This window comes from Pipistrellus kuhlii, unplaced genomic scaffold (genome assembly GCF_014108245.1).
Source record: "Pipistrellus kuhlii isolate mPipKuh1 unplaced genomic scaffold, mPipKuh1.p scaffold_m20_p_4, whole genome shotgun sequence".
In the NCBI taxonomy this organism is placed as follows: Eukaryota; Metazoa; Chordata; class Mammalia; order Chiroptera; family Vespertilionidae; genus Pipistrellus; species Pipistrellus kuhlii.
The window spans coordinates 33,366,112-33,644,277 of NW_023425540.1; the positions used below are offsets into that span (position 1 = coordinate 33,366,112).

The following is a 278,166-nucleotide window of genomic DNA, read 5'->3' on the forward strand; positions in this document are numbered from 1 at the left end:
CTTTGGGCAAGGCAAGGTCAAGGGTGCATGGGTGCAAATCTGAGAGCTGCTACCCAGCAAACGGCCTACTGGGCACAACGTAAATGCTCCATTTCTGTTCAGCTCCTGCCTTTTCCAGTCAAATCAGCACTAATGTTACTTTTTAAGGAAAGTCTTCTTTCTTAGTAAAAGATTGGATTTGGCTGCATGTAAAGAGACCTAACTGAGAAGTTTAGATAAATAGGAATCATTTTTCACCTAATAAGAAGTTCAGAAGTAGGCAGTTCAGGGGGCTCCAGCTCCAGCCATCAGTCCAGGCAAAACAAAGAAGCAGCAGAAATTAAGGACAAAGGGGTGGTGCCCACATTAGGAGGCAAGACCTTTCCAGGCAGATTTCTAGTTCTGTCTCACTGGTCAGAATTAGTCATGTGATTCCAACCCCAGGGGAGGCTGGGATATGGGGTTTAGTTAATCTGAGCAAATTGCCACCCTGAACAAAGCAGTGGCTGTGTTTTAATGGCAAAGCTAAGAATAAATATGAAAAGTGGGAGGAGGGGAGGGAGCAAAGAGGGGATAAGGACCTTTAAGAAGAAAAACAAACAAACAAATAAATAAATAGTAGCTACAAAAAATTTTTAGAAAAAGGAATAAGTATGAACAAATAGCTAGTGCATCTGCTACTCCTTCCCTGATTATCTCTCCACACTACTACCCCCACATTAGCTTACCCCTCCCCATTATATGACCTCCTGCAGTGCAGTGCTGAGAAGTATTTATCAACCAGCAGAACACAGGACTAATGAGTAGCATTTGCTGGTGTCTGCGGTGTAAACACCTCCACTGTGGCCAGTGCCAAGCTGTCACCATGATGTCATTGAATACGGAATTGGGAAGAAATACACAGCAATATATCATTCTGGCTTTGTGAAGCCGAGAGCAAGATGGAACCCATAGCCTCGTTTTCAGGCTGTGAGAGAATTTAATTTCTTGAAATGACATCAGGCAGAGTTCATGACTTGGTTTATTAAAAACATTTACTCTTGGGGTCCTTCACCACTTTCAGAGGACTAGAAGGCTCTGAAAAGAAGTACAGACTTAGTTCCAGGTCTTGATGTAGAGCAGATAAAGTTCACAACTGCTGTGAAGGGGCCATTACCCAACTGCGTTTGGGCTTCAGTTTCAAGTGCTTAAGGAGATGCACAATACTTGGCTTTCATAGGTTAGTACAATAGATAACACTGTCCCTCTAGTGGCAGGAATCTGAATTGCAGGCCCAGTCACCTTGAAGGGACCAATCTAAGGCGTTGTCTCACACAGTCAAATATTACAGAAACTTACGTTTTTATAGGACTTGCAATTTTAAAAGTTCTTTCACATATACTCTTTCTCTTTGAGTCTCACAACCATCCTGTGAAAAACAGCTGGCATTTCATTTTGCAGGTGAGGATATAAGATATAAGCAATTTATTCAAAACAATATAGCTATTAGGAGACTCAGGTCTGGTGGCTTTACATTGAAGTCTCTTTCTAGTGTGGTGAAGGGCTGGGAGGGGCATGTGCAGGATGGAGAGGGTCAATGGGGAGATAAGTGGGGCGGGGACATCTGTAATACTTTTAACAATAAAGATATATTTTTAAAACTTTGTTTCTTTCTATCACATTATGTTTCTTTCCTCTTCTGGACATAAGATGAACTTGTTCTGTGCCCTGCTCAGGTCTGAGAGGCACCGACAAGGTGAAAATAAATATGATTATCCCTTGTCCGGTCACCATAATGTCCCTGTCCTTTGTAAGATCTTGTTCGTGATTAAAATTTCAGACAGTATTGAAGAAAAAATAGAGGAAAGGCTCCCAACTAGAGCTCACCCCTTGGAAGCAGCCTCCTCTTTATCTCCCGAGTGGGACTGGAGTTGGAAGGAAACTCAAGTTCCCAAGTCCAGAAAATGTTCCTACCCTGAAGTTTCTCTCCTCTTTGTGAGCCCCTGGGTGTTAATCCTTTATAAGGTGAAATGGCTTTTATTTTGCAATTGGAGCTAAAGCTTACAATGCAAATGACCCTGGGAGGGAGAATCCATTGTTTTGAATTTGTACTTGAGTTTCTGGCTGCTGGCTGAGCAGGGAGGGGAGGTTCAGAATGCCCTGTAGAAGCCAGGAGTGGACAAAGCTCCGCCTGAGGACTTTCTTCTGAGAAGCTGTCCAGCCATTGCGGTCCCTGTCCTAAGCACCCTCTCACCTTGGCCCTCACTTGTAGACTCAGCCCCTCCTTCCAGGCAGAGTTTCTGCCATTTAGCTTGTCTGACCTGACCCCAGAATGAACTCTGGACCCAGCTCTCAGCCCTCCTGACAGCCTCATCTTTTTCTCTTTCATGGCTCCTTGGAGGCCATGGAGGGGGGGTTTCGGAGAGGAGGAAGCTGCTGCAAGCTCTTGGCATCCTCTCATGCTCCCGGGGGTTTATCTGAAACTTTACTCTTGGATCTTACAAAAAATAAGATATTGAATGAGAGGCACTGGAAGGCCCCACTGGCACAGAGCTGAAAGAACAGTCCCAGGCAGAAGGTGAGACTTGGGAACTGCTTGCTGGCTGAAGTTAAAGATAATTTTCTGCTTCCGGGAGAATCACTGTCTCCTGGGAGCTGCACAAGAAGGTAAGCATGTCTCTGAGGCTCCTTCTGACCCATAGGTGGCTCCTGGGGAGGCCCAGTGAGGAGGGAGGGAAGGGGGAACAACCACACAGCTGGAGGCAAGAGACCTCCAGGCCTGGATGCCAACACCACACTCTCCAGCTCAGCCCATGGCTAAAGCTCCTCCCCAGAAGATCATGATCTTCTGGGTGAGAGGCCAGCTTGTGGGAGGCACAGGAGAGAGTCTCTCCCCCAATCAGCAGCCCCAACACCTACGCTGAGTAGGGCCAAGAGCACAGAGCACAGAGCACAGAGCTCTCAGACAAGGACAAAGCCTTGGCTGGGTCGTGGCAATACCTCTGGACCAGGCCAAACAAACCAGGGGTCTCCACGGAGAAAACGGGATCGCTCTTTGGTGCCTAGTGATACCCTAAGGCCAAGACACGTTCCTTCTTTCAAGAAGAAAACCTGGAAAGATGTGTTTAATAAAGACGTAACATCAGAATGCAGCTGTGGTCCCTCAAGCCCCTCCTCCTCCTCTTACAGCAGAGGAGACGGAGGTCAGGCCCCACAGTCAGTGGCAGAGTGAGGACAGAGCCCAGGCCTTCTGGACCCAGTCTAAGCCTCGTGTGCCTCACCGGCTGCCTCTGCTTTGCGCCCCTGCAGGGAGCCCAGCCAATCCACCAGGCACCATGCACTGAGAATTTATTTTAAAAAGACTTTATTTTGTAGAGAAATTTTAGGTTCACAGAGAAATTGGGCAGAAAGTACAGAGATTTTCCCATATGCCCGCTCTCCCTACCAGAGTGGCACATCTGGGACAGCGGATGAACCTACACTGACACATCACAGTCGCCCAAAGTCCATAGTTTGCGTCGGGGTTCACTCTTGTCTGTGCACGTTCAATGGGTTTGGACAAATGCATGAGGACATGCACCCACCATTATAGCATCACACAGAGCAGTTTCACTGCCCTAAAAATCTTTTACACAGAGATTCTTCCCAACCACTCCTGTAATAAAGAACTCATCGCTGTTGCCATTAGTCTGGGCTTCATCTCTGCTGCACAGCTGGCTGGGCGCTCACTGAACGGAAGACACATTCCTCATTGCTGGCACCTGGGGTGGAAGTGTTTCCGACACGCCGGCCCAGGGTGAGGAGGCGGGCACCTCAGGCTGACAGGCAGGACCGGCTGTGATGGCGAGTTGCCATTATAGACAAAGTTTGCCCTCGGAAGTTCTTTTAAAAAAATATATATTTTATTGATTTTTTTTACAGAGAGGAAGGAAAAAGGATAGAGAGTTAGAAACATCGATGAGAGGGAAATATAGATTAGCTGCCTCCTGCAACATCCCCTACTGGGGATGTGCCCGCAACCAAGATACATGTCCTTGACTGGAATCGAACCTGGGACCCTTCAGTCTGCAGGCCGACGCTCTAGCCACTGAGCCAGACTGGTTAGGGACCCCTCGGAAGTCCTTATTCCCACCCCCACAATATCCCTCCCCCACACACACACCTTCTATTCCCTTTCCAGTGCAGTGAGCTTCTCTGTCTGTCCTGAGCATTCCTGTGTGCTTGTGCACTATCTTCCCTTCTATCCAAAAACGCTTCCAGGAAGGCATTCAGCATCAATTATTTGCTGCTCAGGGTCGATGGAAGCCACCACCTTTCCCCTCCCAAGGGCACTGGCACCACAGTCCGCAGCTCTCCCTGTGTAATGGAAAGTTTTCATCCTTTAGAAAGCTTAGGTTCCTAAGGCAGGTGGGAAGAAGGCCCTGGGCCCTTGGAACCACCCCAACTTGGACCTGCTTCTTCCGCTCTGCAGAGCTTGGGTGCTGGCCTCCCTCAGGCAGAGGCAGTGCTGAGGAGCCAACACAGGATGCACACAGACAAGTGGATTGGAGCAAAAACTGAAGTTTCATTTCTCAGGACAGAAAGCAGGTGGGAGTAGAGGGCTGGCCCTCAGTGCTGGGTGCAGGTGTGCTGGCGTTCAAGGAAAGAGTGCTGGACAGACCTGGGCTGTGGGCCTGGGTCTCTGTAAAAGGAGCTGAGCGACTAGCAGTCACTCTACTTCTCTGGCCTTGATTCTGCTTCTCTAAAGTGCGTGGGTTGGATTAAATGTTTGCTGCAATCCCTTCCTGCCCACTGCTCTATGGTTCTGTAGTTCAGAAGGGGGAACTAAAAGCAAACCAGATGAGTCCAGACTGCCAGGCTTCCCACATCCTTTGCTTTTGACAAAGGTGATTGAAGTGGTTGGAAGAAGCTATTTTCAGCAAACCTTGGCCTGCCCTACCCCAGGAAGACGCGCTAATTAATGCCCAGCAGATTGCAAATGCCGCTCTGACGAAGAACTAGCTTCTTTTTTAAAGGAAAGCATATTGATTTTTGGAATAGTCATCTGCTAGAGTATGTATCTTTGAGCCAAACCAAGGAAATTTGTGGGAGTTCAGCTTATTCTTATAAAAATTTTAAATCAATAAGTGCTTCCTGGAAGAATCTGGCCATTTTGGTGGCTTAAAAAGGCAGATACAAGGAGAGTTATGCTGATATCAGATGCACCAGACAAAGCAGGTCTTACACCAGAGGGGCAGTCTGGGCTGTTATATCTGGTGAGAAGCTCAGTAGACTTGGAACTGGAATGAGACGCTCAGATAAACTTTTATCACTAAAGCAGGGACCATAACTATCTTGCTGACCATTGTAAACAGTGCCTGGCATATAGTAGATGCTCAATAAATATTTTTGGAAACAATGTTTTGTAATGCCATATAATTACCGACCCTCCGCTTTTCTTTCTTACTTACATTTGGTCTTTTCTTCCTTACCTACCAGCACTTTCTAATCTGGGTCATCATCATCTTTGCTTAGATTGTTGCGGAAGGCTCCTAACATCCTCACTGCTGCTGGTCTTGCCCCCATCTAATCCATTCTCCACACTACAGCCAGAGTAATCTTTCTGAAATGAAAGTTTGACCATGTTACTCCGTATTTAAAAATCAGTCTTCTAGCCCTAGCCAGTTTGCCTCAGTGGATAGAGCATTGGCCTGTGGACTCAAGGGTTCTTCTGGGTTCGATTCTGGTCAAGGGCACAGGCCTGGGTTGTGGGCTCAATCCTCAGTAGAGGGCGTGCAGGAGGTAGCCAATCAATGATTCTCTCTCATCATTAATGTTTCTTTCTCTCTCTCTCTTTCTCTCTCTCTCTTTCTCACCCTTCCTCTCTGAAATCAATAAAAATATGTATTTTTTAAAAATCAGTCTTCTAAATTGTCAAACTTATTGGCATAAAGTTGTTAATAATATACTCTTGTTTTCTTTAATGTCAGTTCTGTGAACTAGTTAGAGCCTTCAGCAGTTGGGGCCAGATGGGTGCTAAGAAGAGGCAGAAGAGAGTGCCACACCCAACCACACCCACTACAAGTACATTCGCATTAATCCTCTCAATGCTCGCAAGAAGTAAATGCTATTTTATAACCTACGTTCATAGATGGGGAAATCAGGCGATGGGCGGTTACATGGCTTACCAAGGTTCCCTGGCTGGTAAGGGCCCTGCCCTCCACAGCTTTATTGCACTGCCTTTCAATACCTTATGGTGCATGCTTAATCATAGCTCACTAGTAACATGGTCCTCCTGCCCCTGAAACCCTGAGGCGATGGTCAGTAGATGGCCACCTCCAGGCCCCTGCGATCCCTTCCTTCAGGTCCTGACTCCCCTTTTCACCTCACTGATGCCATCTTTTCTGCAAGCTTCACTGTGAGTGATAGATGAATCCATCATCTTCTGGATCCCCTGTCATCTCTGGGACGGTGTCTTGTGCAGTGTTCTTACTGCTATTCATCTTTTTTTAAACATGATAGGAGCAAACAGAGACTAAGGACAATAACAACAAACCTGGGAAATTTACAAAGGCTCCAGAATCTAACAAATCTCTTAGTCACTGAGCTGGATCTCTTCCCAGGAAGTAGGCCTGGGACCTGCACCAGAGGGAGGGCAGAGGCTTCCTGCAGCTTGTGTCTCCTGGTCTTGGGGGTACATCCCAGGGCTTCTCCCCAGGTCGCCTCCCCAGAGCATTTATCGAATGGCTTTGTCATCTTTCAAGGGGTCCTCCTTGGGAACATGGTGGTCATCCATGGATGGGGTCACTGGTCTCCAGAGACTCTGGCACCAACGTTCTGGGGCCACATCAGGCACACAGTTCAGAGCCGGCCGGTGTTCTTCATAAGCCACACAGGAAGTGAGGCTGTTCAGACGAGTGTGCAGACAAAGCAGCTGCTCAGTGGCTCTTGTTAGAACACAGATTCTGATTCAGGAGGTCTGGGTGGGGACTCCAGATTCTTCATTTCAAATAAGCTCCAGGGGATGCTGACGGTCCACACTGGGAAGGGCGGGGGCATAGATGATGCTAACGCTGGCCATAGGCCATCGTAGACAATAGGTTGGGGGCTTAGAGCTAAGGAACCAGCATGTCCTCCCGGGAGCGGCATAGGTAAAAGGGTCATCCATTCTGGCCTGATTGGATGCTTGGTCGTCACAGGCTGCCAGAGATGTATCATCCCTGAGCTCCTTGGAGTGCTGAGAGGAGGTGGGAGCGGCTGGACCCTAGATTTCCTCTCAGTGTGAAGGCTAACTCTAGAGTTTCTGAAGCCCAGGCACGGCCGAGCAGGGCAGGGAGGCGGGTTGCTGCGGGTGGAAGGGCGGGTGGAGATGGGCAGAGAGAAGGCACTGGGAGTTCTTCAGTTTCCCTTTCAGCCTTGAGATTCTGTAAATCACAATTCAGGACAGAAAGCAGTGATGAGTCACAGGTTTCTTGTCTTCTCACCGACCTCCCATTCAGCTAGATTTCTCACAGTGATGATGTGTGTGTGAGACCCAGCCTGTCCTTCTAGCCTGTGTGTTTTGCATCTGAATTACTCTCCCCAAATAAAGCTTTGCCTCCTCCTCTCAAGGGTCACATGGGTTAATGTCATCCATATAGCCTTAGGGGAGAGAGTAGGCAAATATTGACAGGTTTGTATTAGAGCCATAATTCACTCCATGCTCTGGTGATCTGCCAACACATCTTTCTCTCCTTCCAGCCTTTGAGCTTTTAAAGTCTTAAAAACCCTGTGTTAGCCTTTGAAGGCAGAAGATGGTTTGGCTCCAAAAAATATTCTAATCTTATGCAATTTAAATTTGGTATCGCCTTGAAAAGATAACCCAGGACAGATGCTGTGAGTAAGCAAGCACTCTGCTGCCACCAGCCCCAGGCCATCGGTCCTCGCCTCTGACAGTCCAGCTCGCCCCAGTGCTTTCTGCGCCTGCAAAGGTCAGCTGTGCCAGGCAGGGACCTCAACATACACATAAACACCACGGGAGCTGCGGCAGCAGAGGCAGGGAGGGCACCCTGAAGGAATAGCAACCGGAATGCCACACAGTGCAAGGAAAAACATGAGAGAAACTGCATGGTTTGTAGTCAGGAGCAAGCTCTGAGGTCTGTCTGCACCTTCTGGAAGCTTTGCAGTATTTATAATCCACCAGTGACAGAAGAGCATGGTGAGGAGGGACATCTTTCCTCTGCGATCCTCTCCCTGACAACGAAAACAGGGTGAGCACATTTGCATAACAGAAGAGAGGGACAGATTGCCACTCCAGAAGGACCCACAGGACACCTGTCAGAAATATTTCAGAGCAGGGTAATCTCCTAAAAGTGAAATGTTTCCCGTACTGGTCCTGAGAGAGTGGATAGGAAGGCTATAATGGAGACAAATAAATAACAGGTGGGCCATGTCTCATCTACACACGCTCACCTGCGAATGCCTTCAGGATCCCGGAAAAGTCCCTTCCTGACTCTCTCCTCTCTTCCCCCCCCCCCCCCCCCCCGCCCCCGTCCTGTGTTCCCCATTGAGTCTACTTCCAGGCAGGGAGCCCCTCTCATGCAGGTCAGAGGATTATGGAGCTGCTGGGGCTCAGGAACAGTTTTCTTGGCTCCCCTCCCATCAGAGCCAGAGCGCCCCCACACCCCTTTCCCACCCTCTCCTACCCTCCCTGACCCGCCCACCCCCACCACGTGGGCCATCACTCAAGTTCATGTGAAACCATCTGCGTGTTCAGTAAAGAGAGCCGAAGCCGTGCCGTTAGGACAGTACTGCAATCCGGGCTTCCTGGGAGTTCAAAAGACTTTGATGGCTGCCTGTCCTTACATTATTTATTGAAAAATGCAATTCAGGTGAGCAAACCAACTTGGGGAACGAGGCTCCAGGGGTCCCTTTCAGCACAGAAAGGTGAGGTCGCGTCTATGGCCCGGAGGAGACAGAGCAGGGAGGCGCTGGGCCACGGAGAGCTGCTTGGACGTGGCCCAGGGAGCATGCGCCACAGGCTGTGTGTGTTGTACTGGCCTTGGCCCGTGGCCCTGGCTGCTGAGCACAATGGGTTCGGGATTCCATTTCCTGTGCCTACACTCAGAGAGGGCACAGTTTGCTATCCCCCAAAGATGTTTTCGGCTACAGAGACAAAGAACTGGGAAGAAATTGGCAGAACTCGGGGAGGATCAGCGTGTAGAAGGCGACAAGAGCTTTAAAAGGGAGACTTGAAGTGAAGGCCAGTCAGACCCTCCCCTGCTCCCTGGGGTAGCTCTAGGTGGGCAGCCAAGAGGAAGAGAAGCCTGGGGAGCCCGCTTTGCCAGTTGCGAGCCGCCTGGCACTGCCTGCCTGTGACTCAGGGTGGAATTTTCCTCCCAGGCAATAGAAATAGGTTGAGGTTTTTATTGTTATGGTCACAAATATCGATCTTCTATTGATTCTCTCTCTCAACTCACACACACGCGCACACACACACCCACACACACACACACACACACACACACACACACACTTATTCATATTTAAGGTATGTTAGACTAAGCCTAAAGCAAATAAAGCTGCCAAGCACACACTAGACTCTTGATTGGAAAAAGGGAATTGCTAACCACAACCCTGGTGCCGTACCTCTGGCCATCCTCTCACTTTGGGGAGCATAAAAATCACCTGTGAAGCTTGATAAAAATGTAGAACCCCCTGACCCCCTCTTCAGAGATTCTCACTCAATGGATCTAAAACCTTATTACTAATCACATTCAGCATTTTTTTCTCTCTCAAAAATAGAGAAGAGCCCTAGCTGTTTTGGCTCAGTGAATAGAACGTCAGCCTATGGATGGAAGGGTCCTGAGTTCGATTCTGATCAAGGGCACATGCCTGGGTTGTGGGCTTGATCCCCAGTGGTGGTGCGTGCAGGAAGCAGCCAAGCAATGATTCCCTCTCATCATTGATGTTTCGATCTCTCTCTTCCTCCCTGAAATCAATAAAATATATTTTTTAAAATAAATAGAAATAAAGTATTCCCAGATATGCTAGCAAAGTGCTAGTTTGAGAAAGAAAGAAAGAAAGAAAGAAAGAAAGAAAGAAAGAAAGAAAGAAAGAAAGAAAGAAAGAAAGAAGGAAAGGAAGAAAGAAAGAAAGAGTAAATGCTAGGTCTTTTTAAAGAATAAGCCGGTTAGAAAAGAGAACTCACAAATGCACAGCTCCAGCGTGCACCCATGTTCACTGATGGAGGGCCATCCAGCCACCTGGGGATTGGACAGTTGCATTGAGACATTAAGTCAATGTGAAGTGATATTTTAAGGAGGTCACGGTGTTGGACCTGAGGCATCCCCACTGCCGGCCTCCCTGGTGATTGCTGCAGGTGATGGAGGAGATCTGTCTCTGGCTGGCTGGCCCCGCAGCCCTCCATCAGTGAAGGGCTGTTCCACCCTCCCAACCCATGGTCCTCATCTACCGTCTACAGTGCAAAGGCTCTTAAAGGAACAGCCATGCTCTGCATTAAAGATCCTTCCTCACTGAGCAAATGCTTCTTTTCGAGCAACTATTATTTACTGGTTTTCCTTTTGTTTTTGAATCCTGCACTCTCTTGTGAAGTTGATAGGGACTATGAATGTTCTCCGCATCCCGCCCCAAAGACACACAATTTTACATATTGGCAATTTCAGGAAGTTCATAGGCTTCTGGTGCCCATCTGTTAGAGACCAGAGACCTCTCTTTAAGAATCCTGGCCCCAGATGCTCACCCACACCCCATTTTCCTACCTGTATTTGAAATAAAATGTTTCTGCTGCTCCCAAAACAGAAATGATACCCAGAAAGAAATTATAGAGCTCTACAGCCAGAAGCAAATTTGAACGGTGATACAGTTCATCTTCCCACCTCCAGACAACACTGACTGCCTGTTCTCCTAGGAAGTCACTTCACGGGGGAGGCAGTGCAATACCTTGCATCTGAACGTTCTTCCTAACACTTCCACTGCTAGTACATCACTCCTGTTTGAAGATTAGCCTGCCCCCTCTCCTGCAGAAACAAGAACACAAATGCTCATTTGGGAAGTGCATTAGGGTGCCCCTGTTCCCTCCTCCATCCCATCGTGCAAAATAAATAGACTTTTGGCCTATCATCTAAACCAGCATCCACTGAAAATGCCCGTCCAGGGCTTCAGCAGGAAAAAGGGAGGCCTGTAGGGGAGGTCACATTTTCCAGGCACCTCTTCTCCTTTGCCTAAAAAGTGACACATGAGGACTGAGAAATACACAAAGCAGGGCTTTTTCGCACTCTTCCCAGGAACTGCAGACCCATCCACAATGCCCTCCCAATCTCAGTTTGGGGACCATTAGTGTGTTTTTATCTGTCAATCAACGGTAATCTTCAAAAAGGCCTTTGGTCAGTGGAATGAGATAAAAGTTAAGCCTGCATTATTTGGAATTTCAGCTAGCCATTAACGATAGCCTGAAAGCTTTAAAAATTTGTTACAGATGAATCCTCAGAGCTCCTTTCTGAAGCACAATTAAGTCAGAGAACAGTAAAACTCCCTGGGCCAGAGCAGAAACTGCCCCAGAATTCTTGAAGTCAAACCAAAGCATGACAGTGTTTCTTCCCAAAGCAAACTCTAGTCATTGGGCAATAAAAAGCAAGCTCGAATACAACATGGAGTTTCTCTCAGAGCCTGGCCAGAGGGTTTGGACGGAAATTGTTCCATCAATAGCAATAGTTGCAATTGCAGTGTATTTATAAGAAATTGCCAACAAGTTTGAGAAGTTGTGAGACTTCCTAAAGGAACCAGAATTGCACAATCAATGAAACTGCAGAAAAAGACAATAAATTCCCAAAGAACTCAGAGAGTGAATGGAAAGTGGAATCAACATATTGATTGCACATATCTGTCTTCCTTTGGCCACTTGAGACTAACTAGACTCTAGTTACTAGAGTTTATGGACCTTAGAGGGCCCCACAATTCCCAGTACAGTGCCCATGGAGTCTGCTTGAGGTTCATTCATTCCTTCCATTCACAACACACTAATGGGAAATTCACTACCTCCCAAAGTCCCAGTTTCACTTACAGGGCCGCTGATTGGCGTACAATTAGACTTTGTTCCCTCCCTTGGCATTAATCATAAAAAATGTCTACTCCCAGGAATGTTGGAAAGGAGAAACTAACTGTTAAGAACCAACCTCATTGCCTGACCAGTGTGTCTCAGTGGCTGATCACTGACCCATGAACCAAGAGGTCACAGTTCGATTCCCAGTCTGGGTACATGCTGGTTTGCAGGCTCGATTATCAGTAGGGGTCATGCAGGGGGCAGCTGATGATGATTCTCTCTCATTATTTATGTTTCTATCTCTCCCTCTCTCTTCCTCTCTCTGAAATCAATAAAAACATACTTTAAAAAAGTAAAAAGAACCAACCTCAACTCTTGTGTGAGCTAATTAAAGAAATAAGAGCTTTGGGGTTATTCATTGGAGGAACTTTTTTCATGGGAGGGACTGGGCCCTGGAGAGTTGCTGGAAAGCTCACCTTCTGAAACACACCCTCTGACTCCTGGAAACGGAAATCCAAAGTGGACAAATGGGATCTGAGGGCAAACGTCCTGGCTTGGGGCCTACGCATGGGCTTTTCCTCAGCATCTGAAGCTACGTCTATAAGTGTGTCCACCCCCTTCCTTTCTCAGCCAGAGTTGTGCTCATTACTGCTCACGAGAGTGAACAGATGGCCACCTGATTTTTTCAAGACAACTGAGATCAGGAAGAGAGGCCACCGCCCCATCAGCATAAGCGTGGTTCCTCTTCCTCTCTCATTGCGAGCCCATTACCATTTCTCTAAGCCCAGGGGGCATTGGTAGCATGATGGATGTTGGGGATCTTGGGGTTTCAAGGATGAACACCTAGCAGAGACGTAGCAGAAAGACTGCCTTCTCCTAGGAGAGAAAATAGGCAGGAGTGTTAGAAAATAGCATCAATAATCTCGCAGGCCTTGTATTAATGACAAGGAGGGATAATAACTCAGCTGGAGGAAGACTTTCATATCCCCTCTACTGTCATTATTCTATCAAGGTGGTTGGGTTTGAATTGCTATGAACAACTTCATTTTTACATAATGGCTTGCCTAGTGTACTTTCCTATTATTCCCAACAAATTGCTTTAGAATAACATTGTTATTTCCAGCAGACCCCTACCCCTAGGAACCAATCAAGCATATGTACTAATAATATTTGGGGTTTTACTTCTTTAAAGTATAATACTGAGCTGTGTGCTAGTGTTACAAATCTTTCGCTGTCAGGGCCTGAAACAGGGTCCCAGAAGAGACATCTCCTATCTCTTCTATTACAGGTCATGGTGAGAAAGAGGGCTACATACATTGTGAGCAGGGCTCAAATTTGTAGCTTATAAGATTTCCATGAAATTTTCATGGTCTGATTTGGGCTAGAACAAGAGTATGCATGGTCTCCTGAATTTTCAAACCAACAATATCAGTATTGTCTCAAGTTAGCCCAGGATTCCTGAGAACCACCCTACTAAAGCAGGTAGACATAAAAAATAATTGCTGCCATGCTTTAACTTATTCATCCTATGTCAGTTCTCTGGGACCTAGACAGAATCAAAACCCTCTTTAACATGACAGCCCATCATACAGCTGAAGACAACTATCAAACATCTATCAGACGTTTCTTCTAAAACGTTTTTAGTCCAGGCCAAGCATGTCAAACTCACGGCCCACAGCCCACAGGCCTCGCTTATTTGGCTCATGTTAGCCTTTGAGTTTGACATGCATGATCCAGGCTAAAACATCCCCAATTCATCAGGTATTCTTCATGAAACAGGAATTTTGGGGGGGTGAAAAAGACAGGTTTTAGGCTCTGCAACAGCTGTTTTAGGCTCTATAGCAGCGGTTGAAAACCCACGGTTGAGAACCGCTAGCAGGGTTGCCTAAGACCATAGGAAAACACAGATATTTACATTATGATTCCTAACAGTAGAAAAATTACTGTTACAAAGTAGCAATGAAAATAATTTTATGATTGGGGGGGTCACCACAACATGAGAAACTGTATTAAGTGGTCATTAGAAAGATTGAGAACCACTGCCATAGGGAAAAGAAACTCAGTGGGACCCTTCCCCCTCCCTATGTGAAAATTCATCCTGTGGGACTCTTCTCCTCTCCCCACGTGGGAGTCTGTACTTGTTGTTCAGTAAGTCTCCATCTTTGCTATTTTAACCTCTGTCTGTGGATTCATTCTTCTACTCTGGCGGACAAAGAATCTGCGTTCTAGTCCAAAAATTCCTTTTTACTCAGAAGACCTGACTTGTCATCTTGGCTGGGAGAATTTTGTTAGTGTCTCTCTTTAAGGTATGATCTGACTGGAGATGAATGTGGTGTGACTACCACCCTCTTTATTAATGACTGATTGTTATTCGTGGGAAATATAAGCAGTGCTGAGAAAGAAGTCTGTCTGGGCAGAGAGAGCGCCATTATCTGTGGTGTTTGCCATGAGCTGGCACTGTGAGGTGCTTTATAGACATGAGCCTATGAAGCAGGATGTTGGGGGTTGGGGAGTGGGGAGAAGGGTCTGTTTCTGTTCATTATTAGGGCTCAGTCTAGGAACAAAAATTTTGACCAAAATCACATTTGGGCCCACCTATTCCAGATGTCATTCACAAGTCTCTATTGCTTGAAATCTAACAAAACCTAACCGATGATTAATTGAAAACTACAACCCTCATGCCATGGAAAAGGAAGTGAATATAGTTTTGCTCAAAAGTTGACTAAGCATAATTAAGTCTAATAGCAAATAAAAAGTCATTCAGCTCAGAGGTTAACTTCCAGTCCTCCACTGGGGAGTCCCTGCACACCCTCCCCAGGGTGAGCAGGAAGCAGCCTGTGCCCGGCCTTTCATCATCCTGGTCTGCACCACCCACCCAGTGGGCCAGGCAGTTCCAGGTCTGTAGCATCCATCTGAGCCTTCATCGCTGCTTTAATTAAACAAGAGCTAGGCACTCGCAAGCATCATGTCTGTGATTGCTTCACGTTTCGTCCTTAAGTACAACCTTCAGGAACTGTACTTCTGAGCATGTTTGGGTTGTGTTAACGAGCACTCCAGTACAGCAGCAGCCTTGGTGACAGGCAGGCCCGCCCAGCCCTGAGTTGTAGCCATGGGGACGGCTGCAAGTGGGGAGAGCAGAGGAGCTTGCTGGGTCAGCCTTTCTGACTCAGGAGCCTTCGGGTGCCCACAGGAGGAACAAATCAAAGCCCACAACAGGTTTTCATCTAAAATGTATTTCATACTGAATTCATATGAAAAATACCAACCGTATTTATATAGTTGCCTTTATGACAATGTGAAAATCAGCCTTTTGGAAGTGGTTTTTTTATAGCCAAGAATGTGAAGAACTCGCCAATACAAGAGCATGTGATTTGTCCTCTCAACAGCCCTGAGCAAGTAAACATTGCTTTGAGGTGTGTCATTGCGGCACCTTGTCTTATAAATTTCACATACATTTGTGATGTGTAATAGTTAGGAAGACGTTGAATACCAAGAAGAACAAAACTTGGCTAACAGTGGCTCTGGAGCCAGGCACACCTGGATTCCTGTTCTGACGTAGCCCTCGCTAGCCTTGGTCAACACACAGTGTCTTCCTGGCAGAATGCTGATGACAGCACCGGCCTTGTAGACTGCTATGAGTCTTAAAGGAGCCTGTGTTTATTAAACAAAAGATATATAATAAGTCCTCAATATTACCCAGCTCAATATTTTTCTTGTTTTGTTGTTGTTGTTGTTGTTCTGAGTAAAATAAAGGCATTTGGACCTAATTTTAATTGTTAATTATATCAAATAATTTCTTTGTGAGATTTTGATTGTTGTTGTTTACATGATAATGTGTTCTCTCTCCCTCTTGGTATTCTGCCAAGAAAGTACAATTTTAAAACTATGCAGCAGCGTGTTTTGATAACACTACAATTAGACTGTGACTTAAAACGCTTATGGTAGTGGGTCAGACCACACCTAATGAAGTTGCTGGTATATCCTAGTATAGACACTAGGATCCCCTGCACCACAGTGATTTTGGCTGCAGCAAATTAATTTGCTGTTAACCCTTCATGTCCTGTATTGTAGGCTCTGGATGCAGCAGCTTTGGGCTGTTACAGAGAAGTGCTAAGTTATGCTGGTGTTTCTTTCCCAGACCTTCCAAGTTTCTTCCAGTAAATCTTATGTTGGCCCACATATCCTCACCTCTGTTCTTGAACAGTTCATTTTTTGGACCCAAGTATAAAATAAGACTATCCTATGATCTGGCCCACATTATGCCACTTTGACCTCGTGAACATAGTAAGATACTGTGCATAGCATATCTACCTAAACTAGAGGTCTGGAAAAGGCACTGCGGTCAGCTCCGAATGCTTATTAGTGCTATTGTCTCTGCCCTGTGATAGAAACCATGTCTGTTTTGATCACAATACTAGAGACAAAATAAATAATTTTTAGTAACTTGCAGACTGATAAACTGAACCCATCTGACTGAGTGATGACTAATTGTTTTTTCTATGTATTCCCATGCTTGTCCCTCAATAATTATTTTCTAGAAAAATGTCTATGATCAATGTGAAAGTCATCACCATGCTGTGGAGCCCATCTCTGACTTCTGGAACCTGACTCCTCCCTGCTAATGTCGCACTTGGAGGAGATCCAGACATTTGTAGCATCTCTGACCACAACGGGGCTAATGCAGGACAGCTTTCTTTCTGTAAGGCAATCCAAGCAAAGCTAAAACCAGATATTTACTAGCACTTACCAATCACTAAGTAATAGTGTAATAATAGCCGAAACCGGTTTGGCTCAATGGATAGAGCGTCGGCTTGGGGACTGAAAGGTCCTGGGTTCAATTCCAGTCAAGGGCATGTACCTTGGTTGCGGGCACATCCCCAGTAGGGGGTGTGCAAGAGGCAGCTGATGGATGACTCTCTCTCATCGATGTTTCTATCTTTCTCTCTCTCCCTTCCTCTCTGTACAAGATCAATAAAATATATATATTTTTAAAAAGAGTATAATAATAGGATATGGGTGGAGCCTTAAATAGAATAATCTTAATATTAAGATCTTAATATTAAGGTGACATTAAGGTGGGCAAAGACTAGAAAGAGATGAGAAAATGAGCCATGCAGGTATCTGAGGGAAGAGCATTCTTGTTGCAGGAAACAACAATGCAAAACACCTGATGCAGGACTGTGCTTGGTGTTCAAGAGGCAGCAAAAAAGACCAATGTGGCTGAAGCAGAGTGAGTGCAAGACAGAGTGGTAGGGGATGAAGTCAGAGACAAATGATGGGGAGAGGGAGCGGGGGGCTGGGGGGGAAGAAGAGGCAAATCATGAAATAGCTTTTAGGTGATAATAAGGAATTTTACTTTTACTTTGAGAAAAATGGTAAGCCATTAGAGGGTATAAAACAATAAAGTGACATGAGTAGAACTTAGATTTTTAAAGGAATCCTTCTGTTAAAAGGGATCCTTTGTGCAAGGGGCCAAGGCAGCTGCAGAAAAACCAATTAAGAGGCTATTATAGCCGAAACTGGTTTGGCTCAGTGGCAGAGCGTCTGTCTGTGGATTGAAAGGTCCCAGGTTCGATTCCGGTCAGGGGCATGTACATTGGTTGTGGGCACATCCCCGATAGGGAGTGTGCAAGAGGCAGCTGGCCGATGTTTCTCTCTCATCAAAGTTTCTGGCTCTCTATCTCTCTCCCTTCCTCTCTGTAAAAAAATCAATAAAATACATATTTTTAAAAAAGGCTATTATAACAATCAAGGGGGAACATGATGGTGACTAGGACCAGAGGGCTAGTAGTGTAGGGGTCAGAAGTGGTCATATTCTGGGTATAAATGAAGTAGGTTTTTATTAGGAAGCAACTTTCAGTTCAATAACAGAAAGACCTTTTTAATAGAGTATTTATAATCCTCAATAAAGTATCAAGCTTTCTGTGCCTAAAAATAATCAGGAAGAATCCTGGTAGGCATCCATCAGAGATGCTATAGAAAAGTTTTCCATGTTTGTTATGTGGTAACTGAGTTAAAGCTAAAGAGAACAAATAGAATTGGATATAGTTGTAAAAATGGCTTAATTTCTGTTCTTTGTTTTTCTTGAATATATAATATAATATAATATAATATAATATAATATAATATATTTCCAAGAAAAATTATTAACTACTAGAGGTCCAATGCACGAAATTAGCTCTTTATTATATAGGATATAATATTTAAAATTAGGCATAAAATATATAATATAATAATCAGTAGTATATATAACAAATAATTACATCTAGTAAATTATATAATATACTAATACTTGAGGGGGCCTAATATAATTGTGTGTATATATAACATATGAATGTGATTTTTGACATAGACGTATCTCCTCAAAGGGTTTGATAGTAAAGTGTGGTGGGGGTAGTTTAGCATCGTGTCGCTCTCCGTGGTACTGAAATGACGATGGTGAAGGTATAATGTTCTCTCAACTGGGTGACTGACTCATCCTTCATGGAGGAGAGGCTAATGGGCTTGAAAGCACACGAGGTAGAGATGGGGCGGTTTGTGGAGATTAGAGGGAAAAAAAATTAAAGACAGGATGTCTTAGAATTCAGGATATTATAGCTGGAAAGAATTTCAGGGAGTATCTACTCCAATTTCTTAATTTTTTAACCGAGGAAACGGAAATAGGAAGCAAGCCCATTTGTCCTAAGTAGCAAAGATCCAGGACTCCCTGTAATCTGAGGTGGAATAACATGAGAGAGGGGTAGTAATGTGGGATTGTTTTTAACATTTTGGACAAGGCTTTCCACCAGTTGCATTCTATCTCATCGTGTGACCCCATTTGCCATCACAGTGAAAAAGCTTCCTGAGGAGTATGCTTGGATTTCTGCATGAATTTTCCTGTGCAATGAGTTTACAGCTGGTTACCCCCCACCCACCAATCTGGGCTTTATCTGTATCATGGAGCTCTTGGTGTTACCCCAGCTTCCCAGATCTCTGCAAATGATCACTACCTTTCATTAATTTTGTCAAGCTTCTAATTGATCTGTCATAACTCCTGAAAGATTAGGACTTGAAAGAACTTGGTATGCATTTACATGTATTTTTGTCCATGTGTGGCTGCAGATCTGCCATTTGGTAGAAAGTGATAATGAGACTGCAGGATAGGGGAAGGAACATGAGGGTAAAGCACCCAGTGATCAGTTGTTGTAGACGGTCAGTGAAGTAAGAGATCACGCTATAATCTGATTAATTTTTATGAAAGAAAGGAAAGAACAAAATAATCACACTGATTAAGCTGGGGGTGTTTACCTTGTCTGGATTATCTAAGTAAATACAGACATGCCTAAGAGATAAGAATTATATATGTGAGAAAGCTACATTAAATATTCATTTTAAAACTCTGTTAAATTCTAATTGTGTGTGTTTTTAACTGGGCTGACAGACATTAATAACTACTGAACTAGTGAATTGCAAAATGCCACTGACTCCTGATCTGTAAATAGAACAAAGCCATCTGTGCGGTGGAGAACATGGAAGTTCCTGCCTGGCCCTCCCAGAGGCTCATTGTAACCTTGGGTCTCAGATGGAGGCGGCTCAGCTGCCCTGAGCACCAACTTCATCTGGCCTCCGGGCCCCAGAGCCAAGAGCAGGTGTGGACCACATGGGTAGTCTGGGGGATGGAGGAGAGAGAGAGGCTCGCTGGCTAGGAAGAGCAGCCTTGAGACCCAGGCAGCAAAGGAAAATGGGGAAAGAGGATGGTTTCCTAGCTGTTTCTGCCTGAGGCAGGGGCAGAGCTCTAAGGGGAGGGGAAAACTGTCTTTGTTTCTCCAAGCGCCAGCTACCTGCCTGTGTCTGAGAGCACTTCAGATCCAGAATGTGCTTTTACCAATGTCTGTCTCCAAGCCTGAGTCTTGGGGTTCTCATCAATATGCAAACTAAGGTCTGAACAGGGGAGACCAGGTTGTGTCTGGAGAACTGCCTGGATGACTCACCTCCCCCTCCAGTTCCCACCCCCAAAGCTGCCTCACTCAGCATTTATGGAGAAAGGTCTTTCTCTAAAGAAATACACTTGCCATCATTGCTACTCTGCTTTCGCTCATATGAGATCTCTAATTTTTCTTTTCCCAATTTTCTTTTCCCCTTGAGTGAATGTATTAGTTCGTTCCCGATTGTAAGAAAATTTCCTCTTACTCCCCTTTTACAAACATGTTTTAGCAAATGAAGAAAATGTACTGGGGCCTCCATCTTTCATTGTGCGATCCAAAGAGAATCTGGAGAGCTGTGGTTTGCCCTTGAGAACTGCTGTCTGGATGCGGAGGTTTAGAATGCAGCTAAGGGAGGATCCCTGACCAGACTTTCAGATTTCCCTGGCTCAGGGTGTTTCTGATGGCAGGGTCGTTTGGATGGGGAGGGGGAAGTGCAGGGACTAAATAAATGGTTGGGGTGGAGGAGGCTCCAGAAGGGCTGTGCCTTGTTCCTGTAAGAGCCTCAGGAGGCCACTGTTAGGGACCTGATCCGGTATTGCAGGCTGAAGCCAGCTTAATTGCTGGTAATTAAGGCAGGATCTATAGTTTCTGGGCATGCCTGGTGGGGGAGGGGCTGGGTTTCTAGCCTTGAATGAGCTGCAGGAAAGCCAGTGGCTGCTCCTCTGAGCTTTCACCACTCCCAGCAGGGCCTGTTGCTGGGCAGCTTTCAGCAGTAGGAGTCTTTGCAAACCTGCTCTTCAAGGATGGAGAATTGTCTTTTCAAAGGAAAGCAAGGTAGAATAGAAAATAGTCTTTGTTGAGAGTTTACTATAGGGCAGGCATTGTGCTAAGAACATTTAATTTTTCAAAACATCTCAATGAGTGAATTTTTAATTGATGATGGTGATAAAAGGGGAGATAATTAGTCAAGGTCTCCTGTTTGTTCACAATGCAGATTTAGTTCATTGGGTCCTCAGTGTGTGCTTTCAAGGCCCATGCTCTCTGCAGAGGTTGCAAGCAGGTAGCCTATGAGGCTGGATCTGCCCTTCAGTGTGCCTGGTCCCCACGCTGCTTTAGAATACAGAAATGTCCAGTAAGACTTGGGATTTCTGATTGTCCTTGGGAAAAAAAAAAAAGGTCAGATCTGCCAACACTGGCCCAAATTTTGCATGGCAACAATGAACTGAGGCTGAGAGCTGCTGCCCCTTCTAGAGAGAGAATTGCTAGTTTCTCTGGAGGGTTTTTGTTGTTTTGTTTCCTTTTCTTTTCTTTTCTTTTCAGTTTATACTGCTCCCTCTTGCCTAACTCCTAGCCCATTTTGGTCACTTATGGGACTTGGCTGGCCCTTGTTGATGTTTTGAGATTGTGACATTGCTCCTGGTAATGCAAGATGGAATAAAGCACAAAATAAAAATAAGAGCTGGAATAAAGGAACTAGGTAGTGAGGGCCAGTTACAGGAGCAGCAAGTGTCCTTGCACTCAGCCACACACTCAAAGAGCAAAGGCTCCTTGCTGCGGCCAGTTTATCCCTCGTCTCATTTCCAAGCTCACAGATAAGCAGAGGAAAGCTGGGAGAGGGGCACAGAAACCTCAAGGAGCATTGTATGAGACAAGCAACCTTCCTGTCTGCCCTGAGCAGATTGCTGTACATAAAGCTTTGCTGCAGCTCTGCTTTATCATCTCTGCCCGAGCTTCCAGCTGGACAGAATCCGAAAGCTAAAAGCCTGCAACTTGCAGAGAAGGCAGGTACTTGGCTGCCCTAACGGCTGGCTGTACAGCTGTGCCAGCCTGCTTGCTTCTTGGTAATCAAGTGGGAAATTTCATCTGAGTCTAGAGTTTCCTGCAGTATCTGTCTTCTCCAGGCACCTCCAGAGTTCAGACTCATTGTATCCATGTGGGCAATCCTGCCCCTTAACAATTTATTGTGTTGGTTTTTTGTTTTGTTTTTAACCAGAAGAATCAGTGTTGCAGGTCAGATTTTGAATTCCTTGGAGGAATAGAGAATGATCTCACATAAACACCTCCAGAGAAGCACTGTGACCACCACGCTGAGGCCCTGGGACGCTGAGGGCTTTGTCTACGAATACGTCTATGCATAAGAGTGACAAATAAGTCTGTGTTACTGACAATGAGGGAGAGGCTTTTCCCTAATGACCTGTAGGGCAGCTGTCATGTTCCCACTTCTTAGCAAGAGACTCTGGCTCTATTTGTTTGCACTCTACTAGTCTCTTTCTCCAGGACTAGTTCTTCAGGATTCTTTACTAAAATATCTCAATGAAGGTTGCTCTTCCTAAATCTAAACCTCAGAGGTTCCTGACCCAGTCCTGAGCAGAAGCAATATAGCAGACCCATAAGAGCAGGGCATAAACTTACATTGTCCTGGGTTTGTGTCCCAACTCTGCCACTTGCTAGCTGGATAGGCCTAATTGTTACATAACCTCTGCGAGCTATTGTCTTCTCATTTAAGAAATGCATGATAACCTTATCTCTCCCGGTTGAAATGAAAACTTCTTGAAAAAACGCAGCACATAAAAGAGTTTACAACACTTGGCCAATAGGTAGTGTTTAATAAATAACCTTGCTTATTCTGTCCCTTGCCTACATCTCTAATTTTGTCTCTTCCCATCCCCCTCTCTCACTCTCAGTGCTGTTTCTTTTGATGAGAACATTCTTTCCAACCTTCACCCTACACTTGCCTATCTCCCTTTTGTTCTGCCTCAGATCACTGTCTTCACTCACTTCCAGACTGTATTGGATACCCAGGCTGAAACCTTTTAAAACTACCTTGTACTTTCTCATTGTAGCATTTACTGCTGCTTCTGAGATAATGGTTTTCATTTCAACCAGGGGAGATAAAATCATCATGCATTTCTTGGTTTCTCCCACTGCATTTAGAGTAGAGTAAGAGTAAGGTTCAACCATTTTGCCCACTCTTGTGTCTCTACTACCTGGCACATAGTAGACCCTTGATGAATACTTGTTGAACAATTAATAGATGACAAAATTCAACTTGAATTTTCTTTTGATTTCATAATAAATGGGCAGTTAACAGTCATGTGTTAAGAGACCATTATAACCATATACAAAGATGAACTCAAAATGGATCAAAGATCTAAATGTAAAAGCTAAAACTATAAAACTCTTAAGAGAAAACATAAAGGTAAATTTTATGACCTTGAATTTGGCAGTGGAGTTTTACAATATGACATCAAAAGCACATGCAACAAAAAGAAAAAATAGACAAATTGAATGTCCTAGAAATTAAAAGCTTCAAAGGGTACTATTAAGAAAGTAAAAAAAGACAACTCAGAATAGGAGAAAATATTTGCAAGTCATATATCTGATAAGGAACTTATAAAAATATATAAAGAACTCTTACAACTCAGTAATAAAAATATAAATAGAGCCAAGGATTTGAACAGACATTTCTCCAAGGAAGATACACAAAGAACGATTAAACACATGAAAAGATGCCTAACATCATTAGCCATCAGGGAACTGTACATCAAAACCATCATGAGTTGCTAGTTCATGCTCACTAGAGCAGCCGGAATAAAAAAGTCAGATAATAATAACTGTGGCAAGGAGGTGGAGAAATCAGAACTCTCCCACACAGCTGATGGGAGCACAAAATGGTGCAGCCACTTTGACAACAGGCTGACAGTTTCTCAAAAAGTTAAACAGAGAGCTACCATTTGACCAGCAATTCCACTCCTAGCTATGTTAGCTAGGGCCAAGGTCTCAAGGTCCAGGCCATTCCTACTAAATGCTATTCTTGCTAAAAGTTAAAACGTTGCACAGTATTTTTGCAGACCCACAGTAAACAGGATGTTTTGACAGGAACTCAACCCAATAAGTGTATCCAACTGAAATCAACATGTGATCGACCAAATAGTAAATATGAGCAATGGCTAAGCCTCCCTTTGGGGAAACAGGGCTTTGGATATGGATCCTGTATCCCTAACTTTCCGCAGGTAAATAAAACTAAGTTGGGACAACCATGTCTCCTTTTTTGGATAGAGCACTCAAGTGGTCAATCCCTTGAGTTGGGAAACAGGTATATACCGAAGAGAAATGTGTATCTACACAAAGACTTGAATGCAAATGTTCATAGTAGCATTATCCACAATAGCAAAGAAGTAAAACCAATGCAAATGCCCATTACCTGATGAATGAATAAATAAAATGTTGCATATCCATGCAATGAAATAGTATTCAGTCATGAAAAGGAATGAAGGTTGATACGTGCTACAACATATATATATATATATATATATATATATATATATATATATATATATATATATATATTTGATTTTTTACAGAGAGAAAGGGAGAGGGATAGATAGTTAAAAACATCGATGAGAGAGAAACATCAATCAGCTGCTTCCTGCACACCTCCTTCTGGGGATGTTCACATAACCAAGGTACATGCTCTTGACTGGAATAGAACCTGGGGCCTTTCAGTCCACTAGCCGATGCTCTGTACACTGAACCAAACTAGTTAGGGCCAGAGGAGATATTTTAAACTCCAAGTACAGAAATTACATCCTGTGACACTTGGTGGTGACATTGGTTATTCCCTGGTTCTGTTGTCTGGTTTGTCACGTGCTTTATTCAGGTCTGCCTAGCTAGATGGACTGTTTCAGCTTCGTTTCCCCCACCCCAAGTGCAAGCGCAGAGTCTGAAATACAACTTGGGGTGATTGGGTTCTGTGACTGGGGATGGAGCCAGAGTCAGGATTTAGAGCTTCCTGTCTGAGCTGACCTGTCTCTTTCTGAGCTGATCATGCCTGCATCACCAAGGACTTCCTTTTTGCAAACAGCTTTCTCGTGTTTTCATTTGTTAGTCTACCCGGTGGCAGCAGGGAGGACAGAAGAGCACGCTAATGTTACCATCTCAAAGTAACCAAAGAAGAGCAGGGAGACTGGTCTTACTGGAAGGTCACCCAGGGGGCAAGCACCTGGCTGATCAGGGATTAGCATAGATGTTACTATCTTGCTAAGTCCACAGAGCCAGGTTGTTTATATCTGAGATAGGTCGACTAGTATAGCCATTTAAGGAAAAAACAACATCTGCCTGAACCAATCTTTATTTTAGGACTGAAATAAGTGTGTGTTGGGGAGAAGAGGCAGATCATTTTCTTAGGAGGAAAAACAAAACTATGCAAGTAATAAAGTATTGTTCATGATCCCCAATATCTCTGAGCCCCTTTAACATCTACATCCTGAGAGGTGGAAGGTTACTTAAGCCAGCCTCAATGTTCCTTTGGCGAGTTTGTTCTATTTAATATATTGTTTAATGTATTTGTTCATTTAGGCCATGACTCATTGCTTCTCTGAGTTCTATTTTTAGCTGTTGCTCTCAGTTGGATTTTTCCACATATCAGATGTTCAACTATGTATCTAAGGGGACAATGTCTGCCTTGGGGATGAAAACTGACCATATAGATTTGTAAATTGTAAAAGGTTATAGTAAAAATGTATTTCTCTCCCCTGAAACTTAAGATTGTGGCACCATGCTACAGAGAGTATATGGCAAAATGCAAATTGTTTTAAGTATTTCCTAAGATATAATTCTGAGACACCCAGAGGAAGATGGGGGCTAACCACCTATATGTTTCTGTCTAATACTAGAACATCTGACTCCTGGCCCCTCCTTAGAAAGGAGTCTGGTAATGACAGGAGCAGGGAAAGATCAATCAAATGTGCTAGCATACAGAGAAGCAGTGGCTAGAATGGAGGGTGGCCAGGAGGAGAGATGCAGAATAGGACAATCAGGCCCTAAGAAGACAGAGTAGGAACTTGAACTGAGAGAGAAAGAACCCCAGGATAGATAGTTGATTATGGAGGCTAACCAAGATAGTGAGCCACACAATTGTCAAGAAATAACCATTTGTTACCTTCATTCCCTCCCCCCAACCCCAATGTTATAACTGACATATGCATATATTTATAGGTAAATGCATAGAAAAGTTATAAAATTATATTCAGCACTTGATAAATTCTAAGAGGAAGATTGAGTGGGGGTTAGGGAATTGTGGGGTGATTGTCTTTTACTCTAAATACCTCTAAGTTTTTTTGTTTTTTTTTTAATAACAAAAATGTACTCATATATACCTTACGTAATTAAAGAAAAATAAATAAAGACAAAGGGGAGAAGGCACAAGACCATGTGTGCCCATTGTTAAAAAAACAAAATAAGACTCATGTAACTAGGGGAAAACAAAAAGCATCGGTAACTCTTCCACTCAGAGATAACCAGGGCAGCATTTCTCACCCAAACTCAGAATGGTAAACTTGGAGTCTAGGCAGAGAAAGTCTCCACTGGTAGAGAAAAGGGTGCCACACCAGTAGGATTGGGGACAAGAGGCCAGAAGTGAGAGTCATGCTAAGATCTGAGCAGATGTAACCATCAGCTATGTCAGAAATAAGCGAGCAGCTGGTCAGGTGGTGGGTTGAGGTCAGAGATTACGGTTAGAGGGGATAGCACCAGCAAGAGAGGCTTATGGACTCAGATACTAGAGTCAGATGTCCATCCTCAGTGGTGTTTTCATTCTGTGTCCATAAACGATAATGTCTTCAGCAAGAGGTCCAGAGTTATAGTTGAATCTTGCCCAAACTGGATGCTGAAGTTACAGAGTTAACACTGCCACACAGGAGCTCACCTTAGGCCTCTATGGAGCTGGGAGGAGCTTCTAAAATGAGGGGTCAGTACAGCCTTAGTTAGAGGTCAGTCTTAGATAAAGGAAGAGAGGCCTATGACTGAAAGAAGAGGGACAGGAAAAGTCTACCAGTGTCTAGAAGCAATGGGGTTGCTATTGGCATTGAGCAGCCCTTCATGGTGTGACTGTCCATGCATTGCAGGAGGTTGGCCACCTGTGGCCTCTTTCACTAAAGGTGCCCTAGTCAGAAAATGACCCAGAACACCACCACACACCCATACACGCTATGGCCGCAGTGCACATCCCCATTTGGAAAGCACTGGATCCTGTGCCCAAGTAAAGGCACATCAGATCCTAACCAGTTTGGCTCAGTGGATAGAGCAATGGCCTGCAGACTGAAGGGACCCAGGTTCAGTTCTGGTCAAGGGCATGTACCTTGTTTACGGGCACATTCCCAGTAGGAAGTGTGCAAGAGGCAGCTGATCTATGTTTCTAACTTTCTATCCCTCTCCCTGCCTCTCTGTAAAAAATCAATTAAAAAAATATATATATATTTTAAGGCACATCAGGAGGCTATAACGCCGTCCTTCCCCTTCCCAATTCTCTTCTGCTACAGGGAAGCTGAACTGTGGCTTCCAGATGATGCCTGGGTTGCAGAGATGGGGTAGACTGGAGGGGTTCTACTTGGGAGGAGAAGTAGGAAAAGGCCTGAAATCAGGAAGCACAATTGGTGGGAGAAGCAGCCCCCACTTTAACCTCTGAGGGAGGGAGCTACCAGTTCCTGTCTTCCAAACCTGAGTCAGGAACCACCGGATATGAAACAAGGCATCCATGTCAGGCCTTGGGACTTTCGCTTTGGATTTCACACATTTTTTAAAGGGGAACGAAGACAGCCAGTTGTTGAGTCTGCTGTGAGCACTTAAAGAAAGGTGCTCTTGATCTCTCACAGCAGTAAACACCTCTTGAGATAGAGCCTGTCACATCAATAAGACGTGAGACTCCGCAGGCTCAGCATCTGTCCGGTTCCAGCCACTTGGAGGGAAAGAAGAGGTTCGTGTTTACAAAGGCTGCGGATAGTAATCATTCAGTAAACCGTGCCTCTAGTTTTAGGTGTATACCTCTCGGCTTCCCAATAACGAGACCATAATGCAGTGTTTGCCCTGTTAGATCAATAAGCCGTCATATTTTAAGCGTAAAATGCATTACCTTTCTGGTTTTGTTCATACCCATTTTCACAAGCCAGTTCATTGCTTGGGAATATGTATGTATTCATTTCCCCCTTCATGCTGTCCTATGCAAAACAAAGAACAAATACTCAGCTCAAAACATTAAAAAAAAATTTTAAGGAATGAAACAGTAAAACCTAACATCATAGTTGCGGGCCTTGGATAAAAAAGCACAATAGATACTTCAGCCCTTGGAGGCTTCCCGTCAAATTAGAAAGGAGCCCCCCCGCCATTCTCCCACCCCTTTATAGAGAAACCGAGGCAAACCAGCCAGGGTGTCTGAGAAGCTCCCATTTCTTCCATTCCTTGGGGTCCCATTGGCTCTGGATGTAGCCCTGCATCATCCACTCAGAGACCAAGGATCAAAGCCCAACAGCAGAGAGCATTTGTGAATGCAACCCTGCTCCAGGCATTCTACTAAACAGTTGCAGGCATTAATTCATTTAACATCACAACAACGCTGTGAGCTGCGTACTGTCCCTGCACAGATGGGGACACTGAGGCGCCAATGTGGTAGAACAGCAGCACATGGAGGTCTCCAGAATGCCCACCTTCCAAACATTCCTGACTGAAATAACAAAGGCAAAAAACTTCCCTCGGAAAGTTCTTCAGGGAGAGAGACCCGAGGTAAATGCAGGCCTGGGTCAGGTGCTGGTACTGTGGCCTCCGTGTGATCCCCACGGTGCTATCAGCATTCATTCTTTTTTAATTTTTTTTTTATTCAGCATTCATTCTCCCACTGCTCTCCACAGGCAGGTTGGCTGTTGTTGAGGGTCACCTAAGCTATCCTGAGTGAACAGGAAAAGACCGGTCCCCTTCGCCGGCTCCTTCTTTGCTTAGTCAGCATCTTCTCCCGGATGCTGGGAGCAGCTGGGGTTACTGAGCTGGAACCCAAGCAGATCAATGCCGTGTGCTCTTGAGGACATTGTTAGCAGAGTACTAATGCTTATTGCGGATCCATCCGGTGTGTCAAGCGTGGTGTGGAGGTTAAGTAGACTTTGTCTAATGTGGGGAGATTCATCTTACTAGAACATGGGATGTTTTTCTGCATTGCTCAGGCAATACAGCCTTATAGATGGTAAATTATGTTATTTAAAATTTGGAATAATGTTTTGTATGCAGTGTTCGCATAAATAATAAAAATGTCATCTATCAATATGTATATAAAACATGTAAATAGCATATATATTTTTTATATATATATAAAACTTTAGATAATATGTCCTCCTATCACATTGTGTGTGAAACATTTTATAAGAATTGAATATAGTTTTCCCAGGCTCGTGTTGCTCAGTGGTTGAGCATGGACCAAGAGATCATGAGTTCAATTCCCAGTCAGGGCACATGCCTGGGTTTCAGACTCTATCCCCAGAAGGGGGCATGCAGAAGGCAGCCGATTGATGTTTCTTGCTCATCAATGTTTCTATCTCTTTCTCCCTCTCCCTTCCTTTCTCTCACTAAAATCAATAAAAGCATGTATTTTTTTTTTTTTTTAAAGAATTGAATGCAGTTTTCATTGTGCTAGGACAGTGGTCGGCTCTTCCACAAAATACCACGTGCAGGCATGCACGTACAGTGCTATTGAAACTTGGTGGCCGATGCGCAGAAGAAGTGGCGTTAGAACACTCAAGAGGCCAAAGAGCTGCAAGTGGCTCACGAGCTGTGCTTTGCTGACCACTGTGCTAGGAAAACAAACTATAAGATACCCAGATGCCAGATTCTTTTGCAAAATGAAAAATACAGTGATAATGTAATTTGCACTTATGTTTTGCAACATCAGTTTTTGTAATTAGGTTTCTTACTTTTTGTTATCTTTTTCTTAAATGAAGGCACAGGACTATTGCAATTAATATTAACTTTGGCAAACTTGAATTCCTCTTCCTGATGTTGCTGCCAGCTCCCCATGCAGGAGGGCCCGCCAGTGAGCAGAGGTGGAGGTCTATGCCGCGTATGCCATCTTCCCTCTAGATCACATGTGTCAAACACAAGGCCTGCGGGTCAAATCCGACCCGCCAGGCCTTGCAATGTGGCCTGCACCGCGCTGTCATCACTGCACTCCACTGCGTTTCCATCACAATGACAGTTTATGACTGTTCAGTAAACCATTCGGTCATGATTTAGGCTGGATTTTAGATTTTGGCCCCTTCTCTGATTGAGTTCGACACCCCTACTCTAGATAGTGCCTCCTTTTTCTAAACTGTGTTGGGAGGCATGTTTTTTCATTTGAGGTTAAAAATTGTTGTGGCCCTTTAAGAGCCATGAATAAAACAGGGACACATGGTCACTAAAAATGGAAAACTAATACATTTTTTTCCTGCTAGAATATTTTTCCAGGAATACCTCTCCTCAAAACTACAGATAGGTCACCAAATTTTGCTAGCTGAGGTCACTTATGCAAAAATGATAGCTATATTAAATGCCTTGGATTCTGTCTCCCCTTAAAGATATTACTTTTATGCATATTTTTTATTAAATTACTAAAATTTTATTAAATCTTACCATTGCCCCCCCACCCCATTTCCATATATGCCCTCCTTCCCCAGAGTTTTGTGTCCATTGGTTATACTTATATGCATGCATACAAGTCCTTCGGTCTATCTCTTATCACCCTACAAGGATATTACATTTTTAAGAAAACTCCTGAATGAATGCAAAGGCATACACACAGAGAGACATTTTGTCAGATGTCTAGTCACACAGATAAAACTGTCCTCTTGTCATTTTTCTCACCTACATTCCTAATAGGAAAAAAGGAATCTTAAGTTCCTGTTGCCAAAGGCACACCAGATCCTGAAGCACAAGGCCACAAAGAAATGAAAATCCTTTCAAAGCCAACAAATAATGACGAATCGTAACTATTTGACAAGATAACCCTATCTGGCTACCCCAGGACTAGAGGCCTTATCCACAGTCCCCCATTAGCCAGAGGCTGCAGTCAGGGGATTACAGAAGATACAGGCCCTTAACAGGAGCCCCTGAGCCTTGCTCCGTGCTGAGCTATTCAACAGAAAGTGCTGTGGAAAGCCAAAACCCGAAGCCACCCTGAGCAGTGCCGGGAGAAGCGGGTAGAACTAATGCTAGTGGGAAATATTTATTTATGTAACTGTTATCTTTCCGGGGCATGGCTGATCAGAGGTGGACTACAGTCTGTTTATCTTGTTATAGGGCCCTTCTGCTGCATTAATTTAAAACAGCTTTCCAAACCAACTACAAGACCCCTGAGACACCCTTAAGCTGAGGCTATGCACATAAATATTTAGGGGCAATAGCAACACAGATAATGCTATGCTTCTAAAGTCTTTCACAAGTACTTGTGAAAGTGCTTAGTGTACAATGAAAGTCTAATAAGATATAATTATATAATGTTATACGTAATATAACAAATAGATTTAAATATCTCTAAAGATATATATATACATCTTATACCTTACTAGTAGCCCATTACACGATATCGCCCACAGTAGGCTGCCCACTGCAGCACGCGGCTGGGAGCCACACTGCTTCCACGGGAGCCGGGAGGAACCCACGCCGATTCCATGGGAGGCGGGAGGGAGCTCCTCTGCTTCTGCGGGAGGTGGGCCCCGTCTCCTCTCCGGGCCTGGGCTTGGCAGTGGAGGCTGTAGGCTGGCCCCCCCACCCCCCGTCCCTGTCTGTGTCCACTCTGGCTCCAGAGGCGGCCAGCCTGAGCCGGGGTGTGGCGGCTTGCTGGCCCCCCTGTCTGTGTCTCCATCTCAGCTCCTGGCCTCACCTGCTCACACAACTTCCTCCTGTCTGGTCCTGACCCGTTATGGCATCCCGGCCTAATTTGCATATTCTCTCTCTCTATATATAGATATAGATATAGATATAGATATAGATATAGATATAGATATAGATATAGATATAGTTATAATTATAGTTATAGATATAGTTATAGTTATAATTATAGTTATAGATATAGGATATAATAAGAAAAAATAATAAGATTTTATTACTGCTAATTACAAATGAAAGGGACTGTTACATACAGGAGATCATTAGGCTCAACTTTGTTAGAGAGATTGGGGTTAAAAGGAATTCTGGAAGGGCAAAGTGAGATTGATTACCTAGATGATACCTAATTTGGATTGTTCTAGGTCAGTAGTTGGCAAACTCATTAGTCAACAGAGCCAAATATCAACAGTACAACGACTGAAATTTCTTTGGAGAGCCACATTTTTTAAACTTAAACTTCTTCTAATGCCACTTCTTCAAAATAGACTCACCCAGGTCGTAGTATTTTGTGGAAGAGCCACACTCAATGGGCCAAAGAGCTGCATGTGGCTCTCGAGCTGAAGTTTGCCGACCACGGTTCTAGGTAATTCAGACAATCTAGGTATCTCACAAGTTCTATGTGAGCTGGCTTGCCTATCTTCACAGCCCAGAGGAGCCAGACTCTGCAACATTTGTTTCTGCGACTGTGGACCTGGGCTTGGTGTTGTCTGCAGGATATCAATCCCATCAGCTCAAAGTACACAGTAGTTGTGGAAGAGCTGCTGATCTAAACATTACTGCCAGTTGTCTTAGAGGGCCTTTAAAAGGTCCAAACAGCCAAGACCGGTTTGGCTCAATGGATAGAGCGTCGGCTTGGGGACTGAAAGGTCCCGGGTTCGATTCCGGTCAAGGGCATGTACCTTGGTTGCGGGCATATCCCCAGTAGGGGGTGTGCAAGAGGCAGCTGATCGATGACTCTCTCTCATCGATGTTTCTAACTCTCTCTCTCCCTTTCTCTCTGTACAAAATCAATAAAAATATAAAAGGTCCAAACAGCCTGGCTGGTGTGGCTCAGGGATTAGCAAGGACCCAAGAAGTTGCTGGTTTAGTTCTTGGTCAAAGCACATGGCCCGGTTGCTTGCAGGCTTGATCCCCGGTGGGAGGCCATGCAGGAGGCAGCCAATCGATGACTTCCTCTCTCATCGATGTTTCTATCTTGCTATCCCTCTGCCTTCCCCTCTCTCTAAAAAATCAATAAAAATATATTTAAAAAATAAAAAATAAATAAAAGTCCAAACAGAACCTTTTTCCTTTCTAAGAGCCTGTTAGCACATGAGCAAGGACAAGAGTCCCATCCTCTATCTACCACATGACTGTGCTCCATCTTCCCTTTTCTCAGGGGAAAGAAACTAGCGGCCCATGAACCTAAGAGCAGCAGCCTCCTGCCTTGAAGTGCCTTTTAAGAAATGATTGGGTTGTAATCCATCCTGTCCTCATTATACGTGTGCTCTGGGTCCCTAAATATTTTCCAGGTAGAGCACTCCCCATGATTGTCGTGGGAGACAAAAGAGGATTCCTGCTTCAGGCAAGGGAAGGCCAGTGTGCCTCAAGGAAGGGAAGCAAGTCACCAAAGTCACATGAAAGGACTGAGGCGTGGCTTCAGTTTATGTGTTTTCCTATAACTGTTTTTTTTTTTTTATCAAGATGATTTATTCATATTATTTTCATTGAATGGAATAGATTCTTTAGCTCATCTTCACCTTCACGTGACCTTGGGTTTTATGGTGAGATAACGGTGTCGATTACAGTTGCGTTGGATACAAATCAACCCTGGAATAACCTCGATGACAGCCTGTCAAGGAGCTTTGGATAAATAAGGCAGGCTGGGTTATTAAACGGGGAGGAGGGAGTTACGGCTGCACATGGGGGCCACTTTCCCGAGAACTGATGGGCCCATCAGAGCAGCACAATCACCCTCTCACCAGCTTTCCCATTTGGTTTTCATGGGAGCCCTTGGGTAAATAAAATGTGATCTCATTCCTGATCCAATTGGCTTCTCCCGAGGCAAGGCTACTAGGACCTTTACACTTTGTTTCATCCTCAGTTTCTCCATATTAATCGTAGCCCTCAAGCTTTGAGCATTTTCTCTGTGTCATAAATGACTATGCATTTTATAGGCACTGATTATCCCATTTAATGCTCACAACTGCCCTGCAAAGAGGTTTATTTTTACCTCCTTTTACCAGTGAGGACTCTGAAGTGTGAAAATGGAACGACTGGCTCAAGAAGTGCTTGGGATACAAATAGAAGTGTGTTGCTCGTGTTATGCAGAGTATTGGAGCCTTTTAAAAGATGCTTTCTTCTTCAACTTACATGTTTTCCCCGCAAGGCCTTGCCTTGATCTGCAGCCCTCTCTACTTCAACTTTGTAGGAATGGTGCTTACATTCTCACTGAAAGAAATGACAAGCAACGAATCGCCACGAATATCAGTTACTGCGTTCATATCAACATCTGGTGATCAGATGTCCTACTCGGCAGCTGATACTGGGGTGTTGGGAAGAGAGAGCAGGGATTTTCTTTCCTTTTTTTTTTTTTTTTTTTGTACATTGCCTAACAAAGGCATCACGTTAGCCTCCTGAGCAATCCCAAGAAGCAATGAAAGAAAGGGACATTTAGAAGCGCCTCAGGCCTGAGGTGGCTCAGAGAAGCAGTGCCTCAGAGGAGTTTTCAGCCATCAGCCCAGCATCCATTTCCTCCCACCAGCACAGGCTTTTGAACGCACATTTTCACTGTGGCTTCTAAGTGCCTATTTTTACCACGGTCCAGTTATTAATGAACCGAAGTGTCTTTTATTTCCATTGACACTGTCATCTTCTGTTTTTTATTTTAGGTAGTTAGGATGGCACAGGAACAGGACTTTACCACCACAGCCAAAAAAACAGAACGGGAGCCATTACAAAGACCCTCCCCTTAACTAATGACGATGTTTGCAGTCCTGACTTCATATTTTTGATGGGACTTCTCACTATCAAAGGTCAGATTTTTATTTAAAAAAAGAGTTTGTTATGTGGAGATACATGTTCGAAACCATTTCGCTCAGCATCAGGGGTAGGTGAGCTGCTGCAACTAAGTGCCCCCTGCCCTGTGTCCTCCAGAGGACAGTGGTATCTGCCCAGAAGGGCTGAGCAGCCACCTTCCCAGGTTCAGACCCCACTACTCCTCACCCCTGCTGAGCCACACGGGCCAGGGCCAGGGCTAACATTTGCTCTCAAAGCGCTATAGTTAATGTATAAAAACAAAAAACACACCTGACATCTGCTCTGTTTGCCCCTGCACTGGACTGGGATAATGCTCCTTTTGCCTCGTGGTGGGCATTTCAAATGCAGTAGAAAAGGATTCATTGCCTTCTAAAGATTCAAACTGAAGCTCTAGCGATTCACTTTAAACAATATTTGAACTGTAATTGTAGTCTTCAAGTCCATTTGCCTCTTTTTTGGAGCAACACTATTTATGCAACGGACGTGACAACATCTGTCTTTGATAGATCTCAGGATCCTGCTCCATCATCCAGATCATGACTGCTGGAACCTGTGGGATAGGGGGAAATGTCAGCGCGACTGTGGGAAGTGGCAGCAGGTAGACAACATCTCTTCCCAAAACACCAAAACACCGTGTGGAGTTTCACTGGACATACACGACCAGGACGAGCTATTAGGTTGGGTTCTAAGAGGGAACATGCTGTGTGGTGCTCCTCACACGACTCACTGTTAGGAGTTTGTGAAGTAACTGGATTGTGCACAGGCCATTGAGAGACACCAGCCAAGAGGCCGCAATGCCTGTCTGCCCTGATTACTTATGATAAGAGCAGAGGCCAGGCACCCAGCTCCCCTGTGGGGTGGTCCCAATGCCAGGCATTCATGGGGTGTTCAATGTGTGCTTACTGAATGGAGCTTTGCTCAGTGCCTCATGGGGACATGAGAAAGTAATTAGGGATGTTTACCATATTTTGTCAAGTGTGTATGTGGGTTAATGGGCGGGGGGGCGGAGGTGGGGGGAGAAACTAGGGTGTAGAGAGAGACATTTACTGCAATGATAATGAAGTTTAAACTTTGGGATAGCTTCCAAGGTCCTTTACATACGTTTATATTCATAATTGTGAAACATTTTATTAAAGAAGACCCCCAAATTTTATAAGCTTCACATCCACAGAATCTATACCTACTATGGCATAAAATAGCATATACATGATTCTATTTTCACAATTGAAAATTCTATCTAAAAATAGAATAACAAATATATATGCAACACACTCAAACATACACTCAAGTTAGGGAGAATATATATCAAGAATATTGAAACTGGTTTTCTCTGAAAGTGACTATTTACTATTTTCTATTTTATTAAAGTGAACAAGTGAATCAGTGCCATGTTAAAACTGACATTTTCCCATGTGAGAATATACCTTTGAATTCACTAACCTTTTCCAAACTTCTAATCAATCACTGCTACATTTCTCCCCATCCATCACTGGAAAGAAAATTGTCTTTTCAGATTCATTGTAATCGTAACTCTAACTTGGGTAAGTAAAATAAAAATATATGAGCGATGCTGTCTCCTTCTGAGTTAAAATTTTCAAATTCACGGAAGGATGCGTGCCTGCTGTTTGGTGGGTTTTTGCAGGAAGTTGATAACGGAGTTGAGAACTTCTCTTTCTCACAGGCCTTGACCCCAACTCTAAGCCCCTGATCCCCTCACCTACCCGGTCATGCTCTGTCTTCAACTTCAAGTGTCTGTAGCCATGGTGACTCACAACCCTCACTATCACCTGGTAAAACATTTGAAATCTGAAACTCTTATAAAGGAGACAGTTGGCCTATAGGGCTCTATCCAAAAAACTCATGATTGCAGAGGGTGTGTCCTCTAAGTTCAAATCTCCCTTAGAGTGTCTTAGAATTAGAATCTGAGAATTACCTTCACCAGCCAAAGCTGGCCACAAGTTGTGGGAAGCACTGCTCTTCCTTGTGCTCAGAGCCCATTCTGCAGAGCATTTCACCTGTCCCCCCACATCCTGGGCAAGGGAGGAGGCAGGGACATTGGTATTGTCCTGAGGTCATTACTCTTGTCCATATTCTCTGTGACCCCCAAAGAAGACCTCAGGAGAAAAGACTACATTCGAAGTGGGCAGCTGTAGTCTTGATGGGTTTGACTAGGGAAGGAAAAGAGGCAGAATTAAGGGTTAGGAGCTGACTTCTATATCTCTATGAAAATGTCATTAATTATCAACTCACTCATTCAGCTTTTCAAGCATTCAACAGATATATCAGGCCCTTAGTAAATGCCAGAAACCATTTTATATGCTGTGGATACAGACAAAGGTGAACAAAACAGATGACAACATGGCATTTAGGTACCACAATGTGGTGAAATCATTTCCTGGTCGTTTTTAGTATTGTTGTAATTTTTCTAAAAATAGGCAGACGCGGAAACATACACCCAAAAACACAGACTAGCAGTCTTTTAACTTTCTAATAAAATTCAATTATGATTAGGTGTTCACCTAAAAAATATTAGCATGACTGGAAACCCCATGCTTGCAATCTCGATTTTGGCACCAGTCCCCAATGGAAGGCAAGGGAAAGCATAACACCATCCAAAACGTGAGGGTTTCTCTGGAAAAGAAACCACTTAGTGCAGTGACAGAGCTTAGTGAGCACTATATAATTGCCTGCTATCATTATCATCATCATCTTCACCATTATTTTAGGGAAAGGGGACAGGAAATGCAAACATTTGGAGGTGAGGGAGAGCATAACACTTTCAAGGGTTTAAAGAAACTTCTGAGCGGCACAAGGATGGTGAGATATTGGGCTGAAGAGATCAGTAGCAGACAACCCATGGCCAGCCTGGGCACTAAGGAGCCACTGATGGGTTATTAATGCCCCCTGCACAAGGTTTTATTACCATTCCCTTGATTTCTTTTTAAATAGAATATTACTTAACAACCTTTCTTCCCCTTTATCTCTTCTGACATATCCTCATGATAGCTCTCTTAACTTCCCACTATTCCTACAGCAGGCCTCCCATTAAGTCCCTCTCTTACTCAAAAACCTTCAATGGCTGCTCATTATCCACAGAATTCAACCAACTGCCTCAATCTGGCACGTAAGCATCGCTGTGCTAGGGCTGCCACTTACCTGTCCGTGGTCCTCTTTCACTGTTCCCTGCATGACTTCTACATCTAGCAACACATGCCTACTTGCTTCCAAATGTCCCTGTGCCTTAAACAACCTCTCTAAATGCCTATCTCAGGCTTTTGAAGATGCGCACCTTTCAAAGCTCTTCTCAACACTGCCTCACCTGTGGAACCTTTTCTGAAATGTCAGTAGTTTGGGCCTTCTCCCATTTCTGATCGCCCACTTTGCATTTCCTCCAAGTTTCTTTTATCACCCTGTGCACTTGTCTGATTCTAAGCACAGGCTCACAAGCTCTCTGAAGTCCTCCTTTCCCGGAAAACCTTTTGGGATAAGCATTCTGTAGAATATACTTTATGAAATGCAAGAGGAAGGAATGGAACCAGACTCCAGGGTGGGTTCTCCCATATCCCCACCACTGTCTGTTTTGTTTTTTGGTGGAGGGAGCCTGGGGATCCTCTATGGAGACTGAATCAGAAGATGAATGGCTAGAGCAAGCAGGTGGCCATACCACATTCCAGTCCATCTAATCTATCACAGCCCAAGGAAATGGCCTTCCAGGAAGTCTTTCCATGTAATTCGAATTAAGCCAGTCATTAAGGCTGTAAGTTGGAGGCAAGATGGGATAGAAAGGGATAACTCCATGGCCGGAAGCAAATCAAATTATTTCCCTTCCTCCCATTCTCTTCCTTCCTTCTTTACTTCCTTCCTCTCTTTCTTCCTTCTGTTGAAAAAGATCTCTGCCGGGTGATTAAAATCACTTAGCCCAATGCCTCCCAGCTTACCTAGACACTCTGATTTGTCACATTTCCCTGCTTAATTACTGTTATAAGCTTTCTAGATTTTTGTAAACTTAACATACTGAATAATGAGGTTAATAAAACTGGTGAACTCCTTTACAATGTACACAGGCTATTTCTATGAAAATGTCAAACATATTATTAGCTCAGATTTAATCATCTTTTTTTGTATCTTATAAAATTTTCCTAATCAACCCATTGACTTTCCAGTGGGGGCTTTACTGACTCAGTGTTAGATTTTTAATTCCTCTGGACTTGATTAGACTCTGTATATTTATAGCTTCTAACATTTTTGCACTGAATAATTTCTCCAGTGACTATGCATCTGGAATTCAACAAATCAGACAAGCACGAAGCTGCCGGCAGAAGTATTAACTATCTCTGCATACTCATGGATCCTGGGATAGCCCACTTCATCTAAAAAAGCTTTCTGTTTACTCTTAGTTTACAAGGTTTTCAGAGGACTAAATAATGCAAAATATTCAAGTATAAGATTTTTTTTTTTTAAATAGAAGGATCAGTCTTTAACCTTGTACATATAACCTTGTACGTATTGAGAGCCTCCTCTGAGGCAGACCGGACATAGTACCATGAAGATGCACTGAATTAGCCAGACATGGCTCTCAGACCCTCTTCTCCATCTACCCCAGCCTCTTAAAGCTTTTATACTAACAAGGGCAGATAAGCTTGTAAATAGCTTTTTTATATTGTTTTTAGGAGCCTATAAAAATCAGCAATAGTAAGGTTATTTTAGACAGAATATGTAGGTTCAATAAGAAGCATTTCCTAAAAATGGAGTCTATTTAGAATATAAATAAACCCTAGAGGCAAAAGATACTTTCTGCTTTTCTTTGAGATAAAAACTGTTCCTGAAAAACTGCAAACCCTTTGGGCCTAATCCCTGTACTATTTAACAACATGGCAAGAAAATAAAAACAAACAACACCGAAGGTCAACAACAGGGATGTAGAAAAATGGAATACAGATAGGTCACGGCTATTTCAGGTAGAAAATCAGTGATGAGCACAATGTGCGGAATTTAATGAAAGATCCAAATACAGAACCCATAAGAAATCTAAGGTGGCTTGAAATTTATCAAATAGGTCAGGCTCTACTGAACCGTAATCAACACAGAAGCTTGGAATGTGTCCTTTGCTCACTCTTTCTGTGGCTGGGTGGAATATTCAATCTAGAAATAGCTTCCAAGTATGGGCTGGATAACAGGGAGATTCTAAAGCTACACCCACACTTCCACGATGACCCCATCATCAAGGCATGGTGGGGACTTAGTCACATCAGGGGACTGGATCCAGTCTAGTGCAAGATGAGTTTAAGAGAATTCAGCCCTCCTGCCCAAGGCTTGCCAGAAAATGCTGAGTTAACAGAAGAGATGCTCTCAGGATCCCCTCTAACTATAGGTGATGTCTATAGAGTGCCTACTATGTGCTTGGCACTGTGCTAAGCACTTCAGTTCTTTTTCAATGTCATTCAATCAATGCACATTTGAAATAAGTACTATTATCACCCCACTTTAGAGATAAGAAAAATAAGACACAGAGAGGTTTAGCAACTTGCCCATGGCCATTTCAGCTGTTGAATCCAAGAACCAGAATGAACTCAGAGTCCTTGTTTGTAAGCCAGTCAGCTGCACGGGTTGGTTACTACTCCCTTCCAAAGACTACATTTTCCATGTTGGGATGAGAGGGACACTTCTTGCAACATTTAATTTGCTGTTCACTCTACTAATGTGAACTTTTCTGTGATTAGATTGTGTGTTTGAAAGACATTGTGAAATACAATTAAAGTGGAGGGAGAGCTGGTTAAGGTCAGGGTCAAGGAAAATTTTATCAGAAGTCAAATAAAATAAAGATAAAAACATGGACAGAGGCAAAATCCTTCAGAAAGGGGATGATCAGGAACCAGCAGTGCAGTGTGAATGGCCAATTGGCTTAACTCCCAGTGCACTAGGGCCAAAGGGAAATTCGGAGGGGAGGGGACACAGGCTAACTTCAGAACCACAGGGGAATATTGAGAAAAGAAGTCAGTTCAGAAAATGTGCTTAGGGGTCAGGGTTGGGAAGAGAGTGATTCAAAAGGACATCAGGGCCACAGAAGGAGAAAGGATGGGGCATGACCAGTGCCCAGGAGAAACGCACCAACCAGGACTCAGCCTCTGGATGGGACTGGCACCGCTGCCAGTTCCACCCTGATTCAGGGACAGTGGGGCTGCGTAGCATCCCTGGGAGAAGCAGGGATTTAGGTAAAAGGGCAGAAGATTCTGACCGCAGAAGCCAAATCTCTTCTGAAGCACGTGCTCAGCAGTTGCCAAGTGTCTCACAGTGAGGATAGAGGGAAAAGAGCAAGAAACAGGAAACTGAAACCCGATTTTAGAAAACTTTTATTTATTTGTTTACTCAGTCTCCATAAAAAGCCATTTTCCTTGGGAAGCTCTGAGAGAACATGGAGTGGCATAAAGGAAGGTAGGGATACAGATTAACAACCCAAAGGCAGTTCCTCTTGCTGTCCTTGAGCTCATTCCCCTATCTGCTACATTTTGGTAGCGTGGCATTTTTTTTTTCTACCAAATGTGTTGATTGAATATTTAATAGTTATTATTTAGGATGAGAAGTCAGATACCATCTTCCTCGCTGTCAATCACTTCCTGGGAGCTTCTCCCTGGTGGCAGAGAATGAGGGTGGCAGTGGATGTTGGTCTCAGCTCAGAGACTGTTCAGTGGCCTTCATGTTACCATGACCTGGGTGGCATCCTCTCCCCCATTTCCACACTGTGTCCCCCTTCTTCACGCTGCCGCTGTGAATGAAGTCAGTCACCTTTCCAGATCCAATCCAAACCTTCTTGTACAATTTCCCCTTGCTTTGCTTTGGTTTGTTTGTAATCTTGATGATGAATGTGTTTTGAAGTTTCAAATGTGCACAGGGCAGTTGATTTTTACATTTATCACAGGAGAGCATATGGTTTAGAAGGTGGAGAAACGGCCATCTAGGCATGTTTCCTCAAGGTTGTAATCATACCTGTCAGAGATGGCGGTAATAATCGTCCCCAACTGGGTTTGTATTCTGGGAGATGGAGACATGAAAATTCAGATGCAATGTTCCTGAAGCCTGCTACACACTGTGAGGATGGCACCCATACCCGGAGACACCAGGACTGTTCTGGTCCCCAACCCATGCTCCTTTAGTTCTGACAGGTGCTGCCCACGCTTAATTGCCAGTTCAATCGTTCTTATGTCATGTCCACCAGTGGCTGGCTTCACTCCCTGGTGTGGATGGAGGAACGGTGGTTCAGGGCAGTCAAGGTGCCGCCTCATCCCACTTCACAGCCCCATCAGCTGCATTTTGTCCTGTGAACCTTCCTTGATTCTCCTCCAATGAGTGTTTTCAAATGCCATGCTCCATTTTCCTCGGTTTTCCACACATGCCCTTCTCCCCTCTGGAAAGTGTGCTCGATAAGGGTAGGGACCAAGTCTGCTCTTCTCATCATTGTCGCACCCTTGTAGGAACTACTACAGCATCTGGTACATGGCAGGCGCTTGTTAGGACGCACGGACTGAATGAATGTATGAGTGACCAAACACACGATTATCTCTTTGTGTGCTGACACCAGCTTGGAAACCTTTCTTTTCATCTGGTCATCTGCACGTGATTTCCCTTTTCCCTATTACTTTTTTTTTTAAGGTGCTCAAATGTACACACAAAAAAAATCCATCTCTGAAGTAACAAATCCATACGCGACTATAGAATTCTAAAGAGAACCAAGTGCCTTTCAGAAATGTTCAAACTTGAAATACCATCTAATGAGAAATCAGATACTTACTGGCCATGGGATTCAAGAGAAATTGCCCACAGTTTTCTAAAAGGCAACTTTAATGGTCTAGGTACTTTAACTCCCAGGGGTTTTGGGATGTTCTTGCCCTGCCCCGACCTATTGCAGGGTGAACACTGTGTGCTCTGACTGCGCTCCCTGAGAGGCACAAAGATGAGAGGTGTAGAGTCAGGCAACTCCACAGGCACTCCCAATCCTTCGTCTGCTTCTGCCCACGACCCAGCCCAGGATGTGGGTTGGATTGGGCACAGCCATCCAGAATTCCAGGCTACATGGCAGCTTCCCAGAAAGAATTACCCAAGGAATTATGCTTTCCAAAGTATTGTACCCACCTGTGTTAATAAAGTCCCACAAATTTAGTGGCTGACAACAATATAAAGTTATTATTTTACAGCTCCGGTGGTCAGAAGTCCTAAAATCAAGGTGTTGGCAGAGTTTCCTTCCAGCTTCTAGGGGCACCCACATTCCTTGGCTGATGGCCTCTCCCACCATCTTCAGAGCCAGTGTGAACCTTCATATTTCAGTATCTCCCTGTCTCTCTTCTCCTCGCCTCATCACATCTCTCTTGCATCACCACATCTCTCTAACTCAGACATTTCCTATCTCCCTCTTATAAGGACCCTATGATGATACTGTGCCTACCCAGATAATCTATCTCCCTGTCTCAAAATCCATGACTTCATCACTTCTGCAAAGCCGCTTTTGCCAGGAAAAGTGGTGTGCGCACAGATTCCAGGGAGTAGGGCATGGCTATTTTCAGGGCCGTTGTTGTGTCTACCACACCACTCCACCCTCTTTCTTGCTATGAGCCTCATGAAGCAGCCTTCAGGTCCTCCCTTCTCCCAAAGCTGAGCACTCTCAAGGCCGCTGGAGGCTTCCTTGTCACCTCCTCCTTCCGAGTGCTCCTGGTCCCCAGGCTGGGTGCACCTGCTTCTCTCTCCACACTCCTTTGAGCAGCACGGACTCTCTGGGGCTTTCCTTTCTGCTGTCTTACACCATGTGTGTATGTACGCGTGTTACTTTCCTGACTAACCTGAGCCCGGAGCCAACTCCCTGTGCCCTCCTGGGGCCTAGAACTGTGTGGCAGATTGCCAGGGCTCAGCTGGTGCTGCTAGTGCTCAGCAGAGGACCCGGGAGCCACTTCTTCCGGGCCCGGTGCTCTCCAGATGCTTTCTCCAGAGTCCTGGGATAGGACCCCCTGCCTCCATCCCAGAGCACCTCCACTGTGGAGCAATGGCTTCCCTTCCTGCGAGCTGGCTGGGCTCCACCATGGCTTCCTGTTTAGAAAATGTTGTCTCTGGGGGCTGGGGGCTGGGGGATGTCCTCAGTAGGACATCCCCCAAGGGCTCCTGGACTGCGAGAGGGCAAAGGCCAGACTGAGGGATCCCCCCCCAGTGCACGAATTTTGTGCATCTGGCCTCTAGTAATTTATAAATGAAGAATATTGGTTTAACCTTATAATATGTTGTCTCTGGGGGCTGGGGGCTCTGGGGGCTGTCATTGGGAGTTGTCATTCCTAAGCAGGACAACTCCCAATCCTATATAATAAAGGCTACACTCACGCAGAGACAACAACACTAACATGGTAACATGAAGGCCACTGAACAACAAACAAACAACACTCGCGCCTGCAGCTTCCCACCTTGCACAAGCCGGGCTTGTGATTGATTGCTTTGCTGTGTGCTGGGGTAGTGGCTGCTTGTCTGCAGTGCCAGCTGAGAAGCTCCGTCTCCAGCGGCTATAATCCTCTTCCCCTCAGGAGGCCATCCTCTGCATGTGTCAGTGTGACTCACTTGGCATTTGTCCTTGGTAAGAGCCTGAGCTTAATAAAAACGCTGGCTGAAAACCTCCCAGGGTCATTTTCAGCCACTCCCTAGGTAGGCCTCACCTCAACTCAGGCAGAAAGAATCTGACCTGCCCGGCTGTCAGGAAGTGCAGATGTAAGAACTGTTTCATTGCCGGACTCTAGACGAAGCTTGGGGCTGACGCTGAGGTGGATGTAAGGGCAGAGTGGGTGAGGGGATGAAAACATGAAATCAAAGTTTCTGCTCTGACACATTTCAAAACCTACTGGGTAGAAAGATAAGTTAGAAGTCATTAAAAAATTCTGCAAAATCTTCTAGCAGCAAAGTGTTGTGGAACTGAAAAAACAATAAGTGGATTCATATCTCACAGCCTTCATTTGGATAAATCCAAAATATTAAACATGAAGTCTTAAAAGTACTAGATAAACTCTGGGAGAATTTTTCTTACATAACCTCAGAATGACAAAGATCTTTCTAAATATAACACAGAATCCATAAACCACAAATGAAACAACAGCTAAATTTAACTACATTAAAAAAAACTCACACAGCAAAATCTACAATTTATAAAGTGAAAAATCAAATGCCTAATTGAGAGAAAAAATATATTTGTAAGTCATATTAAAGAAGAAGGCTAAGTTCCCTAACGTATAAAGAATACATTCAAACCAGTGAAAGAAAAATACTAGCTGTCCCATGGGGAAATGGGCAAAAAATATAAAAAGTTCACTGAAAAGAAAATACAGATAGAGTTGGACAGCCTCACTTATACTAAGAGAAATGCAACTAAAATTTAAATTTTCAAAAATCATAAAGTTTGAAAATATTTATTTTGTAAGGAATCAGAAACCTAATCATATACCGTATTTTTCGGACCATAAGACGCACTTTTTTCCCCCCAGAAGTGGGGGGAAAAAGTCCCTGCGTCTTATGGTCCAAATATAGCCTACACATATACTTTAAAAAAAAAGTTTTTTTACTTGCCCGGCTCTGTGTGGTCTCTGTGTGCTTGCCCGGCTCTAAAATGGTTTTAAATGCTGCTGTTTACTTTACAGGGTTGATTACATGTGTTTATGACTGTGATGTTGGGTTTTAATGCACATAAAATATTTTAGGACACTATTTGTTTCAGAATCTTTTTTTCTTCATTTCCCTTCTCTAAAAACTGGTGCGTCTTATGGCCCAGTGCGTCTTATGGTCCAAAAAATACTGTATTAATGGTCAAAGTCCATAGTGGTCCAATACCTACAAGGGGTAAATTTTCAACCTCTACCAAAATTACAAACATGCACATCCTTTCACTCAGTAATTTTGCAAGGAATTTGTCCTATGGTTAGTTTCTAACCTACGGGAAATGACATATATAGAACCCTATTTACCATACATTGTTTATATTATCAAAAGATTGGAAGAAATCACCAATGGAGGAGTGATAAAAATAGAAAACTGACAAATTGTTATATTTGCACACAATGGGATTTGATGCATAGGTCAAAAGGAATGGGAATGCTCTTTGTGACAGTTATGAAAATATTTCAAAGATATCTTTTTTTGTTTTGTTAATCCTTACCTGAGGACATTTTCCCCATTGATCTTTTAGAAAGAGTGGAAGAGAGAGGTAAAGACAGAAACATTGATGTGAGAGAAACACATTGATTGATTGTCTCTTATACACGCCCTGACCAGAGCCTGGGCCCGGAAGGAGAGGGCAACCAAGGTACATGCCTTTACCGGAATCAAACCTGGGACCCCTTAGTTTGCAGCCCCATGCTCTATCCACTGAGCCAAAGCAGCTAGGGCTCAGAGATATCTTAAGTGACAAAAGCAGGGCACAGTGTGTTCGGTGAACTGCATTTGTGCATTAAAGAATGGAGTAAGCTGTTTTCAAGAATAAACTCAGGCTGAAACCAGTTTGGCTCAGTGGATAGAGCCTGCAGACTAAAAGGTCCCAGGTTCAATTCTAGTCAAAGGCATGTACCTTGGTTTCAGGCACATACCCAGTAGGGGGTGTGCAAGAGGCAGCTAATTAATTTTTCTCTCTCATCGATGTTTCTAGCTCTCTATCCCTCTCCCTTCTTTTCTGTAAAAAAAATCAATAATATATATATATATATATATATATATATATATATATATATTTTTTTTTTTAAAGAATAAACTCAGTATAGTTCTTCTGTGTTTTTTTTTATTATGCCATTTTCTTGTAGATTGCTCTTTCTCTATTTCCTGCTTATTGATAAATTCTTCCAGGAAAATTTCAAATATTTCCCTCTCTATGAATGAATCTTTACTGATTGTCTGAATTAAGTACTCTTTCAGTTGAACAAAACTGTAACACTACTAGAATAGTTTTAAGGTTTTGGGTAAAAGATCATTCCTAAGCAGGACAACTCCCAATCCTATATAATAAAAGGCTAATATTCAAATCAACCAAATAACGGAATGACTGGTTGCTATGGTGAGTACTGACCACCAGGGGGCAGACACTCAATGCAGGAGCATTGCTCAGCCAGAAACTGGACTCACAGTTGGCGTATGCAGTGGTGGTGGCGGAAGCCTCTCCTGCCTCTGTGGCAGTGCTAACAATGTCCAACTGCCTAAGCCACATGTGTCAAACACAAGGCCCGCAGGCCAAATCCGTCCCGCCAGGCCTTGCAATGTGGCCCGCACCGCGCTGTCATTACTGCACTCTGCTGCGTTTCCATCACAATGACAGTTTATGACTGTTCAGTAAACCATTCGGCCCGTGATTTAGGCTGGATTTTAGATTTTGGCCCCTTCTCTGATTGAGTTCGACACCCCTAGCCTAAGCCATCAGTAGGACATCCCCCAAGGGCTCCTGGACTACGAGAGGGCAAAGGCCAGACTGAGGGATCCCCCCCAGTGCACGAATTTTGTGCATCTGGCCTCTAGTAATTTATAAATGAAGAATATTGGTTTAACCTTATAATATACTTATTTAATATTTTATATGGTCAAAGACATCATAAATGGATACAAACTTAACTGACAAAGCACCATATACTGGTAACAAAGGCTATATAAATAGATTCTACTGCAGTTTCTCAGAAAAGTTAAACATAAAGTTATTATATGATCCATCAATTCCACTCCTGGGAATATAACCAAAAGAGATGGAAACATATGTTCACCATAAACTTGTACGTAGAGTTTCTAAAAAGAGAGAGAGAGAGACAGAGAAGCTCCTGCAAACCAACAAACATAAAACCAATAGCCCAATTAAAAAAAAGGACATATTTTAAGTAAAAAATGCAGTTAGTAAAATATAAATAAAAGGAAATAAAAATGCTTGCCCTGGCCAGTGTGGTTAAGTGGTTAGGGTGTTGGTCCAAGCACTGAAGGATGTGGGGTTTGATACTCATGTCAAGGCTATGTACCTGGGTTGCAGGTTTGATCCCTGCACCGTAGGGGCAAGTGTGGGAGGCAACCAATTAATGTGTATTCTGGGCACTGGGAATCCTCAGATGAGCTGGTGGGTATATATGAGTGTGGATATGGTTCTGGTCTTCTAGAGCAGAGTATCCAGCAGTGAAGATAAACAAATTTATATATATATATATATATTTATATGTGTGTGTGTGTGTGTGTGTGTGTGTGTGTGTGTATGCCTAAGCAACTGGCCAACCTGCTGGGAGCTATGATGCACACTGAGCACCAGGGGGAAGACAGTCAAAGCAAGAACTGCCAAGTTGCGATGACTTGGCAGCTGTGGTTCTCAGGTGATGTACCCAGAACCAGAGAGGAGGGAGACTGATTCCAGGGTGCATCGCCTGAGAACTGCCCTCTTGCAATCTGGTACCCCTCAGGGGATGTTGGAGAGCCGGTTTTGGCCCGACACCTGCAGGCCAGGCCGAGGGACCCCACTGGTGCATAAATCCATGCAATGGGCCTCTAGTAATCTACACTAATAAAAGAGAAACATTGCAAATTAACTGTACCTCTGCTATGCCCACAAGTCACACCCACTGGCTAATCAGGAGCAAGTATGCAAATTAACCCAACTAAGATGGTTGCAGCCACAGAGCAAGCAGGAGACTTGGGTTTCCCTGGCAATGGAGGAAGCCAAGCTTTCCGCCCACTCTGGCCAGCCCTGGCCTCTGCTCAAGACTACAAAGTTTCAATTATAGAAGATAAATAAATCCCAGATACCAGGGTCTCCACTTGGGTCGCGGGGGGGCATGCTGGACTGCAAACCACCACAGGCCCCTCACCCAGGCCGCCCCGTGCCCTAAGGGAACCCCCACCCTGATCCAGGACACCCTTCAAGGCATACCAGCTGGCCCCCACCCATGCACCAGGCCTCTATCCTATCTAATAAAAGAGTAATACGCAAATTGACTGTCACTCAACACACAAGATGGATGCCTCCATGTGGAAACAAGATGGCTGCCACAAGATGGCCAGCAGTGGAGGGCAGTTGGGAGTGACCAGGCTTGCAAGGATGGGAAGTTGCGGGTGATCAGGCCAGCAGGGGATGGCAATTGGAAGGGACCAGGCTGGGAAGTTGGGGGTGACTGGGCCTGCAGGGAAGGGCAGTTGGGGGGACCCATGCCTGGAGGGGAGGGCAGTGTGGGGTGATCAGGCCTGCAGGGGAGGGCAGTTAGGAGCAATCAGTCTGGCTGGGGAGCAGTTAGGCATCAATCAGGCTGGCAGGGAGTAGTTAGGGGGTGATCAGGCTGGCAGGCAGAAGCAGTGGGGCAATCAGGAAGGCAGGCAGGCGAGCAATTGGGAGGCAGCAGTCCTGAATTGTGAGAGGGATGTCTGACTGCCCATTTAGGCCTCATCCCAGTAGGATCTGGCCTAAACAGATAGTCAGACAAGCCTGTCACAGGTCCCAAGTGCTGTGGGCCAGACTGTTACCTTTATTCCTCACTGACAGGCTGGCCTGTATACAGGATGGGGCCATAGCCTTTGGCTGCCCACATGTCTCCTATGCCAGGGTTTCAGCAAAGAGCTCAGAGCAAAAAGTTTATCTCCAATAAGTCATGGTTGCTAATACCTAAGGCGACAGACTATTTTGTAAATCTTAGCATAGCCAGTTGATTTTTTTAAAAAAACTAACATGCATTCTAGTATTAAATCTGTATTGAATGCTCTAGCTGAACCTGGTTTAGCTCAGTGGTAGAGCGTCGGTCTGCGGACTGAAAGGTCCCAGGTTCGATTCCGGTCAAGGGCATGTACATTGGTTGCGGGCACATCCCCAGTAGGGGGTGTGCAGGAGGTGGCTGGTCGATGTTTCTCTCTCATCGATGTTTCTGGCTATTTCTCTCCCTTCCTCTCTATAAAAAATCAATAAAATATATTTTAAAAAATCTATATTGACTGCTCTAATTTCTACCCACTCCTCTTTCTTAAGCCTCTCATCCCTCAGACTTTTATGATGATATCACGTTTGACATTTTGTTGCTTCCTTACTATCACCACCCCTTTCCTAGGACAGAGGCTATATTCAATGTTTGTGAGAAATGGCTGCAGATGGGCTGCCTTTAAAAAACATTTTTATTAAAATAAACATTTTTATGAGTTCTAAACATAGACAAAAGGCAATCAAAATCCCCAAATGCTTTATATATTTTAAAAGACTTGATTGCCACAGGAAATAATGTTGCCTGTGTGTTTCCCAAGGAACTGAAAAGTACATTATGGTTACTGTAATCCTGCTGGATAGAGACAGTATCTTTTTTTTATTCTTTGTTGTGCCCGATACTATCTGTTCAGCACATTTTTAAGAAGAGAAATCTGTATGTAGGCTAATGCATCTGTGTGCCTCTCACTTCCTATGAATACCACAAAGCCAGGATATTTTCATCACCGGGCCTTGCAGAGTAAGGTCCAAACCCTGAACAATAGGTTTAGTTTTTGAATTTTTTTTTTTTATGTCTTCTTTAATACTGGTCAGTATTGTATGTCCTCCTAACTCCACAAGGCCAAAGAAAAGATTGGTTCTGTCTTGCTGGGCGGGGTACCCTGAACACCATGCCCGCTATGGTATCATCATCGCTCCGGAGAACCTGGCTTCATCACAGGACCCAAGGCAGAGGCCTGGCTTGTGCAGCTTGGACAAGATAAATATCCCCCTTCTGCATGCACGAACGGGGTGGGGTGGGGGTGGGATCAGTGTGTGTGTGGGGTGTAGGTTGGAGGGTTTTCACAACTGCAACCAGGGGCCTTAGATTTCCCCAACCCTTGGACTGTCGGCCTGGCCCTGACCATTGTCCACAGACACCTCGTCCCTGCAGCTTCCGGGCCGCGAGCGAGATGATTTGCTGCAGATGACATCAGCCCCGGGGCCAACTGGCTGCTCGGGTGGAGGCAGCCAACGCTCGCTCGAGGATGTGCCGGGTGGTCCTTTCCTCCTCCTCTTCCTCCTCCGCTCCTAGCCTGGTCTCCATAGAGAAGCGGAGCCGCCCCTCGCGCTCTCCCTCCCAGCTCCTCTCCGCCTCCCGCGCCAGGAGAGGGCGGGCGGGGAGGCGGCGCCCGGTGCCAGGAGGAGGGAGGAGGCAGGGGGCGGAGCGGAGGCAGCACCTTCCGAGATAATCCTTTCTCCTGCGGCAGAGGAGAGAGGAGCAGCCGGAGCGAGCGGGGCACCTCGCCGAGGCTTCGCGGGGCCGGCAGGATGGCGACCGTGGTGGTGGAAGCCGCGGAGCCCGAGCTGTCCGGCGGCATCGCCAACCCGGCGGCGGCGGCGGCGGCGGCGGCGGCGTCCACTTCGCCCAGCCTGTCGCACCGCTTCCTCGACAGCAAGTTCTACCTGCTGGTGGTGGTCGGCGAGATAGTGACCGAGGAGCACCTGCGGCGCGCCATCGGCAACATTGAGCTGGGTAAGCGGCCCCGGGGGATGAGCTGGGGGAGACGCACGCACGCGGCGACCCCACCCAGGGCGCAGCGGCCACCCGCTTCTCCAGGCGCGCCCCGCACCCACCGATCCCCGCCGCTTCCCGCACACGGTCCGGGCTGTTTTTTGTGAGCTAACGTCAGAGAATAATGCCAATTTTATTTGAGACCCAGTGGGAGTCTCCTAACCTTGAGGGACCCCGTCACCAGGCTGGATCTGCAGATCCGAGCTAGTCACCGCCTCTCGCGCTCAATGAAATGCAGGTGTCAGAGGAGCAGAGGCCACAATCCTGCCGCTGTCGCAGGAAGCAATGGGGGGAGTGGGGGGGGGGGGGACTTGTGCAGGCACTCCTTTTATCCCCTCTCTCACCCCACACAATAATCGACACCCTCATCCCCGCCACACCCGGGGTGGAAGCACCATGTGCCAGGGCCCCGGGTGGGGAATCATCCTCAGCACAGCTACCTCGACCCCCGAGAAACGCCCTTTTCTGGCTTGCCACCTTCCGATCTTTTCTTTCCTGGGAATGACGAGGCTAGTCCTATTGCCACGCCCGTGCGCCCCCCCCCCCCCCCCCCCCCCCCCGCCCTCGCCTCTCCCGGGACGCAGATGGAGAGCCTCTCGCACTTCATTCCCTGACGGCGCCCGCCTAGTTACCGCCCCTGGGACCTTGGTTACGGCGTGGAGAAAGGACAATGGGACCCCAAGTTGTGGGGTGGGGCTTCTTATTTGAAAAGTCTCAACCTCCAGAGTGATGGCTTGGGGGGCAAGGAGGAGGGGGGGAAGGGAGGATGGCGGGCAGGGCCAGCGCCTCTCCCGGTGCGCGCACGGGGAGCGCGCTCTGCAGAGGCCGAATAGCGGTCCGCCAGCCCCCCCCCCCCTCCGGCGGGGCCGCGAGGGTCCCCCGGGCGTAGCCTCGGGCACGAGGGCCGATCCACCCCGCAGCCCCTCCAGGGAGGGCTGCCGCAGTGCCTCCACCTGCCTCCGCACTGCGGCGCCCCCTTCGGGCTCAGCCCGCCCGGGCCTCGGGCTCGGGGTGCTGCGTGCCCCCACCTCTCCCCGAGCCCAGCTTTGTTGTGCTCCAAGGCCCCGGTGGGCAGCCCCGATCTCCGCCTTTCTCTTCATCCCCGGGTCCCCCTCTCCCCCTGGCGCCTGACTGAGGTCGCCGGGTCCCCCCGCAGCCCCAGCCCCGCGCTCTTTTCTCTCGGGGTTCTGCTGGAGCTTTTCTGCCAGGAGACACCGGCGGGTGGGCGTGGTGCAGTCCGCAGTGCGGTCTCTACGGCAGCCCGAGGCGGACAAAGGGCGTTCTCGCAGCCCCAGCTCCCCGCCAGCCGCCCCCCCCCCCCAAAAAAAAAGCCGAAAGAAAAACCTTATTTCAGATGAGAAAATAAACGTTTGTCAGTCATTTGCCTCCGCATTTGGCTGTCCCCAGAACAAAAGGCTGCAGGGTGGGGACTGGAGTTGTAGACCTGGTTCTTTTGTTTAACTTTAAGGCACAGATTTTCCCTTTCAGCTAAAAAAGAAAAAAAAGAAAAAGAAGAAAAAGAAAAAGAAAGAAAAAGTAAAAGGAAAATGAGCAGATTTAAGAATATTTTATTTGGGGAAAAAATCAAGAATAAAAGATTTCAATAGTGATATGCCTTATTAGAACATCTCAATAACCCTTATTTTCAAACTATAAGCTTTTAATCTGATCTGTTCTAATTTAGTGTGTTTGCACATTATCTCCTCAGAAAATTTCACAGGCACTGACTTTGGGCGTGGCTCTTTATGAATCAATGACTTCGGCTTTTAAAAAAAAATGTTTTGTTTTGTGCATGGATGTGTCAGCACCATTGCCAGGGGATAATAATACCTTAAGAGGTGCTTTTCTGTCTATAAAATCTTCATAACCATCCGATGTGGTGCCAGGAGAGGGGCCGTCAGCCCCATTTTAGAGATGAGGGCCCAGAGAAGCAGGAAGGATGAGGGGACGGGCTCAAGGTCACACCACTGGTGACAGGAGTGCTGCCCCTGCAGCAGCACTGGCTTTCTGGCCTGGTCATTACGTTAGTGCAGGGCAGGCTAACCTCAGAGGGAGCTCAAACAGCCGTTTTCAGAGCCTGCCTTTAGATAGCCATCCACTTGTGGGCTGCACCGTGCAGGGAGGTGGTTCAGAAATCATCTCCCACCATAATTATCTCCCTGCTTTGTTACTCCGCGGATCCTCCTTCCAGTACCTCATTCCTCTGCCGGTTCATTCAAGCTGCTTCCGTTTGAGGATAAAACAGACACATTGAAGGACACATGTCCTTTTTTTTTACACTACTAGCACTTAGTGATAAAGTTCAGATTTGCCTTCCTGACGTTTTCTTTTAATTTTTAAACGTTTTTAATGAAGTGGTATACAAAAAGAGAAAAAGGCACGTATCATAGATGAGGAACTCGGTGGATTTTCATAAAAATTTCACAGGAAAGAACCTGACATGACCGGAATCCCAGAAGACTCCTCACGTTCCCTTTCCAGTCACCATGCCTTCCTGAGTGTTCATTCCCTCATTTGGTCGGGCTTTGCATGAACCTCCAAAATGGCTGTATTGATCCCATTAAGAATCAACCAAGTGAGTAGCAGAGCCATTTCCTTACACACAGTAACAGATGCTGCTTCCCTCTGGAGACAGCTCTCCTGAGCCCTAGGGTCTCGGATGCAGCTCAAGCTTCGGGGCCTTCCAGCGCTAAGTGGTCCCACAGCTTTTCAGGCAGCGTGAGATGACTTAGCAACAGGGCAGGCCAGCTCTGTTTGCCCGGGCCTCACACGCTGCTGCCTCCGCCTTCGGGCCCCAGCTGGGCCTCCTGCAGAGGTCACTCTGCTACCACTGCCGTGGCTGCCGGTGCCTGTGGGCCACGCTGGGAGAGGCAAGATGGAGATGCTCCAGGGGCTGCAGCTCTGATTGTGTGCTGAGGGCTGGCAAAGCAGTGCAGCATCTGCCACTCTTGCTTCCTGTTGGCCCTCCCACCTTAACTGGTTCGCCGTGGGTTTGGAGACCCTTGTGACTTGGATTGTTGCTATTCGATTATTTATTTTAATTAATTAATAATTTCTTTTGCCATTTGATTATTGAGGAAGTCAATAGAAAATCAATCTGTAGGGAGATGGTGGTAATGCAGCAAATCAACAGGCCTGAAACATCTCAGTGTGGATGCTTAGTAAATGCTTCTTGAAACCAAGGAAGAGAGATGGTCACTCAACTGTATTCAAGAAGGAAAACGTAAGGTTTAGGTCATTTCTTCTCAAGTTTGAAACAATAGTCTTTCCTCGGACTGGTCTAGATTTATTTCATTTGCCATGGGGGACTTTATGCCCAACCATTGTCGTTACCACCGCCTACAGCTTCTTGGGACCTTTTTCGCTCCCTCTCTCATTGGTTCCCAACATGCACTTCACAGCCATCCCATTCTTAGCAGGGCCCCCACTCCTCCCGTGTATTTTAGGACGTGGCCCACCTGCATCCGTGCCTTGCAAACGGAAGCCTTGTGAGAGGAGTTGCCACTGCTTCGTTTTTATTGTTTCAAAGGAATACTGTCAGTTTAATGCTTTTACTATTAAAGGGGGTAACCTTGCACTGGGAATCAGCAAGATTTGTTCATAAAAAGATACATCTACTGTGTAACATCTACTGCCTTGGATTCTTATTTATTAATTTTTAAATTTTTCTTTTGTTAACCCTCACCACATGATATTTTTCCATTGATTTTTTTAGAGAGAGTGGAAGGGGGAGAGACAGAGAGAGAGAGAAAAACATTCATGTGAGAGAGACACATCAATCGGTTGCCTCCCATATGGGCCCGACCAGGGCCACGGATCAAACCTACAACCAAGGTACATGCCCTCAATGGGAATCGAACCCAGGACTCTTCAGTCCGTGGGCCAACACTCCATCCACTGAGCCAAATCGGCAAGGACAGTCCTGAATTTTTAGATGTAACTTTAGCTGAATCCATTGGAACTTTCTGATGTTAACCTTATTGAATATTTTCAGTCTAAGATGGCTAATAGAATTATTATAAGAACCCAGGAAAATTTTGGTTTGGTTTTCATTTTATTTTAACAGGAAAAAAAACCCAATACATGGTGGGAATTAAAAGAAATGTTAGAGAGTGTTAAATTTATTATATTCGTCTTTATATTTTTCAAAGTCAAAAGGCAGATGGATTTCTGCTTGCACTCCTTAGTTGGTATTATCTAAGGGTTCTATATGCATTCTGAAATGTAAGCCATTTCCCAAACATAAGGTCATTAAATTGATGATTCATTGTTAATCTTCTCTGAATGCTTACTTTTTAAATAAGTTACAACTTTTAGGCCAATAAAATAAATTATTATAAATCACTTCTTTTGTTTGTGATATTTACTAATACCACCTATCATCAATATTTTGAAATGATGAGCTCTGCATGTAAGAAATTGTTAGCATAATTCATAAAATATATATTATGAATGTCACATTGTTGGCTTAAATAAAAGGAAGAAAGTAAATCAAAGGTTAGGTCAAGGAAAAAAATAGGACAACTTTTCTCTGAGAAATAAAACCTTGAATTTAGCATTTCCTTTGTTTTAATTTTGTTTCTTTAGTGTATAATACCAACCTGACTTGATCACTTTTTAGCATAGTTTTACAAACAGCATCTTAGGGGTATAGGATAATCACTTAGATACTTGTGGAAAATACTGAAAAGCCAGTTTCTCAGAGGGAGTAACTAAAGCTCATGGAGGAAAATCAACTTGTCAAGGGCCCAAATAACTGTCAGATAGAACGCAACAGGCCATTTCAACATGGAATGCATGGTCGTGAGCTTCTGCTTTCTTCAGTCTACTGCCTGAATATAGCTTTTAGCCTTTAAATGGAAGGTGGGTTTTTTTTTGTTTTTGTTTTTTTGTTTTAAATTGTTGGTTTCATGAAAGACTCCTGCAGAATGCTTGCATGACTGATAAACTTGTCCAGATCTAACCAGTATAAAGTTAGGGCTCTTCGTTGTTCACTTTGACTTCTATGATGACAGTGACCCCCCCTCCCCCCACTGTCCGTACACACACATACACACACATATATACAGCCTTTTCTTCTTTTTCCGCCTAAAACTTCATGTTCACGTGCACTCTTGCCTGCCCTTTGTGCGCTGCTACCACCTGAGGCCGGAGAGGTGAGAAGGAAAGATCCTGAACTCTGTGGCTGGAGAACTGGTGACAGAGTGATGGCACTCCTTCCAGATTAGCTGGGAGAGTTCTCCGGATGCCTGGCCATAGTTTAAAAAGTGGAGGTTTGTCTCCTCCAAGGGGTGGGGTTGTTTTGCCCCCCCCTTCCCCCCTTGGGTAAGCCTCTAGGGAGCACAGTCTCCATGGAGTGTTGGAGAAGCAAAGCCTCAGGGAAAGCTTGACCTGTTGTTTACTGGGGGTGGGGTGGGGGGTGGAGGTTAATGGTAGGTGGGTGAAGAGACTGGGAGGGGGAGAGGGGTCATCAGAAAAGGGCCAGGAATTTATCCCGGCTTCTCTACAACCCATCGGAGACCAGGATGACCTGCTTTTGAAAGCCAGCACTCTACTATTCTCTCTGAATCCAGGGGAGAATGTGGGAAGGGCCAAAGAAGATACATATTTTTTTTGTCCTATAAGCTTTAGAGGGCCCACTAGTGGCTTCCTCTTAGACACAAAGGGGAGACATATAATCTACTAAATGCAGCATGAACCTTCATTGAGAAATACGATTTCTCTTTATTGACATTATTAAAAGGTACAAAATAATTACAAAGTATTTTATTTCTAAAATTGGTTTAGAAAGTGGTATAACTCCAAAAATTTTCTAACTAAAATAACCTATAAATCCATTATAAAATTTATTTTATAAGTGGTAGTAGTGATTATGCATCACTAAGAAATGATTTGGCTAGAAACTGCTCCCTTGACAAGAGAAAGAGAACCTTAATTTTTTAGTTTCATTTGAAGCACTGAAATGAGAAATATTTTTTAGCCGCTGTTTACTAGTGTAATTTAAAAATTGTTAAATGGATTTTCTATTATTCCATACTTTTTCCATTGCTAAATTATAGATCATGTAACCAAGACTTTATAAAATATCACACAAAGATTTCATCGTGTGTGTCATGACAAATTGAGGCCAACGGAAAAATGGCAAACAACAATGTAAGAGCAAGTCTACATCTAACCCTAGATGAAGACATTCAAATGGTGTAGCACTTTGGACATTACTCAGAACAAAGGCAGAAAAATTATATGAGTTCAATTTCATTACATATAACTCATTATAACTTATTGACCCAACTTGACAAGCCAGAAGACAGAGTAGAGCTCCGACCCAAGCATAGAGGATCCACTCAACAATTACCAATTAAGCAGCTCAGACAGGACTCCTCAATTTTCCACACTAGACAAGTAAATAGTGTATGTTTAGGCTGAAGTAAAATATTCTAATGAATTCAGACCCCTCAACCTGTCAAGCTTTCTGTGAAACAAAAAGAACCCATTTATCATTTCTGCACTAAAAAGATCCACGATATCTCAACATGCTTTTCTTGTTAAAATTTAAATACTCCATTAGCACACATGCAAACTGAGACTGATAATGTTTCCAGGGAGACTCATAAAATTCTCCCTTATAACTTAGCCTCTCTTTACGAATGTTAACTCTTTCACACCTGAATTATTGCCATGGATTACTGTGGAGAAATATCTACCTCCCTATAGTGGACATCTATTGGGAATATTTTTCATAGTTGAAAAAAGTGTTTGGTGTATAATCTGAATATATATACATGTTATTTTGGGTGCCCTTGACTGGGAATCGAACCCAAGACCCTTTGGTGAGCAGGCCCATGTTCTAGCCATTTAACAACACCGGCTAAGGCTGAAGATATTTTTGATGTATAGTCAAATGAGTTTCCAGAATATTTTGTAATGTGTGTGTATTCTTATATTTTTATATATTTTTATATTTCCCCCAAAACTAGATAGCTCATGGTAGAGCTAGTATATAATATCCACAATTGTACCTTTTGCCCGGGTGTCCTTCCTTCCTTTCTTCCTCCCTTCCTTTCTTCCTCCCTTCCTTCCTGCCTTCCTGCCTTCCTGCCTTCCTGCCTTCCTGCCTTCCCACCTATCTAATCTACCTTGATTGTTTGCAAGATAGGAAGAATGAACAAGAGGTAAAAGGGAATAAATGGAGATATGCATTTAGGATTTAGAGGTGTCCTTAAATAACACACTCCTCTATGTACTTCCAAGTCTGTGCACCTGACTAATGACCAGCAAAAATGATAATTCACTGGCTGTGTTATACCTACTTTCAAACCCTGCCCTTAGTAGGTATGCAGTAAATGATTGTTGTTCCAGAGATTTGTTGCTGGCAGTATGCCTGTGCAAAGGTACAATTATGGACACTGTATACTGGCTCTGCCGTGAGCCATCTAGTTATTTGACGAAATATAAGAATATATAAAACACATACCCACTCCAGAGTTTTGTGGTTCCTCAGTTGCCCCTGGCTTGCTCCTCAGATTTCCGTTCTCCGATGTCCTCTGGGCTCCTCTCTGTATCTCCTTTGGGAGGGCAGGAGAGAGAAGGGCAGAGGGGCAGGAAGGAGGAGACCAGGGAGGGAGGGCAACAGCAGTTCTTGCCCAGGTGTCCTCTCACCCCAGCTTCCAGCCTAGTGAATGAAAGCCTGAGCTTCTGTGGGAATAGACAATGCATGGCCCCCAACTCTGTAGAAAGTTTATGAAATATAAAAAGTGGCCACATTTCTTTGCCTCTGGGTAAGAAAATGCAACACAACTAACAATTGTGAATGAAAGAGCTGCTTGCCAAGCTGATCAGGTAAAATAAATGCCTGGGAGGACAGACAGGCCAAGTCTTGGAGATTGGGATCTAACCTTTTTACCAAAGATCACACAAACTTTGGATTGATATCCTGGGGTTAACGAACTAAAGTCAAAAGTGGGATGGATAAAAGAAAAAAAAAAGAAACTGTACATGTGCACAAAATGTAGAGGCACACTGCAGGAACATTTAAAAAGCAAAGGCCTGGTCTTGAATGGCAGTCCCTGGGCTGCTGGCTTTCCCAGCACCATCCTACTTTTTCTTGCTACTTACAAGTAGACCATGGGGAAGCCAGATTGTCTGGTGGCCTCTTAATTGCTTCAGAACTCAACATCTTTCTGTCCTTTATATTCCCTCACTGGAGGAAAGCCTGTCATTTTCCTAATAACTGTTTTCTTTTACTCTTGCAGAAAAGCTGCATTTACGCTTTACGAGGTTCAGAAGTTCAGTCCACAGTGCTAGTTATTCCTCCCTGCGGCCTGGCGGAGAGAGCTCCCTGGCCCTCCCATCTTGTGGGCATCCCATCACCAAGCTCTTCAGAAAAGGGGTTTCCACATCTTCCCAGAAAGCCTGAGACTTGTCACAGTGACGCTTTCCTAACCATTCTGAAATGACTAACTGGAAGTCTGTCAACTGTCTTCCTTTTTCTCCTTAGGAATCCGATCATGGGACACAAACCTGATTGAATGCAACTTAGACCAGGAGCTGAAACTTTTTGTATCTCGACACTCTGCAAGATTCTCTCCTGAAGTCCCAGGTGAGACTTGGGTGTAGTATTAGACAAAACTTAGAATCTGAAAGGATGGGGAAATAGGCCAATGACTAGAAAAATCTGCCTGGGTTATCAAAAAAGACTTTCTCTTATTGTTGAAGGATTCTTTGTATTTGTTATTATCTGCTAGAGGCCTGTTGTATGAATTTGTGCACAAGTGGGATTTGGTTAGCCTGCCCCAATGAGGGCCCATTGGGCCAGGCCAGTGGGGGAGAAGGGCCATGGGCAGTTGGCTGGCTGGCCCTGCCCCTGATAGGGGTATTGGGGCCGATTGGGGGCAGGGCCAGCTGGGGTGGGGGGCCTTGGGTGGTTGGCAGCTGGAACCACCCCCAGTTGGGATGTTGGGGGCCAATTGGAGCCTGGATCACTGGTTGGCTGCCTCAGTGCACGTCAGAGCCACTGGTTGTTCTGGTCATTCTGCCGTTCTGGTCACTGGGCTTTTATCTCTCTCTCTCTCTCTCTCTCTCTCTCTCTCTCTCTCTCTCTCTATATATATATATATATATATATATATATATATATATATATATATATAGATAGATAGATTAGGTTAGTCAGAGCCATATTTTAAGAAAGCCAACTTAAGTTGTCACTGTGTGGGTTATATATTTTGTGTATTCTTAGAGATTTTTAAAGTTCTGGGGTATTTTACTATTATCATTATTATTTTTTGCTATCTCACTGTACTCTGACCTTAATTGTCACTCAAATGAAGCTATGAATAAAAATTCAATGCCTCCAGAATCTCACAACTTGACACCCTCCCAAGAAAAAGGAAACGTCTGCATTTCAAAATAAAATATACATCATAATTTCATCCTTGCAATATCATACACTTTTCTTAATAGGGGTAAAAGAGTCTGAGGTTGCAATTGCTGTTAAAATAGCCTTTCTTTCAGAGATGAAAAAGAATACTACAGGACATTAAAGGTAAGGACACAAAAACTTGTCATATGTGAAGATGCTCCCAATAACCAGTCACTGAAAAGGGACCAGGACTGAGGCAGGTCTGCCCTGGCAACAGTCTGGAATGTGTGGATTCTTGACTTCATGCAGGAAATATTTCACGATACCAGTCCAGTGATTTTGAGGAATGTTTATTAAAGCTGAGGACAGTGAAACAAAGGAAAGGCTTAAGAGAGAAGAGGCAAGATCAAGCAACAGGAGTGAGCCTAGGAGGAGCTGCATTGGTCCTTTAAAAAGAGGCAGCAGTGAGTCAGCTGGGCAGTGTGGACTCAGGAAACAAGTTATAGAGGCAAAAGAACGGCCCTTGCAGACAGGTTCCAGGGATTGCTCATGATGAGCTGCCACTGCCTGCTGCTCTCCTGGTTGTAAGTATCCTGGGAACTTGTAGAGCTTAGAAATAAAGCAAAGATACACACCTGAGGAAAGCACGGGGGAAGGCATGCGCATGCTGAAGGGAGGGCACACACTGGGTCCTTTGCCTTAAGGGTTTTTATGTGTTTTCTAAAGATGGGAATTTTAGGGGAGGTTCTCAATAGAATATTGGTCAGCTTTCCAGGTGTGTCCTTCGATATGTCGATGCATCAAAATAAGCATATAGAGGGGCCAGGGTCATTCTCTGGTCAGTTTCACCTTCAAAGAATGTCAGTGGAAAGCCTGTCCCCGCTTGGTCTCAAATGTGTAAATTATTTGATCCTAAGTATCTTTGGTTGGGAAAGATGAGATCTTGGGATTTATTAGCTCGCTGTAAATTGCTCAGCCATCTGTTTAGCTATCTGTCTCAGTTTCCTCACACCACTTGCCAAAGGATTTTCCTAGTTTCTTACTTTCTTGCCTCACTCTGACCTCTAGGCCTGAGAATGTAGTTAGACTCACTCATCTTATCTTCCTCTTGAGAACAGTGACCCATATTTCTGTTAGTTGGTTACATTTAGGATTATGAGCAGAATTGCTGGCCCATAAAGACTCCAAACCTGGGATGTTTTTCTCAAAGCTCTGCCATTGATCACTCATAGGTACTATATTACATTTTATTTCTTGAATATCACTTACATTTTATGTAAAATAGAGTAGAGCATAATCTTTTCTGTCTACATGATTTTGTTGTATGCTTGCTAATTTTATTGGCATTAATATAAAATCAGGAATGTGTACAGCCTCTTTTTGACTGACCACATCCTGTTCAATTAGTCCTGTCCATACTGAGATTTAAAACCACTTACAGAATGTCAGTGCCTTTATGAATCACATTTGACTGCAGCAAAATACCCATGAGACAGATTCAGTTCTTGTCTTTGAGTTTGGTATTAGAATAAAATTCTATATATTCTGGTTAGCAAATGAATTGTGGACCTCAAGCATGGAATCGAGTAAATGTGCTAAGAAATACTTAGCAAGAACTGGCTTATTAAAAGTTAAATCTGCTGCAAAGCCACATGCAAAATCAGCTCTTTGTATTGAGAAAAGAGAGAATGATCCTGGAAATATCAAATGGCACGTGATTTGCTGAAGTAGAGGTACAGTATGTGTTTCTCTCATTGTTACTGTGTTGTATTTTTGAGTCTTGCACATCTTCATAACTTTTTTTTTTAAAATATATCTTATTGATTTTGTATAGAGAGGAAGGGAGAGAGATAGAGAGTTAGAAACATCGATGAGAGAGAATCATCGATCAGCTGCCTCTTGCACACCCCCTACTGGGGTTATGCTCTCTTCTCCAGTGGGAGAGGAAATGCTAGACCATCCTTCACCACGCTTTTCAGGCGTCCACTCCAGTGGATGTTGAACACTTGAATCTTTTCAAAACAGAGCGACAGTCCTCTGTTTGCTTATATTTATGAATTCAAATACTGTCCTAAAAGTTTCATTTACATATGCAGCATGTTTTTTGTGTGTCTTAATTATGTTGGATGAAAATCATTTTTATAAGTCTTACCACAAGAGGAGAGCTAGGTACCATGCTTCATTCTCCATTCCTATTTGATTTTTTCCCTGATGTAACTTTTATTGTCATATACATACAACAATAGAGAAGGATGTCTCCTAGGGATTATAAGAAGTACTCCATGATTATTGGCTTTAGGCAAACATCATTTCAAAACAACAAACAAACACAAACCATTCCCAGGACAAGGGATACCAGAAGGAAAATTAATTTTAATATTCTTTTTTCCGTCACTGTGTCTTCTGCCTACTAAAATAATTTTAAAAATTTTGAGAATCCAAGTCTTCACCAGCAACATAGCCTAATGATTAAGAGTACAGATTCTGGATCCTAGCTCTGACAATTATTTGCTATAGGTTCTCAGACAAGTCACTTAATCGTTTTATACCTCAGGGATTTATAATACCTCAGAATTTTCATGAGGATCAAATGAATTAAGGCATGTAAAGATCTTGAAACAATGCTTGTCACATAGTAAAACAATAAATGTGAGCTAGTGTTAAAATTGTCTCCCTTATTGAATATCTATTTGACTTGCATATTTGGTGATTATTATTATCAATGGGAAATAGTGGATTTAGATATTGGCTTTCTTCCTTTTTGTAATGATATTTAAGTTTGTATTAAAGATGTTTCTCAGAGAGACAATGATCTTCAGCAGGATCAGAAGGAACATCGCTGCTGATTATGTGTAGGGGGCAGCAACATTCCATGACTGAGTTTAGAAAGGTCCTTTGAATGTGAGAGCAAAAAGGAGGCATAATGCTAAGGTGCTGGCACAGAAAACCATAGGGCAGGGTCGAATATCACTTCAAAATGATCCTGTTGGTGCCCATCGGAGGATGCTGAAGTGGGTGAGGGTGCTAGTCTGTTTTCTCACTGTGATAATCTATGCATGTGTAGGGGAGGAAAATACATTCATCTACCTTCATAGGTTCTGTTAGCTGGTCTGTTAGCTAAATTGACATAAGGCAGAGTAACAGGAGAAAAACAAATTTAACCTCACAAAATCCCAAAGAAGGGCAAAGTGGGCAGATGAGGGTTTTATGCTCCCCCCCCCCCCTCCCCGCTTCTCTAAACTAAGTAATGCAATAAAGGCCTGGGGCTTCAAAGAGGAGGAGGGTAATTTATGGGACAATAAGAGCAGATGTTTGGTAATTAGATGTTTGCCCTGCCATACAGGTAGGTCATTCAAGTAAATGTTATCTTTGTTAATAGCTCTCTCTATGAGCCAGGCTCCCTAATTAAATTCTCCTACGAAGTTCAGGGAAAAGTAAAAGTTGTTCTTGAAGCCTTGGGATCTTGCCTTCCGCTCAGGAAAATCCACGTGCCAAAGTGGCTTATTTGGGGGTCACACACTCTGTTCCCCTGCAACTTCTTCCACTCCATTCTACCACACGATTCTTTCTTCTGTTCTCTCCGATCAGCCAGTGACTGCAGACGTGGCCAGTTTTAAGAAACCAAGATTTCTGGCGGTTTATTTTCTTAGGCAACTGGATAAATAGGAAGACCTTGGCATGTTTACATTTTGTCATTGGTTTTATGACTCCTAGATCCCGTTCACACAAACCTTCCTACAATGTGATGGATTTTGTAATGTGTACACGGGTGGTTCTGTTTAAGAACCCTGGCCTTCCCAAAGATAAACAAACCACAGCCGAGCACGGTCAGATTTGTGCTGAGTGACCGCTAAAACTATCTGGCCTGGGGATTGGTTTCTGGTGGAGAATTCAAACCCTCTTGAATTTAAGTCATGCGAAACCTCTACTCCCTTTGGCATTAACGAGGCAAGGTTTTATACTATTTGCCAGTGGAATGATAAGGCAATGCTAAAACGCCTGTAGCCAAGATCTAAGACCATTTTCAGTCGTCTCCTTTCTCTGTCTAGACTTGTCTGTTTACTCTGTCTTGTACAGAGTTATAGCCTCATAGTATGTGCCTAGAATGCATTAGCTGCCCTACGACAGGGAGTAATGAATGTGTTTTCAGCCCGGGTCCCATCCTTTAACAATAAAGCACACACACAAATGCATGTTCAGTTGCATCCAAGAGGCTGACTTAACCCTCAAGGAGCCTGCGAATTCAGAGGGAACTTGATCTTCATGTTTTCTCTCTCAGGTGCGTGCACACAGGTACAGGCACCTGCCCACATGCCAACACCGCTCAGCTCACTACTTCTCACTGCCTCGTCATCTAAGGTTATGGAAGGAATCCCAGTATTAGAGGAAAAACAACAAAAAGAGAGCGTTATCTGTGTTGGAGTAACCAGATCTCTGTTTAGCATCCATTGAGGTCAATGCTGCCTGCCTGGGAAGGAGACTCCCATTTTAATGCAAATCCTTCGCCTTTCTTCCACTTGCCCTCTGCCCTCGGCCTCCCCAGCCTGTGGGCTGCAGTTGGTGGAGTGATCAGCAGCCGCTCCTGCCCCAGTGCTCCCATTCATTCATCAGTCAACTGCCTGGTCGCCCCCGACTGAACTCCTTTGAAAGGATGAAGGGGCCAAACTTTCCAAAGAGAAGGGTGAGAATTTGTAGTGTGGGCTTCACAAGGCATAATTCCTGTGAGGTTTACATTTTGCACAACTTTGAAACGTGGGGATACTTTCTATCCAGAGATCCTCACACACAGATGTATTTTTTTCTGATGCAAGGTTGGCCACAAAAAGGAATTTCACTTTTGAAATTCACGGTTTTTCTTTGCCACTCAGGTGCCTTCAGTCCTTGGGGTTGTTGTAGTAAACATTCTAGGCACATACTATTAGGCTGTAATTCTGTACAAGACAGACCACCCTAGAAATACCTACTCATCTCACTTTTTTTTTTGGAGTGAAAAGGATGTTTTACCCTACCAACCGTAATGGCTCTCACGCTGTTCCTAATGGGCAGTGCGGAGCCACTCAGCAGAGACACTCACAGGCAGGAAGGTGGCAGGAAATTGGCTGCCTGGGCCCAGTAACCATTTGGGGAGGATGTCAGTAATTTGCCATTAAATCCAACTAAGTGCATTTCAGAACAGCTTCTAACACTGCCAACCCAGGGCAGCTTTTGTCTGCATTGCAGAATCCAAAGAGAGTCCATGGTTTTTGCTAGTACAGGGGTGTGTGTGTGTGTGTGTGTGTGTGTGTGTGTGTGTGTGTGTTTATAGTACTCAACTGGAGGCCCAGCGCACAATTAAATCGTGTGGGTAGGGTGCCTAGGCCTAGCCTCCTGCAATCAGAGCCATCTTCAGCCTGTTTGCCAGTCCCCAGGCCGAATGCTGCCTCTGCCACTGCTGAGCTGTCAGGGTGTTGGCAACACCAGCTCATCCCCAGCCGCTGCCACTGCTGCTGGGGCTTGAGGAGCTGACGAAGGCTGCAGGGTGTGCCTGTGACCTACCTGCCCCCGTGTGAGCGGCCCCAAGTGGGCAGTGCGTTCCATCATCCGCCAGCCCAGCACACGCACTTGGAGGTGAAGTTGCTGGCACCCGCGTTCCCACAGGCCTGAGCCCCCGAGCAGCTGGGGATGGGCTGGTGATCCCAACAGCCTGACAGTCAGCCCAGTTGTCCGGCCACCTACCCCGATTCCCCCATTCAGCATGACTGATCCATCGGAGCCTGTGGGCCGGGGCAGGGACCAGGAAGTCAGCCATTCAGCCTGCTCACCAGTGGCCAGTCCCGCCCATGCCCGCTCACAGGCGAATGGTCATTTGGTCATTCTGGTCGTTAGGGACATTGGCTTTTTATGTATATAGATATCGGCAAACCACCTAGCAAGTACGGTCCCTTTACTCTTTTTTTAAAAAATATATATATTTTATTGATTTTTTACAGAGAGGAAGAGAGAGGGATAGAGAGTTGGAAACATCGATGAGAGAGAAACATCGATCAGCTGCCTCTTGCACACCCCATACTGGGGATGTGCCTGCAACCAAGGTACATGCCCTTGACCGGAATCGAACCTGGGACGCTTGAGTCCGCAGGCTGACGCTCTATCCACTGAGCCAAACCGGTTTCTGCCCCTTTACTCTTTACTGTCCAATTTTGCATGTTTCTCTCTGGGGCAGTTTGTTCAGCATTTGGGAAGGTATGCTAGAAATAATGGTGGAAGAGGAATAAACTAACATTTCCCTTTTAAAATGTCAAATGCTGTTTTTGAGTGCTTATTAATAAGCAAGTAATTGTAAAGGGATAGATGGAAGAATAAGGTGCCCCACTGTTAATAATTCAGTTGGAAAATTTTCATTCACAGCTTTAGAAAACACTGAGTGTTTTCTTAATTTACAAACTGGTTGTGTGTGTGTGTGTGTGTGTGTGTGTGTGTAAGAGAGGAGAGAGGAGATTTAGATTTCCTCAAATTCCTAAAGAAAAGGATGAGTGGGAATAGAAATTGAGTGGGAATAGAAATCATAACAAGCACTGCAGTTTGATTGTTCAACTACAGACTTAGTGGTAGTGACAAAGGTTACCCAGGTACCAGCACCCCCACCCTCAGCCACAACCCAGGACTAATTACATGCTACCCAGGCAACCATCAAGTTTCCCCAAACATCATACTCCAGGGCTTCGGCCTTTGTTTTCTTTGTTGTGACCTCAGGGTAATTTCTATTGCTGGGAAGTCAGATTTCTTTGGTCATAGAAAAACGTGAGAAAGAAAGACGTGCCCCTGGGGAAGTACCCTTAGAAATGACCACAGGGACCAGAGAAGCGAACATAAACACAAGACAGAAATAATGTTATTTCAATAAACTATCCCAACTTCTGTTAAAGAGTTGCTCTTACTCAGAACTGATAAGATAATTGATTACAGAAAATGCAACAGGAGTGTCTACACATGATGTAAAAAATAAAGTTACCTAATGAAAAATGAACAAAAAAGACCTAGGGAAGGCGGTGCTTTATTGGTTATGACCCCTGTCCGCAGCTGTAGCTCCCCTCATTTTAGAGACTCCAACTGAGCTTGCCTCTAAAAAGTGCCTCGTGGGTTTTAATTGTCTGCGGGGTTAAGGTAAAAAAGCACATTCTGAGGACTGCCTTGGTATAGAAAGTCCCCTAAACCTGCACATTGCCAGCCCTTTCTTAATCAAACAGGTTTTACTCGAGGCTGTGTGTACAGGAGCCCCAGGTGAGCATTTTGGACCAAGTTCACAGATTTCCTTGTTTGCACCACACAGGAATCGCCTGGGGAAGGAACAGCTGGTGCCCTGAGGGAACACACACATCCCTAGTGCATCTGCCCCAAGGACACTGCTCCATACACAGGTTGCTTTTGTGTTCCTGAAATGTCACATTTGGGCAAGTTCACTTGACAGCAGGAAGACTATAAAGATGGAATAAATTCTGCAATCCAAGGCCGCACGCTTGGTGCTTGCAGAGTTCCTGACGCATTTGAGTAGCTGTTCTCTGCCTTCTGAATTACCACCTAGAGATTTTGATGAGAGAGAGAGAGAGAGAGAGAGAGAGAGAGAGAGAGATGGGAGAGAGGAAGAGGAGGAAGATAAAAGGAAGGCATACCTTCTAATTCATTTGGTAGGAGATAATCTTTTCACAGTATATGGTATATCTTTTTAGAAGGTGCCCTATTATCAGCCCCAATCTGTCTTTAAATATTTATGTAGTAGTTCCTGTAGCAAGACACAGGTCTAGTTCCTAGCTCAGCAGGCCATTAGATGTCTAAGTAGTCCTGGCCTGAGAGTTGTTTACAACTGAGCGTGGAAATAAGATAGCTAACAAAACAAGTTAATATACTGATATAATATGTGCCAAATGAGAATTTTGTAGGAGGAGACTTCTGTAAATTCTGTTTGCTCAGGCTATTTTTAAAATGCACATACATAAAAATAATCACAAGAATCATATCCACACAAATTAAGCACTGGATTCTCTTCGTGACCAAGGAATTTTGGATCCAAACAGAATTAATGATTTCGTGGTTTGGAACTACATTTTGTGTTAAGCGCTTTAATTTAATTATGAAGAGACTGGCTATTTTAAGCATTCACGCTCTCTGAAAGCATGTGAGAACAAATCTGCTGAAATGAACACATAGGCTTGATTTCAAGATCGTCTTCATCTCTGAGTGCTGGAACGTTGTCCATTGGCAGACTCGGAAGAGATTGTGAAAGTGAAAGGTTTTGTGGAAATAAATCTGAAGTGATTGTTTCACTGCCCCGAGGCTAGCATGGACACGTTGGAGAGCTCTGATTCAGCAGATCCTGTAGCCTGGGAAGCTGGGAGGGCACTTGTGCTGTGAGCTGCTTCCCAGGCCCCGCCCCTCTCCGGAGTCCTGGAGGCCTGCTCTGATGCAACAGCTCCGGGCCCACCCGAGACTCTTGTTGCCCAGGTAGCCCCCCCCCCCCCAAAAAAAAAAAAAAAAGCTGCTATGAGGCCTTTTCTCTTCTGCAAAATAAAGGGCTTGGACGAGATCAGGGCACCTGAAACTTTGTTCTGCTAGCCATTAGTTCTAGAAAACGTAAATAGGTAGGCAGTGGGAAAGAATTCCATTGTGAAATAAGCCTGGAACTGCCCATACCAGGTCTTATTCTTTGAGGAGTCACAAAGTAGGTAACTGTATATAAATACACTTGTTTAACTTTATATAACCATACCTTCTCTTAACCTATTCGATTAGTCACCTTCCACCGCCACGCTCTTTAGAACACAGGATGGACTAAGTGATCTCTGAGTCTCTTCCAGTTTATATAGGATGGGGCAGAAGTAGGTTTACGGTTGTCTATCTCGAAAATCATACAACAATTAATAACACGAGAATAAACTGTCTTGCATACTGCCGACTATACACTTACGTTTGCCACACTCTGTGTTCTATGAGCCCGTGAACTTTTACTAAATTGCCTCATCACTGACACGAGAGGGGACTTGTCCTAGTCTCTGTTTAGCTTGAAATGGGTTTTCAACTAGGTTTTACGGTACCAATGAAAGAATTTAGTTTAGAAGATCTGCTTATACAGTCTGATAGGGTTATACACTTTGGGGGAACGTGCACAGCTTTATGACTCTCAGTCTGATGCCCTGGGTTGGGAGTTCTTGGTCCTTGGCCTTTTCCTTGCAGACAAACCAAACCAGACAAAACTTAACGGCGTTTGTACAATGCCAAACACCCGCATGGAAATTATTTCAAAAGTCAATTTCATGAGTGTTTTACCTACCTAATGCCAAACAGGAAATAGCTGCATTTTCCCCATTATAATTATAATTTCCACATGGACGTTTGGTGCTGCATGGAGCCTCAGATTAGCTACTTAGTCACAGATCTTTAGAAGGAGGCTGAAGGTGAAATTTCATGGGTTCTAGGGATCGTCTATGGCTGACTATATTACAAGTGCCAGGTACAGCATTTGTCTGGCTCATTGAGAATGGCCTACATTTTAATAAGCATGATCAGCTGTGCATATCTTGTCATGTGGACACTCAATTACTACAATGTAGTTGAACAAGTGAGAACAGGCAGATCTGAATGCCCTCGGGGAGCACAGCTCACATCACATTATTATTTACAGTGTACAACTTGCACTGATTATTTGGAAGGAAAAGTGATTTTTATGATTGTTGGGATCTAATACCTTTAAGGTAACCATTTTAATTTTTTTTCAATATGATCCCCAATTTGATCATATTTGCAAAATAATGTTTAATTCACTCACTATATGTAACATTATTTTTACAGCAAACTTAACAGAATTTTCTAAAAATCAGAATGAAATAATCTATGCACAATAACATTAATGATAGTATCTCCATGAATGAGAAATATGGTGGTCTTGTTAACCAAATAGTAAGCTGCCAATAATTTCCTTGTGGGATTATTATTTTTTTTTTTTTTTAAGTTTTAGAATTCGGTGATATAGTCCTTTCTTTTATACGAAAACCTTGATTTATCTAGAATTGACTTAGAATTGCTAAACCAAATTTATACATTAGCCCATTATTATCTCTATGGTTCCTTTTGTCTTTAACATTCTGTGGTACAATATCAACAAATAGTGAAAAAGAGTCATTTTAGTATTTTTAAAAAATGGTTTTTATGCAAAGTTGATAAGCATCGCTAATGTGCAAAACCAAGATGTGGTATCTGTATGAAGATTTTTGGAATTCATAGGATAAAATTACTTGCTTGGCTGAACAATGAATTAAAACACGTACACTCAATATATTCATTAAACAAATGTGTATTGTGTGTCTTAGGGGATCTGGTACTGCGTCAAATACTGAGGTTAACAATAATGAGTAAAATAAATAATCTACAGTCCCTACATGGTCTCCCATGGAGCACTCAGTCAAGGTAAGGGGGGCAGACATTAATTAGAATGTCATACAACTATGTTTCACAATCTGTGCTAAGTGCCAGGAAAGCAAATATGGAGCTAAATAAGGATGTAAAAGAGGAAACTGACCTAGTAAGGGGAAAAGTGAGAAAACTGTAGAGCTCAGATTTGAGACAAACACTTAACTATTTGATTTTTAAGACATTGGACACTGTATGTTTTCTTTTTAATGAAATAGTAGCAATTTTGCTTAGTTTCATAGGTTCTAGAGTATAGAGATATTTCTTGAATTTCACAGGGATCAAGGTGGGGTTATAGTAGCACATTTCTTAGGAAATAGGAACGATGAAACAGACATGGTTTCAAAACATTTCTATGGAGATATCATCATTCATATGATTCCACTACTTTGCTCTGAGTTAAGAATGAATATAAAAGAAAACTATCTGAATTTTCATTGGTCTCTTAAAGGCATAGGATTAATTATAAATTTGCTTGTCTACAAAAAATCCCAGAGATAGAGTGAAGCAACCGAAGTTTCTGGATCAGAATTCGAAGGTGTGTGCTGTCACCTTACTGGTTCCCGAGTCCCCCTGGAACATAGCCTATGCATATGGTGCTTAGAGATTCGGTTCTTCTTCCCAGCATCGTTCTTGGGTTTGCTTCACAGATACTCACCTGGTGATCGTTAAGGCTCTGGTAGGCCAGTCATCTCTTACTGATGCTGTCTTTTTTCAAGACAACTTATAAGAAGCTTTCTTGCATCACATCTCTGACCACTTGTCATTTGTCAACTACCTCCAGGTTTAAATGTCCACGCCCCCTCTTCCATGGCATTGATATCTCTTGGCCTGGCTTGGTGATGTATCTAAAAATCTCAACCTTTGCATAGAAAAATACTTTATTTTTGGAGGATGGGACTGAAGCAGATACTCTATTGTATTATTTGAAACCTGTGCTTTTTCCCTGGAAAACCTATAACCTGGACTCACTATTAATGTAACACAGGACTGACTTTCTTGTTCCATTTAGGATTTTATGTGAAGATGTTAAAAATGTAGTTGCATGTAGATGAACTTTCTCAGTCACTTGCTCACTCCCAAATCTTGGCTACTCTCCCGACTCTTATCTGAAAGTATAATATGTCGTAAAGAAATGTGGAGATTTAAATATTTCTTATTATTCTCCCCCCTCCAAAAAAAAAAAATGCTCTGAACCATTTCAGTCTGCATACCTTGATTGTTTAAATATAATTAACCAAAGAACTTATATGCGTATATGCATTGCCCATGGACACGGACAATAGGGTGGTGAAGGCCTGAGGTGGGGTGGGGACCAGGTAGGAGTGGGCATTGGGGGATAAAAAGGGAGACATCTGTAATACTTTCAACAATAAAGAAAAAAAAATGTATAAATCTTAAACTCGTTTTCATGCTCATCCTCTATCTCATCATTTTCCCTTTGATTTCCCCCCATGCACTGGGGGAGCACCTCACAACTGGCCTGGACTGCGCGGTCAGGGTTCTGCAGTGTGTGGGTTCTGCTCTTCACTGCCTCGGGTGCAGATTCAAATACTGCTGTTGCACTTGGTCTTTCCTGCAACTTATTTTTTTTTTAATTTTTATTGCATTTATTGGAGTAACCTTGGTTCGTAAAATTATATAGGTTTCAGGTATACGGTTCTGTAATACATTATCTGTATATTTTATTGTGTGCTCACCACCCAAGTTGAGTCTCTTTCCGGCACCATTTATCCTCCCTTTACCCTCTTTTACCTCCCCCCACCCTCCACCCTTTCCCCTCTGGGAATCACAAGGCTGTTGTCTGTGTCTATGAGTTTTTTGGCACTCTAGCTCTCCCTCTGCCGAACACCTCAACCCTCCACTTTTTAGCATATGAGCATCTCTTTTAAGTCACCATAGTCAGTTTTTCTGGTTTTGTGTATTTTTATGAATATTTCAGAAATTCATATATTTAGTTAGGAATATATGAGGTTATTCTGTTCTGCTACCATATGTAGCCCACCAGCCTTCCTAATTCCAACTTAAAGTAGTAATGAAATGTCACCTTTATTTGTGGAAATCTGTGATCATCACAGGGTGTAGTGCCATTTTGGCATTGTGGATACACTTCAAAATGTCTTTAAGAGAGAATCACGTGTGTCATTTGAGTAACACAAATTCTCCCATAAACTTGATTGGTTCCATGGTAAATAGCATGCCATTCTTATTGTACATGTGCAGGTATTTTGTACCATAAACCAATAGTTTCCTTTACCAAATATGTTACCTTTTTGAAAAAAGATCTTTAAGTAAAAGTGCTTTAAAAAAAAAAAAAAAGATCGTTAATGATTAATGCTCTTAACCTCCTGTTCAAGGAAATGAATAAGAAACATTAGCCAAGCAGGAAAAGCTGATTCATCTTGTAATCTTCAAATGACCTGCAACAGTTGCTACTCTATAAAATCTGCGGTATTATTCAGCCCTAGTTCAGACTCATGTTTTATAGCATTATTGAGTCTTTTTTGTACTTGAAGTTCCCTAGAACCAGATATTTCCATTTATATCATCAGGACTTTACAGATTTCAAAAGTTTACATAAATGCTTCTCTTCTCTAGGGTATTGTAGATACTGCCTTTCACCACCTTCTAGCTTCTGCTAAAGGAAGTGCCATGTTCATTCTTTTTGTCACTGGATGAAAATCTTATGAATTACAGTTTTCTTTTCAAACATTTAGTTTCTGCATGTTTGTGAGTAAGAGTTTTATGTATGCACATGTCTCTTGTGACACTACTTGATTGAATAAGAAAATGCAATTTTATTTAAATGGTCACTTGGGGATATAAAGTTTGCATCAGAAAATCAAACCTGAATTCATGGCTAAGGTAGTGCTCTGGGGTTGTCACAGCAGGACTCCACCACTGCTTTGGTGGATCCGATTGTATTCCTAGGGAGAGCCCGTTGGGAAGCGCTGGCCTGCACCTCACAGCCACCTCCCTTACTCTGCATACTAAGCCTGTAATTACAGTGGATGTTACCTTTGTCCCCAGCTTCTGTGGGATGATGTCATTGCATGTCAAGTAGGGGATTAGCATGAAGAGAGAAATCCTACTGACATTTTTATTTTCATTAAGAAGAATTTGCTTTTTACTTCATTTCGTGAGCAGGAACTGTTGTCTACATAGGAGAAATTTTAAAAAAAGAAAAACTTGAGAAGGTAGAAGCAGACATGTGCTGGCTGTGTGAATGGACATGTGCTCTGTAGTGCCACTCTATCAGTTAGTGAAAGAGTCTGGGACACAAAGCATGCCTGGGAAATCTGCTCCCTTTCTTACAAAAGCAAAATATCGTTCTTCTCAAAGCCCACCGTGCCGGGCCCTGAGAAAGGAAATGTCTCTGAGAAAGGAAAGCAAAGACTGTGGCCACTGCAGGCGGCTGGTCCCTGAAACCTTCCCCTTTTTCAGGATGGCATTGACAGAGTACGTCTTACAGTCTCATTCCCCGCCTCTCAGGGGAGAGCTCTTTGTTCCCTTCCCACATAAAAATAATAATAATAACAGCAGAAATACATCAGGGGCGGCCTCAGAGCTAAGTCCATGGACGAACATGATTTGTATCCATCATGTCTGACTCCTCCAATAAAAATAAATATAAGGAGAGTATCTTGATCAGACTTGGGGAAAAGGAGTCCTGTCCTCCTTTGAAGCAATATGCCAGTAACTCTGCCTCAGAAAAGCTGGGTTTAAATATCAGCTCCAACTTTTAGTCAGCTCTGTGAGCTCAGTTCGAATTGCTCTGGGCCTCAGTGTGTTCATCTGTAAAGTGGAGTTAAAGCGATAGGGACCACATCCCATTGGTTGTTTTGTTTGTATTCAAAAACACTAGCAGAAAACGGGCTAGTGTTCTGAGGTGACATTATTACTCCAGCGAGGAAAGGGGCCGCCTCTTCTCTTTCCTTTTTCTCTCCCATTTCCGTCATGGTTTTGCAGACACAGTAAGGGAAGCTGTTCTTGCGGCCTAGATTCCTTTCCTGGGGAGTGGACCGAGCAGCTACAAGATGGAGGGTCCCTGGTTCAATGGGCTCTGGAATTTCAGGCTTCTATAATTTTGCCAGAGCATTGGACGAATTTTTTTTAAAAATCGCTCCAGATTTTTCCTGGGAGATTTTCAAATCCTTAAAATGTTTCTCAGTTCTCTATATTTGGACACCAAGCTTTTCTTTGCACCCGGTTTCTTTGGAACAGAGTTATCCTGTGGAGAAGGATGAATGCAAACCGTTATCAGGCCCTCTTGCCGGTGATCCTTTTCCATCCGGTTGCCCTGGAGCCTTCCCATTTCATCTTCGCTTTGCCCTGAAAGGTAGCTAGTGAGTTATTTCTCTTTCCTCGCCTGAATTTTCAGGTCCAAGTACCTAGCTGATTTTGCTTATTAGAATGATATTTAGAAGATCCTGAATCCTTGTATTGAGGAATATACAGCACATCTAAATTTGACTGAAAGTCTTCAGTTGCAATTCTTGAAGTTCAGTGTGTCCCATTGACTGGTTGGAAGGAGACCTGGGTGTGCTGAGCTCTGTGTGTGTGTTTTAGAAAGGACACGGCCATCTGAACCACCTGTCCTTCAAGTGGAACGGCGGAGGATGGGAGGGGGTGAGTGAATAGGGTGGATGGGTGGTGGTGGGAGTGAGTGGGGGGTGTGGGAGGGAGGCACTAACTTGCACTGAGCACCTACCTGCTGTGTGAAGTGCTAGGTACTGCACGAGGTGTGCCTGTGCAAACGTGCTCGCTGAGCTTTCCAAGTTCTCTCCCGCTTTATGAATCATCGCCATTGTTCCACACCCATCTCCAGTGCTTCTCGGTTTATCTGAATTACAGGACAGGTTTCCTACAGGTTACCTGAATGTGAATGTGATTCACAGGAAACACATTGCCAATATGGAATCACAGTTGCTTTGGGAGCTGAAATGGCTGTCTTTAGTTGGCCAGATGCTCTTTTCCCGGGCGGCTGATGGGGCAGTTGGGTCATGGTCCCAGTGGCTCAATTGTATTCTCTCCAAGCTCTCAGCTTGGCACTACAATCTGAGGCTTGTCCTCATCTGTGGGTTTGTTTCTCTGGGATCATTTAATATCTGTTCTCCACCAACCCCCTCCCAAGACCTCATAGACAAGATGGTAGGAAAGGGGAGGCGCTCTCATTTGCTTTCACTGGGGGGCATAATTTTGTTTTACTTCTACCCCGTGTCAGATCCTTTCTCAAATCAGATCTGGCCTCATCTTTTGTTTTCTCCACTTGATTGATGGCCAACCCCTTCCCCCCCCCTGCAGTTAGAGTATTTGTTGTTGTTGTTGTTGTTGTTGTTGTTGTGTGTGTGTGTGTGTGTGTGTATGTGTGTGTGTGTGTAGTCTTCCCTGATTATAAACTACAAACTTGAAATTTTTTGTCTATTGGGTCCAAATGAATCAGTCTACAAGGAAATCTTGTTCAAAGGTTAAGAGGAGTGAACAATATGTGAATCTTCTTTTTTGGGGGCTAGGACAATATAAACATTTATTAAAAATGTGTGAGGCCAGTTTTGAGTGTTTTGTATTTGGCCATTACAAGCTGTAGAGAGATTCCGATTTCTGCATCTCCTCCACCCAGTGGACACCGTGCTTTCACTGTTACTGAAGGCTGTGTCTGTGGCACATAAATCAGCATGGCGATTGGTGTGACTGACATTTTTGTTTACATCAGAACTCTCCAGAGCGGTATAATAATTCACAGTACCATAAGTCAGTTCAGTTCACTCATTAAGATAGCTTTTTACAAAGAAGCTATTCCATTTATCTTCATGGGGATGTCGGACCAATCAGTAATAGATGCTGTAGCTCGGCTGTTGACCTCCATGAATATGAGTGAAATCAATGACCTATTGGCCCTGTCGCTATTCCCAGTTGATCATCTTGACAGCCTGCTTGTGTAGAACCTTCAAGTGGATTGTATTTCGTGGATCAGCTTACCAGGGGCATACAGGCAACAAACGTGTTCCACAACTGTCGCTTTATGTAAGCCACACATTATGCCACATTTCCCAGCTGAGTTATGAACACTTCCTGGTCAGTAACTGCAAGCAGCTTTCTTTAATTTACCTGGCCTGTATGGGTTTAAACAATCTACAACTTAGTGCATATTAGTGTGTAGGAGAAACTCTGGTTTGAAGATGTCTCTTTCTTAAAAGAAAAAAGCCTGTTGTAAAAGTAAATTCATCTGATGGTTAAGTTTGGGTTTTCAATTCTTATGATTCTTTATAACGAGGTACACATACCTGTGTACAAAATTGGCACCAGAAATGGCTTTGAGATTCAGAACTACACCTTGCTTTATCTTAATAATGTCTAATATTAGTCAAAGATATTTTTTGTCCATTTCAGTAAAGATATTTAAATGAGAACAAAATTCTTAGTCATAGGATCTATGTGTATGAAATATCATAAATAGCTCCAACCAACCAATCATTCTTTTTTATTTCCAAATCCTTAAAAAAATCAGCATGGGAAAAGTATTAACTTTGCATCCTATCTTGGAAATATGAAGATTTTACCATCTATTTTGTTTTGTTTTGTTTTTACCAGCAGGTGGCATGAATTATTGCTATGCTGGTGACAATGTAAAAACCAATGCATCTTGTCAATTTGCATTGTTATATAAGTAAAAGTGGTTCCCAAAGTATTTGCCCAGGCAAAAGTTTAACATCCTTATTATATAAAGAAGTCTTACAAATAAATAAGTAAACCTTAAGATTTCAGTAGAGAAATGGGTATACTAGTAGATATGAACATTCTGTTTACACATACACACATATATACATAGTCTTTCTCTTTCTCACACACACACAAAATGGTCAACAGCCCAGCCTGGCCAGTGTGTCTTAGTGGTTGAACATTCCCTGGTTGCAGGCTCGATCCTCAGTAGGGAGGGTACAGGAAGGCAGCCAATCAATGATTCTCTCTTATTGATATTTCTATTTCTATCTCTCTGTCCCTCTCCCTTCCTCTCTGAAATGAATAAAAATATTTTTAAGGCCAATAAACTAAAGCATATAAAAATGTTTAATCTATCATTTATGAAATGTAAATGAACATAACAAGATACAAGTTCTTACATATAAATAAGGCTTTAAAATTATACTACTCATCATTGGTAGAGGTCAAGATAGGCCTTCTGCTATATGGATATAAACAACCTTCCTGGTCAGTAACTGCAAGCAGCTTTCTTTAATTTACCTGGCCTGTATGGGTAAAGAATAAACATCCATATCAGGAATCTTAATAATATTTACACACTTTGACCCAGCAGTTACCTCCTGGGAATTTATTCTATGGAAGTATGCACAAACAACTATGCAAAAAGATAATTACTGCTACATTATTTATATGTGTGAAAATTATAAAAACAAATTTCTCAAAAATAGAGTAGTGATTTATCAATAGGATGTAATATCTGACCCACATTATAAAGCACATACTTAAAAATTCTTTACTAATGTGTAATGTTCAGTGAAAAGGGCAGGGTTTATGAAAGTATTTTTTCAGTTTGATTACAATTTTGTACCAAAATATTTTTTATATATTAATAGACAAAATACATCCACATTTTAATCTTAAGTTATTGCTAAGTAATAAGTCAACAGCTATTTTAATTTTCTTTCTAAATTTTTTTTTACATTTTATACAGTGAGCACACATTTTTTACAGTCAGATAGAAGTATGAGCATTTTCAAAATGGTAAGCCTAGCCTTGGAGACATGAATCACTATTGCTTTTGTATTTCTCCTGGAAATGAGTTCAAAAGTAAGTTATATGTCTGGGGAAAATAGAGCTCATTTGAGCAGAGGTTGAAAAGCTCTCATAAATCTAACCTCAGAAACCTCAAACTAGTATGTAGTAGAATAATGACATGGCAAGAAAAGCCACAGATGTCAGTTCGAGTTAAGGAGGTTCGAGGAGACACATAACACAGCCAGTGGAGATGAAAATCCTGTAATCTCTTATCTCCAGCTCTGGGAACCGCTAGGGACAGTCTGCGCCTCCATGTTTAACCTGCAGCAAAGTGCCTGGCATGGGAGCTGGCTGTCATTCCGGCCGTTCTGCTAATACATTTTGTCCTTAACCTTGGGCAAGTCACCAGACTTCCTGAAGCGTGAGTTTCCTCCCAGTGCTGGATGTTTATTCTTTTGTGCAGTCCGACATTCTGGTACAGTTTCAAGCCCCGCAAGGGGAGGGGTACCCAGCTAATGCTGAGGCGGAATGGAGCCTTCTGGGTCACACCCTTGGATCTGATGCATCTGATGTCATCCTGGCCCTGTCACTTTGTGAGTAACAAATTACCATGACCTGAGAAAGGAAGTTTAATTCTCTTGGAGATCACAAAATGAAAGCAGAGATATGCCATGGAATAGGAACAAAGCTGGTGCATACTTGAACAATGTATATATTTTTTCCTACATAAAAATTCGAGTTCGTAATTATCAAGTTAATTTTCCCTCCGTCAGCGGTTGAGACTTTAGGGACACTGATACATAAGAAGCACCCAGTTCAGGGGATTTTATTGTTTAACCTCCAAGCTAACTTTTATTCCGAGATGTACTATATAGGAATGTTTTATAAACTTACCTTAACCGCAGTATAAAAAAAATAGATGGTAACCCATGCATACTAATAAAATGGAGACAAAGATTTCACAAAACAATACCTGTCCTTACTTCTCTGCAATGTGTTATGACATTTCCTCTTCAATGCCACTCTATTCGATTAAAAATATACTGGTTATGACTCACTGATTTGATTTCATACCACACTAACCTACTGCACACCTCATTTTGACGAACACTGGTATAGAGTTTTTGAAGAGGTAACCAGAATGAAGAGAAAAATCGTCAGATATCCATGAGATCTATTAAATATCACTGACAAATTTCCTTACAGAGAAACAGGAAAGAAAAATAGATCCTTTCTATATTAAGGTCCTTGTGACCGGAGCAAAGATACAAATAAATAGGAAAAGAGCATGTTAAAGGGAAGACTTCCATATCTCCAATAATTTCCAAGTAAGAAAAATGAAAAGAGGTGAAAATGTGCTCATGAGAGCAATCACGTGTCACTGTGCAGATGAATGAAATTGCCATCACCGTCAGATAACCTGGAACTAGAAGGGCCCAGACCTAAGTGGCCTGGGTTTGATTCTCGTGTCCATCTTGTTCTTTCCCTTTTTTGTCTCAGTCCCAGTCTATGGACGGGTCCTTGTGATTGGAAGGATGAGCACATGATAAAACAGCTCTAGGCAGCAGCCATGTGCGTGGGGACAGTGTACTGTCTGATTCCCGCCCACCTTCTGGGCCACTCCGTACTGGAAATGCCCACCGTCTCATAATTCAGCAAGACTCGTGCTTCTTCTGGTGTCTGTCTGTGTCTTCCAGAGCCTCCCCCGGGCAAGGGGAGGTTGTAGCACCTGCCCCCCCAGGGCTTCATTCCCACCATGTGCCTCCCACACTTCTTGAAACTCGCTCTCCTCCCGCTTCCTGCTTCTTTCCTTGTTTCTTCTCACCTTTCCCTCTCTCTGCCTTTGATGTGCCCGTGGTGCTGGTGACCATGACGTGCCTCAGAGCAGGACCCACAGGGCTGAACACTTGTCACCCAGGGCTCCAGGACTGAAGGGCTTGGAGGTACTTGAATAGGACTCGGTAGCCACAAGCCTTTAATTTCTAAAACAGGTTTTTGATGCCTTGTGATGCCCAGTTAAAAAATATCTGAATTCCGAGGCTTTGTGCAGGCATCTTATCTGCAGACCAATCCTGCCTTTGGGTTGAATGGTTCTCTTGAAATCATTAACCCCCAGAGCAGGGACCAGCGGCCGGAGTGACCGCTCAGTCAGGGCCAGCCTGGGCTTAGGAAGGTCCGGCCTGCTGTATGTGCGCCGTCCCCTCGCTGCGTGACTCAGAACGCTTGGGAATGCCCTAGAATGATTTTCTCCATCGGGTCCAAGGAACAAGGGGTGGAATCAGCCTGTCTGCAGACTCCTTATATGGAGAGGTTCTGAGGCTCTATTTTATGTTTGGTTTGTAAGAGGATTATGGTTTAAAGAAAGAAAGAAAGAAAGAAAAGCCTAAGGCAGTCATATCATGTTACTAAGAAGCTTGGTTAAAAAAGAAAAAAGAAAATACTCCTTCCAGTCGTTTCCATCTTCATTCTGGGTTACCTGGGGGGTGACAGCGGATCCATGCCTTGTTCTGGTTCTGGCGGACTCCCCCCTGCGCCTTGAATGCCTCAGAGGAGGAAGCCCTCTGTGATGAGACACTGTCTGCCTGTGTCTCCCAGCCCCGGCCGGGGAGCCCGCCACGCGTTCCTGCAAAGGGGTAGTTTTTATAACTTCTGGAACACAGTCCCCAGCCCTAAATCCTAAATCGCTGACCGTGCAAAAGCAAAGGGGAGCTGTGGAGCCCACCAGCGACAGTTGGCTTACCCTCCCCCCCTTGGCTCCAAGATCAGGAGAGTGAGTGACAGCAGTGGGGGCCGGCTTAGGGGCGGGGCCACCGCCCCTAGGCCCACACGTGATCCTTCTCATGCCATCTCATCCCTCCCACCTTCTAGGTGGGCAGCGGGAGAGGCAGTGATTTAAGTGTCTCTTAAATCAGGGCTGGGATGGGGGATGAGGGGCAGGGGGCGCTGCTGACGGTGCCGATGGGATTGTGAAGGGAAGGTCTGTGGGTGGGGCCTGCCTGTCCACAGCCAGGGAGGAGGGGCTTCACCTGAAACCTATTGGCCAGGCTGGAGGCGGGGAGCTGCCCGGGGCCTTTCTATTAATAAACGGGGATATTGGAGCCAATTGGGAAATAACCTCCTGGAAACAGATAGAATATCGAACCTTAAAGGGAGCATTCTAAAAGTAGTCATACAGTGCACCTCTCATTTTCAAAGATGATTTGAGAAGACTTAGAGCTTTTTAAGTTAAAAAGACTTCTCAGGGGGAAAAGCAGTGCTCCCCAAATGGAACAAGAGAGATTTCCCAGCATAACTTCCAATGAAGAAACAAACAAACAAACAAACAAACAAACAAACAAAAAAACCCAAATCAAACCCCAGTAAATTGATTTCAGCACGTGGTGTTCAGGCAGAGAACCAAACACTAAATTAGAGTTGTTAGTGGCCATTTTTGTATGGGCTATAGCCTATACTTATACATTTTTAACTTATGATTTTTGTTTTCTCTTTCTTACTTAATAGTTGGGTGGGGGGATGGAGTGAGGCCTAGAGTTGTTACGTGATGTGAAGACATGATATAATATTTCGAAGCCAAACTTCACAGTCCATCCTTTAGGAACAAGATGTCCTGGTTCTTGTGTTAATCCATAGGGAAAAGTTGTTCTGCTCTGATGTCCGTGTGGTGGAGTTCTAGAGGGTTTTTGTGTTCTTCGGGTGGATGTGGGGGTGGATGTACAGTTGCTATAGAAAGAAATAAGGGTAGAAAAAATCTTTACACAAACCAGAGATTAGCTGTGTCGTTTGACCAGGATTCCCAAAACATGAAATGTAAAATGTTAGATCTGAGAATTTAGTAACAATACAGTACACGGCCATGTTGAGATGCTAAATATAAAAGAGAATGCTTAGTGCAAACTAAGGAGCAAACAAATACATTTCCTTTCAGGGCAGTGGGGAGAGGCTGTGCATTGAGGCCTTGTGTGAACACCCAGACAAAGTCCAGTCCTTTAAAAACCAAGGCAAAGAGCTCTGACTGCTTTGCTCAGTGGATAGAGCGTCGGCCTGCGGACTGAGAGATCCCGGGTTCAATTCCGGTCAAGGGCATGTTTCTTGGTTGCAGGCACATCCCCAGTAGGAGGTGTGCAGGAGGCAGCTGGCCGATGTTTCTAATTCTCTATCCCTCTCCCTTCTTCTCTGTAAAAAAAAAAAAATGAATAAAATAGATTAAAAAAACAAACAAAACAAAACCAATGCAAAGAGACCATTAGAAAGATCCACAATTGGATTATGTTATTATGCCTTTAGTGTCCTACTGGTCCCAGGTATGGTGTTTTAATTCATAGGACTTTTAGAAAGCATGGCCGTCCGGTTTCCTCAGTGTTGTAGGATGTTTCTTTTCTTTTTTTTCTTTTAAAATATATTTTATTGATTTTTTACAGAGAGGAGGGGAGAGGGATAGAGAGTCAGAAACATAGATGAGAGAAAAACATCGACCAGCTGCCTATCCACTGAGCCAAACCAGTTTCGGCGGGGATGTTTCTTTCTAAATTACTTTCAGTGGTCTACATACACTTTCAGATAGTTTCCTAGAGTTGATGCTGGAGCGAAAAGAATTGCAAACTGGGTGGCTTATACCAACAGAAACTATCCTTTCATGCTTCAGGAAACTAGAAGTCTGAAATCAATATGTCAGCAGGCTGATTGCTTCTGGATGCTCTGAGGAGGGATCTGGCCCATGCTTCTCTCTCTGTTCTCCTGGTGTTGCTGGCACTTCTTGGCATCCCTTGGCTGGTGGACTCCAGTATCTGGCTTATCTTGATTTTTATCGCTCCACAATCTGCCTTGGTTGTCACATGGTCTGCTCTCCCTGTCTCTGTTTTCTGTTCTTATAAGGACACCAGTCTTTGGAGCAGGGCCCACCCTCATCTGATATGACTTCATTGTAACTATGTCTGCAAAGACCCTGCTTCCAAATAAGGCCACATTCTGAGGTTCTGTGCAGACATTTACTTGAGGGGGGCCCTGTTCAAACCCCTTCTGTTTTGTTCTTTTGAATTTGTAATAGATTCAGAACTGCAGCTAAGCTTGTTAGACCTGCTGTCTATAGGAGACAAGAGAGATCCTGTGCCATAAACTTGGAGGGATCTTCCTGAAATACAGTCCTTGAGCTTTAGCATTTGACTCAGTGGTGTCTATTTTGGGGCCTTCTTCTCCCTCCCCCCCTCTTTTTTCCTTTTTTTTTTTTTTCTTTTCTTTTTTTAAAAACTGGATTCTGGGCTGAATGTCTTAGTTGAGACATTAGCTGGATAAAGAACTTCTGAACACATGATGTGTTATGCTTGGATCTTTCAGACAGTGCCTTTTTGGATGCTAGAGGAAAAAATGAGCCAAGTAATGTTTCTGAGCCTCAGCCTGGGCCAGGATTAGAAATGTGTGAGAAGAGGCTGTGTGGGAGAGGCCCTGGAACACATTCCTTCTTACGCTGGGACACAAACCCCTCTCTTCTGTCAGCCCTCTGAGCTGCTGGAGACTGTTGCCACTTGTGCGGGATTTGAGAGGCCGGTCCATCCCTGCCTATCTCTCATCTGCCTGTGAATTACTTTCTGTGTCGGGTGCATGTCACGTTTGTTACAGCTGTGGGGGGTACTGACTGGGACACATTCCCTTCTCAGCTCAGTTTATTAGTATTTTTTTTGAGAACTGCCCTTGTGCAGATTTACCCACTGGACTGTTGAAGCAGGGAGGGCAAGGCCACAAAAGAAAATGATTGGAAAGCCCCGTCGCAAATGTTCACCAACACGGTACGCAATTAAAGCAACATCCTCCTGGGAACCTGAGATCTCTTGCATCGACCTTCTTATTTCTCCGCCGCAAGGAAGTACGAAACCTCAGAGGAACACAAAGGAAGAGAATGATATTGAACATAAGATGATTTTAAATGTTGGCAGCAGCCCACATACTTGAAAAAACCAAAACCCTATTTCCGTTGTTGCGCACCTGTCATTACCGTGAATGAGTGCTTTTTGTCTCCTGATGGATGGTTGGTCTTAACTGCGTGCTGCTTTTTATTAGCGGAGTGAAACAGGGTGCTTTGTGATTCTGATGGAATACAGTGCACAAACCGGTGTAATTATCCAGTGTTTGTATAATCAGTGAGATTTTGAAGCGGAGTGTTGCACCACTCAGAAGTGGCCTAATTTCACCTGACAGCATTCCACTCAGACTTCAAGCATCTCCTCCAGGAGGCAGAGCGTGTTTTCTGGAGGCAAAAAGGCAATGCCGGTGGGAGACCGAGTTGTTCTAAATCACTAGCTAATTATGATGCTGCCGGTGGAGTACTGAGAAGGTCTTGTTCTAGATGGCAGATAGATGCATCCCTATTGTTTTAGAAATGTCACTTGTTTATTACGCATGAAGCATGATTCCACTTTATGCCCCATGGACCCAGTAATGAACCAGCCAAATCCATTCCGTTCCATTCAGCAGGAAGGTCAGACCCAGAAATGGGGGCCATTTGCCAGGAATCCCGAGGAAGGTGAAGCTGGATAAAGATGTAGGTGAAATCGGGGACTCATTGGGAAAAGCTACACAAACGAAATGGACACTCTTCCTTTTGAAGGAGATAGTCTCTCTGACAAGAAAGGAGCTTGTTCCGTTGAGCTGTTTCAGAAACCGTTGCAATACCAGTTGCAAAGAGGAAGGTTGGATTTTGTATTAACTCATTTAAATCAATTTATTTCAGCTCAGCAGGACACCAGAGCAAAAAATGTGAACAGTGCCCCAGGGCTGAATCTCACAGTCACCCCGCTCATCTAATTTGAACTCGATTGCTTTTTTCATTAAATTGAAAAATAATTTCAGGCAGGCCACCTTTCTAGGGATTACTGTGATGAATCATATTCTAGGGAAGAATCCTTGCTTTTCTCAGGTAGAACTGGTGACTATGAGTCTGGGTTCGTCCCCCTTTCCTTCATGAAGCCTGCCTATCTTGATCTGCATTATATTTTTAAAATGTATTTTATTGATTTTTTTACAGAGAGGAAGGGAGAGGGATAGAGAGTTAGAAACATCGATGAGAGAGAAACATCAATCAGCTGCATCCTACACACTCTCCACTGGGGATGTGCCGGCAACCAAGGTACATGCTTTTGACTGGAATCGAACCTGGGACCCTTGAGTCCACAGGCCGACGCTCTGTCCACTGAGCCAACCGGTTAGGGCTTGATCTGCATTCTTAATGAGAGCTACCAATGATAGTAATAGCTAACACTTGCTGAACGTTCACCATGTGCCAGGCACTGTTCTAAGGACTTTGCTAATTCAATCCTCACAGCCTCCCAAGATGGAGGTACTGTTATCATCATCATTTAACCATGGGGAAACTGGGGCTCAGAGAGGTTAAGTAGCCTGCCTTAAGCCACCCAGCCAGTAAGTGCTGGAGGTTGGGCTCAGACACCTGCAGTCAGGCTCCAGAGCCCACTACTCAATTCCGAAGACCCTCGATCACCAGCGGAAAGCATTCTTTAGTGAAAGAGTACCTGTACCCCGGACAGAGCTTCTGAGGACCTTGTAGGTCTGGGGCAGAGGGACCCCAAGCACAGGAACTACAAGCTTTTCCCGTGCAGCATCGGCTCCTCTCTTGGGCACCTAAACCTTTTTTTTTTTTTTTTTTTTTTTTAAAGCAGAGCCTAATTGGCAATGGGATGTGCTAAAGGAGACTCTCTTACACAGCTGTTGGAAGAGTATATTTTATTTTAAAAAGGAGTAAAGTAGAGCATGGAGAATATAGTTACTATATTAACTACGTATGGTGCCAGGTGGGTACTGGATAGATGGAGAAACACTTTGTAAAGTGTATGATTGTCGAACAACTATGTTGTACACCTGAAACTAATACAAAAACGATATAACGTAAATTATAAAAAAATAAAAACAAAAAAGTCTTTAACAATAGAAGAAGAGTAAATCTGAAATCCACACCTTTCCCAAGAAAGCTGTAGCTGAAAGGCATGTCCTTGTCAAGGGTCCATCATCTTGAAGACAACCTGTGCCCCGTCACTCTCTCTTAGCTCTTTAAGTTCCAAGGAATCTGAATTACTGGAAGAATTCTTTTTAACGATCTAAAAGGAAGAGGTGGGAGCTGTCTGAGAGGCAAAGGCAGGCCACTGGCATAGCTGCTCAGTCCTCAGAAGCCCAGGGGGAAGACCACGGAGGACGCTGGCTAGAGATTAATAGGCCAGTATTCTCCTGTCCTCCCCAGGACTGCTCACCCCCTCCTCCCAGTGTGGACAGAAGATTAGTGATGTGGCGCAGATGGCCAGCTGGGAGGGGAGGGCTCAGGAGAGGCTTCAAGGGAGAAAATTGGTGACTATGCGATGGACTGGGGGTGGTGGCTGTGGCCTGGGAAACACTGCCAACTACAGAGTGAACCAGAGGAGGATCCAGTTTGCTGTCTTCGCTGCAGGTTTATAGACTGAAAACAAAGACACCTTATCGGACCCAAATGAAAAGTTAACGTGAGAATTAAAAGGAGTCTATGCAAAGCGGACATTGGGACAGTGGTTTCAAAGCTTGCCTTGGCTATGGAGGAGGGAAAATACAAAAATGACAAGAGCCAACATGACAATAGCCGTCCTGTGTGAATTAATCAAAATTATACCTATTTTTTTTTGTCAGTTTGGCAAAAAATAGTATATTTTTTGATGTGCTGCAGAATTTTAGTAATTCGTTTATGATGTGTGCCATGAGATGAAAAGGGTTGAAATTACTGTTAAAAACTAATTTCTGAGTTAGAATCCATTTAAGATTTTATTCCCATATTACCCAGGGCACTTAATTTGCATTCTCTTCTCTTTTGGTCTACTGTTTCCTTTGGTGATGACTGGCATTTTATTCTAAACATTACTAACTGGCTACAAACCAAAATGGACCCAAACGTTCTGGAACAACCTCCTCTGCCTAATTTACCAGTGAGGAGGACCTTAAAGCCAGAGAGACCTGGGTACAGGACTGATTTTGTCCCCGTAAGCCATCTTGTGGCATTAACAGAACATCCGCGATCTTGTTGCTCCCTCATGTCAGTGGCGGGTGTCTGGTTGGGTGAACAGCAGAGCTGGTGCACCGTGGACTTAGGGGCAGTCATTAAACCTTGTGTTGGCAAACTTGGGGTTAACGTGGGGAAGTCATTTCTGATAGAACATTAAACGAAGAAAGCAGGACCACCAACTTGTGTTCCCAGTCTGCCCTCAACTATGTGAAAAATGTATGTGTGGAAATGAAAGGAAAGATGAACGATGAATAATAATGATTGTTTTTTGGGGAAGGTGATTATAAACGAATGCTGGCTGCTGCCTCATTGGTGTCATCCAAATGGCCTACCGTAGGCATGTATTTAATCTCCTCATTTGTGGAGAACTGCCTTTGTGAGATTGACACGAGTGTGGTCTTGCCACTCCTGTGGGTGGGCTCCCAAAGCTGCAGCATGTGGCTGGCCTAAACCCAGGGTCCCTTGTTTTTCAGGTAGGAAAACACCATTCTGTCAAGATTGAGTTGCCTTTTTAATCATTTTGACGTTTCTTAAAAAAGAAAGAAATGTAGACTTACAGAAAAAATTTAGATTCCTATACTATCTTTTATGACTTTTTAAATCAACCGTGTGTGTGTGTGTGTGTGTGTGTGTGTGTGTGTGTGTGTGTTTAATAGCTTTTGTTGAAAAATACCATTTTGAACACTCTACAGCTGGGCTTTTGCAAGCAGTGTGGCGGAGGTAGCCATGTGGTCCCACCCGAGGAACCGCAAGGAAACCAAGGACATCTGCAGTCTGAGAAGAAAGCTGTCCAAGGTCCCAAGAGTCAGTGTAAGAAAACAAAATGTAGTCAGGAAATTGTTCTCTGGCTAGGTCTGGCGTCTGGCTTTATGAATTCTGACCAGACCATGCTGAAGTACTTTGTATTGGTCTCAGATACATATTTGCTGAGTCTTTTTGCACAGATTTGCCTTTCTTTCCTTCCCATGTACACATATGAGGCCAGGTGTTAGCTTTGCTCTGTTACCCAGCAACAAGCTGGCCTCTCACCGTGGCCGAGTTCTCACACCAGGGAGCCGGGAAGGGGTGTGGATGTGCCAAACCCACTTCATCTGCTCTGCTGGGAACTATTTCTCAGACTTGCGGAATCACATTTGATTTGACAAGAATCACTCCCTGAAGTTCAGTCATGTGAAGGTCTTTTAATTGGCTCCAATCTGGAAATATTTGTCAGAAGCAATAGTGTTTTGCTATTTCCGTGGGTACCAATCTTCCACTATAGTCTTACTCAAAAGTAAAGTGAAGACAAGCAGAATTGAGGCGTAGAGTCAGTGCGGTGGTAATTTGTAACGACAGGTTGGAATTGGATCCTGGCGGGACCACACGCAATGGGTGTATGTGGCTTTGGGTGGTGGCAGGGGTGCAGATAAATAAAATAGGCACTTAGAAATACAAACCCGGGAAGATGTCAGAATCAACCTCCTTTCCCCTTTTTATTCTCTGGGTTCCCTTCTGCTGGCCATCAAACCCGGAGAGAGACGGGTCCCTGTCCCTTTGTTTAGACCCTCAAGTCAGCTTTGCTCAGCGATGGGACTCATGGACCGCATGCTGCACAGAATCCCTCCCCAAACCTTGTGCTATTGCACTTTGAAGAAGAAACCTCTTTTCTTTAGGTTGACAAGATGATCTTTAAAACACCATTCTCACCAAAATTTGCAGGTTGGAACTATAGTTAGGAAGCAGTTCTTGGTTAAAATGCCATGCAGTCTCTCCTGTATTGAACAGCAGCAAAACAAAACAGTATACTGGTGTGAAATTATTATTACTTTTATTGTTTTGCTTTTGCTTCCACTTGGGAATTCATTTCCTTTATTACTTGCCTCCTATTCCTCGCTCGTGCTTGTGTGTCTGTCTCAGTGGATGTGACCCTGTCAGGTTCTCTAGGAATCGCGTGGACATGAGGTGTTCTCAGGAGCAGAGGGGACAGGATTTTGGACAAGGAATCCAGATGGCCCCCATGGGGGCCCATGTTTTTGCCACTCAGACTTAATGACTTTCCTGCAAGTGTATGTTAGGCTGACGAATTTTTGGACCAATTGAATGTTTCTGGTCCCATTCCAGTTTGCTGTTAACAACTTGATCTGTTGGTAAACAGACACAGAGGTAGCGTCTATACGTCTATACGACATGAAAGGAGGTTTGACAACTTGTAGCTAATTTGGCCAATACAGATGGCCAGGGCCCGGGAGTGTCAGGGGGAAATGCTGGAGCACTGAGGCTTATCCAGTCAGCTGTGCCCAGGATCCTGCCCAGCTGAGCTCATGAACTTTGCCAACCAGGGTTTTTCTGAATAAGTAAACACCTTACCAGATGGAGAGGTGCTTATAGAACAAGACTTCCAGGCCTAAAAAGCGTATTGTTCTGTGTGACCAGACTTGGGGAATTGGAGGCTGCTTAGATCCACCGGCGTATTCCTCCTGCACTATGAAAAGGCACCCTAACCAGGGAATTTTGCTCTGACAAATCGAGCTGCACTGCAAAATTTTGAATGCTATCAAGGTGCTCCAAAGCCTCTATTATTCTAAACTCTGGCTTGGTTATCGGATGAGGTATTTTTCTAAAGAGAGCGGAAATTTAAGGCTGGACATTCTATTGAATTACAAGTGAATCCATGTCCTTACACACTGTGTCCCTTCACTGTCTTAGCATTTGATTATATATTACAAGCATATATTACTTTCTAAATACTTTATATACAAAAATCTGTCCTCGCTGACTAGAATGTTAAACTGTTCGAGAGTGGTAATCCCATGTTATGTACAGTAAAGAGCCAATTTATGCAAAAGGCTTAAATTGCCTCCCCATTTATGCCCACTTTACAGATGAGGAGACTGAGATCCAGGGAGACATTGAACAGAGACAATCATGGCATCTTCAGGAGGAGGAGAGGGATTTGGGTCAGGGAGGTTTTATATAAGTGTCTATGCTTTGATTTTGAAATGGTTCATTTATGCAGGAAGTTGGGGATTTGGGCACTATATTCAGTTTAATTATTATCATAATTAAAGCTATACCCATTTATTGAGCACCTGCATGCCAGGCCCTAGATAAACCAGATCTCATTTAATCTTCACTTCAGCTCTACAATGTTTGGGACCTGTCTGACCCCTTTACTGATGAGGAACCTGAGGATCAGAAAAGTTAAATAATCTGCCTAAGGTCATAACTAGCAATTTGCAGGGTCAGAATTTGAACCCAGGTCTGTCTGTCTGTCTCCAAAGCTTCCTTCACTGCCTCTAGGAGAGAGGGGCCTTATGCAATTAAGATGGGGGAGTGGGAGGGTGGGGAAGGGAATGTATTCAGCATCTGGAAGCTCCTGAAAAGGCAGATAGGCTGTCTTAACACAATAAAGAATATTACTAAGTGCTTACTTCCTAAGGGCTGGCAAGTAATTAACAATAGGCCATCTCCTATATATGAAATTATTTGTTTAAGTTGACATATTGTATTATGTAGTTGATAAACAGCAATGTGCCAGTGATTTAGCTTATGGCCTGGAGGAAGAAGTGCCTCCCAGACTCTTAACGTTTATTAAAATTTGACATTGATGGATCTAGTCGTTGAAGAATGGAGATAAAGAAAGGGACATTAGTGAAGCTTTAGTAGAGATTTCAGGAGCCCTACAGTTTCAGACCAAATTCATAAACAGTTTCCCACAAACAGTGTGAGATCCAGGCCTTACTTGTGGTTGTTTAAACTTGAGAAGTGGGGCACATACAGCGACTTTTCACCTGGTAGAGGATGGGGCGCCATCAGGATTATACCCAAATTGCTCCTTTTCTTTTTTTTTCTTTCTTTTTAAATGTTTTAATAAATCTTTATCGTTCATATTATTACAAATGTTCCTCTTTCCACCCCTCCCTCCATTGCTCCCCTCCACCAGGTTCCCACCCCACCCTCTGCCCTTTCCCCACCCCTCATTGTCCTTATCCATAGGTGCACAGTTTATGTTCAGTCTCTTCCCACGCCCCCCTCTCCCCTTTCCCCCAAGAATCGTCAGTTCACTCCCCTTCCATACCTCTGATTCTATTATATTCAACAGTTAATATTGTTCATCAGATTTTTTTTTTTAATTTCCTTGGTTTTTAGATTCACTTGTTGATAGTTACGTATTTATTGTTCATACTTTTAATCTTTATTTACTTGCTCTTCCGAAAGAACCCCCTTCCGAATTGCTCCTTTTCTATTGCCTTGTGTTTCTGTGGGTTCTTCTAGAGTCAACACGGGATGGCTATTGTAGATTTGGTGGAGAAGGGAAACATTCATTTTTTAACTCAGCAGGGGAAGGTTTTATCCATTCATTTATCTTCTTTGTATTTCCATTTCCATTTTGAGCTATAAATGGGACTTTGGAAGCAGGAGGGAAAAAGATGTTATTGTGGATTAGGGTCAATGGAAAAAAGGGTGGTCAGTTGTGTATTCAGAAGTAACCTCCCACCCCCAACAAAAATTTCCTGCAGCCACTTCTCAGCTATTTTTGAAAAGACACTGAAAAGAACATAACATCTTTAATCAAGAGCAATAGTATTAGTCGTTTACTACGTTATACTTTTCTTGGAGCCTATATTTATTTTGGTAGGCTGGAAATAGCTGAAGTTATTTTAGCAACCATGACAATTGTCTAGGAATTGAGTGTAGGCTGGGAATAGCCTGGCTGATTACATTGTTTAGAAATAATCTCTTCTCTCTCCCCCCTTTTTTGCAATCTCTTCATGGAAGAGGGCTCATAAATGTTCCTGTGGCTGATTTATTTCACGATGCCTTCTTTTATATCAACTCAGCAGCCTCACAATGCAACCATTTATTCTAGACTGTACTCTTTGAAGTCTGTTGTGAAGTGAACAGGGCTAGTTCTATTCCTGAGACAAGTCTATAGGCAACCTCAAGGCTTTTAAGAAATCTCATAATTCTCAGAAAGTGGAAAATTGGCAAACAGGAAGACTTTTGCCCTGTCCACATCAGGGGCCAGCATCCTCTGGTGGCTTACTAGAGATTATTGTAGAATCTTTGTCCCTGGAGGTCTTCAAGAGCAAGCTAGACTGACCACAGAATTAAGTAAGTGCTCATGGGTCCTGGGCCTTGAAGTGGTACCTGGATGGATGAGTGAATCTAACCTTAGGCCCAGAGAGGGTTGGGGATTTTATAAGCCACATACCTGGGTGTCTTCATTCCAGAGCACACCATTTATATCCTGTGGATAGTGAATGGTGCTCCTGGGCTTGGGGAAGACATATTGCTTCTCCCCTGGATGTTGGTATCTCCACCTTCAAGAATTTCAGTCTGGGTCTGAGGACAGAGAAGAGCCTCACCCTGATCTGGCCAGGGTGTTTGCATGGTGGTACCCAGGGGGCTGAGGAGAGAAGATGAGTTTCAATGTCAGGTGCGCCTAGTTTGAATCCCAGCTTTGTCACTCACCAGCCATGGCTTTGGACCAATCACTCAATTTCGGTATACCCGGTTTCTCCATGTAGTTGTGAACATACAACGAAGTTGGTCGTAGAGCTCTTGTTGAGGATTAGATATAATGCAATCCACAAAATACACAGAGCGAACAGTCAGTAAATGGTGGCTGTGTGGTTCCTGCTAGCACTAGTATTGGCGTTACAGTGAAGGGACGGACGACCTAAAAATGCTTCTCTCTCTGAGACTCTTCTCAACTGATAGGGCCTCTTGCTGCCACAACCAGGAGTCTGGCAGATGGACAGGGTAAGCTGCAGTTAGTGAAGAGGAATGGTGATGTTCCTGGCACCCTCTGCCCTTCTTTTCTACTCGTTGTGATTTCTGCACTCAGTTCCCACATAGGCTCTGCTGATGGTGTGATGAAAAAAATAGGTGTTGGAAAAACCAGAACTGACAGCTAGGTCAGAGGCCTTGTGATGAACTAGTACTAACTTGCCGTCACCAGGAGTGAAGGGCTTTTGGGTCTGAGACAGCGCTGTAGGCAGCATCACGCCATACGATGTGCCAAGGCATTGGGCTGATTCTGTGGAACTTAATGCTTAACGTTCTGTGATCAAAGATATGGTGTGTCTCTTGGCAAAACTAATATGATTGACACAATGAGTGTCTGAACTGAGGAAAAAGGGAAGAACCAGAAGTAGAGGCAGAAGTAATTTTTTCCCCCTGTGAAGTCATTGTCAACATGGCAATTTAAAGGTCTTTTTATGTCCTCTGAGATCTTTTTGTGGTGTCTAATTTGGAAAATCTTTGATGGGAAGACATGACATGATGGGCAGGGCATCGTCTACCCTCTGCACCCCCCTATAACTCCCATCTCTTATTTCTTGAGGAAATGAGAATAAAATGGTGCTAAACAAAAGGAAAATGTTATTAAAAATAGAAAGTTAACAACACAAAACAAAAAAACAAAAGGCAAAAGCTCTCTGACTTCCTGAAGTTACATGTATTATATTGTGGCCATACTTCTGAACTATTTCTAAAGAAATATAAGGCTGTTCACATCATTCTTGTTTCCTTCCTTAGATTCTATCACCTCAGCAGAGCCCACAGGCTTTGCTATTTACATGTATTGTGAGGGAACCAACCCAGTAGGGACTTAGGAAATATTAAATCATGGTCATTAAAAAACACTTCCCTCTGCACTTGGAGACCTTTTATGAATGCGCAGGGGTGGAATATTAGCTGCAGCTCAGTGAGTGTTGCTCGGGGTAATTATGCTGCTGGGGTGAAGGCTTCCAGTGCAATGTATGAGGATTTTCATTTAAATCCATCCTTCGGAGTTTGCCACAAGGAGCCCCTGCAAAAGCAAAACCTAGGGGAGCTTTAAGAGAGGCAACTTCCCAGACATTCTGTGTTAGATTAGAATTCCCTGCTTCTAATCCTTTTTTAAAAGAAGGGAGTTCGAAACCCATTTGGCTCAGTAGATAGAGCATCAGCCTGTGGACTGAAAGGTCCCAGGTTCGATTCCAGTCGGGGGAATGTGCCTTGGTTGTGGGCATATCACCAGTGAGGTGTGCAGGAGGCAGCTGATCGATGTTTTTCTTTCATCGATGTTTCTGACTATCCCTCTCCCTTCATCTCTGTAAAAAAACCAATAAAAATATATTTTAAAAAAAGAAGGGAGAATGTGTGACCATCTCCATGCCAACAGTTTTAGCCTAAGTGGATGATATTCCAGATTTCTGCCATCACTGACCCAAAAAAGTTAAGTTAAGAATTAAATTACACTACTTCTCTGGTAGCCCATCTTTGGCTTCTAACAAGGAATCTCAGAAATATCTAGATGAAGAATCAAAGACACCTTTTATGCCACTTGAGATGATACCACTTCATGGGTGAAGGCAGCTGGGTCATGGAGCTGAGAGGTCACAGGGCCTCTAAGAGGAATCTGCAGTCCTCTTGGGAAGGAAAAGGCCATGCCTTATTCCTGCTTCTGCCATTATCTTGCTGTGTGACTTGGTCAAGTCATGTAGCCTTTCTTTTAATATTTTCTAACTTGTGAACGTCCCTTATGATGATCTCACATTTCAAATCCTAGAGATCACTATGTTGATATGTGGGTGAGAGGAGTCTTGTCGGAGGACTTGCTTATTGCAATGTCAAATGTAGTTATAAGTCACTGAAATTTAGGTTTGAAGGAGTCGCTAGAACAGAAGTTCTCACATCTGTCTGCTGATCAGAATTGTCACTGGAAATTTTAAATCACAGACTTCAACTCTGGTTCTAGACATTCGGATTCAGTAGATCCAGGTTGGGCTCTGCCATATACACTGAGTGGCCAGATAATTATGATCTCTGAATGCATGATAAACTGGCCACTCACTGTGTGTGTGTGTGTATGTATACACACACACACACACAATATATATATATATATATATATATATATATATATATATATATATATATATATATATATATTAGAGGCCCAGTGCATGAATTTGTACAGGGTGGGGGCCGGCCAGCCTGGCCACAGGGAGGGGACATGGGTGGTTGGCCAGTCTGCCTGCTGGCCGAACTCCTGGTTGAGGGGACAATTTGCATATTAGCCTTTTATTATATAGGCTATACACTGAGTGGCCAGATTATTATGCATTCAGAGATCATAATAATCTGGCCACTCAGTGTATAGTTTTAATGAACATCCAGTGCTTTTGATGCTCAGCCAGGACCAGAAACCACCATTCTAGAACTACTAACAGGTGCCACCAGCTCCTGGTTTCATGCCTACCTCCACAGCAGGGGGGGCCTCATTACCTCATGAGATAACCAGCCCTGTGTAGCAGTCATTGGAAATGTGCTTTGGCTCTAAAGTGCCTTAAATTATTGGTTGATTGTATTTAAAACCCATGTTTTTAGGTAAAATACAGTCATTTATTTAATGACTAGATTGAATCAGGTACCTATTTTTATGAATAGGTTGACTCAGAGCTTGTGTGGGATACATTTATGCTGCTATTTTAAAATATCTGACTATAACTTTTAGTCTAAATCAGTTCCTATTCCTGTCTGCTGCATTTGCAAAACCTCCTTTCAACCATTCTGCATCCATTGTTTAATCAATATGACTGTGCTCTTCTCAAAACCTGGAACTACAATTTCCACTAGGGAGTCTTTGTCAGCCATCTCCACTGATGAATAATAAATAAATGCCAGGCATCCATATGTAAGGAAGCAACAGCTTCCCTCTTGAAACCTGATTTCTGACATCAGAGGCCTCAGTACTGGCCACGTGAAGAAGCTCAATGTGGTGTTTGCGACTGTAGCAGTGAGTGCCAGCTGCTGTGGGCACAGGGCATTCTGGGAAAACTCCCCAGAGGTGATATGTCGCACCAATATCTGAAGCATCAATAGGAAGCAGCCAAGTAAATAAATGGGGACAGGTAATCTAGGCAGAGGGAACAGCATATGCAAAGACCTAGCAAGTCTGTGTGGATAGATTGAAACATCTTGGCTACGGTTTGGTTAATGTAGGGAACAGTGCGTACTTTATGAGCTATGTCCCAGCATTTAAGACTCAGAGAGTTTTCCTAACATCTTCTTCCAGAGTAATAGCTTCTGTGGCTTCTGCAGAGCCTCCTTACCAGGAGCACCACCGTTTCATGATCCACACGAGAGTCCCGGGAGGTGAGGACAGCATGTGGACCCCTCTCCAGTGCCTGAGAGGAGACAGTGAGCCGTTGGAATCGTGGTGCAGAGCATGCCAGGCTCTTGTTATATGGAGGGCACCTGGGTGTAAACATGCATGCAATTTTGGTCCAAATAGCATTCAGTGTGGTCTGCTTCTCTCTCTCCCACTGCACTGAGGCCCAGTGGTTACAGAGTGACGTTCACTCCCTAGAAATTGCACTTCTGAGCACCCAGAGGTGCCTCCCCCTGCGGCTCTGCGGGAACTGCCTTCGGCTCTCCGGGGACTGCCTTCCTCTCCTCCACTGTCTGCAGTCAGCAAGACCTTGTGATAACCTGAGGCCAAGCAAATCCTCCGGGGAAAAGTCCAATAGTGACAGTGCTTGTCTTTACGGCTGTCCTCTGATAATGTGTAAGGGAAATGCGAGCCCTGGGCAGCAGTAGCTGTCTGGGTTCCAGAGCCAAAACTGAATTAAAAACTCATTAAATACTTTGAGCCAGTCAAGCTGGCAGGGGCTGGGAAAGCAGAAGCAGAGGAAGGGAAGGGGCGGCATTGCTAGTTGGCTAGAAGGCTGTGAGCAGGACGAGGCCGGCCAGGAAACAAGACACAACAGGGTCTACTTGCCTGTCACAAAGACTTGTTTGTGAGTACACTAGTTTGGTGCAGCTCCATAATGTATGCTAATTGCTATACTCTCCCCCTCCCCCCCCAAACGGGAAATGCTTGATTGTAAAAATCTGAAATCAAAGAGGCCATGCAGAAATGCCAAGATGTAGACATTACTAAAAAGAAAAAAGAAAGAACAAACGAAAGAAAAAAGAGGAGAAACAAAGGAAAACACAGGACCTGAATTTGCAAAATGGCTTAGCACTCTGCTAACTCAGCACCTCTCTTCCATGCTGGCTTATGGTAAAGAAGTGAGCAGAGGCTGGGATCTCCTGTGTGATCCAGCATCTGTCCCATGCATAGTCTGAAATTGACTAGTTGGATTTTTTCTTAAAACTAGAAGCAAAATTTCACCTCTGGAAAGAATAAAAAATTAGCAAGATGAAATCCCAGGATAGTTACTAGAACTTCCAGTAAATATTAATAAGAAAGTGTGAGCTGGTTTTTTTCACTACTTTTCTGAACAAGACACCATAAGACTCAGATGCATGGGGCTCAGTTGGTTGGAGAATCATACCATGCGGGTTCGATTCCTGGTCACTGTACATATCTAGCTTGCCGGTTCAATCCCCAATTAGGGCACCTACTGGAAGGAACTGATCTCTCTTTCTCTCTCAACGTATCCTTGGGTGATAATTAAAAAAAAAAAAAAAAAAAAAAAAAGAGTCAGATGCAAACTGAGGAGGGCACAGAATTGGGTCCACTTAACATAATCATCCATTAGTAGGAAAGACTCACTCAGAGTGTTTTTCTACCTGTCAAATCACATAACTCTAGGGTTTCTTTTGCTACCCTTGCACAACTGTTATTCTTTAAATCAAATAAAAAGCAGACGAACATATTAAAATAATGGTTTTTCTAATAAAGCTTATCTAAATGCACAGACATTTTATATTGAAGGGAAAAAAATGGGCCAGGGGAAAGAAATATATTTTCAGTTTTGATATCAAAATCCCAAGGGTGGAAGTATTACTCAGTGAACTTCTAAACTTTACCTTGTAACCCTTAATTTTGTTATAATTTTAAAAAGATGTAATTTATTTTTGAAAGCAATTTTATAGATATGAGATGTTTAGAAAATTTCATAATGGATTTGATTGGATCTGATAGGAAGGCAATGCAGATATTTTCCAGAACAATAGAAAAAACACATTTAAGCATCAGCTTATATCATTTAAGAATTGTGAGGGTGCCAAAACCGGTTTGGCTCAGTGGATAGAGCGTCAGCCTGCAGAGTGAAGGGTCCCACGTTCAATTCTGTCAAAGGCATGTACCTTGGTTGCAGGCACATTCCCAGTAGGGGTTGTGCAAGAGGCAGCTGATCAGTGTTTCTCTCTTATCGATGTTTCTAGCTCTCTATCCCTCTCCCTTCCTGTCTGTAAAAAAATCAATAAAATATATTGATTTTAATAAAATAAAATAAAATAAAAAGAATTGTGAGGGGGGGAAGGAACATAAATTTAAGCTTCAAACCTGACCTAGAACCCTCATCACAGTGTCCTTGGTTTGGGGTCCTTTTGTCCTTGAAGGAGCTGGCAATCAGGAACAAGGTTAGATTCTTCTCTTGTTGGACCACTGGACCTCATATACCAGGTCAAGCATTGCTCACCTCTCTTTGACTCCCATCCCTGTCCTATTCTTGCTATTTCTCCGATACCCTGAGCCAACAGGGCTCAGGACAACTTCACTCTTGCCTCTCCAACTTTTAACCTTAATTTCATGTATTTTCCTGATATCTGAGTTTAAAGCAAATTGGGATTGCCCTCTCCAGTCTTAGTGTGCTGCCTCACCTTTCTAGCTTCTCCAGTGACAGCCTCTGTCTACTCCAAAATAAATGGAGCAGAATCAAATGTTCTTTCTTTCAGTCATACTCCAGAACTTCATCGGTGGAACCTGATTTAGTCCATTCTCCAAGCCACCTTCCTTACCTGCCAGCCTTTTTACTAGGACAAAAGACATTATTTTATTTGTGAGAGAGCAAAGAATAAAGCACCATAAGAACTTTGCTTATCATATGTATGGATAATTGCATATACCCCAAGTGTATAAATACATAAAGAATAATCAATAGATGATAATGCATGATAGGAATGTAGAACATGGTATTATGCATGCTGATTTTCTTATGAGAATCTGTTCTCATGGAAATGAAAATCTGCACATATTTAGAAGAGCAGATTTTCCCAGAATTTCCAGTTAGAGCCTTCCTCTCTAAACTCATTCTAAATCGAAATTTCAATCTTTCTCAGATGAAGATAGAGGAGGGCATAATTTACTTGCCTGCTTGCCTGAATCCCTTCTGCATCATGGGTTTTGGACCTTTGTTCTCAGGAGAGTTACATCAGAAGGTTCAGAGCACATCTCTCAATGTCTTGAAAATGCCCCTTCGTCAGAGTTGATTGAATCTGTCAGAAACATATCTCTGCTTTTAAGTAAACATTAGCTAATTATGTGGCTCTGTACTTATCCCTTGTTTCCTTCGTCAAATTTTCCTAACTCTGCAGATGTAGTCATTCATCCACAGGCTCCCGGAAAAGACCAAGTATGGTGTGGGGCTATGCTGTGGCCCACCACTGATGGTGACCTTGTGAAGACCTTGTAATTAAATATAAAATCAAAGTGAAACCTTCTAATAAATGCCCTGCTTTAATTCTTTGAGGAACCAGAGGCAGAATTCAATGTACTTATGAAAAACAAAACAAAACAAAACAAAACAACAAAAAACCCACAAACACAAACAATTCCTAACACTTTTGGTCTTTTTTTTTTTTTTGTCTGCTAATGATGACATAGGCATATTTTTTTTTTCAGATCCTGAAAGTAGATTCCTGATTTACCCACTTCTATAAGCTGAATTTCAATCTACTTAAATTCCACTTAGAAACTGAATGTGTGTGTGTGTGTGTGTGTGTGTGTGTGTGTGTAGCTACCGACTGTCCATATTTTCAGTTGTCCTATTTCGCAACACCTGCAGGCCTGTAGGGGGAAGGCTGTAAGTGGAACTTCACTCTGGGTCAACAGACTGTACACACAACTGAGAGCAAAGAACAGGGACACAAAGAGGACGGGCCTGGGCCCGCATGTGTGTTGACTTGCCCTGTAGCACTAGCGTGGGGAGCCCCAGATCCGTGAGGACTGCGTGTACTTTCTGGGCAGCCCAAGCAGCCAGCCATGACCGGACAACACGGTGAGGAAAGTGGAAATATACATGTGCTGATTTCATCAGCATGTGCGAATGAGCCGTCTCCACCTCCCCCGCTGAATGAGGTAGTAAATAAATAAACAAAAATGAAAAAATCATAGCTTCTTTGGGCTGGGTTAAGGCTTTATGCCAAATACTTGAAAGATATGACCAGACTTACTCATACCGGCCGCAACACAGGGCCTGAGTATCCATCCGCCTTTCCGTTACTTGTTATAGATGGTGACAGTGAGGTCCCTTGAGCCTCCTCCTCCCGGGGCAGGATCTCGACCCTAGGAAGTCCCTTCCTGGCAGCTCACCCAGCTGGTGGCGGTGCCCTAGTCTGGCGCGGCCACTGTTGGGTTGCATTGCCCCCTCGGGACTTTCCTGGGGAAAAACCAACTCATGACATTTTTCTCTGGCCCGGGGCTAAGGGCTTCCAAGGGGCTGGTAATTATTAGATATTAGGTATGATATTTGTTATGTCAGCTGTTTGTATTTTTCTTTTCCTGTTTCCTTTTCAAAACAGCCAGTACCAAAGGGATTAATTTGACTTTTGTTTTGAAGGCAGCTGGCTTTGAGGGTGAGTAGTGTGACGATTTGGTTCTGAACATGAACAGACGAGGAAGAAAGGTCAACCGTTTGTCCGGATTTGATCAATGGCTGGAGTTCAATGGCAAATTAAATGTCAGATAAAACTGTCAAATAATTAGGGAATCAATACTTACCGGGAAAAGTTGTTTGAGCCCTTAATGACCACATTGTTCCCAAGGGAAATAATTCTAGCAGTATGTTCCGACACTAGGATAGCATCACATAAAATCAACGTGAGGATGATTTTAAATAAGGTGACTTACTATGTTGTTATCGATCAGTAGCATATTCATCATCCACTGTGTCTGGCTTCTCAAAGAAGGCACCAGAACCATCAATATCACCGAGAGCTTGCAGACCTGCAGCCTCCTGAATCAGACAGACCTTCTGAGGGGAACATTCCTTTATCTGTACTTTTAGTGAGCAACTCAGGTTGATTGTGGGGCATATTATGTTCTTTTATTTTATTAAATAAAGTAAAACTGGCATCATCATTCCCCCCGCCCCACAACAAGTTCTCCTGGGGTGAGCAGTTGAACCGGGATGGGACGTGAAGTGCAAAATGAGCCTCCGTGTGCCACCAGGAGCAAGGCTGCCCTGCCTGTCACGTGAAGGCTCAGTTTGTTTCTGCCTGTAGTGAACACGTTCAGGACAAGGAGAGAACCTGGGAAGTCTGGGGTATTTAGTTGTTTGCTTTTCTGGGCATCTACAAGACAGAGGAATATAAATCAGAAGATGGCAGAGAAACCAAGGGAAAGATGGGTGGAAGAACTAGCAGACACGTGAAAAACCTAACCAATGACAACAAAAAGAAAAACTAGTTAACTCCAGGAAATATAGAGAAAAATAGGGGTAGGTGCAAATTCCATAGCAACTAAATTCTCTAACAAAAAGACATCTAAAGGGGGGGAAAAAGAAAAGTCTAATTCCCAAGCAATGATCAGTAAAAAGGTTTTTTTTTTTTTAGTTTGTTTGTTTGTTTTTCACAAAGTCTCCTGATCTTGTTATAATGGAATTCCAGTTCTTATTCCCTTGAAAAAACAAGCACTGAACATTGAACATTTTGAAGAGCTACATGACACGCAGGGACATACATCTGAGATGAAATAAATGCAGACATAACAAAATTTATTTCCAACAGAAAAGAAACGCCATTTCCAGGAATCTCAGGAGGAAAGTGGGAGAGAACTGGGCTCTGATTGTTCAGCCGAAACAAAGAGAGAGCTGGCCTCAGGGTGCGTGTGGGAGGCCAGCGTGCCCTTGGAGTGGGCAGCGGCTCAGCAGCATTGGCTGACCAGTGGCTGACCCACTGCATGTTTACCTCTCACAAAGGGGAATCTTGGCCTCACACCTCGAAAACCCTTATTTTAATCAGGAAAAGATGGAGAAAAGAATAGTGTGTCAGCCTTGGTCATGACTGGCCACGCTCCGCTCTCTCAGCCTGTGAGGCCTTGAGCAAGTCACTAGAACTTAGGTCCAGGAAGAGGGGATAATAATACATGTCCCCATCACTTCACAGGAATGTGAGGAGGTTTAAATGAGGTACCATCCAAGGATAAAATGCTCTCTAATACACAAAAGGGTTTCCTGCTGTGTTCTTTTTTTTTTTTTTTTTAATATATTTTATTGATTTTGTACAGAGAGGAAGGGAGAGAGAGAGTTAGAAATATCAATGAGAGAGAGTCATTGATCAGCTGCCTCTTGCACACCCCCTACTGGGGATATGCCCGCAACCAAGGTACATGCCCCTGACCGGAATCGAACCCGGGACCTTTCAGTCCCCAAGCCGATGCTCTATCCATTGAGCCAAACCGGTTTCGGCTTCTGCTGTGTTCTTAACAATGGGCTTCCTGGTGTTTAGAGAAAGAGGAGCCCTTACTAAACACCACCATGCATTCACCTGGCACCTGGGTATAACTTTGATCCAGGTAGGATAATAAAGGCACATGGAAGGTGTTCCAACGTGTGTGTGACTTGAAAGCCAGCATGTTTCTGTGGTCTTTCTACCCATGTCCCCTGCTGCCTCTGGGACAGCTAAGGAAGGGCCCTTTTCCCAGCCTCAGGCTCAGAGCTGCCACAACAGACAGATGTGACAGGTAACAAGTTGATTTTGATGTGTGGGGGTGTTGGGGTGTGGGAAATCAAACTCCCACCAGCCAGGAGCTTTACCTCCCTGGAGGGGGGATCTGTACTGTCTCTGGTAACCACAGACTTTCGTGTTCTCTGCCGCCACCTGGTCTTTGGGGACCTGTGTAACCAGGAGATACCAAGTCTCCCAGCACCGGTGTTTTCTCGCAGACGCCAGGGGCTAAGCTGTCTAGTCCTGCCTCGTGGTCATTCCTCCCCCAGGTCTGGAGTGATTTCTTGTGACAGGGAACACAGGGAGGCTTCTGTGAGGCCAGGCTCCTCAGCCCTCCACCTGGTCCCTCCTCTGAGCCCTCACCCTGGGCACCTGGGAAAGACCTGCTGATTGTGGTCTCCCAAAGCCATGCTCACGCCCCTCCCTGCCGCCCCCTGTAGGTCTCTGTTTTTCTTGCTCAGAAATGATGAGGTGGGATACGAGGAGGCAGGGAGACCATGCAGGTTCTGGGGAACAGGCCTTGGTGCTGCTTGTGAGGCTTCCCAAATTGCTCCTGCCCTCCTGGAGCCTGGGAGACCTCACCTCGAGGCGGGGGCTGGGCCAGGGCGTGCTCTGGGCCTGGCCTTGGTTGTGAGGACAAAGAGGGCATCTGTGAGGGCTCCTGAAGGAGAGAGCTTCACTACATGATGTGGGTGACTCTCCCTCCACACCAGCACCCTTTCTCTTCCTACTGGCCCCACCTCTTAGCACACTGGCTTGACATTATGTGGATTCCTGCAGACAGGAGGCTTGGTGTTATTATTAATACAAACAAGAGACTGCTGTGAAAGGCTGCGGGGAGAGTTGCTAGTAATGAATGTTTAGTTCCAGCACTGAGGACTAGTTGTTTCTTGCTTTTCACCCATTTATCTGAATTTTAGCTTGGGGAATGTTTATTGCATGTGGGACTGGAGGTGAGATGTTTCCTCTTTGCAAATCCACTTTGGTGAAGAGGCTGAGTTGAAGAACTCGCACTGCTCTCATTTCCCCTCCCTGCCTGCCTCCCTGCCTGTCTCCCTCTCTTCCTTCCTTCTTCCCTCCCTCCCTCCTAATGATGACAGACTTTAATGTCAGCGCATTTTGTGCTTCTGACCTTTTCTTGGTCTACCAACCCTTACTCTTAGCTGAATAATCCTAGTCCTTCATTGCCCCACACATTTCCCTCTCTAACTCTACAAACTTCTTAAACCCCTTGATTTCTGCTTCATTACATTGGAAGCTTTTCTAATGCTGGGTCACAATGCCAGATGCCTTTTCCAAAAAGAATCTACTCTGGTTCCACCTGGGCAAGGGCGGTGGGTGAGGATGGGGCAGCGGCGGGAGCTGGTGGAGTCGGGGGCAGAGGCAGGTGGGTGTGAGGGCCCTTCTGCTGGAGACCCAGCCATGACTCAGCTCTGGTCACCTCCATCCCTATGAGTGACTCGGGATCCCCTCATCTTCTCCCTTCCATACTCAGCACCTAACCAAGGCTTTCTTTTTTCTTCAATTCCTATTTCCGGATCATGTTGTAATATATTCATTTTGCAGGCAAAGGGAGTTATAGAGATAAACTTCTGGGAATAGAAATGAAATATTTATCATTAAAACATACCGAGTTACCATTCATTTGAAGACAGTTTAAAGGTTGTATTTAGCATGACGAGCTATTGTTTTCGTCAAGGGCTTTCCCCGCTTCTCCGCCCAGCCGCAGCCGTGGGCCCAGCAGGCTCTCCATGGGGCCAGGCCGTTTCTTTCAGCAGCTGCCTAACGGGGCTGACAGTCTGGGTGTTGCTGTGGCTCCAACAGAGATGTCATAGCCTCTTCAGTCACTGTGCTCTGGGCTGATGGGTGTGGGAGAGAAGGGTCAGCTGTGCAAGAGAGAAGGTGCCAACTTTACGGAGGTTTGGTTATGGCTGTGCCTCCGGGCTGGGTGGCTTTGAATCCAGCCGTAGTCATTGTCTTTATGAACCAGGAGGGAGAGAAAGGGAGGGAGGGCAATTAGATTAAATGCATATTAAACTCTAAAGAGACCCCATAAGCATGCTAAAAATTATACACCTAGAAAATAACATGTTTTTTAAAGAGATTTCAAAGTCACCTGAATGTGGTCAAACATAAACCACTAGAATCGCCCAACCTTAAAAGACAGATTCAATGTTCAGAAAGGAAAAAAGTCCCAGTAATAATGGAAACATACAGGCTTATGGGGTTTCAAGCATGGCCTTTTCCAGTATAGCGACAAAAGTCTCCTTGTCTCCAAGGACCCTGCTGCCTCAGGGAGTCCCCGACCATACTCTGTTGTTGCTGAGGTGGAGCAGACCCATTTTTCTGTGTCACATAACATCCCCCCAACCCCTGCCCCCGGGATGGAGCCTTTACAATTACACTGCGTTTGTGGAGGGCCCTCAAAGCCTGTCTTATCAAAGCAACGATGACAGTCATTCCATCTCAAACCCCTGCTTTTGCCTCTCTCAGACCAGTGCTGAGGGGAGTTACCTATTCATCGGGCTGCCTCGTGGTTCCCCCGTGAGCTGTTTCTGTAGCATATATAATGGTAATGGTGGAGCGAGCGTTCTATAATGGTAATGGTGGAGGGAGCGGCTTGTCTTTCTTTCCTGGGAACTTATTCTTTGAAGCAATTGAATGAGACCTTTTCAGGCGGGGGTGGCAGGCGGCCTCTCTTCAGAATGCTTGGCCCACTTCCCAGTGTGAAACATTCCCCAAATATGCAGCTTTGTAAGCGTCCAGGCAGCCAGAGCTCGGAGCAGCCTGCTGCCAGAGGAGCTGGCATCCCATGGGGATGTGGGGATGGGGGCACGGCGCCCCAGCCCCTCCGGCAGGCCCTGGGTTTGTGGGATGCCAGGAAGGCCCGGCCCCTGGTTACGTCGTTGGGAGAAGAATCTGGCCAACAGTTGGGCTGTGACAAGAGCTTGAAGATTGCCTCTCTCTCTCTCTCTCTCTCTCTCTCTCTCTCTCTCTCTCTCTCTCTCTCTCAATCCCCTCCTTCATTCAAATTCAGTCCTATAAAAAGGCTTTTGTTGAAGGAGCAGCCATGGTATTTTGGTGCGCGTCTGTGTCAGTGTTTCCAAAGATGGACAGAAAGAGCATCCTCCGTTGAAATCTTGCGCCAACAGGTCTGAAAGTTGACTTGGAAGGAGTAGAGGTCACAGTCACTGTCACATGGCATTTGTTTTGTTTGGAAGTGATGAAGCCACAGAGGAAAGGAGCTTTTTGTGGATGGTAAGACGTCCCCTGCCCGGGAGTGTCCGAGGAAGGGCTCGCTGGGTGGGCCGAGGCTCGGGCAGGCTGGGCTGTTGCTTAGATGTGCATCTGGAAGGATGCTCTCAGCAGCTGGGGCAGCGTGGAGATCACTTAGGAAAGAAGGGGGCTCTGACTCCTTTGCCGTCTCTTGGGGAAGGAGCCACGTCTGCTTCTGTGGGTTCTCACAGTATTCTACAGCAATGACTACAGTCACACTGTGGCAAGATGCCGTCTGAAAACAGGTCCAATGTTTGATCAAGGAAACGACCTTTCATTTCTCCTGGGCTTCAAGCTTTTGCTTAATTTTATCTCAACTCGGTGCCTTTGTAGCCCCTGAGGTCTTTGCTTCACGGAGGCCACGGGTGGAAGGATTTAGAAGTGAAACAATGTCACTGTGTTTCGCTGTCATTTTATCATTTGCTTATTCGACTGAATATTCTTTTGTGTGAGCTTTGAATGCATATGGTTGTCAAGTTGGTCCGAAGGTTGTGGGCTATTGTTAAGCTGAATGCATATGGTTGTCAAAAGCAAAAGCAACCAAGCCAAAAAAGCAACACCCAGCAAATTATAGACTGCGGCATTCCTAAGTGAATGTTCTTGCTTATGTCTGAGTTGAATTATTTTTCTTGAGGCTCCGTCCTTTGCCTGCTCAAATTGTGTGGCATCGTTCTGTTGTGGGGTTTCTGTATTTTCAGGCATAGGGAGTAAAGGACCACACACCTTCTCTTAAATTTACCCTCTTTTATGTGGGTGTCCTGCCACCTTTTTTAATTTAATTTAAAAAAAATTTTGTTGTTGTTGTTGCTAATAGTCTTCTCCTGATGCTTCTTGCTTCTTTAAGCACATTTCTGATTTTATTCCCCTGGATTTTCCCTAGCTCTTCCTTGGCATTTAATGCCTGTGCCTTGTTCGGGCCCTGGCTCGACCACGTACTAGTTGTGTGACGTTAGGCTAGTTAGTTGTCTTCTGTAGACTTTATTGTCCTTACGGTAAAAGGGGACTTGGCACCTCAATTCTTGAGCTTTTCTGGGGATTAAGTGAGTTGGTACATGTGTAGTGCTTAGAACAGAGCCTGACATCATTAATGTTTAGTTTGGGCTTCTTCCATGTCTGATGCGGGGTCTACTGGGAAATGTTACAGTTAGGAAAGAGAAGACAATGGAAGGAACAGGCTTTGATGATCAGTGGTGGTGTTTCATCATGCTGCTGTTTCCATAGTAGTGCTGGTCCCCGATGAAATGAAGGGGAAAAGCCCTAATTAAGCTGTGTATCCTGGACTGCTTTTTTTCGTGTAACCTCTTTATTGAGATTCGCATACCATACAATTCACCCATTTAAAGTGTACTATTTAATAGGTATTGGCATTGTTACACTATTAATTGTTTAAGTTCTGGTAAAATATATAGAAAACATAAAGTTTGTCATTTTAACCATCTTTAAATGTACAATTTAGTGGCATTCATTACATTCACAATGTGGTGTAACCATTACCTCTATTTCCAAAAATTTTCATCACCTCAAACAGAAACTCTGTACACATTAGGCAGTAACTCTCCAGTTCCTCTCTTCCAGCCTCTGGTAACTTCTAATTTGCTCTCTGACTGTATGAATTTGCTTATTCTAGATATTACATGTATGACATTATACAGTAGTTGTCCCTCTGTGTCTGGCTTCACTTAACATATATTTTAAGGGTTCATCTTTGTTGTTGTACGTATCAGAACTTCTTTCCTTTTCATGGCTGAATAATATTCCTTTGTTTGGGTATACGATGGGTGAACATTTGGTTGTCTCCACTTTTTGGCTATTGTGAGTAATGCTGCAGTGAACATTGGCATACAAGTATCTGTTCAAATCCCAACTTTTAATTCACCAAGGAGTGGAACAGCTATTTCATATTGTAGTTCTATTTTAGCTTTTTGAAGAAACACCAATAATTTTCCTGAATTACAGTTGCTTTTTGGTCATTCTCTCTTCTTGTATATCTCTCCTTTGGTATCTATCTCCCTGAGATTCTATTCCATTTCCTCCCATTTATCCAAGTTTCGTTGCACTGCACTCGGCACATATGTTCTTATCTCCCTTCCCAACCATGTGTCTCCCTCTCACGTGTCTTTCTTTGTCCCTCATCGATGGGTGGAGCATATATCACCCACTCTGGCCACACGTCGCCTGGTCACTTTCATCTCATTGTCCAAGGAGGGCGAGCCATTGTGGGTCATCTATAGGCCTCCGTCCACTTCAGCTGAAGGTGGTTTTAGCCAAAGGATGCCCTAAAACCTCTCAGATGTGGGAAGTCAGGGGTGTGGAGCCACAAACACTGCAGAATGCCAGCCCCCCTTCCACAGGCTTCTTCTTCCCACAGCACCTGGCTGCGTTGTTCCCTGTCCAGCAGGAGGGTTGCTCTCCACTTTTCATTTGCTCACAGCTTCTCCACTTTCCTATAAGCAAGAGAATGAATGAATGAATACCCCTACAGACCGTGAGCCTGCCTCAGACAGCCATTCTGCTGGTTGGGCTAATTGTTAGCCAGGGTTCCTGGATGTCATTCATTTCATAATAAGGCTCCTAATTAATCTCAGCACCGTTCTCACCAGAAGAAAGGCTGATACGCAGAAACATCCCCAATTACCATGAGAAAGGAAATGTCAGGAGCCCCGTTGAGTTTTCCTGGCACCCGCCCCTGTCTCAGATGAAAATCGCCATGAACCCACAGGCTGCCTGGCGATCAACCTGGAAAACGCGGGGGTGATGGGAGCCTGAGCAGCCCCAGACCGCACAGACCCCGTTCCTGGAGGAACCTGCGGGGGCTTGCACGCTCCGGTTCAGTAACACCACTGTTTCCCAAGACGAAGGAGAATCCCGCTGCAGCGCCTCGGCAGGAGCAGGAACGCTTCAGCTGCCCCAGCAGCGGGCGGGCGGTGTTAATCCGGAAAAGCTAAAGGTCTCCTCTTTTGTCTGTGTTTCTGTGCCCACAGGACAAAAGATCCTTCATCACCGGAGTGACGTGCTGGAAACAGTAGTCCTGATCAACCCTTCAGACGAAGCAGTCAGCACTGAGGTGGGCATTCAGCTCCGCGGGGTCTGGGCAGGGCCGCGCACAGCTACAGGGCCCAGCTGGTGGCCTTTTTTTTTTTTAATAGAGATATTTTACATCCATACCACTCACATACCATAAAGTTCATGCTTTGAAAGTGTGTATTTGGTGGGTTTTGTTCACAGAGCTGTGCAACCATCCCCATTAATTTCGGAATATCACCCCCAAACATCTTGAACCCATTAGCAGTTATTCCCCATTCCCATCAGCTGCTGGCAACTATTTCACCTTCTTTTGCCTCCATGGGTTTATCTGTTCTAAATAGTTTGGGTAAAGGGAATCAGACAGTATGTGGCCCTTTGTGCCTGGTTTATTTCATTTAGCATAATGTTTTCAAGATTCATCCACATTGTAGCATATATCAGTGCTTTATTTCTTTTTAGGGCTGAATACCATTCCATTGTGTGGCTATACCACAGTTTGTTTGTGCGTTGATCAGTTGATGGGTTTGAGATGCTTCCTCTTTTTGGCTATCGTTATGAAGCCTGGTTTTTTGTTTTTGTTTTTAAATATGTTTTGAGTTTATTTTAGAGAGGAAGGGAAAGGGAGAGAAATATATAAACCTCAATGATGCGAGAGAATCGTTAATTGGCTGCCTCCTCCATGCCCCCTATTGGGGATCGAGCCTGAAATCTGGGCATATGTCCTGAGCAGGAATCGAACCCTGACCTCCTAGTTCATAGGCTGACGTTCACACACTGAGCCACACCGGCTGGGCATTATGTAGCTTGCTTTAATCCCACTTCCTCCTGCTTCAGATTAGCAGGTCCTCTTGGACCTTTCTGACAATTCAATAAGGTACAAAGTTGAGGCAAGTGATGGGCTATCTCTCTCTCTCCGACTGACTAACAGAATCAGGAAGTGAAATACAATTTGAAAAAAGCTGTATCCCCAGCCAGACATCTGTGAGACATGGAAAAGGGAAAAAATAGAGAATTTCTTTAAGGAATTCAGGCTTGCTTGTGGAACAGATGGGGCTGGAATAATTACTTGAGTATATGTGCGTTTCCTTGATTAGATGGGCGCTTTTGGTGGGAAATGGGTCCTCCCCTCCCCACCCCCCACCCCCCCAGCGGAATGGGCATAGAATGATTACCTTGGGGCTTAGAGCAGCATTTCTGCTAAAGGATAGGCTGATGACCTGCCACCTCAAGTTCACAGAGTTCTTTAGTGCAAACCATTTACAGTCCTATTTAAAAGGTTCCATTCAGGGGCAGCCTTTTGTTTATGTTCAAGGTTAGGTACCTGGCTGATCCCATTGTAGGCTGCATTTGGAGCTGTGTGTTTGGCGTGTGACTTGGAAGGGGATCCTGTATGGGAGGGGCTGACTTGGGACCCTTGTTGGAAACCTGTTTCCTGAGGCAGCAGTGGTGGGACCTAGACTGTACTTGGTGACTCAGCCTGTGAGATAGTCATAAGGCTCAGACCACAAGCTGCTAGCAGACACAGCTATGGAGCAAATGATCACCAGCTGCGGAGGCTGCTTTGAAAGAGACAAGGAAACTGGGGAGAGGTCAACCAAAATCGCGTTCATGGGGGATCTGATGACCACAGTCATTGGCTTTGTCCAACACCCCAGAGGGAGGATGAATAACCAGGGAATGAATGGTTTTTGTTGGTAATAAACTCCTGGCATTCCCAGGGCTAGCCCTGTCCTGAGGCAAGACGTTGGAGCTGCTGTAACTCCTGTTGCCTGGGCTTTGTTTCAGGTGCGTTTGATGATCACTGACGCTGCTCGACACAAGCTGCTTGTGCTGACTGGGCAGTGCTTTGAAAATACTGGGGAGCTCATTCTCCAGTCCGGCTCTTTCTCCTTCCAGAACTTCATAGAAATTTTCACCGATCAAGAGGTGAGCTTTATAATTGCTTTGTTACTGTTGTAGCCTCAGGCTGCTCTTTGAAAGCAACTAGAAAAAGAAGGGGAGGGAATGGCACACCTCTGAAATAAGCAAAACCCATGACTCATCACCAAAAGAATTTAGAGCGCTCATCTAGAATTAATGGGAAGCATTCTTAATGGCCCGGAGTGAGATGGAAGGGTGTTGGAACAGTGGACATTTTACGGATGGCCACATTTGGAATGATGGAAACATTTGAAATGAGCCCAAAGGAAAACCCAGGTTTCCTGTTTTCTGAAAGAATATTCCAAAAAACCCTTTGGACTTTTGGTAGGATTTAACCACCCCTGATCTCTTTCAGGGCTTGGACTTCCTTTTCATGGTCTAATTATTTCTGGTTTCTTTTACTTTTAATGCCGGGCCCCAGTGTTTGGGCTGTTTGAAAAAGAGAGGGCTCAGGAAAGGGCTACACGTAGGGAGACGGGGCAGATTCATGGTTCACATTCATGCTCCAAGAAAAAGAGGGTTGAAGAAGCTGGACTGAAGCTGGGTCTTTAATATTTCTGATGGGTATATCTTATTCAAGGATGACACATGTGAGGTATTGAAAACTAGATGATGATAGTGGGATTTGGGAACATCCGAGTGAAGATTTTGATTTGGTTGTTTGCTGGGGAATTTATCCTGGCTGGGCAACTTTTCTTCCCAAAGGAATGTGCCTCTTTCATTCTGTTTATTTGTTTATAGTCGTTACAGACAGGTTCAGGGCTGTCACCGCAGCAGGTTGGGGCCTGCCGGCAGCTGATAGCAGATTTCCATTTGGAGGGTTGAAGGGTGTGCTGACAGGAGGAGTTACCACGTCTATTTAAAACCATCTTCCCGAGGACTTCCTGAGATGGCGGCCTCTCGGCCTCCTGGGTGTCGTGAAGGGCCATCTGTCTTTCTGCATTTAATCTTCCTTAGGCTGCGCTTCACAGAGAGGTCTCAGTGTACTTTTCATCACTGGCCAGAGCTGTAAATAAACTGCCCCGCTTCATTTGGCTCACCTGGAGGCTTCTATAAAAAGGCTGGGCAGATGACAGAACTATGTTTCACTCCCCACCTACTGGGACAGGAGGGGTAACAAAATGAAAAGAAACATTTTACTTAGCGTTGTCATCTGGATCCGGAGGCAGATAGTCCTGGCTCCTCACAGCGAGAAGGGGTCACAGGGCCCTGTCTTTCTCCAGAGGCTGTGATCTGTCTTTCTCTAAGGCATATCTTTTGCACCCACACAGTGGAAAGGCTTTTGTTTATTGCATTGAAATTCCAACCTATAACTACAATTCTCACTCTACCTGCCACCCCAAAACGGATGTGTGATCACTTTAAAGTCAGAATCTTTTGCAAGATTGAGTTCTGCAGAGCATGTTGTGTCTGCGGGCATTTGTCTGATAGGTCAGAGGTTGCACACGTTATCAGCACCTTGCCCAGGGAAGGGAGAGAGCTGTAGAGGCCTGGAAATTGCCCTGTGGTCTAATAGCCCGGGTGGGAGGTGCACTGGTCTGAGTTTAGCCTGACCCTCAGCTCATTTATATGCTTGGGTGCCTCCCCTGCATGCCTGTGCAGTTCTGCAATTAGTTTCTGTGGTTGGCTTCTATCCCACATCATTGGTTTGACTTTGCTGTAAAATCGAACAAAGGAGGAATGCAAAGAAAAGGGTTTGTCATTGCCCAAATTCATCCATCTGACCTCAAATAATAGCGCTCTCTCTCTTTAAATAAGGCATAATGTTATGAAATTGCTGCTTAAATTGTTTTTTTTTTATTAGCCCACAAAGTAGAATTTTAGCACAGTAGGCTCTGCACATATTAGAATTTACCCTTAATTACCAAAGAAAATGAACCAGCCTTAAATGAGGAATGTGAGTTCAGCGGAAGGACAGATTCCCAGGGTTTGAAATCACAGGGATGGGCTCTGAAGGGCATACACCTTTATTATACTCAGCCAGGTGTCCTTTAGGCCAGAGACTCTGCCATAGTCTCTTCTGCTTCCCTCATAACACCACCCAATTATTTTGGAGAAAGTTATATTCAACACAAAAGGGTCTTTGGAGTTCTCCCTAACAAACTAGGTCAGTGGTGTCAGGGCTGGTGGGGGAAGACGAAGAAGGGGAGAATGTTGGGTAGAATTCACTTTTTCCCTCTTACCACAACCAGAGCAACTCAGCCTTTATTCCTTTGGCATTGTAGACTTTGAAGAAAGGCTGCTGCAGCCAAAGTCGGGTTGAAAATCATTGGGCAGGACCAATGGTTACCAGGCTGTTAGAGCTATGATTGCCTGTAGTTGCACTGGAACAACGGCTTGAGTATAGAATGATAGGTACTCTTGAGTATAGAATGATACTTGAGTATAGAATGATACACTAGCACAGGGACCTTAAAGGTCCAGTTTTTTCCCCTTTTATCCAGTCCTTGTTACCTACTCATCACTCCAGAGAAATCAGAAACATATGCAAGACTTAAAAATAGAATTATCAGTGCATTTTGAGCTTCAGATTTTGGGAGTCTTAGTCATTGGAGGTCAATTTCCAAACCAGAATTTAAAACAGTCATCTGGCTAACCTTACAACTCCCTGAAATCCAAGAATGGTGAAAACACCATCTCCTGGGGACATTTTTTAGTGTCTCTGTTAGAAAGTTTTTCCTTATTTGTCTCCTTGTATCTTCAAGGAAGAACTGTGATTCCCTGTTCCATCTGACACTATCTTAGACACTCTTCAATAACAATGCTAATTTTTTCCTTCCAGATTAATCATTTTCAGTTCCACCCACTGTTCTACATAAACCAAGCTATTAAAGATTTCCTATATTCCCTGGTCACTGTCCTTCAAACTCCTTTCATTGGTAGGAAGGGGAGATGGAGTGGGTATGCGGAAAATGCAGTAGTTCAGTCTTGATCATGCTTTAGCGCCTTGGTGTTATCAGATGCCAATCTGGATACGATACATGAGTCCAGAACTCAGAGAGCTAAGAGTTGGGTCAGATAAGTTAATGTGGTAGCCATCAGCATATGAAAGAGTAGATGAAGTAATTTAGAAGTAATTTAGAAGAAGGAGCAATGTATTAGAAGAGAAGTTAAGGCCAAGAAGAAGGAGCCAGCAAAGCAACCTCTTTCAAATTGTTTGCTTGTTTGTTTATGGTCTAGTTTCTCTAAAATGCCAAGACTCACACTGGACACCATACTCCAAGGGTCATTGACCAGATGTGTTGTGAGAGCTGATGACTATTGTTTTTAATACAGTCTTCTATTAAGTAATTCTAAAAGTAATTTTTGACTGCTACCATCCACAATTAAATATCAATGGGGAGAGGATGCAGGCTTTGAGGAGCTCTGTAATTACATAATTTGGGGGCTCCTTTTAGGAAAAAGAAAACAAAATTATTAACATACAATTAAGTACAGGGTTTTCAGAGGCACCCATGCCAGTGAGGGGTATCAAAGTTTAAGCTTCTGTAGCTTTGTGATAAATCCATTTGTCTGAGTCTTTTCTATGGATATTCTTGTTAAACCACATCTCCAACTCCTACACGTTAGCCAGCTGGTTTATTGGACCTCACATTTATCCCTTTAGAACACCATCCTGTCACAGTTGACTTAGCCATCATCATCCTAATGTCCAGGCTTTTGTAAATGTCTTAACTCTGCCATCTCACATTTTGCCATGCCTCTCATTTTCATGCCATCACACATTTGATAATCATGTCTTCATTTTTATCCAGGTCAATACTCAACAGGACATAACTGAGCCCTGAGGCAGCCCACCATAGACCTTCCCAGGTTGACACTAAGCAGCACTGTGTATATAGCTTGGTACAAATCCACCTGATTTTGCTATCACACTGTTCAGAAATCCTGTTAAGTGTGTTGCAGAGTTACGCAGTCCACTGTATTTCCTCATTACCCAAGCAAGTAACCTAATCAAAAAAAGGAAATGAAGTTAGGAGGCCATGGCTTAGAAATTCAAATCATATTTCATTTCTTTTATCTGCACTAAAGTAATTTATTTCCTCTATCTTCCTTCCTTTTCCAGTATGCCTGCATTTAATTAGAAAAAGAAATTGACAAAAAGACCATCTTTACCCCGAGCAACATCTCTTCCAGTCATGTCTCTCATCCACCTTTGTAGGAACAAGGGGAGGGTAGCAATCAGGTTTATGCCCAAGCAATCAGTGTGCTTGAGAAGTAAGAACAGGCTCGTGTCACTTCTCAAGTGTCCACTCCAGGAGGACAGCATGTATTGAATTGATAAAGTTCAGTGCAGTTCAACAAACATCCGTTGAATCTGATAATACATTGGGGAAACATAGATAACTATGATACAGAGAGATAGAAGATGTGTTTCCTCTGATTTAGGACTTTTCCTATATTGTGCTATAATAGCTATCATTTACTTTGATGATGATTTCCAATCTCTTAGAAGCCTCAGTTTCTTAATCTAAGAGCTCATCACAGGTTCCCTTGCCACTGCTTCCTTGTTGGATCCTCCTTATTGCTCTCATCCGAAAATTGAGTGAATGTTGATTGAGTGCCACTATGGGCTGGACACTTGTAAGACCCAATCTTTGCCCTTGAGATGCTTGGTCTCTAGGATGTATGTTGGAGTAGAGGCATTGGGGCCTCTCAGGGGAAGCAGGGAGTTCATTTCCTCTGTGTATCTCTAAGTCTGTAGTATAAGCATGTCAAACTCGTGGCTCACAGGTTTATTTGGCCGTGTTAGCCTTTGAGTTTGACACGCTTGCTGAAGTAGTTGTGCCTCTTTACCTATTCCATTCATCGCTCCTTCTTGAAGGGCTCTCTCTAGCTCAGTTTCTGCGTTCTTGTCTCATCCTGCCGCTGCTTCTTCCGAGAGACTGTGTTTTCCCTCTCTGAAAAGAAACCTGTCCAGCAATGCTTTCCCCCCCGTTTTTCTCATAAATCATAGTTTCCCATTCACCAGCCTCTTTGCTGTTTTTCATTGCCCTTGATTTCCTCAGAATTCTCGGCAACCTTGTTTTCTTTTGGGTAATTTCCTTCATTTTATAGGCTGTCTGGATAAAGGTGAAAAGATGGAAGCTGGGGAGGTATTCTTCAAGTCCTTTTACCTACTCTTTGAACTTTGTGATTACAAGTTTTATAAAAAGAGCTAGTGATTGAATATCTCCTTCACATAGGATCAAATCCTTAGGCTGCCAAAGTCTTTAGGGTGTAATTTCAAAAATTAAAGTAGATGAAAATTTAAATTTTCACTGTTAAAGAGTTAGCAGTTGAAAAAAAAAAAAGAGTCAACAGTTTAGTTGCTTAGATTTCTCCTCTAAAATGTATTATAAAACATAAATAGTTTGCATGTGTTCTGCATGAAAATTAGGATTGAGACTCCTAATTGTGCTATAGTGGTGGCAATGAAGGTCTATGCTAATTACCAGGATGGTTACCTTTGACTTTTTCAGTTTTCTTAGCTTCCAAAATAGTTGATTCCTATCCTTTTAACAGGAGAGGGTCAAATCAGAGGAAACAGCAAAATCAAAGATTTATTCTTTTGCTATTTTGAGACCCTTCATATTAAATGTGGGACAAATAGACGTAACAAAACAAAAATGGCTATTTTACTGCAATCTTAGGTAGAAAAAAATCAGATTCTATCAATTAGTCTATGCACATGCACTAGTAGCCTCAAATATTGGTATCTGGAAGGTTGTGTGAGACAGAGGAAATCACTCTAAAACTAGAAGGTGAGAGAGTTCAGACCTGCTGGCTTAGGGATGCCTGGACCACATGGAATCTTTGCTTTGCCCTTCATAATTTACCTTCAAGGTCAAGAGCTCTTTTTGTATCTCTGGGCTGATTTGTGAGCTTTGCTGAAGCCAAAAGAAGACCAGAGTTTATGGCATGATTCTCCCCTACTACTTAGTAAGCTAAGACTATGAAACATATGGCCATAACATGGAGTGAGACAAAAACAGCATTTTCAATGAACCACAATCTCTGTTTTGGACACAATTTGCTCTTCTGCACTCCTGTCCTATAGGAAATATTAAATAATGTATTAAAAATGTTTGAGCACATTTTTTTCTGGTTTATGCTCAACTATTCTTTTTCTTAAAATAATATTTTAAAATTACTATTTGCACTCAGTATTATTTTGTATTAGTTTCAGGTGTATAGCATAATGGTTAATCATATACTTTTCTTTTTTCCTTTTAAAAAAAAATATTTTATTGATTTTTTACAGAGAAGAAGAGAGGGATAGAGTTAGAAACATTGATGAGAGAGAATGATCGATCAGCTGCCTCCTGCACACCCCCTACTGGGTATGTGCCCACAACCCAGGTATATGCCCTTGACCGGAATCGAACCCCGGATCTTTTCATCTGCAGGCTGACGCTCTATCCACTGAGCCAAACTGGTTTCGGCTAATCATATACTTTTCAAAGTGTCCCTTCCTGTCCACCCCCCACCTCCATTTCCCCCCCAGTACCCACCTGGCACCATAGATAGTTATTACAATGTTATTGACTATATTCCTTTTGCTGTACTTGATTTGCATCCCTTTAACTATGAATTTGTACTTCTTAATCCTTTCTCCTTTTTGAGCCATATTTGATCTTAACCACTCATACCTAGCGTGCCCTGAAAAGAACAGGAGTTGTGAGAGAGTAGAATGTCTCACTTTGGATTCAAACATGAGTAAATGGGGACAAATTGGGATGCTTGCTTGTGTAATTGCCCAGTTGCTTTCATCATCATGGCTTCAATAAAAATATTTATATTTTTAGAGAACCTGCTGGACGAACCTACTCATATTTTAAATAGTGTGAACTGATGCCAGGACCAGTACTTTTTCGTAATAATGAGCAATCCATAACTTCCTTGTCTCCTGACGGGGTGGAGGGGAAGAAAGCACACCAAACTTTTTTTCTTTTGCACCTACAAAATTCTAAAAGTAGACAACAGTAAATGAACCAAAACTAAATTAATTCAATGTATCCATCAGGCCTTTTTGCCAAACTCATTGTAATAAAAGAAAATATTTTATACCAGTGGTGAAGTGACTCACATAGCCTTCCCCTGCAATATATATATCAATTACTCTCTCTATATAAGGGAGAGGCTGTGTCCTGCACACCCCACTGTAATATTAAAGTATTTCATAACCACTGTAGCACAGGCCCTGGTCTTCCAAATGGTCACTGGTCTTAGAACTGGACCAGAGTTCTGCTGCTGCACAACAAAATTATGTAGAGGTGTTCTGGGAGGTGGTTGAGGCATAAGAGAGCAGTGTGTGGGGTGGTCAGGACAGAGGCTGTTCACTTATCATTGTGGAAATATTTCAGAATTTAAACAACCAGCATCCCTGAAGTCAGTCCTTTGTGCGTCCAATGATCCTATAATATCTAATAATACATGGAGATGGTGGATCAGTGATGACATTCACTTAAACCTTTCCTTTCTTTGTTTACTTTTTTAAAATCCCAGATTGGGGAATTACTGAGTACCACCCATCCTGCCAACAAAGCTAGTTTGACCCTCTTCTGTCCCGAAGAAGGAGACTGGAAGAATTCCAACCTTGACAGACACAATCTCCAAGACTTCATCAATATTAAACTCAACTCAGCTTCTATATTGCCAGAAATGGAAGGACTTTCCGAGTTCACCGAGTATCTCTCAGAATCAGTGGAAGTCCCATCTCCCTTTGATATCCTGGAACCCCCCACATCGGGTGGATTTCTAAAGCTTTCCAAGCCATGTTGCTACATTTTTCCAGGAGGGAGGGGTGATTCTGCCTTGTTTGCAGTGAACGGATTCAATATGCTCATCAATGGAGGGTCAGAAAGAAAATCCTGCTTCTGGAAGCTCATCCGACACTTGGACCGAGTGGACTCCATCCTGCTCACCCACATTGGGGACGACAATTTGCCTGGAATAAACAGCATGCTGCAGCGGAAAATCGCAGAGCTTGAGGAAGAGCAGTCCCAAGGCTCCACCACTAACAGTGACTGGATGAAAAACCTCATCTCCCCTGACTTAGGCGTTGTGTTTCTCAATGTCCCAGAAAATCTGAAAAACCCAGAGCCAAACATCAAGATGAAAAGAAGCATAGAAGAAGCTTGCTTCACTCTCCAGTATCTAAGCAAATTGTCCATGAAACCAGAACCTCTGTTCAGAAGTGTAGGCAACGCCATTGATCCTGTCATTCTTTTCCAAAAAATGGGAGTTGGTAAACTTGAGATGTATGTGCTTAACCCAGTCAAGAGTAGCAAGGAAATGCAGTATTTTATGCAGCAGTGGACTGGCACCAACAAAGACAAGGCTGAATTTATGCTGCCTAATGGTCAAGAAATAGATATTCCAATTTCCTACTTAACCTCAGTCTCATCTTTGATTGTATGGCATCCAGCAAACCCTGCAGAGAAAATCATCCGAGTCCTGTTTCCTGGAAACAGCACCCAATACAATATTCTGGAGGGACTGGAAAAGCTCAAACATTTAGACTTCCTGAAACAGCCACTGGCCACCCAGAAAGATCTAACTGGCCAGGTGGCTGCGCCTGCTGTGAAACAAGTAAAACTGAAACAGAGGGCTGATAGCCGAGAGAGTCTGAAGCCAGCCACAAAACCACTTGCCAGCAAATCTGTGCGAAAGGAGTCTAAAGAAGAGACTCCGGAAGTCACAAAAGCAAATCACGTGGAAAAGCCACCCAAAATTGAAAGCAAAGAAAAAGTAACAGTGAAAAAAGACAAGCCAGTAAAAACAGAGACCAAACCTCCAGTGACCGAAAAGGAGGTGCCTAGCAAAGAAGAACAGCCTCCGGTGAAAGCCGAGGTGGCTGAAAAGCAAGCCACAGATGTCAAACCCAAAGTCACCAAGGAGAAGGTGGTGAAAAAGGAAACAAAAGTCAAGTCTGACGAAAAGAAAGAGGAGAAGGAAAAGCCAAAGAAAGAAGTGGCTAAAAAGGAGGACAAAACACCTATCAAGAAGGAGGAAAAACCAAAAAAGGAAGAAGTGAAAAAGGAAGTAAAAAAAGAAATCAAGAAAGAAGAGAAAAAAGAAATCAAGAAAGAGGTTAAGAAGGAAACACCCCTGAAGGAAGCCAAGAAGGAAGTTAAGAAGGAAGACAAGAAGGAAATTAAAAAGGAAGAAAAGGAACCCAAAAAAGAAATTAAGAAACTTCCTAAAGATGTAAAGAAATCATCTACTCCTCTATCTGAAGCAAAGAAACCAGCTGCATTAAAACCAAAAGTACCCAAGAAGGAAGAATCTGCCAAGAAAGATTCTCTTGCTGCCGGGAAGCTAAAGGAGAAGGGGAAAATTAAAGTCATTAAGAAGGAAGGCAAGACAACAGAGGCTGCAGCGGCAGCCATCGGCACTGTGGCCACTGCAGCGGCTGTGGTGGCAGCAGCTGGAATAGCAACCACTGGCCCTGCCAAAGAACTGGAAGCTGAGAGGTCCCTTATGTCATCCCCTGAGGATCTAACCAAGGATTTTGAAGAACTAAAGGCTGAAGAGGTCAATGTAGCAAAAGACATCAAGCCTCAGCTGGAGCTGATTGAAGATGAAGAGAAACTGAAGGCAACTGAGCCAGTCACTCAAAAAGAGACAGAAGTCATCAAAGGTTCTGCTGAGTCCCCTGATGAGGGAATTACCACCACCGAAGGGGAGGGTGAATGTGAGCAAACACCAGAGGAGCTGGAGCCAGTTGAGAAGCAAGGGGTGGAGGACATCGAAAAATTTGAAGATGAAGGAGCAGGTTTTGAAGAATCTTCAGAGACTGGAGACTATGAAGAGAAGGCAGAAACCGAAGAGGCTGAAGAGCCAGAAGAGGATGGTGAAGAAAACGTGTGTGTGAGCACCTCCAAGCACAGCCTCATGGAGGAGGAGGAAAGTGCCAAGGCTGAGGCAGATGCACACATCAAGGAGAAGAGGGAGTCTGTGGCCAGTGGTGATGACCGAGCAGAAGAAGACATGGATGAGGCAGTGGAGAAAGGAGAAGCTGAACAATCTGAGGAGGAGGAAGATGAGGAAGACAAAGCTGAGGATGCCAGAGAGGAAGGATATGAGCCTGAAAAAGCTGAAGCTGAAGATTATGTGATGGCCGTGGTTGACAAGGCTGCGGAGGCTAGTGGTGCTGAGGATCAGTATGGATTCCTTACCACTTCAACCAAGCAACATGGAGCCCAGTCTCCTGCCCAGGAACCTGCATCTACAATTCAGGATGAGACTTTACCTGGAGGCTCAGAAAGTGAGGCCACTGCTTCTGATGAGGAGAATCGAGAAGACCAGCCTGAAGAATTCACTGCCACCTCTGGCTACACTCAGTCTACCATTGAGATATCCAGTGAGCCCACCCCAATGGATGAGATGTCTACTCCTCGCGATGTGATGAGCGATGAGACCAACAATGAGGAGACAGAATCCCCATCTCAAGAATTCGTAAACATCACAAAATATGAGTCTTTGCTGTATTCTCAGGAATACACCAAACCTGCTGTCACATCACTCAATGGGTTATCTGAAGGCTCAAAAACAGATGCCACTGATGGGAAAGATTACAATGCTTCAGCCTCCACCATCTCACCACCTTCATCTATGGAGGAAGACAAATTTAGCAAATCTGTTCTACGTGATGCTTACTGTGCCGGAGAGAAAGACAAGAAAGCCAATGCCACGTTGGAGATCAAAGATACCAGCTCAGCAGTTTCAGATGAAAAACTTAGTCCATCCAAGAGCCCATTTCTGAGCCCGTCTCCACCATCACCCCTGGAAAAGACGCCCCTGGGTGAACGCAGTGTGAACTTTTCTCTGACACCCAATGAGATTAAAGTCCCAGGAAAGACAAAAGCAGCCCCAGTATCTCCTGAAGTGACCCAAGAAGTAGTGGAAGAACATTGTGCTAGTCCTGAGGATAAGACCCTGGAAGTGGTGTCTCCATCTCAGTCTGTGACTGGCAGTGCTGGCCACACACCTTACTACCAATCTCCAACTGAGGAAAAAACCAGTCACCTCCCCACAGAAGTCATTGAAAAATCATCAGCAGTTCCAGTGAGCTTTGAATTCAGTGAAGCCAAAGATGAGAATGAAAGGGCTTCCATAAGCCCCATGGATGAGCCTGTTCCTGACTCAGCGTCTCCTATTGAAAAAGTGTTGTCTCCTTTACGGAGCCCTCCTCTTATTGGATCTGAGTCTGCCTATGAAAGTTTTCTGAGTGCTGATCACAAGGCTCCCAGTAGATATACTGAAAGTCCCTTTGAAGGAAAGAATGTGAAAAAAGGCTTTTCAGACCAAATAAGTCCAGTTTCTGACATGACTTCCACTGGTCTCTTCCAAGACAAACAGCAAGGGAAAAGCACAGACTTTATCCCAATAAAAGAAGACTTTGGTCAACAAAAGAAAACTGACAGTGTTGAAACCATGAGCTCTCAATCAGGACTGGCTTTAGATGAAAGGAAGTTAGGAGGAGATGTTTCTCCTACACAAATAGATGTCAGTCAGTTTGGATCTTTTAAAGAAGACACTAAGATGTCCATTTCTGAAGGTACTGTTTCAGACAAGTCAGCTACCCCTGTTGATGAAGGTGTAGCAGAAGACACATACTCTCATATGGAGGGTGTGGCCTCAGTCTCCACAGCCTCTGTGGCTACAAGCTCATTTCCAGAGCCAACAACAGATGACGTGTCTCCATCTTTGCATGCTGAGGTCGGTTCCCCCCATTCCACAGAAGTAGACGACTCTCTTTCCGTGTCTGTCGTGCAAACGCCTACCACTTTTCAGGAAACAGAAATGTCTCCATCTAAAGAAGAATGCCCAAGACCAATGTCAATTTCTCCACCAGACTTTTCCCCTAAAACAGCCAAATCCAGGACACCCATTCAAGATCATAGGTCTGAACAATCCTCCATGTCTATTGAATTTGGTCAAGAATCCCCTGAGCACTCCCTTGCTATGGACTTTAGTCGACAGTCTCCAGATCACCCTACAATGGGTGCGAGTGTGCTTCACATCACTGAAAATGGGCCAACTGAGGTGGACTACAGTCCTTCTGACATGCAGGACTCTAGTTTATCGCATAAGATAGCACCAATGGAGGAGCCATCCTACACCCAAGATAATGATCTTTCAGAGCTCATCTCAGTATCTCAGGTCGAGGCCTCCCCGTCCACCTCTTCTGCACATACCCCTTCTCAGATAGCTTCTCCTCTCCAAGAAGATACTCTATCTGATGTTGTTCCTCCCAGAGATATATCATTATATGCCTCACTCACCTCTGAAAAAGTGAGAAATCTGGAAGGAGAGGCATTGTCACCAAAATCTGATATTTCTCCACTCACCCCAAGAGAGTCTTCTCCTTTATATTCACCTGGTTTTTCAGATTCTACCTCCGCAGTCAAAGAGAACACAGCAGCTTATGACACGTCTGCTCCTCCATCAATGGAAGCAACATCCACAGAGCCCTATGGCTTCCGTGCCTCGATGCTGTTTGATACAATGCAACGCCATCTAGCCTTGAATAGAGATTTGACCACATCTGGTTTGGAGAAGGACAATGGAGGGAAGACTCCTGGTGACTTCAGCTATGCCTACCAGAAGCCTGAGAAAACAAGCAGTTCCCCAGATAAAGAAGGTTACCCCTATGAGTCTTATGAGAAACCCACCCGAACCCCAGAGAAGGGTGGCTATTACTATGAGAAGACAGAGAGAACCACTAAGGCCCCAAATGACAGTGGCTATTCTTATGAGACCATTGAGAAAACCACCAAGACTCCTGAAGATGGTGGCTGTGCTTATGAAATTACTGAAAAGACCACACGGGCCCCGGAAGAGGGTGGGTACTCATACGAGATAAGTGAGAAGACAACAAGAACCCCTGAATTGAGTGGTTATAGCTACGAAAAGACTGAGAGGTCTAGTAGACTGCTGGATGACATCAGCAATGGCTATGATGACTCTGAAGATGGTGGCCACACACCTGGAGATTCCAGCTACTCTTATGAGACCACTGAGAAAATTTCCAGTTTCCCTGAGTCTGAAAGTTACACCTATGAGACATCTACAAAAACTACACGAACCCCTGATGCTTCCACATACTGCTATGAGACGTCAGAGAAAATCACTAGAACCCCTCAGGGGAGTACATATTCCTATGAGACTTCAGACCAGTGCTACACTACAGAAAATAAGTCCCCCTCGGAGGCTCGCCAGGATGTTGACTTATGCCTCGTGTCCTCCTGTGAATACAAACATCCCAAGACAGAGCTGTCACCCTCCTTCATTAATCCCAATCCTCTCGAGTGGTTTGCCAGTGAAGAGCCAACTGAAGAATCTGAGAGGCCCCTCACCCAATCAGGGGGTGGCCCTCCGCCTCCAGGAGGAAAGCCACAGGGGCGACAATGTGATGAAACCCCTCCCACCTCAGTCAGCGAGTCGGCCCCATCTCAGACTGACTCCGATGTCCCCCCGGAGACTGAAGAGTGTCCCTCCATCACAGCTGATGCAAATATCGACTCTGAAGATGAATCAGAAACCATCCCCACAGACAAAACCGTCACATACAAACACATGGACCCACCTCCAGCCCCCATGCAGGACCGCAGCCCTTCTCCACGCCACCCTGATGTGTCCATGATGGACCCAGAGGCCTTGGCCAATGAGCAGAACCTGGGCAAAGCTCTGAAGAAAGACCTGAAAGAGAAGACCAAAACCAAAAAGCCAGGTACAAAGACCAAGTCATCTTCGCCTGTCAAAAAGAGTGATGGGAAGTCCAAGCCTTCTGCAGCTTCACCCAAACCAGGGGGCTTGAAAGAATCTTCAGAGAAGGTATCCAGAGTAACTTCTCCTAAGAAGAAGGAATCAGTGGAAAAAACAACAAAACCCACCACCACACCTGAGGTCAAAGCTGCACGTGGGGAAGAGAAAGACAAGGAGACCAAGAATGCCGCCAACGCCTCCGCATCCAAATCAGTCAAAACTGCAACTGCAGGTAGGTGGAAGGTGCTGGCATCCACAACTATCCCACTTTAAACTAGAGCCTTTGACTTTCCATTGACCTTGTACTAGGAAGGTGAGAGAGCACAACTGGGTGCTCTCCCTTCCCTTCACTATCTCTTCTGCCTAAAGGTAACCATCTCAACCCAATGTTGTCCAAAAGCTTGGGGACAGCTCAGTATATGGCCCAGAGCAGCTCTGGTTCACCAGATGAGATTCCTAGGTTTGCTCCTTCTGCAACTCAGCAACTGCAGCTTTGTTCTTAGTTTTCAGAACTAAGGAAGTATTTCAGCCTCCTTTGGAAGACTGTTTTGGCAATGGCTTTAGCCATGCTGGCCCCAGAATGAAGCTCAGGTGACAGAATTCCCAGAGGCCTATGGAGAACTAGAGTTCCAAGCCAACCCTGGAATGTCCACTATAGGCCCAAGTTTTAGATTTAATGTTTTTAATTAATTTTTTTTAAAAAAATTATAACATTTTAAAATTAAAATTATAAAATTTTCAATTAAAAAAATCACCAAACTAGAGCTACATCCCCAGTAAAGGCAGTGCTCTGTTTTCTTATTGGCCAACAAATACTATAATTTCAGTCAGCCAGAGGGTATTCTGAACAAATTAAGAGGAGAGCATCAACGGCTCTTCTTATATCCTTCCCTTACCCCAGTCTTGCTGAGACTCAGAATTCTATTTTGGATTAAATTGCACATGGCAGGAGCAATATGCCTGACTTCTGACCATTCATGTTTTGGCCCCAATTCTCAGATTTTTCAAGTTCTCAGCAATACCTGAGTTTTTTATGGAACAGGTTTCAGATGGCTTCATTTTTGTTGCATGAAGATGCTTTTCCAACAGATCTCTAAAAAGAGAAAAGTGCACTATTAATTTATTTTTAAAACAAACATGGGTAAACTTCGGTCAGTTCCCTCAGCTTGTGCTTCTACATGAGTGACATTCATTTGGTGTTGATGGTAGCAATTTAGTGTGCAAGAGGAAATTCTATGCATTTAAATATATATTATTGATTTCAGAGAAAAAGGGAGAGGGAGAGAGAGATTGAAACTTTAATGATGAGAGAGAATTATTGATCAGCTGCCTCCTGCACACCCCCTACTGGGGATTGAGCCCGCAATCCGGGCATGTGACTTGACCGGAAGCAAACCTGGGACCCTTCAGTGTGCAGGTCGATACTCTACCCACAGAGCCAAACCGAAAGGGCCAGGCATTTTTAATTATTAAAAAAATTATACCTCACAAAATTCTGTAAGTTAGAGTCTTTGGGAGGCTTACACATGGATATTTGAGTGCTTTCAGCTCAGATTCACTAAAATGAGTCAGTGTATTTAGATATCAGCTTGGCTGATTCTCACCACTCCTCCAAACCCTTAAAAATAAAACTGGGCAGTTGATGGAGTTCACTGGTGGTTTTGACTCGGGGTGACAGTCTTTAAACATCCTAAGGAGAAAGGAAATAGGATTAAATATATAGAATCCAGTTGGTATTTTAAATGACTTAGCAGTGGTCTCAAACCAGCTGCACATTAGAATTACCTGGGTGCTTTTAAAAGATGGTGGTGCCCAGGCCCCCACCCCAGCCCCATTAAGTTAGACTCTGGGATGTGGGGCCTGGGCATCAGTATTAAGCATTAAGTACTAATAAGTATTAGTTGATTCTAATTATACAGCCAGGATGAGGAATCACTGCCTTAGAATGCTAGTTCTATTTATGTTTCAAAAAGTTTAAACCTTGTAGTAACTAGAACAAGTCAGAAAGCCAGCTCACCTTACAAGATGCCAAGAATCTTTGGGGTTAATTTGAATCTTCACTTTGCCCAGGATTTTTTTTTTTTTTTTTTTTTTTTTTTTTTTAACTTCAGACAGGGAATTCCCGCAACCAGATACCCCTTTCACCAGTTTGGTATGTCCTGATTGGCTAGAGAAAGCCTAGTCTTTCTGAACCCTCCTCTCACTAAATTTGGTATCCAGCCTTGTCTAGGGAGAGGTGTCTCTTTTGAGAGTATTGTGCTAAGAAAAGTGACCTTTCAACAGTTTATGAATGAAGTTGAGGTGCTGAGGGCCTTGGAAATCATACAAAGTTAAGATCTAAACCAGTTCCTAGGTCAAATGTTAGGGTATAATATTCAGCTATGGGCAATATTGCTTTCAAATGAGTTCCTAACGTGGATTACTAACATTGCTTTATTGTGGTTTACTAAATGCAGATTAAAATGGTTAAATGCCAGGGCTACTAGTAAAATGCCCTCTACCAGAGAGCGGGAAATGCTCAGTGTCCCTTTGCATGTCCTGTGGACCTTCTTGTGGATGAATAGGGGTGGTGTCCTGGACCTGGGGGTCTTTTCGCATTCCTGTGACCCTGGCCTTCTCTTTGTTTATTTACCAAAGGACCAGGGACCACCAAGACAACCAAACCCTCAGCTGTGCCTCCAGGCCCGCCTGTGTACTTGGACCTGTGCTATATTCCCAACCACAGCAATAGTAAGAATGTCGATGTCGAATTTTTCAAGAGAGTGAGGTCGTCCTACTACGTGGTGAGTGGGAATGACCCTGCTGCCGAGGAGCCCAGCCGGGCTGTCCTGGATGCCCTGTTGGAAGGGAAGGCCCAGTGGGGCAGCAACATGCAGGTAAGAGCCCAGGACCGTGTCCGCATAGCCTGTGGAGCTGTGCCCAGAGGCAGAGGGAAGGTGTCGTGTGTAAGGAGACAACGTTGTGATTGTGGATCCACATGTAGTGCTCATGGTTCTGTCATGCGTGAAATATCCTGAGAACACAGTGGATTTGACACACAGCAGGTAGTCTAAAATACTATTCTTGGTACCAGTAACAACCATGTCCTGGGAGGAAAGCCACTTCCCCACCCTAAGGCAGGTGTAACTTATTTACCCACTCAATGGGTTCAAGATTATTTGTCCTTCCTCCTAATAAACCAAGAATAAGTGTGCACGAATCACAGTGGCCATCCTTCTGTGTGAGAATGCTAAGGAATTGTCTTTACTCCCTTGTGTTTCATGAATAGACCAAAGCTAGCAGTGTGGCCAAGTAGAAAAGTAGCTGTCCCTGTGAAATTCTACAGGAGGGGCATTGCTAAGGATGGTCCCCAACAGGATATCTCCCTCACAGATATGACTGGCCACAGACCACTCCTTTATTATTTTGGCTGTGATCTTTGCTTATCTAAGTTGTACTTGTCTGCAAACTCACCTAGTAAACTGTATTTGCATAATAGTAAGTAGATTTGTTTGTTAGTTAATCATATGAAATCTCTTGAGAAGCACCAGTGGCCTCTTAATGAATTCTGGATGGAATTTTTACTATTCAAACCCACCCATGTCGATCCTCTGTCACTTCACCCTCTCCCACCTTTCCCCCAAATTAAAGATACAAATTTTTGTTCTCAGAACAAAATGTTAGTTACACACAGAAGAAAGCTTTGAGCTACAATAACAACCAAAGCTCCTTGCATTAAATATGCATTGTCCTTGATGCAAAATTCACCAAGTTTGTTAAAGGAAATACAGAAATTCCACCTTAGCTAAAGCACTTCTTTTAACTCTTAAGAACTGAGAAATGGATGGTGAATATAGATGAACCAATTGACTGGTCATTAGTTGCATTTGGTTCCCGTCTTCACCTTCCTTGAAAAATCTTGATATTTTCTTGCAACTTGATTCTAGTTCATGGAAAATGTAAGTTGAAGAAAAGTCCTTTGCATTTCCTGAGGAAAATGTAAAATTTTCCTTTCTTTACTCTTCTCTCTAACTAATTAATACCTTATGGTTGTTCTATTTTTTAATCTGATTTCCTGCTCTGCCCTTCAGCAGTTATTTGCTCTCTCCCTGCAGGTGACCCTGATCCCGACTCATGACTCCGAGGTGATGAGGGAATGGTACCAGGAGACCCATGAGAAACAACAAGACCTCAACATCATGGTTCTAGCAAGCAGCAGCACTGTGGTTATGCAAGATGAATCCTTCCCTGCATGCAAGATCGAACTGTAAAGACCAAGGCCAGCCACACCACAGGATTTGAACTTTGTTTCCAGAAATTCTTCAGTTTGAAACTACTTTTTCTAAAAAGTCAATTCATCTAAATAAGTCACTGAACTGTTACCTGCCAAATGCTATACTGTGTCATGGTGGTGCAAGTCACTAATATTGCTCAGTTTTTGCTGATTGCTAAGGGAAATAACAGTATCCCCACAATAGGGTTCAAGTTACTGCAAAATGACCTACCCTAGTTCATCTCTGCTGAACATTTGGAATTCATGCACTAGCAAACTCAATTGACTTCTGCTAGGTAGAGGCATTTGTCTTAGAGAGGAAGAGAGAAAGCAAGAGGAAGAGAGGAAGAGAGAGAGAGAGAGAGAATGCAGGAAAGAGAGAGAATGAGAAAGAAAAAGAATGCAAGGGAAGGAGATATAATGGTAGAGAGGGCTGGTGAGATACCCAGAGAGGAAAAGGGAGAACAGGGTGGGGTAAGGAAGAGAAAATAACCAATAATTTGGTCTGCATTTTCTTAGGCAGTTTATATTCTGTAGTCCATATATGCAGAGTTTTCAACTTGTGTCAGTCTGAGTTATCAAAAAGGGTCTTGATTTTCTAAAACAAGCTGGCTGGAAGAACACTAAAGAACAAAACTTTTCCTGAGGGCATGTGAGATTTTCATGCTGTAATTAAGCTCCTTCAGTTGAATGCTGCACACTGACATAACGTAGTGAGTGTAGATTGGACACACAAGTGGTTTGAACCCCATTTGGAACTCTCAGACTCTTCCAACACATGAGTAGATTGGTCTAAGGCATGTTCCCAGCACTTTGTGTACCCAGTTAGTTCACTCTGAGTCAATTAACCTGCATGCGGAAACAACCAATTCCACCCCAATGAACAAGCAAATACCAAAGCAGTTGGGAGGACATACGGTAGACAATTTGCCTTAGAAAGTGACTTGAATGTACAAAGATACTTGATGCACTTATTTTTTAATGCGAGACAGCAAGTATATTAAACATTCATGTAGGATTATAGCTACTCCAGTTACAGGAGCATGTGTGTACGCGTGTGGGGGTACTAGAAGCCAATCTGATTGGTGCAACAGTTTGATGCTGAGTCATGCACGTAGTTTACCACCTCAGTGCCCCTCTGGCCCCTCAGCCAAACACGCTGAGCCTTTAATAGCTTCTTTACTACTGTGAGCTCAAGATTGAAGTGGCTTCTATGATCAGAACTGGGAAACTGAATTGAATGATGGAAGAGGTTTTTCAGCAAGTATACAGTATTTACCTTCCTTTGTCTTGCATTGGCTTTTTTTTTTCTTTTCCATTTTTCGTTAAATTCAGTATAATTATGGGAACAAGTGTACAAAAGAAAAAAAATTTTTTTTAAGCTATGTCAGGACTTTTCATAGATGAACTTTTTAACAAATGTTTTCATTTGCAGGAAAATGCAAAGAAAATTTTCAAGTGACAGTTTTTTGTTTTGTTTGTTTTTGTTTTTTAAGTGTTTCGTAAGACAAAATGGATAATGTTTTTGAAGTTCTGGCGAGATTGAAGTCTGATATTGCAGTGGTAATATTTATTAAAGCCCATAACTGTCCTGCAGGAAGTGATCCCTCCCACCCTGCTTCATACATAACAATCTGAGTATGTGCTGTTTGCGAGTGGGGAGAAAGGCGTGGTAGTCTACTTTCCCAGGCTTCCACATCACCCAGTGATATCCTGCATTCTTCTTTCAAGATCTTCAACCATGAGGTTAAAGAGCCAAGACACGTTCAAAAAACCCTAGTGAAAATTTGCTTTGGGATTTCTTTTCTGGAAAAAAATAAAAATAAAAAAGAAACAATACATTGAAAACAAATGAATTCCCAACTCTTACTGTTCATCGTGTAGAGTTCAGAGATTGTTCCCATCATTGAACTATAAATCTGGGAAGCCAGATCACGATTCAAACGGACGTCAGGCCTCGAGTGACAGATCCATCACCCGGTGTCCTGGCGTGACGAACTTCTCAGTGACGACTGTGCTGTGCTCTGTCATGTGGCGTTTCCCGCAGATTCTGAGATCTACGGAGTAGTGAACAATGACCTCATTTTATTTATTTCAAAAGTAACATTTTAGTTTATTTTTGTCTGATAAGTGTATGTTTTGCACTGCTAACTACTATGAGGGTTTAAACAATGCTTCTTCAGGGTCCCTTCACTGAGGACCTATGCAGTCTACTTAATGCTGTGAATTACATTTTCAAATGTTTAATTTTTTTAAGAAAAATTAATATTCTATTTTTTTTAGGTTTCTCTAGAAATGCAGCTTTTATTTATTACTCCATTTCCCCCCCAAGTCCTTAATAACAACACATTAAGGGTACAAAATATTACCACATGATGGAAAACTCATTGTGACAAAAATGAATTTAATTGAGCATAAACTCACCTGCTTTAAACTTATTTAATGAGACAACCTAAGATACCCAAGACAATGATTTAACGATTGGGGGTTGAGTTAGCCCACATTATGCATGGGAAGAGGAACAGATTCCCAGTCTTCTTGCCAAATCCAGACCTCTGGTTGACTTTTCTTTGATAGAAGATGGAATTATTCTCCAATTTCTCCAATTAAATTTACTTAACATGTCTTTTTTTTTTTTTTTTTTTTTTTTTTTTTTTTTGCTTTAAAAATATACAAACATTTTAGGAGCATTATAACCAGTCTTCAATTATAATGATTTTTATCCCACTCCTTTTTTCTTTTTTTTGCTTTGGGATTTAAGGGAAACATAAACAAGCTGGTCTTTGTAAAAATATACAGCTGGTCTTTTTCCTATGAAATATCAGTACCTTTCTTCATTCATTGTTCTCAGTGATGACCACAGAGCCCAAGTGTACCAGGAAAACCAATATTTGCATTACAGGTTGCTCCTGTCCTTCCAGAAACCTTTTCTCTACCTGGGTGACTAACCTAATCTTGCTGGTCCCATAAATACACAATTAGTTTAGTATCAGCCATCACAATGTACCATGTACATTCATGGTGAGAGCTAAAGATTGACACAGTCTTCTAGGAGCTGTATTCATGCTGGTTACTTGATCCAATTGTATAGATGGAATATTTGAGTGGAAGGAATTTACACTCTTTAAGTGATGGGATTCCATCGAGATAGCACTCATGATCATGACCTTTTTGGTAGTATTCTTAAGCAAAATTCTACAGAGACTAAATGTTAGAGAAGACCCTCCATTTTCAATTTTAACTAATTATATCCCCTTTCTCAAGACCCAACCCTTGTGCATGCTTTCTCAGCCTTGTGGGACTGGATACAATGACTGACCCCCCTCCCCAAACACCATTTTCCATGGAGTTAAAAAAATTTTTTTCTTAACCTTACATATCATAGTGAATGGTTTCCCCAGTGTATATGAATGTTTTAAGTGTCTCCAATAGCTTATGCAGTTTAGAAGCTTTTCAATAGTCATTTAATAAGATTAAATCATTTGCTAATTGGGAATTTTACCACCTTCCATTGTTCCTGTATTACCAAACTTCAGCTCTTGGGAGCTGTTCTATGATTCTGAACTGCTTTTCTTGCTTCTCTTAGTCCCCTGTCTGTCACAGGAGGTTCTCGCTCAGTGATGACATTGTGAGTTAGATTTAATAACCTTATTTTCTTTGCGCTTCAGATGTAGAAGAAAAGATCCTGCTTCCATTTGAAAGGAACTGTAAGCTTTTATCTTCTAACTAACTGAACAACACACCAAAAGCAGCCTAAGGATGAGCATTTCTTTGAAAGCAATTAGGTTCTTCACCTGGTATTAAAACGATTTACTATTTTAAAAAAATCTGTGACTTTCTTGGTTTAAAAGGCAGCATCAAAAACTGCAAAGGAAGGGGGAAATAGCTTCTCTGCACTTGTTCGGAGCTCCCAGAGCCGACCATCGAGATGGGGCATCCAGCCCATCTGCCCTTTCGGGAACACCCTGGCCAAGGCCAGGTCGGGGGGCTTCTGTACGCAGAAGGCAGCCCTCCTCCTTCCGGCCCCGGAACAAGGTGATCTTGCGGCTGGTGGAGAGGCATACCCCCCCCTCTCTTATTCTGAATGGTGTTTGTGTCAGTCTGCAGCTGTGTATGGTATTATGTCTTATAATCCTGCATCACTTCTATCCTATCCAGTCATATCTAATGTAGAAAATTAGTTTCCAGTGGAAGTAATATGTAGTGCTTTTATGATATTTGTGTGCAATATCCCCTCTTCCATTGAGGATATTTGATGTAAAAGATTAAAAAACAAAATGCAGTTCCACAATAAAATACAAAAGTGGCAAAAGTTCAGGTGTGTGCTGTCTTAGGTTTTGTGTTGCTAAGTTGGCTCATCGGGAATTGGAATTTGCTATCTAGGGTTGGGGGGAGCAAATCTCAGAGAGGATCCTGATACCATTTCTGTAACTGCTACCTTGTTATCTTGTATAACCAAGCCCTCCAGGATATTAGAGATCTTAGGACAGAAACTGGAAGAAAGTGAGGGAAAGAGACAACTAACATTGCTTGGAAAGAAAGAGTAAATGTACCAGTGTAGCTGGAGAGGGTTATTGGGAGGGTTTCCCACATGAATCACGATATAAACCCCAAGCCAGGTGTTAGTCCCAGCTCTGCCATGCCTGCTGCGTGACCTCTCACTTTACCTCCGTCTGAGTTTCTCTTCTCACCTGTGAAGGAACGGCTCTGACAAGATGGTCACACTGGATGGCCCTCCCAAGGCTGCCTTTCTGGGCTCTACAAGGCCATCTTACTCAGTGATGACATCCAACACCTCCGTTTCTGGCGCAGTTACAGAGTAAGCTCTAAGCAGCGTAATACCCTGTCGATGTGACCGGCACCGAGGAACTAAAAGCTGTTTCAGAAAAGTGATTATGCGTAAAGTACCCGAAAAAAAGGAGAAATTCCTCTTACTCATTCACATTCTTGTACCTTTACTCTACTTAGCAGTAGGTACTACTGTGAGGACTTAAAGGTGACAGGGGTGACAGGGGCCCGTGTCAGATACTAACTGCAGGTGTGTATGGAGGGAATGTGCAGGGTGAGGTCTTCAGTTTCATGTTCCTCATTTAAAACGGGTTCCTGGTACCTCTCTCATGGGGTTGCTGGGGCTGTTGGCACACAGCGAGACTTCCATAAATGTCAGTCTAATGGAGAAGAGTTGAAAATATGTTGCTGAAAATCATAGTAACTATGATGATGAGATTCCCTATGTCTCTCTCCCTTCCTCAAAAGATAAAGAACACATTAAAGTGGGGGGTGTGGGGGGAGGGGTGGTAAGAAAAAAAACCCAGAAGCCAACAGAAGAATCCAAGAACATTTATTTCCACAGGTTCTTGATAAAAGACCGCAATCCAGAATAGAAGTACACCACGGCACTAAAAGGCAAAATTACACAGCAAACAAGAGCTGCCCCAACCCCTTTCATGGAGAAACTTAAGGAATTTTGGCCTCCTGAGGGTTTGATGATTACCCATTTTCCATGCACTGGAAGCCCATGGTGTCCCAGATTTTCTGCAACTTCTCTGACTTAAATGTGTGTTCACAGCTGTGTGTGTGCATGTGTGTGTGTGTGGGTATATGTGTGTGTGCACAAAAGGCACATCTGACCTACTTTATGAAGAAGCTGAGACAATGGATTGGAAGAAGATACCCCAACATGATAGAAAGCTCCCAGCCAACAAGACTAGCTTTTCCCTCAGAGTCCTCACATTCTAAAATGCCACAGAGGTTCCTGAAATTTGAAAGCCACTGACTGATCTTCTCCCAGTGCAGGTCTGGGTGAGACACAGGGAAAGGGAATGTGGAAATGGTCCCAGAGAGGAGAAGGGACCCAAGTCCTAGGACGTGCAGTTTGCCTTGGGTTGGGGGAAGAGAGACCATTCGAAAGCCCAAGCTTGCGACTTGATACCTGAACCCTGGCGCCCCGACAGGAACTCCGAGGTAGCTGATGGCTGCAGTCTGACCACTTTCTTAGTTCCACAGCCCCTGGAACTAGTGGGCCGCCTGGACAGGCAGATACAGGGCCTCTGTCTGTAGAACATCTCGGCATTCGTAGACAAATAGACGGCTTAGAGAAGAAGGTGGGTGGAGGAGGCTGAGGCTGCCATTGCGGTCACAATGATCCCTGACGGGATTGGTGAAGTCCCTGGAGTGGGGCTGAGCTGTGGGCCCTGTTAGGCAGCTGCCTTTGCTGCTTGCTGAGCCAGGTGCTCCCGCTTCGCCTTCTCCCTGAACTCCTGTTCCCTCTGAATCAAGTAAAGCAAATTCCGATGCCATTGCTGCAGCTTCTGCTCATAGGTGGCGATGTCCTCTGCTTCACAGGCGGGCAGCTGGGCTTTGATGAGCTGGGTGGTCAGCGTCAAAAGGCTCTCTGACTCAACTTTGCCCAGAGCCTGGAGCTGGGAATGTAAGGCCTGTTGGAAAGAAAGGAAAAACGAGGAGAAGGTGTGCGTGTGGGAAGGCAGAGGCAGACAGAAGAAGGATACAAGGAGGAGGAGTAAAGGCCCTTGCAAAATCTCCACACATCCTGCTTGAGGGAAAAGGCATGGTGTCGGGAACCTGTCAGAGGCCTTCCACCCGGGCACTGATAGCGTTTGCTCTGTTTCCCCCCAGCACAGTTACGTGGCAAAGATGTACTGCATGGCATTCCTTCCCCTTCACTTACACACAGTAAATGAACCTCCATATGCTGTGATTCCCTCTACTTTCTTGTTTTAAACCACAGTGACAGCACAGGCATAACAAATCAACATTTCTACCCCAACCTGCACTGAACCAACCAGCCAACCCCAAGAACAAAGAACTCTAAGATGCAAACAAAATGGCAGAAATAGCTGATAAGCTGGAGGAAGCCCCTCCACATCTTTTCCTTCAGAATCACCGAGATAAATGTTGGCCTGATGCGCGCTCCTTTTAACAGATGGAAGCCGTTCCAGGGCTTCCTGCTAATGGCGCTAACAGCTCTCACGGGGGCTTCGCTCCACAGGCTCCGCCTGCCGCGCTCACAGGTCAGCCTGCAGCGCTGCCTGCTCCGCTCCATCGGAAACGGCAGCTGGTCTGTTCGCATTGTATTCCCGGAGAAGCCAAGTACGAAAAACACTAATTTACTTAAGTGCTACAAGATGTAGATCACTGGAGAGAGCCACTTATGGCCCAACGATGGCTTATACCACACATCTCCATGTTCCAAACAACTGCAGTTCACGGGCACAGGCGAGGTCTGCTCCACGGGGGAGTGGGAAGGGAGCAGGTCTACAGGCTTCAGGTAGTGGCCACAGGAGCAGTGCGATGGGTCAGTCATATAAAATTTGGCCCCAAACAAATTACCCGACACTAATAAACATGAGGCAACAGAAAGATAAGGAAATATAAAATGAAAATCATTATTCATGGGGTCTGAGGCCAAGGAGACAGCTTGGGACAGCAGAATAAGGACTCAACTCTGAGTCAGAAAACTTTTGTTCAAGTCCAAAGTCTACGGGCTGGTTTCTCTCAGCCGTGGTGTCCTGTAACATGGACGAGCCGTATCTGCCACCCAGGGCCACGGTGAGGACAGACGAAATGCAGGTGTGTCCAATGCACAGCTAGTAACCAATAAGTACCAATTACTAATGCAGGTTTTTTAAATAGATGGAGTTATACATATCTTGATATATTGATATATGCGTTTTGAAATGTATGCTATTTTGTTGTATTGACAACCTTCAAAACTTCATGTCAAATTTGCTGAAGGTGTTAACATCATATATATTTTTACATTTAAAAATGTCAAATTTCATGCCAAAAAAAGAAGAAAAAAAGAGCATTTGGGGAAGTTTTAATTAATTACTTTATTTTGAAGAAAAAGTTATCATATACTTCGGGAAGCTTATGGTGAACATGCTCCATCTCAAGATAGTTGTGAACGCTGGTTTAAATGCTTTAAAAAAAAGTGATGATTTCGATGTGAAAGACAAAGAACGTCCAGGTTAACTAAGTATGAAGACCAACAATTACAAGCATTACTGGGTGAAGATGCATGTCAAACTCAAAAACAACTTGCAGAAAGATTAAATGTTGCTCAGCAAACAATTTCCGATTGTTTACAAGCAATGGGAGAAATTTTAAAGGGAGGAAAATGGGTGCCACATCAACTGAATGAAAGACAAATGGAAAACAGAAAAGTCATCAGTAAAATGTTGCTTCAACAGCATGAAAAAAAGTCATTATTGCATTGACTTGTGATTGGTGATGAAAAGTGAATTTATTTTGAGAATCCCAAATGCACAAAATCATGGGTTGATCTATCAGTGTTTCCCAAAGTGTGGTACACGTACCCCCAGGGGTACGGGAAGAGTTTGGTGGGGGTACGTGTTGCACCGGAGTTTGGTGGGGATATGCACTGCACCGTGCTTGGCTGCGCCTAATTCTACGTTCTTATGAGTACGAGGGGTACTCAGCATTATGAAAATTATAGAAGAGGTACACATATGTCAAAAGTTTGGGAAACACTGAGTCTAGGTCAACCATTAACATTGACCTCAAAGCCAAATCGCTTCGGAAAGAAGAAAATGCTCTGTATTTGGTGGGATCAGGAAGGTGTGGTGTGTTATGAGCTTCTAAAACCAGGTGAAACTGTTAATATTGATTGCTCCCGATAACAGATAATTTGAACCATGCTTTGATTGTGAATCGGCCAGAAAGTGCCAGAAGACAAGGCAAAGTAATTTTGCTCATGATAACCCACCATCACACATTTCAAAGCCAGTTAAAGACATGTTAAAAGATCTTGCCTGGGAAGCATTAACCCACCCGCCATATTCACCAGACCTTGCTCCTTCAGATTACTACTTGTTCCGATCTACGGCACATGCACTTTCTGAGCAGCACTTCAGAATGAACTAAGAAGTGGAAAATTGGGTCTCTGAATGGTTTGCCTCAAAATAAGAAAAGTTCTATTGGGATGATATCCACAAATTATCTGAAAGATGGGGGAAATGTGTAGCTAGCTATGGAAATTTCTTTGAATAAAGCACTTTTGATGTTTTTCTTGAAATTGTTTTCTTTTTTAAAAAAATATATTTTTCTTGATTTTTTACAGAGAGAGATAAAGAGCTAGAAATGTCGATGAGAGAGAAACACCGACCAGCTGCCTCTTGCACACCCCCTACCGGGGATGTGCCTGCAACCAACGTACATGCCCCTGACCAGAATCGAACCTGGGACCTCTCAGTTCACAGACCGATGCTCTACCACTGAGCCAAACTGGTTTCGGCAAAATTATATTTTCTTTGATTACAAAATCCACATTATTAACCGGTACAGCTAGTATTTGTCTCTTGTTTTTTTCTGATTTTCAAAAAAAAAATATATTTTTGGAAGTGTGAAGACTAAGGATTTAATTTAGGCACTGATTTCTATTTTTTGAGGTTAAATATTTAAGAAACAATAGAAAGAGGTGGTAATTTTCAGGAATGGTGTGATAGCTTTGGTCAATATGAATATGGCAAATAATAATCTATGGGGCTCAGAAGATTTTACTTTGTTTTTTTAGCCTTTCTAAATCTGCAAAATTAGGCAAAGTTAATTGGGAAAGAATTAAGCCAGCTCTACAGTTAATCTCTGTGAACACTGATTAACTTTTCTTTCTCAGTTTTCAAATTATAAAAGGGGAAGTTGAACAATGACTTTACAGAATACTGGTAGAAACAAATGCTAAAAGTACAAAAGAAACAGGTATCTTACAGCTGGTTCATTATAATTATGGAAAGATGTAAAGGTAATAATCTGGCAAAATGTACATCTCTCGTCCCAAAGTGACATAATGGGTCAGCTAGCATGGATGGGAATGGTTTCTCCTTCGTACAAAAAATTCTCCTTCGGGGAGCACTTTTTTTCTCTTTGCACAAAACAGACAAGAAAAAGCAAAGAAGAGGCCAAGGGTTTAAACGTTGAACATGGCTCTTCTTTGCTGACGACCACAGAGGCTTTGGGGATGTTAGCTGAGAGCTACCGAAGGCAGCTTCAGTGCTCAGGGCTGCTGAAAGAAAGAGTGGCCTTGTTTCCATCTTCCACATGGTCCAAGAGAGCATTTCTAACGGCCCTCATCCACAACACAGAGCCGCCAAGAGGAGCAAAGGAAGATACCTGCATCTAACCTTCAACCTGTTCAAGTGTGGCCTGGTAGTTCCTGCCTGCATTTCTGGGTTATCAAGCACGCTTAGCACAACACGGAGAAAGGACCAGATCCTTTCCTCTCGGGGTTGGAGTCAGGTGATGGCTAGGAGGAGGCAAGCTATTACCAACCCACCAGGCACATGTCAGCGATGAGGCGTAATGACAGGCTGCCTTAGAGAACAAAACGGTGATCCATTAGCTCAAGTACAAAAAGGAGCCTAGAAATTTACATTTGTTCCTTTTAAGACCACTTCCTGTGTGAAGCAATAAAAATGCAATTTTTGATGTCAGCTTTTAACGCCTTTTTGTGTGACATTAATGCATGAAAGGGCTGCCTGTCTATCACTGAGGCAGAGAGCATGCTTAATGCACAGCTGAGTGCTGTGACTAACCTTAAATCGCTCTAGGTAGCAGGGAAGCTTGGACTGTTCTGGTTCCTCCACGTCCAACTGCTCCACCAGCTCTTCGGGGCCCTTGCTGTCTTCCCCTCCCTGAGGCTGTTCCTCTGAGGACTCCGGGGCTGGAGATGTCAGAGCCTGCAGCGCTCTGTCCAGCACGTCGAGCTGTGGGGCAGAAAGGGGCAGGGGCTCATCAGCCAGGGCCCTGAGAGCACATTGAGAGGACAGGCTGGAGAAGGGAAAAGAAGGAAATCTGGGATCTAAAAAGTCTCTTATCAAATTATAGGAAACAGAATGGTTTCTAGTGGTTTCATTAGAAACATCCAGTCGATGGCACGGAAAACTTCGTACAAAACAAATGGTACAAATAAGCAAGCTCAGAGTTATTTGTGTATGAATCAGCACAATGGCATTTGGTTTTACGTTGAATCAAACAGGAAGGAACCCAAGAATTATGCTCAATGGGCACAAAAGAATGCCTCTCCCCACCTCCAGGTCTTTCTTCCTTAGTCAGTTTGGAATTGGGAGAAAAGCAAAGAAAAACCACAATCAGCAAAGGCCACCGCGAATGCACGGTGAAGCTGAGTCTGGGTGATGGCCTCCTTCAGATGCTAGCTGTCAGAATATCTGTAAATTAGGAATCAGCGCAACCCACATTGCTGCTGGCAAAGACCAGAGGCACACATGAAATTTACTTTCACGAGGTGGTTTCTGTGACTTAGAAAGAAAGGGTCTGTTTTGGCCCCGTCCCTCACCACTTTTACCTTGGGGTACACCTCCTTGACCCAGAGGAACTAACCCTCAGAGATGGCACAGCAACAACCTCAGAGCTAGCATTAGCACCTGTTTCAACACAGATTAATTCTGAACATGCCACGTTAGAATAAAAATCCAGAAATACTCCAAGGCTTTTTAATGGCACTAATGCATTGCACTCAAACCTGACACATGCCCCATTCTTGCTGACCTCTGAATCACATTCTTATTAAATCAGAACACAAAGATGCAAATCCGGCTCAGAGTGGAAGGACTATTTCCCCGGCAAAGAATTGATGTACAATTTTGTTTTCAATCACTAGCACTGACTATGGCAGGGCTAAGTAGGAATATATATTTAGAAGTGTGTATGCTGTTATAAACCTGTCGAAGAACATAATGGCTCACTAGCCATCAGCATGCAGAGCCACCATAGGAATCAGACTTGTACATCTCCTGACTGAAATGAACGCCAAGAGGTGAGTCCTGGTGATTAGGGTCAAGGTAAAACAAATAGGCAGCTCAGAGTTAACTTTCACCCCCTAGCAATGGAGTAAGCAATGTGCGTCTAGGCCTCACTCTGACACAAAGGCTGCTGGGATAGGAGTGGACACTGTGGCTTCTACTGTGGAATACAGTGTCATGTGGCCCTAAGATGCCTCATCTCGTATAGCCTGAGCTAAGTCTAGTAACTGGTGTCCAGAGTCCTAGGTAACTAAGAGAGATGAGCTTGGGACTGAAGGACAGCCTCCTTGTACAGGCAGCATGAACTCCTTGACCTCTGAAGGGACATCTGATCCAGGTCTCTGCACTGTGCATTCGCCATGGAACTCATAAATGGAAGGGGAAGAAGGTCTGTGCCATCGCTAGTCCCAGCTTCATTTCTGTGGGCTCAGGAAAAGTTAATCTCCCAGGGCTCTAGGGTACAGAAAGGCCAAAATTTTAAAGTGAAATCTTAACCTCTAGAGGTTAAGATTTTATTGGGGAGTGGGCAGTATTTTGTTGAACTCAGGGGAGGGGAAGAGTTTCCCTCCTAGACAGTGGGCTGTAAAGTCAACAATAACCTTATTTTCTAGTACATTTTGTCAGTAACATTGAGAATGTTTGTGGTTTTTCATTCCTTTTCAGCTGAATAAGTACATGATTCTACAGAAATAAAAAAGAAGTAGGGGGCAGGAGAGACAATAAAAACACAAACAAGACACAATGTAAAGATGGCTAACTCCCATTGAATTAGGGCCGAGAAACATACCGCTTCTTTGCACAGCTTTCCCTCTTCTGGGGAGGAGGCCACCTTCTCCATCACCTGAAGGGCTCTGTCAAGGTAGCCTGGTCGCCACAGCAGAGGCATGTTGTGGTACACGGCCCGCAGCCCTCGCTGTAACTCCACCTTCCCTGTGGCCAAAGGAACAAGGAGAAAGCTCAGCCATGCCTTCCCACTAGGCCTGAGACAGGCACCCACGCACACCCACCCGGCAGCTCTAGAAACAGAGAAGGATCATTTCACATCTGTGCCAAGGGCCCCACACCACCCAGCAACCTGGTGACATTTCAGATGGCTGGTGCAGAATATGGTAACACTCACTGTACATGTTTTTCAATACACAACTTTATGAACTTGTTTCTCCTCTTTTTCATCTAGACTGGAGGGGACTATCATGAGGATGTCTGCAGCATTTAGAGAGACTGATGTATCTCCCTCTAAGTGGAGCTGCCCTTACAAAATGTGTCAAACAACTGAAACACTACTTTTGTTTTAAGAACAAAATCATCCTCAGAAAAAAATTCTACAACTTCCCTACACTGAAAATCTTGTCATCATTGGACAACTTGCCTGGCCAGGAAATGCAGGAGTTTTTGAAATGCTCCCAAACATCCCATTGATTGTCCTCATGAAAGAAAAAAGAGCCCCATTTTGCTCTTTTTCCCTTTATTTGAGCTTTGTCAATGCACACAGTCCTCATCATCGTTTGGCTCTCAGGACATGAGTGTTTCTCTCGGTACCTCAAACCATCATCACCCCTGGAACTCAGGGTGCCAGACAGCAGGGTCCCCTGGTGGGGGACTGTCTGTAATACTGGGTCCCAGAGCCCTCTAATGACCAAAGTCACCTTGAGCTGTCAGGTCTCAAATCCACCTTCACTTATCTTTCCTGGAAAGGAGGATTTGGAAAAGCTCTAGCAGGACATAAATAGACAAAGCTTATCAGGTGACAGCTAATTGTAGAGCTTTAAGATGCTTGGGGCCAGACTGTGGCCACATTCTGGGAAGCTGCTGCCATTGAGGTGAATGGGGCTGCCCAGCACGGGACACACAAGAGCAAACAGCTTCTAATGGGGCGGCTGCCAGTACAACAAAGTACATTTTCTTAACCCTGACAACTTCCTGAATAATTCCTATAGTACAAGAGACTTGAATGCAAATCTGAAAGCAAAAAAATAAATTAATTAATTAATAAAATGTAAATCAACATTGAAAAGAGATGGCAAATAAGGAGAATATGATTTTTTAAAAGTGTCTAACTCTTTGGAGAATCTGACAGACCGTCTGGTAAACTGAAATTCCTTCCTGAGTCACTTTATATCAGGATTAACCTCCAAGGATGCCACATTACATTCTATTGAAGATAAACTTCCAAGGCAGCCAAACTGCTATAACAAAGCAAGCAGCTCAAAGTTAACTTTTACATCCTAGTAGTGAAATAGCCAATGTGATGATTTAAAAAAACAAAGGTCAGCAGAAACAATGCATAATCAAGAGAAGGGGCTTCCTCAAATCCCTATCAAGTAAGACAAAGACTGGAAGAATAATGACATAATATGCACATAGTGAACCTCTGCAAACAGGACACATGTAAGGCTGAGTGTTACTTGCCCTGCTTGCACAGAGCCCAGGTTCTGAGGCCACACCGCACAGGCTTCGCCTCCTGCCCTGGCTGATTCCAGGGCAGCCAGGGCCCTTCCCCTGCACGGCACAGCCACGCCGAGCCAACGAGGCACTCACTGCTTTCCTGGAGCGCTACTAGTACCAGAGGCGCCGAGTTTCTCTTCCCTCACTGAAAACAATACGAAGGAGAGGACTTCAACCTTAACTCTCTTTGTTTCTTTTCTTTTTTTTTTTACTTACTTATTTATTATTTTTATCTATTTATTATGGTATCACATAATTGTCCTCATCCCCCTAGTCTCACCCCAAATCCCTCCCCATGTATGCCCCCAGGCCCCCTGTTGAACGTGACCACCGGTTAGGCTTATCTGCATGCACACAAGTCCTTTGGTTGATCTCTCCCCTTTCCTCCCACCCTCCCCTACCTTCCCTCTGAGGTTTGAGAGTCTGATTGATGCTTTCCCTGTCTCCGGGTCTGTTTTTGTTCATCAGTTATGTTGCTCATTATTTCCCCTAGATGTGTGACATCATGTGCTATAAGAAATACAATTATAAGAACCGAGAATGAGACCAGCCATAATGGTTATGCTGAGAGGCAAATGAATCAGTCGGTCTAACTCTCACTTTCTTACTCCCTGGACTTCAGATCTAAAGAGAAAGGAAGTTGCTGTTAATCCCAGGGGAAATTCTACTGGCTGGTTCTCCCAAAAGAGGGCCAGACCCTTCTTTTCACTCTCTAGCCTTTCCTCACACTGATTACCACTAAACACAATCTGTGGCCACCAGCACTGGTTCTCAGCTTGCAAGCTGGTGGCAGTAAGGCCACTAAAGGTTATTTCTTTGTGCCTAAAAGTGAAAGTTGTATAGGAATTGCACTAGCAAATCTAAATCAAACTATAATTTTATTGTGAAGGAGAAGCGTGCATTAGTTATTCTGATAAAACACGATACCGGTCAGGATCACTCAGCTTACCCAGAAGTGCATAGCCATACAGCTGGGAACTCAAACCCACTGAGTTCTTTTGCTTCAGGCCTGGGAGTAACAGGGATGCACCGAAGTTCCTCTCCTCTTCCCACTGCAACACAACATACCAGGTCACTGTCCAGCCAAGCAATGAAGACTATACAAAAATGTGATTTTTAATAACATGGAGGAAAAAGAACAAGTTACAGCATTAAGTAAAAAAGCAAAATAATAAAGCTATAGCTAGCCGAAACTGGTTTGGCTCTGGATAGAGCGTCAGCCTGCAGACTGAAAAGTCCCGGGTTCGATTCCAGGCAAGGGCATGTACCTTGGTTGCAGGCACATCCCCAGTGGGAGGTATGCAGGAGGCAGCTGATCGATTTTTCTCTCTCATCGATGTTTCTAGCTCTCTATCCCTCTCTCTTCCTCTCTGTAAAAAAATCAATAAAATATATAAAAAAATAAAGCTATAGCTACATTATCATCACAATTTTGTAAGTAAAAGGTATTTGTTTAATGAAAAACACAGAATGTTAACAGATTTCTGGGTAGTGAAATTATGAGTAACTTTGGTTTTCTTTTTTGTACTTTATTTTCTAAAATTTTGGCACTGAATAAGAGCTCCTTTTACAATCAGAAATGCAAAACAAAATGAAAATAAAGAAGAGCACACTCTGGATCAACACTGCCTGGGGCAATCAATACAAACTTACATGCCATCAGCCCCATGCTCACTCCCATGGCTATGACATGGTGCAGCAAGCTTTTGAATTTTATACAATTCCGCAATGACAGGACTCCCACTTGACAGTGTTAAAATAAATACAACTATTAGGCTGCTTTTAGGTAGATCTGTGCCTATAAAAAATAAATTAGGCAATCAGAAACACTTAGAGATCATTTCTTTCAGCCCAGGGTGCAATATTACACTCCAAATAAAATTGGAGCCTTTTGAGACACAAGAAAATGGGGCAAGCTTAGCAAGCATTGCTAAGCTTGCTGCAGAACAGCAACAGCAGTGACAGGGATTCCCTGGAGAAGCGGGCCCGGGGGAGAGCCTTGGCAATGCCCCAGGCACGAGAGCTGGGGCCACTTAGTGCCACACGAGTACACACTGGCCTGAGCCTGGCTCTTGGAAATACAGAGCACAAAGCTCAGGCTGCCTGGCACTGGTGCCTGCACACAGAGGTCAGAGAGGAAGCAGAGAATGAATGCGGTCTGCCCTGCACTGCAACTCGGTGTGAATGAGGGACCCCAGGTGTTAATGGGCACCCTAAGCTTTTTCCTAGGGATGGGCTTTGTGCGACAAAAGTATAATTTCTTCAGGTCTGAAAAAAGCAAAGGCCTTGAGTGAGAAACAAAGCCTCCCCAGGCACTTCTGAGCACAGAGAAGGGAAATTGCTGGTGATTAAGGACCAGGTCCTTTCACTTCCAAAAGCAAACCACTCACTATAGGTTTGATTTCCCGCACATAAGCTGCAAGAATAGGGGCCAGTGAATAATAAATAAGGAGCCTTAAAAACATTTTTTTCTTTTCTTTAAGGAAACTATGGTCTAAGTATCAGAATGCAATAGGGCAAAAAGCCAGGTCAGCGGTATCCTTGCTGTGCTTGGAGCCAAGCAATGTGGTGATAGCGACAGAAACGGCATACTCCCGAAGGACTCTTAAAAGGTGAAAACAAAAACAAAATGAGTGTCTTAGCGGTGTTTTAAAAACTGGTCTGAAATATTAGGTCTCTTCTAAGGCATTAGCTTCTGGAGTACATACTGTCAGGTGCTATTTCACCAATGTCCTCTAGGTTTTTCCATTTTATATTTCTGCCTCACCCATTAATACAAAGCAAACCCTCATTCCCCCTCTTCCCCTGCTCCACTTGAATTCAGTTAGACATCTCAGGACACCTGCCTACACTTGCCATCTCCCTTCTGCACCTCTCACTCACTCCACAATCCACTCCAATTTGGTTTCCTGCTCCATTATTCTATGGAAACAAAGGTTACTATTTTGTGCCTTCATGCCACTACATTTAGTGAACTTTACAAAGGTCCTCATCTTACCCAGAAGCATGCTATACTGCAGACCACTCTCTTCCTGTGGGCTTTGTGGTCTGCACATTTCCATTTCTTTTTGCTCTGTGGCTCATTTACACATGGATGTATACATTTTATATCCATATTTTTCTATTAAGCTCCTAATTTTCCTTGTGCAATCTCGACCGTCTCAAAATGCAAAATCTTCAGAGCCATATTTCAGAGCTAAATTAATGATTTTCCTCATAAAATCCAGTCTTTTTCCAGAGTTCCCTTTGCAAACACATGGGTCCAGATACACAAGCCAGAAACTGAGGAGATAAGATTTGACCCCCATTTTCCTGCCTCCACATCTAGTTCATCACCATGTTATCTGCCTCCCAAATATGTCCATTGGCTATGCTCTAACACCACCACATCCTAGTCCCCAAACTACCATTATCTCTTGCTCAGACAACCATCATCATCTCCTAAGTGCTCTGACCACAGCCATCTGGGCCCTACTCTGATCTTTTATGCATATTACAGCCAGAGGCATCTTTTCAATACAAATCTGATCATGTCCCACCTCTGCTAAACACTTTTCAATGGTTTCTCACTATTTTAGGATGAAGACAAATAGCTTAGCATGATCTACATTTTCCTACCTTGCCTCACTCTACTGCTTCCTTCCATTCTCTCTGGTGCAGCTACACTCATTATCTTCCTATTTTCCTCCAGCCCCTTTCTGCTCACCATATTCTTTTTGCTTCCGCACATGTTTTGGATTTTCTTCCCATTTGCAGTCAGTTAACTCCTTATCATCCTTCAAATATTAACCCGAGAACTATTCCCATAAGAACCTATCTTAGTTTAAAATACAAACAAAAATTCCTATAGCCTTTTCATAGACCACATCTTTGTAGTACTCATTATAGTCACAGTTTTATATTTGTGTGTGTGTTTCATTTTTAAATGCCTGTAATCTTCTTAGATTATAGGCAGAAAATGTTTTCTTACCTTTGTGCACAGGTATGAAATGTCATAGGTGCTTAATATATATTTAATGAGATAATGAATGTGTTGTTTGCCATAGAGAATAGGCTATTAACACTCATCTTAGAAAAGCTAACACACCATAATTCTTTAGAATGTGGGCTGGACTAGATGATGTTTTCAGTTCTTACCCAAATAAGAATTTAAAAAAAAAATTTTTTTTTATTGATTTCAGAGAGGAAGGGAGGAGAGACAAACATCTATGATTAGAGAGAATCATTGATCAGCTGCCTCCTGCACGCCCCCTACTGGGGATCGAACCTACAACCTGGACATGTGTCCTTGACTGGAATCAAACCTGGGGGACCTTTTAGTCTGCAGGTCAACACTCTATTCACTGAGCTGAACTGGCTAGGGCCCAAATCAGAATTTTTTATAGTTACATTTGAGGTTAAGGGCAGATAAGAGGATCCTGGTTTCATAAGGCAACTTCATGCTCTTAACTGATACCCCCGTGCCCCAGTCTTCTCATCTGTACGAAGTTGTGAGGACTGACTGCATCAATAAATTTCCTGGCATAAAGTGCTATTTAAATATTAGTTATTGTGTTATCACTGTTGTTATTGTTAGGACAGCAATAAATAATGACTGAATACCTAACCTAATGGACAAAACCAAAACCTGACATCTGACTGAACCACTGTACCTGTACTTTCCTAAGTACGAATAGAAATTAAATAATTGGTATTTAATACCTAGGATTGTGGTCAAAGTCAGCAGGATTATTTCTCCTTTGATATGCCAGGTCCAGCTCTCACTGACTATCTGTTACCATTTCTGAGGAGCACTGAACTAGATCAAGTTTCAAAATGTGCCTAACCACTTTCACTTGCGATTCTCGTGAGTGGAGCACATCCAGTTCCACTTTGTTAGAAAGCAGTAACTACAACGGAGGGCGAACACTCATTCCCCAGCAGACAGCTCTTTTCAGACCCGAAAGAGCCAGGGTTTCCTCTGGCCACCTCAGCCCTGCCCGGTAGGCACTACCTGCTTTTTCTAAGGTTCTGGGGACTGCTGGAAGATGCTCACTTACAGTGAAGTCTGTCTTCTTTGCCAGGCAGTGGTATAAAACATAGAGCGAGAGGAGCTGGGTGGAAGGTACTTCAAAGGCTTCTTGCATCATAACCTCAAAAACCACGGATAAAGCATCTGGCAAGAAGATCAAAGGAAAAACAAGAGCAAATTAGCTGCAGGTAACATCACCAAATCTTTATTTAACTATAAATACTTTTATAAAAAGTGGGGCACGATAGAAAAATAAACAGAATTAAGAAGTAAACAATGTGGGCTCTGTTCCTAGTTCTTCCCAAACCTTTAGCTTCTATTGTACACACTTGTATGCACTAAACCAGGTGCTACTGTACCACTCTCCTCAGGACATTGAATAAACCACTTAATTTCTCCCAGCATCAACTTCCTAATGATAAAATATGATTTGTTCCATCTACTTCAAAAGATTGTTGGGCAGTCCAACAAAATAATGTATATGAAAATGCCTCATAAACTGAGAAGCAAATTTAAGGCAGCAAGTCTAACAGCTGGAAGAGCTCAGGCATACAGAAAGGAGGCAAATATATTTTCCAGATCATCCTGACAAACAGAATGAGGCAGGGCTAACTGCTCATTTTGTGTTCTGGCACCTTCTCCTTGTTAGGGCAAAAGAAGACAAATGCTAGAGGCAATCCTCAATCCCAGGTATTATTTCAAAGACAAAATACTGATTAATATAAAGAGGACTATCAAACTCAGTTTAAAAGACTTGAACAAGGGGAAGGAAAATGCTCATTCATAAGTTATAAGCACCTGAGTGTAATATGCAACATTTTTGTTTCCACATGAACATTGGTCAGAGGAGATTGGAAACTGAGCAATTTTTATTTCCCCTCAATATTCCACAACATAGACAGAGCCAAGAAAATCAAGCTCAAACAGTTTCCTCTTCTTAATGTCTGTTGTTAAATTAGATAATTTTAATATTGATTTAAAATGTGGAACTTGCATTTAACAAGACACAAATATTTCTGACCATGTTATCCAATTTTTGCATACACTTATAATTACAGGAGTTAGCACTGATTTGCAGCTGTTTCTAGCCAGCTGGCTTTATACATGTTGTCACGGTTTGGAAATAAGCAACAGGCAAGAATTTCTATATTCTTTTTACAAATGGGGAAACTGAGATAGACAAGCAAACTAGGAAGTCATCTAGTCAGTAGCAAAGTAATGACCTGAAAGAGATTTAAAAAAAAAAAAGGGGGGGGGGGGGGGACAACTGGAAATAAAACAATATTTTAAAAGCAAAATTAAAGCTAAAAGTCCAGTTTTTAAAAAAATGTAGTTTTGCCAGTATCTGTTCACTGAATCTAAAATTACACATGAAAAAGAAATCAAATTTACTTTACCTTTCATTATTTATATTCTATTATTTCCATCAGCTTGAGAAGTAAAATTATATTGGCTGTATAATTCATTTTAATTTTCTTCCATAATCTCTTATGTTAATATTTCTTATCCTAGCAACAAAAATATATTTTTTCTAAGTTTTGCCATAAATGATAATAATCTTATCTCTGTCTAAAAGAGTGATGCAAAGAGATATCACTAAGAAAAAGAAGAAAAAGTGACTATATCTACTTCTCTTTGGGAGCTGAAGCCCCATTATAAATGGACCTGGGTATGGTTTCTTACCTTGGTAATTTTCTTTCTTTATGAAATAATCTATCAGTAAATTGAATGTAAAATTATCTGGGAAAATTCCATATTGAACCTGTAATGAAAATGAAAATAAAAGTAAGAGAAAAACATCCAGTTTAATTGGATTTATAATATTTGCCTATTATTATTCAGGACGAAACTTGCCAACATCAGCTTTAAAATATGTGACTATCATTTTACAGCATCTGTGACTCATGAGCTTTGGTAACTGGGACTGCTGCTCAGAGTGAAAAAGTTGTGGGGGGTGTTTGATGTAAGACAATTGATATGTGAAAAATAAAACTCGATTCTAATACCTTATCATAGGTAAACAAACAACAAAACTAAAAACAACAAACAAAACTTAAACAAACTCCCCCAACCCCCATACTCCACTGAATCAGAGATTCTTTTTCTAAGGTATGCATATCATGCAAAAAGAGACTCCCATAAAAAAGCACACATTATCACTTTATGCAACATTTTCGGGCCCTTAGACTGTTTTCCCCCACCTTTATTGAAATATAATTGGCATATAACATTGTTTAAGATATACAATATGGTTTAATACATGTGATACTGAGAAATGATTACTACAATAAGACTAGTTAACACATCTTTCACCACATATTATACAATACTAGAGGCCCAGTGTGCAAAATTCATGCATAGGAATGGGGGGGGAGGTGCGGAGTGGGGGGGGGGGGGTCCCTCAGCCCAGCCTGCACCCTCTCCAATCTGGGACCCTTGAGGGATATCCGACTGCCCATTTAGGCCCGATCCCAATCCAGGACTGCTGGCTCCCAACTGCCTTCCTGATTGCCCCTAACTGCTTCTGCCTGCCAGTCTGACCACCCCCTAACTACTCCCATGACAGCCTGATTGATGTCTAACTGCTCCCCTGCCAGCCTGTTTGCCCCAACTTCCCTCCTCTGCTGGATCTGGTTGATTGCCTCCAACTGCCCTCCCTTGTAGGCCTGGTGCCGCCCAACTTCCCTCCCCTGCTGGCCATCTTGTGTCCACATGGGGGCAGGATATTTGACCACATGGAGGCAGCCATATTGTGTGTTGGAGTGATGGCCAATCTGCATATTACTCTTTTATTGGATAGGATGGTATTGTTAACCATAGTTACCATGTTGTACATCAGATCCTTAGAAGTTATCCATCTTAAAAGTGGAAATGTGTATCTTTGACCAGTATCTCCCCATTTCCCACAATCCCCCACCCTCCACTGAGTTTTAGAAAGTATTAAAGGGAAGGGGAGAGACAGAGAGAGAGACTAGGGAAGGGATCAAGGCTGTAACTGAAGTACACTGCCCTTGACCAGAATTAAACTTGTAACCCCTCAGTCTGCAGGCCGATACTCTAACTAGCAAACCAAACCAGCTAGACCAGTGGTCGACAAACTCATTAGTCAACAGAGCCAAATATCAACAGTACAACGATTGAAATTTCTTTTGAGAGCCAATTTTTTTAAACTTAAACTTCTTCTAACGCCATTTGTTCAAAATAGACTCACCCAGGCCATGGCATTTTGTGGAAGAGCCACACCCAAGGGGCGAAAGAGCCGCATGAGGTTCTCAAAACGCGGTTTGCCGACCACTGGGCTAGGACAAGACATGCTTTGAGTAAACTTGTAAAACGTCTTTTTAAAATGTGTAAGATAGTATGAATACTAGGGCCTTGACTTTTCCTCCTAAACTTCACCAAAGGGAACCAGAATGAAGAGAGCACTAGTGCAGCATTCTCGTGAGTAGACTGCTTTGCTTCTACCTGCCCATTTCTGAGTCATTGTGCTGAGGAAGCAGCAGCTACAAGAATTTTATTTTTAATGTGTTGATTTATATCCAGCTCCCTTATAAAAAGGACATCTGAGAGGAAATAACTTTTAAAAGTATTATTTTTGCTCGTTCAAACACCGTATCCTCTAACTCAGAAGTTGCAAACGCCAGGAGAGCCCTCACCTTATTTACAAGGGTATATAAGGCCTTGTCTTGTGCACCGTATTTTAGACACTGCCTAATCCAGGTGTGGATAGTCCAGTCTCTCAGGTACCAGCAATTGGGGCTGTGCCGGAATCTAAACAGAGCATAAGAGAGAGAAAACATGCGTTAACTCTTAAATGTCAATGCCAAAATCTATCTTCCATCAGCAGGCGCTTCTCTTAGGTATTTGCAGATGTGTAGTCAGTCAATAGGACCAAAGTCATAAAAGTCGACAGTCTACAAAAATTCGAGGCTAAACATACTAACCATAAAGTCTGAAATGGAAAGGCAAAAAAATAAATAACAAAAATATTGTAAAAATTGTATTCCTTATTTAATAACCCCTAAATCAATATTTTGTTTTTTCGTTTTTGTTTTTTTATATTATTGTTTTTTAAAAGAGAAGAAGGGAGAGGGATAGAGAGTTAGAAATATTAATGAGAGAGAAACAACAATCAGCTGCCTCCTGCACAATCCTACTGGGGATTTGCCCGCAACCGAAGTACATGCCCTTGACTGAAATCAAACCTGGGACTTTTCAGTCCTAGGGCCGATGCTCTATCCACTGAGCCAAACTGGTTAGGGCTCAATATCTTGTTTTAATATGAGACATGAAAAACAACTTGGGAGAAATACTAACCATGGTGTTATGTGAATACACAGTTCATTAGAAGAGAGATGTGGAACTAAAGCTGACCCTTAGAAGTTCACAATAAAACAGATGAAGCAAAATAAATAAATAAATAAATAAATAAATAAATAGCAACTCTAGAGGGAAATTAGCTTTGTGTCATATTGATATTTCTTGTGACACTTTGGGGAAATTGGCATACTCATTAATGAATCATAAGAAAACAAACAAAAATAATAATAAAAATTAAGCAAAACTTAACATTCAGGTCCACCAGGTCTTTGGAACCCACAGTCCCGCTGCCTTCTTCATAGCTCTAGCTCTTCAGTCTGCCTCCTCTTGCTTCCTACTGCTCCCCAACGGCGGTTAAAAGGCAATCCAAGCTAAGGCGTATATAGTGACAGTGTCGCCACAAAGAAAGGAATTGCGCACACTACCCTTGCCTTGAGTTTGCACACGTTGGTAACACTTTGTGTTAGAGTGCTTCTCACTCTTGGCGGGTCCAGGCCACAAGCTGGAGTGAGAGCAGAGATCATATAAGGGACTTTGCAGCCTTCTTTTTGTTTATCTATTTTGATTGGGATGGATCTTCAAATATCACATCATGTCAGCTAAAGTCCCCACTTTTCCTTTAACCTGACAGAAGCAGGTCAATCTCTGGGCTCTACAAAAATCAAAGTGTTTTCTTAAAAACAAAAAGGCAAGACAAAAACCTGGAGTGCAAGGATTTTGTGCCAGATTGAGAGTTGGGACTACAGGCGTATTGCAGTGTTTTTCAGAGGCTGTTTATTCAATCTGCCACCTGCTACTTTCTGCCATCTGCTATTGGGACAGTTTCATGCTAAACAAGTTCTCTGCCAAAGTAAAAGCCGAGAAAAAGGGAAAGTGAGAAGTACTATTTAATTTAGGCTATTTATTAGTGCTCCGATCAGAGAGATTACGCAAAAACAAGATCTGAAGACGGTTATGGATTTAGATTCATCAAGCCCTCTTCGGTCTTTTGAATATCTAAGATTTGCCTAGAAGATATCTCCCTCTTTCTCTACAGAATTAAGCCCTATAAAAGCATAAAGATAGAAACTGGTTAAATTGTGTTCAGGTTGAGAGTGATCTGGCCAAAGAAAGGCATCATAGAGGTGCCAGGAATAGATCTAATGAGATCCTCTGCAGAGAAGTAAAACAAAATATGTCTTTTATTATTTCACTAGAGGCCTACTGCATGACATTTGTGCACTAGTGGTCCCCTCAGCCCGGCCTGCACCCTTTTGCAGTCTGGGACTCCTAAGGGGATGTCCGACTGCTGGCTTAGGCCTGCAGCAAAGGTGAGAGAGGCTCCTGCCTCCGCTGCTTTGCTCGCCAGCCATCAGCCTGGCTTCTGGCTGAGTGGTGCCCCCCTATGGGGGGCAGCTCTTGTGTTGAGCGTCTGTCCCCTGGTGGTCAGTGTTCATCATAGCGACTGGTTGTTCCATCATTGGATGATTTACATATTAGCCTTTTATTATATAGGATGATTGTAATATCAATTGTTGAGCCACTTGAGCTCATCTCTTGCTTACTCTGAAAAATCGGAGATCTAAAGTATAATGGCCAATTAAAAGTTAATTTTATTTTTAAACAAAAAAGTCATGACACACTAGGTGTATTCCCTAAATGATGGAGATGTTTCCTTATTAGCCTGTAACTTCCCTGGGCAAGTAGGGGCAGTGACTGAGTAGCTCAAGCATGGCTCCTCAGTGCCTGACACCATTCGTGGCCCATGGCAGGTTTTTAGCAATAAAACAAGAGCTTTATTCAATACGTATTAAAGGCTACCATGTGCTGGTCATTTTGTTAACATCTGTGGTACATATGAAGAAGTGTAAACTAGCTGCTTTATAATCTCATTCCAAAGCAAAGCATACAAAGCTGAACAATTATACCAAGTGGAACAGTAAGTCCTAAAAGGGCACAGCTAGTTGTCAGGAGGTGATTTTGGTAGTAATGAATGTTAAGATCAGTACATGTTTTCCTTTTAAAAAGAAACAAAATAAAATAAAAAACGCCAATTCCTTTACTCGAGATTATTTTAAACCTTATCCTCATTTACAATCTACTCTTCCACTTTAGGATGTCTCCGATGACTATAAAGAGTTAGGACTTAAAAAAAAAATTAAATTAAATTACTATTTTTTTTCCATCACCACTTATCCCCTCTATGCCTTCTTCTACCTCCAAAGGGCTTTTGTTTCTGATAAACTTTAAAATAAGAGCACCACAACTGTATCTAGCAAAACAGCCTTTTCTCTGACCAGCTGACCATTGTTAGGCTTTGAGCGAGAATGGCAAAGACTGATAAGACCTGGCTGTAAAAGCTTCAAAGCTCAAATCAAAATCAGTTTTAAGCCACTTGCTAACCTTATGAGGCTAACTTCACACAGAACAGAAAAGTCTTTTCTCTCACACTTTATTTCTTAGAAGCTTAAAGGGAAAGTTACAAGACTTCCCATCTCCAATATAACCATCTGTGCACTGCAGCCCTTAGAGTGATTTGCCAGCAGACTCAAATGGGTTTTAATAAGTTTACTCTCTCCCTCCTGGGACAGGGCTGTTCGGTATGATCTCTTCTCTCTAAACCTAATACTCCAGATACACAACCATGGCGAGAACATTCTCAACTAAATCACAACATTAAATAAATTCAGGAATAAGAGGAAAACACTTCCTCGTATACCATGACATATGCTGCCCAAAGTGCAATTCCTGCATTTCCCAGCCGAGCAGGAAATAAACTCCTTTCCAAGCCCCCGTCAGCGATAAAAAAGAAATCAGCATACAACTTATTGGAGTAGAAAATAAACAACTCAAGATACTGACATAGTAAGGGCCCAGGCTTGGACGGTGAGTTTGGAAAGAACCGCTCTGTCAGTGATTTTCGAAGCAGTTCAGACAGATAAACTTGGGCCTTTTCAGAGTTGCCAGGGGTAATATGATAGGCAGGTATGCCTCCAGAGTGGGTACTTGCCTGGAATGAGTCTGCAGACTGCTGGACCGGCAATCTCCCTTTCAGCCAGGAGAAAGGCACAGAGACAAGAAAACAACCAACACATTGATTTTCCAAGTTGCTTGTAAACAGACTGGCCTTTGTTCTCGCCTGCTCGACCACTGGCCTGGCAGATTACAGGCAGCCACTGTAGGAGTCCCCGTCGTGCCCCGCACCATCAGCTGTTTGCTCACCTCGACAGAAGCATTATTATTGCCCAGGCCAGCAGGCTGCCAAGCTAGGCAAACTGTGTGCGTGTGTGTAACCCAAATAACCCAACAATGTTTGTGCTCATGACAGCAGAGACATTCTGAGCTTCCAGTTTATAAGATATAAGAAAACTTACAACGATTTTAAAGACATGAGTATTTCCTGGGGGAAGGAGTGTCACAGAAAGGGGAGAATGAAGAAGTACGCTCTCAAGTTCTAGCTCTATAGTTCTAAAAGCTGGCTACCAGGGCTGCAGGATCTCTGTCCACGGTGCTAAGAGGGGAGGTCAGGTGAAGACAGAACTTGCAGAGGAAGCCAAATCAAGACTCGTGAAACGGTAGGAATGGAGAAGCTGTCTCTCCTCAAAAGTCAGGCTATGTTCAGGATTCCTCAGGGCATTTGCCTGCCCTGCTGCTCATTCAAGACCAATGTCACCAGGAAGGAAGGAGAGCAGAATCACAGGCTGCAAAAGTCTTTGATGCCTTGGAGATATTGCGGAAGAGAAGAGTGGTTACATAGAAGTCAAGAGGGAAAAGAAAAGCGCCAGAGACTCACTATGATTACACAGAAGGTAAAAGTCACATGGGATTTCCTATTTGTGACCAATTTCATTAAAAAAAAAAAAAAAAAAGTGGCTCAGTTGGTTGGTGCATTGAAGAGTTGCTGGTTCGATTCCTAGTCAGGGCACATGTTTGAGTTGAGGTCAAACATGATCCCTGGTTGTGGCACATGCAGAGGGCAACCAGTTGATGCTTCTCTTTTACATCGATGCTTTTCTCTCTCTGTCTCTCTTCCTCTCTCTAAGCATGTCCTTGGGTGACCTTGGGTGAGGATTTTTTAAAAAAGCAAGGGGGGAGAGAGACAGCTTTTCTTCCAGGGGATTCAAATAAAGGCTACGGTTGAAGGTGAAAGTGGCAATGCCATCAGTTCTCTCAGAGGCACAGATGAAAGAGGCACAGACGCCAGAGCCTGGAGCTCATCTGCTCCAGCATTTAGCGGCAGCACTGGCTCTTCCATATGACTGAACAAGCTTTCCGCAATGTTTATCTCATCATGAGAGCCACCACCCTGAACCTGAATTCTGTATCTGGTGGCAACAGGCTTTCCATATGGAGACCGCAGTCCCTGAGCTGGGCAAACGTGGAGATGGGTGATTGGGTAAAGGGAGGAAAGAAAGAATGCCAAGAAGAATATGTAGCTGGCTCCAAAGCCTGTAATATGGACTGGGAATCTCATTAATGAAGCAAAGTGTGTATAGCAATTAGTAAAAGGTTTGAGTGCATTCGTGAACTAGAACCAAGGAGGGTGTCCTGTGATTATATGACCAGAACTGGATTCAATCACTACCACCCACTCTCTCATTATAAAAGGATAATTAACTTTCTTTTGCATCCTGCTTGAAATTCTGCTTTCATCAATTATTAGTTGCCCGCATCTACCTAAAATAAAATCGTATTTTGGTGAGATAATTTTCTAATTACTATTCTATTTTTGTCAAGTGTTTAAAAATGTGTCAGAGTCTAATATAGGAACTGATCATGAAGACATTAGTAGATTAAAATAGTTTTCCTGCTTGAGATCCTAGATTCTTACTCTTACAGGAAAACAGCTAATTTTAACTTTTAGCAAACACGTCCTGAGTGAGCACCAAGTGAAGCAGCAGGAGGAAGAATCCCTTCCCAAACATTCCCCCCTGATGGTCAACCCGACCGGGCTTAGCATTTCCAACAAACTCATTACTGCCTCATGAAGCAGATAACAATGTCTTTCTTTTATTGTTAATCTGCACTGGAGTATATTTTTTCCATTGATTTTAGAGTGTAAGGGAATGGGGAGGAGAATGGGAGAAAGAGGAGAGAGGAGAAAGAGAAACATGGATGTGAGAGAGCCACATCATTGGTTGCCTCCCGCATGCTCCCCAACCAGGGCTGGAAACCTGCAATCCAGGTGTGTGCCCTTGATTGAAATTGAACCCTCGACCCTTCAGTTCATGGGCTGACACTTTACTGAGCCATGCTGGGCTGAGCCTTTTTTTAAGTTCTAATACATTTTTCTTTTCTTTTTTTAAAAAGACAGGTTTACAGAACTATAAGGTAAAAACAGGAACATTTACACTTTCAAAGCACAGGTCAATGAGTGTTGACAAATGTGAACAGTTGTGCAACCACAACAACAGTCAAGTTTTAAGAACAGTTCTGTCACCCCTAACAATTCCTTACTGTCTCCTTTGTAGTCGATCCTTTCAGGACTTACTGGTCAATTTAAGCAAATTTTATTTAGATGACCTCCTGGGATCTCTTTCTAACCCCACAGATACTAATTTTGTAAGAGAAAAAGCAAATAAAGTAATAAAACTGTTGTGGGGTCAAACCCTGGGTTCAAAATTAGACCACCAAAGGCTGCTAATTGATTTAAAAAGCAGGCAAGAATTTATTGAACTGGCCAGGACGGCCACAAGAGCACTACACGCAGGTGACCACTCTCATGACTGCACTGTTCCAGGTGTAGGCAGTCCTTTTAAAAGTCTAAATCACAAGAATTTTCCTTTGTTCTGAATTCTAAATTCTAAATGCTGGGAACAGCCTGCAGGGTCGTTCCCAGCCACATCCTGCAGGACAGTGGAATGTGGCCCTATCTTGCGAAAGCAGATAGTACAGAAGCAGAGCTGAGTGGTTAATCTCTAAAGGTTATCTATAGTTTCTACTCCTGAAGCTACTGAGTCCATGGGAATCAATCTCCTGTGGTCCTGGTCCACAGGCACAGGAAAACTGCCTTAGCTTCCAGGTCTCAATCTGGAAGCTGAGGCAACTACCCTATTGTCTAAGCAAGCACAGAAGCCAGAATAGCAGGGTTAAAATTCAAACAGCAGTTTTTACCTAAGTATGGTTGCTACCATACTTCAAACTACAAGTTTTATTGTTAGTTTATAATTTATATTCTTTCAATTTCCAGGAAGAAATTGAAAAATTAAAACTCAGTTTGCAAATAGTTTTCTATATCCTATATATAGTCCTTAGACCTGGCTTCCCTGTTTGCCATTCCAAAAAGGGTGATAACTAAGTGGGTTTGGGGTAGAGAATAACACAGGCACAGAATTTTGCAAATGTGAAGGGCTAAATAAATGTAGCACAATAGCACATTTTTTAAAGTGAAGATAGGTAAAAGGGGCTTGTTAAATTATCAAAGTGAAAGTCTAAACTGTCAGATCCAGAGTTTAAAAATGAGGTCATTAATATCTCACCTGAAAATACTAATATGAAATATGAGAGACTACTTATGAAATATGAGAGACTACTCTAGGAGAGATACTCTATATTTTTCTTTTTTAAAAATATGTTTTTATTGATTTTAGAAAGAGAGGAAGTGAGGGGGCAGGGTGGAGAGAAAGACAGATATCCATCAGCTGCCTCCTACGTGGGATGGAGCCCAAAACCTGGGTAGGAATCGAACCAGTGACCTTCCAGTGCATGGGACAACACTAAACCAATAGTTGGCAAACCATGGCTTGCGAGCCACATACGGCTCTTTGGCCCCTTGAATGTGGCTCTTCCACAAAATACCACGGCCTGGGCAAGTCTATTTTGAAGAAGTAGCGTTAGAAGAAATTAAAGTTTAAAAAATTTGGCTTTCAAAAGAAATTTCAATTGTACTCTTGATATTTGGCTCTGTTGACTAATGAGTTTGCCGACCACTGCGCTAAACCAACAGAGATACACCAGCCAGGGCATACTCTATTTTCTATGTCTTCTTATGGAATAGAAAGCAACCAATGACAAGGAGGACATTATGTCCCCAGATTATTGCTTTCTCTCCTCTCACTGTTATTTTGCCAGAATTTTCTCAATCTAAGAGATGTATTTCTTTTTATAAAAATATTTATTTATTAATTTGAGTGGGATGACATCAGTCAACATGAATATACAGGTTTCAGGTGTGGATTTCTATGTTATAAGATCTGTATATTGCACCATGTGCCCACTACCCAAAGTCAAATCTTCTCTTGTCACCTTGAAGACATATATTTCTTATTCACAAAATAAGTATGTGTCAGGCACCATGATCCCTATACTATCCCTGTTAGTCTAACCAATTTCCTTGAGCTCCAAACAACCTTAAAGATGACAACCCCCTTTCTGATACAGAAAGAAAATGCCTATAGATTGACCATTCTCTGTAGCTCTTTCTTTCACAGAACAGAAAAGTAAGGAATTGGTCAGAATGAAGCCAACTGTTCTGTCTGAAGCGTGGGATGCTATTTTGTGAGCTTTGATAAGGTGGCCTATGTGGATAACAGGGGAGAATTACTTGTGGGAGAATGGGAAGAAGTATTTACAGTGATTGCTGAGGTGCCCTCTTTGTGATGATGTAAAAGCAGAAATGGCTATCTTTGTGGTTATTCACTGACCTTAGTGAAACTGCCCCTGGAAGCACTAGGTGGGGCCCCTCTAGCCTCTTCAAAGCTGGACACACATATTACATCATGCCTGAGGGACACTATCCCAAGGGCAAGGTAAGGCTAAAGGGAGAGGGGCCGTTAGCTAGGGATAGCAGGAAGTTGAGAAAACTGGATCTTGGAACCACTTCTATTTATAAAAGAACATAATGTTGTTGGAACTGCGTGGTTTGGGCAGAGATAAGGGAAATATTTCTGGTTTTGAGTATGTGCAGTGAGCAAACCAGTTTTTACAAGACACAAACATTTCCTGAGGTCTTCTAAAATTTTGGGTAGGAACTTCAGAGAGAGCACGCCTGCAAAATCAAGAGTAACACAGTGACTAAGACAGGAAAATCACATATATTAATTAATCACTGGTAGGCTGTGCATCTGAATAGCTCTGAGGAAAAGAAAGATCAGAAAGAAAATAGGAGGAAAACAAAGGAAAAGAAATCAGGATTTCTGGAGTAGTCTAGGCTTAGTGGAGTTTCCAAGATTAAGTCTGCCAGAAAAGAAATGAGCAGGCAAAGATGCCTGGCTGGTGTGAAATGCAGCAGTATAGAAGCAGGAAGAATCAAGTGGCGTTGAGCAGATTTATGTGCTTGTGTGTGAGATTATGGATTTCTTTAGAGGCATTTTTGATGGTAGACAAAGCTAAGCACTAATCTGGATTTCTTAAGAGTCAAATTTCTTTTTTAGTAAAGAAGAAAAGCATCTCAGTGTTTTAAACATTCTGATTCTCTAATTCATGGAAAAGTTGATTCCCAAGGCTTCTTTGTTTACAGCAAAAGGTAAGACTGGACTTATTTCTAGTTATACAGCTAAGTTTATAGCTATTTTCTATTTCAGTAACTCTACTAACTCTTCTATTAAAGTCTTTAAGCTCTTACAAGGCAGGGGACATGTTTTCTATCTTTTTGTGTTCTACAATAGTAGGTGTCTGATGAATGGCAACAATGACTAGGCCTGCTGAGAATGTAGGTATATCAGTAATGCACAGGGGTTGGCAAAAGTAGGTTCACAGCTGTGAGTCCACGAGACATAGAATCTATTATTATACTGGTGGCCTGGTGCACGGATTCGTGCACACTGAAAGGAAATTAATTAGAAGGTGGCCGGCAGGACAGGACTGGGCGAGACAGGCCGGACGCACCCTGGAGCCAACCTCCTGTAGTCCCTCCCAGAGTGGCTCAAAGGGCGTCTTCGGAGCGAGCAGGGTCCCTCCAGCAGATGGGGTCCCTCAGTCGGGCCTGCGGGGATTGGGCCGAAATAGGCTCTCCAACATCACCCAAGGGGTCCCAGAATGTAAGAGTTGCTGTCGTACAGGGTGTGGAGTATAAACCCACGTGTGCAGTAAACCAAATTCGGGGCCGACAGTGCCCCAGCAACAACATAACCCATGCCCGAAGGTGAAATCGCGTGTGGCCCTAACAGGAGCCAGGCCTCCTCCTCTCTGGTCCCAGGGTGCATCACCTGAGAACCGCTGCTGTCAAATCACTGCAGCTGCCAAGTCACTGCAGCTTGGCAGCTCCTGCATTGAGCATCTGCCCTCTGGTGGTCAGTGCACATCATCATACCTACCAACTGGTCAGATGGTCAGTCACTTAGTTTTTTTATATATATAGACTAGAAGCCCAGTGCATGAAATTCATGCACAGAGGGGGGTTCCTCAGTCTGGCCTGCACCCTCTCCAATCTGGGACCCCTCAGGGGATGTTCGATTGGGCCCTAAACCAGCAGCTGGATATCCCTGTCGCAATCTGGGACCACTAACATTCCTGCCTGCCTGATCATCCCTAACCCTACTCTGCCTGCCTGCCTGATTGCCTGCAACCCCTGTGCCTGGTGGCCTGATCACCCCTACCTTGTCCCCCTGTCTGCCTGATTACCCCTAACTGCCCTCCCCTGCCAACCTGATCTCGCCCCCAACTGCCCTCCTCTGCCAGCCTGATCTCGCCCCCAACTGCTCTCCCCTATTGGCCTGATCACTCCTAACTGCCTTTGCCTTGGCTCCCACCACCATGGCTTTGCCTGGAAGGAAGTCGGACATCTGGAAGATGGCCAGATGACCCGGTCTAATTAGCGTATTACCCTTTTATTAATATAGATTGTTACTATAGAGAGATTATATAGGATAGGATTGCTTAAATGTGTGTTGGGGGAAGCCTTTTTCATCAGGAGACGCTCTTGGCAGACAAAAACACATAAACCCTATATCTGAACTGATAGCCAGCTATATGCACTATACTGCCAAACCAGTCATTAAAAAACTGAATCACTTTCATACATCTTACACCAAACAGCTGTTGCCCTTAAAACCCTTTCTCAGCCCCCACCTGAGGTTCTGCCTATGCAGTTCACCCAGAGTTGGTTCTGACTGGTCGGTTTCTATGTCAGTCAGCGTCAAAAGCCCCATCTCCTAGGCAGCCATTAGCTCCTTGTAATTTACCCAGATTTGGTTCTGATTGGTTTCTATGCCAGTTAGCATCTCCAGGCCTAATCATAGAGTCAGGGCTGATCAGAACTGCTAGAGAGTGGGCTGAACTGCTGACTTCTAGGAGAGAGAGGCTTGGCCGCTGATCAGCCCCAGCTCTCTCTCACTTGGAGAGGTCATGCCTGCTGTTTGAGCAGCCTGGCATTCGGTCGAGCCTTTGGTTGTTTTGGATGTTACGACCTTAGCTCTTTATTTTTATTTTTTATTTCTTTATTAATTATTATATTATTTGTCTTCTTATCATTGTTATCACTTTGTATCATTACTTACAGTTTATATTTTAGGTAATGACAGCTGGTAATTTAACCTATTTTTGCCTACCTCTGCATGTCAAAACTCATGAGCATTATTTATATTTGAAACAATAATCCATTTGGTTCTGAAGTATCATGCTGCCTAAATGGATGAAGCTAGTGGGAAATGCTGCCTTTGTACCAGAAAGGAGGAGGTCAGAGATGGCCGAGGATGTGGCATAGTATGTGTTCATCCTGGAGGGCCACCTACTATCTCCTCCCCACTGCTATCTCCTTCCCACACATACAAGGATTCTGTAGGACAATAATGACGCATGGATTCTGCAGGACAATAATAAGTTCAGGAAACAGACAAGCTGATAGGAGAGTGAAAACAAAGAAGAAAGAGTACACAGGTTCAAAGAATTCCCCTAACAAGTTCTAAATCCAAACACTTAGAGACTTCTCTCAAGATTGGAAGAGACCTTTAGAGCCACCTATGTCAAGTAAACTGGGAACAGAGGAGGAAGAAAAGTTTACATGGAATTAGAAAATCTTTAATTTAGTGCTGGTAGGGACCTCCAATATCCACTGTTTATTGAATGGATATTGAATAATATCCACGTAGTACCCAAGATAAACACAGCCACAGGACTTAAATTAGACCCTTTATTCTTACTATTCCACCACTGTCTCTCAATGCTTTTATTATATTTGTAAGGCATCTTTAAACATCATTTCTGCAGTTTGTCAAAGGTCTCTAACTCACTGAAAAATAACATCTTTTCTAAATTAAGAAGCAGAATTCAGAGGAAAATACTTAGGCTGTAAAACAATTCTGAACTGTCTTGAACAAGTTGTTTAACTTTGGAAATCTGCTCAGTCCTCCAGGGGTTCAGTTCCTGTAACTGTAAGATGAAGAGGTAGGATTATCTGCATCATGAACTCAAATGTCTACAATGGCCAATTAATATAAATGCATGAAGAATCAAGTAAGACAATGGTGCAAAACTGCTTGTATTATGACCAAGCAAACTGGCTGTCTATTTACACTGGTTCTGAAAACATATATGGGCCAAACAAAATACACTGAAACTCTAGGCTAGACCAGACTGCCCAAACTCCTTCCAGCTTCCAATTTTAATGACCCTAAAAAATACTAAGCCTCACCCACAAATTAAAACATCAGTTACTTACACATTTCTATTGAAACAGAAAAAAGGCAGTCATACAAATAATAGAAACTCACAGATAAATAAGCTACCAGTCAGCCAACAGCTTACTCTCGTTTATTCCACTATCCTCCATTCCTCTACCAGGTGAGTATCATTTTACCCAGTTTGGGCCGTGAGCACAGATTATTGTGGGGTAAGCAGATCCTGCCAACTGGCATCTAAAATTTCAAAATGAAATGATACAATCACTAAAGTTAAATGCAGATTCCTAAAGTAGATTTAAATTGGAGATCAAGTTTTGTAGGAAATAAAATTTCCAGTAATTGATCCCTCCATCAGTATTTTCTCCTGATATGAATAATACTTCATTGCATTAAATTTATATCTAAAAGTCACCAAATTAACTTGCTTATGCAACACAAATTGTTTTATATGTTGCGACTTTCTTTTACTCTTTAAAAAATTATTGTAAGCAGTCATAATCATCCAAACAGTTCATCACCACACCTTACTATTTTTGGTATAAAACCCTTGTTATTTGGCAACTCCTAAAGCAGAAATGGTTGAACTCTTTAAAAAAGGAATGAGTGAGATGGGGGTGATCATAGGGATTAAGAAATTACTTGCCAGTTTCTGGAACCATAAAAGGACACAAACACTTACTGTAGCTAAAAAGGAAAGAAGTTTAAAAGTTGAGATTTATATTTGTCAGTCCAATTGGTTTTCAGGAAGCTTTAGTTTAGCATTTATCAAAAAAAACCCTTATTTATATATGAAGGTAGAAAAATTAAGGTGACCTTTCTTTCTTGTGCTGTCAAATGGTAAAAATCAGAATAACATTTTATTAGCAGTTCCTCTATTCAGCTCAAGCCAGAGCCCTCCATTCCAAAACCAAGCTTATAAAAAACTGAATATCTGAAATTGTACAAACATAATATACTAAAAAAATAGTTTCAAGAATGAACAAATGCAAATTTCATGCCATTGGAAGGCTAAGGGTCAGACATCATCCCTTTTAATATGTTAACAATCATCAGAAAGAATGATTACAAATTTTAAACAGGATAGCGCTGGTTCTTTAATAAAATACTAAATACAAAGGTCCGGCTTCATTTGCCTGGCTGGCAAACCTTCCACAGAACTGCCATGCTAAAGCTAAACAAAAGCTATTAGGGTGGCCCAGAAGGACACACAGACAATTTGAAAATCATCTTTCATGGCATGAGAAAATTATTTTCAATGTCAGAAAGTGCCAGGAGAACTGCCTGCCTCAATGTGACTGCAGGCAGCTTCCCAAGTCCCTCTGCTTCTCTAAGCATGAATCATAGGGAGAGGAGAGTGCTCCTTGGCAAGGATACAGTCTTTCCTCTCTGGTTCTACACTCCCTCCCTTTTTATTTTATTATATATATAAAGCTTGATGGATAATAGTTAAATAGATCCGACATAAGCTTAACTGATGGCATTTGAACACCAGGGATGCAATCTATCATTGCAGAAGTCTATTGTTCCATTGTGAGCCACAGATGCAGGGAAGCATCTTCTGCATCCTAAAAAGGGCTGCGCCCATTGATCATGTGTCAGATGATGGTTGCACCTTGTGAGAGAGGAGACAGAAACATGCTATGAAAATAGCATCCCTAGCCTCCCTAGCCTATCCCCACTTCCCTAGCCTCCTAAACATCATTAGCTCATCTGCCAGACAATTGCAGCAAGCTGGAAGGGGCAGCAACTCGTCCTTTATGTGTGCACATTAAGTGGCATTTCAATTGCAATAGCCAAAGGCTTTCCACAGGGACATGGCTGTTACGATGCATGAAGCCTTCAGTGAGCAGGCACAATTTTCCCAGCACTAACTTTAGGCAAAAAAGCAAGGGAGCTAGTTAAAAACGTTGTTTTTAAACACAGAATAACATGAGAGAAAACAGTTCCACTTCTGTGCCTACATGGAATCACTTGTTAGGACAGAATGGAGCATTTGGTGAGGGCAAAGCTGCTCTATTCTGCATGAGATCATTCATCCACTCACTATGAATCAAGATGATATGCTGGGTGCTGAGTGATGTAGAGAAACAAACACACTCCTTGCCTTCAATGAGTTAGATTGGGATTATTTAAAAACAAGTATTTTTGTGAGCAGACCCTAAAACAAGCTTAGAATGCTAATTCAGAAACATCATACGCAAGCCCTCATTTATGGAATGACTAGATACTTGGTACATGAATTTGTACACAGGTGGGGTCTGGTACCTGCCCTGATGGGGTCTAATGCTGGAAGCTATAGCTTTCCTCCAGCTGGATCTAATTATACTTAAAGGATGGCCAAAAGAAAACACACAATAGAATTGTTTTGCATACTCACAACTTAAACCTATATGGTGATGGAAGGAGATTAGACTTTGGGTGTTGACACACAACACAATAATAGTTGATGTATTATAAAAGTGTACACTTGAAACTTATATAATGTCATCCAATGTTACCTCAATAAATTTAATTTTAAAAAGTAATAATTTTTTATATATAGTCAATATATACATATACATCTGAAATAAGGATAGCAAATGTGGAAAAGGACCAAGAGTCTATGTATTAAGTCAGTGCCCACCTGCCCCTGATGTAAACAGTCAGTGAATAATTACGTCAATTCTTTTCTCTTTAGACTAGGGGTGTCGAACTCAATCAGAGAAGGGGCCAAAATCTAAAATCCAGCCTAAATCGCGGGCCGAATGGTTTACTGAACAGTCATAAACTGTCATTGTGATGGAAACGCAGCGGAGTGCAGTGATGACAGCGTGGTGCGGGCCACATTGCAAGGCCTGGTGGGACGGATTTGGCCCGCGGGCCTTGTGTTTGACACATGTGCTTTAGACACTCAATGAGACAACACATATTGAGCAATAATAAAATCAATGCTCAATATTTTTTCAACTTTTACATTATCCCAGTCACTGTGCTAACCACTTTTTAAAAATTATTCCATTTACAGATGAGAACAATTCTACATAAGATAAGTATCTATTATCTTCATTTTATAGATGAGAAAATTGAACAACAAAGGATTAAATAACTTCCCCAAGGTCACAGTTAAAACAAAGTCAAAATTTAAACCCTGACAATCCAACTACAGAGCTCTTGACCACTGAGCCATACTGCCTGGTGGTATAATTAGGTGATTTTAGGGGCAAAGTCTCTATTTTTTCTACCAAAACTGGGACTTCTTAATGCTCCAATCGGAGTATCAACAATGGAACAAGAGATCAAGATTCTCCTCTTAGGAGAGGGCATTTGGCTAGAAATCCTTGCATTTCAGAGGTTAGAGATAAAATCATTTGGTTTGAATCATACTGTATGAAAGCCACTGCCATTTCTCTCCTGATCCTGAAATACAATATCCTCCCCTACTCCTTACCCCTCTGAAATGGTTAGCAAGCACACAGCCCTAGAGTTTCCACTATTATTCACTAATGACAATCAAATGTCACCATTTGCTATGACATCACCTCAGTGACCATATGCATCTAATGACATCACAGACATGTGTCTATCTGATGTATTTTCATGCATTATAGGATTATGTGTTTTATTCCTTACAGGTTTATACATACATTTACATAAGAAAATGCTATCAAATGGAAAATATGCACCTCATATTTAAGAAGCAGAGCTATAACTATCCCAAAATTTAAATACTTAGAGGTATTTATAGAAGAGTAAAAATAAATAAAATTTAAGAGGAGGGGTAGGCAGGAGAAAGGACGGGTGCTGACTCAATGGAAAGGCATCTTATTATAAGAATATTGCAGAGCTGGAAAAGAGCTTTTCAAATTATCCATTCAACCCCATTCATTTTCGTCATTAAAAAGAAAGTGAGCTTAAAGTGATTATGCAAACTTGACTAAGAGCTCTTTAACAATTTCATTATGTAAATTATATTATCTGAGCCTTAAAGTACTGCCCCTCTTTCTTTTCTTCCAGCTACCCAAAGCGCTGCAGTGGGTGTGACTGCGGAAATATATGGGTGGAGTCTAGAGGCAGTTCAGAAAGAAGCCTCATTGAGGAGAGGGAATTATTCCATGTGGTCTGATTTTAGGGTTTTGCCTCAGTGATCCTCAAAGCAATAAGTCTGTTATCACGCTCATTCTCTCAGAAAATGTCCACCAGTTCTGCACTCTGCGCCTCTACGATGACTCACGCTGTGCTATCAGATTGCAAGAATAAGATGAAAACATTATGAGACTTGTTAAAGCCTAATGCAGTCTTCCATCAATCATCAGAGATTATTAGTATTCTTACAGGATGCTATGGTGCGCTCCTGTACAGAACAATTAGACACGCCATTCTTGGTAAGCTCAGGATCTAAGGCAGTCCCTAGAATGATTTCCTAAATACAATGTAAGAATAAGTACAAAGGATGTGCAATATGTCATTTACATACTACTGTATGCAGGAAAGAAAACTACCCATAAGGTATCCAGGTACCTGAAGGTTCAGCTTTGATTCCCCACCCCACTGCCAATTCTATTTAGAATTATAATATTTGGTGGGAATTTTTATATACTATAGCCTATTACAAATAGCTATGTACCTTTGGGAAAATCTTTTCTTCTCAGATATAATTACTATCTCTGTAAATAAGATTATTTTGAATAGCTCAAATAGACTACAAATCTATATAACCTGACCTTCAGAGGTCCACAAATGCTTAGACTATCTATTTCTCCCTACACTAAAATAACTGCAGACTTTTTTTCTTCCCTCATTGACAAGTTTTCTTTCTCTCCTCCTACTATGGGGCTGCTAGAAAGAAAGTGACTAGTCTGTTTGCTACCTTCACCCATCATCCTGAATTAAGGGGAATCTGGCCTGATGGGTAGCTCCACCGTTTCCATGGCGATTCATGTGTATGGGTTTTATGGGTGGTCTGTTTCAGAAGACCAAAATTTCATATTCCAGGGCAGGCTGGGCAGAAAGAATTAGAATCAAATTTTTATGACACTCCAAATGAAGTAATATTTCACTATTATTATTTATTAGGTGCGAATTGGAGTGGTGGTAGTGAAAAGATTTTAGAAATGGCTGTCTTGACTGAGATAGGATTTTGTGATTCTATAGAGTAACAGAATGCCATGCTTATCTAACTAAGGATTTGATCGAGACTTGGAGAGTATCTGCCACCAGAAAAGCTGCTAGGAAAGCCAACACATTTAAGTGCCATAATGCACTGATGTTTAATATAAAGAAGCCGACTATGTTCTCAGAGTTTTTAGAGGCATATCAAGCAAAAGGGAGTCAATAAATTTTGTGCTCTCCATGATCTAGGCTAAATATGAAACATTTCGTCTCCATTACTTTAATGATTAAAGACTGTGGGTGGAATGTAGATCATAAAAAAGCTTAGCTGTGGGTAACAAATATCTCCCGAGGCTGCAGACACATATATAAATTTCCTTCTGGACTCCTCCATCTGGACCTCCCACAGGCTCTTCAACACAACACATTCAGAACCAAGCACATTGTATCTACTCTACCCCCTGCCCTCCTTCCCTCAACCATGGTTCTTAAACTTCCTGTATTCTTGATTTCCAATGGTCCAAGAACACTTAAGATCACTAAATTCACCCAATCTGTTAGTTTTTATTCTACCAAGTTAAAAAATCTAATTCCCTCAGTAGCTTCTTTATAAGCTTTCTTTAAAACCTATTTTAAATTGCAAAAAGCTATCTCTTCTGATATAAATGTAATTTTCCTGAAAATTTAACCATTATAGAAAAGTAAATAAAAAAAAAAGGGGGGAGGGGGAATCTCTTGAATACTCACCACCCAGAGCTGATTTTCCATTGTTTATTTAGTTAATCTGTTAGTGATTTAACTAATTCCCTAATGGTAGGCACATTTCACTAGTATAAACAAACTACAGTTAGCTTTCTTGACCTATGTACTTAAGATCACTAAGAACATCCAATCCAGAAAACCTAATGCTATGAATTTTATTATCAGACCTTCTGAACATCCTTACTTCTCCTCAGAATAAATTCTTTCAAAAAAGTAGCAATTTAAGTTCCTATCATTTTGCTGAGAATGTCTATTGCCCTGAGAATGGATACTGATTAACTTTTTAATCTTTCTTAATATGAAAGGCAAAAAGCACTTCATATGGTTATTTGCATACTATATTTAGTGATAAGGCTAAACATCTTTTCATGTTTATCGTCTATTTTACTTCCTTGTTTCTAAAATTGCCCTTTTTAATTTTTTCCTATTGAATGTTTATCTTTCCATTATTGACTAGAGGCCTGGTGCATAAAAATGCATGCACTCAGGAAGTCCCTCAGCCCAGCCTGCGCCCTCTGGAAGCCCTCAAGGGATGTCTGACTGATGGCTGAGGCCCACTTCCTGTGAGGAGTGGGCCTAAGCCGATCAGGCTTCCCTCTGTGGGAGGCGACCGGGTGGGCTGATCAGGGGATGGCACAGGCCTGCGTGAGGCTGTCTCTTCCCCGCCCCCGCCCCCCGAGAGCGCCCCTACTGCCAATGATTGCCACTGTCCCCCCTCCCCAATCGCTATCCCTTCCCTCTGCTTGCTGGCATACGTCTTGGCTGGCCTGGCGCCGCCTGCTTGCTGGCCCTGCCCCCCACTGACTGGTCATTCTGCTGTTTGATCAATTTGTATATATGCTTTTATTATACTGGATAGTTTATAATTCATTTTTTTAAAATATATTTTATTGATTTTGTAGAGGAAGGGAGAGAGAAAGAGAGTTAGAAACATCAATGAGAGAGTCATCGATCAGCTGCCTCTTGCACACCCCCTACTGCGGATATGCCCGCAACCAAGGTACATGCCCTTGACCAGAATCGAACCTGGGACCCTTCAGTCCCCAAGCCGACGCTCGATCCATTGAGCCAAACTGGTTTCGGCTATAACTCATTTTTATTTGAGACAAGGTTTACTCAAAACGCAGATCATCTCTCAAACTGATAATAATACAAAGCTAGGCCAATTGGGACCACTGTAACCTGTGTCATGCAAACTAAGTGCTACCTATGTGCCAGTCAGGAGGTTACTGCTGGCTGGAGGGATCTGAGATGGCATCATGGATTCTAGGCACTTAGGATTTGGCAGATTTTTTTATAGAAAAGAGATAAGTCCTCAGGGCCGAGAACAGGACCCACTTTGTAGAGGAAATACAATCAATATCTGTTGAGCAAAACTGAATGAGTCAGAAAAGATAAACTCCATAAATGTAAGGTTTATGTTAGGGATAGATGATATCTGGCTGGAAATTAGGTCGGACCCAAATTATATCAACAGTCTGGGCTATCCTTGAAATATGTGGCATGAAGAACAGTGTTGAGCCTTAGGGAATGGGGAGATTGGATAATCATTTTATTGCTCCTCTAATTTCAAATGTAGTAAATGCTAGTGGACCTACTGATAACTGTCAGAACACATGAGTCACACAGCCTTTTCACCTCAATAAAGGAAGTTTAGTTGGACAGATGTCTCACAGAGTTATAAAACAAGTGAATGATGGTGTTCACATCTCTGTTTTACAACTGGAATTGTAAATCTAATGAACCATGAATATAACATGTAAAACACAAGCAATATCTAGCGTCTTGATTGAAATAGGAGCCTGGGTATGTTATGAAAACCAAGCCTATGACTTCAAGTAGGTCTACAACATTAAAATAAGACCTAATGATTAGACGTTTGAAATACAAGAGGATGTTGATTTGAAATTTGTTAATGATATTTTCTCTTTTTTGAAGGGTTGCCACAAACAAAATGTGAATATGGATACAAGAAACAAAAATAGAAAACAGGATAGAGCTTGACCTAGGAGAAGGGGAAGATATAACAATGTGGAGGGAAAAATAATAGGCCCTAGTGAAAAGATAAAAAGATGAACCAAAGTTACTGGCATATTAAAAGTAAGTCATGAAGAAAGAGGTGGCAATCTGGAAGAGTACATATATCTATCTGCCTATGCAGCAGTTCCTTTATTCTCATAGAATTGAAAGACATCGGGTATAGAAAAATCAGATATCCACACAGCCTCCTCCTAATTCTGAGACCCACACCTTCCTGTCTGACCGACTCCTAATGTGCCATGGAAGTGGGTGTCTGTATCAACTTCCTGCAATGATGGCTCCATGGAGGGCACACACTGCCCCAATTCAGTAAAGGAGCTCAACAGCAAACTTCCCAAGACATGAATCTGAATGTAAGCAAAGTCCCCAAGGTGGCACTGTGTGTTTTTCACACTCTATCTATCTGCTGTCTACTCCGTTCCTAACCACAGACAGAGAAATGACAAGGGGAATGCTATTGAACTACAGGAGAAGCAGAAATACAGAAGGACCAAATGGTGCTATGTGTTACATTAGGTCCATGAACCTTTCCACAAAGTAGAACACATATTTATTTTTATGGCAATAGGGCCCTGAAGCCTCCCCAAAGTGGGGCTCAGGATTTGAGGGAAAGCCATCGGAGAAGTGCCCTTTTGTAGGTATGGGATACTTTAACTTTGCCAGAGCGTTCTACATGTATGAGCTCAGTGATTCTTATGCAGCTTCTATCTTTATTTTAAAGATGAGAAAACTGAGGTCAGCAAGGTTAAATGGCCTGATCAGTGTCAAACTGTAATCACTTTGGTAGAGAACCACATGGAATTTCCAGTTCCAGTCCATGGCTTATTGCCAACCACTTTTCCTTAGACTGATTTTCTGCTTTATTTGAAACTGCCTTAAAAAATGGGTTCATATAATGTATGAGCAGAAAAAGACAATGTGTATGAACTAAGGATTTTATTGGTATTAATTTGCTTATAGATTTTTTTTCTATCATTCATTCAACAAAGATTTATTGAGGCTCAGCTATGTTCCCGGCATGGCTAAGTGCTGGGAATACAAAATCAAATAAGATATAATCATTATCCTTGAAAAGTTCACCTTAGATTGGTGGTTCTCCAGAAATACTTTTTATCCAAAGTCAAATGTCTTCATTCAAAATCAAATTTACTGCTGCCAAATATGTAGATATCAAAACAAGTGAAAAAGAATCTGTACTGTCATGCAGTAATAAGATCTTTAAAAAATAAAAATGTGTGCTCAGGTATTACTTTCTAAATAAATATCCAGGTGAACTCTGTGAATCACTACAAGATACTTAGCCAAAAAGAGCTAACAGAACAGTCCAAATGATACTATCTGCAAAGAAAGGTAATACTTAGAAATGAAAATAGGGAGAGAAAGAAAAAAATATCTAAAGGCATTAAAAACTGCACGGTGACTCCCAACCTCAATAAACATGGGCACAAAAATCAGTCTCAGAAGTTTTCCTACTTGATTTCAAATTTGTATTGTATCCAGAATTGAAAAATAACTGTATCTATGACAGGGAAAGATCACCCTAAAAAATAATCTAAAAGTCAACTCCTTAAAATGTAACAAAAATTTGGAATCATACATATGACAAATTTAATTTACCATAGGACTATATCACAATATAACCTTACTTTCAAAATCACTGTCTTTCAATCTTCTAAAAGCCCAGAGGCTTACAGACCTCTACCAACAAATCAAAACAAATACTAGGCAATTTGTGCCTTTGTCCTTAAAAAGATATGATTCTCTTTGCAGCATGAGTGTTTCTGAACAGGAAGTACAGTGTTTTGCTACCACTGAGGGAAGGTGATATGAACATGCCAGAAATATGAGCATATATGTTGAGGATGAAAATATCACCACAATATCATGATGATTTAAATGTAACCTGCCTGGATGTTTGTGGAGCTGACAATAATGACTTATGAGATTGGGTGATATGGAAAAATGCATCCTTTCAGGCTAGGATCAAGGCCCTCTGCTAACACTAGCTGTTTGGTCTTGGAAAGCTTCCTCTCTGGCTTACTTTATCTACAAAAAAGAGCAAAACAATATCTGTTCTTTCAATTTTGCAGTATGGTTAACAAAATGAGATGACAATGTACTTTGTATAGATACAAATAATTATCATTGTTTGACCTTGATCTTGATCACCCACAATGTCATTCCCACTGATGAGTGGCCAACTGGACTTTTGAGAGCTTTATTCACTCTCACCCCCATCTGACTAAGCATTCCTGAAGGCAGGGAGTTAGTGTGAACAGCCATTTGTACTTCCACTTAAAGAAGTGCATTACTGAATATGGACTGTGTATTAGATTATTGTATTATAGTTAAATGTTCTGACTTTAATTATTTTATAGTAGTTATGTAGGAGAGATGAAAAGTCAAATTATCAGTATCAATAAAGAACATTTGTGTACGTTAGGTGTCTATCAGTTAACAAGGCCATCTTTCTTACTCTGGAACTGGTGTGAAAAGGAAATACATGCCAGTCATCTGCTGATACCCAGCATTTGTTACAAGGTTGGTGATAATTATATTTCATGTTCATCCTGAGATACAAAATAGCCATCCAACTTAGTGTTCCTCCTCAAGCTACAAGTTGCAAAATCAGATAGCTTAGGAGTTGAAGCTTCAGTCTTCGTTTTTTTCTTCTTTAAAACAAATCAGTAAGGATGAATGAAAAGATACACTGGGATTTTTCCCTCCAAAAATGTTAAGAAGAGAAAAGTAGGTGAGGATAAAGATCACGTGTTGGCAAACTAGAAGTCTGATGGGCTATATCCAGCCCGAAGCCTGTTTTTGACAGCTTATGAGCTAAGAACACTTTTTACTGTGTAAATGGTGGCATATAGAAAGCAGTTATATCAGGCCTGAGACTTTGAAAGGGGCAGTTATCTGGCCCAACCTTGCCCAAACATACTACCTTAGCTTTCTTGCCAAAGTGAACTTTGACTGCCACCAGGCCAGTCCTACCTTGGAATTTTTCAAGGAGGAAATGAGAAGGAATTAGCTTCAAATCTGTTCAAATAAGTATGTTAACAAATGTTAAAAAATGGATATTTTTTCTGTGTCATGGGAAAAGAGATGAAAACATTATAAAGAATTTAAACATTCAGGAGAGTACCTAACTACCCACCTTCATCAAATTCTAAAGTCACACATACTTCAGACTTTCTTTTTAGACAAAACAAAACATTACGGATAGTTAAAGCCCTCCCACCCGTATATATGTATACCTTGATCCTATTCCTATTCTCACTGCTTTTCACAGGTAAATAATATCCTGAATTTTTTGTTTATCATTATTGGGCATGTTTTCATACATTATACATGTATCCTTATAAACATAAACTTTACATATTTTTAAACTACATAAATGGTATCATATTGGACAATGATTCTTCTCCATGCTTTATCTTACACACTGTGTTTTTGAAATAATTATGCTGATATGTATACCTTTAGTTTGCTCATTCTTTCTCGCCACTGTATGGTACTCCATTGTATGAAACCATCACACTGTCTATTTGCCTGTTGAACATTTATAGGTGCTTCTAGTTTTTACTATTACGTACAATGCTACAATAGTATTCTTATAACTTAATCCTTATACATGCCAGAGTTTTTTTTTAAAGTATCTATCTAGGAGTGGAATACTGAGTAGAATAATAGGTCCATCCTCACTTCACTTCATATGTCAGTCTGTTCTTCAAGGTGGCCAGATCCCACCTGTGCATGAATTTGTGCACCAGGCATCTAGTACAAATATAATTATTCTCCTATATTTCTTTCCAGAACTTTTAGGTTTTACTTTTTCCATGTAAGTTTTTAATCTACTTTTAAAAATGTGCAAATGCCTGTGTGTTTTGAAGAAGGAATTAAATTTTTTCCATATATATATAAAATTAATTGCCCATGTACCATTTATTAATTAATCTATTCTTTCCTCCTTTGTTACTATGTAAAACAACTAAGTTTCTATATAGATTCATTTCTGGGCTCTCTCTGTTCTATTCCACTAGTCTGTTTGTCTAAGCCAACATCTCATTCTATTTATTATAGCTTTCTAAGTCTTATTATCTATCTGGTAAACCACTCACTTTATCTTAGTCTTCTTAAAACTGACTTAGTTAGTTATTCTTGGCTATTTACTCTTTCATTTGAATTTTACAATGATCCCACAAAAAGTTCTGCTGAGATTTGGGTTGGAACTGCATTGAATTTATAGATGAAATCTGAGAGTTAGTATCAAATAGTTTAAAACAAACAAAATGGAAATATGTAGTAAAAAAGCTGGCAGGAAAACACTAAAAGTGAGCGATGTTTTCTTTATAAGTTGGGGGGGGAAAACATGTAGTTAACTTTTTCATAAGCAAAAATAATTTTTATTCTTTTCTAATTTTTATACATATATTTTTATTTATTTCAGACAGGAAGGGAGAGGGAGAGAGAGATAGAAACATCAATGATGAGAGAGAATAATTGATCGGCTGCTTCCTGCACACCTTGTCCTAAGGATCCCAGGCATGTGCCCTGACCAGGAATCAAATTGTGACCTCCTAGGTTGATGTTCAACCACTGAATAACTGACTGAGCAAAAAAATAAATTTTAAAATATGGGGAAATCTGTATTATTTTAGCCTATCCTGCAGGGCCATAAAACAATAGGGTACATAAATAGAAACTCTTACTCAATTTCTACAGTTGGGAATAAACCAATAAAATAAAATGAACAATGGGGAATGGTGATAACATTAAACATCTTTAGCTATTCTGACCTGTTCTCGTGCACTTTAGATATCAGAGCTAAAAATCACTAGACACAGTCCCTCAATTTCTATTTCAACAGTTTAAATGTTTTCCTGTCATGCTCCCACTCCTCAGAACAGACCTCTCTTTTTGTATCTAATCTGTGTTTTATTACTGATTCAATAACATCTTACTGGAGATCAGTAAAGGGGGGAGGAAATGTGTTTGAAGACAGGGATGAAAGAAAATAACTTTTAAAGAATTAAAAAAAATAATGCTGAAAGCTCTCTAGGAAAGACTGAATGTAAAAGTAAAAAAGTACATAGTTGTAAAAAAAAAAAAGGAGTTTTTAAATGTTTATTTTCTATTCACTTTTTTATTTATGTGATAGTTTAATTAATAAACATGTCAAGTTAAGAGAGAGAGAGAGAGAGAGAGAGAGAGAGAGAGATCAGTTTAATTGTACGTTTTCCTTACTGGGAAGCACCTTCTTTCTGTTTCTTCCTTTCTCCACAGAGAGGAAGCAGATGACTTTCTGCTGCCCCCTTCTGGTTTTTGGCAGCTGCAAATTTAGGAATATGATCATACATGAGACCTTCAATTAATTGTCTTTTAGGGCCAGGCAGCTCCTTCCAAAATGTGACATCCTTTTCATCTGGTAGCTAATATATTAGTGCTCGTAAACATCTATTTTCCCATCTCTGAGTCCTGATAAGCTTTGTACCTTGATACCCTTGAGGTGAGGGTGGTGGAGACAATTGGGGACTATTAGTCTTAGAAACCAAAACTGGAACATTTTCCCTAAAGAGAGAAATGTGGGGAAGGGATAGTCCTTGTTCTTCAAGATTTTACATCTATTTCAGCCAACATTAAAGCTAAAATATCTTGAGCATTGACCATCTTTGACCGAAGACTGTTCTAAGGGCCTTTTTTAAAGTATTATTTTTTTTTAAGTTGCATAACTATCCTAAAGCATAGGCACAGTTTTGATCCCCAATTTATAAATGAGCAAACTGAGGGACAGAGAATGTAAGTAACTAAACCATACAGCTAATAGATGGCGAATCTAGGATTCAAATCTAGGTAGTCTGACTCTATTATCCATGCTTTTATCTATTATAATATACTGTTTATCAAATAAAAGTAAAAACACCACCTACTTTTGAATTAGTAAAAAACAAACAAACAAACAAAAACAAAGCACCCCTGAATAGATTAAAGAAAATTCTATAGAAGGGGGTCAGAGAGCACATCCAAATAGTGAAAGTCAGGGCAAGTTTATGGATGTAGCAGAATTTGGGACAGGCCTTACAAGACAGGTTGCACTTTATTAGAAGATTGGAGGGTGGGGAGGAAAGAGCATGGGCACATTCAGAGAACAGTAGTCCATTCTAGCTGGAGTCTGAAGGCATGTGCCATACATGTTAACTGTTGTTACCGGCTATTAAGTCAGCAAATGGAAAACTATAATAATCCATATGTACGAGACCCACAAAGTTATTATTTTAACAAATAATTTCCATGTTCTTAAAATTCTTCCTAGGCTTTTATCAATGAAGACTAATGAACAATTTGAGTTTCACCTCTTGGTAGCATCTGTCACTGAGCTATGTAACAGCCAATGGGTAATAAACAAGTGCTGTAATGGCCTGGAGTTGGAAGACCTGGTTTTAAGTTTCAGCCTTGCTCGTTACTAGCTATGTAACTGGTGATCCCATTTGTCTTAAAACCTGCATTACTATGAAAAAGAACAGAACAGACCTCAAAAATATCAAATCTGTCTGGTAAAAACAAACATAACTGAAAATCTATCTTGGAAAAGATAGCTGCCAGGACCACAAAGAGAATTCACATCAACTGTCCTCTTGCCTAGACACACAGCATCTGGAAATAATCTGGAATTTATTTGCCAGTGGCCTCAAAACTGATGATGCAAACAACGGAAGCTTCTGTTCCCACAAATCTCTTCTTGAAGTTTCTGTTTATCTACTCAACTCTCCCCTAAATATTGCACAGCTCCTGAAAAGATCTCTTAATTATCTTTAAATCAAACAGCCTTACATGCAAAACCCTACTGAAGTCTCTTTTATAAATAAAAGGCAATATATTCAGTCAGGCCTTTCTCTCTGCCGTATAGCTATAATTCCTGGCACCTTTATTATGATTTCACAGGAAGAGAAACAGCCAGTTACAGGAATTCTGAATCAAAGGATTCTATACTGTGGAAAAAACAACTTGGGATATATCTTTTTATATGAAACTGGAGCAGTGTTTTAAAGGGTTCTGCAGTTTTAAAATGGATCTACGTAAGCTCTCAAATCTTTTTAAGTCCCAAGACTGGTAATATCTATTCGTTTTTCTTTTGATATTCATAGTTAATGTGGCTGAAACTTCAATTCTACTGATTTACATCCATAAACTTCTTAGTGAGAAACTAAACAAAGTCCTGAAACTCATGCTTTCAAAGTTGAGGCTTCTGGTGATAAAGTCTAGCTTCTGTATCAGAGATTGAGAAACACAGTATTATAGACACTTAAGGCACCCCTGGGAGGCATCCAAGATCATTGGCTCATCTAAGGAAACTGTGTCCAGAGAGTTTATTAAACTGGTTCCAGGTTACAGATCAAAGTGGGAAATCAAATGGTCCCCAAATCCAGGTTACCCGATTCTGTCCTCCCATCCAAATTTGAATGACTTTGTATTTTAATGTTGAATCTCTGGGTGTGCAAGGTTTTTTCTGGGTTTAATTAATTTTATGTCACTTTGTTGTGAGGTATTTCAGTCTTCACTGAGTCTACATCATCTGGTTTATTAACTAGATTGCCTTAGGAAAAGGACTGGCAGAGTGATACACTGATAAGCCTAGCTGATCAGCCTCTGAACTGGAAGCCAGGCCTTCATCCTGATGAAGCTTGGACTTGTCCCAAGGCTCTAAGAAAACTGCTGTCTTACCAGGTCTCAATTTCACAGATTCTCAAAGTCAGTAGAACTTCAGGGACCACCTAGTCAGGGCAATTTCCAGTCAGGGCAAGACAGCAAGAAGACTCTACTACAGCCATGTTTTGGCAGCTATTCTTTCTCCGAAGGTCTGTGGCCAGTTCCTCTCAAACAGTTCAAAGGTGGTCAGTGAGGCAGCAAACTTATAAATAAACCCGTATGTTGATAATAGCCATCCTAACAGGTGTGAGGTGGTAGTTTGAATATTATGCTAAGCAAAATAAGTCAGTCAGAAAAATCTAAGAACCATATGATTTCAGTCATATGTGGGATATAAAACTGAAGCTCACAGACACAGACAATAATATGGTGGTTACCAGAAGGAAGGTGGTAGGGGTATTTAAAGCATAAAGGGGGCCAAATATATGGTGATGAAAGATGACTTGACTTTTGGGTAGTGGGCACACAATACAATACACAGATCAGGTACAGAAATGGATACTTGAAACCTATGTGATCTTATTAACCAATGTCACCCCACTAAATTTAATAAAAAGAAAATAATTAAAAACAAACAAAAAAAATAACCCTATATATGTATAATGAAAATAAAATTTAAAAAGACTCACCCTCTTGCTGTCTTCTAAATCTACTTTCAATTCATTACTTCTATCAATGGACTAGCCATTTTCTCATTAACTGAGGTTCAATTTTCAGTTCATTTTTGAACCTCCTGTTTTCTATATTTTATATTCAACCCGTCATTAATTCTGTTAGTGATAGTTTGAACTGTGAAACCTAAATCTATGACACTTCTAAAACAAAATACAGGAGAAAAATCCTTGTGGTGGTTGGTTAGGCAAAAACTTCTTTGTTGACATCAGAAGCACAATCCATAAAAAATAATTGACAAACTGTACATCCATAAAAAATAAAAAATGCTTTGAAAAACAGTAAACTGAATAAAAAAAGACATATTTATAAGAAAAAGAATTACCAAAACTCTATAAGAAAACAAGCACTCAACAACTAAAAAGAGGCAAATGATTTGTACAGATACTTCAGCAATGGAGATATATGAAAAAATGCTCAACATTTTCAGTCATTAGGCAAATGAAATTAAAACCACAATGAGATACCACTAAACTCTATTAGCATGGCTAAATGTGTTGGCAAAAATGTGGAAGAATTGGAACTGTTGTTGGGATTATAAAGTAGTACAACCACTCTACCCATTTCACTCCTAGATATTTACCCTCCTCCCCAATAAAAACGTATGTCCCTACTTGTACACAGATGTTTCTAGCAGCATGGACTGCTATGAACTCCTAGAAGAACCTTCAGGGGACTCATTCATCACGGTGGAGAAATAAAAGAGAGTAACTATCTAAGGCAGTGGTCGGCAAAAAGAAATTTCAATCATTGTACTGTTGATATTTGGCTCTGTTGACTAATGAGTTTGCTGACCACTGTTCTAAGGCGGGAGGTCACTCTGGGAAAGGTGGAATGTGAGAACTAAAGCCAGGAGAATATCCTTGAAGGTTACCCCTTCTCCCCTCCATGGCCTCCATGGCCAGGCTCCAGGATGAAATGAGACCAGTGGGGAGAGAAGTACAAAGTCTAAAGGCTTAGAGGCTGAGGGTTCCCATCCTAACTCCCATCACGAAGCTCCAAGGAACCTTTGACAAGGCGTGGGCAATACCAAACATTCAGCTATTCTCTAATGCACATTAACAATAAGAACCTCTGCCGAAACCGGTTTAGCTCAGAGGATAGAGCGTCAGCCTGCGGACTGAAAGGTCCCGGGTTCCATTCCGGTCAAGGGCATGTACCTCGGTTGCAGGCACATCCCCGGGGGGAGTGTGCAGGAGGCAGCTGATTGTTGTTTCTCTCTCATCAATGTTTCTAACTCTCTATCCCTCCCCCTTCCTCTCTGTAAAAAAATCAATAAAATATATTTTTTAAAAACAATAAGAACCTCTCCTAGGCCCAAGGATTAGCAACTAAGCACTAAACAAAGCACTTGGCAATATTAAAGTTTCTAAAAAATGCTCCAAGAGTCATTTACCTCCCCCCGGCTCTTATGCTTTTCTTAATAATGTTCAAACATAATGAGCCCTGGCAATATGATAACTGAAAAAAATTTAATTTCCTTTTATTGCTATAACACACAATCTCTGAGTCCTCACAGGAAAATTACTACTGCTTAAACTCATGAATGTTGTTCCGTCCCAACAAATCCCTTCAACAAATCCAAAACCCAGTCAGATGTGGGTTCTTATAACATAGGCCCGGGATGGTACACGTGCCTTCTAAGGAAGCATCAGAATATTTTTGCTTATTGAAAAACAAAGCTATTTTGGTCCTTCCTTTTTAGACTGGCTGCCAACCAGGACCTGGAGACATGCAGGCTGCCATCTGCTTCACCCCAGCTGTTCCTGACCTGCCATCCGTCCCCAACCAGGGATGCCTTATATCTGCCAGGTCAGTTAAGCAACTGATGAAAGATGCCTGAGACCCAAGTATAGTGTAGATAAATGTATTGGCAGCAACACATCCTGTAACACAACCCTGACTTCCTCTCATTAATGGGTGGCGTGCCACTCTCCATGACAACACAGAGCTGTATTCTGAGAAAAACAGACCTTCTCATGGAGCTCGGCAACCATCTTTTCTTATTGCATGATAATTAATTCAGCTAAAAATCAAAAGGTTATTAAAAAAAAAAAAAGTTACATCCTTAAAATAGAATGTTATATACGTTAGAGATTCCTATCACTGATCCTTCAGAAATTGCCATTATGTTGCAGATGAAATGATGGGTCTTGATTATAGATGCTCTGATAGTAAGAGGAGGAACACATTTAATTTCATGCATCTCTAAACTGCCATGCCCCAAAATGATTTGAAAGTCTAAATAAGCCTTTAAAAATGTAATTTGCAAGCATTCTCAGTGGAGAGAAGGATACCACAAGAAAAGAAGGAATTTTTATGGCTTGAGTTTGCATTCTCTTAATGCAATAATCAAATACTCTTACAGGATTTGTTAAAGCTTGTTAGTACCATGAACATAATGGCTTTTATTGATGCTACATTTTACTGATGACATGCAGTTTTATCTCCTGAAAAGGGAGACACAGAGCCTGCCTTCGGGCTCACCTGTCTGCATGGGGCAGTACACATGGACTTTGTAGTTGCTAAGCTCTGAACTACTGACTGGGTGGCCCAGGAAAGTGATACTCTCCACAAATGATGAAGGAAAACTCTAGATAACCTCACTATAAAATAATATTGACCTCAAGCTGACAGATCCCAAAAGGGAATTTTTGTGGAGAAAAAGCTAAGATCATGGTTCTTACAAAACCAACAATAAGAAATATATGGGAGCCCTGATTGGTTTGGCTCAATGGATAGAGCGTGGGCCTGCGGACTGAAGGATCCCAGGTTTGATTCTGGCCAACGGCACATACCTGGGTTGCAGGCTCGATCCCTAGTGCAGAAGGCAGCTAATCAATGATTCTCTCTCATCAGTGATGTTTCTATCTCTCTCTTCCTCTCTAAAATCAATAAAATATATATTTTTTTAAAGAGAAATATATGGGATTTCCTCTTATCCTTAATTTTGATTTTCTTCTGCTCAGATCAAAATGCTCTAAAATCTGGTCTCCATGGAATCCCTTGTCTCGGTTTCCTTACTTTTTATTATTTATCTATGCAGAAACATGCCTTATTTCCCACCTCTTAGTCATATCTATACATATTTTATAATGTTCCTGGGTCAGGTCTTCTTATCTTGTTTATTTATTACATTTTTATTCTTATTTTAATCATGTTTTCTTTATTTTGTTACAGTTCTTAGCATGCCTTTTTTTTGTGTTGCTTTTATATTTTGTTTATTTTACTTTAATTTAGCCTTTTTACTGTTTTAAACCATCTTTACTCTTGGTTTATTTTCCCTTTAGATTATGTAGAGTATTATCAGGCCAGGTTTTTTTTTTTTAATCATCAACCTGCATAATTTCTGGTATTAACTGCCTTAATAATCTTTAATTCATATTATTCTTTTGTTTAGAGTAGGGGTGTCGAACTCAATCAGAGAAGGAGCCAAAATCTAAAATCCAGCCTAAATCGCGGGCCGAATGGTTTACTGAACAGTCATAAACTGTCATTGTGATGGAAACGCAGCGGAGTGCAGTGATGACAGCGCGGTGCGGGCCACATTGCAAGGCCTGACGGGACGGATTTGGCCCGAGGGCCTTGTGTTTGACACATGTGGTTTAGAGGATCATTTCCCTTTTCTTGGTGTCTGTTTCCATGCTTTGTTTGCAAGTGGCAGGACAGAAGTTGATCATAGATTTGTGGGTCCCCCAGAGAACAGCACAGCCAAAACCGGGATGATTAGATATTTATTCTCCCTCCTGCTGTCTAGTGAGCGACCTTTCTAACTCTCCTTAGAAGATCCCTGAGACTCCTTACATGTTCAAGCCCCTGAACTTTGAAACCTGTGTACTTCAAGAGATTCAAAGGCTGAATGTCTGTCCTGGGGTGACAGGATAACAAGCTGGCATCTGCCAGCAGTATCCTGAATTGTTGAAACTTGGAGCTGCTTTCCTGTGCACCTGATATACAATGGCAGAGACTCAATCAGCTCTGGATCATTTGAGATTTCCCAACCTCTTTGGCACTAAAGCTCTTTACACAGCCATTGTGGATACTTGATCACTGGAAGATAAGATGATGTAGCAGCTACACCTTGCATGCAGGCCTGTCTCTACAGGCTAAGGCAGGGAAAGAGTTGAGCTAATGAGAGAGGTAGCAGCCAAAAGTCCTGCTGTGGGCCTTCCCTTCAAGATGGTACTGCCTAAGGAATGAGAGATCCTCAGGCAGATCAGCAAAAAGCTGTTAGTTGAAGGATTAGGAAAGTGCTTCTATATTTCATCACCCTAGACCTGTGATTTTTAAATTGACTCTACGGTGTATAAAGTCACCCCATGTAGGGATGGATGTGGCATCACAACCATTGCATGCTGAAGACCTAGCAGGTAGAAATACTTCAGGCCCTTGGTGTCTTCAGGATTAATACTCCTAATTTCAATCAATGGAGATAAAACCCAAGAATTCATAATTGTAACTTTATCTAACATTTGAATACAACTTTCGGGAGTTATACTTAGTCTCATATACGTATAACAGTCATCTTAAGAAATCATAAAAATGTTTCTTAAAAAAAATAATCTGAGAGAGGGAATTTTCTTAGAAATGGAAGGGCAGAGAAAGTACAGAAATGAAAAAGTGATGTCATAGTTAGAACTTTTTTTAATGAAGCAAAGGAAAGGATGACAAATTAAACAGTGGGTCAGATTTAAGATAGACAAAAGTCTTCTGTATGACCTATATGGAAAGAGGAAATAAGGATTTTATGAAACTTTCAGTAAGACTCCAGGCCACACAAAACTGGGGGTCATGTGAAGATTTAATCATGGAAGATCTTAAAGGTAGGACAAGTTTCTCAGTTAAACTTTAATGTACAAGGAGAGGAATAGGGTCACATTTATTCATCACTGCATGTCCAGCGCTTTAGAGAAAGGCTGGACACCCACTAAGTGCTCAGTAAACACTAGTTGGATGTTGAATCATTGAAATGAGTTCTATGTTACAGACATACTTTGGGACAAAAGAAAATTTGAGACATATTTCTTTTTTTAAGACTATGGCACTGTGTTTTATGGGGTGGATTTTTAATTGTTTCTATTTAGAAGTTGAAACTATTTTTTACATTTTGTCATAAGCAAAGCAAAAGGATGAGAACTGGGCAGATGCCAGCCAAATATACCTTTCACCATAGGCAAAAATAACTATCAAAGGAGCCCCATAGGCTAAGAACCACTAAAGAAAGACAGAACTTGCTGTCCTCACACATTCATTTATATTTAACTTTTTTCATTTTTAATATATTTTTATTGATTTTAAGGAGGAAGGAAGAGAGGGAGAGGGATAGAGAGATGGAAACATCAATGATGAGAGTCATTGATCGGCTGCCTCCTGCACATCCCCTACTGGAGATAGAGCCCACAATCCGGGCATGTGCCCTGACCAGGAACCAAACTGTGACCTCCTGGTTCACAGGTTGACTCTCAATCACTGAGCCATGCCATCCGGCCATTTATGTTTATCTTAATGATGGGTAGGAAGGCACTTGCAATTATGATTTCAGGACCTAAAATTTAAACTCAGGACATAGTTAAAGGCAATCGTAGATTTTAAATAAAGGTTTTTTTAGAGTGTAGAATCTAATCTATATGAGGTTTATATTTAAAACAAAAACACCAAAAAGATGGTAGAATTCACCCAATTCAGAAAGAAAAAAAAAAAAGAAGCCACATTACTATTTTTAAAAGCAAGTAAAAGAAAATTGAGTACATGTTCATGGAAGCTTTTAAAAATGAACCCAGATAAAAATAACTGAAACTTTCTTGATCAAAACAAAGTAAGATCAAATGGGAATTCTAATGTAATGCTTACTGGAAACACTTTAAATTCCAATATGAGGCTATTTTTGAAACTCAGGAATTGGAACAAATTCTAAATCATATTTTTAAAACCACAACAAGGAAACATATAAAAAGTTAGTTGTAAGGTATCATTCTGACAGATATTTGAGAAGTGGAACATCAACTATAAGTCATAATTTATTTGGCCAATTATTTAATGAGCTTTAGGTCATTCCGGTCTTTTCCTGCTATAGCTTGTGCTGCACCGAACAAGCTTCTTTGTACGCATGTGTGAGTGTATCTGTACACAGTTCACAGTGCAGCTGCTTACAGCTGAGAGGAAGAATGAAGTTATCTGTGGTGATGTAGAAAAATTCTTTTAGATATAGTATTAATTAATAGTAGAGGCCAAATAGTGCATATAGAGTATATTTCACTGTGAATAAATAAAGAGAAGAGATAAATATATAATTTTTTATCTCTCAGATTAAGAAGAAAAAAAAATCCCAAAGTGTAAAAATACTCCTAGTGGTCAAGTTGTAAAAACAGGCCTCTCTCATACACTGCTGATGAGAATGTAAACTGATAAAACCTCGCAAGGAAGCAATTTGGAAACAGCTATTGAAATTACAAATGTAAATACTTATGAGGATTATGTGCAAAATTACACATGTATAAGGTTATTTTTGTTATATTATATATAATATAAAAAGAGAGAAAGCGCTCAATCTAAAGATCCATCAATAGGGAAGTGGTTTAAATAACATAATCATAGTCTAGAACACATGTGTCAAACACAAGGCCCGCGGGCCAAATCCGTCCCGCCAGGCCTTGCAATGTGGCCCGCACCGCGCTGTCATCACTGCACTCCGCTGCGTTTCCATCACAATGACAGTTTATGACTGTTCAGTAAACCATTCGGCCCGCGATTTAGGCTGGATTTTAGATTTTGGCCCCTTCTCTGATTGAGTTCGACACCCCTAGTCTAGAATATCATATAGATATAAAAAATGAAAAAGCTCTCTATCTACTGATAGGAAAAGATCTCCAAAACAGAAATGAAAACAGCAAGGTGTTGAATAGTATATATAATACTATTCAATAATACATACCATCTTTTGTGTCAAAAAGAGGTGTGAAATAGGAAAGTGATAGCCCAATAATATGGAAAACTTACTTGTAAAGGTAATACTCTGCGTGATCTATCTCTTCTCGAGATGAGATGTTGTCCACAAACTAAAAGACAAAAACACAAACTTTTGAATGAATACAAATTATGCCATATATTGGGTTTAGTTCATACACCGACATTAAAAAAGACAAAACACTCATTTTATTGAAACCCTTCTGTGCTAATGCAATAAAAAAAAATATACCATGTCTTCTCTTTTTCTTTGTAGAGAACTAACTTGATCAGAAAAACTGGAAATCAAACATGAACCTTATTCAGAGCAAGAGAACACTCCTCCTTTATACTATATTATACTATACTATACTAATTTATAACTAGTCTTTGATATTTCCCTTTATCTTTAAACTCTAAAATTTTCTATGTTCTGAGCTCCAAATACATGGGAACACATATCTGAAAGGTTAAAGACTCTACTGGCTAAAAAAATATGCTCAAGAGATAAAAATCTAAATTTAGAGAACTCAATCTTAGAACTGTTTTTCTTATTCTGACTTAAGTTCTGCTATGGAACAGCCAACCATCAAAGTCTCCTTTTGAACCCTAAAAATCTATGAGTATGCTCCTTAATTCTAAACTAAATAAGGAAACAGAAAGAGCTATTCCAAGGATAGATTCTACCCTAAAGTAGAGACTCGGAGGCAAAAGAGATGGAGTAGAAGGTAACACATGTTGTGAATATCATTAAAACCTCAGAATGAGAGAGAGAGAATAAAAAGGGGGAGAGTTTCTCAAAATGCCTCTGACTTATGAATTGGATTTAGGAATCTCATTAAGGGGCGAATGAACTGGTGTAAACACAGGACCTGCAGTTAAGAGCTAGCTCTCCTGACTGCTTGCTGTATGGCATAAACAGATGGCACAGCCCCTCTGGAACTCAGGTGCTCCATCTGCATAAATAGAATAAAGGCACCTGCCTCCAAGGGCCTGCAGGCCCAATAAGACAATGCATGTGAATGTTTTTAAAATTCTGCAGTGCTGCCTAAACAAATATCAGGGATTATGGCAACAGAGATTTTATCCTTCATGAACCGATGACCTCTCTGTTACCCTTCAATCTGAACATTATGAGTCTATAAAACTTGTTATGACCTAGTTAAACTCTTCTCCTACTAAAAGGAGACTATCTCGAGACAAAAAGAAAGAACCCAGACTAAAAATAATGATAGTTTCTTTCCTTTTCCTCTTCTAGATTTAACAGTAACCTTGAGTTTATGGTGCTATTAATTTCTACAAAGAGCTTTCACAACTAAAAACTCATTTTAGCATCATCACATCAGCCCTATGAGGAAAATACTATTGTCCTCAGATTGGAAATGAGGAACAGGAGAGGGGCCCAATGCCCAATGTCACAAAGTTAATTCACGGTAAAGACAAAATCAGTTATTATTTGAAGGAAAAGAACTTTGATGTCACAGAGAACTGGGTTTGAAGCCCAATTTTTCCACTTATGACCTGTGTGAACTTGAGAAATTTATCAACTTGAGTCTTGCATTAAAATGGAGATAATAATGCTTCTCTCTTATGGCCTCTGTAAGAATTAATATATAAGATAATGTATGTTAAGAAACTAGTACAATAGATGGCATAGAAGGTGTTCAGTAATGGTTACTGTCAATTACTATTCTTCGTTCCTAGCCTAATATTATTCTCTCCTCCACTGCTCTACAGCAGTTTAACATGGACATTAATATACATTCTTTTACAGACTTTCTCAGCTACCAAAAATATTTCCAATACTAACAAGTGAATACTATTCCTCTGATGGGTATATCAAGCTAAAAATAATCATGATATTATACAACAGAATACCATATCCTGGAAAAATAAATCAGATACATAACAATCATCACTGACATCACAGTCTGATACATTTATTAGCTTTTATTTCAGTCAAAAAATTTGTTACTTCAACATAAAACATCTATTAGTAACCACAAAAACATACTATACTCTGGAAAAATATTTTCTATGAAAAATATTATTTATTTATACAACCTCATCCATATAAGAAGCCTTTCTTGATTTCTTCCACCTTTGTCTTTGAATATACATATATATTTAAGTTTTCTTACCCGTGATATTGTTAAAGAACTAACAGGCAACTTTTTCTCATATGTTTTATCCATTAAAGATGCCAGATCAGCTGTGGAGGCAAAGAAGAAAAAAGAACCCGTTAAATATACACATTTCTTATGGAAAACCTCACAGATACAACTCCTGCCACATGGTTGCCATCATTATGAACCCAGGATTAAAACAGATGCACTTTCTTGCTATTTTTAGAAATTATTTCTGGGTAAATTAAAGAGTATAAAAAATATTGGGAATGTTTAAAAATGATTTATGTAATTGCAGTAGGGTTATTTTTTAAATAACGGCATATATTTAGTTTTTTTAAATGCATCAATAAAGTTGCTCTGAAAGGAGGCACAGTAAGTGTTATAACTGACAGACTCCAGGGAAAGGAATTAGATGGTAAGGGGCCAAGGGAAGAAGACTCTTCACCGTTTACATTTATTCCTTTTGCATTCCGAACCAGATAAATATATTAGCTATTAATTTTTTTAAATTGGAATTTATCAAATAACTTTTATACATTCCCTGAAAAAATCAGAGAAGGTACCCTCGCTTTACCTAAAGATTTTCAGCCTGAATTACTCCTATTTTAGTTTCTTTTAATTGAACATCCACTTGGCTACTTGGTATTCCTGAGATTACACAGTTATTTCAGAGTCTAAAAATATCTGAAATCCTAGGCAACATAAATCTCCAAATTCATGTCTTCTCATACTTATAATAATGGGTCTTATTTTTCTAAGTATAAAACAGAAGCAATCAAAAGAGAACCTCATCCTCCCACCACCAAGTCACTAGGCTATCAGCATCTGTGCCCCTTTACTCTGCCCAACTCCTTTTTTCACAAAGGGCAAACTTTATTAAACAAACAACAAACAAATCCACACATCTCCCTCATTTCTCCTTCCTACTACTTGTTTGCACTGCTCCCCCCAGCAGCAAGACAACTGAAAAGAGTCATACCTGGTACAATTGTGACTACTTCCTTAATTCCACTCTTTCTTGATCTCTCTCAAATCAGATTTTGGTTTCCATCATTCCACTAACACCAATGACAACCTCCACATAGTTAAACCCAGTAGTTAATTCTTCATTCTCATCTTCTTACCTGATTGCTCATGAGCATTTAATATAGTTAACCTTCATGAAAATACTCTTTTCTCTCTCTCTTGGGCTCCTTTGCAGGATCTCTGCCTCTTCTTGACTCCTAAATGTCTAAACAGTAGACTTTTCTCTTCGCCACACTCTCTCTCTGATAGCCTTAATCATCATCTACAGATTACTGATTCCACACTTGTATGTTTACCTGATTCCTGCCTGTAACTCCACACTCGTATTTCCAACTGCAAAGGTGACATCCCCATTTGAGTGTCTAATAGGTGTCTAAACATTACATGTCCTCTTCATTCTGCAGCCTTCCATTCCAAACCTGCTTCCCCCCACGTCTTTCCCATCTCAGTAAATGACCACTACCTTCACTGGCTTTCTCAGGCCAAAAATCTACAATAGGTGTCATTCTTGACCTCGTTGTTTTAACCAATTGTCAGCAAATCTTATAGGGTCTAGATTTTTGAAATGTAAATATATATTTCTTACCACAACCACTGCTAAGCCACCAATATCTCTCACCTCCTGACTACTCACCTTAACCCCCCACATTTACCAACTTATTCTCTACACAGCCTTTTAAAAGATAAATCACATCCTGTCATTCTCTTTCTTCAACCAATAGCATCCTATCACACTTAGGCTAAAATCCAAAATATTTCCTATGACCTGCAAATGCCTACAAAGCTGGTCTGTGTTTTTTATCTGTTTCTTTTTTCTCTTTTTCACACTTAAGTAAAATCCATGAAGACAAGGCTTTAACTCATGACAAATTCTCAGTCTCTAGAACATTTCCATAAAAGGCACTCAATAAATACCTAAAGAAATGAGTAAAAGAGAGGGAGTAAGAGAGGAAAGGGGGGGGAGAAAAGAATGGAAAGCAGAGAGGAAAGGAGAAAAAAGAAGTAACTGGATTTTCAAGGGTATTTTTGTGTGTGTTTTTTTACTCCCTAGTGGAAGAAATCAGTGTCAAGTAATACAGAGACAGGTAAACAACTGACAAGTATTTGTTGAAGACTTAATGCAGTGCATTTAACCAATTTTTTCTCTGTTATTTCCTGGAGGTAATGATCTCAATGATTCAGGAGCTGCTGGAGAAAACAAATTTGCAAATACCCTAAACCTAATATGATGTAAAAGTAATTAGCTTTTCTCACCACTATCTTGAAAGGATCAATACCAGATGATTAAAGAATAGTAAAGACACTCCCCTACACACACCCACACTAAGGCAAATTAATATTGTTAAATCTACCTGTTCACAGAATGATATTAAACAATACTTCCATGATACAAAATCTTTATAATCCCTTCATGATAGAGGCCCTTGTGTTGAGATGACAGGCATTAAAGTGAATTACTTCAAATTTAAACTTTAACTTTAAAAAAGCAGAATCAGGGTCTACTGGCCTAATTAAAATGGCCTCCATTTCCTGCTGGGTTTCACAGAGCGTACAATGTAGAACTGAACATTGCATTAGGTTGGCTTCTCAAGATTCTCTTCTAACCCTTCGCATCCAGACGTCTTCAGCCAAGTGAAATCAGGCTGGGGCCTCCAAAAGGGCAACAGCTGCAGGCTCAGCAGCTGCTGAATTAACATTTGCACACTGCAAGTCAGAGAGAGGTTTGCTGCTAAATATACTATGTGACCAATCACCTCCTGTGGTAATGCTGGCGTGATGAATGAGGCAGAAAAGTGCACCGAGCAGGGATGGCCAGGAAAGCTGGGCCGCTGCGGCCTGCAGAGGGCCAGCACCACAGGCTTCTGGACTATGGGCTTCAATAGCCAAAGAATCACGTTATGTGTCACTGAGGGGCCAGCAGATGCTCAGATGTTGTTCAAAGGGATGTGCTAAAGAAGATGCTTTCTTGCCTGTCACTCAGCTTCTCAGGAAATATATAACAAAGACAAAGACTATATGGAAAATGGATCTGAAAAATGCTTCATTTAACAAAACTGAACAGATAATGTGGAAGTATGGAAACTATTATAAAAATAGCCTTCTTGTTTGAAGAAAACAATACCCTTGATGAGCTGGGTACATACACATTGAGGACCCTACACTACTCCAAATAGAGGGGTGTACTGGTTCATAAAACCAGCTGAGGATTTGAATCATCTGAGGGGCTTTAAAACTTCAGATTCCTAACCTCACACCTAGAGGGTAACTCTAATTCTGTCGGTTTGAGGGGACATCAGAGGAATCCAAATTTTTAAACAAAGCCCCACGAGACTGTGATGCAGCTTCTTAGGACTGAAGTGGGTTTTATTTGAAAACTACCATGGGGGGAGAGGGGAAGAGAAACACAGTCCTGATTGCTCCTCCTAAGCTTGAAGAATATATTAAACTGAATTTTGTTTCTGGAATAAGGGAGAATAAATATCCTTTAAAATATTCCTCCTGCTATAAAAACAAAATATTTCGAAAAATTTTCAAACATGACCGAGCTTGGTTGCACAATACTATACATGTTAAATACTGTACATGTTTTTTCTTTATAGTATGTGAACACATCTCAATAAAGCTGTTACTAAAATATATGTGACTGAGCTTTCAAGAAGGTGGATGTAATTGTCAGAGGCCACAGTCAAGATGGGAGCACAAACTTTGAGTGTTTAAGGGAGCACTGCTTGTAGCAGTCACCTGAGAGGATCTGCAGGTCCCCAGGGACACAGAGCTTTGGTTTTAATGGCTTATGGGGGACAGAGGACATAACCAAGGCCTTTATAAGAAGATAAACTAGTTTAGAGAGCCTCAGATAAAGCCAGGACCAGGTAGGGCTACACTTGTAGTGAAAAGATGAATTAATTGGAAAATAATGCACCATGCAAAGATAAACAGCAGGGATGCTATCCCTGAGGATTCTAACTACAGTCCGCCCTCACACCTCTGAGGCCCAAATTCGCACTCTTCTGTTATACAAGATACACCAACCTGAGAACTTTGTTTAAAGTGGTCTAAAGAGTTGGTTTTACTGCATAAAATTCTAGAAGATGCAAACTAATCTGTAATGACAGAAAGCATATCAGTGGTTACCTGGGAATTTAGGAAGGTGGACAGAAGAGGCAGGAAAGAAGGACTGCAAAGTGATAGGTGGTGGTGGGTAGGGGGACACAATGCTCATTACTTAAGATTGTGGTGATAAGCTCATTGATATATACAAGTGTACATATGTCAAAACTTAACAAATTGTACACTTTAAATATGTGCAGTTTGTGTAAAGAATACTTCAACGAAGGTGTAAAAGAAACCCTATAACTTGATGAGTAAATTAGAGCAGGTTAGACACAGGTGAGATGAGAATTAGTGAACTGATAGATCTAAAAGAAATTACACAGAATGCACAAAAACAGGTAAAGATGAAAAGTACAAAAGAGAAATAGGAAATAAGGCCTAAACTGCATTTAATTGAATTTCTAAAAGAAGTAAAGAGAATGGGGAGAAGTGATACATGATTAGATAATAGCTAAATAAATTTTAGAACTGATAAAAAACATAAGTTTTCAGATCCAAGAAACATAAAATCTCAAATCAATTAAGCAAAACTCCACTCACACCATGTTATAGTGAACCTGAGGAATAAGGGGCTATTAAAAGTAGCCAGAAGAAAAAGATATGTTACTTATAAAGGAAAAACAACTACACCAATGTGTACTTTCTTAGTAGGAACACAGAAGGCAGAATATGCTAGGTGTAAATACGCTCAACAGAGATTCACAAATCTAGTAATCTTATCTTTTAAAATTAAGAGAAAAATAAGATGTTTTTAGACAAACAGAAACTGAGATAATTCATTAGCAACAAACATTTACAAAAGGAACTTTTCAGAATTTTTTTTAGAAGATAGAAAATAATCCTTATAAAAGACATGAGATGCTAGAATGGCAAGTAAATAAAACTGCTTCAATCTGAGGGAAAACTAGTTATGCAAAATAGTAATGTCTTACCTGTGTTTTAAAGGATAAAACTTTAATATTAGACAATAACGTTTGGTGTGTGTGTGTGTGTGTGTGTGTGTGTGTATGCGTGAAAATGAGACTGAAAGAGGAGGATGCACAGAAATCAGGCCACCTCTGAAACAGCCCAGCAAGCAGATAAATGGGATGATGCCTATGAAATGCTTTGCACAGAACCAGGCACACGGCTAGCAGTGAACAGAGATTGTTTCCTGATTTTTATCTGAGGACCTGCACTGCATGCATGGCCTGCTTGACCCCCCTAGACTGCAGTGCAGGCACACTCTGTGAAACAGAACCGGTGTTAAGACCTCCATGGTAATGAGCAACCCTCACACTATGAGCCGCACAGACCTCCACAGCTCTCCTTCAAGACTCTGACAGAAACCACTAATGGACTGGAGAGGCGGCACCTAGCTGCACAAGGAGAACCCAGAACGCCCCCTCAAATCATTTACACAGATGGCAGCCGCAGCCGCAGCCCCACCTCTTCTCTCCCCCCATGCCACGCCTCCCGATGTCCTCCAATGGGGACTCGCGGACGATGCGCTCCTCCTCACTCCCCCAATCAGCTAGTGCGCACCAGATCACCGCGTCCAATCACAGCCCTCCACATGCTGGGGGGCGGGCCTCCTACACAGGCGCCCAAGGCTCCGGAGCGGCTGGGGCTACAGAAAGGCTCCGCCCAACGGCGGCTCCACCGGCTGCCAGGCATCTCCTCCGAGTCCGCACTGCCACCTACTGCCCCATCTCCCGCAGGCGGCCTCAGCCACCCATCACCCGCCCTGACCACAGGTGCCCTCACTTCTCAGGGCCAAGGCACTAACCCAAACACTCTAATTGAAGTTAGGGGGGAAGTATGTACCGTAGTAATAGCACATAGAAGCGAATGCTTGTTTTAATCACATTCTATTGCACAGTAAGGAAAAGCATATTGTCTCAAATGCCTCTTTTCCTTCCAAGCCATTTGAGTTTCAGAATCTCCCACCTTTCTGGTATTCAGAAAAACAAGGGGCCTAGGGATTTGTTCATTCCGCATATTTCTGGAGCCATCTGCGACATGTCAGGGTCTTAGCTAGGGCAGGCATTACCATCCTCCCTAACTTTACAAGTACAGGAACCGAGGTTAAGTGACAGTTTTGGAAAGCTGAAAGAGCTGAGGGTCACACCTAGATGTCTGTCTCCCAAATGCAGGCTCTTCACCACATCACTCTGCATAACCAAGTGTTGTAAGAAGACAGGGCAAGGTCAATTCTATTCTGACTGGGTAGGATTCAGAGGGTACAAAGGGTATTCTAGGCTAGGTGGTGTTCAGTAAGTGGTGGCTGGTACTGCGTTCCCAAGTATACTCTCTTAACAAACAAGGAGACAATTATCCCCATAGACTTATTTGTTGCAGATAATAATGTTCATTTTTTTTGGCAAAAAGTTTTTCCTTATTCAGGAATCCATGAAAACATTCCCTTAGATTTGTCTCAGAATAGCAGACAGCTGACTATACCCCAAACCTAGGTGCCAAATACAGTAGACTCGTTTACTAATCTTCCCTTCATATCTAAGAAAGTGTTAGCAATAGTTTTCCTGAAATTCTTTGTTCTCTTCTCTGTACTTTCATAGTCTTTTCTTTTAATTCACAAATAGGACATCAGAACAAGTTTTGCAATATAACTGAGCCCATCACAAGTTTCATCACTCCGCTTCTGGCTGAGCTGTGCTCCCTCTGTGGGAGCACACTGACCACCAGGGGGCAGCTCCTGCGTTGAGCGGGATCAGGCCAAAACTGGCTCTCCAACATTCCCTGAGGGGTCCCAGATTGTGAAAGGGACCCCACAGTGCACAACTGGGGCCGGGGAGGGACTTAGGGAGAGAAGTGGAAGTGGGAGGTTAGCCAGCTGGGGAGTGACGTGGGAGGGCTCCAGGGCATGTCCAGCTCAACTCGCTCAGTCCCAATCGGCGGGACCCCAGGACCCCAGCAGCAAGCTAACCTATGGTTGGAGCATCTGCCACCTGGTGGTCAGTGCACATCATAGTGAGCGGTTGAGCAGCCTTAGCGATTCATTAGCATATTACTCTTGGATTGGTTGAATAGACAACTGGACACTTAGCATATTAGGCTTTTATTATACATGGTGTATACATATTTTCCACTGACTGGGCCAAGAAGCAAAAACTCCACAATGTCAAGAGGACATCTAATATGCAGATCTTGGCTTCTAACACCATTCCCTTTAAAAGGAACAGGATGCTTTGGAGAAAGAGTTGATACCGGGCCAGAGCAGGAGAGGTACAAGATGAGCTTAGAACATTGAGAATCAGCTTGAAAGGGCTCCTACGAGCCAAATCTGGGACAAGAATGGTAATGAATCATTAAAAAGAAAAACAAGAGAAATCCACAGTCCAGATCACATTGATAATGAACAGATAAATATAGTAATTCAAAGGAAGAAATGGAAAGTAGGGAGGGCTCCTGCTCACAATAGAATACTGAGTACTAACTAGTAAATGTGGAAATATTACTTGAGTTGGAAAACCATCATTTTGCAATTGTTATAATAAAGACTGATTCAGGCAAGATGCCTCAATAGATTCTAAATCTAGGAGAAACTTTTGCTAAACATGACATTAAAATGTCTCTCCACAGATTGCCTATTAGTCATAATGGAGAAAAATTGTAACTCTCTAATGGGAAAATAAGACACACTTGTCAAGGTGATCAAAATTAACACTGCCAGTGAAGGCAGATTGACAATAGGTATCTCTAGATGTGCCCTGAGAAGGACAAAATAACACTGACAATATTCTGACTGGGAAAACATATCTTGAATCTAATCATAAGGAAACCTCAGACAAACCCAGAAGGAACAATATCCTATTTAAAGAAGGGACTAACTTCTTTAAAAATGTCAGGTCATATACACGAAAGCATTCAGGATAAAGAGCTGTAATCTACGTAAGAAAAAACAACTCTTCAAAAAGTTTAAAAAAAAAAAAAAGTGTGCATACAGAGAATGAGAAAGCAAAAATAAATGGGTCAAAATGGTGACAATATGTAAATCTGGGCTAAGGGTCAGATGTTCTTTGTATTATTTTTATGATTTTTTTGTAAATTTCAAATTATTTCCATATAAAAAGTCAAAAATATTCAATCCACATATCATGTATGACATGGCAGACATCCACACTATTAAAAATACCTGTCTATAATTAACAAAACTCCATTTTACATATAAAAACAAAGCACTTTGGGGGGCATAATTTGAAAATAAGCTGAATTTTCCATAAGTGCAAATACTAAATAAATTGAGGAAAGACAGCACTTTGATTCATTCAGAACTTTACAAGAATTGTTTACCATTTTGTTAATAAAGCTGTCAGCAAGCACCTATTATAATGCTATAATACCAAATGGTATTTGACTTTGCTGCACACCACATCTGTGTCCATCTGCATTTCTGTCTGTGGTTCACAATGATTCTTCATTTCAATGCAAATATGCAGTTACTAATCTTCAGATTCTCCACAGCTCTGTTTCGGCTGGCTCCTGCCCATACATCCAATGCCAGGTCTCACAAATCAACTCTTGGCTCTCCAAGACAGATGATATAGCTAGCTATAAAAGAATCCTGCCTGCTCAAATTATGGGAAGAACCCATAAACACAGAGACTTTCTTCTTCTTTAACATAAGCCAAAAAAAAAAAAAGAGAGAGAAAGAAATTTTGGGGAAAATGTTAGATCAGCACTGGAACTGATCCACAAATTACATTATCCCCATAAAACTATCACCAATTATCACAATGACGTTATCTATAAAATATATTATGTATATGTAGCATGTACATTTCTATAAAATGATAATAGGGTTAGTGATTTCTTTAGGCTTTGCTGTTTTATAAAATAAGGGCTGCTGTTAATGTAATATACCATAGGGAATAGGAGCTTATAATGAGGAGCCTACTGCCTGAGAAGAGTTACCCAACTGTTTTCCTTAAATGGTTTATACGAGATTATAACACTGCTTTCAAACCTATCTGTCATCTGGCAATGAAACAGAGGAGAGTAAAAAAGCAGTCTGAAGACAAGAGATGACAATAAAAAAAGATGAAAGAGTTTTAGCAGGTTTGGCTCAGTGGATAGAGTGTCCGGTCCTGGGTCTGATTCTGGTTAAGGGCATATGCTGGGGTTGCACACTTGATCCCCAGTGTGGGGTATGTAGGAGGCAGTCAATCAATTTCTCTCTCACTGTTGATGCTTCTATCTCTCTCTCCTTCTCCCTTGCTCTCTGAAATCAATAAAAATATATTTTAAAAAAAGAAAATATAAAACAAATTTTGCTTTGCAGATAACATAAAACAGACACTGCAAAGCAACTAACTATACAATAAAATGGACAAAAACAAAAAAGAATTGTTTACATAACTTAGGAAGACCATTCATGAAGGCAAAAAAGAAATATCAGGATAACAAAAATTATTTTGCCACATGTGAAACAAAAGCCTAATTCTTCTTAGGAGCTAAAATGTACATCTGAATTGGGCTATCATAAAAGCATCACTTCATAGTACATCATATGAATATATTACTGTAAACATGTGGAGTGACTGAAAATGACACACAGGTACCTACCGAGGTGACAGTCTTCTTTTTCTCTTGCTTCCCACTTCTGGCTGTCCACGTATGCTGCAGAAAGCAGACATCGTTTACCTGAGGAAAAAAGACAATTATCTCAACATTCATGGTTTCACAACAGGTTCAGTTTATATGCCTGTAAACATATCTTTGTAATATGCTCAACTTACTAGATTTAAAGATTCCAACATGATACTGTAACCAACATTGCACAGTTAACAATTCAGTTCCTGACAAAATGCACTCAACCTCTAACAAGTATAACATACAGAAAACTAAAAAGGGGAAAAAAAACAAAAAAAACAGAAAACTGAAAATGTATACAATAATGCTATGGGTAGAAATGCTGGTAATTTTATTCCTATAACTTTAGGCCTAGGAACGATTTGCTTCCATTAAATTATAGCTGAGGTAAGCCCTAGAACCCTTTGGAACTGAAAACATCTGCTGAACTGTTGCTTAACTCATTAATCGAATGCCTCATAATCATTAGTTGGTCCTCAAAACAGTGCCATGTGACTTAGATCGGCATATTTACCCTTATTTCACATAAAGCAAACAATAATATCTTACCCAGTAAACCAGCACCTTAGTGGTAAATAAGAGAAACCAATAAGCCAAATTTCAGGTAACTCAAACTTTATTTAAACTGGCATAGCTGTATTCCTACTACCTAGCGCAAGGACTGGCATATGGCAATGCTCAACAGATGAGCTCAAATGAAAACCTTTTGTGCTTCTAAGGACACTATCCAGAAAGTGAAAGGAAAACTCACAGAATGAGAAAATATTTGCAAATCATTTATCTGACAAGGGATTTGTGTCCTGAAAATATAAATAATCCTTACTACTCAAAATTTCAAAAGATAAATAACCCAACTGAAAATGGACAAAAGAGCGGGTTCCATGGTATAATGGTTAGCACTCCGGACTTTGAAAATGGACAAAGGATTTGAACAAATATTTCTTAAAACAGGAAAAGTATGCACACACACAAACATACATACATACATACAAATGGCTAGCAAGTACATGAAAAGATGTTTATTATCATTTGCTATTAGGGAAATGCAAAATACATTGAAATTCCACTTCACACCACTAAAGTGACTATAATAAAAAAAGACAGATAGTAACAATTTTGATATATTGAAATAAATGTAGAAAAACTGGAAATTTTTACATTTCATGTGAAAATATAAAGTAAATGCAGCCACTTTGGAAAAGTTTGTCAGTTCCTTAAAACATAAACATGAAGTTACCATATAACCCAGCAATTCCACTCCTAGGTATATACCCAAAAGAAATGGAAGTGTGTTTCCACACAAAAATTTGTATAAAAATGTTCATAGCAATATTATTCATAATAGCCAAAAAGTGGAAACAATGCAAATATGTTGAATAGATACATAAAATGGTGATGTATTCTTATAACGGGATATCATTTGACAATTAAAAAAAAATGGATACATGCCTACACCATGGATGGAGCTCTACAACATAATACCAAATGAAAAAGAAGCCAGTCACAAACGACTAAATATTCTATAATTACATTTATAGGAAAAGTCCATAATAGACAAATCTATAGAGACAGAAAGCAGATTAGTGGTTGCCTAGATTTGGAGGGTTAAGGGTCAGGAAAACTTCAGGGATGTTGGGGAGTAACTTACTAAGTTTGTTTTTATTTTGAGGTGGTGAAAATGTCCTAAATTGACTGTTATGATGGCTAGAAGAAGGTGTTAGGTTTTTAGAGTGATGTGTGAAGGATATGAGGAGTGACATAAGGACTTGACTTGCCAATGCTCACTTTGAAGATATTTGAGAAAGGGACCATCAGCCAAGGAATGCAGATGGTGTTTTTTTTAAGATAGAAAAGGCATGAAAGCAGATTCTACATCCCTTTCAACACTATGATGTTAGCACAGCAAGACCCCGTGTCAGACTTTTGACCTACCGAACTGTAATATAATAAATCTGCATTGTTCTAAGCCACCAAATTTGTGGTAATTTGGTAACCTGCTTATTCTTCAGCCAGTCATTTTTAACACAACCATTCTCTAACTTAACTATTCACTATAAAAAGAAATGTTTTTCCATTTAATTCTTGGGGGGGGGGGGGGGGGGGGGACACGGACCTCCAAGGACCAGAATTTCAAAGTTTAGAGAACACAGATTGGCTCTATCCCACACCTTAAGAAAGACAGACATTCCATTTTCTGTAAGCCTTTAAGTAGGATGTTCATCTTTTTGAGATGCTTTATAAATGACACCATTTAAAGTTCTTTCCATCTTTGTATAGTAGATGGACGGTCTATATATTAACACTGGAATCAAAGAATTTCTATAAACTTGGACAGAACAATAGATTTGCTGTGAGTTTGTACAAAGTAGACTACTTTTCCTCTTGTATCCTGTAATGGTTCAAGATGTTTTGATAACTTAAAGTCAGGCTCCTTATCAGCATTTTCAAGTCTATAATGCACTATCCTACTTATTTAAATTACTTGCCTACAGTCTCCATTTACTAATTTCAAGACTCCTTTCATCTGTGGCCTAACCCAGTGCTTGTTTAATATAACTTTCTGTAATGATGGAAATGTTCAATTCTCAGCTGTTCCCTACAGTGGTAACTGGCCACCGGCATCTAATGAACATTAAACTGTAGCTAGTGTGACTAAGAAAATGAATTTTAAATTTTATTTAATTTTCACTTATTTAAATAGCCATATGCAGCTAGTAGCTACCACAATGGAACAGCACAGATGTATAACCGACTGCAAGTTCGCCAGTTCAACCTAAGACCAAAATGCTAGCAGGAAATTCTCTCCTTTATCTAATTGCCATTCCCTTGTTAGAATGAATGCTGGTTCCTAAACATTCTAAGCAAGCTCAATATCCTCGATGTCTTGTTGACATCGAAACACTAACAAGCATGACTAAACATGCTTGCAAATAGCTACAACAGCTTGAGATGCCAGCCACTGTGCATACCACTGCACCACATGTGTGGCATTACATATTTTTACCAGCCAGGTCAACTGGTTCATCCTCAGAAAACTTCCGGTGGCCAACTTTGTGACCTCACGTTGATATTTAATGGCTGTTCTGAAGAAGTGCGAGCAGGAGTGTCTGTATTGCTTCTCAATAGGGGCTAGAGGAGGAATGTTGGAAAGAGGAGATAGATAATAGGCACTGAAACAACGACTGGGTTATCTTAACCATATAATCATATACACGTGTCAGAAGTTAGCTTCTGAAAATGTTTTTAAAAATATATATTTCTTCCAATGTCTTTATCAGCAGATCCATTAAACAGGTTTTGAGTGGGCTGCCATCCACTCAGCGAAGTGCTTTAGACGTAAGGATTCCCATTCACTGTTAGAAGACTGGCAAAAGGAAGGTCAACCAAACGTTGTGTCCAAGGTCACAATCCGGTAAAATGAGATGAGTGCACTGAACACCTCTCCCACCGACCGAAGACCGGGGGTTCTGGCCAAAATGAGGCGGTGAAGGGAGGAACCTCAGCAGGGAGACAATGTCCATGGCCCCAGGGGTGGGCACATCTGGGCTCTTCCGGTTCGGCAGGAGGCAACCCCCCCTACCACAAACCCAGCCAGCCAGACGCAAAAGCGCTCAAGGCTAGACTTCCTCTGCTCTTTACACCCGCGGATGGGCAGACAGACACTATTGCTTCACGAAAGGAGACGGCTCTGAGACCCTGCCTCCCCTCTTTGTGCTACCGAACCTCCCAACTGACTTCCCCAGCGACAAGGTCCCAGAGGCATTCCCTCTCCTCTTCAAAGCCCGCCGCCCCTTTCACCCAAGGAACAGAGTCCTCAGGGGTCTGACGAAGCGGCCCCACCGAGGCAGCGGCCACCCACCTGCCAGGGAGAGCCGAGGCAGCGGCACTTTCCGCGCCAGGAGGACCCCGTGCCGCACCATGGGGGCCGCCATCTTGGAGTATACCAAAGCGGACGCCGACGGGGGGGCTTGCAGGCGGAGGAAGGGGCGGGGCCCCAGCGCGCCGACGCTCCGCCTCCCGTCCCCCCCGCCCCGGCTCCCGCAGTTGGTGCTGCCCGGGACGGCATGGCAGTCGCACTCCGGCCTCCGAAGCCAACCGTGCTGCGGACGCTGCGGTCCTGGGTGTTGGCTGGGGTGGGAGGCGCTGGCTCCCCCTGCTGCCGCTGCCCCCTCGGAGGTACCCGCGCCGGGAAGGAGGGGCGGGGAGGACCGGAGGGACCTTTTACACACCTCCGCGGGCATCACGCTGGAGACATGACAGCGCCACCGGCACTTACTGGCCTGGGGCAGCCGAGCGTGGCTTCGCGCGCGTGTGCGGCGATGACCCCTGGGTGTCGTTCGTGGACACCCGTGGACCTGGGACCCCAAGGACAGCCGGGCCGGGGGCTTGACCTTGGTGCTGTGGTATCCCCTCGGAGGGGGCCCATCCATCCCCCTGGGGTGTGGTGCCCCGCAGAGTTTGAGAGCAGAGTCCCCCCAGCTGTGCAGCTCACAATTGGAAAGACCTTGAACAGGCTCCTTCTCATCTGTACAATCAGTGATCCCTTACTGTCTTTGTGAAAATGAACTTGGAAGTGCCGATGAGTGATACAATAATGAGCACTGTGTATCAGGTGTTATTCTAATGTTTTACAGTCATTCCTTTTCTTCTTGTAACACCTAGTGTCAGTACAATCTTTTCCCCATTTACAGGGGGAGGAAACGGCAAGTATATCTAATGTGGAGAAGGTTAGAGGGAAGTGGTAGGGGAGGGGTTTGAACATAGGCAGCCCCACGGTAGAGTTCTGCTGTCACCCTTTATATGGACTGGCTCTCCATAAAGCCATTATGATTGTTACCTTTTTAGTGCAGTGCCCAGAACTCTTTTGGTGGTTGATTCTCTGGCCAAGCTCCATGCCACGCACAGCCTGGCATCCTAAGGAAGTGGTGATGTTCCCCAGACTCATCTTTTCTGCTAAGTTGTGGCTAGTGATTTCTGATATATCTTGAGGTTCCTCAGAGTCCAGATGTGAGAGGCCATACTCCTCGTTTCACAAATGACAAGACTGGGGATTCCAGTGCACTATATATCCTTTTCCACTGCACTATATATCCTTCTACCTAGCTAAGCCAAAACAAGGTGTTCCTGGTTTGCATTTAAACAATAGCTTTTAGTTTGTTTATTTTAAAATCCCCTTGTTTGTCCCTTAACCAGATGGTGAAAGTCTATCTCTCAGATCCTAGATTCTTGCCATCTCATCCCCATACACCATTAATCACTAGCTCCTTTTGCACACATAAACATAACTTGTCTTGCTGAGAATCTGCACTACCTGGTAGTTTGGAGATCCCCCCACCCATCCCCACCAGGGTGACTGTTATATTTGTACCTATCTGGATGAATTATTTATACTAAGTGAATCAGTTATTAGAGACAGTCATTTGCGAAGCATAAAACAGTCAAAATGATATTTTTCTTTCTCTAATTTCTAGCTAAAAGATATCTACTTACAGATAATATTGTGAAATTAAAAGCATTTCAGCAAAAGAAGGTGGCTGTTGCATACAGTCTTCCTGGCACCAAAGGTAATTGAATCTGTTTTGTTAATTCTTTCATTGTTCTGTCATTCAAGTTTTCTCTGTCTATCCCTATTCAGTCTCACCTTCAATGCCCCCTGGTTGAACTCCTGGACAAACTTCCAGTTGAGGGGACAATGTGCATACTATTTTGTTAGATAGGATACATATTCTTGTGCTCCTGTTCCCAGAGATTCTGTGTTGGAAAGTCTTGCGTGGGGCCTGGGCTTAGCCCCTGTGACACAGAGGCTTTGGACACCGTCTCTGACACTGCTCGAGGGGACCAGCCCCTGAGGGAGTGGTGAGGCTGTGAGCCCCTCTCGGTGCCCCTTTGCCATGTGCCAAGTTCTGGCTTCCCTTCTCCCTGAGGTTAGACTGCACACAGTCGACCTCAATGATGGTCACCCCACAGTGCTTTCTTCCAGAAACCTATTTGAGCAACTTGGAGGAGAAATTGACCCAGAACAAGCTCATCTTGAAGGAGGAGCTGAGAACCTTACTTCATTTATGTGAGTCCCGTGATGATGTGGAACTGGCTAAACATGTCATTTACAGGTGAGGCATTTCCTTAGAATTCTGCTGGCCTTTGTCCCTTCTTACTCTGTTTCGTTTCCTGAGCAATTTCACCCACTTCCACGGTTAGACATCACTTATACACAGATGACTGCCAAATCTCTTGTCCAGATGCCTGCCCTGAGCTCTAGACATTTATATATATTCATTCTCCTAGCAAACACTTACTGGGTTCCTACTACATACCAGGTGCTGGGGGTAGAAAAACAGACAATTCATGCTCCAAGAAATCAGCAGCCTACTCACAAACTCCACTTATACGTCCCTTCGGTCATCATATTCAACTTATGCAAATGTCTTCCTTTTGCTGTGTTTTCCATTGCACTGACCAGTTTCTCAGGGCAGATATCTGTGAGCCTCTTTCCCCTAATCTCATTTGCTTCCCTCCCTGACAGGATAAGAAATCCAACTGCTTCCAGGTGCCTGGTGTCTCTCCTCCCTAGCCTTCCTCTCTCTGTCCCTGTTCCCAGTGTCTCAGTTCAGGCCTCAGTTTCTCTCACGTGGATGACCAGTAGATTCCTAACTAGTCTCCCTTTCCCAGATGTATGCCTATTCTGTGGTGTCTGATCCCTTATCAGAGTTTCCCATGTCAGAAGGAGCTCACACAAAATCATAGTCTGTTAAGAATCCCAGCAAAGGTTTTGCTCCCTTGGGAGAAAATATGGGCTTCATTTCAGAAATTGCTTCTTTTCACCATTCTTTAAAGATATATTTCTGTACATGGGCCTGCGTTTATATTATACATTTATAGGAATAAATATAAAGTATTCATATATAGAATACTGGAAGAATATGTACCAAAAGTTAACTGTGGTTCTCTGGGAATTGCACATTTTATGTTTTTTGTCTGTCTTAAATGTGTTCTTCTCTGATTTCTCCAACTTGTCTATAGTGAACATTAGCAATTTTATAATGTGAAAAAATTTATGTTATTTTTAAAAAGGAAAATTAAAAAATAAGAAAAACACCAAAAAAGTAGAAAGAACAAAAATATATTACAAGTTCTGCTATTTCAGGTGTCTCTAGCTGCATATCAAACCACGCCAGAACTCTGGTTTAAACAGCCATCATTTATTATTTCCCAGAGCTCCATGGGTCAGGAATTGAGGCCCATCTCAACTGGGCTGTTCTTTGTTGGTGAAGACTGAAGTCACTTGCTCATCTGCAGGTCACTGGGCTGGGCTGGAAGGTCTAAGAAGGCCTCACCTGCATTTCCGATGCCTCAGTGCCCCTCCACATGGCCCTCCTCTCCTTGCAGTGTCTCACCATCCGTGAGTCAGCTGGAGCTGCACTAGCCCGTGGTCAAGTGGAAGCTGCAGGCCTTGTAGAGCTTCCCAGAAGTGGCACAGCTTCATTTCTGATGCATGCCCCTGGTCAAAGCAAGAGTCCTGCCCGCCCAGATTCACCGGGAGGGAAAGGATTCCACCAATGGATGGATGGATGGATGGATGGATGGAGCAGCTTGCTCATGCAGGGAGAGGAGAAGTTGATGATGGCTGCCTCTGGGCCCATCTACCACTTCTAAGAAACCATTGTTAATATCTTGATATACTCTTCACCCTTGAACAACCCAGGACTTGGGGCACTGAAAAGTCACATATGACTAAAGTTTTAAATTAACATCGTGGATTTCCAACTGCAGATAGAAAATACATCCCTATCAATTATTTTCATACAAAGATAATTATTATTTTGATAGGGTTTATTTATTACTGTGTAATTATTACTGTGTGTATGTGTGTGTGTGTGTGTGTGTGTGTGTGTGTTTGTGTGTGTGTGTGTATGTATAATGATATTTTCTTGTTTTCTAATTAGTATTATAGCATAAATGTTTTTGCTTGTGTACATCGTAATCATCTCACTTTACCAACAACCAATGTACATTTTCCTCTCTCTCGTTTCATAGGGTGAGTGGGCCTCCAGCACACCTTGTTCATTTATTTGTTTCTTTAAACACCTAGGGTATTTCTGCACTCCAGGATTCCTCCGATTAACTTCAGCTCTGCAAGCTTCCCCTCCATAACACCTAGCCAAGTGCATTGTCTCGGTCTGTCAGTTCCTTTCCCTGCGTCCCATTTGGCTCATTGGATCATTTTTATTAACAGGTACTATGTAGAGAACAGAAGTGTCACGTTGGGAGAGTATAAGTTTGGACCACTTTTCATGCGGTTGTGCTACGAGTTGAATCTTGAGGACTCTGCAGTGGAGCTCATCAAAGACCAGGTGATTGTCTTCTGATTGCCTTCCCCGCCAGTGTGATTTCCTCGTGCTGAGGATAAGGTGTTTTTAATGTTAGGAAAGGCATCTATCTCCCATATACAGATTTTTATTAGAAAAAGGCTGTTGGTGCCGAAACCAGTTTGGCTCAGTGGTAGAGCATCGGTCTGCGAACTGAAAGGTCTTGGGTTCGATTCCGGTCAGGGGCATGTACGTTGGTTGCGGGCACATCCCCGGTGGGGGGTGTGCAGGAGGCAGCTGGTCGATGTTTCTCTCTCATTGACGTTTCTAGCTCTCTAGCTCTCTCCCTTCCTTTCTGTAAAAAATCAATAAAATATAAATAAATAAATAAAAACAAGAAAAAGGCTGTTGGGCTGAATTGAATGAGCTCTTCCCCACTTTTGTAAGATTTCTTTGGAGTCAGTTTCTATGAAGAGGTATAGGTCTCTTTATACAGGTGTGGAAGAGGTGTAAGTACAGATTGCAAGGGATCTACCTACCTCGGATGTGTGTCCACCTGGGACTGACATCCTTCTTTTGAGGAGCTTTTGCTGCAGACAGTTTAAGACAACTTGCCATTTAGATTGCCTTTCCTGTCCTTCACTTGTGCTTCTCTCCTCTTTTTGTACTTTATTTCTGGCTGAAAGCCACGTTGTAAAGGGCTTTTCTATTTTTAAGATGCTTACACATATTCCAGTTTTCTTTTCCTAAAAACAATAATAGCAATAATTATTTTTAAATTACTTATTGAATATTTACTATGTCCTCGGCTTAAGCACTTTATATGTTTCAAATGTTTCCCACAATAGCCCTGGTGAGCGAGACACTATTATTATTTATATTTTACAGATGAAGAAACTGGGACGCTGAGACAGTATAAATTTGTCTGTTGTCAGAAGCATTGGTTAAATTTTGAGGCTGGGGGTGGCCACCTGGGACATGTTAGTATTTTTAGGGACCGCCATAACTAAGTTGTCCTTCTGCCTCTTACTGTTTTTCCTATAAAAGGTTCTGTCCATGGTGGAGCTGTTAACTCTCGGCTTGTCCCTCTTTTAAAAATACTCACACATTAGAAAGATGACCGTAGTATATTAGCAGAGAAGAGATGGTTTCAGAACAGTATGGAGTAGTTTGAGCATATTTTTTTCTAAAAGAAGAAATATATGTACATTTTTACATTTCAGTGTATATGTATTAAAAATATGGAAGGATAAACACTGAACTGCTGCTTATCTTTAGGTGATAAAAGTATAGGAAATTCTCATTTTTTACTTTAAACAGTTTTGTATTGTTTGACTATTTTATACTGTGGAGGTCTTAATGTTGTAATTAAAAGAAAACAAAAGTTTTACTATAATAAATCATAGCCATGAGTATAGTGACAAAAACAAACAGAAAGTGAATGTAAGGTTTTGTTATTGTTTTTACTTACCTGTGTGTGAAACATTCAGGAATAAGTGAGTTTCCTGGAGGGGGATAAACTGGATTCCAGTCAAATGGCATAAAACCTAATCCTGCTTCCACTAGCCACATGTATCTCTGGAGCCCTTGGACTGTGGCTCTATGTGTAAAAGTAGGTTTACAGTTGTTCGTTTGGAAAGTAATAATATATAATAATACAGGAATAAACTGATTTGCATACTCACAACTGTAAATCTACTTTTGCCCCACCCTGTACATGATGTATTTCAGATATTTAGTATAAAAAGGAGAATGTAAAGTACTTTTTAATGATTGTATTGTTTACATGCGGAAATTATATTTTGGATTTAGTGCATTAAGTAACATTATTAAAACTGATTTTACATATTTTTTACTTTTTTTAAGGAGGCTACTTGAAAATTTAGAATAACTTACATAGTTCCACTTGTGGCTTGCAATATTTTTCTATGGACAGGGCTGCCCTGATGCTTCCCATCCCACTTAGAATAGAACTCAGGCCCCTCATCATTATCTAGCGGACCTTTTATGGTGTCTCAACTCCTTCCACCCCTCCTTGCTCATTTCATTCTGGACCTTGTTCTTTCTCAGACATGCCAAGCTCCTGGCCTGAGACTGGCATGCTCTCACCTGCATCACTGGGCCTTTGTCCTTTACTGCATCGAGGTCTCTTCTCAGAGAGCCTTCCCGACCCCTCCCATCACCTCTCCACCTCTGTCCTGCTCCATTCTTCCTCATGGCTCTCATTGATACTTTAAGTTAAGCTCCCCTAGGTGAGAAGCCCACTGGCTCCAGGGCAGGCTCTGTGTCTTGTGTATCATTTGTTGCTCTTGGGAGCTGCACAGAGGGCTCTCAGACAGGACGAATTGGAGCGAGGCATCCAGCGGGACATCTGAATAGCATGGCATTCAAGGAAACAACATTGAGAATGTTTAAAAATGTTTTAGTGAATTATTACTCACTAAACAATAATTATGATGATTAAAGTGAATTATTTTTAAAAATGAACAATCAGCTCTGTTTTGTTTGCCAAAGAAGTTTCTTTAGACATTCCTGCCTTAGTCCTCAACTGTACTTTTAGCTGCCATTTCATGTTGTTATGCTGCCACCCAGGCCCCAGGACCACTCCACCAGGGCTGATTGGCTTGTTTCTTTTCTCCTAAACGTGGCAGGACCACCGTTTTTCACCGTATTTCTGAAGAGATCTCTTACCAGTATATCCATTGCCAAAGGCATGACACCCAATAGAGTGGGCAGCATTTAAATTTTTTTTAAAAGAAATCCTTGGTGTATCAGAAACTTATTAGAGAATTCAGGAGGCCCAGTGAATAAGGTGTGCACAAAAATAAGTCCTGGACAGATAAGGTGCAATATAAAGATAATAATCCCTTAATAGTTTTAAATTTTAAACAAACTGTATTGTTTTTCTTCATTAGCATTTACGAGGTTTCTTCTCAGACTCCACATCATTCAATATATTGATGGACATGTTATTTATCAAAGGCAAATATAAAAGTAAGTATTGTAATTTATGTTTGCTGAAAAATTCTACTCTCTTCGCCTGTATACCCATTAGAAAAAGCAATGGACCATACAAAAATGACCTTAACATTCCTGTTGAGTATCTGAATTAGGGAGACCTCATTCTTCATGTGTGAAAACTTTGTTGCATTTTATGTCAGGCCTTAAACACCCCACATTTTATTTATGCTGACATTATAATAGGTTTTTAAATATTAGTTATTCCTGTGTTGTTAATTTTGAAATTTAGTTCATTGCTAAATGACTTTGATAAATAGCTTTTATTGTGCTAAATACATCTTTTAGTGGATGGTGCTGATTAGAACTCTGCGTATCAGCAGCAGAAGATTTTGAATTTACTTGACTGTACTTACGAGACGGCCTTCTTCTTACTTTCGGCAGGTGCTTTGGAAGTATTGATCGAGATGAAAAACCAAGATGTGAAGTTCAACAAAGATACCTATGTCCTTGCTTTTGCAATTTGCTACAAACTGGTAAGCCTATCTCCTGTTAACCTTTAGAACATTGTGGATAACGTTTGAAAAAGGATTTTGTTTTTTTTTCCTTCTCTGCAGTAAAATTCAGTTCCTCGAAAATCAGTTTTCCATCTGGTGCAGATATTTCCATTTTAAGTGTGTTTGTTTTTAGAAAACTTAAGTCAGCCTTGTCAGACAGTTTTATCATGGGAAAAGCAATTTCATTCCTTTCTCCCTTCCCTGGCAATTGTATAGATAGTGAAACAAGAAACAGTATGCTGGGCTCAAGCTCTGCTTTCCAGTGGTCTTGCTACAAGGCTCTTGCTGGACTCTGCTAGACCAGTCTTCCCTGTGGCCCTCTCCCGTGGAAGCCTTACATCCTCCGTTGGCAAACTCGAGGGCTACTTTGTCCTCATCTGTGAATTTATCTGTAATCACCTAAGTTGGAATCTCCTCCAATATTCCTAAAGCTACCCTATTTGTCAGGTATGTGACACATAACACTGCCCATTGTTACACCACTAGAGTGTAAGCTCCTTAAGGCCTCTTGTCATGCCAGCACCTAACACCGTGCTGGTACACAACCAGTCCTTAATAAATGTATGTGACGTTAAAATGAACTCTTTGAGGAACGCATGACTTATAAATCCATATGTCATTACTGTATCAGGATTGTTCCTTACACAGAGAAACTCTCTTCATCATTTAATGAATGAATGAATGATAACTGAAATAGTACTTACTTAACTATAGTCATTCCTGCCATTTAAACACTGGAAACTTAGCAAAGCCTTTTCATGTGAATACAAAGGAACACAGGCAAGGTGGAAGAACATGGGCCATTGGACTTGCCTGAAAGGTGAAGCAGTGTCAATTTTCCCAAACAGGAGAGAGAGTTGGGTTGCAGTGGAAAGAAAACTAATGTGGAAATTAAGAAACTTGGAGTCTAGTCTCAATTTTAGCATTAACTGGCTTTAACAGGTCACTTTCCTCTTTTGTGAAGTGAGGGCCTTGGGTTCAGGGGTCAGCAAACTTACTCTATAAAAGGCCAGATAAATATTTTGGACCAATTGTGGTCTCTGTCACATATTTTTGTGTGTGTGTTTTTATAAACCTTAAAGGGGTAAAAAAAACATGTTAGCCAAAGGCTGGATTTGGCCTGAGGTTTTTAGATGCTCCTTTCCAGGCACCCCTTCCTGTGATCCTGTGAAACAAGCCAGCAGAACTCACAGCGCGTGAGCGTCAGCTGTTCAGCACTGTGACACACAGTTTTCTGACCTACTTAGAGAGGCCTCCCTCAGTTTATACTGAAGTGGGGAGAATTGACTTCTACCACTGACTTTTCTCCCCTGTGCTATGCCCAGGAATAACGTGTTTCACTCCGTGGAATCTGGAGGTGAAAATCGAACTACTCAGCCATTCCCAGATCCGGGCCAGTCTGGGAACTGTCCTCTCTCGTTAAGTTCAGGATTTACTGTAGCATTTGAGTTGTGAGTTGTGTCATGACAGTTGTGCATAGATGCAAAGCTGATGCCTCTCTCACAACCTAATCTTCCTATAGCATGAGCCAAGGAGAGGATTCAGCTTTCCCATTGCTGTTTGCTGGCTTGTGCTTCAGTCACATTCTTGGAGGGGTTCTTGTTTGTTTTTGTTCTTCAGTTTTCTGATTTTCTGGGATTCTCTCATGATTAATGTTCAAATTGGTGTTCATGGTTTCAGATATTTGACTTACGTGGATATTTTTAGATTGGAAATCCCCTCAGGAAAAGTTGTCCTGTGTTGCTGAGCTTTCCTCTATTATGTTATATAGAATCAGGCCGAATCTTTAAACTTTTATGTTATGGGACTGATGTGTAAAAACCCATCCACCCAAGGTGAAACTGCTCCAAGTCAGAAAATTGACAAAGAGCTTTAAAAATAAAGTTAGTTTAGATTGAGCTGCTAACATATAGATAACCTGGTCTATTTGCAAATAGTCTATATGGTTCTTAATCATTTAATGGGCTTGAGATAGGCTCTGGGATATTCTTGCAAAAGGAAATCTGAAATACTGAGCACTGTTAATTATTTTATTCAACTTAAAACTTCATGGCATTTATTGGTTGAACAATCCCATCTCCTTCTAGAATAGCCCTGAGTCTTTTAAAGTCTGCACCACATTACGGGAAGAAGCCCTAATCAAAGGAGAAGTCCTTCCCAGGAGAGCGTCCTATTTTGCTGTGGCACTAGCTCTGAATCAGGTGAGGCTTCGGGTGCCCATATGTGAATTGGGAATGGGAAGGATGTTACCGCTTTCATTTCTTTTATTTACTTTCCCCTTCTGGCTGTATCAAAGAAAATAAAGAGACCAATGCCTTTGGTGCCATGGCAACCTGCCTCTGTACCCATGCCCCCAAAGAATACAGTTAAGGGCATGACATGCATTGGTGTTTTGAAGGGACTGGCTAAGATATTATGGAGGGTCAATGGCCTCTGAGAGGAATTTCTCATGTAATGAAAATGAAAATGTTAAGTAATCTGTTTACTAATGTGATGTTCTTAGAAAAAGTGTAATTTAATGTTCTCCAAAGCTGAAACACCTCAGATGACCGAGGACTCCCACAATGAGCCCATTGTGGAATTGGGGTCCATCATATAGTTCATAGTTAAACCCAAATACTCTTATTTGGAAAATACTTTAGCTATCTTTTAGCCTCGCCCTTTCACCGGACAAATGGAAACAGCTGAGGCCCAGAGAGAAGACAGGACTCCTTATCTTCACACCTCAGTGAAGGAACGTTAAAGCTGGGACCCTGGAATGCCTCTCTTAAAGAGCCCTTCCCAAGAAAGATATCCTGCTCCGAAGTCTACGAAAATGTGAACTCCTTTAAGCTACAAATATTCACAGGCTTTATTCTCCCTGGCCGTTGGGAATGGGCATGGAATTGGTTTTCAATGAAATGTCTCTTTGCTGCTGCCATAGTGACATACTGCTTCCTGCAAATATGGCTTATCTACGTAATTCCTTGATTAGCTTCATCTTTGCCACCAAATGGATCCAGAGAACTTCTCATTACTAGTCCTAAACTCTGTTACCGTAATTGTAAATGGGAATTTAGGTTTTATACTTCAGGTTGTGCCCCTTACCATGGAGAATTACTCTGTGGCTCTTCCTGAGAAAGGCAGCAGTGGTCTCCTCTCGCTGCTGCTTTAGACAACCTGTGCTCCATCTCCAGGATTCCCACCTCTTCTGTGGTCTGAGGTTTCTCCTGTGCTCTGATTATGTCAGAGATTGTCAAAGATGGATGTGGTGGGGTTTGTTTTTTTGTGTTTTTTTTTTTTAAGTTCATTACAGTGGGAGAAGAGAAAATGTAAACTTTATGCCTCCCTCTTAAAAATTGGAACTTTGGTAGGGTATTAAAACATTTAGTAACATGACACTGTTGGACACATTTTATAGAATGTGCATTCTTGATTACCAAAAAACTCTTTTTCTTTGTGGATCTCAAAACCCTGGTGCACCATGAACAGGAATATCCCGACATCTTTAAAGGATCTTTATGATAGCAGTGTAACGTTCATGTGACTTAGGATATGATTTATTTTTCTTCTTTCCAGAAGCAAGTGGAAAAAGCTGCATCTATTTTTTCTCAAATCATGATACCAGAAAGCATAATCTGTGCTAATTTAAATGTAAGTGACTTCTTTATGGTTTAAAGAAAGGCTATAAATGTACTAAAATGATGTTTAGAGTTTTTGTGCACAATGACTTGATTTCCCAAGGGCTTCATTCAATTTATTCATTTACTGAGCACTCTGAAAGTTACAGTATGGCCCTTGTGAGAAGAGTCAACACAGCTTTTGCCTCCAGGAGTTTGTTAATAGGTGGGGAATGTAGGTATACTCAGATATTAGACATGGCTAAATGCTATAGGTATTAATACATGACTACAGAAGGTGGCAGATTTAGAGAGAAGAGGGATAGACCCTCCAGTCTCTTTACTAAGGCTTGAGAGAAACCTGTTTGCAAACTGTATCTTATCCATGTACCTAACTCATGGAGTATACTATGCTGCATAAAATAGTGCTCAGTCAATACATGTCTGTGTTCAGTCTTGCTGCTAGCTAGCCATGGTCCATCTGCCCTGGTGAATAGAGTCACCTACCTCTTCCTGCCCTAGGACTGGGTGCCTAAGCAGACCAAGTGGGCGGGAAAGCCTGAAAAGCTCATAGGCTCAAGCAGGTCTGGGAGGCCAAGGTAGCAAAGGTCCCAAGTCCAGAAGTCAGGGCATCTGAGCAGCCAGTAAGCCATACAGACTTGGGAGGCGCCATATGTATTTTACCTTCTGTGCTTACTACTGGATATGGAGAGCTCTGGGGATCCCGAGTATGTAAGTGTCTGCAGATACCCTCATTTCATGACTGGACAGGAGTAGCATTGCTAGGATTCCAAATGGTTTATAGCATCATAGGAAAGAAATATAGGCAAATGTAGTGAGAGGAGTTTTATGTGGACTATTAGAGTTGATGTAAGTTTGTGGGGATCAATGATTGGTGGTGAGATTTGAAGAGAGTGAGATTGGCAGGATTTTGTCTTCATATTATACTAGGGGTGTCGAACTCAATCAGAGAAGGGGCCAAAATCTAAAATCCAGCCTAAATCGAGGGCCGAATGGTTTACTGAACAGTCATAAACTGTCATTGTGATGGAAACGCAGCGGAGTGCAGTGATGACAGCGCGGTGCGGGCCACATTGCAAGGCCTGGCAGGACGGATTTCGCCCGCGGGCCTTGTGTTTGACACATGTGTATTATACAATACATATGAAAATGAAGATTCAAAGGGTAAATAAATTACTCAAGTTCTCACAGTTAATTACATAGCAGAGTCGAGGTTTTAACACCAATAAATCTGACTGCAAAGCCCAGGGTCTCCCCGATCCAGACGTGCAGGGATAAGGGCCATGTCTCTTCTCCAGGACTGGGACTCTCTGCTCCTCCTGAATAATGAAAATAACATAGGACTGTATGTCAAGAATGGAACCTGCTTTTGGTACACATATTCTGTGTCTTTGCATTTAAATTCCTCATCTAGTTCAGTCCTTGACTGTCTCTCACGTTGTTATGAAATGTAGTAATTTTTTTTCTTCCAAATGAGAAAGTGCTTTGGTGGAAGTAAAACATGAGCCTGTTGAGAGTGAAGCTGACCACTCACAATAGGAGAAATCTGAGCGAGGTGGGAAGTGCACTCATAAGCCAGGCGCTGGACCAGCCCCTTTTCTCTGAGAGTTGGAAGGAAAGGCAGCTGGTAAATGTGGTGGAATGGGGCATGATTCAGGCAAGGATGAACCTTGAGCCAATCTTGACTATGAATTGGGTCACAGAATTATATGTTTTTCAGGAAATTTAAAGATAGTTTTATTGTTTAAAATTTTTCACTGTGGCCAAAACCGTTTGGCTCAGTGGATAGAACGTCAGCCTGCAGACTGAAAGGTCCTGGGTTCGATTCCGATCAAGGGCATGTACCTTGGTTGCGGGCACATCTCCAGTAGGGGGTGTGCAAGAGGCAGCTAATTGATGTTTCTCTCTCATCAATGTTTCTAACTCTCTATCTCTCTGTAAAAAATCAGTAAAATATATTTTAAAAAATTTTTTTCACTTGGGAAATTTTTCAAAATGTCCCATCTAAATTTCTCATATCCTATCTAATAAAAGGATAATATGCAAATTAACCATCACTCCATCACAAAGATGGCAGTGCCCATAACCACAAGATGGCGGTGCCCAGTCCCCTCAGCCCCGCTGGAGTCTCCCAGTCCTGGGGGTGCTGCCGCTGAGAGTGGGCAGCATGAGTGGCCTGGTGGAAGCTTGCTTTGTTACCACGTCAACAAGGCAAGCATTCCTCCCCAGCCATGGAGGGCCTCTGGGCAGTGGGCGCAGAGCGGCCAGGCCCCACAGAGAGCAGAGAACCACAGGGAGTGGGCCTAAGCCATCAGGGCTCCCGGATTGGAGAGGGCTTCCCTAAGGACTCCCAAGTTGGAGAGGGTGCAGGTCGGGCTGAAGGACCCACCCCCTATGCATGAATTTCATGCACTGGGCTTCTAGTTTCCATATCAGCCTGTTTCATCTTCCTCAGGACTGATGAAAAAAGAAATGGTTGAAATTCTCAGATTTAATAATCTTTCAGATTCTGTTATTAGAACAGGTGTTTTTTTTTTTTTTGGGGGGGGGGGGTTGGGGGGAATGATTTAATGGGCCTAGCTTCTCCAAGACTGAGTCATCTATTTGGAATCCTTAAGGACAATTTGTTAATTTTTTAAGAAATGGAAACCTGACAACTTGGCTGAGTAGAGAGTCTGTTCAATCAGTAATAACAAGAATAAATGAAATTTTTTCCTGATCTACTTTAAAAATTATGCCTTATACTAAAATCTTTCTCTGCTGCCAGTTGGAATTTGCATTTACCCAATTATTCCCCCTCAATTTCCTTTCATTGAAATTGCTCCTGCTGCCAATATGACCCAGAGGGTCTGGTTTCCCGTTTTCCCAGCTATATGTGTTATATATTAAACTAACTTAGCAGGTAAAATCAAAGCACATCTATGTTGACTTTGCCCTTTTAGTTTAAATTTAAATCCATGCATCTCAAAAGCACTATGGCCCTCTCTTTAGCAATGCTGTTTAATATCAAAGGATTGATTTATACTTTCAAATATGTCTGGAAATATCAGAGACCAACACAGGGTAACTTTCCACTGATTCTATTTAATTTCTAACCATTTCTCTAGAAACCTGGTAGTCTCCAGATGGAGACTAATTTTGGAATTGAATTACCTTGCAAGGGAATTGACAGGCGGTTAGTTTCGCTGTTTTTATAATTTATTTATTGACACAGGTAATTGCTTTAATGCCCTTTTCTACTACTTACCAAGTCACCCTAAAATTCTAGCTCATGCTGGGAAGTCAGTTAGGCTGCAGAGGTAGGAAAGGAGACAGGACTCACTGCTCATAAATCCTTTTGTGGCAACACCTCACCTGTATGTATAAAGAATTGCTTTAGGGTGGGAGCAATGTAGACTCTAAAAACACAGGAGTCTGTCCAAATTAGAGATGTTCTCTTTCTCTCATGGAGAAAACCGGATGTGGTCAGTCTAGGTCTGGTGTGACATTCCATGATCTCCTCAGGGACCCAGCCTCTTTCTGTATTTCCACACCAGCATCCTAAGCACGTGACTTCCATCCATTGTGTTGCAATTCCAGCAAGAAGTAGGAAGACTGGAGAGGGCAAAGAAATTGGCACCTTTTAAGGGTGCTTCCCCAGTTGTCTCAACCAAAAATTGGTATTTATAAGTTATTGTCCAGAACTTCATTCCATAACCTCCATAAACCTGAGGAATAGAGCCTTTGAGTTCCATATGTCACAGAATCAGTTAAAATTAGGGGATTTTGTCATAAAAAAAAAAAAAAATAAATAAATAAATAAGCCAATAGATATTGTTTAGAAAACTAGCAGTCTCTACCACGCTATGATATTCTACTTCAAATATAGAAACTTTTAAAAAAATAAGAGGATAAAGAAATGCAAATTTCTGGCATGTTTAGAGAGCTTCTTTTCTGGTCAAAGGTATCTGATGATTTATCAGCATTTCCCAAAGCCTCAGAAAATCAGAGGGTAGGAAGTATGTGTTAATAGTTTTTCTTACCCAAATTTCCCTTACTCCTTGCTAATTCAATTTTCCTAGCCACTTGTTTGACATCTGTAAGATTAAAGCAATGTGCTGTGCCCTGATGTAGCTTTTCTTAATTGCACCCTGAGACCTCAGTTTGAGACAAGCTCCTAGCTTTAAATTTTCTCTTTGCCTTTCATCTGTAACTGCCTCATCTATATTGCCCTTCATCAGTATATTCATAAGGTATAGAACTTTACTCTTGAAATCCCTACTGAATATCAGAGATAGTTGCTGGAGGCAAGAAGAGAAATTAGGAAAAAAATGGGAAGAAAAGTTGAAATCTTACAGGAGCACATCATTAAAAGTTTGTAGATGGAGCTGCAGGAGGTTTATCATTGAAAAGTGCTGTGCTCCCCTTCTCCTTCATTAGTTTGAGGGTCTACCAGGTGCCAGGCACTGGAGATGCTGCATTTAACAAAAGTAGACTTGTCCTTGACTTCAATCGGCCAGTTCATTGCCGGCCAAATTCAGTTTTTATTAACAAGGGTGACAAGAACTATTAAGAGTGGAGATTTTACCCTCCTTCCAAATTATGAGTTAGCTTGCTACAGTTTCATGGGTGCTGGTAGAGTATATAAGACATCAGGAAGCGAAGGACATTGTTTATGCATAGCAACAGGAGTAGCAAGAATATTAGCATTTTTGCATTAGTTCCCTGAGCCTCAGTTACATAGGGCAGTGGTTGGCAAACTGCGGCTCTTGAGCCACATGTGGCTCTTTGGCCCCTTGAGTGTGGCTCTTCCACAAAATACCACGTGGCGGGTGCGCATGTAGAGTGCGATTGAAACTTCGTGGCCCATGCACAGAAGTCGGTTTTCTGCTCTCAAAAGAACTTTCAATCGTTGTACTGTTGATATTTGGCTCCTTTGAGTAATGAGTTTGCTGACCACTGACATAGGATGATGTCATATAATGCCTCTTGTGCACACTGGGTTTTACATTTTAAGAGAGGAACCCTGAATTTGGGGAACCCAAATATGTTATAATGGGCAGTAAGAATCCCTGCCCTTTGCTCTGGGTGAGACACTGTATCTGTCTTCTCAGACTGTTGGTTATGCAAACATCCTTGAGAAGACAGTTTGAAAGAAAGCCCATCACTGCTTCTGCTCAAATGTGAGACACCCTGGAGGTTATCCCCCAACAAAGGGTATGCTCATGATTTTGCCTGTGCTTTGGGACATTGAACTTAGATCAGGGCCTTGGGATTTAGTTTACTTAGGATCATTCCATTCTGTTCTGCAGGACCAAACATAACCCCTTATCCTATTCAATTGCTCAATAAACATAAAACGTTAGAAATGGACTATTGAGAGAACTTAGCTAGTTTGGTATATAAAAGGAATCTCTCTTCCAAATATATTACCTTTCCTAAGGATCAAGAGCCCTTAAACATATTTATAGCTTTTGACTTTGTAGTTTCACTTCTGGGAGTTCTGAGAAATTAAGTGTATTTTTTAAAAATGTATGCACATTTACCAATATGATAAAGCATGGTGTTAATTTATTTGATGTATTATTTTATTTATATGATGGATTGCTATACATGCACATTCATCATTATAAAGAGAGTTCCTTTTGTTATAAAATGTTGTTTTTAATGTAAGATAATGTTCTTTGTGTGATAATTGACAAAAAGGAGAATCAAAATTTGGGGAAAATAAATATATTTGAAAGATAATACATGAAATTACAAACAATGATTAACATTAGTTGGTAAATTCTGAGTTATTCTCATTTTATTTAAACTTTTCTATATTTGTTCTAATAAATATTGGTGATAAGGGGGGGAAATGTTGTGTTTCTGTCTGATGGGAGGTAGTTAGTAATACCATTTAGAAAACCAGGTGCAGTGCCCAGTTTTGAAAGTTCCCAAATAGAAGTGCCTCACTAGGATTTTAACAAGCTTCCACTGTTACCTGCAACAGCCTATTCTCCTGGAATCTCTCAACCAAAAATTAATAAATGAAAAAAAGGTAAAGGTATCATTTACCCTAGAGTCTAGATTGATTGTCAGAGCCTCTGAATCTAGAGGCTATAGAAAGAAAGTGATAGTAATGTTACTTGAGTAAAACCTTCTGTGAGCTAGCATTTTATTTAATGTTCACAATAACTAAAAATGTGAGATGTAAAGTTTCCTCCCCTCATTTTACAAATAGAGAAATTGAAAGAGAGATTAAATACAGGCCAGTGTCACACAGCTAATAATTGCCCGTGCTGGGAATCCAGCCCAAATCTATGTTCTCTCCATTTCTATCCTTAGGCAAATCTTGCATTTGTGGTACTTTAATTTGTCACTGGAAAACAAGTTTTGGCTGGTGGACATGCATTTGAAGCATTTTTTTTAACTTGTGCAAGCAACTGATTAGGAAGTAGCATGAAAACGGGGTAGATACCTATAAATATAGGCTTCTGTAACTGGCTCTGTTTTGTTTTACTTGTCTTCTTTTTATTCAGCTTATGATCCATATTCAGTCAAATATGTTGAAAAACCTGATAGATATACTAAAGAATGCCACAGATGAAAGTGTATCAAAATTTGTGAAAAAACTCAAGTTCTCAGAAGAAGTGGTGAGTATGTGGTTGCTACAGAAATCATTAAAAGGTAAAGGGCACACTTTAAAAAGGCCCCTCCTTGCCCTGGCTGGTGTGGCTCAGTTGGTTGAGTGTTGTTCTGTACACTGAAGGGTTGTCAGTTGGGTTCCCATTCAGGGTTGCAGGCTTGATCCCCAGAAGGGGGTGTGCAAAAGGCAGCCAATCAATGTTTTGATCTGACATCGATGTTTCTCTCTCGATGTTTCTCCCTTCTTTCTTTCTAGAAAAATCAATAAAAAAATCTTTAAAAAACAAAACTCAAAGAAGGCTACCTCCCTAGAGATGTGGTCACACAGGGCAACCTCTCTGTTCTGAGATGGTGGGACTGGCAATAGAGGGCAAGTGGCTGCTTTCCCTTCTGCCACACCACTGCCTCTCAGTCCTGTCCCATCTCCTCACTTCCACCCAAAGGCTTCTCCCGCTGTTAGATAGGTGATGTTATGCCACTGGAGGATATGATTAAATGTAAAGCTTCTTTCTGTTTGAGGTCTAAGCTCTGTGTAGGTAGTGATCCACCCAGATCCTTTTGGAATATGTTAGAAAAGTTGGGGCACTGGTTTTCAAGAACACAGTCGTGTGCATGTATGTGCAGTACTGACACGTGTTAACCAGTCATACCTTAGATCTGATCCATCAACATGTTGTTCAATCATATGACTGAAGCATCCAAACAAACTCCACATTGAAAAATACTCATTGTCTTTATCTGAAAAAAAGTGCTATGTAATTTGGCCCTGCTTCCTGCTCTGGTCATTAAATTGGATACACTTATCCCATTTGTGCCATTTAACCCTCACCCCTTTTAAAAGACATCGGGCATGATTTTCAAGCACCGGTTCTGAATTTGGTGTGTAGCTTGTGGAGACCCTAAAGCTAGTCATACCTCTGTATGCCTCAGTACCCTGTTTTTTGTCTCTTTAGGTACACACTTACATTTCTGTCTCTGCTTCTTGGAGGATAGAAAGAACAAGGGAAGACTCTTGCATCGGTGGAATAATTTGCTTTTTTGTGTTTTCCAGCTGGCTAAAGTGAGGGGAAAAGTGAAGGATGTGCCTGCCCTTCTGGCCACATTTGACGAGCTCTATGGGAAACTGCACATAAATGGCCAGGTCACCACTCACACTTTGGATGCTCTGCTCTGCTTCACCCCCAAACACCTAAATTCCCAAATGGTACTAATAAACAAGAGGAGAGTCAGCCGCCGCCGGACCTCCCAGCCACTCAGCCAGTCCTTGTGGACTGAGTAACTTTCAGTCCAACCCCCTGTGGGATGGGCCTGCATTAGAGGGGACTTGCTTATAGTGAGTTATTGGCATCCTAAGAAATCAGGCACCGAACTCCAGTGGACTCTGCACTAGCATTTGGTCTCCTTAATGCCCGTGTTCCTTGAGTGCTGGCTTGCTGAACTGGGAAGTTAATCCATTTGAGGTCTAGATACACGTGTCAGAAAGCTGAGCTCCCTCAGAAAGAAGCTTGTTCTGGTCAAATGCTGAGGATCCTTGAAGGAATATGGTCAGTCTCCAGTCCAGCTTCCAGTACCAGTGCACCCAATAAGCAAAAATGGAAGGAATTTCACAGTCAACCCCAACTAACTTTCAGGAGATGGTTACTTGCTAAATTCAGATGTTCTGAACCCCTAGGCCATCATGCTGGGAAGTAGCCCAGGATTTTCTCACTGCTCCTGTCATCATACCTGTGACCCCAAACAAGGTACTTGGGCCCTCTTTTTCCATCTGTAAAATAAGAGTGCCTGTAGGAATCGTGTATTGATTTGAATTTTTCATTCAAGTGTCAGTAGGGTCTAATTTTCTCAAAAATTAAGAAAAATAAAAATGGTTCCAAAAACTTAGGATTATGTTTTGTTTTCTCAGCACACAAACAAAGCCAGAATTTAGCTCTCGGAACTAGTCAGTAAGCCAAAAATTCAAATGATTACCACTTTGGTCATGGGCAAGCCATGTGCTTTTCAAAATAAGTATCTGTGAAAACCACATAATGCTCTCTGGATTGCTTAGTTTTCTATGTGGGTCATAAATACTGTGTTTGTTTCTATAGTTCATCTTGTTTGTTAATGGGCTTCTCTTTTCTCTCTTTGGATTTTTATTTTTGGTTAAAAAAAAAAAATTAATGCATCACAACAGCAGGTCAGCACTTCCTCACACTGACCCGTTACTTATTGTCTGAGACGTAGCACCCGGCAGGCTGGGCCTGGTGTTCCAAAGACCCAGGTGATGTTCGAGCCTCAGCTGCCGCCTTCAAGGGCTGCAGACTCTTCGGTGCTGACTTGAACTTGATCGATATTCTGAGGCAAGAATTGTTCGCAGGATCAGACATTTTAGAGAAGGAGGAATCTTCTGAGCCTCCTAATTTAACCCCCTCATCTTTCACGTTGAGGAAATGACTTGCCAGATTGGGATAGTTTGTGGTGGAGCTGAAGTTCAAATACAGATTCCTAATCTGGTACCCTTCCCCTTGTACCACATTATGTCTCTTCAGAGACAGAATTTAGGGCTCCATAGTTCGCTGTGTGGCGTGGGCTCACCTCAGCTTCCTTGCTCGTTAGACCAGGATAACATAGTGCCCACCTCCCGGGCTTGCTGTGAAGATGGAGTGAGGTAGATAATGGTGCAGGACAGCGCCTGGTACAAAGTAAATGCCATGTGGGCAGTAACCATGTTACTGTTGGTAGTATTGCCAATGTTTGCACCTAATTGAAGAATTATATGAATAAATTAATTCTTCCTCCTGCTCAGAAATACCAAAAGAATTTATTTGCTTATGCTCTGTGAAACATTGGTAGCCCCCTTTAAAGAAAATTCTCTTGCCTTCACAGAATCTTTTTTTTCCCCATAGATTTTTAGAGAGAGTGGAAGAGACAAGGAAAGAGAGAAATATTGATGTGAGAGAAACACATTGATTGATTGCCTCCTGCAGGGCCCTTGGCAGGGAGGAGTCTGCAACTGAGGTACATGTCCTTGACCAGAATCAAACCCGGGACCCTTCCATCTGCAAGCTAGCGTTCTATTCGCTGAGCCAAACTGTTCAGGGCGTTCACAGACTCTTAATTGCATCTTGTGTGTCTTGTGTTCGGCAAGACACACATACACACACACACACACACACGCACACCATTTGGACTTTTCTACCTTCAAAGTCTTAGGGAATAACAGGGTATGCTTCCTGTCCCCCAACTTATCATTTACCTTCTCCAGCATGCACAAAGAACATTCTAATGGCCCTGGGTGGTGTGACCCTGGTTAGAGCCTACAACCATTCATTAGCAAAAAAAACAACAAAAAGGAGTTTTGTGAGTGATGAATAGTAGCAGTGACCTACCCAGCCCGGCTGCTCTGAGCAGCAGGCAGCTAGTGCTCTGCCCACTGTAAGAACTGGGCTGTTTGTCCTGTTGCTGGAAGCCTTACTGAGGGGGCAGCTTAACACAGAGGTAACCAATGTGGGTAACATTCACCCCAAAATAATAGATGATTCTGAAGGCTAAAAAAAAAAAGTCAAAGAAAAAGCATGTTCAGTTTACAGTGAGCATTTTATTCTTTGATTTCTTTGAAAAGTGGATTTTCTTTGCATTCAAGAACTTGCCTAAAGCACCTACTTACTCTTCAGCAACTTGCCTGAAGCATGTTCTTATTCTGTAAGTGAGAATATTTTTACTGGAGAGGACATCTTATTCCCTAATTCTGTATGTGCCTCTGTAGATTGTTTTCACTTATTGTAAATGTCTATTGCTCCAGAATCCAGAACTTGTTCTGGTGAGTACACACAGTATGAGAAAGAGACAAAAGGACATCTCTTTAATTAGGTCATGTCAGGACAGTGTTGGTTATCTGTTGCTGTACAAAAGCACTCCAGAATTTAGTGGCTTAAAACAACACTGGTCATTTTATCATTTCTCATTCTCCTTGAAATTGGCTGGGCTCCAACAGACAGTCCTTACAAAGGATATCATGCTTGTAGTTAGATGAGGGCTGGAACTGGAGACTTCCTCACTTAATATTTCTGGACGTTGATGGTAGGACCTCAGCCAGGGCCCAATCATCTACACACAAGCGCGCGCGCGCACATATACACACACACACACACACACACACACACACACACACACAGGCAAATAGCACAGGGCTTGAAAAACTAACCCAAGATTCAAATATAACATTTCTAAATCTACAGATCTGAGAAAAACTCGGTACATAAAATATCCATTTAAAAAATCACAACAGCAGAAGCTGTGATCAGTCAAATTTGATATGTGTTATGCATAAAAAATACATGGTGAGCCAAATCATTGTGAATTGATTTCAATGGAAATATTTCAGAAAAAATGAAAAAACAAAACAAAAACCAAATGTAAAGAAAATGGTTTGAATATATTGCATTGAAAATGGATCAAGGAATTAAGTTGGCTTTAATGGCATTACTTTATAAATGAACAAAAATTGATATTGTAATTCTGATGGAAATATTTTTTATTTGCTAACATGGAGTCAAAACTATGGGTTGCATTCTGCAACAGGAGCAGAAATTAAACAGGTAAGTGGACCAATGACCACATGATCTCCATTGGGATAAATAATAAGTCCCGGGCAATACTCATGTCACCTTGTGACAAAGATAGTGGAGGTCTTTCCTCGTCTTCCACAGCACCAACTGTGCATGTCACTGATTTTGACACGTAAAGTCCTTTGCCTGGTGTTGTCACCGAAGTTTTCTCTCTAAGTTTAATAGTGTCTCCTAAAGGCCTCCGTAGTCTACATTTGTTATAAATGATCCCAAAGTGCCTATGGAGCATATTATACATATCCTGGGGCTTTAGTATTTGTTATAAGAGTGAATGAATAATGGCAGACTTTAGTCAAAAGGTATAGTCTGCCATAATATGATTTTAAGTACTTCACATGTTTTTCATAAACTGGTCATTCTTTTTATTTCAGTTTTACATACTACAGAGTCAAGTCCAGAAAAATGGAATGCCTGAGAAGGGGGCATGGGCCGCTAATGCATTAACATACCGGCCCCACTCCCTTTTCACCAGGTCTGACTCTGCATTGCCCCCCCCAATTCTAAGCACTCAGCTTGTCTGAGTCGCAAGTGATTGGGGAGGAAGCAGTGTAGGGCAGAGCACAGGGATCCAGGTGAAATGACCATGCTGTTAATGAAAGATGAAAATGGTGGTGCACCCCGCCTACTTGCCAGTTTTGCTCTGAGACCCTTCTTCTGAGAGCTCTGATCTCAAGATCTCAGAGGCAGCATTGCCACAGGAATTAAAGCTGGAGTTGGGGAAGGGAGGCCCAAAGGGAAATAAAGAACCTCAAGCTTGGCTGCTCGTCACAATGGAACAGCTGGAGCTCTCCCAGGCTGGCTGCTTGGGGAGAGGAGGCCCCACTTAGTCAGGCTCCCGAGGACAATGCTGGGAGTCCTTTCGTCAGCCAGAGGGCTTCAGGGCAGCTTGGTCTCTCATCTGCAGGCTGCCTGGGAAATGCATTGCAGGATCAGTGATGTTACCTCCCTCATCTTCCCCGATTCTGATTCCTTTCCTCAAAGGGACCCTGAGCAAAAAAGGTTAAAATATACATATATATTACACACACATGCACATATATAAATGTGTATATATGTTTGTTTGTTTGTTTGTTTGTCTTCAATAGTTCTTGCCCAGCTTTCTGCTTTGCTGTCACTAGTACACAGCTGAAGAACTTAGAGTACCCAGCAGAGGGCACCCAGAGTCACGATTTTAAAAGGTGCTAGTTTTCAAAACGTCTTCCATGTCTGGGTTTCAGAGAGAACAGAGGTCCATGGGAAAGGCAGCTGTAGGCGGACTTTAAAGGAGATATAGAATATTTCCTTCGTTTGGATGAAAAATTATCCAGTTTCAAAAGGATGTTTCTGGAAGCGAGAAAACAGAGGATGGTCCTCTGCAGACAGTATACCAGGGCAAGTGTGTGTGTGCAGCTGCCTGTTTCACAAGCAAACATCCAGTGCAGGAAGAAAAAGGAGGTCCCTGCTCTCACTTGAGGAAGTTTCCTCCTAAAGCAAGAAGAAAATCCCACCATGAACGGTTTGTCTTTATTTTCTAAAATCACGTTGGCATGCAAGAGAAGTGAAAAGGAATTGGGCTTTTCCTTACTTCTATTGTTTTTCCATCCCGCTCAAATCCACCCGCTGACAGCAGCCTGACTGTTCCTGCCATCATCAGGAAGGCGCTCAGTGTTGGAACTTTCTCCACTTACATGAGGGGAGTCCAGTATCCTGGTGTTTGTATAGCGACCCATTTCTAGGAATAGTTCCCATGATCACAAATGTTTAACGTCCACTGATGCTTCACAAGCTACTATTATTGTAAAGGGTTTGGGTTGGGAGTCTGGTGAAAGACATCTCTGGTGAGACCCAAGCCCTGGAGGAGGACAATGGCAGATGCCCTTGCTCAAGGCATCTTGTTCACCGAATTGAAGAGATACCTCTTCAGAATCACCAGAAATGCCTGGAGGAGATTCTGTGTGACTGGACTTCCTACAACCAATGAGGGTGAAAGAAACACACTGTCATTACTCTGCATGTGGCCCAGGGAGTTGGTATGTCCTGGGCACAACAGCTCAGAGATAAAGCTACTAAAAAAATAAAAAATAAAAAGATCTGAGGGGAAAATCCTATAGTAGGTGCTATTCCCCTCATATTTTCTTTGATTTGTCTCACTTAAATGAAAAAGAAAAAAATGAACTTTCCCAAATTCCTGGCTAGTGGCTATATGATCATATTCTTCTAGAAGTCTGGAGTTGAGTGGCCAGAACTAAGTAAGTCTGTTTCCCCAACAGGTTAGCACGCTTTCATCCCATTAAGCTGTTAGAGGTGGAGGGGGTCATATTAAGATCATGTTCTACTACACTGTATGGAGGAGGTGATCTGACCTGTAGCATGATGCCTACATTGCACGTAAAAGAGTCAGTAGCAGGTGGCTCACTCACGCAGGATCTGTCTTGTCAAAGTGAGGAAATGAGCAGTTCACCAGGGCACCAACTGGACTGAATGGTGGCTCTGGATTCCTACTCCCCTGACCTTCCACAGCCTTTATTACTCCCCTAGAGTCAGAGTAGGGAGTTCAGTGGACCATGGGTCTGGCCCAAAAGTCTGGCAATAAATCTTTTTTTTTTTTTTTCCAATAAATCTTTTTATTCATGTGGACTATTTGGTTCTTTTTTTCTTTTTTCTTTTTTTTTAAATCTCTTTTTCTCCTGGCAATTTCACTTTGCCAGTGTAGACATGACATAAATTATTATTTTTTTTTATTGATTTCAGAGAGGAAAGAAGAGAGAGAGATAGAAGCATCAATGATGAAAACAAATAATTGATCAGCTGCCTCATGCATGAACCCCATGGGGATCAAGCCCACAACCCAAGCATGTGCCCTGACCAGGAATTGAACCATGACTCCTGGTTCATAAGTTGACACTCAACCACTGAACCACACCAGCTAGGCTGTCATAAATTATTGATTATTTCACTCTGTTGAAATCCTTTTATATGCAAGACACCTGGATAGACACAGATGAGGAAACAGACAACCAGCACACTATTGCTGCTGCTAACTGGCAAATCTCCTGCCTCTGTTTAGAAAATTCTGAGACAGGTGATATGAGTCTTGTGTCTGAGTTATAATTTTGGCAAGCATGATAGACTAGAGTAGGTTGGGTGTAATTGCCTTCTGTTTACATTTCAATAAATTAATGTCTTATTTTTTTTCCCCCTCGGTGAATTCTACTTCCTCTTTCTTCTTTCTCTGTTCTTCTATTTTGTGTCTTTCCCATCATTTTGTTAATGCTTCTCCCTGTGAAAAAAAATATTTTAGGTCCCCTTTTTGGGCTCTTTGGTGACGGAATTTGGCTTCCTGTGTTCTCACTCTCTCACTCACTGAGTAAGAGTGGAGGCTGCTTTACTGGAACTTGGGAGATTCGAGGTTTGCTTTCAGTCCTGTTTCCCCTAGCGTAAAATCTTATTTCAATGGAGAGGTTCTAAATAAGCCAAGTGGAGAAAAGCAAGCAACAAGCCTGAAAGCCCATTTTCTTCACCACCTGCCTTTCTGTAGCTGATAAGAAAGTAGCTGGGAGCTGCCCATTTACTCCCCAAACAGATCTACAGGCCCAGCATCATGACACTAGTTAAGTCTCTCCAAGGATGGCATGGAGAGATTAACCAACAAAAACTCTCATTTACTGCAACCCAAGTATATTTCCACTTTCCCTGGAGAAAATACTTAGCAAGTACCTATCTTGTCTAGAAAACAGAGAGGACAGATGAAAAATAATACCTGTTTGCCAGTTCAATATTTTCAGACCTGATATTCAGGTATCTCCTATCAACTATGAACTTCAGGTTTAAAGCTCAATGATGGGATTACATCTCTCATCCTCTATGAGAGCTTGGAAGATGCTAATTATCACAAAATAATGATTTTATCTCATCACTTTCATCTTTATTGTTTTAAATTGAGGCAACGAAATTGTGTTTGTCCGTAGCAACCAGCATAGGAATATTTATGTTTAAGTTATCTCATTTTCTCATTCTTAGAAAATGCTATAGTAGATGCTATATGATCCTTAGTCAAACTTGTAAAAAGTCAAAGACTGTTTTCATGTGAGGTTAGGGAAAATTGCATGCCTACTTAAGACAACAATGGGAAAAGAATGAACCACAGTTCTCATCATAACTCAGTTGACACTTTTAGGTAAAATCCACTCTGTTTGGAAAGCACTGCTTCATCCCTGGTGTCAAAACCTCCAAAAGTTCATAGGAAAGTAAAACATATTGGTCCATGATGAGTTTGTCTAGAGCTGTGATTTTTCAACCTTTTTTTCATCTCATGACATAATAGCATTACTAAAATTCTGTGGCACACTAAGAAGTATATATTTTTGTTGATCTTACAAAAAAAATAGGTATAATTTTGATTCATTCATCCTGAACAGCTGTTGTTGTGTTGGCTGTTGCCATTTTTTTTAATATGACAACCTAAGGGAAAAGAGGTCAGTGCCCCTGACTAAACAGCCAAGAACTGCATGTTTTAAAAATTCTTGCAGATCACTGGTTAAAAATCCATGGTTTGGCATTATTTTAGAAGCCCAGGAGTCATCTATAATTGGTATTGAAAGATGACGATGAAAATGCCTTTCATTTCTTCACCTTGTATATTAGAGTTCCTGTCCAAGTAATAAGAAAAGGGGAAGACCAACTAACACAGTATGAGTCCATGACTGGACTTGTTCCATCCAGACCCAATAGAACCACATCAAGAACCGCAGTTACTAGGCTGTTGTGGTTCAGATTTTTGAGAAACTTGACCTGCATGCAAATGTGTGCAGGGCTTTCCTGGCACCTGTAGTTCACAAAGACAAGGAAAAGAAAACCATCATTATCACCACAAGGCTCCTTTTACACGGTTTCCTAACTTAGAGAGTTACCTTTGCTACATACTCCCTGCTGTACGTCTTTATCTCCACTGCCCTGCATCACCTCAGAATCAAGAAGTGCTTGTCCCAGTGGTGATAAGTCTCAGGAATTGGCTGCAAGTCCTTTCAGGGGAAAAGAAGGAGCACCCTTAGGATTCGGCACCCTCTTATTTGAACAACAGAGCTGGAGGCCCAGAAATCACAGCCTTAGTGAGGATAATTTGCATACCAACATGTCAAAATCCTAGAAAAGCTCAAGAATACCATTTGAATGGGAGTTTCTTAAGTAATCTCGGCAGCACCAGAGACTACGATGTACAGCTCCGTGGGCTGGCTGCACACCAACCAGGGGCATTTGGAAGAGGCTGAAATCAAGGCTGCTTCCTTCTAAAGGAAGCACTTTTTCCCAGTTCACTCAAACCCAACCACTATGTGGATGAGTGGGGGCTGCGAAGTCACCCAACCTCTTCTGCTCAACGGTAGAAACTCAGAACATGTCATTCCCTCAAAACCTCCAGGGACTTCCTGTCGTACAAAGAATGGACTCCGAAGTTCACAGAGTAATGTAGTCTGACCCCAGTGACCTCCAACCTTAGCTCTCATACCCTCCCCCTACTTGCACTATTCCTGCTACACAAGCCTTGTCCCCTTTTGCTGAAGACCCCCAGCACATTCCTGCTTCAGTCTTGGCCTAGCTGCCCTCTGGCTTGCTCCCTCACGTATGCACATAAGCCCATCAAATGCCACCTCCTCACAGAGTCCTTCCCTGACCATCTGATCTAAATTGTACTTCCTCTCCTCTCTAGCCTTTCATTTTTATTTATTTTTTAACAAAAAGAGTATTTACTACTTGAAGTTTATATTTATGTGTTACTTGTCTTCTCTAGAACAAGGGTTGGCAAACTATAGTTTGAGGGACTAATCATGCTTGCTGCCTGTTTTGTAAATAAAGTTTTATTGGGGTACATATTGTTTTTGGCTCTTTTCACACGGCAACTAAAGAGTTGGGTAGTTGCAATAGAGACTGTGTGGTCAACAAAGCCGAAAATATTTATTACATGGTTCTTTACAGAAAGACCCCTCTGACTCTGTTCTAGAATGTAAATCCTATGAGCACAGGTGCTTTGCCGCTTTGCTCATTCCTGTATCTTTAGCACTCAGAATTTGCTGGGCACGTAGGGACTTGGAAAATATTTACTAAATGATTGAACACATAGATGAATGAATACCTACATATATATGGAAAAGGTATTTTTAAAATTAAACTATAATTAAGCACCAACTTGTGCCAGGCATTGGACTCTGCTGATGACAACACAATGATGAGAGAGCAATAATCAAAGAACTATGAAGAATGTCTCATTACAGGTAAGTGCCAGGTATTGTTAGGCAAGGAATCGGTGGCCTCTAAGGATGAATTCTCCAAGTAAAGAATTGAGTAAAGGGCCCTACAGGCAGAGAGCAGACCAGGCCTTGGTAGATGACCAATGGGGTTTGAATAATTTCTTCATGGGTTTGAATAATCACTCTTTTCATCTTTCTGACTCTCACTCCCTTGGTTGTCATTTAAAATTTGGAGGAAACTAATGATTTTTCACAAAAGGTTCTCCCTTTTCTACTGATGTCTTTGGCTCAGTTCTGGAATATGTTAGATCAAGGTTTGACCTCACATTCTTGACATTTAGGATCAGATAATTCTTTGTTGGGGGGCTGTCCAGTGCACTGTAGGGTGTTTAATAGCATCCTTGGCCTCCACCCACTAGATGCCAGTATCACCACCCTCCCTCCCCCCAGTGTGGCACCAAAGATGACTCCAGACATCATTAGATGTCATCCCCATGTAAACCACTGTGTTAGACAGGGGCAGTAAAACACACTGAGCAACTTGAAGATAAAATATATTAGCAACCTGTAAAATATGGGTTATGGGTGCCTTTTGGATGCATAGGTACTTGGACCTCTGGGAATAAAAACTGCCTATTTATTTTCATCTCTTGATCACCCAACATGATTATGACAAGTAACCATAAAATTTAAAGAATAAACCTTATCTGCTTCTTCACTTGGTTACCCAAGTGCCAACCCCCCTCTCCCCCGGGACTCATGGTATCTATGCTATACTCAAGAATGCAAAGTGAATCCTACTCAGCCATAAAAGAGAATAAGTTGTTGATAAATGCAATAATATGAATGAGTCTCAAAGATATGAGGATGTTGAGGGAAAGAAGACAATTTTAAAAAGTTACATATTATCTGATTCCATTTTCATGACTTTCTGGAAAAGTAAAAACTGTAGTGAGAACAGGGTAGTGGTTACAAGGGGTCCGAATGGGGGCGAGTGTGACTATGAAGGGACAACAGGAGAGGTTTTGGGGATGATGAAACTGTTATGTATCCAGATTGTGGTGATGGTTTCATGAATCTGTACATGCATTAAAACTCACAACAGTACACTAAAAAACAAACAAACAAACAAAAACACACATTTAATTGTACTATACATTAATTTTTTTAAAAATTTGCTCCTAAATAAAATGGGTTTTGATACTTAGATGTCTTCTTCTAACCACAATGTCTTCTTAAAACCATAGTTTAAAAAAGACACCAGGAAATGAGGCTTTGACCACTCATGAGATAAAAGAAAGTAGATATTCTGGAACTACCTGAAGGGTTATAGCTTCTTTGCTTCAATTCCTCTTTCACTTTCCACAGAATAAACTTCCCAATCCAGGGTTACCGAATTTCGCCCCAGAATTGGTTGAGCCTCCTTGGAAAGAAGAGAGAAAATGTTTTCAGAAGTGATGTGAATCGGAGCAGATTTGCCCATGTCCTTGGAGGTGTGTACCATCATTCCATTGTATCTACATGATGTTCTTGTGTAGGTGGAAAGGTCCCTCTAGGAGAGTGTGAGGCTGGCTTTTCAAGGCTCCAGACAAGAGAAGAAATAGAGAGCAAAATGCATGAAAGTGACTTGATTCTAAAAGATATCAATATCATATGAATAATACCACCAGATTCACATATATAGGGAATAATCAGTACTTCAGGGGGATTTTTTAGTTGACCTGAAATATCTCATCTGTTTATGATGATGATGGGGCTCCGAATATGTATGGGAAGGTAATGTGACTTCTAACTAGAAACCTACCAATAAGCATCCCGTTCAGGGTATTCCACATGCCTCCCTCTTTTAGGGGAACTGCAGGCTGTGGTTTACATATACATGAAAGAGCCCTTCGCAGGAAAATATTGCTCATTTGCTTGTGCAATAATAATAATAAACCACAGGATGATCACATCATGAAAGAAGCGTGGCTTCTCAAAGAATGAAATGCATGCCAACAGTGAATACCATAAAGCATCGTGTGCTTGACATTCTTCCTGAAAGAGCTGCACAAAGTGCAAACAGTGTCCTAATCACAAATATGATACTTCTTTGTCTTTTTTATTGATTTTTTGAGATGGGGGTGGGGGGGGGGGGAGAGACATTAATGTGCTAGCAAAACATCAATTGTTTGCTTCTCCACGCCTCCTACTGGAGATTGAATCCATGAATGTGCCCCAATCAGGAAATCCAACAGGCAACCATTTCATGCACCCAACCGAGTCAAGGCTCAAGGCTATATTTCTTTATCTTTGTCCCATTACCCACCTTTCTTAGCAACGTAACTCCATCTGGACAATCGGAGCATCTCTGAACTTATTCAGAGGTAGCTTTGTAACCAAACATTCTCAGGAACTATTCATTCTTCTTCTCCTAGGCCAGTGGTCAGCAAACCTCGGCTCATGAGCCACATGTGGCTCTTTGGCCCCTGAGTGTGGGTCTTCCCACAAAATACTACATGCAGGCACGCACCTACAGTGTGATTGAAACTTCGTGGCCCATGTGCAGAAGTCAGTTTTCTGCTCTCAAAAAGAACTTTCAATCGTTGTACTGTTGATATTTGGCTCTGTTGACTAATGAGTTTGCCGACCACTGCCCTAGGCTAAATGTTAATTGTGAAAATGAGGTGACAATTCAGCCCTCAGTGTCTATAAAGTGGGAGAGGGAAGGCAGCAGAGGTAACATATGGGTGCAAAAGAAGGAGCTCAGATCATCTTGAAAGTAGAGCTTTGAACTTTTTAATAGCATCTACCTTTTTAATGTGTATACTCTCTCTCCTTTATGATGTATGGAAAGACTGCTTTTCCCATTTAACAGAAACTAGAACCAAGGAATATGTGCATTAAAAATTTGCCTAAGGTCTCATGGGGCGTGAGGTTTAAGTGAAAAAACAAGGTGTAAACCTGAGTCTTCTGATTTCAGACCCCACTCAGGAGGCCATATTGTAAAGTGCCAAATGGCTTTATCAAACAAAGCCCAAGGCTAGGGGCAATCACTCTCTGCAGAAATCAGCTGAACTCCCACTCCTCTCCCCAGGCCTGAAGGTGGTGGTATACTAACAACTGAGGAAGTGCCTGATCTCTATTAACACTTACCTCAAGCATCCCACCTTCTAGAAGGCTTTATTGAATCATCCCTGCCCACAGCGAACTGATTGCTCACTTGGTTGAGTTCCACCATATCTTCAAAGCAATGCTATCTTTGTGCTTGTAATTCCTTCACAGTCTCAGGGCTCGAGTCCTGCTGTTCTTGAATTCCCAGCTCCTATTACAGTGTCTGTCTCATTGTATAGTAATACTCCATGCCAGTGTGCTGAGTGGCATGAACTTTATTCCTTTAGAGGTACAAATCAAGGGCAAGATTGGCACAGGAAAACCTTGGGAAAGTCATTTATTCTCTCAAAGTCTCCGTTTTCTCATCTTTAAAATGAGGATAATAAGAGAACCATAACCTTGAAGGGTTATGTAAAGAGTTTGGAAGGTGCCTTTCTCATCAAAAGCTCTCAATAGATGGTAGCTCTTTGTGGTAGCCAGCCTCCAAGATGGCCCCCAATGACTCTCTCCTCTTGGAACTTATACCCTTGTATAGTCCCCTTCATACTGGATAGAGATGACTATGTGACCAAAGGAGATGAGAGAAACCACAAAAAGTGACATAAAAATTATTAAAGTTTCTGGCTTGCTCTCTCTTCAATCAGTTGCTCTAGGGGAGCTAGACACCATGTCATGTGGAAACACAAGTAGCTCTATCAAGGTGTCCATGTAATAAGGAATAATATTTCCTACCAACAGCCAACATCAAGTCATCGTCCATGTAAGATCTCAAATGTATATAGATGAGATCTGGGAAACTGATCTTCCAGCCTTGGCCAAGCCTTCAGATGGCTGCACCTCATTAGAGATCTTAAGCTAGAAACAGCCAGTGAAGCCACTTTAGATCCCTGATCTACAGAAACTATGAGAGATAAATGCTTACTGTTGTGCTAAGCTGCTAAGTTTTGGTGTAATTAATTACAGAGTGATAAATCAATAATATGCTGTTATTATATGTAATGGTATAAATATCAACCAAGAGATACCTCCCACTTGGTCAGTTCTTGTTCTTGACTGATTTTAGTTCACAGGAGCGATGAGGCAGGAAGGCTGGTTTTGCCCAAATTTAGACTCCCCCTTTCTCAAAAACTGAGGAGGTAACAAAGGTAGACATTTTCAGCAACTGACTTGAGGAAAGTGAGAAGGTTCTCTTGGTGCTATTTGTCACATCAGACAAACTTTTGGAGAATGTCAAAGTTTAATGTCATTTAATTGTAGCAGATGTATAAGTCATCTCTCCAAATACCTGGACAATTCTGACCTCAAGAGCTAATCTTGAACTCCCCTCTGTCTCTGAGCCCTAGCACTAGCATACCACCCAGACCAATTCCTTGTTTGTGTTCACCTTTCCAACCCTTGCACACCACAAAACGTTGATGAAAATGATGACATTTTAAAAGTTGACAACATCTGACCAAGTATTGGGAGAAACCTTTGTTTTTTCCAGCTACACAGACTTGGCAATAGTTGAAGCTAGGATGATGGACTTAGAGGTATTTGGCTTTGAGCACCCACATGGTTATGTTATTGTAACTCTAAACCCCAAGGCCCCTGCCTTCTTCAGTGATGCCTGGTATCTCCCTAGGCTGTTTGCCACTGCTTCCGGAGTGTTCCATTTCTCAGCAAATGCTTTCACTCTTTACTGCCATGCCAGATTCTCCTGCAGTCCCTGCTTTGCTTGCTTCGTGTCAAAACTAGAGGGTGTTCCCCAGTCTCCATCCCAAGCAAATACAATTCTTTCCAGTAACCTTGAATTGTCCAACCCTTAAGTGACCACAGACTTTTAAGGCTCCCTGAGGTATCCTCTATGTAGGACTTCACTAGTGCCCTGGGCAGAAAGATATAGCTCTTTATTGTACTTAAAAGCATTCATTGAGTGGGAAATGCTTGTCTTAAGGTGCAGCACCTGAGCTTTGTCCCTCCTTCAACTCAGAGATTCATCTGCTCACTGGAGGCCTTTTCTCTCCTTGCTGAGGGTTGATACAGACACGATCTCCTCTCTTTGGTCAAGAATCTCAAAGTTTCTCCTATTTTTCCAAGGAGCTTAAACACCTGTGGTCATTAGGCCTACTGTGGCCAGTCTGCCTGGGGTCCCAGAATTCCAAGATGCAAATGTACAAAGATGAGACCACCAAGATGCAAATTCCAAGATGCAAATGTATATAGATGAGACCCCTCAATTAGAACTAGATGCCACCAGGTCTGAGCACAAAGCTTTTACTGACCAACTCCATCCTGTTGGATATACACTATTTCTCATAATTCCCACCCAAAACTCTATTAACCCATTTGATGCAGCTGTGATGGGATTAAGAGGAGGACACAATAATCCTAGCTGCCAGACTATTCTAAGGCTTTGGTTTAAGAATCACGCAGAATCTGGCCTTTATCCATGCCCGACAGCAAGGCCCCATTCCCTGATAGCCACGGCCTGCTTCCCTGAACAAATTGCTCTTTTAGGAATTGAAGGGTGTTGTAGTCTCCTGAACAAGTGGCCCTTTTAGGAATTCATGGGTGTCCTATTCTCTGACACATCTAATGGCCTTTGCTTTAAGGACTGGGGAATGCACTGAGTTGATTGTAGCACCCTGCAGAGAAACTACTGAGTAAGGAGTGTGCCTGAAGAATGTTAAACGAAATTTAATATTTTAACAACCACACAGGTCTACTTTATTGCTGACTGTGACTGTGACAATATTCAGATTCTCTGTCCCTAAACTTAAGGAAAAAATAATTCAGTGTTCACCTCTGGCATGGTAGTTTACACATTGAAGGCATCCAATTAAGGTTTTTTTAAAATTTTATTTCATTGGGTGGGTGGAAATACAAGTTTAATGTTTGTACAAAGGACTTCTTCCTCTGTTTTCTCAATATTGTAAGTTTGTTTTATGACTTCAGCTATGTAAAAAAAGAGAGGCTCCAAGCTTAGCCAAGGGCAAAAGAAATGGCAAGTCAACCTGTCACCATTTTTATCCACTGGGTTTCTAGTTATATTATTATTGAATCCCTCAAGGTTTAGGGGTAAAACTCTCCTCTCTTCAGTTTCTCACCAATAAATCTAACTAACTCACCTCCAAACTTGATATTCAATATCAAGTGACAAAATACATGTTTCAGTGCCAGCATTACTTATGTTATTGACATGCCTGAGTTATATAAATAGCCTCAATAGCTAAAAAATACAGGGGAGAAAATAAAATTTACTCTTCCCATGAGAAATCCATGAGTACCTTAGCCAAATTACCTGAAACTTCTTATAAGTAATTTCATGGAAAAGAAAAAGGAGAAATAGAAAGTAAAGTCCTAGGAACTTCTCCTTTATCTCAATCGTCTATCTCTTCTCACACTTGGAGTGACAGGAACAGAGAATGAGGATGGAAATGGTATGATTGATACATATACAAAATCTCACCAGTGGTTAAGACTTTCAGGGGAAATTTAGACCACAGTCTCAGCTTCCCAGTGCTCACTACCCCTTGGAGTAGTTCTGTTTTTAAAAATTAAAAAAAGGCAACATTGGAAGCTTCAAATAGGTTATATTATAAGAGGCAAATTTCTTTCCATCAAAGGTGATACTCTATAGCAGAGTTCAGCTCCTACAGGACTGACAATCCCAAGCTTGTGATTGTCACAGAGAAGACGAGGAGGAAGAGCACTTGAAAAGGGGTCCCTGTGTGAGATGATGAAGCCAGCTGTGAAACATTCCCTAAGATTACAGGGCTCCATAGCTATGCATGCTCAAGTCACCCAGAATCTTTTTCTATTGCCAATCCTTCTGAGTCCTGTCTCCAGGCTAATCCTTCTAAGCTAAACAGCTGTTTGGTCAGGCCATGCCTATTTCTAGTGACTCCCCAGGGCCTCAAAAAATGTCAGATAAACCCTACGCTGGTTTTTATATTGTTCAAGAATCTGGCTGCCTCTGACATTTGATCTACCTCTATCTCCACCAGGAATCTGCCACTGCAGTCAACAATCTGTGAACTGCTTTCTTTTTGCCATCTCTAGATCTTCACCTGGGATGTCTCAATTGTTTTCATCTGCAATATTCTCATCCTACCTCTTTTATTCTCAACCACCAACTCCAATGCATGTATGATACATACAAAGGGTAATTCAAAATTAGGTGGTTCTGGGTCAAAGTCTAGTACTATTACCTACTTGCTTGTTATTGGGCTAATGTCTCATCTTCTCTGAACCTCAGATTCCTCATCTATAAAATTAGAATGTTCACATCAAGTTCATGGTCAATGCTCAGTAATGATGAATTTCTTTTTTCTGCATATCTGCCCAACTCCAGTGCACCTTCCCAAGCTTCTAAATCAACTATTGTTCATCAAATTTGCCATAAAATAGGTCAGGAATATAAAGATCATAAGACCCTCTCAGAACAAAGTTCAGAGGCCAAGGTGCATGAGTTCATTCTCTGCTAGTGACACACTGAAATTTCAATTTCAAGGGAGTGAGATCCAATATGAGCACTTGGGAAAGAGCCAACATGTTCACAGATGGGAAATTACACTATTGCTGTGACTCACTGATAAATAGTTGAAAGAGTTCCAGAGTAACATATTTTTATAATTCCCCTCAAAATTACAAAAGATGTCAATGAACAGACTCAGTCCCATGGTATTTGAATCTTAATTAAAAATAAACGATGCCTTAAATGTGTTTATGATGCCGAAGCCCCTGTGAAAAACATTGGTCCACCCACAGACCCTTAATTTGGCAGGTAACTGTGTCATGGAGCCCTTCTAAGTGAATATCTGATTTTTTCCTGACCAAAGGGCAGCTAATCAAATAGGCTGGAGAGTAGCTACGTCTCATGTCCTAGTGCAAAAAGAAGAGCTGAGCCGATTGGATACCCTATCTTTTAAGAACTGGAACTAGGGAACACGGAAGGAATGAGACTATAGCAACAAGAGCAGGGACTGTAAGGATTCCCAAAGGGAGAGTCAGGGACATTGCAAGCAAAAGCCATGAGCAAGTCAGAGTTAAGAAAGTTCAGAAACTTCTAATAAGCAGAATCAGCCCGTCAGTAGAGAGAGGAGAACAGAAGTAAGCAGAAGCACCAGGAGAAGCAAGAAGCATTGAGAGGGAGATGAAAAGAGCAGTGGGTCGCTGGGGTTAACAGTTCAGGCCACCTCAGTCTTTGGGGCTATCTCAGTTCCTATAATAAAACCCCCTGTCTCCAGCTACCTTACATCAGTGTTTCTTCTAAACAAAGAACCTGACTTAAGTAGTATGAAATAGTGAACTATATCACTACTAGGAAAATATAAATATATCCACTCTGAATACACACACTGTTCCACAAGTCACAAAACCAATAGGACCACGAGGGTTATTTTTAAGTAAGACACAGGTGAAAATTAGACTACCTTAAAGGACGGACTGACATTTTCCCAGAGCATTGGCAGGAGGAGCCTCTTATTATTTCATTCCTGAGGGCAGCCACTGTAGTTGGACCTTTCAAAAATATTTCTTTTAAAAAATATATATTTTATTGATTTTTACAGAGAGGAAGAGAGAGGGATAGAGAGTTAGAAACATCGATGAGAGAGAATCATCAATCAGCTACCTCTTGCACACCCCCACTGGGGATGTGCCCGCAACCAAGGTACATGCCCTTGACCGGAATCGAACCCAGGACATCTCAGTCCACAGACTGACGCTCTATCCACTGAGCCAAAAACGGTTGTGGCTCAAAAAATATTTCTACCTGCTTTGAGGATTCAGACCATGCTGGTGAAGGATGCCATGGAGACCTGGTAGAGAGAGTCCTCTTTAGCAATGAAAAAACATGACACCTGTGTCCTGTGATAGACGTACAACCCACTAGTCCTGGAACCCCAAGCAAGTCACTTCATGTGTCCGAGATTCAGTTTCCTCTCTTGTGATAGATGATGACTTCTGGAATTGATAATATATTAATCTTTTTAGTGAATTTCTTCTTCCCATTAGATGAGAAAGGAGGCAGCCTAGAAGGAAAAGAAAGACTCTAGACCAGGAGTCAGGACACCTGCATTTCAGCGCTGCCCCTTGATGGCTGGACAAACTTGAGCAGCACATGTGACCGACCTGAGTCTCACCCATGAAACAAAGGAGTCTCTCACCAAAAGGGCATTTTCATTCCCAATTTCATGATTCTAAGATCTCTAAACATCCCCAATTTATTATCCCAGTGCCTTCTTACACCTGTATTTAATATTTCTTCTCCCCCTTGCCAGAAAACAATCTGTGCAACAATTCCTAGGAGAACTTGCTTCTTTCAGTTTGTCTAGCTACTGACTTAGCATAAAGGATGCTGGGAAAAGTCTGGTGTGTTTCAGTCCAGTGCCAGTTACAACAGGCATGTGGACCAATTTGGGTTCCCAGTGGCACAAGTTCTACTGGTTGCTGCTGGAGAACTATGAAGTCTAAAGAATACGGACTATATTCAAAAGAAAATATGTCTTCTTCCCAGAAAACAGTAAGTCCATAAAGAAAAAATGAAGGGGTGGAGCCCAAAGCATTCTAAAGTCTCCTCTTCACAAGATCAAGTTGATTGGTGAAAATTAGGAGTTTTGGGGGCCACAGATCAAGGAGGTACAGTTCAACAGAAAATGGCCAGGAACAAATATGACAAGTAATAAAAAAAATAATTAGTGCCCTGCAATTTCAATAAAAACTAAATGTCATCAATGACTCTAAGATAGTGAGGGTCATTGATTGTCATTGTTGCAACACACAATAAATGGTCTAGTTATGAATGATGGCACAAAACTCTGCAGTAACATTTGTATTGGCCCAGAAAGGTGGTTGACCAAAAGTAATAAGATATCAATACAAAGGGTATGAACTAGTAATTCACAGAATAAATACCTATAAGCAAGAAATATATGAAAAGGTGTTCAAAGTCGATTAAAATAGAATATAAAAATAATTTTATTGTTGAAAACTAAAGACATTTAAAGTCCGATTCTTTTAATATGTTCATTGTGTGAAAACAAGAAAGAAAATAATACTGATTATACACACAAATACAAGGAGGTCTTGAAACAGAGACTTTTGAGAAGAGGTTAAAGTATTTTCGTTACTGTTTTTGAGTATACATGTGCCCATGATCCTGGAACTCTCATTGTTTCAAATAAAATGATGAGATCATTGTGAAAGGATTTGATTGGGAAAGCTGAGTCACTCTTCTATATCCTATCCTATCAAACAGCTCTCTGATCTTTACCCCATGATAAGAATTGGGTATTGGTACCCCTGAAACTGATGGAAAGTGAACCTAAGAAATACTCTTATCTCAAATCTGCCTGTTTTCTATATCCTATTTCCTTGATGTTGACTTAAAAACTTACAGAGTTTAACCAGAGAAGAGTTAACCTATTTAAATTAATATTCACAATTTGTTTAATAAAATGAACCTTGATCTTAACAAGAGCTTTAAGTAAGTTTTTCTGGTGATGACTCAAACTGATGGGGTATGATAGAAGTTTATAACCTGGGCTCTATTCAATGACACTTGTTAAGGATGGTAAGGCAGACTTTATTCAGTACCATTTCATTAGGTATAAGGCCCACTACAATGGGATTTTGTGGTGAAGGAGAGAGACTGAGTTCAGCTCTGACACAATATAGCATGGTGGGGGTCAGTGGATGAAAAATTACTAAGAGGAAATAGCAGGGGTAAGGGAGGATTCTGGCTAAACTGACCTAACAAGATCTTTGCTGAAGACAGGTCAGGCAGATGAGACATCCCCTGGAGGATGGTGGGAAATGAGGAACCTGATCAGATATCAAAGGTGGGAGTTTCTGGTTAAATTGATTTAGCTGGGTTCTTGCTAACACTGAATTTTACAGGGAAGTACACAGACCAGCCCAGGAACAGGCTCAGGAGCCTGACTAAAGTCTGGTCAAGCAAAAAATCTTTGTCAGCTCCCCAAACCTCTAGGGACTTTGGTGTGTCCCTGAACGGAGCTCACCATGTAAGTTCTACTGATTGGTCCATCCCCACAGTCAACAGGGGGAGGGAGACAATCAACAAGTAATTACAGAGTATAAATTATATCAAAGGAACATGAATAGGAAGCTGGACAGGAGAATAAGGAGGAGCAACTTTGGAAAGTGCATCATAGGAAGCACCTTGAGGAGACTTTGAATTGCAGAGAGAGAAGTCAAGGGCAGAAGTGAGGGTGTGAGGTCCAGGGCAGAGAAGAGCCATGAAGCACCGAGGCAGGACCAGCTCACTGTGGTTTCAGAAGTGTGGGAAAGCCAACATGGCTGCCGTGCGAGGAGGATGCCCAACCAAGACCAAGGTCAAGACAGAGCTGGGGACCGGAGCATGCAAAGGAGTTTGGTTTTATGCCATGTAGAGTGGTGAGCCAATGGAAGGTGTTTAACCAGGCCAGGGTTAGACCTGGTTTGCCTTTTCAAATGATTATTGTATGGAGAGACCAGGTTGTAGTGGGGCCAGAGCAGAAGCAGGAAGACCAGCGAGGGCACATTGCAGCCATCCAATGAGAGGGGGTTTCTCTAAGGCTGGTGGCAGGGGGTGCCCTCAGGAGGAAAGGTGGTGTAGACCTGAAAATGTGTAAATAAAGACATCTCAGAGTTAAATAAATGCTTCTAGAAATAATAAAAATTGAGTGTTTAATGTTGATGTGGTCCTCAAGAACATCCCTAACATGATAATGTCCAATTCCACATAGCTGCATAAGACTGACACGTACTTTGCTTTCAACCCTCACGCCTGGGCAGAAGAGGACACCCACACCTGAAGGGTATGATGGTTGCTGATTCTCCTGCCAGACAAACTCCCGTTTTCCATGATTAACAGAGCTGACTCATGCAGGCAGCAGGTTTGTTTATATACAGCTGTCTTAAATAGGCTGCACGGTAGAAGGAGGGAAGCAGAAGGAAATCATTCCCAATCGTTCTTACTTCCTCGCTTCCTCGTTGGGACACTGGATTCAGGGGGCAGCTTCATTTAGTGACATAAGAGCAGTAAAAATCTACCACAATACATTTTGTGTGACATTTAATTGGTTGGCAGCAAATACAACAGGTCTGAAATAAATAACTTGGTAAAATCAGTCTACAATCTGTGAGGCAGAATTTGGGCCTAATCTCTGGGTAATAAACTGATCACAGAAAACAGCATTCTTTGATTCAAATCTAATGAGGGAAAGGACAGCTGGCTACCTCCGCTTCACTTGTGTCTTGCGAAGGCCTGCGATCTGGTTTCCTAAGGTGGCTGAGATGTTTGGGTGAGGAGAAGCCAGACTATGAAAGGGGGCTGCTACAGGAGGCAGAACAAAAACTGGGCTTGGCTCAGCTCTCACTTTTCCACAGGGCAGAACAGTCAAATAGTCACTTTAATTTTTTCAGCACAAGGAGCATTTTGTGAATGGGGACCAAAGGAAAATATAATTTATTTTATAAGATGTTATACCTATCAATAAAGTTCTATTCCAGACTACAAAATATGTTTTCCAGCATTTATTTAAAACTGGTGCCGTTTAATTATTGAAGAAATACTGGTAAAAAAAAAAAAAAAAAAAAAAAAAAAAGAAAAAAGAAAGAAAAATTAAAAAAAAGAAATTGAAACAGTTCAGAAGCATAAGAATAAAAAACAAAAATTCCCTTCCTCATTTCTATACCTCCTCTTCTACCCTAAGCAGCCACTATTATGTGGTCTTTATCCCTCCAGATCTTTTTCTAGCCACACACAATCTTATATTTTATAGATAACACAGTACTAACACAGAGCACCTAGCAGATATAGGTTTAAAACCAGGGATGATGCTAGTACGGTATATTCTGCAAGCTGTTTTCTTTATGCTCCAGACACTGTATTTAAAAAGTGCTTCTTAATGAATGCAGCATTATTTTACCAGTTTCCTGTTGGTGAACATTAAAAAACCACTTTCAAATAAACAAGTTTTTATAGGGGGTGAGGATGGGCAAAAAGGTGAAGGGGATTAAGAGGTACAAAATTCCAGTTATAAAATAAGCCATGGGGAGCAATGCACATCACGGGGATTATAGCCAGTAGTAACACAATTTCATATGGTGACAGAGGGTTCCATACTAATGTGGCAATCACTTCATAATGTATATGAGTGTTGACTCACTATATTGTACATCTGTAAAGAATATAATATTATATGTCAACAGTACTTTAAAAAAGAAAAGAAAAAGAAAAAGGAAACAACTTTTCTATGTAATGGAAAGATTCTTTGTATGTAAGGGTAGAATGTACCTATGCTGTGGTAAGATTTTGATCCAAATGCTTTTAAATCAACTATGGGTATGAACTGAGAACTCTTGTAGTTGACAGAAAACGGAGGCATGAAGAGACATTAAGGAACCATCGAGGGTGTAGGGCACTGAGCCAAGTGCCTGCTTCTCAGTCTGGGATCCAGGGAACACCATTGTCCCTTGGGGACTGGAGGGCGCTGAGAGGGGGGCAAGATTTGGGTGGAGAAAATAATGCAAGGAAGGAGGCAGGGAAGTGACACAACGGGCAAGGGAAGAGGGAAGAACAGAGGGAGTTGGTGACCTTGTGGACTCCCACCCCCACCCCACAGCAAAGAGGGAGGTCAGAGGGGAGATCGAGGAACTGCGGTGGCAAGGAGATCATTGGAATGCAGGAGATCCTTGGGCCATTCTTCCAAAAGGCTATTCTGCTGCCAAAATAAAATTTAAGGGAGAAGCCAGAAAGTATTCACGTAGGAAGGACATTGTAAAACTTTGATTAAGTCCTGGCAGAAGACTCGAGAACACTGCCATGACTCAGATTGGAATAAAAAGGCATGATGCAAGCTTTGGGAGGGGATGGTTTCTCATGCAGTTATTTCATGCCAACAATGAAGCTTCCAGAAGTGGGCTGTGTTGCCTCCAGGCAAAAATGACAATAGAGGTCCAACCTTGTCTGGGACTCCTTGTCCCCATTCTCAACCTTCCCCCTACCTTGGAGGGCAGCCTCCACTTTCTCATGCCCCAGAACATGGTGGAAGCTCCAGAATTAATATAGTGGAGGGCTTATGGGACAGCAATCTAAGTGGAAGATGGGGCTAGACGTCTAATCTTGAAATTGCATCTGTAGAGCAAGCAACCCATTTTTTGCTTAGACTATTTATAAAGCAAGTCAAATAGTAAAGTTTCCAAAAGATGTTTTTATTTTCACTCTACATGATAGCATTAAAAGAAAGTTAATGATTCACCTCAAACAACATTTCTCTTACTTTATTATATGGCCTGTTTTGAGGAAATAGAGAGAGGCCCTCCCCAGGCCACACACTCATTCCCTGTATGGCTGGCCAGTCCTCATGTTCTCTTTGTTGTCTCTTCATCTAACCCTGCTCTGAGGACAGATTAGGGTGAACTCAGAGGAGGCACATCTGGATCATAGGCTTGCCTGTCACAATGGCTGAGCTATCTGCATTTTGTCAGGGAGCAAGACCCAAGCGAAAGAACCGTCTCCTTGGGTGGGATGTTAGTTGGTGGAGTGAGTATCTGAGGGACAAGTTGCTCTTCTCAGATTCCTGATGTTTGTGCTCCCCTCTGACTTCTCATGAGGCTAAGCTGTGTCAGAGTCAAGGGATTTGGTCAATGCTTTAAAGTTGGGAAAATGACACTGTCATTGGTCAAGTAAATGAACTACTGGATAGATTCTTGAGTATGTCAATTTATAAAAATGAAGATATTGTCTTCATTGTGAGGGAAGTGAGTTAACTTAAACACATGGGTCCTTTCCATTGGACCAGGGCAGGCTCTCTGGAGAAGGGCTCAGCAAGGGCTGGACATAGGGACTGGCTTCAGGGAGTTTACAGAGGATGTTAAAATGCAAGTTTCAGACTAGTTGTTGATGTGCCAGTGAATTTCACTTCCCACTCACTTTCTTACCAAGAGGTGTGTATCAGTCAGGGATCAGTTGCAGGAAATAGTAAGCCGCTCTAGATATTTTCATCAGGATGAAGTTCACTTCAAGGAATTTGGTGTTTAGAAAATTTTAGAAAGGTGGGAGGAATTGATTTCAGGCCTGGCCTACAGAAATTACTTTCAGAACTGGATGGCTGATGGGGTTCCCAGGGGAGCTGCTGCTCTGGCCACCATCCAGAGGTGAGGATCCCAGAGACCATCACTATACCTCCAGCACTGTTGATGTCAAGATCAAACCACCAGCCAGTAGAGAGAACATCGGCCTGTAGACTGAAGGGTACCAGGTTCGATTCTGGTCAAGGGCACATGCCCAGGTTGCCATCTCTATCCCCAGTAGGAAATGTGCAGGAGGTAGCCAATCAATGATTCTCTCTCATCATTGATGTTTCTATCTCTCCCTCTCCATTCCTCTCTGAAAACAATAAAAAGAAATGTATATATTAAAAAGATCATTCCACCAGAATTGTGAGCCAGAGATAGGGAACCTCTGTCATCATTCATGCAAATACTTCTCAATGTCCATGAAAATAATGGTTGGACACTGGATCATGGATGCAAAAAAGTCCTTATCTATCTTCATGGCCTTGAATGCAGGGAGACTAGCCCTCTCTTCATCCTTCACGCTGCTTTTCAAATCTTATTCAAGTGCCATCAATGGGCAGAACATAATCTGCATCCAAATCCCTAACTGCAAGGGAATCTAAAAGGGATCATTTTCAATTTTATAGTAAGGGGTTCAGAACAAGTTCCCCCAAGATGTGTCTCTGTAGTATAAGGATTATTTTGAGTTAAAGGTAACAAAGACCCTGCAGGCTCAAGAAAAACTTCTTTCTTCCCCCTCTAACTACCTAGAAGAATTTTAATTAGGGGCCTTGTCTATAATAAGAGTTATCACTGCCAATAACTCTTTATGACCTATCTATATGGCAGGGCAAACATCTAATTACTGCACACCTGCTCTTCTTATCATCCTGCAATGACCTTCCTCTCTTCTGAAGCCTCAAGGCACCTTCCCTCCTCCTTAGCTCAGAATATCATATATACTTCATTTTTTAATTATTAATTTATTAATTTTTATTTTTTACTTCATTTTAACTTTGCCTTTGAACTGCTCATGTATGTAAGATCTCATGTATGTGGGCTCTCATATGTATGAATGTAATTAAATATGGTTATTTTCTCTTGTTAATATCTCACATAGATTTTAGTATTAGATCTGCCCAAGAAGAGGAGAGCCTTTTCCTCCATCATAGTAGTATAAGAAAGCACACACACAAAAAACAGGTTGGAGCAGATGCTAAGGACCAATTCTTCATATGGTTTATAGAAGGGAGGACTATAGAGGGGCCAGGGGGGGATGATTTTCTCTTCCCTCAGGTAAAGAGAGAAAGGTTTCAGAGATACTATTCAGAAAGCTAGAAATGCGTCCTCTGTAGCCGAAACCAGTTTGGCTCAGTGGATAGAGCATCAGTCTGCGGACTGAAAGGTCCCAGGTTCAATTCTGGTCAAGGACATGTACCTTGGTTGCGGGCACATCTCCAGTAGGGGGTGTGCAAGAGGCAGCTGATTAATGATTCTCTCTCATCAATGTTTCTAACTCTCTATCCCTCTCTCTTCTACTCTATAATATATATATATATATATATATATATATATATATATATATATATATATATATATATATATTTTTTTTTTTTTTTTTTTTTAATGTGTCCTCTGTAGTTTGGGAGAGAAGGGAGAGGGGGGGTGCATTCTGACTCCTGCCTGTGGAATGTAAAAATGAGAGAAGTTATGACTAAAGGAGCAAAGACGATTATGCCAAACTCGGGGATAACAGGTCAATCACAATGCTCCTTTAGATGACTAAAGGAGCATTGTGATTGACCTGTTATCCCCGAGTTTGGGATTCAAAAGGAAGAAAGTAAAAGGAAGTGTGAGGGCTGCTAATGGATAAAATGGCCCACACTCTAGAGAGAGCTGGTATGGAACTCACTCATGTCTGTACAAGTAGGCAGGTAAAGGGGAGAAGGGGCCCCAGCAGGAAGTGGCTGGAGGTTAGCCCTGGAATCTTAGGAGTTGAGGGAAGAGCCATAAACAGGGAGCAGGAGGAGAGTATAGCATCCTTATCAAGAATGTCTGCCAAGAGTTGACAGAGAAGGAATTCTAAGGGAAAGAATCAAGTTTACACTCTGCCTGGCCTAGGGAGTGTGCTGAAGGCTCACACCAGTTTCAGACAAATATATATGGTCCTGCTTCTTTAAATCTTCTGTCTCTCTACACATGGGTCAAATACAAGAGGGGAAGGATAAGGAGATACAAGTTGATGTCAGTGAATGCTGTGGACTGAATTGTGTGTGTCCCCTTGAATTCATATATTGAAGCCCCAACCTTCCCTGTAGCTGAAGGAGGTAATTAAGGTCACATGAGGTCCTAAGGGTTGAGTCCTGATTCAACAGGATTAGTGTCGTTTTCAGAAGAGACACCAGAGAGATATCTTTCTACCTTGTGTGGGCACAGCAAGAGGTGACTGTCTGCCAGTTAGGAAGAGAGTCTTTACTAGGAACTGAACTGACCAGCACCTTGATTTTAGACTTCCCAGCCTACAGAACTGAGAAATAAATTTATGTTGTTTAAACTACCCAGTCAGTGGTATTTTGTTATGATAGCCTGAGCTGTGTGTTATTTTGAAACACACAATGAGAAACCAGTTAAGCCCCCTCTTCTGCCTGATTGTCACAAGCTGGAGGGAGGGATGATTCTCAATTTTAAATCATGCTGAGAGTTTCAATGCCTATATATAGCTGGATATACTGCTTACTGAATTGAGAGCATAACTTATTTTTTATTTCCAGATAATAAATCATAAACAGAAAAATCATAAGCTTGTTCAAGATTTCTTCCAGGGCTGCTGAAGAACTAGCCCAGAGTGCATTTAAGGAGATGGTGGACATAGAAGAGAAAGCCGCTTGATGAGTATACCCTAAGAATTGTTCTTGTTCAACATATCGATTATAAATTATCCTCCAAAATCAATACATCGTGTTACATAGTAGAGATAACCTGAGAGGGCTGGGCGGAGCTAACTCCTGACTCCATTTTATACTGTATCTTCCATTTTGTATAACTATGTCACTGTGTAATTGGACCCTAGCCCTCACCCAACCAATCGGGGTCAGCCAAAGCAGTGACATCACCACCCCTTCCCCAGACCCCTATTAAACCCTTTGATCTGTTGATGTTTGCTCTCTTCCTCCTCACCGCTGTGCTGGTGTTAGTGGGACAGAGCTCAGGCTAGCCTGAATAAACAGCTCTTTTGCTTTTTGCATCAGACTCGGCTCCCCGGTGGTTTTGGGGGATCATGAAATCTGGGCATAACAAACCTACATATCCTTAAGAGGTGGAGTGACTCCAGGCCCCTTTGAAATGACTGTACCTGGCCGAGTGTGCCAGTCAGAGGTGAATGGCTCACCATGGAGACTAAAAGGAGAGTGGGAGAGAAGGCTGAAATGTTTCCTGTTCCATGGCAAACTGTCCCTCTGGTGGGTGAAAGGGCATCCCCTTTCTGAGTGGAGAGGTGCTCCTTAGGATTCATTAGTTGCCAGTGTTATGATGATATCCTCACCTTTGGGTAAGTTGACTGCCCCTAGCTGGGAGGGAGAGGGGGACGCACTCATTTGCTAATACAAGTCTCCTAGAGTTCCGGATGGCTTGATGAGTCACAGTAAATTCCTGGATTTGCATTCTGGTTTGTGTATATCAGTCTCTGTGAGCTTGGTTATTGTGAGTTTGTCCTTGAGGCAGGGTGTCCATTCTCAGTGTCTGTTAAATATCAATCAATTATCAAGCAATGGATTGATAAGATTTCTAGTTTTAAGACTGATACCCAAGTCCTAATAAATTATCAAGGTAAATACTTTATGGTGAGTCTCTTGGCAACTGGCTGGCTATGGTTCTGGGGACACGCATTATCAGAGCCTTTGCATTTCCATATAGACATAGGGAGGATTCAAGTTTGTGAGCACTCAGAGAATCCACCCATGTTATAGCATTTAAATTGGAGTTATTTAATTAATTGCAACCTAATTTCCTCTATTGCTCATGGTTATTTTATTGTTGCCAAGGGTCATAAAACTTCTTACCGTAATAGATGAAAACATATTTGGTATCTGATAGATAAACTGTCACAGGTGTGCAGCCAGAGCCCAGTTGTAACGTATGTAAAATAACAATTGTGTAAGTAATCTAACAAGGAAATGTAATTTTATTCCAGCTACCGAAAATCAAAACAGGGAGATTCTGTCCATTAGCCGCTCTGGTCAGGTTTCTTCATCTATTCTGGCTCTTTTCCCAAGCAGGATAACTCTCATTACTAAAATAGCCTAGCGCAAAAGCAGGCCATGTGATGTTTGAGTGGGTGAGGACATATGGCAACATTCTTGACCTTCTACCAACATGAAACCAGAATAGGTTAATGCTCCCTTTGTAGGAAGAAGCCAAATCTGGTAGGTAACAGAGGACCCAGATTTTGATTTTAAAAAATTGACCTTGATAAAGGCAAAATATATGGCCTCTTTTCACCACTTGTCTTTAAATCTTTTAATTGACTGGACAAAATGAAACCATTCTTTCAGGTTTAAGAGCCAGCATTTCAAATGTGTATGTTTTATTCAATGTTAGATTTGGAAGACATTGACTAACATTGTCAAAATTTGATATAACTATCAACATACGCTTTAAAGTCTATTTGTAGCTTACTGTTGCTCAGTTGCCCAGCAAGGGTAAATGGCACCAAGGGGACAATGTAATGTGTTTGTAATCTCTCCTATATGCTAGAGTTTTTCCAGAAATTAATAAATGCGTGATAAAGTAGGGTGGGCTTATTAATTTAAATGTCAATAAAGCTAAAGATAAAAACTTAGCAAAGTTGAAACAAACAAAACAAATAAAACACAACCTTTTTAATTTGCATACCATAAAATTTACTCATTGTAAGCATTCAATTATTTTTAACCAATTGGCAGTTGTGCAACCATCACCAGTGTAAGAACTGGTGCAACCATCACCATTGTCTCAAAAGTTTCCTTATGCTCTTTTGCAGTAAATCTTCCTCAGCATCTGGCACCAATCTAATTTCTTTCTCTATCGATTTCATATCAATGGAATATAATAGTACTCTATGTACATCTGGTTTATTTCAATTGGCATAATGTTTGGCTATTATGAATAATATTGCAATGAACATTCTGTGCAAGTCTCTGTGTAAACATTTGGCTTTATTTGTCTTAGGTAGATACTTCAGAGTGGAATTGCTGGGCTGTATGATGAGTTTTATCCTTAACTTTTTAAGAAACTACCAAACCATCTTCCAAAGTGGCTCTTCCACTTTACATCTTCATCAGCAATGTATAAAGGTTCCCATTTATCCCCATCCCCTCTAACACTTTTAATTGTCTGTCTTGATTCTAGTTGTTCTATGAGTGTGAAAAGATAACTCATTATTGTTTGCATTTTTCTAATGTGTAATGACATGAAACATCTTTTCATATTCTTATTTCTATGAATTTGATGAAAAATCTATTTAAATCATTTAATCATTTTTAAATTTAATTATTTGTCTTATTTAATTGTGAAAGTTTTTTTATATTCTAATATAAGTCCTTTATTAGATAAATGATTTACAAATATTTTTTCTAGTCTGTTATTTGCTTTTCATTGTCTTAGTGGGGTACTTTGAAGCACAACTGGTTTTAATTTTGATAAAGTCCTTTTATTTTATGGATTGTGTTTTGTTGTGACTGGCTTTTTTGTTGTTGTTCATGGGAACACGTATTCTCCTCTGTCCTATTTACTATAATCCTAAAACTGCCCCCAAAGTATTATACTGAATCAAAATAGTGATTAGGAAAAGTTTTCAGGCAGGCATAGTCTCTAATAGATTGTTTCAAGAATGGAACAAAAAAGAGCTGCGTTAAAGAGGGAAAAATCCTAAAACACAGCAGGAAATTTACTATTAGAGACATGTTAGAGTAAGCCTAATGTTAAATTAATATTAAGAAGAGAGTGTGGGAAAAAAACAGGAGGGAAGAAGTGGTTAAAAATTAATGTATTGACCAGATCCAAGATGGCGGCCAGCAGGAGGCTGATGAAGGAGCTTGAAGAAATCCGAAAATGTGGAATGAAAAACTTCCGTAACATCCAGGTTGATGAAGCTAATTTACCGACTTGGCAAGGGCTTATTGTTCCTGACAACCCTCCATCTGATAAGGGGGCCTTTAGAATCAAAAGCAACTTTCCAGCAGAATACCCATTCAAACCACCAAAGATTACATTTAAAACAAAGATCTATCACCCCAACATCGATGAAAAGGGACAGGTCTGTCTGCCAGTAATTAGTGCTGAAAACTGGAAGTCAGCAACAAAAACCAACCAAGTAATCCATCTCTATAACACTGGTGGATGACCCCCTTCAGGCTGACCCAGCTGAAGAATACTCTAAGGACTGTAAAAAATTCTGTAAGAATGCTGAAGAGTTTATAAAGAAATATGGGGGAAAGTGACCTGTGGACTAAAATCTGCCATTACTGATTCCAGCAAGTGTGAGCAGAGACCTTGAGCAATGCATTCAGATACCCCACAAAGCAGGACTCGGTGGAAAATTGACACGGGCCACCACCTGGAATTTGCTTGTGGCAGTTACTAGTTTTCTACAGTTTTCTTAATCAAACGTGTCTTAGGTAACTTGTAAAGAAAGGATTAAAAATGTAAGATGTGGAGAAACCAAGATGGCGGCATAGGGTAGACACCTGAATGCAGCCTACCACAACAAATTTGAATTTAGAACTGAAAAACAGGGGAGGCATTGCCCTGAAGCACCAGATGGCTGGCTGAGAGGAGGCTCTGACATCTGGGAAGGAGAGAGAAGGCACGCTGAACCTCAGGAACTGTGAAGGTATGGAGAACTGTGTGTGCGAAAAGGCACTGGCTTAATCCCGGTGCGGAGAGGAAGGGCCGGACCGAGATTGCTGCTGGCTTACTCCCTGCACGCAGAGAGGGCGGGCCGGGCTGAGTTTGCTACTGGCTTACTCCTGGCGCGGAGAGGGCGAACAGCTAATGCGGCTGGCTTTCTTGTCCGAGAGGAAAACAGAATCACCCTATTGCTCTGATAAACGGCCCCAGACAGGGAGAGGCCAGACTGTCAGGCAGTGGGCAGAGATCTCTTGGAGGTGTGTGAAGCCAGAGGCCATTACTGCGGGACCTGGAGAGGAGCCGAAGGGAAAACAAAGTTTGTCTGCACCAACCCGAGACTCCGCCCTACCTGTGGCTGAGCACAGAAGCTCTCCCAGAGGCTGGCTTTCTCTAAGGAGGGACTTGCAGGAATCCAAAGCTTGTCTGCGCCTTTACCAAAGAGGTGCGCGCGTGCCTGCAACCAATCTTCCAAAACTCTCCACGAACAGGACCTTTCTAAGGCGAGACTGACAGGGAACCAAAGATTGTCTCGCCACCCCGAGACCCCGCCCTATTCAAGCAGAGTACGGAAACCCTCCTAGCTGAGTCACTGCTGATCCTCACAGCCAATTGGCTTGGAGATCAACGCTTCCCAGTGATACCAACAATAAGCAAGGCTTAACAACAAGACTGCACACACAGCCCACAAAGGGCTATACCAAGACTGTCCACCGCAGGTAACTGGGAAGGCTGTGCTACTGGGCTCTTCCAGAACACCTAGCACACAAAGCTATTCCATCAAATCAGGGAAACAACTAAAATGCAGACAAGAAGAAGGGCACAAAGGAAGGAGATGGAGGAAAAGAAAAGATTGGACATTGAGTTCAAAACTACAGTTATAAGGTTATTCAACAGTATCCTAAAAAAGGCCGATAAAATAAATGAGACCTATGAGGATATGAAAAGGGAGCAACTAGAAATAATAAGGGATCAACAAGAAATGAAGAAAACATTGTCTGAAATAAAAAATATTATACAAAGTCCTAAAAACAGACTGGAAGATCGCAAGAATCAAGACAAAGATTTAGAACACAAAGAGCCAGAGGACACTCCTCTGCAGAAGGGAGAAGATAAAAGAATCCAGAAAGTTGAAGATAGTGTAAGAAACCTCTGGGACAATTTCAAGCGAACCAACATCAGAATTATGGGGATTCCAGAAGAGAGAGAGCAAGATACCGAAAGAGTACTAGAAGAAATAGTGACAGAAAACTTCCCCCACCTGGGGAAAGAAATAGACTTACAAGTCCAGGAAGCCCGCAGAACCCCAAACAAAAGGAATCCAAGGAGGACCACACCAAGACATATCATAATTAAAATTCCAAGAGCAAAAGACAAAGAGAGAATATTAAAAGCAGCAAGAGAAAAGCAGGTAGTGACCTATAAAGGAGCACCCATAAGATTGTCAGCTGATTTCTCAACAGAAACCATGCAGGCCAGACGGGAATGGCAAGAAATATTCAAGGTGATGAATAACAAGAACCTACAGCCAAAAATAATCTACCCAGCAAAGCTATCACTCAGAATCAAAGGACAGATAAAGAGCTTCACAAATAAAAAAAAAGCTAAAAGAGTTCATCACCACCAAACCAGAATTATATGAATTGCTGAAGGAGGTTATTTAGGAAGAGGAAGAAGATAAAGAGAAAAATTATGATCAACAAATATGTAGCTATCAACAAGTGAATCTAAAAACCAAGGGAATTTAAAAATCTGATGAACAATATTAACTGGTGAATATAATAGAATCAGAGGTATGGAAGGGGAGTGGACTGACAATTCTCAGGGAAAAGGGGAGTGGGGGTGTGGGAAGAGACTGAACAAAAACTGTGCACCTATGGATGAGGACAATGGGGGATGGGGAAAGGACAGAGGGTGGGGTGGGAACCTGGTGAAGGGGAGCAATTGAGGGGGGGAAGAGGATCACATTTGTAATAATCTGAACAATAAAGATTTATTTAAAAAAAATAAAAAATAAAAAATAAAAATGTAAGATGTTCCCAAAAAATTAATGTATTGATGCTTTCCAGGGATAATAAAACAAAAGCAGTGACCTTTCTGGTGACCTTGACTGTAGGTGAGTCAGGGGAGGGAGTGGTGGTGTTTTCTTCTCCATTATTCTCTTGTCTCTCTTCTGGTGACATGGGGTTGAGCAGATTAGTAGAGTGTAAAAGAGAGAAAGAGAAACCAAGCTCTTGGTTCCTTGGATATCAAGGAAAATAATGATGTGCAGAAGTTGGAGACAGAAACCTCAAGCTTATATTTTAGCTCTGTCCCCAACTAGCTAAGTTGTCTGGAGACATTTGTTATCAAAGTTTTTGTTTCTTCCCCTTTAATGTGGGAACAATAATTCCACTTCACAAGGGGTTGTGAGGATCAGATATGTGTGAGTGTGTGTGTGTGTGTGTGTGTGTGTGTGTGGCGTGGAGTGGGGGGCGGTGCTGGTAATGTGCCTGCTGTATGTACACTGGACTCTACTACTATGACCCAGAAAAGTTCTGGGAAAACTGTAGGTGTGGCAAGAGTGTGCAAATTCCTGGAAAAATTCTATATTCCTGCTATAAACCTATCGAGACTCTACCAGACGGAATCCCAATGTCATCAGTAATTGGATCTGGGGGAGTGGAATATAGGAAAGGCTCTCTGGGAGAAAGCAACCTCATTTTTTATTTTTTTATTTTTTTGTATTTATCTTAAGTTATTAGAGGTGTGGGAGATCTTAGACTCCAGTTGAAAGATAAATGATATGGGAGAACAAGTGGGAAAGGAAGAGATTAGTTGAAATATAAGTATTGTCATTAACAAAGAAAAAAGCAGGAAGAATTTTTCTCATCAGTCAAATGAAGGGATCAGCATAGATAACCTCTGAAACTATTTTTTGCTTATGAGTCCACCATGAGGAAAAGCTTTTTCATAGAAATAATACTGTACTTGCCAGAAGAGTTTTCCAAAGAGATTTTACCACAGTTGATAAGATAAAGCTGTCAAAAAAAATTCCTTAAGAGCAAAGGTATTTTGAATGTGGCATGAAAGCAGAAATAAGATACATGCCTGCCCTTAAAAACGAATGTGTGGGAAACTCTGAGGACAAGTTCAATTCTGTAAATAGAGCCTCCTTTATATGGGAAATCTGGAAGAAGCCGATATTTTGGAATGTGATGCTGGAGATGAGTAACTTTTAGATGCCAATGTTAGACATTGCAATTAAGTTTGAAAAGGCCTGGAGATCTCTGAAAAGGTTATGAGAATCAAGAAGGCAACTGAGAGGCAGACCATTAAATGACCTGTACCTGGGCTTGGAAAAATACCTTTACCCATGTGTGTCACAATTAAATAGGTTGTCATTGAAAAGAGTATTCCAGAGACTGGCAATTTCCCCCTAATTCTTTAGTTTAGGCCTGCGAATCTGGTTGTGAACACTGCACAGCTTAGATCCACCAGGCAGATTTATTTATGGCAAATATAATGGCTGTGACTCAGTTTTAGAATATGTGCTTGACCCTTGATTATGATGTCCTATAAATATAGCCACTAAAATAACTCTAGTCTTGATGCTTGGAGAACCAAGATGGTGACACAGGTAAACACCTGTACTTGTTGCCTCTCACAGCCATCTCAAAACTACAACTAAAAGATAAAACAGCTCTCATCCAGAACCAAAGGAAAACTGGCTGAGTGGAAGTTCTACAACTAGAAGGAAAAAAACAATAACATTGAGACTGGTAGGAGGTGCGATGGTGCAGAGGTACTGAGGTGTGCAGGAAATGGGCTGGCAACTGGGTGTGCTGTTGTTTTTTTTCAATCAGGAAAGAGATACTTCATACTTACCTCAACTCTCTCATGTGCAGCCTTCCTGGCGTGATGTTCTCAGAACTCAGTTAATGCTCATGGCTGAATCACAGGTAAAGAGATTGATTCCTGACTTTGAATAATACTGTCTCTCTGAGGTTCACAGTCTCCACTATCTCTGTTCCCCTCATCTTTTCAATAAATAACTAGTTATAAAAATGTTAATAATCATCATCTCAGAGTTTAGAAAGCATGAGGTGGGAATCCTTTTCCTTCTGAACAATGTAAAAATATCTTAGCTAATAAAAGAGTAATATGGAAATTAACAATCACCCTGCTATACCCACAAGCCACTCCCACAAGCCCATCAGAGCAAGTATGCAAACTAACCCAACCAAGATGGCTGCAGCCACGGAGAAAGCAGGAGGGAGGCTTGGGTTTCCCAAGCAATGGAAGAAGCCAAGCTTTCCGCACACCCTGGCTGGCCCAGGCCTCAGCTTAAGGCTACAAAGTTTCAATTGTAGAAGATAAATAAATCCCAGATACCAGGGCCTCCGCTTGGATCATCAGGAGGTGTGGCCAGCCTGAAAACCACCATAGGCCCCTCACACAGGCCTCCCCATACCCCAAAGGAACCCCAACCCTGATCTGGGACACCCTTCAGGGCAAACCAGCTGGCCCCCACCTGTGCACCAGGCCTCTATCTTATCTAATAAAAGAGAATATGCAGATTGACCATCACTCCAACACACAAAATGGCTGCCCCCATATGGTCAAAGATCCTGCCCCCATGTGGATACAAGATGGCTACCACAAGATGGCCAGCAGGGGAGGGCAGTTGGGAGGCACCAGTCCTACAAGGGAGGGCAGTTGGGGGAGATAAAGTCTGAAGGGGAGGGCAGTTAGGAGTGACCAGGCTGGCAGAGGAGGGAAGTTGGGGGCAAACAGGCTGGTAGGGGAGCAGTTAGAAATCAATCAGGCTAGCTGGGGAGTGGTTAGGGAGTGATCAGGCTGGCAGGAAGAAGCGGTTAGGGACAATCAGGAAGGCAGGCAGGTGAGCAGTTGGGAGCCAGCAGTCCTGAATTGTGAGAGGGATGTCCAACTGCCCGACATCCCTCGAGGGTCCCAGATTGAAGAGGGTGCAGGCTGGGCTGAGGGACACCCCTCCCCCCCATACACACACACGGGCATGAATTTCATGCACCTCTAGTTTATGAATAAAATTTTTAAAAAAATTTTCTTTACAGAAAAGTATATTATTATCACAAAAACTTTAAGTAAGACTATGTAAAATAAAATATAAAGGTGCCCTCTTCTCCTCTCAATCCTTATGCCCAAACCACCACAATTCCATACTCAAGGGTAACCAGTACGGAATCATATTTTAAAAAGCATTGACTAAAAACAAATTTCTTCAGTTGTTTTTAAGATATGAAGAGAAAAGGTTGAAGAAGAAGAAAGAGAATTCACTTTTATCTTACCCCTTCAATGGGCAGAAAGAGAGAACACTGATATGGAATTGATTCAATGATAGAAAGGATCTTATAAAGGAGGTAGCAAAAAATAAAAATAAAAATGAGAAAAGATTAAAAAAAAATTAAAAAAAACATTCTGAGAGAAAAGTGTATCTCCTAGAGAGGAATTCAATTTCTTGGGAGGAAATTAAGAAAAGATTCAGTATTAGCACATTTTAAGAATTGAAACTTTCAGAGAGAAGTAGATAGAGTGTGGTTCACACATCATGGGAAATGGCTCGCTCAAGGGAATGTGGAGGGCACCCGCAGGATGGTGACAGGCCCCCAGAGCTACCAGGGAAATAAAGAAAACGGTTGGTGACATTGGATTGTTGCTTGCTCAATTTTAAGCCCTCAGGCATAACCCCTACTGCACAGAGGCTAAGGGAAGGTTGGATGGACTAAAAATGGTTGGTAATAAGAAAATGTTAAGCAGATTATAGAAAGGAAGACGTGAGAAGAGGGACATTAATGACTCCAATAGTACATTTCTTTCTTAATACCTGAAGATGATGATGATCATTAGAAGGTGTGACTAAGCAAATAAAGACATTGATGTTTACCATGTAGGAAATATGAGAAAATCTTTTGTTTATGGCTACAACTGTTTGCAAAGCCTATTACTGATTTGTAATTAGGCTTCTTAGAATTTCTTTTTTCTCTCTCTCAAAAATAGACCACATGTTTTTGGAGATCATTATGTTGAGATTAGAGCCCTAAAGGCATTTTGTATGTGAAAATGTTTGAAAATAAAATCCTGTACAAGTTTTCACAGGACTAATTATGGGCTTGAGCCCATTCAGGAAAGAGAGATAAATTCTCTTTAAGGGGAAGTGAGAAGAAAAATGAGGAACAAAACTATAAGAAAGAGGTAGGCTAGAGATGTTTATGTTCAGTCACTTTGCTTTATTGGTTTCTGACTTTATCGGTTTGGTGTGAAAAAATTAATAGACGATGATTGAATAGGAAGTGGCAAAGTGAGGAGAAGAGAATAAATTTGTCAAAATAAGGTTAAAACTCTTTTTGTTCTTATTCTTGTTAAGCAGTTATTCTTTGAACTGGGTTTTTTTTTTTTTTTTTTTTAAGTGTAGGAATTATGAAGATAAAAGAATTGATATGTAGGAAAACTTGTTTTGTTATTTATATTTTTAAACTTATTTTGCAGCCTTTTTTCCCTACTCGAGTATGCCATATCATTAGCTCTGAAAAGTCAGCAGCCAGTATTTCCTCTGGTTATTCCATGGATGGATGCCCAATGGTTGAGCCTTAAGACTAGATGAGAGAGTTCTGAGTAAGCATTTCTTCAGGTGGGCGGGAAGCCAGCAGGAGCAGAGGGAGTGTTGAACAGAAAGGGGCAAAACTAGATGTCCCCCCTCCACTCCTCAGTAGCTGTTTCAATCCGGACAATGGGCTCTAATCTAAAGTGGCAGTTTACTTGAACAACTCTTTGTAAGTCACATGGTAATCAGCTGCATGTTTAAAAAATACCCGACTTGCATTTCAGTCTGTGGAGTATCAGGAGCCCCTGCTACTCTTGAATGTAAGAAGCAGTGCTGACACCAGGACAGTGCGATCACTTGGACACAGGGAGGGGAAGAAGGAAAGCAGCTTTGGGCTCTGGCTACATTCTCTCCTCTTCTGGCCTGCTCTCCCCTGTCTTTCTTGCCCCGTTCCTGTCTTTCTCCTCCCCTTCCCTCCTCTCCTTTTCTTGGCAACTGTCTTCTTTCCTCTGTCTACTTAGCTGGTCCAAAATGGCTTCTTCTGGCAGGCCACATTGAGTCATCCATACAGCACCTTCTCTCCCTCTTCTCTTTGCATTTGTATGTCTCTTCACCCTGGACTGTTCTCCCTCCTCTCCACCTGGCTACACCCTATCTGCTCCTTCTAGGGTGCAGCCCTTCCCATGTAGCTGCCCTCCATCCACCAAGGCTGGGATAAGTGTCCCCCTGTGAGCCCCCAGGTTCGCTGTGCTGTTCATTCCATCTTAGGTCTTTCTGTTTCTGTATTGCAATTGCTCAACCTCTGTGCTTTTCTCCCACTGCACATGAGCTGATGGAAGGCAGGACTATACCTTGGGCCCACAAGACTTGCACAGAGCACGCAAACAGCTGTGAATGGCATGCCCTAGGATTGTGTGTAGCTCCTTTGACCAGGAGTTTAATATACAGGGAATGGGCAAAAATAGGTTCAAAGTTGCTTGTATAGAAAAATACATGCAGGTTATGATTAGTACAATAGGTTTATTAACTCTGTGTTTCATGTACTGGCAGCTGTAAACTTACTTTTGCCCACCCATGTCTTAAGGAATGGATGAATGAGTAAATGAATAAAATCAATTACTTACACTATGAATTACACATAAATTACCCAAGCTTTCCAAATTTGTCTTCCTTATCATAGCGTACATCAGCTTTACTTGGGTCTGGAGTTTAAGTCCAGAATTCTACAGTGCATATTACTGTACCGAAACTGATAGAGAAGGACCCTAACTCATCCAGCGTCTTGAATTTCCTGACTCAGGATTCCAGTGCTGATGCAACCTGGTGGACAAAGAAGCAGCTTCCCCCCCCCCCAGCCAACCGCCAACCCACAGGGACACAGCTCACACTGAGTGGCTTTGTCCGGGAGACAAGGTCTACTTTGGACAGCAAAGGACTGCACTGGTTCCTATTCCTCTTGAAAACTTCCATTCCCATTGGAGAAATGCATGATGTGCCGAGAAAATAGTGTCTTGGGATGTATATTTTTGTGATCATAAGAATATTCCCAGGAGGCACCTTTGTATTCTTCCTCTCACCAAGCTCATAAACTCTTGTTTTGGATCTTCAGTGAGACTGCAGAAATTGGTTTTAATGTTTCTGATTTGATTGAGTCGTGGCGTGTGAGCTGCCCATTGTCTTCACTAGCAGAGAGGTGTTGACCAGGAACTCGGAAGGCTGGAGACCTTGAGCTCTGAAAGGTCGGAGCTGGACACTCACTATTTAGTTGAGACAAAGAGAGCTGAAGCAACTTCCACCTTTTAGTCTTATGTAAATCCTTGCTGATTGGCTATTATTGGAATTGCCTGCCTAAGGGCTATGGGTGGATCCCAAAACATGAATAAAAGGGATAGCAAAGCCAGAGCAAAGAAGAGTCCTTCCTCTTGATCCTGCCTTTCCCTCAATTCCCAAAATAGTATTTTCTTGTCTCTTTCATTTGTGTGCATCCTCCTCCAGAGCCCAAACCCTGAACCCAGGTACACTCTCAACTGGCTGCCCAGCGTGGGGCATTCACACACCTGTCAAAGGAGAGAGAAAAGGTAGGTTTAAGCCCTGGCAGAGTTCACAGTCTGGAGAAAGTAATCCTATCCTAGCTCTTTTACATTAGCACTGGGTCTAACTGCTGAGTTGCAGGTATCATATTCCCAGTGGGGCTTACTGTGAATTCTTGGAGTATCAGCATCAAGAAAAATCATGCTCTCTTTCTAATTGAAAGCATAAGGGGATAAACTACATTTCTTTGATAAGAAAGTGGCATTTTCTCGCCAAAACTCAGGGGGAAATTTTTGGCTTACACGATTTTGCTACCACAACCATGGAGGTCAGAATGTCCTTTTAAGAAACCTATTTCCAGTTGTTAAACTCTATACCAACTTCAGATTAATTTCTCTCTTAGCTAGTCTCAATGTCCTTGTCCCTAGTTATGTTTGTGACTCGAGCATCCTTTTGTCAAAATAATAAGTGCAAAGATGATCTCCACGGTGGCCTGAGGACCATTCCTTACATTCTAGTGGAGGAGGAGTTTCCAGGCAGCACTGGAGGATCTGGCTGGGCAGGTCAGAAGAGAATCAGGTCAGTCTGACTAGAAATGGCTCCTTAAAGAGTGAGCTTCCACTCTAGGAAACGGCATAAAATTTCGCAGTGTGTTAGGAAGCCATGTGGATGTTCACTAAGTATTTTGTTTTGTTAATTTCAACACCAGCTTTTGGTTTCTGGTATATTTTAGATTAGGCAGAAGCTGGAAGCAGGTAGCTTACACATAAATTATTTCCTTTTACAGTATACATAATCTACTGGTGAGGTGTTGGCTGATGGTAATGGTTTTGCTTTCTCCTGGGTTAAGGTTTTTCCAGAATCACATTTAGGAGCAACTTAATTAGAAGGAGGAATGGGAAAAGGGGAAACTTACCTGTCAATGAGGTCACTAAACACTCCATTCATTTTACTACACATATGACTAGAGATATAAAGGGCAAGTTCAATAATAAAATGTTCAACCAAATATCACAATGATCTCATAATGAATGGAAACAAAAAATGAGCATTTTAAAATGTTTACTTTTTTTGCTTTTAACTCACTTGCCCCATCTTCCAGTCAGAAAACACCATCTGGACATTATCCAAACTATTTGCTCCCTTTCAAATTGAAAAAAAAAATTTCCCTGCAAAAGTTTTGTTGTGATTTAAAAAGAGTGAGTGGAAATCAATAACTAACTGACAGGTAGCCTAAAAGACAATTAGAAAATAAATATCCTTAAGAATGGAATGACTAAAATGTAATTTTTGAACTAACTACCTAAGGCCATGAGCGAGAATTAACTATAAGCGAAAGAAACTTTAGAAAATTACTACATGTGGAAGAAATGGATACTCTCATTGAATTTCTTAACATTTTAGAAATGTGCTTTTTGAGCAAGAAAATATATTGACATGGTTCAAAATAATAAACGATTCAAGAAAACACACAATGAAAAGTTTCCCTTTACCCCCATCCTCAGTGACTCAACTTCTCTAGCCATAGGCCTCTAAGATCATCAGTTTATCATATGTCTTTCTAGAAACAGTTTACACATGTAAACATTTTTACATGAATTTCTTCATAATATAGTCTCCTACATCTCACTTTTTGAAGCTTAAGTATATACATTTCAAACTATTAAAAGTATGCTTTATATAAAACGGTGAGTCAGAATTATCAGTGTGCCTTCCCAAAGAGCATTCCCAGAGTAGAAGAGCATGGTAATGTAACTTGCCCTTCTATGAATAGTGCTGCAGCCATAGCTTCATTATGCCTCAATCTGCCATCCAATATTGGTCTCTTGCTATTAGAGAGAGAAGCAGATAAGCTGATGCCTCCTGTGTATACGCTGAAGCTGGGTGTCTGGAATGAGGGGGCTGCCACATGTCACTATCATCCCTTCATGTCACCAGAGTTATGTCACCGGGACTCTAAGAGAATACATAAATGTTCATTTCAAACAACACTCAAAAGGGTCAAGTGGAAGCCGGTTGACTGGTGAGTCTGGGCTCTCCTCCAGGTAAGTCTAGAAGGTAAGTTGGTAAAAGCAGAGGCAGAGCCTGAGGCATTAGTGGGTGATATTATCTGCCTTTGTCATTGAGTTACTCATCACTTTTGGTGAGGAAACTATGACTTGCGTAGTTATTTATTTCTTGAACGTTATTGCTTAGGTTTATCATGTGCCAAACAGTTTACTCCTATTATTATTATTTTTAAACATATTTTATTGATTTTTTACAGAGAGGAAGGGAGAGAGATAGAGAGCTAGAAACGTCGATGAGAGAGAAACATCGACCGGCTGCCTCTTGCACACCCCCCACCAGGGATGTGCCCGCAACCAACGTATATGCCTTTGACCGGAATCGAACCCGGGACCTTTCAGTCCGCAGACCGACGCTCTACCACTGAGCCAAACTGGTTTTGGCTACTCCTATTATTGTATTCAATTCTCACACAGTGCTCCAAGGCAGGTCCAATCCATATGTTACAGATGAAGAAACCGAGGCTAAGAATGGTTAACCAATTTGCCCAAGGTCATTGGAAACTCCTGGCTAGTCCTCTCCACTCTCTTTTTATGATCTTTGGATAAACCCTCCAATTCACTCCTCACACAAGCTAAAGAATCTGGGGTCACAGTTCTCTTTATTACATCTCAGTCCTGGAGAACCTGGTACTCCAGCACCCCTTCCTTCATGCATCAGCATCCCTGGCTGTTTAGATGCTAGAGATACAAGTAAGAAGGGGCTCCCACCTGCAGCCCTAGTCTAGGGGTGAGAGAAGACCAATATTTCTATGAAGGATACTCTCTCAGAGACGAGGTGTATCAGACATTACCGGAGAGTGTCAGGAAATGGCTAGGATGACTACCATTTATTGAGCACTTACCACATGCTAGGAACTGCTCTAATTTTTTTTACACTTAATCATTTTAACAGTCCCCCGAGGGAGGGACTATTATTCTGTCATCTTGCTGGTGAGAAAAGTCACAGAGGTTATGTAACTGGCCCCAGTGGCACACAGCGTAATCTAAGCATTTCCATGATGTGTTTTTCTGAGTTCCATTCAAAGGACAGTATATCTGAGTTTCGTGGCACCTTGCCATGTCTTTAAGAGCTAACTGTGCTGTGATAGCTAATGTTTGATGATGTGGTCACTGGGATAGTTTCTGTAGAGCAAGAAAGTATGAAGGTACCCAAGGAAACAGCTTTGATTTCTAACAGTGTGGTCAGCTCACCCTTGAAGGAGAGATTGGGGGGAGGAGAGTTGACTTGAATGGCATAAGTCATTTTCAGAACTGGCAACTCATTTCATTTAGGGTGTGGTGCTATTGTGCCTGGATTAACTTTTCACTCCCTGCACTGGCCACCCAGCCTTTCCACAGGGGAAAGCCCTGTTTCCCAGTCAGCCAAAGGCTGTCCTGTCCCCCAATCAGTCAGTCTGCTCTCCAGTGTGAGGTATTAGTCACAAAGGAAACTAGTATGGATGACTCAATGTGACCCATCAGTGCCGCCAGAAAAAATAACCCAAGGCAAGACTTACTGGCTCTGATTTCCTGGTCTCGTTTCTCCAAAGAGCAATGTCATCTCATTGATTCTAAATGAATCCCCTCCAGAGAGGGGATTTCACAGGACAGTGTAAGTGTGCAGGTGAACAAGAGTCCACATTTCACAGGGTGGGACCTGTAAGGAAGGAGGATTCCAGAAGTCTGTCAGCAGTGGGTTGATCTGGAATGGAGTGTGGACTGGGAAGGGAAGACAGGAATGGTCTATACTAGGAGAAGGTTAAAGATCTGTCCCCAGAGAAGGATGAAGGGTAGGAGCTAGGGGAGGAGTCAGGGGAGTGGCTGCATCTTGGGACAGTTGTCACTCTCTCATTTGCCTGCTCTGAGAACTGGCCCCTTTTCACTCCGATGGACCCTCAACTGCCGTGTCTAAATTACATGACACTATTCTTAGCTAAAGCTGATTGGCCCAGGAGACTTCCTGACCTTAATGGAGCCAATCCGATTTGTCTCCAAGGCATTTGGAAGTTCGAACTGAGAAGTATAGGTTATCAGGAAGGCATGCTGCTGAGTGAGGACAGCGGCCTGGAAGGGTTGCTAATGCCAAGGACTGAATCTGCCTTGAGTGCAGCCCTCCCTCAGGTTGATTGTTCAGATTTTTCTGGACTTCCTGATCTATCCGCCTATCTATCTATCTATCTATCTATCTATCTATCTATCTATCTAACTATGTACCCATTTATGTTGACTAGGGTAGAGCTCTGTAAAATTTGGGATCAGAAGAGCCTTATCTAAGGCTTCAGTGCTGTCTTCCCAATTCTGTAGAAGGAAACCAATTTCTTCTAAGTAAGACTGACAGGTTAATTATCTGAAAATTAAGGCTCCAATGAAATCTGAAACTACTTGAGAGTGAAAATGAAGAGAAGTGTTCTCTCTCTCTCTCCCTGCTCTTCTCTCCCAAATCATTTAAATTACATCTCAGGAAATAAGCTTAAGGTCCAACTGTGATTGGCTCCAGCCAGGGGTGACTGAGAAGTCTGCCACCTGATGATGGCTGAGATTTCTAGAACACATGAGGGGTGGCTAAGTCAGAGATATTGCATCAGAATATCTACAGACTCTCTGGGGCCCAGGAACGTGTATTTTAAACATGCTCTCTCATATGTTATTTTTGTTTTGTTTTATGTTTTATATATATATATATAATATATATATTATAACAATAGGGAATTTTTGCAAACATTTGATTACATGGGTTCTAGAAGTGGCTGAGGAGCCATCAGGGGAGGGGAGGTTACTCAGAGTGTAGGGGCAAAGCCAGTCCCATCCCTGTGGGCATCCTATGGAATCTAGAGCCACAACAGGCCTGTTGGGCAGGACCTGAACTCCCAACAGTGGCTTTCAGAGGTGCCTCCCAAGGCATGGTAATAAAATTGGAAACTGACAAGCAAAAAGAAAACTATTAAAATCCTCTTTAACTTTACCACTTAGTGACAGCCACTGTTAGTAAGTGCTTCAGATGCATCAGGAAGTGCTCAGAAACTGAGTGAAATTATGTATGAATCGTCCTATCACACCCAAGTGAGAGTTGCCATTCAGGAGAGGTGTCCATTCTCTTTCTGAGCATGGAAGCTTCTCTTTGATATTTGTTCTCATTTCTCGGACTTAACCTCAGCGTCAAAAGACACAGCATGATGCAACTCAAAAACCCAGGAAGTTATCCCACAGCGGCTGCCCTCTGATGTCCTGGTTCAGTGATTCAACTTGCTGGACGGCAAGTGTTCGGAAGACCTTCCTCCTCAGCTTCAGATCCCTAAGAGCAGCTCAGTGCAGGGCTCACAGTGTGTGTGTGTGTGTGTGTGTGTGTGTGTGTGTGTGTGTGTAACAGGAGAGAATGAGTAGATGAGTATTCTCTTTGAAATTAACCACATCAGCACAAAAACACAGTCAGCGTTACATAAACACGAAAGATAGGGAACCATTTTCTCACAGAACTACATGAAATACCACCCCTGGTAATGTTCTCAGAAACTGAGAAGGCTTGCCTCAGGCTCTGACATAACCACTGTCCAGAGTTCACCCTTCCCAGGCGAGGCAGCTTCCCTGGGCCTGTGTCTATACTGACTTACAGTAACCCAGGATTCAGGCAGCATCTCTGCACATGAGTAACAGCCTGAGGACCTGCAGAAGGAAGCAGTTTGCTCATGTCACAGCAGAGCCCATGCCCCGCCTTCGGCTCACAATGTCAGCGGCCCAGGCAGATCAGAGGCAGAGGCTGCCTGCCCACCACCAGACTCTGATTTGTAGTTTCTTTCTTCAGGTAATTGAAGTGATGACAGAAAGCCCTCATAGGTGCCATAAGGGATGTGAGGCAATTTTCAACTTTGAAATAATTTCCAGATACTTATTTTCCATAAAATTCAGAGTCCACATAATGTTTGATGTCATGCCACTTCCTGGGTACTCAGAAAGATTTACAGCTTTATAACATGCATCAGTTGTATCAGGCCAGTTCAACTTCAAGAACAAATTCTGGCCCCAATGTCCCAGTTGGGAGGGTCAATATCAGTCTAACATCTGTGGTTTTTCATATTCTCCTTTTCCTTTGCCTTGCACCTGGACAGTGGCTCCTCCTAGATGTGTCTCCAAAGATGTGTGTGCATGTGCACATTTGTATTCATGTATGTGTGAGCATATACACATTTGTGCATGCGTGTGTGAGCATTTGCACATGTATGTGTACGTGTACACTTGTGTGGGGTGTGGGGTGTATATGTGCATGTGTGTGTAGGGTACCCGTTCACCCTTGCTGTGACTGGCCTTCTGCTGCAAACTACTGTTGCTGAGGCTGCCCCGATTGTCGGTGAGGCCCCTCTAGACAGGTTCTAGCAGATCTCTGCTTCCACTGGAGATCTGGACATCAGGGCTCAGCTCCGTCCTCAAGCCCAGCAAAGTCATTTGGCATCTGGCATCTGCAGGCATCGCACAGGTCCTGCGGGTTGGACCCTGACCCGTGAGGAGCGCACAAGCCCCTGTCTCTCCTAGTATCCTGGAAACCAGTGACCTCAAGAAGGAACACTCTCCTTATTTATCTTCAAAACACAAAAGACTTCCTCCATGCCGGGTCACCTCAGGCCTTGGAAAACAAGGCCTCGTTATGGTTGTCTTCCTGGGATCTGCTACTTTCCGTGTGTGTGTGTGTGTGTGTGTGTGTGTGTGTGTGTGTGTGTAGCATCTAAAGCCACTGTTAACGCCCCTTTGAAAGTAAGAATAAAGGCTCACTGCTTAGCCTTTATTTGTGGGGCAAAGGGGGGTAAAATCCCCTTTGTTTCTTTCCAAAAGTCTAAAGTAAAAAGGGGAAAAAACAAACAGAAAGGCAATCATTAATATTACAAAACTCATCTTGTTACATATTAATTTATTCCAGATTTGAAATCAGGTCACATCTGGATTCCAAAGCTAAAATAGACGTGAGCCAAAAGAAAACAGTGGGGAGATGGTTTATGCTAAAGAAGCGGCACTCATAGGGGAGGAGGCAGGGGCCTGTGCTCAGGATCTATACTCCTAGATCTGTTCAGACGACCCTCTGACCATTCTCTGAGTCTCAATACCTATCTGAGTCTATGGAGCTCAGAACAAGGCACAGCACTCCAGGTGGAATCTGACCCCATTCACTGGAATATACTTCCCTGCTCCCAGTCTTTTATATTTTATTCATGCTGCTTGTAAATGTATTTGTTTACTTTTTTTGCACATATTGACTTTGGGCTCGAGACTTCCAAACATTTTTTAAATAAACTAATCTCAAGCTTAGCTTTCTTCCATTCCATGTTTATGTAGTAGTTCTTTTTACCTAAACACAGGGCTTTACAGTAATTCTTGTTAACTTTCATCTGGTTTGTTTTATATTGTTTCAGCCAATGGATTTTTGTTTTGTAATAAATCTCTTTATTAATTTTCCTTATAAAAGGAAATATTTGTCCATCACCAAAAATGTCATAAAATATAGATAAACTAAGAACATTACAAATAAACTTAGGCTTCACATAAAGTTGACTATTTGTAGATTCCAAAACCCAATATTATGCTATCTGACCTCCTTTCAAAAAGTAGTCATTTGTCCATTTCCAATTTTCATGTGTCTTTTCCATCCTTTTTTATTTTTCCAAAATTACTGGCAATGAATCTACAAGTACTTTGGTTAGTTCTCAGCACCTTGGGATAGAATTCATCCAGGTCTGAAGGATGAAGTCATATATAAAGGCTTCTTTTCCCCCCACTGTCTTATCTTCTATCTTGGACTTCAATGACCTCCTGACCATGTTTATTCCATGCTCCCAGGTTTGAAGGTCCTTCACTTTCATGAAGAAGATGGAAGCAAAAAAAGAGTTGAGAGAAAGTTAGATTTTCCTACTGCCATGCATTAGTCTTAGAGCATCAGCTTAAGTATACTGTCCTGGCTGTTTTGATGCCTCAATTTTTTTTTTCTTAAACTTTGATTCATTTTTGTGTGTGACTTCAGTATTCCAGCTGTGATTTTTACTCTTACACCAATCTTCCTTTTTCCCCTTAGTAATGCACTGTTCTCTGATTCTCTCTGTGTGTGTATGTGTGGTCTTTTATAATCTGGTATCATTGAAGTGACCCCTTAGCCACTCTTTTGCATCCTTACATTCCTCCCTCTTATCCTTCACACCAAGATCTCTTTTGAAAATCATATTTTCAGATTTATATTTTTGTAAAGTCTGAAATCTAATCTATTTCAAATTAGAAGTCCTAGGAAAGACAGTGAGTCTGATTGGTGTGCTAAGTCTGACGCCCGTCCCTCAGTGAGAAGGCAGAAATTCTGATGGACGCACACAACGAGACTGCATACAACAGCAGGGAGGTCATCACTCTAGAGTAGGGGTGTCGAACTCAATCAGAGAAGGGGCCAAAATCTAAAATCCAGCCTAAATTGCGGGCCGAATGGTTTACTGAACAGTCATAAACTGTCATTGTGATGGAAACGCAGCGGAGTGCAGTGATGACAGCACGGTGCGGGCCACATTGCAAGGCCTGGCGGGACGGATTTGGCCCGCGGGCCTTGTGTTTGACACATGTGCTCTAGAGGGAGCTAGGGTGCAGTTACCTGTAGCATGCCAGAATGCCGGAGAATAAATGTCCACTAGTTACTGTCTCCTCGGGTTCACCTCACTTCCACTTTAATAAGTTCTACCTTTTATTTTTATTTTTTTAAGCAGAATTAAGCTTTGGCCAGTGTTGCCTTTATTGATATATTTGCTTCTGAAAAAAGATTTTGTTAGCAAAGGGCATTAGGGATTTATGAGAAACTCTGTCTTTAGGAAGATGAGACTTCCCACAGTGGAAGTCCCAGAAATACCAGTAACCTCTGTGCCAATTTTAACAATACCTCTGAGATTCTATTTATGTTGTGGTCCCCAGTCTTTAAGAAGAAGTATCAACAAATAAATGTATTTACCTCATATTGTATTACTTTATCAATCATATTTGGGGCTTATTATATAAACTTTGAAAATTATAAATATTATTTCTGAATCTTTTCCCCATTATTTCCTACTGAAAAGTATTAATTATCTTTCCAGTAACATTAATAACCCCTTCTATATAGGTGCACACCGGGCCTCCTGGTACTGTTTAATCTTTCTTTCATACCTAGTACCCTTCATAATATTTGATGTTATACTTTTTCTCAGAATTTTTCTCCCACCCCATAGTTTCAGGAATGTCATTTATTCTTATCCTATTAAGTGTGTTCCTTCAAGGCTTCATACTTTTGCAGGAACTTATGCCAACTGTGTAGCTAGCTACTCATTTCTCATGACTATCTTTCTTTCAAGACCGAATCTTCAACAAGAAGGAATTGAAAACATTGTTGTGATGCCTAGTTCTTTAGTGTCCTATCTAGAATCAAAGGTATGTAGGTTTCTTCTAACTTTACCATTTGTTCCAGTGTGGCAGTTAACTTAAGGCAGGTTTTCCTTTTCAAACATCCTCCAAGCAGATGACCTAGTTCTAAATTGACCGGGATGGGTTAGCCACCGCCATCTTCTTACCCCTCCCTACAGGTAAGCTTCACAAAACCCACCTCCACCTAAAAGTCACTGGGCATGTAGATATCGGAGGCGTAAGAGCCATTCTTAGAATCACTGATTCAAATGCAAGGTCTTAGGAGGTGGGGATAGTGGCTGGGAGGATGAGATAAAGGGAGTGACACGTTAATATGAAGAACACAATTCCTTGATTACTTGTTCTGTAAATGAGTTTTCTCACATCATCCTGAAGACCTGCCCTGCCTAACAAATAAGACTGATGGTAGATCTGGGAGACAATTTTTTAAAGCTTCTGACTTCCAGAGACTGTATGTAAGACAGGTAGGGCAAACAAATAGTCCTAAATGTCACAGGTGTCATCATCAGAAAGGCCTGGACTTCATTAGAGAAGTTGAGAAATCATAGCTGCTAAGATGTACTGAGAGACTCATAAGATTTTATACTGGAACCTGTTATTGGCATGCTCTCTTTTAAAAAATGTATTTTTCTTTTCTTTTTTTAAAATATATATTTATTGATTTCAGAGAGCAAGCAAAAGGGAGAGAGAGATATAAACATTAATGATGAGAGAGAATCATTGATTGGCTGCCTCCTGCACACCCCACACTGGGGGATCGAGCCTGGGACCCTTCAATCCACAGGCTGATGCTCTATCCACTGAGCCAAACCAGCCAGGGCTAAAAAATGTATCTTTCAATTACAGTTTATATTTAATATTATACTCATTTCAGCTGTAAAATATAGTGATTAACTATTTATATATCTTACAAAGTGATTACCACAATAAGTTTGGTAACCATCTGTCACTTTACATAGTTATTACATAGTATTATTGACCATATATTCTCCTTGTTGTACATTACATTATTGTGTCTTATTTATAACTGGCAGTTCATATTTCTTAATCCCCTTTACCTTCTTCTAAACACCTCCCTAACAGCTTCCCCTCTGGCAACCATCAGCCTATTCTCTATCTGTTTGCAGTACTATCGAAAACAGTACATAGTTTCCCCCCAAACATTAAAAATACAACTACCATATGACCCAGTAATCTCACTTCTGGGGTTTTATCTGAATAAATATGAACATTAATTCAAAAAGATATGTATTCTTATGTTCAGTGCAGCATTATTTGCTATAGTCAAAATATGGAAGCAACCTAAGTTGGTACATATATGGTACATATATGTAATGGGATATTAATCACCCATAAAAAGAATAAAATAATGCCATTTGTGACAACAAGGATGGACCAACAGGGTAATAGCTATGTAAAATAAATTGAACAAAGAATGTTAAAAAAGCCAAACAAAATTCCCTTTTAATTTCAGAGACATAATAATTTTGGAATTTGGAATTTGTGCATGACTTAGTTTTCCTCAAATCTCAGTGTTTTCATTTGTTTTGATAAAATGCACATGCTATCATATTTCTGTACATCTAGTATTTCAGTGGCTTTCAAACTATTTGGCCATGACAAACAATAAGAAAGACATTTACATCGCAATCCATCCATCCATCCAGCATCTATCCATCTAAATATCTAAAAAAAAAAAAAAAAAAAAAAAAAAAAAAAATCACCCAAAGTGCAAAGCCTTAGTATGCATAATATTCTCAGACTAGAGGCCTGATGCACGAAGTTCGTACAAGGGTAGGCCTTCATGGCCCCAGCTGCCTCGGCCCTCACAGCCCTGACTTCATCCAGAACACATGTGTCAAACACAAGGCCCTCGGGCCGAATCCGTCCCGCCAGGCCTTGCAATGTGGCCCGCACCGCGCTGTCATCACTGCACTCCACTGCGTTTCCATCACAGTGACAGTTTATGACTGTTCAGTAAACCATTCGGCCCACGATTTAGGCTGGATTTTAGATTTTGGCCCCTTCTCTGATTGAGTTCGACACCCCTAATCCAGAAGGTCAGGATGAAGTGGTTCTGCTGTTCAGCTGTATGATTGATTTGCATATTATGCTTTTATTATTATAGATTATTATTTTAGATAGCTTCTATTCTAGTTTATTCTATTTTATTGAAATTCTGGTCTCAACCCACTTGATTTTATGACCCCTTAACAGGTCATAACCTATAGTTTGAAAAACACTGCTCTCTATGCCACAGCACAAGCCTAGATAAGATTCAGGTGTTTGCCTCATATAATAGAAATCTTAAAAGCTTCAGCTGTCTGCTTGCTAAATTGTTCTTTTACACATTAAAGTTATCCTTGCTAAATGTACTGGAAGCAACATAAATCGGAGGCTGTCTCAGAAGTTGGCACTAATGTGCTGTAATTTGGTGCTGGTGATGAGAATACCCATCGGTGCACCTGGTTCTGTCATTCCGCGTTGATTGTCTGTCACAGGTGGGAGGCACTTTCCCTCCAGATGCCCTTTGATGCAGCTCCACGAAGGAAATGCAAATGCTAGTCAGGCCTGCTCAAGGATCTGTCTCCCAAAGTTACTGGGTTACATGGCAGGGAGAGCTGTGTCTCCCTCACTCAGAAGAGTGATCTGTTGTGTGGGTGAAGTACAATGAGAAGGCAAGGAAAAGGGTGTGGGTGTAGGAGAATTCTCCCAGTTGTATGTCCTTCTGCTATCACAGAGCAATGCTAATGATCCTACATTTGTATTCAGGTTGGTTCAGGAGGATGAGGGAGAGAAATTGACATGCCTTGTAAGCTGCCTGTGTGTCAGGCCTGCTCTAGGCACACTCCCATGTGGTCACTATAGCAAGTGTAATAAGAGCTAATGTGTATTGAGTGCTTATTTTGCTTTAAGCATTATAAACATTATCCCACTTAAGTCTCACGATTCCATGAAGCAAATGCTGGTGATTCCCAATGCTGCAGGCAAGAAACTGCAGCAGAGAGTGGGAGGATAATTTCTCCTCTGGTGTAAGACAGAGCCAGGCCTGGAGCCCACGTCTCCCCAAGCCCAGAGCCTGTGCTAGTCACCACCACCCTGCACCATCTCTGTTTGGCAGACAGAAAACTGGCTCAGAAAACGTAAGTAGTCTGTCCGAGGTCACAGAGCTGACAGGTAGCAGAGCTGGGATTCGCGAGGAGTCTTTCTTGACACTGTGTCCTTGCACTCAAGCCACTCAGCACTCCTGCCTCCCAAGCCCACAGCGATCTGGAATCACTTAAGGGGTGATAGGATTCTTCCAGGAATGCAAGCTCCTAGGTTGGGTGAAACGCCCCAGGGCTGCTACTGAGAAACTCTAGTGTTTCACAAGCTTGCCATGGGTGGAAGGTGAGGGGGTAGGATTCAGATCAATCACCCTGTATCTTTAGAAAAATAACAATGCAAGCCGGGGAACATTTCTAAGTTCTATAAAGCTCAACCCTAAAGGTGTGAGGACTTTAAACAACTTTCAGTTCAGTATAAAAACGTTACTCAAATTTCCTTGTACCACAAGCACCTCGTGAGAGGGCCAGGGCAGGGTCAACTTCATGGCTTAGATAATAGAAGCAAGCAGGCAGGGACCATGCTTGGTTCTTAAAGTACTTAGCATTCAGGTCCTTCTCCACTGTTACCTTGTAAAGCTCCACAGAAGACATTTCTAGTGCCAGGGAAGACACTTAAAATACCACTATAGCCATTTAAAGAATAGTCTTAATGGTTATTAATATTATACGTAGTTATTTTACATGAGAAGGATTATTTTGCTTGTAATTTGGGAACTTTCTATATAACTGATGGATTGACACTTATTAGGGCACTTACATCAGCAGCCTTTTAATATAATGGCCCCACAAGGCCGTTTAGGATAGGGGCTGCCTCTGTAGCGCTCCTTCTGCTGTCTCCACGGCCTCGCAGCCGCGTAGCAGGTGCTCAGTAAGCATTCCTTGAATGAGTAAATAAAGATTTTGATCCCCTTCCCCTTTACATTTCAAAAGGGAAAACAATGGCCAGCTATTACTACAGGAACATTTTTGGCTTTAAGACTAAGTGTTAAGGTTTTGATGAATAAACACTCTTCTATAGTTTTAGAGGCTAAGTATAGACTCTTATTAGTACTAAACTAGCCATATTGGTTCTTTCTTTCTAAAAAAATGAGCAAATGTCTCATAGAAGTTTGGGGGTATATTTTTTATGCTTTTACAGTTTAAAAGATGCAGGCTTGAGGAGGAGATGGACAGTCCCCAGCAACCGGAGTCGCAGTTGGATATGTTTTTCCACACTGCACACCCCTCACCTCCACCAAGTAGAAGATGCAGTCTCCCCTCCCAGGCAAGGCAAGTCTCAGGGAAGACTAAACCTGATTTTTTTGGTTACAAACTTTACAAGGGCCAATCAAGGGTATAGCTATAACTATTAGGTCACCCGTCAACTTGGGATCAAGGGAAAATAGGATCACCCCCCTCCACAAATGAACTGATAAAACAGAATACTTCAATAAATACTTCTTTTCAAATCACAAGCAGAGTCCGTGTGCTTTGAAGAACGGGAGGTGCAAGACAACAGGAATAAAACCAGGTAAGTCACTGGGCACTCAGCTGCTATTTGTAAGGAAGAAGTCCCAGTCCACCTTTTATTTTCTGTTTTTGTATTCATGATAAAAAACAAGATTATAAAACTAGATAGGGATCTCTGCATTAACAGCTGGACAGATTTTTAAAAATTTTAAATTACAGTCAGGAGATACCACTTTACGCCCATTAACATGGCTATTATCCAAAAAATAAAAAATTACAACAGTGAGAGAGGATGTGGAGAAATTGGGACCTTTGCGCACCGATGGTGGGAATGTAAAATGGTGCTGCTGCTATGGGAAACAGCTTAGCAGTTCCTCAAAAAGTTAAACAGAGGCTCACTGTATGACCCAGCAATTTCACTTTAAGGCATATTACCCAGAATAATTAAACTAGGGACTCGAACAGGTATTTCTACATTACTGTTTCTAGCAGCATCGCTCACAGCAGCTAAGAGGTGGGAACAACCCAACTGTTCATTTCGAAAAACAGATGAAAGGACAAACAAAGTATGGCATATATGGAGACAGATAGAGATAGGTATACAATGAAATAGTGTTTTTAAAAGGAATGTAATTTTGATACATAAAATTTTGAACCTTGAAAACATAAAGCTAAGAAAAATAAGCCAGATACAGAGAACAACTGTTGTGCGATTCCATTTAGATAAAGTTATCTAGAGTAGTCAAATTCATAGAACCAGAAAGTAGAGCGTAGGGTACCAGGACTAGGGGTGGGGGAAGTGGGGAGCTGCTCTTTAGTAGGTACATAGTTTCTCTTTGGGATGATGAAAACTTTCTGGAGATGGATAGTGACAGTGGTTGTACAACAGTATGAGTGTACTTAATGCCACCAAATTGCACACTTAAACATGATTTAAATGGTCATTTTATGTTATGTGTATTTTACCACAATAAA

General features: G+C 42.2%; 3 protein-coding genes, 1 long non-coding RNA gene and 1 pseudogene across 11 annotated transcripts; 4 read left to right on the top strand and 1 right to left on the bottom strand.

The window, feature by feature from the left end:
- Window positions 1-50,581: 50,581 nt before the first annotated feature.
- MAP1B (microtubule associated protein 1B) lies at window positions 50,582-133,815 on the top strand. 4 transcript variants are annotated; one of them, XM_036410178.1, is made up of 8 exons: window positions 50,898-51,023; window positions 57,122-57,215; window positions 59,560-59,661; window positions 109,531-109,613; window positions 111,359-111,499; window positions 118,982-125,480; window positions 127,886-128,124; window positions 129,343-133,815. In XM_036410178.1, the coding sequence occupies exons 5-8, from the start codon at window positions 111,368-111,370 to the stop codon at window positions 129,496-129,498; spliced, it is 7,026 nt and encodes a 2,341-aa protein (XP_036266071.1). In that variant the 5' UTR covers window positions 50,898-51,023; window positions 57,122-57,215; window positions 59,560-59,661; window positions 109,531-109,613; window positions 111,359-111,367; the 3' UTR covers window positions 129,499-133,815. The 4 variants fall into 4 exon arrangements, with proteins under 4 accessions (XP_036266067.1, XP_036266069.1, XP_036266071.1 ...); XM_036410174.2 differs by lacking the exon at window positions 57,122-57,215 and having other exon boundaries at window positions 50,582-51,023; XM_036410176.2 differs by lacking the exon at window positions 57,122-57,215 and having other exon boundaries at window positions 50,640-51,023; window positions 129,306-129,594.
- LOC118703327 lies at window positions 89,503-95,375 on the top strand. The gene is made up of 3 exons (XR_004982988.2): window positions 89,503-89,514; window positions 92,510-92,514; window positions 95,038-95,375. It is a non-coding gene; the product is annotated as an uncharacterized LOC118703327 (long non-coding RNA).
- A 1,003-nt stretch (window positions 133,816-134,818) lies between the features above and the next one.
- On the bottom strand, window positions 134,819-203,667 carry MRPS27 (mitochondrial ribosomal protein S27). 2 transcript variants are annotated; one of them, XM_036410182.2, is made up of 12 exons: window positions 203,543-203,601; window positions 202,688-202,812; window positions 199,657-199,734; window positions 189,964-190,034; window positions 187,877-187,935; window positions 152,411-152,525; window positions 150,438-150,516; window positions 148,783-148,898; window positions 144,693-144,795; window positions 142,086-142,228; window positions 140,072-140,242; window positions 134,819-135,937 (listed from the first exon to the last, which is right to left on the bottom strand). In XM_036410182.2, exons 4-12 carry the CDS (start codon window positions 190,015-190,017, stop codon window positions 135,698-135,700), a joined length of 1,080 nt encoding a protein of 359 aa, XP_036266075.1. In that variant the 5' UTR covers window positions 190,018-190,034; window positions 199,657-199,734; window positions 202,688-202,812; window positions 203,543-203,601; the 3' UTR covers window positions 134,819-135,697. The 2 variants fall into 2 exon arrangements, with proteins under 2 accessions (XP_036266075.1, XP_036266074.1); XM_036410181.2 differs by lacking the exon at window positions 202,688-202,812 and having other exon boundaries at window positions 203,543-203,667.
- Window positions 203,668-203,701: 34 nt separating this feature from the next.
- Window positions 203,702-223,610, top strand: PTCD2 (pentatricopeptide repeat domain 2). 4 transcript variants are annotated; one of them, XM_036410183.2, is made up of 10 exons: window positions 203,702-203,859; window positions 205,155-205,247; window positions 205,664-205,793; window positions 207,917-208,034; window positions 210,905-210,983; window positions 211,392-211,483; window positions 213,592-213,705; window positions 215,063-215,137; window positions 221,628-221,741; window positions 222,785-223,610. In XM_036410183.2, exons 1-10 carry the CDS (start codon window positions 203,748-203,750, stop codon window positions 223,010-223,012), a joined length of 1,155 nt encoding a protein of 384 aa, XP_036266076.1. In that variant the 5' UTR covers window positions 203,702-203,747; the 3' UTR covers window positions 223,013-223,610. The 4 variants fall into 4 exon arrangements, with proteins under 4 accessions (XP_036266076.1, XP_036266077.1, XP_036266078.1 ...); XM_036410184.2 differs by lacking the exon at window positions 213,592-213,705; XM_036410185.2 differs by lacking the exons at window positions 203,702-203,859; window positions 205,155-205,247; window positions 207,917-208,034 and having other exon boundaries at window positions 205,662-205,793.
- A 30,126-nt stretch (window positions 223,611-253,736) lies between these two features.
- Window positions 253,737-254,190, top strand: LOC118703406 (annotated as a pseudogene).
- The last annotated feature ends 23,976 nt before the right edge of the window (window positions 254,191-278,166 follow it).

Excerpts from the sequence above, each read along its gene's own strand:
- MRPS27 (XM_036410181.2), bottom strand. The coding sequence starts at position 203,615 with ATGGCGGCCCCCATGGTGCGGCACGGGGTCCTCCTGGCGCGGAAAGTG. Across the intron at positions 187,936-189,963 it reads GTTCTTTAACAATATCACGG|TTTGTGGACAACATCTCATC; the intron begins GTAAGAAAACTT and ends TTTGTCTTTTAG. Across the intron at positions 150,517-152,410 it reads TATATACCCTTGTAAATAAG|GTTCAATATGGAATTTTCCC; the intron begins GTGAGGGCTCTC and ends TTTTCATTACAG.
- MAP1B (XM_036410174.2), top strand. The coding sequence starts at position 50,819 with ATGGCGACCGTGGTGGTGGAAGCCGCGGAGCCCGAGCTGTCCGGCGGC. Across the intron at positions 111,500-118,981 it reads AAATTTTCACCGATCAAGAG|ATTGGGGAATTACTGAGTAC; the intron begins GTGAGCTTTATA and ends TTAAAATCCCAG. Across the intron at positions 125,481-127,885 it reads AGTCAAAACTGCAACTGCAG|GACCAGGGACCACCAAGACA; the intron begins GTAGGTGGAAGG and ends TATTTACCAAAG.
- PTCD2 (XM_036410183.2), top strand. The coding sequence starts at position 203,748 with ATGGCAGTCGCACTCCGGCCTCCGAAGCCAACCGTGCTGCGGACGCTG. Across the intron at positions 213,706-215,062 it reads TGGCACTAGCTCTGAATCAG|AAGCAAGTGGAAAAAGCTGC; the intron begins GTGAGGCTTCGG and ends TCTTCTTTCCAG. Across the intron at positions 221,742-222,784 it reads TCAAGTTCTCAGAAGAAGTG|CTGGCTAAAGTGAGGGGAAA; the intron begins GTGAGTATGTGG and ends TGTGTTTTCCAG.